The 259,474-nt window shown below is 41.6% G+C and overlaps 2 protein-coding genes and 1 non-coding gene across 15 annotated transcripts; 1 reads left to right on the top strand and 2 right to left on the bottom strand.

The window, feature by feature from the left end:
• Nucleotides 1-99,823: 99,823 nt before the first annotated feature.
• Nucleotides 99,824-230,994, top strand: NFAT5 (nuclear factor of activated T cells 5). Of its 10 annotated transcripts, none has more exons than XM_055297765.2 (15): nucleotides 99,842-100,264; nucleotides 102,308-102,361; nucleotides 156,672-156,797; nucleotides 177,609-178,167; nucleotides 183,866-184,058; nucleotides 186,249-186,439; nucleotides 190,363-190,535; nucleotides 196,108-196,242; nucleotides 196,368-196,420; nucleotides 203,598-203,730; nucleotides 211,294-211,374; nucleotides 217,086-217,234; nucleotides 218,226-220,713; nucleotides 221,647-221,890; nucleotides 222,708-230,994. In XM_055297765.2, the coding sequence occupies exons 1-14, from the start codon at nucleotides 100,192-100,194 to the stop codon at nucleotides 221,880-221,882; spliced, it is 4,644 nt and encodes a 1,547-aa protein (XP_055153740.1). In that variant the 5' UTR covers nucleotides 99,842-100,191; the 3' UTR covers nucleotides 221,883-221,890; nucleotides 222,708-230,994. The 10 variants fall into 10 exon arrangements, with proteins under 10 accessions (XP_055153741.1, XP_055153740.1, XP_055153739.1 ...); XM_055297764.2 differs by having other exon boundaries at nucleotides 211,291-211,374; XM_055297773.1 differs by lacking the exons at nucleotides 99,842-100,264; nucleotides 102,308-102,361 and adding exons at nucleotides 175,369-175,428; nucleotides 177,098-177,159 and having other exon boundaries at nucleotides 156,676-156,797; nucleotides 177,609-177,748; nucleotides 211,291-211,374.
• A 4,210-nt stretch (nucleotides 230,995-235,204) lies between these two features.
• Nucleotides 235,205-235,308, bottom strand: LOC129457933 (small nucleolar RNA U13). Its single transcript, XR_008649466.1, has one exon. It is a non-coding gene; the product is annotated as a small nucleolar RNA U13 (small nucleolar RNA).
• A 733-nt stretch (nucleotides 235,309-236,041) lies between these two features.
• On the bottom strand, nucleotides 236,042-253,301 carry NQO1 (NAD(P)H quinone dehydrogenase 1). Of its 4 annotated transcripts, XM_063611708.1 has the most exons (7): nucleotides 252,514-252,772; nucleotides 245,211-245,375; nucleotides 244,967-245,097; nucleotides 241,879-241,992; nucleotides 239,949-240,050; nucleotides 238,002-238,208; nucleotides 236,042-236,387 (listed from the first exon to the last, which is right to left on the bottom strand). In XM_063611708.1, exons 1-7 carry the CDS (start codon nucleotides 252,518-252,520, stop codon nucleotides 236,355-236,357), a joined length of 759 nt encoding a protein of 252 aa, XP_063467778.1. In that variant the 5' UTR covers nucleotides 252,521-252,772; the 3' UTR covers nucleotides 236,042-236,354. The 4 variants fall into 4 exon arrangements, with proteins under 4 accessions (XP_063467778.1, XP_055153769.1, XP_055153770.1 ...); XM_055297794.2 differs by having other exon boundaries at nucleotides 236,042-238,208; nucleotides 252,514-253,301; XM_055297795.2 differs by lacking the exon at nucleotides 239,949-240,050 and having other exon boundaries at nucleotides 236,042-238,208; nucleotides 252,514-252,774.
• Nucleotides 253,302-259,474: the final 6,173 nt, after the last annotated feature.

The raw sequence follows: 259,474 nt of genomic DNA, 5'->3' as shown, positions 1-259,474 counted from the left end.
CATATCCAGCAGGGAGCAGCTTGGTTCAAGAAGGACCATAGAGGCTGCTCAGCATCTCCTCCCTCCCTCCCAGCTTGCCAGGGATTTGATGAGACAGGAAACTGCCCAGCAAACCAGGGACTGCCCATGCAAACTATTTAAGAAAAAGTTCAACCCAGGTCTTGTATCCTGTGATTTAGCAGTTGAATGAATACAGAATTCATCAAAATAATATTAACCCTGTACTTGAACACTTGGATATATTTGGGAGTAATTTTAGGAGATTGCTGGCTGACTTTTATTATCAGGGATATGGGTTTAGTAAAACTTTTATCTTTAGAAAAATGTTCTTATGCATTATAAGATGCTACTTTTAAGACAATATTGAAAAAAACTTTGGTTATTATTTAACAAAAGTGATATGACTTGATGCTTCTCTATTTAAAGGCAAGGAAGGATTGGTATATGATTGCCTGTAATAAATAAATTGCGTGATTATTGGAGTACATTGGGGTAAAAGTAAAGAACAGAGGAGTATTGAGGAGCTTGAAAGGGAACATTCAAACTAAAGCCAAGCCTGAAGATAACTTGAATCAGTTGTAAAAGTGTGTTGGCAATGTCCAAAATTGAATGAAAAACATCTGGCTTATAAGAAATGTTAAAGAACTATCATCTTAAGTAAAATTGGTGTTTTTCTTATTTTTAAGGTAAATGCCAATGCAAAAGGTATGTTTTTCTACTTCACATTGGTTTTCTTTTCCTGTTTACATCTGGTCTTGTTTTTTTGCTGAGAGCCAGAGGAAAAGATAATTAGACTTTGTCTCTTCCACCCATGAAATCTCTCCAGTACCCAGGGCTTCTTCTGAACTACTGCTGATGTGATGTCACTTTGTATCTGGAAAACCACTTTGGGGTCCATTTACTATTATGCTGTTGCCTACAAAAACAGCCAGGTGAAAGGTAAGTCTTGTGTGAGAGTTTGCCGAGGTTTTTCTATACAATAAAGTAATATAGCACGCTAGCCAAATCCATCCAAAAGGACCTTTTTTTAGGAAGTAGACTTGAATTCACAAAACAGTCTTGGCATGGGTAGGTGGTGAAAAACCCTCTGGAGAGCAAGTGGAGCCAGTCCCCATTGGCTGACAGTGCCACCTGGAGCTGGTCTCTGGGGTGTTCGGTTGTTTATTCCTGAGGAAGACTAGCTGCTGCTGCTGCAGCAAAGTGTACTATACACATCATGGCTGCTGGACACGAAGGAGGAGGTGAGAGAAGTTTCGTGCTACCAAAATAGAGGGTGTTGGTACCACTGCCCCTGGCCTGAGAGCCAGGGTTTAAACCTGCCTCAGTAGAGACTAGTTTGAAATGACGCCAAAATTCCTCAGCCCTTACTCAGCAATTGGTTTTGGTTTCCAAATGACTTCTGCATTTGTAAAGATAACAGAGTGGTGGGGTCAAAGTTTATCTTGTGTTTAGATCTCCTCAAGACTGCTTAAGCAAAAACAAAAATCTCTTGGAACCTATCGTTGGAGCCTGTAAAGTTCTTTTAGCAGTTGTCATAAATGCATATGTTGTGAAATCAGAACACTGTCGAGTTTATACTCATTTAGCTGCAATGTGGGACAATGAAAAATGCATTACAGGCCTGGAGTATCATTACTTATCGTATCTCCTGCTTTAAAATCTCAAGCGATATCTATCTGGTTAAATTCCATTTTAGGAGATTGAGATGCAGAACGTTAATGTTCATTACCTCCTCCTACCCCAAGAGAAGTGGATTCAGACATGTCTTGTCTCAACAAGAAATTGATTATTTTTTTTTAACTATCTCATTCTGTTGCCAGATATCACAGAAGTAATGAGGAGTTTAGTTACATTTGGCTGTTGTGCTCTGAAAGCGCCAGGTTTGGAATTTGTGGGGGTGATCTAGGAAGAAGGTTCCAAAGAAGCAGAGGCATTTGTCAAGTTACCTACCCTATATCCAGCATCCTCCTCATGAGCTTCAGTAGCTGCTCTTTGCCCACGCTTGTATCCTACGTTTGCTATTTGGGCAAACCATTACTTCAGTTATTTAACTTCCCTTTTTTTTTGACTTCACCTTTGACTATGAACAAGTAACATTAACATTCCTTTTGTGTATTCAATAATGGAGTTAGTTTACCTATTTTATTTCAGAATATTTTGAACAAAGATCTTTGTCTCTTTCTGCTGGAATGCACACACAGTGAACGTTTGTTAGAACTACACACAATAAAGACACTGTTTTCCTTTTCTTGCCCCGACTACACTTATTATTTTTTTTAATTTGAAAAGATGTTTTTTAAGTAGAAGTGTTGGCTTTGTAATCCTCAGGTGTTCTGGAAGAAAAGGATGTCAGAAGCATGACACTCTCCCGTGTCTGTGCTAATGGTGTGTTTAGCATAATGTGGTGGGGAGTTCTGTGGTTCTCCAGGATTCTCCTCACTGTTCTTTTCGTGAAGTGAATCGTTCATTTGATAATCGTGAAATGCAAAAAGCAAGGCTGTGTTTTAATGGATGTGAAGTGGGAATGGGGTAGCCAGGTTTGAGGTTCTGTTTCTACTGAAACTACCTACTGACAGAGAAGCCAGTACCAGGTAATACTGTTTTGTTATCTGCAATGCCAGTCTTCAAATGATTATTTTTCTTGGAAGTAGCTAAACTGTTGGGGAAAATTAAACACTGAGAATGAAGTTTAGTGACTGTGTTAATAAAACAAGGGAAATAAACCATTTTTATAATTACCTTTAAAACATACTGATAGCCATCTAACATTACTAACAGATTTCTGTTGAGAGATCATTCATTAGGGCTTGGCTATTTCACTATCACAGGAACTGAGGATTACTAACAGGAAAGGATAACCCCATTCTTGTTACCAAAGTTTGAATTTAATGTTTAATCTTTGATACTAATAAGAATTTATTATCACAGCACTCTCCCTGATGCTGAATAGTTGGTAGGTGCTTGACAAATCCTGGTTGATTCATGAAAGCCTGAGGTAGAAGACTGTCCAATTATGTAAATTTAAGGGAAGAAATAGCCACACAATCTGTTAAACTGCTGGTAATTGATAGCATAAATCTAACGTTAATTAGTGAACTAGATTACTATGTATTTTCAAAGCCCAGTCAGCTTAATCACATATATGCCATCATTTTAAAAACAAAATTATTTGATGAAGCAGTGAGAGCCTAGAGTGGCTTTTCAGGTGACACATGAGAATGGACTTGCAATGCTGTCATTTCTCTGATGCCTACTGTGTGCCATGCAATGTGGTTTACAAACCTTGCTGATCCTTACTCCTACAGTGTCCTTACAAGGTAGTCCCTGTCTACCTTGTAAGGACATTTTTATGGCAACTCAGAAAGCCACCTGACTTGACCACAGAGGTAAGAGGAGAGTCAGGGTTTTTGTTTTGTTTTGTTTTGAGACAGAGTCTCACTCTGTCCCCCAGGCTGGAGCACAGTGGCATGATCTTGTTTCACTTCAACCGCCACCTCCTGGGCTCAAGCAGTTGTCTCACTCACCCTCCCAAGTAGCTGGGACTATAGGCATGCGCCACCTCAACCGGCTAATTTTTGTATTTTTTTGTAGAGATGAGGTTACGCCATGTTGGCCAGGCTGGTCTTGAACTCCTGGTCTCAAGTGATCCACCCACCTTGGCCTCCCAAAGTGCTGAGATTACAGGCATGAGCCACCGCCTGAGAGCCAGGGTTTAAACCTGCCTCAGTAGAGACTAGTTTGAAATGATCCTTGAATCCCATGCAAGTGTTTCTTGAAGCCAGTTAATGAGAATGTAGATCTGAACTATGTTGCTGGAAACAACTTTTCAGAAGAGGCAAAGGATTGAGAATTGAGGACGACTGATGAAATCCTTAAGCAGCACAGATGACAAGTCCTTGCATAATTCCATCAGTCTACGATCCTGGATTAAATTTAACCTGGAACTATGTATGTAAATATATAGTTTTTGGTTTTTGTAAAGAGGGTTTTGCTCTGTCGTCCAGGTTGGAGAGCAGTGGCATGGTCATAGGTCACTGTAGCCTCAAACTCCTCTGCTCAAGTCTCAGCCTCCCAAGTAACTGGGACTACAGTTGTGTGCCACCATGCCCAGCAACGTTAAATTTTTTTTTGTAGAGTCTATGTTGCCCAGTCTGGTCTCAAACTCCTGGCCTCAAGCCAATCCTCCTGCCTTAGCCCCCCAAAGTGTGGGATTACAGGCATGAGCCACTGTGGCTGGCCCCAATTTCCTTTTTTCTTTTTCCCCCTGTTTTTCAGAAATTGAGGTGGGATTGTCTTCCCAAACAATACAATGATGTTCATAATAAGAATCTTCTGACAGACCTACTCACTGATTTTAATAACCTAAGAAATCTAATCAGAGACAAATAGAGATAGAATCGGGAGAGGCTAAGTCATGAACAGCACAGGAAAATGAGCTTCCAAGACTCCCAGTCTGACCCCCTTTTTCTCTTTTGTAACTTTTTTTTCCTACCTCTCATCCTACCTCATCTTGCTCCCTTGCTTTGCCTTGTGTTTTATAAAGGACAACACCTCAGCTATGCTCCTCTTTTCTTTTTCTTTTGTTTTAGAGCTAGGGTCTTGTTATGTTGCCCAGGCTGGACTGGAACTCCTGGGCTCAAGCCATCCTCCCACCTCAGCCTCCCCAGTAGCTGGGACTACAGGCACGGACCACTGCACTGGCTACATCTTCATTTTTGTGTTGTGGTACAAAAATGTACTTGACACTGTCCTAAAAACATTGGGAAGAAATAATTTGTTTATAAACTGGACCATCCAGAAAGAATGCAGTTCTGTTTGAACATCTCTATTCACCTTCGTTTAAAGCTACATTCTAGCTCTGGGCCTTTCATGTGAGTCAAATTTGCCTTTTAAGTTCAAATTGGGCTTCTGAAACCCGTGTCTCTTGATAACTATGGTCTCTGCAACTTATCTGACCTTAAAACATGTGCCTGGGTAATGTCCTTGTAAGAGTTCTTCCTTTCTGGCTGGGTGCGGTGGCTCACGCCTGGAATCCCAGCACTTTGGGAGGCTGAGGCGGGTGGATCACTTGAGGTCAGGAGTTTGAGACCAGCCTGGCCAATGTGGTGAAACCCTGTCTCTACTAAAAATACAAAAATTAGCTGGACCTGGTAGTGCATGCCTGTAATCCCAGCTACTTGGGAGGCTGAGGCAGGAGAATCTCTTGAACTTGGGAGGCGGAGGTTGCAGTGAGCCGAGATCGCACCATTGCATTCCAGCCTGGGGGACAAGAGTGAAACTCCATCTCAAAAAAAAAAAAAAAAAGAGTTCTTCCTTTCCAAGTATACCTAAGTTTCCATAAGACAGAAAGTCATTTTGTTGTTGTTAATTTTTTGAGTAAGGGTCTCACAATGTTGCCCAGGCTGGAGTGCAGTGGTATGATCATGGGTCACTGCAGCCTCCACCTCCCAGGGTCAAGCAATCCTCTTACCTCAGTCTCCCAAGTTGCTGGGATTACAAGTGCATGCCACCGTGCCCAGCTAATTTAAATTTTTTTATTTTTATTTTTATTTTTATTTTAGAGACAAGGTCTTGCTATGTTGCCCAGGCTGGTCTTGAATTCCTAGGCTTAAGTGGTCCTCTGGCCTTGGCCTTGGCCTGCTGGGATAACAGGTGTGAGCTACTGTGCCCAGAAACTCATTTTTTTTTTTTTTGAGACGGAGTCTCACTCTCTCACCCAGGCTGGAGTGCAGTGGCGCGATCTCAGCTCACTGCAAGCTCCGCCTCCCGGGTTCACGCCATTCTCCTGCCTCAGCCTCTCCGAGGAGCTGGGACTACAGGTGCCCGCCACCATGCCCGGCTAATTTTTTTGTATTTTTATTGGAGACGGGGTTTCACCGTGGTCTTGATCTCCTGACCTCGTGATCCGCCCACCTCGGCCTCCCAAAGTGCTGGGATTACAAGCGTGAGCCACCGCGCCCGGCCCAGAAACTCATTTTTTATTCCATGCCAAGTCTCAGTATCTCTGGAAAGAAGAAACATTCTTCACTTTAAAACACCTACAGATTATTACTGTCATAGAGTAAGATACAGAAACCCGCTTAAGCTCACATAGGTAAAAGAGAAATGACTTGGTGTGAATCAGAAACGGGTTGAGTATCTGATGGAACACAAGGGTAGAAATCCCAGCTGGCCCTCTTGAGGAACTAGGAACAGGAACCAGAAACCCATAGGAACCAAAGTGGTTACTTTATTTTCCTGTCTAAACTTCTAAAGGAAATTAATAATTAGAAGTGAAAATGTGGTTGGCTGGGTAATATGAGTGTCTACTTCTGGTCCCATCAAGGGGATGGGGACCCATCCCCCAGCCTTGAATGGGAAGGGAATCATAGGGAAAGCAGTTTCCCCAGGGAGATGCTATAGTCGAATACTTCGTGTATATTTAAATGTCTTCATTAATGAACTAAAAGCCCTCGAAGGAAGGCACTTCTGCATTTCTCAGGGTGCCCTGCATTAGGCTGGGCCATAGGGAGGGCAAAGTGGACTCAGTATGGCTTATCATGCTGTGCCTGCATGCACAACTATAACTATGCTATAATGAAGATAGTATAGGCCAGGCGTGGTAGCCCATGCCTGTAATCCTAGCACTTTTGGGAGGCCAAGGCGGGCGGATCACCTGAGGTCAGGAGTTGCCTGGCCAACATGGGAAAACCCCGTCTCTACTAAAAGTACAAAAAAAAAAAAAATTAGCCGGGTGTTGTGGCACGCACCTGTAATCCCAGCTACTCGGGAGGCTGAGGAAAGAGAATTGCTTGAATCTGGGAGGTGGAGGTTTCAGTGAGCTGAGATTGTGCCACTGCACCCCAGCCTGGGCGACAGTGGGACTCCGTCTGAAAAAACAAAACAAAACAAAACAAAAAAAGGTAGAGTTCCCATAACCAGTTTCCCCTATTATTAACATCACATGTTTATATGCGACAGTTGTTACAATTAATGAACCAATATTGGTATGTTATTATTGAAGTTCTTATGCTAGTTTCTTAGTTTTTGCCTGATGTCTTTTTTCTTTTTTTTTTTTTGGAGACGGAGTCTCAGCTCAATCTCAGCACACTGCAACCTCCCCCTCCTGGGTTCACGCCATTCTCCTGTCTCAGCCTCCCGAGTAGCTAGGACTACAGGTGCCCGCCACCACGCCCGGCTAATTTTTTGTATTTTTAGTAGAGACGGGGTTTCACCATGCTGGCCAGGCTCGTCTTGAACTCCTGATCTCGTAATCCGACCGCCTCGGCCTCCCAAAGTGCTGGGATTACAGGCATGAGCCACCGCGCCCAGCTGACCTTGACAGTTTTAAGGAGTACTGGTCAGGTACGTTGCAGGATGCCTTCTGTTAAAATTTGTCAGATGTTTTTCTCATGATTAGACAGAGGTTATGAAATGGGGAGAGGAAGACCACAGGGATAAATTGCCATTTTCATTACTTCATCTCCAGAGCTGTCAACATGATCTGTGATGCTTGGTGTTGACCTTGATCACCTGGCTGAGGGACTGTTTATCATGTTCCTCCACTCTCTAGTCACTCTTCAGGAGGGACTTTCCATATTGTTCCACACTGTGGCAGGAAGTCGCTGCACAGCCCACACTTAAGGAGTGGGGAGTTATGCCCCATCTCCCTCAGAGCAGAGTGTCTACATAAATTATTTAGAATCTTTCTGGATAGGAGATTGGTTTCATAGATTTTTAAATTTCTTTTTATTTACATACTTATTTTTAGAGACAGGGTCTCACTAGGTTGCCCAGGCAAGAGTGCAGTGGCTCTTTACAAGTACAATCAATCACTGCACACTATAGTCTCAAATTTCTGGCCTTGAAGTGATCCTCCCTCCTCAGCCTCCTGAGTAGCTGGGACTATAGGCACATACCACCACACCACACCACGCTTAGGTTTCACAGAATTTTATAGTGGATTGATATTTAGATTTTTTTTTTTTTTTTTATTGAGACGGAGTCTCGCTCTGTCTCTCAGGCTGGAGTACAGTGGCGTGATCTTGGCTCACTGCAACCTCCACCTACCGGGTTCAAGTGATTATCCTGCCTCAGCCTTCCAAGTAGCTGAGATTACAGGCATGTGCCATCACACCTGGCTAGTTTTTGTATTTTTAGTAGAGACGGGGTTTCACCATGTTGACCAGGCTGGTCTCAATCTCCTGACCTCGTGATCCGCCTGCCTCAGTCTCCCAAAGTGCTGGGATTACAGGCATAAGCCACCATGCCCGGCCCCAAAAGGTGTTTAGTAACTTGCCTAAACATGGATAGCCAAAGGCCATCAACCATTTTTGGAAAGCCTTCTCATGAAACTTAGAGACCAAAACAAAATAAGAAAAAGAAAAAAACAATGCAGAATAAAACTGATGGGGAAAACAAAACAACAAGCTGATAACATCAAAGAGATGAGAGATGACATTATCTCCATGAATACAATAGGATGCTATTTTAGAAAAGGAACATTCAGCCGGCTCAGCCTGTAATCCCAGCACTTTGGGAGGCTGAGGCGGGCAAATCACCTGAGGTCAGGAGTTTGAGACCAGCCTGGCAAACATGGTGAAACCCCATCTCTACTGAAAATACAAAAATTAGCTGGGCATGGTGGCAGGTGCTTGTAATCCCAGCTACTCAGGAGGCTGAGGCAGGAGAACCACTTGAACCCGGGAGGCAGAGGTTGCAGTGAGCCGAGATCGTGCCATTGCACTCCGACAGAGTGTAGTGTGACAGAGCAAGACTCCATCTCAAAAAAAAAAATAATAAAATAAAAATAAAAAAGGAACATTCAGAGAATAAGACTTCTAGAAATTATAAGCAGCATTGTAAAGAAATCCTTGACTGAAAGCCTTTTCTTGGCTTTTTTTAGGATCAATTTCTTGCTCTGAAGTTATTCAGTCTAAAGATGTGTATATTGTTAAGTCTCTGTATCACTTTCTAACTACTTTCTAAGAGTGGCACAATTTACCGTCCCACCAGCAAGATCTGAGAATGCCCGTTTCACTGTGGAACTGGATATCTTGCATGTTAAATCCAATGCTGGTGCTGGTGTACCTTTTCTTAGCTACCTGGAAAGTAGAAATCATTTTGGTCACATAATTCTTTTAAAATGAATCCAATCTATTTACTTAAATCATTTGCTCATAAGAATTATGAATTATCACTCTTTTTTTTTTGAGACAGAGTCTTGAAGCTCTGTTGCCCAGGCTGGAGTGCAGTGGTACAATCTTGGCTCACCACAACCTCTGCCTCAGCCTCCCGAGTAGCTGGGACTACAGGCACGTGCCACCACACCTGGCTAATTTTTTGTATTTTTAGTAGAGATAGGGTTTCACCATGTTGGCCAGGCTGGTCTCGAACTCCTGACCTCAGGCGATCTGCCCACCTTGGCCTCCCAAAGTGCTGGGATTACAGGCATGAGCCAATGTGCCTGACCTCCAAGCTATTCTTTATTAAACATTCTTTGAGAACTGCCTGTTTTTCAGTATCTTCTATGAATTGACCCAATACTACCTATCAGATTTTATTATCTAGAGAACCTACTTTCAGCTGGCCGCATCCACTGTCTTCTGCTCCCACCTTGTTCTTTCCTACCCCTTGTACTTTTGAGAGTTGTTTTCCATGAGCCAATATCCAATATCCACTCCCACCCATTTCTGTTGGCAAATGAATTTTGTCATTAGTTCTGGCTCCAGTGGATGGGCTTGGGTTGCCTAGAGCACTGTGTTGGGTCTGAGCTCAGTAGGAAGTGGAACCACATTGGCATGAAGAGAGTGGCAGTAGACAGGCAGCATATTTGCCATGTCGGCCTAGCTAAGTCATATCCAGGCTTCAAAGACCAGCCTAAGTCTCACTTTCTCGATGAAACCTCAAATCACTCTCATCCACTCCAACTGAATTCTCCCTTCCCTGAGTCCCTGTCACACTTGTGCCATGTCATTTTTTGGCACTTGAATAGTTTTTGTTAGTCTTCCCAAGTAGACTGGAGTCTCTTTGAAGGCAGAGATTGGGCAGTATTCTTACTCTGTGTTCCTTCACTATACCAGTGATGTATTAGTCTGTTTTCACACTGCTGATGAAGACATACTGAGACTGGGCAATTTACAAAAGAAAGAGGTTTAATTGGACTTACAGTTCCATGTGGCTGGGGAAGCCTCACAATCATGGCAAAGGCAAGGAGGAGCAAGTCCCATCTTACATGGATGGCAGCAGGCAAAGAGAGAATGAGAAAGACACAAAAGCAAAAACCCCGATAAAACCATCAGATCTCATGAAACTTATTCAATACCACGAGAACAGTATGGAGGGAACCGCCCCCATGATTCAATCATACCCCACCGGGTCCCTCCCTCAACACATGGGAATTATGGGAGTACAATTCAAGATGGGATTTGGATGGGGACCCAGAGCCAAACCTTATCACAGTGCAACGCCCTACACATAGAAGATGCTCAGAATCCATTGGATTGCTTGGCTGGGGGTAGTTTTGGCAAAACAGAAGTGAAAAATGTGCACTCTGCTGGTATGGTAGAAAAGAGCATTCCTCTTAAAATCTCTACAACCTTCATCTGACCTTCACAGAACAAATTAACAGAGGCTTCTTTGTAACATGGAGGGTCCTCACTGGAGGATCCTTGGCTACATTGGGTCTTGACATCATGAAATATTCAACTTCTTTCAAGAAGGCCTAACCTATACTGAAAAGCAAAGTGAAGTAGTATTGAGTTACAAATAAAAGATATATTTCTGGTTGACCTAAGAATGAACAGCAAAATGTATATGACTCCTATGTTATTCTTGAAAAGGAACTGGAATTCTAACAAGAATGAAAATTTAAACATCCCGGGAATACTGAATGGCTGATGGATATCATAAAAACAACCAAAATATTTGATGATTGTGCAATATTATATTTTTACTTTGTAAAAAGGAATAAATTTTCTAAAACTTGGGTAGGGTTAGGCCCATCAAGATCAAGTACTATTGGTGTACCTTCTCATATTAGAACTGTGCCTATTAGCTATAATGTTTGTAATATTTGTGCTGACACAATGCCTTATAAATGTAGTACAATTAAAATCTTAGAAACATTAAAAAAAAAAACCTTCCTCAGGAATGTTAGTTTTGTGGTCAATCTTTTTCTGAAGGATGTGCTGGACTTTTCACTCTTCAGTTGGAATTGCCCTGGTATTCATCCTCTCTTGCTGGTATTAACAATAATATCACTTTGTGTATTCATCCTCTGCGAATGATTATTTAAAGACCTCTTGGCCAGGCATGGTGGCTCAGGCCTGTAATCCCAGCACTTTGGGAGTCGAGGAGGGCGGATCACCTGAGGTCAGAAGTTCAAGACCAACCTGGCCAACACTGTGAAACCCCGTCTCTACTAAAAATACAAAAATTAGCCAGGTGTGGTGGTGGGTGTCTGTAATCCCAGCTACTCAAGAGCAGGAGAATTGCTTGAACCTAGGAGACAGAGGTTGTAGTGAGCCAAGAATGCACTACTGCACTCCAGTCTGGGCGACAGAGTGAGACTCCGACTCAAAAAAAAAAAAAAAAAAAGAGATGGAAGTGTGTCACATTCTCAGCCACCTTGAGAATATAAATATTAATACATGTTTCCATATATATGATTCACATAATATTCTTTAGAAAAAAATGGGACTTTTACATTTTAATTTTAATTTATTAAGAGACAGGGTATCTCTCACCCAAGCTACAGTACAGTGGTGCATTCATAGCTCACTTCAGCTGCAAACTCCAGGGCTCAAGCATTCTTCCTGGCTCAGTCTCCTGAGTAGCTGGGACTAAGGATGTGCACCATCCCAGCCGCTAATTAAAAAAAATTTTTTTTTTTTGTACAGACAGTGTCTTGCTATGTTGCCCAGACTGGTCTCGAATTTCTGGTCTCAAGCAGTCCTGCCTTGGCCTCCAAAAAATGCTGAGATTATAAGCATAAGCCACCGTGACTTTTTTTTTTTTTTTTTTGAGATGGAGTCTTGCTCTGTCGCCCAGGCTGGAGTGCAGTGGCGTGATCTCCGCTCACTGCAAGCTCCGCCTCCCGGGTTTCCGCCATTCTCCTGCCTCAGCCACTCGAGTAGCTGGGAGTACAGGCGCCCGCCACGACGCCCGGCTATTTTTTTTTTGTATTTTTAGTAGAGACGGGGTTTCACCTTGTTAGCCAGGATGGTCTCGATCTCTTGACCTCGTGATCTGCCCGCCTTGGCCTCTCAAAGTGCTGGGACTACAGGCGTGAGCCACCACGCCCGGCCTTTTTTTCTTTTTTTGAGACGAAGTTTTCCTCTTGTTGCCCAGGCTGGAGTGCAATGGTGTGATCTCCGCTCACTGCAACCTCTGCCTCCCAGGTTCAAGCGATTCTCCCATCTCAACCTCCCTAGTAGCTGGGACTACAGGCACCCGCCACTACGCCCAGCTAATTTTTGTATTTTTAGTAGAGATGGGGTTTGGCCATGTTGGCCAGACTGGTCTCCAACTCTTGACCTCAGCCGATCCACCTGCCTCAGCCTCCCAAAGTGCTGGGATTACAGACGTGAGCCACCGTGCCTGGCCACCACCGTGCTTTTTAATTGTAAAAATTAGGCTTTTAATGTGAGAGGATATTCAAACATCTAGGGCAACTGAATGGCTATTGGATATTATTGAGGTAACTGAAGGAACCTGGAGTCTTTGGAAGAGCCGTGGCTTGCACACCTTGTGGCATTTAAATGACATGCCCCGTGTGCACTGCATGTCATCATGTGATTTGCAGAGGGGGGACTCGCCCTAAATTGGACTGAAACATGATGTCTCGTGCTTAACATAACTGGTAACAGACACTATCGCAATAATTAAAAAAAAATATGTTTATGACTCAGTACCCAAAGAGGCAATTCAGACAGGAAGGATCGTTGACGTTCAGAGGAGAAAGAGCAAGAGCTGCTGTGTTTATTTTGCCACAGTCAATTTATTCTTTCATCAAAGAGTTACTTTTTTCCCTCTAACCCTGAATCTCCAACAGTATGTTTAGCAACATAGCTCCCCTGTTTATAACTCTTGTTACCAATTAGTAATGTAAAGCGTGTTTATAAAGAAAAGCAGACACTTTCCATTTAATTACATGGCTTTCTCTGGGGAGCTTGGGAGCGGACCTCTCAATGTCCATCCCACCCCAGTGATAGTTCTAGGACATTGGGATAGTCCCAGCCCCTGGTCTGACTGGTTGTACATGTGACCCTGTTCTCACCAATGGACTGTGAGGGACTGTCTGCAGAGGGACCTCTGGAAGAAGTTTCCTCTCCAAAGAGAGAGTCACAAGAAAGAGCATCGGTGGCTGTTCTACACCAGCTGGAGCAGGAAGCAAACAGCAAGGATGGCCAAGGCGGGAGGCGGGAAGAACATGGGTCTCTGTTGACTCAAGCTGCTCACTCAATTAACCCTGCAGCAGGGCTTCCATTTATGTGGTGATCATAAATTTTCTTGTTGTTTAAGCCATTTGAGTTGAGGTTTCTATTACTTGCAGCTGGAAGCATCCTCACTGATAAACTATTCCTAAGAGGAATGACTCATGGGCAAGCAATCCTCCCAGCTTCTGATTAACTCTGGCCTCCAGAGATAATTATCTGGGCCATCAGATATATAAAAATATGGAGGTCAGAATATTAAAATTATAATGGTTGCCTTTAGGGAGAGGGTGGGGACAGTGACTGAGAGGGGCTTCTGGAATGCCAGTAAATTCTTGATCTGGGTGGTGGTTATAGGAGTTTAGGGTAAATTCACTGAGCTGTGTGCTTATGATTTGTGTGTTTTTTTGGTAAGTTCTACGTGAATTAAAAAAGTTTATTTTTTAAGTATTATATTGTAACCATACCTCCAAACAAACTATATATATCTTGCCTGGAAGGATATGGATGGCATATTGTGGTCATTTTACCAGGCAGCCGAATGAAGCCGTAGGTTCTGCTTTCTTTCACAATCTCCCAGAAGCTTATTGTAAAGCTTTCCTGTCACTAGTGTGTGGCCAACCCACGCTTATCTCAGCCGAAATGTTTTCCCTTTTGGTTTGGATGGAAGGGCCTCAAAGCCTTGCCAATGAACAGCTTCATCATTTTTAGAACCCAGTCATAATTAATATGAAAAACCAGAATAAAAACTAATGGACTGGCATTGGTCCTTGGAGAACTTTGTCTAGCAACATTTTGAGAGAAAGAGATTTAATTTATGGGAGGAAAACTCCAAAGAAATCACTGGACTTAGAAGAAAGCAACTGTAAACCTTATGCTGTCTAGGTTATTAAGAGCTTTAGTTTTTATGTATGTATATATTTATTTATAGAGACTGGGTCTCATTCTCGCCCAGACTGGAGTGCAGTGGCGTGATCATGGCTCCCTGTAGCCTCTGTCTTCTGTGATCCTCCTGCCTCAGGCTCCACTAATTTTCCTTAGTTGGATTTCCTCTAGTTGAGCCAGGTCTTTCTCCAGATACTTTGGTCCCCAAAGCCCATATATTCTTCTTCCATAAACAACAAAATGAACTGGAAGTCTTGCTGGGAGTGGTGGCTCATGTCTGTAAGCCCAGTACGTTGGGAGGCTGAGGTAAGGGGATCACTTGAGCCCAGGAGTTCGAGACCAGCCTGAGTAACATAGCCAGACCCCATCTCTACTATATATATATATATATATATATATATATATATTAGCTGGGCATGGTGGTGTGTGCCTGTAGTCCCAGCTATTCGGGAGGCTGAGGCAGGAGGATCACTTGATCCAGGAGTTCGAGACCAGCCTGGCTGAGGCAGGAGGATCACTTGAGCCGAGATCACGCCGTTGCACTCCAGCCTGGGTGACAGAGTGAGACTCTCTCTCAAAAAAACAAAAACAAAAAAAAACCCTTTCAGAATAGGGCATAAGTACGTAAGTACCTATATACAGTTATGAGTCATTCAGAATAAACCCCAATGTATCCATCACCCAGGACAAGAACTAGAACAGTGGCTACAGTCTGGAAGACTTTCTTGTGCCCCTCTCTGACATATCTCCTTTTCTTCCTGCCAGAGACAACCAATATCCTGGTTTTTTGGTTATAATTTTTTTTAATAGTTTTTGTACCTACACATGCAATCTTAAACCACATGATTTAGTTTTGCTTGTTCTGGAACTTTGTACAAATGAAATCATAATGTATGTATTCTCTTGTGATGTGTTTCTTTCCACAATATGTTTGTGAGATTCACCCATGCTGTTATGTGTAGCCGTCATTCATATTTTTTTTGGATGCATCATCCACAATATATTTATCTAATCTATTGTTTTTTTTGTTTTTTTTTTGATATGGAGTCTTACTCTGTTGGCCAGGCTAGAGTGCAGTGGTGCAATCTCGGCTCACTGCAACCTCCACACCCCGTGTTCAAGCGGTTCTCTTGCCTCAGCTTCCCGAGTAGCTGGGACTACAAGTGAGCGCCACCATGCCTGGCTAATTTTTTTTATTTTTATTATTTTTTAAAATTTTTAGTAGAGACAGGGTTTTGCCATGTTGGGCAAGCTGTTCTCAAACTCCTGACCTCAGGTGATCCGTCTGCCTTGGCCTCCCCAAGGGCTGGGATTACAGGTGTGAGCCACCATGCCCACCTCAATCTGCTGTTAGTGGACATTAGGTCATTGTCTTTTTTTTTTTTTTTTTGCCAACAATACTACTATGAGCATTACTGCGTTTATAGCCTGGTTTGTATATGCAAGAATGTCTCCTGGATGTATACCTTGGAGTGGACCTGCAGTGTTGAGCCTTCCTTTGATTCACATCCTTGTCTGTTTGGGTTCTTTTCCATGCAGACGCCAATAACTGGGACCACAGGATAGAGAAAGTACTGGGTAGCCCCATGGAAAACACAGTATCCTTCCTCAAAAAGTTAAACATAGAGTTACCATGTGACCCAGCAATTCCTCTCTTAAATATGTACCCAAGAGTATTGAAAATATGCTCACACAAAAACAAGTATGCTGATGTTCATAGCAGCTTACTCATAATAGCCCAAAGGGGCGGAAATGACCCAAACATCTATCACCTGATGAATGGGTAAACAAAATGTGTTGTCTCTATACACTGGAATGTCATTCAGCTAGAAAAAGGAATCAAGTATTGATACATGTGCCACCATGAGTGAACCTGAAGAATACTGTGCCTAAGTGAAAGAAGCCGGACACAAATGACCACATACTGTAACTTCCATTAGAATGAAAAGTCTAAAATAGGCAAGTTCGTAGAGACAGAAGGTAGATAAGTTGTTTCCGGGTGCAGGGGGAGGGGAGATGTGGGGAGTCACTGCCAAAGGGCACAGAGTTCCTTTTTGAGGGGATGAAATTAGACAGTGGTAATGGTCTCATCTCATATGTTTGTGAATACACTGAAAAACACTAAATTGTATACTTTAAAAGGGTGAATTTTGTGGTGCATAAATTCTTTTTTTTTTTTTTTTTTTTTGAGTTGGAGTCCTGCTCTGTCATCCAGACTGGAGTGCAGTGATGCGATCTCAGCTTACTGCAATCTCCGCCTCCTGGGCCGAAACCATCCTCCCACCTCAGCCCCCTGAGTGGCTGGGACTACAGGCGCACATCACCATGCCCAGACAATTTTTGTATTTTTAGTAGAGACGGGGTTTCCCCATGTTGGCCAGGCTGGTCTCAAACTCCTGACCTCAAGTGATCCACCTGCCTCGGCCTCCCAAAGTGCTGGGATTACAGGCGTGAGCCACCACCCCCGACCCATAAATTCTATCTTAATAAAAATGTAAATAAAAGCACAATATATCATTGATTTACGTATTCAAAACACATGCATTAAGTACCTAAGATACGCCAGACATTCCCCAGCACATTGCTGGGAAACACGGTATGAGTCAGACGTGGCCCCAGTATTGATCAGAACCATCCTCAGGCTCCTGGCAGGTAACAAATGGCACATTCAAAAGGGGTCATTGAGGAGAGTTTCATGAAGGGACGTTTGCAGCCATGTGTGCAGGGCAGAGAGAAACTGGTTGAAGGCATGGTGAAGCATTTCAGGGATGGTGACATATGGCAGCTGTTACTGCCCAGACAGGCAAGGGGAGAAAGTGGTTACCAGAGCCTGGTAAGGGCTGCAGCAGAGGGAGTGAGCAGGGGCCACAGCAGGGAGGGAGCCATCCTGGCCTCATTGTCCTCCACTCTCTCATCTCCTACTTGTGCCTCCCCTTAGGGGACACAAACCGGAAGGCTTTGGAGTTGGGAGCTTGGGGATCGTCCAGGATGGGAACTGCACGTGGGCGACCCAGAAGTCTGCAGAGACCCCTGAGGTACAGTCCCCATTGGTCAGCCTCCCGAGCTGTAGGCTGGAGGGGAGAGGGCTGGAGAGTGAATCGAAAGAAGCAAGCACAGTATGTCTAGCTGTTCCCATCCTCATAGACTCTATTTTTTATTATTTTTTTTTTATTTTTTGAGCAGGGTCTTCCTCTGTCGCCCAGGCTGGAGTGCAGTGGCGTGATCACAGCTCACTGCAACCTTGACCTGCTGGGCTCAAGCGATCCCCCGACCCTAGCCTCCCGAGTAGCTGGGACTACAGGCGCATGCCACCACTTCAGGCTAATTTTTTAATTTTCTGTTTTGTAGAGACAGGGTCTCACTATATTGCCCAGGCTGGTCCCAAATCCCTGGGCTCAAGCGATCTTCCCACCTACCTCGGCCTCCCAAAGTGCTGGGACTACATTCGTGAGCCCCTGTGCCCAGCCAACTCTACATTTTGAGTGAGGAGACAGACAGAAAAATGAAATAATTACAGAATGTGATCAATAAACAGGTTGGCATGAAGGAGGGTATCTTGGTGTGTGGGTGGGTGATGGGGTCGCTTCAGATCTGGTGCCCGGGAGGATCTTTCCAAGGAGGAGGTGCTGCTTCAGCTGGGACCTGAAAGATGAGCCCCTGGATGATGAAGGCACTGTTTATTGAGAGAAGAAAGCTTAGAGGAGAAACAGATTTGGGGAAGGAAACCAGGAATCCCCTGGTTTCCTGTAAAGATAGGACATATATGCAAGCACAGAAAAACAACAACTCCAGGCCGAGTGAGAACCCCTGGGCCTCCTGGAGAGGCTGAGCTGGAGCGGATGGCTGTGAGCTGACACCCAGGGCCTGCCTCTCAGAAGCCAGGACATGTGTGGACTGCGCCCTCCCTGGAGGTTACACGGAGTGCTGGCGCAGCACGCTGGCTCCGGGCCCTCCCGCTTGCTCTCAGGGCTCCTTCCAGCGTTTATTGGGACCTTTGCCATGTCCTAGGTCCTTCTCTTACAAAGGCAAGAAGGGCCAGGCGAAGGGAGTGTTTGCTGAAAACCAAATGTGACACAACCTTAAATATAGGCAGGTGCTCTGATCTGATAGCACGGGTGGCCCCAGGGAGAAACATGGACTTCCCAACCATGAAGGGTCCAAAAATCTACTTAGAAAAACACTGAGGCCCATAATTAATACTGAGGTGCCCGGAGCACCAAGAGAGGAAAGCAGGCCCAACATCCTGGCTGGAGCAAAGTCAAGAGAGCAGGAGAGAAGGCAGCAGCCAGCACAGGGCTCCTCCCGCAATGGGTCATCGCAGCATCTCTGTCCCGGCATTAGCCAGGGCCCACCTTCGGGTGCTTCCAGTCCACTCGACTCGGCACATCACTGTATTTTCTTCCATCGACATCTCTCCCCACTGGCTCTTTGCCCAGCCAGTTGCCCACAGACTGGAAAACAAAAGCTCACTGCCTTCCCTGGAGACCTGGGCTTAAGGGATGGGCCTTGGGCAGGCTGGGCGGATGCTCTGTTGATTTTTTTTCCAAGTGCAGAGAATGTGACAGCCAATTCCTGTTGGAAGTGGCTTTTGTTTTCTTTGGAGCATGAAGCACTTTTCCTTTCTCGTGATTGTTTCAGTTCAGGTCATGTTTAGGATGGAGATGATTTGCTAGCCTAATTGCATGCCTTCCAGAACTGTGGTTCTTAACCTTTTGGGACACAGATCCTATTGCAAACCTGATAACTACAGACCAGTTCTCTAAAACACACACACACACACATACACACACTCACACACACGCACACTCACACACACACACTCGCACACACACACATGTAAATGCCCCAAAGTAAATTTTTATTTGTTAAATTTTATTTAAACTTAAAAAAATTTTAAAAAATAGGCCGGGCGTGGTGGCTCACGCCTGTAATCCCAGCACTTTCGGAGGCCAACACGGGTGGATCACCTGAGGTCAGGAGTTCAAAACCAGCCTGGCCAACATGGCGAAACCCTGTCTCTACTAAAAAATTTAAAAATTGGCTGGGCACAGTGGCAGGTGCCTGTAATCCCAGCTACTCGGGAGGCTGAGGCAGGAGAATCATTTGAACCTAGGAGGTGGAGGTTGCAGTGAGCCAAGATTGTGCCATTGCACTCCTGGGCAACAGAGAAAGACTCCGTCTCAAAAAAAAATTATTATTTTTTTTTAAATAGAGATGGGTATCTCACTATGTTGACCAGGCTAGTCTCTAACTCGTGGCCTTAAGTGATCCTCATATCTCAGCCTCCCAAAGTTCTGGGATTATAGGCGAGAGCCACTGTGCCTGGCCCCAGATTAAACATTTAATATCAACCCTAGCAGATTAAGATCCCTTGGGTTAAGGCAGTAAGTCCTTCCCACCTCTTTTCATCACCCCTAATCCCCACCCTCACACCAGCTTCCTAGTCAGTCTGGTTCCTAAAATTCCTCTTCTTTAGCACTCTGCAGGGGCTGGCATTTCTTGCCTGGCTCTTGCCTGAATTAATCCCATGTGTTCAACCTGCTGAGGAGCACAAGCTCTTGCAAGCTCTGGCTGCCTCTGGTTGAAGGGTCCAATCCAGTGGCATGCCTATTTTTCAGTAGAATGTTCCAGTAAGATTTGTAAAATCTTTGTCTTATCCACGCCTCTCTGATGGAGGGGCCAGGCAGTGCGAGTCTTGGCAGATTGAAGAAGAGGTGGCACAGCTTTGGATGAGACTCTAGGGAGACAGGCGTTGTCTGGTTTTCCAGAAGCAACTCACTTTGCCAAAAATACCAAAAATAAAATGACTGTCTAGACACTTACATGTTAGACACTCTCGTACGAAGACAGACTTGATCCTGAAGGTCATTGACTTAGGCATCAATGACGAGTCAAAGGGGCTCGATTAAATAAACACATATTGTGTGCCTGCCATGTGCCAGACAGAATTCTAGGCACTGGGGGTACTTGGTGAATAATGCACACAAGGTATCAGATGATTTTAGGTAGCGACAAGTGCAAAAACGAACATAAAATAAGGTGACATGATCGATGTGATGGTGGCAGGAACATCATCAGAGATGTCCCTAAGAAAGCAGGATTGGAGCTGAAACCTTCGTTTGGAGAAGGAGAGCTCCAGGCAGAGGAAAAAGTTGCTGCAAAGGTTCTGAGGCTGGAACAAGTTGGTTTGCTTGAGGAACAGAAGAAACACGTGTGGCCAGCGCAGAGTGAGGCCGGGGAGATGAGAGATGAGATGGGAGAGGTAGGCAAAGCGAGGTCACAGTGGGGCTTTTCTTGCCACGGGAATGAGTTGGGATTTTATTGCAAGGGTGATGGGAAAACAATGGAGAATGTAGAGTGGAAACTATTTGCATTTTTGTTTATTTATTTATTTTTTTGAGATGGAGTCTTGCTCTGTTGCCCAGGCTGGAGTGCAGTGTTGTGGTCTCCGCTCACTGCAACCTCTGCCTCCCAGGTTCAAGTGATTCTCCTGCCTCAGCCTCCTGAGTAGTTGAGACTACAGGCATGTGCCACCATGCCCGGCTATTTTATTTTTAGTAGAGATGGGGTTTCGCCATGTTGGCCAGGCTGGTGTCGAACTCCTAATCTCAGGGGATCCGCCCACCTCGGCCTCCCAAAGTGTTGGGATTACAGGCATGAGCCACTGTGCTGGGCCCTATTTGCATTTTTAGAACTAATCTCTGTGGAAAGGAGCATAATTTTGAAAGCAAGAACGGAAGGGGAGGACCTGTGAGAAGCTGATTTGTGGTCCAGGTGAGTGAGGTCGTGGTGCCTCGGACCTCTTTTGTGGCACTACAGATAGAAAGAGAGTGGACCGTTTTCCAAGTGAACACACCTGGTGCAGACAATTTTCTTTGTAATATAATATGTTGCAAATGCACAGTGGTTAAGGCCCCATAGAAACTGTAGCTTAATGCTTTTTAGCAGCACCAAAGTTAGGGTCTCTTCTCAGGTCGAAGTCTCCTATTCCTGCCCTTCCAGAAAAACAAAAATGATTAAAATCCTCCTTCAGAGACAGTGGCTTGGCTGCTCTTGTCCCTGCAGAAAGTTAATCTTCTTGGCAGGCAGGAGGAGGAAAGAAGAGCTGATATGTATTAAGTGCCAACTGCATACCTCAATTTCATCTGATCTCACAGTAACCCTACAAAGTTCAAGTTATTAGCCTCATTTATTTATTTTTTCTTTCTTTTTTTGAGATGAGGAAACTGAAGTTCAGAGAGGTTAGGTAAATTGCCCAAGGTCACATAGCTAACAAGTGACAACTGGGATCCAAACCCACATCTGTCTGATTCTTTCCACATCATCCCTGGCTGGTGGGACAAGTTCAGCATATTGAGGAGACCTTAATAATCTCTAGGCTCTGGGAATTTTAGCTACTCCGTGGTTTGGGGTCCACTGACTTTTTCAGGCCATGCGGGTGAAAAAAAAGGCTGAAGGGGCACAGGGGAACTTTTTGGAATGACAGAGAAGTTTCATATTTTGATTGGGGTGGTGGTGGCATGCGTATATATTTTAAAAACCATTGAACTCTACATTTAAGTGGGTGCATTTTACTGCATATAAATTGATCTCAATACATGTACAGCCCTCTAAATTTTTTATTGAGATACAATTCACGTTCCATAAAATTCACCCTTTTAAAGTTTACAATTCAGTGGTTTTTAGTGTATTCACAGAGACACCATCTAATTCCACTGATTCCAGGATATTTTCATCACTTCAAAAAGAAACTCCGTACCGTACCCATTAACAGTCACTCCTCATTCCTCAATTTCCCGACCCTGGCCCCTGACAATCACTGATCTCTTTCTGTCTCTAACGATTTCTATATGCTGGTCCAGTGGGCCCAGGAGCACCAACGTTGAAGCTCAACCAGTTACTTGGCCTCCCAGTGAGGGGACAGGCCCACTACCTTCCTGAACAAAGTTCTGAACTGGAGGGTCTCCATTTGGTCCAGGTGCTGGGTGGTGAATTTCAAGAGCATCAGAGACATCTGAAGGTGACTCAGCCCCTGTGTCCCTGCCTCCCTCCACCCACCAACCCCAGGCCCATGCAGGCTCTGGAAGTGCACCTTGCTTACTCTGCTCCTCTGCCTGTGGAAGGCATGAGCAATGATGCACCCAGCAAAGGAGTGGGGAGTGGACCTCCAAGGTCAACGTGGCAAACCCATCACAGAAATGCAGGGGAGTTAAGGACGGTTTAGGAACGCATCCAGCAAGGTCGGGGCTGGAAGAGAGTTTGGAGGGCAAAGGAGAGGAGTAAGTAAAAGTGCTGTTATGCCAGGTGCTGTCGCTCGCGCCTGTAATCCCAGCACTTAAGGAGGCCAGGGAGGGAGGATTGCTTGAGCCCACGAGTGCGAAACTAGCTTGAACAACATAGCGAGACCCCATTCTCCACAAAAAAAGAGAAACAAAAACAATAATGTGTTATTACTGGCTGCCTGGAGAAGGAGAGAGGAACCTGTAGGTGACTCCTTCTGACACCCAGTACTCTGCCAGCGCTCCTTTCTCATGTCACCCCCACGCCTTGGAAAGGTGCAAGCAAGGAGATACCGGAGGCAGGAGGAGGTCCAGGAGGAACAGCCCCTGCCAGGTCAGTGAGGCAACCCCGCCCCTACACTTGGCTGGCAACATGGATGGATCGACTAGACCCACTGACGCCAGCTCTGCCGGCACCTGGAAACAGCCTGACACAGGGGTTTCAAACGAGACGTGGAGGTGGCGTCAAGGACCGCCTGCAGTGTGAGAGAAAAAGGCCCTCCTTGTCCAGCCTTCATCAACAGGAACGGAGGCAGGACTCTGGTGATGTCTAAAGAAAGAACAAATGCACACAGACATGGTCAAATGTCTAAGAGATGGTGCTACTGGCAAAAACCACAGGGCCCAGCACAGACATCTACGATCCTGCTTACATCATAAAGTTATTACGTGTGATTTTCCCTAACAGACCAAGTCTGGAAGGGTTCTCGAAAGCCTGTCAATAATAACCTTTAGGGAAAGGAATGTCACTGTCTACCTTTCATTTTTACTTTTTTATTAAGGAAAAAACCTGCTAAAAACAACTGTTAAAATTAAATTAACAACTGTATGCTATTTATGTAATTTAAGATATATGATATGGCCAGGCACGCCGGCTCACGCCTGTAATCCCAACACTTTGGGAAACTGAAGCGGGTGGATCACACGAGGCCAAGAGTTCAAGAGCAGCCTGGCCAACATGGTGAAATCCCGTCTGTACTAAAAATACAAAACTTAGCTGGGTGTGGTGGTGCGTGCCTGTAGTCCCAGCTGCTCGGGAGGCTGAGGCAAGAGAATCGCTTGAAATGGGGAGGCAGAGGTTGCAGCGAGCCGGGATCACGCCACTGCATTCCAGCCTGGATGACAGAGCGAGACTCTATCTCCAAAAAAAAAAAAAAAAAAAGGTATATTTCAAATTTTATTTTTAATCTCTTTTTAAATAGGCAATACATTCACATGCAACGTCTCCCTCCCATTCTTGTCTTCTCCTGCCTAGATACTCATTCCCCCTGCCGGAGGTAACTAATTTACTAATTACTGATGTATCCTTTTGGAATTTCTTTATGTAAGTGTAAGTAAATTTGTGTAGAGGTTCTTTTTTTTTTTTTTTTTTTAGAGATGGGGGTCTCTCTGTTACCCAGGCTAGCGTGCAGTGGTGTGATCATAGCTCGCTGCAGCCTCGACCTCGTGGGCTGAAGCAACCCTCCTGTCTCAGCCTCCTGAGTTGTTGGGACTACAGTCACAAGCCACCACACCCAGCTAATTTTACATTTTTTTTAGAAAGGGGGGTCTTGCTATGTTGCCCAGGTTGACCTCAAACTCCTGGCCTCAAGTGGACTTCCCACCTTGGCCTTCCAAAATGTTGAGATTACAGGTGTGAGCCACTGTACCTGGCAGAGAGTCTTAATACATCTCTATTGTGCTGTATCTCTAGGAAGAAAATTGGAATTCAAACCCAATGACCAGACATAAGGGTTCTGAAGAATTAAACATCTCTATAGGTGGCTAGTGGGTATAAAGTACAACCTTTGTGAGGAGGGCTTTTAAACATTTTATATATATATGTATATATATATATATAGATATACACATACACACATATATGTATATATTTATTGATAAATACTCATTATAAAGGAGTCAAGAAATGCAATATAAAGAAAATCACTCCAAATCTCTCCACCTCAAACTAATGATGATTAACATCAACTGAACATTATTCTGGACAAGTGCTGTCTGATAGAACTTTCTGTGGTGATGGAAATGTTTTCTGTGCTGTCAATTATAGTAACTACCAGCTACATATGTTTATTGAGCACTTGCAATGTGGCTAGTGAAACTGAAGAGCTGAATTTTTTATTTTTATTTTTAGTTTATGTATTTATTTTTATTTATTTATTTTTTTGAGACCGAGTTTCACTCTTGTTGCCCAGACTGGAGTGCAGTGGCGCAATCTTGGCTTTTTGCAACCTCCACCTCCTGGGTTCAAGAGATTCTCCTGTCTCAGCCTCTTGAGGAGCTGGGATTACAGGCGTCCACCACCACCCCTGGCTAATTTTTGTATTTTTAGCAGAGACGGGATTTCACCATGTTGGCCAGGCTGGTCTCGAACTCCTGACCTCAGGTGATCTCCCTGCCTCGGTATTTTTATTTTTATTTTTTATTTTTTTGAGATGAAGTCTCGCTCTTGTCCCCCAGGCTGGAGGGCAATGGCGTGACCTTGGCTCACTGCAACCTCCGCCTACCGGGTTCAAGCGATTCTCCTGCCTCAGCCTTCCGAGTAGCTGGGATTACAGGTGTCTGCCATCACACTCGGCTAATTTTTGTATTTTTAGTAGAGACGGGGTTTCACCATGTTAGCCAGGATGATCTCGATCTCCTGACCTCGTGATCCGCCTGCCTCGGCCTCCCAAAATGCTGGGATTACAGGCATGAGCCATGGCACTTGGCCCAGTTTAGGCCTTTTCTATGTGTATGTATGAGTGGAAGGATGTAAAGAAAGCTGGAGACAACCATTTTGGCGCTGCCTCCCAAAAGCTTCACAGGTGTGATTACTAATTAACCTAGGAGATTTAGGAATTATCCTAAAGAAATGCAGCCAGGCACGACGGCTCACGTCTTTAACTCCAGTGATCTGGGAGGCCAAGGCGGGAGGATAGCTTGAGGCCAAGAGTTTGAGACTAGCCTGGTCAACACAGACCCTGTCTCTACAAAAAATACAAAAATTAGCCAGGCGTGGTGGTGAGTGCCTGTAATCCCAGCTACTCAGGGGGCTGAGGTGAGAGGATTGCTTGAGCCCAGGAGTTTGAGGCTACAGTGAGCTATGACCACACCACTGCACTCCAGCCTGAGTGACAGAGCAAGACCCTGTCTCTAAAGGAAAAAAGAAACGGTTATGACTTTGCTCAAAATTGAGCTCTGAAAGTATTTATTAACACAAAAAACTGGAACTTTGTAGGAAAATATTTACCAATGTGGGAATGCGTTCATACTGTCTATTAAGTGAAAGGCAGGTTACAGCTCACGCCTGTAATCCCAACGCTTTGGGAGGCCTAGGTAGAAGGATCGCTTGAGCTCAGGAGTTCAAGATGAGCCTGGGCAATATGATGAGACCTTGTCTCTACAAAAATATAAAAAATTATCCAGGCATAGTGGCGAGCACCTGTGGTCCCAGCTACTCAGGAGGTTGAGGTGGGAGGATCGCTTGAGTCTGGGGAGGCAGAAATTGCATCATAGCATCCCAGCCTGGAGGACATAGCAAGGCCTTGTCTCAAAAATAAAAAATAAAAAAATAAGTGAAAGGAAGGTTACAAAGCAGGATGCTTTCACTAAAATATAAATAGCCTAGAAAGATCTATTTCAAACTGCTCAGTCCATGGTGAGCACTCAGTAAATATCAGTTAAATGATTGAGTGACTATTAATAGGAATTAGCACTGGGTGGCCGGACATGGTGGCTCATGCCTGTAATACCAGCACTTTGGGAGGCCGAAGCGGGCAGATCATAAGGTCAAGAGATCGAGACCATCCTGGCCAACATGGTGAAATCCCGTCTCTACTGAAAATACAAAAATTAGCTGGGCGTGGTGGCGCATGCCTGTAGTCCCAGCTACTTGGGAGGCTGAGGCAGGAGAATCGCTTGAACCTGGGAGGTGGAGATTGCAGTAAGCCGAGATCATGCCACTGCACTCCAGCCTGGCGACAGAGTGAGACTCCATTAAAAAAAAAAAAAAAAAAAGAATTAGCGTCGGGTGGTGAAATTACGAGTGATTTTATATTTTCTTCTGCAACCTTATTTATATTTTCTAACTTTCTATGGTGAACCCCTATATTTTTGTAATGAGAAAAAACATGTAGGAAGAAAGAAGTATAGTTGTTGTGTCTTAATATTTCAGAGCTGGAAGGAGCTTTAGAGACAAAGACATGCTTGGCTAGTGAGAGGCCAAAACCTAGTTTCCGACAACACACAAATATCTTCCAGAGCCAAGGAGAAAATACTGCGTGATTGTCTCCTGGCCAGGGCAAACTCTTTCAGTATGGCAATTCAGGAGTGGATTTCAAGAGGAAAAACAAAGGGTATTAATGCTCCTCAACAAGATTTAAAACATCAGGAAAAATCTTACTACAACCAACCCAGGGCATCATAATCTTTGCTCTAGTTGGGCCTCCCTGCCCACAGGGCCCTCAGCCGTGGCACCAGCAGGGACATCCTCCAGGACTCTCCCTGTCCAGCCAGCATGGGAGAGAAGTCTCTGTCTCTTTCTCTTTTTTTTTTTTTTTTTTTTTGAGACGGAGTGTCACTCTGTTACACAGGCTGGAGTGCAGTGGCACAATTTCAGCTCACTGCAATCTCCACCTCCCAGGTTCAAGCAGTTCTCATGTCTCAGCTTTCCAAGTAGCTGGGATTACAGGCACGCGCCACCACACCTGGCTATTTTTTTTGTATTTTTAGCAGAGACAGGGTTTCACCATATTGGTCAGGATGGTCTCAAACTCCTGACCTCAGGTGATCCAGCTCCCAAAGTGCTGGGATTACAGGTGTGAGCCACCGCGCCCGGCCAGAAGTCTTCGTCTCTTGCAGGAAGAAGCCTACTACTGGTTGTCCCCACGCATTGGCTCTTCTTCAAAGCCTGCCCTTTTTGCAAAATTCTTAATCACTGTCTACCTCAGATGTCCTTTCTGTTTTTTCAGCATTTACCACTGGCTTACATGCTCGTTTGTATTTTATTTTTATTTTTTGAGGCAGGGTCTTGCTTTGTTGCCCAGGCTGGAGTGCAGTGGTGCAATCAGGACTCACAGCAGCCTCCTGGGCTCAAGTGATCCTCCCGCCTCGGCCTCCCAAAGCACTGAGATTATAGGTGTGAGCCACAATCCCCGGCCCATGCTCAACTTTGGAAATTGTTGTACTCTAGTCTATGAAATGCTTATTGACCTAACAGCTCTTAGTTCTGTGACTCAGTTAGTTTCATCAAACATTTTGGTTTTTTATTATTTTATATTTTTTCCTGGGGGCATAGACTCAAGTGCCCTGAATATACACTCCCTCAAAAAAGTTTTGAGTGATGGCAAGGTGCTAAGCACCGGTATTTAGGCTGGGTATGAGGGCTCGTGCCTGTAATCCCCGTACTTTGGAAGGCCGAGGCAGGAGGATTGCTTGAGCCCAGGAGTTGGAGGCTGCAGTGAGCTATGATTGTGCCACTGTACTCCATCCAGCCTGGTGACAGAGAGAGAGCCTATGTCTAAAAAGAAATTTTTTTTAAAGATATTTATCCAAGAGAAAAGTATATGTCCACAAAAAGACTGTCATGAAATGTGTTATCTGTTTATATCGTAGCCAGGGTCCCAGCAGGTAATTGGAGAAGAGTTTAATAAAGGGACTGTGCATAAGGGTGTGTTTGGTCTAGAGAAACCACTAAGGCTGCAACTTCCTTCTAAAGAGAAACATAATATGGAAAAGGGTCAGGGGAGGGGCGGGTAGAAAGAGTACCTGTAAAGTGGGGAAACCTGACTCGACCTCAGCCAGGTGATCAAGGTCAACATTAAGGTCACAGATCATGTGGATCGTATGTACCCTTGATATGAAGGGATGAAATGGCAGTTGATCTCTGTGGTCTTCCTCCCCCAAACCCTACGCTCAGTCTAATAGTGAGAAAAATCAGACCAATTCAAATAGAGGGGCCCACGATGTACCTGAGCCGTACTCCTCAAACCTGTCAAGGTGGTTGTGCATCAGAGGACACAATTAATAACGTGAAAAGGCAACCTTTGGAATGTGAGAAAATATTTGCAAATCATACAGTCATGACAATACAAAAAAAGTTTCAGTTCATGACAGAAGAAACAACGGTGGTCCCGTGAGATTACAATGGAACACAAATCAAAACCATCTGATATATGGGCCACATGTGGTGGCTCATGCCTGTAATCCCAACACTTTAGGAGGTCGAGGCATGAGGATCATCTGAGGCCTGGAGTTCAAGACCAGCCTGGACAACATGGCGAAACCCCGTCTCTACTAAAAATACAAAAAAAATTAGGTGTGGTGGTGGGCACCTGTAATCCCAGATACTCAGGAGGCTGAGGCAGGAGAATCATTTGAACCCGGAGGTGGAGGTTGCAGTGAGCCGAGATTACACTACTGCACTCCAGCCTGGGTGACAAGAGCGGAACTCCATCGCAAAAAAAAAAAAAAGAAAAGAAACCTGATATATGGTACTTGATATTGGCATTGCAGGTCCAGTAAGGGAAAGGACTGATATTCAGTACTGGTGCTGGGACACCTGGTTTTGCATAATATATATGTAAATAAAAACATATATGCCATCTAAGTTTGTGTAAGTACACTCTGTGATGTTTGCACAATGACAAAATTGCATAAGGACTCATTTCTCAGAACATATCCCCATCATTAAGTGACATATGACTGTGTCTGATAAGGGGTGCATATCTAGAATATGTAAGGAACTCCTACAACTCAGTATCAAAAATTAAACAACCTGATTAAAAAACAGGCAAAAGACTTGAGTAGACATTCCCCCAATGAAGATAGAAAGATATGCAAACAGCCAATAAGCACATGTATGAAAAGATGCTCGTTGCCCCAGTCACTGGGAAAATGCAAATCAAAACCACAAGATGCCACGTTGTACCTATTAAGATGGCTGCCATCAAAAAACCTCAGAAAACTGCAAGTGTTGACGAGAGTGTGGAGAAATTGGAACCCTAGTGCACTGTTGGTGGGAATGTTAAATGGCGCAGCCACTATGGAAAACAGTATGATGATTCCTCAAAAAATTAAAAATAGAAATACAATATGATCCAGCAATCCCACTTCGAGTATACACCCCGAAGAAATGAAATCAGGGTCTCAAAGAGATGTTGGTACAACCATGTCCACAGCAGCACTATTCACAATGACCAAAAGGTAGACGTCACCCAGGTGTCCATCCACAAATGAACAGATAAAATGTGGTATATATCCATTCAGTGAAATGTTATTTAGCTTTAAAAAGGAAAGAAATTCCGATACATGCCATGACACGGATGAAACTTGAAGATGTTATGCAAGGTAAAAATAACCTGGTCACAAAAAGACAAATATTATGTAATTTCACTTATACGAGGTATCCAAAGTAGTCAAATGCATAGAAACATAAAGTAGAATGGTGGTGACCAGGAGCTTAGGGGAGGGGTAATGGGAAGTTGTTGTTTAGTGGATATAGAGTTTCTATTTTGCAAGATGCAAAAGTTCTGGAGATCTGACTCACAATGATGTAAACATAGTTAACACAACTGAACTGTGCACTTAAAAGTGGTTAAGATAATTTTTATGTTACATATATTTTACCACAATTTAAAACATTGTCAAGGTCATCGAAAACAAGGAAAGTGTGATAAATTGTCACAGCCAAGAGGAGCCTAAAGAGATGTGACAATGTGAGGCCGAGGTGGGCAGATCACTTGAGGCCAGGAGTTCGAGACCAGCCTGGCCAACATGGTGAAATCCCATCTCTACTAAAAATACAAAAATCAGCCAGGTGTGGTGGTGGGCGCGTGTAATCGCAGCTACTCAGGAGGCTGAGGTGGGAGAATCACTTGAATCTGGGAGGCAGAGACCTGGAACACAAACAGGGCATTAGGTAAACTAAGGCAATCTGAATAAAGTAGGGACTTAAGTTAATAATGATATATCAATATTGGTACCTTAATTATAACAAATGTATCCTATTAATAGATGATGTTAATAATAGTAGAAGCTGGAAATGGGTTATATGGAAACTCTGTATTACCTTCATAATTTTTCTGTAAATCTAAAAGGTCCTACAAAAAGAAGGTCTATTTAAAAAGAATAGCTTAGGTCTTCCCCTCAAGGAATGTAGTGGCTGGGGGCATGAACTGGGAGTCTCCTAAGTTCAAACCCTGCCTCCACCACCACCCAGTTGTGGGCCCTTCAGGGAGTGAAGTCACCTCCCGATGGGTCAGTTTCTTCCTCTGGAAACTGAGGAGAATCCTAGGATCTACCTCATGGGGGCGCTGTGAGGATTGACTGCAAAGTGCCCAGCACCACTTCTGGCTGGTAGTAGATGCTGCTATTCCTGCCAAGTTAGAAATAAAAGCAACAATAGAATAGTTGAGAGTGTGCATTTTGGAGTAAGGCAGTCTGGATTCAAACTGTGGTTCTTTCAGTGACTATAAAATCTTGGACAAGTTGCTGGGCCTGAACCTCAGTTTACTTAGCTATAAAATGGGATGCATGAGGCCTCCCCCAGAGGTGGTTGGAAGGATTGAATGAGCTCAAACTGCAAAGCCCCAGCACAATGTGTATGCATGGGAAGCCCTTGATCAGTGGGAAATGTGCAAGGAAAGGAGACATGCAGGAAGAGTTGGGGAACAGTAAGTAAAACTGCCTGGGCGACCAGGCATGGTGGCTCACGCCTATAATCCCAGCACTTTGGGAGGCTGAAGTGGGTGGATCACGAGGTCAGGAGATCGAGACCATCCTGGCCAACATGGTGAAACCCCGTCTCTACTAAAAATACAAAAATTAGTTGGGTGTGGTGGCACATGCCTGTAATCACAGCTACTCGGAAGGCTGAGGCAGGAGAATCGCTTGAACCAGGGAGTTGGAGGTTGCAGTGAGCCAAGATCGTGCCACTGCATTCCAGTCTGGCGACAGAGTGAAACTCCGTTGCAATCAACAACAAAAACCTGCCTGGGTGTCTGAGAAGGCTTCCCTGAGGGGGTCACAGAGAGGGGCTTGCCCTGGTTTTTGAACTGAGGGCGCTGATAGGCCAACTTCACAGTCCTCCAGGGACCTGTGTGTCCTCCTCCTGGGCCCCAGGTTCCGCCCAGGTCCCCAGTGTTGGAACATAGCCTCCGTCTGCTGCTCAGCCACTGTTCTGTCTGAACTGTGATTAGGCCCTTATCTCAGCCAGCTTTGCACTGCTTGGCTGCCTGTCACATTCAATTCCGTGCCAGGGCATTCATCCTGCCCTGGTCGTGTGTGTCCCCAAGTGCAAGGTTCTGGGACATGGGGCCTGGTCTTGATCGTCCTCGGTTCCCACAATCCTGAGCACGGTGTCTGGAACACAGCAGTGTCTCAATACATGGCGGCTGATGAGAATAAAATTAGTGAGAAACTCACTTCCAGCCCTTGCTGTAGTTGGATTCTGAGGCACTGAGAAACACCCACACACTTTCCCCTTTAAAAATACCTTCTCTTTCTGGACTCTCTTTAGCCCCAAATTCTATGATTAGAGCTTCATTTCTTTGGCTTGAGCCAAATCTGGACCCTGTACCTGATAAAAATGCAACATCCTATATCGGTCAGATTCCAGTGGGAAACAGAAGGCACACTCAAAAACTCAACCGGGTTTAAATGGGTAGGGGGAAGAAAAAATAATAAAAATTAGTAAAAGAGCTATTTACAGTGAGATGGATGGGACTAAAGGAATCTGCAGAGACAGTGAGGTGTTGCTGGCCTTGCAAGAGCAGGAAGCTGTTAGCACCCAGGGGCAGAAGAGTTCAAGGGCGCCCGGGAGACCCACACTATGGAGGAGCCGCCTTGAGGGGGATGGAGGCTGTGGAGATGTATCCACTGCCCCCTGATCCAGGCTGAAGCAGGTGGGAAATATCTCAATGGTGGTCTCCTCTTGACCTCAGATCTCCTGGCAGAGCTCCCTATTGGCAGAACCCAACAGGAAGCCAGAGGGTTAGGAGGTCCCCAAAGGTCAGCCTCCCAGGGTCAGAGAAGAGCAGAAAAATAGATCTGGGGTTGGGAGAGGGGAGCAAACCACGAATAACAAGCCTTCAGAGGTGACATAATTCTGTCTTATCAATCATTTACAATTCAGTGCAAATAAAGACATCAGATCTGATATGGTTTGGCTGTGTCCCCACCCGAATCTCATCCTGAATTGTAGCTCCCACAATTCCCACCCGTCATGGGGAGGAACCTGGTGGGAGGTAATTAAATCATGGGGGTGGGTCTTTCTTGTGCTGTTCGTTCCCGTGCAGTTCTGGTGAATAAGCCTCACAAGATCTAATGGTTATATAAAGGGTTTCCCCTTTCGCTTGGTTGTCATTCTCTCTTTTGCCTGCTGCCATGTAAGACACCCCTTTGCTCTTCCTTCATGTTCCGCCATGATTGTGAGGCCTCCCCAGCCATATGGAACTGTGAGTCAATTAAACTTATTTCCTTTATAATTATCCAGTCTTGGGTAAGGCTTTATCAGCAGCATGAGAACAGACTAATACAGATCCTGTAAGGAAGAGAGGCAAAGGAGATTGGAGACCAGGGTCCTGAAGAGTTACAATGAACAGAGCGTCACTGCCTGGGGAAAAGGTGCCTCCCTCCTCCACCTCCCCCAAAATAAAGACAAACCTTGCCTGTTTCCAGTGGTGGCTCTGGAATTTCCTTATGGGGAAGATCTGAGGGTGGCATCTGGATGACAGGGAAGCCACCATTGCATAGCAAACCTGGGGTGTCACATAGATTTGAGTAGCATGGGTGGAGGGTGTTGATGAGGATTAATAGGACCACTAAGTCTCTTCCCCACCTCAGCCATCTCTTCCCCTCCTCCTCCCACCAGCCCCAGCTCCTAAACAAAGCTTTCTCATTGCAAGACTTCTTGGAGCCAAAGTGAGCTGTGATTCTGAGTCCTGGGAGATGTCCCTGACCACAGGAGCCCCCTCACCAAACCTCCCTTAGGACCAGTGGAGACACTTTGTGGGAACAGCAGGGATGAAGCCAATTGTCTTCAAACCTGGTCCTGGGAAGGAGGAGGAAAAACAGGAGCAGTGGCTGGCTGAGGCTGCGTGAGTGGCTTCCGGAAGATGAGGCAGAGGGAGGCAGGGATTGCTAGTGTGGAATGAGCCTCTCTTGTGGGTGGAGATGGGTCGGGATCATCTAGGGTATCGCTACTCAAAGTGGGGTCCAGCGACCGGGAATATTGGCATCCTTAGCAAGCTCACTGGAAATGAAGACTGTCAGGCCGTCACCCCCGCATCGCCTGAATCAGGATTTGCAGTTCTTTGCAAGCTCCTCATGAGCTTCTTATGCATGTTCGAGTTTGAGACGCACCTGCTACAGTACGCCCTGCTCAGGTGAGCCTGTCTGCTCATTTCCGCTCTGCACACCTGTGCTTTTTCTTTTTTTTTTTTTTTTCCCTCGGAGGCTTTTTCATTCAGAAGGTCACTCAACAAACACTGAATCCATGCCTATCCCTGGAGATACAGATATTAATAACAGAGGAGTGAATAGGAAACTTCAACTCAGTGTGGGAAATGGTAACATAAGGATGGGGGTGTGGGTCCAATAAGCAGGACAAAGGAAGGGCCCCCAATCTGCAGTGGGAGTGGGGTGGCCAGGGAGCTTGGCCCTCTCCCTTCCTCCTGCCAGATCTTCCTTCCCGGACCCCACCGTGCTGCTCACGCCAGCACCACACACTGGACCTGCATTACCCTTCCCCGATTATTTCACTATGTGTGTGATCGGGTTTCATTTCACCAACTCAACTGTTCTCCGATGTCTCATTCTAACACCTAGTAGCCCCTGAATTCTACATAGGATGAATGAATGAGTGAATGAATGAGATTAAGTGCACCAGGTAACGGTGAGACCCACTCCTTTTTCTCGTGGTCTATCAATCTGCTGTGCAGACCCCCCCCTTATCCATCTCTTTCTGTCTATGTACGATTTTTAAAATATGAGTGTTTATTTCCTCATCGATAGGTTTTGAGAAGCAGCAGGTAGGGTGGTCTAGGAGACCTAGCATAAGGAAGTGGTTAGGAGCCTAGGCTCAAGCCAGATGCCTGGGTTCAAATCCTGGCTTCCTTCTTTACCAGGTGAGTGACTTTGGGTGTGCTACTTAACCTCTCCATGCCTCGATTTCCGTATCTGTCAAATGAGAATAATAACAATACCATGCTCATAGGAGATTATTGGGCAGATTCCATGAGTTGCTATCTGTAAAGCGCATGGGACAGTGTTTGGTAAGCACTAAAAAAATGTTGGCCAGGTGCGGTGGCTCACGCCTGTAATCCCAGCTCTTTGGGAAGCCAAGGCGGGCAGATCGCTTGAGCCCAAGAGTTTGAGACCAGCCTGGGCAACATAGCAACACCTAGTATCTACAAAAAAATGCAAAAATTAGCCAGGTGTGGTAGTGCATGTCTGTAGTTCCAGCTACTCAGGAGGCTGGGGTGGGAGGACGGCTTGAGTCTGGGAGGTCAAGGCTCAAGTAAGCTGTGATTGTGCCACTGCATTTCAGCCTGGGTGACACAGACCCTGTCTTAAAAAAAAAGAAAAAAAGTTTGCTATCAAGAATTTGCTATGGGGCTGGGTGCTCACGCCTGCAATCCCACGCCTTGGGGAGGCCAAGGCAGGTAGATCACCTGAGGTCAGGAGTTCAAGACCAGCCTGGCCAACATGGTGAAATCTTGTCTTTACTAAAAATATAAAAATTAGCTGGGTGTGGTGGCACGTGCCTGTAGTCTCAGCTACTTGGGAGGCTGAGCCAGGAGAATTGCTTGAACCCGGGAGACGGAGGTTGCAGTGAGCCAAGATTGCACCATTGCACTCCAGCCTGGGTGACAAGAGCGAAACTCTGTCTCAAAAAAAAAAAAGAAAGAATTTGCTATGGGCTAGGGCCTGAGATTCATTTGCCTGATTGCCGGCAATCAGGAGGGCGGAGAATATTATCTGGGAATAGTGTCCAGCTGATTTGACCCCTACACACCTGAGAGCCGGAAGAGAAAGGGCTTTGTCCCAGGAGGGGGCTGGGTGGGCTGTGGGCTTGCCTGGGGCCATTAGAGTCCAGTAACCACTTTCACGGGAACTAGAAAGGCCTTCTTCTTCCATTGTGCTCATCTCCTTGGGGGTTCTGTGATTGCTTCTCTTGTCAGGAATCTCCCTGACCTCCTCCTCTTTGAAGCCCCTGGGCCTGGCGCCCTTTCCATTTCCTCTCACTGCTAATTGGAAGGCAGTGGGTTGGCTCCCGCAGGCAATGGTGATACTCAGTCTTGGCTGGCATTGAAACTATTTCATTAGACTTCATATTTGGTGAGTTCTGAAGGCCAAAGGGCCTGTGTGTTGCACTTGGGTGTTCTCGGGGCCTTGACCGGAGGATCTGTTTCTTATGTTCATGGAGCTCTCGTCTGCCTCTTCCACATCCGCTGGACTAGGAATCAGGGTGGGTGCCTTAACCTCTGACGCTGTGGCATCGTGGGGAGGGGTTTACTAACTCACGCAAAGATATTTGGTTAATTCCGCAGCTCTGAGATGTTCTTGGAAACTTGGGGTTTTATACCATGGCGTTCTGGCCAAGCTGCTTCTGATCTGGAGGGAAAGGGAGAGGTTTCTGCCTTCTGGCCCAGGGCCCGACTCCACAGAAGGATGTACTCAATCTTAAAGAGCAAGAGGCGAATGGGGACACGGCCTAGCCTGAGATGTCACGGGGAGCCACTGAGATGTCCCCAGATCAGAGGTAGGAGTGAAACAAGTAGAGACTGACTGAGTGGCTGACCCTGGGGTCACAAGGACAGTGCAAAGTTTTGGTAGTGCTGGGCTTCCTAACAGCTGCCAGGAGATGCTGTCAACTCAGACAGTTGTCACCTCCAGCTCCCCAGACACAGCGGCAGCATGGCCATGCGGGTAGCCATCTGACCTCGGCCTCTACTTACCATTCCACATTCCACGAAGAGATGATGACACCACAGCCTCTCCTGTCCTGTCCTTGACAGAAGACCCTCAGCAGTTTCCTTTTATTTTTTAACATTTTTTATTTAATTAAATTAAATAGAGACAGAGTCTCGCTATATTGCCCAGGCTGGTCTCAAACTCCTGACCTCAAGCGATCCTTCTGCCTCTGCCTCCCAAAGTGCTGGGATTACAGGTGTGAGCCACTGTACCTGGCCTCCTTTCATTTTTTAAAAACTTTTTATTTTGAAAAATTTCAAATTTACACAAAAGGAGCAAACAGAATACTATAAGGAATTCCTGTATACCTTTCACTCAGATGCATTAATAACGTCCTGTTGCATTTGTTTTCTCTCTTCCTTTTTTTTTTTTTTTTGAGATGGAGTTTCACTGTGTCACCTAGGCTGGAGCGTATGGGTGCGATCTTGGCCCACCGCAACCTCTGCCTACTAGGTTCAAGTGATTCTCCTGCCTCAGCCTCCTGAGTAGCTGGGATTACAGGCATGCACCACCATGCCCAGCTAATTTTTGTATTTTTAGTAGAGACGGGGTTTCACTATGTTGGCCAGGCTGGACTCGAACTCCTGGCCTCAAGCGATGCACCCACCTTGGCCTCCCAAAATGCTGGGATTACCTCTTTCTCTTCCTTTCTCCATAAACATGTATGTGTGTGTGTGTGTGTGTGTGTGTGTGTGTGTGTATACTTTTTTCCTGAACAACTTGAAGGTTAAGTTGTGGACACATTTACCCACTAATCTTTTAGTGTGTATTTCCTAAGAACAAATCTGTTTTATTATATGACCAAAATATAATTAGAAAATATAGGAAAGTTAGGCTGGGTGCGGTGGCTCACACCTGTAATCTCAGCACTTTGGGAGGCTGAGGCAGGTGGATCACAAGGTCAGCAGTTTGAGAGCAGCCTGGCCAACATGGTGAAACCCTGTCTTGCCTAAAAATACAAAAATTAGCCAGGCATGGTGGCGGGCGCCTGTAATCCCAGCTACTCAGGAAGCTGAGGCAGGAGAATCACTTGAATCCAGGAGGCAGTGGTTGCAGTGAGCCGAGATTGTACCATTGCATTCCAGCCTCAGCGATAAGAGCAAGACTCCATCTCAAAAAAAAAAAAAAAAAAAGAAAAAGAAAATGTAGGAAAGTTAAACTTGATCCTGTTATCTAATACTGAATACTGTTATCTAATCTAAATTCATATGCCAAATTTCACCAATTTCCAAGCACGTATCTTACAGCTATTTTTTCTCAGTCCGGGCTCCAATCAGGATGCGTATTACATGTTGTTGTCAGGTGCTATTACTCTTCTTTCATCTAGAAGTGTTGCTCAATCTTTCTTTGTCTCTCATGTCCTTGGGAGTTTTCTAAATGAAAATAAATCTGAAAGCATTCTCGTGGCTGTGACTTCTCTAAATGCTAACTCAGGGGAAAAAAAAAGGAAAGAAAGATTTTTCAGTTCCTTGCCTTTGAAGCCTCTGGACAGGTGGGCTTGACAACATCTATTTTGGTCATGCCTGGGCAGCTCTGGCTTATCCATCTACACTAGTCTCAAATGATCCTGGGATTTGCTCTTGGGTACACAGTAGATGCTTAATAAGTAACTTGCTGATGTGCCAGGAGAGAAAGTGGATTGGACCACTGGATGGAATAACTCAAATGACATTCCAGGAAGGTTTTGCTGCTGTAGATAGAGAGACAAAGGGCTGGCTCTTTCAGGCTGTGTCAGCCCAAGGGCAACATGCAGTCTTGGACTTCATTATCTTATTTCTATTACGTAGCGCACTAAGGTTCTCTTTCTCCTCAAATTCCCCGGCAGGAGAGATAGGACTTTCCACTGCAGGCTGTTCAATTCACCAAGAAGAGGAAGCAAACCACAGATCCTGCTGTCAGGACTTGGCCAATTTTGAGACGTAATTTAAAAAAAAATTGTTTATTTTTATTTAAAAAAAATGGAGATGGAGTCTCTATGTTTCCCAGACCGTTCTTGAACTCCTGGGCTCAAGTGATCCACCTGCCTTGACCTCCCAAAAAGCTGGGATTACAGGTGCTCAGCAGACATATAATTTTTGATCTCCAACCTGGGGTGTATACATTTGGATTATCTCCTCAGGAATAAGAGAACAGAGCCTTGAAATCAACCTGTTGGAAATCAGCCAGCCTCCGGGATGATCCTGGTCTACGGCCATAGCACCTTGAATACATCTGATCTCATCTTTTTTTTTTTTTTTTTTTGAGACGGAGTCTCACTCTGTCACCCAGGAGTGCAGTGGCACAATCTCGACTTACTGCAACCTCCACCTCCCTGATTCGAGCGATTCTCCTGCCTTAGCCTCCCGAGTAGCTGGACTACAGGTGCCCGCCACCACACCCAGCTAATTTTTTGTACTTTTAGTAGAGATGGGGTTTCACCGTGTTAGCCAGGAGGTCTCGATCTCCTGACCTCATGATCTGCCTGCCTCGGCCTCCCAAAGTGCTGGGATTGCAGGCACTAGCCACCACGCCCGGCCTGATCTCATCTTTCCTTGGAAGCTAAGCAAGGATGGGCCTGGTTAGTACTTGGATGGGACACCAAGATGGTCCCTCCTGATTCTACCACCCCTGGTATCCACCTCTTCTTGTAGTCCCTTTCCTATGAATCAGGGCTGGCATACATGAACAATACAATAGGGTGACAGTGACTGGGTGTGACATCTGATGCTTAGTCATAAAAGATAATGCAGCTTCCACTCTCATCTCTTGTCTAGCTTGTTTTGGAGGAAGCCAAGTTCTTTGAGCATACTCAGGTGTCCATGTGGACAGGACCTGAGGCGCCCAGCCAATAGCTGGTACCAACTTGCCAACTTTGTGAGTGAACCACTTTCAGTGTGGATCCTGTAGCTCCAGGCCAAGCCTTCGGATCCTTGCCACCTTGACCAGCATCTGACTGCAGCCTCACGAGCAACCTGGAGGGCTCCAAACACCTGACCCTCAGAAACTGTGAGTGATAATAATTATTGTTATTTGCCAGGCACAGTGGCTCACACCTGTAATCCAGGCACTTTGGGAGGCCAAGGCAGGTGGATCACCTGAGGTCAGGAGTTTGAGACCAGCCTGATCAACATGGAGAAAACCTGTCTCTACTAAAAATGCAAAATTAGCTGGGCGTGGTGGCAGGCGCATGTAATCCCACCTACTTGGGAGGCTGAGGCAGGAGAATCCCTTGAACCTGGAACGCAGAGATTGCAGTGAGCCGAGATCGCACCACTGCACTCCAGCCTGGGCGACAAGAGTGAAACTCCACCTCAAAAAAAAATTATTATTATTATTATTATCATTATTATTGTTATTGTTATCTTAAGCCATAAAGTTTTGGGGCAATTTTCTACACGGCAGTAGGTAATTCATATGATTCTCTTGAAAAGTATAAAGAGAGGTTGGGCGCGGTGACTCATGCCAATAATCCCAGCACTTTGGGAGGCTGATGCAGACAGATTGCTTGAGGTCAGGAGTTTGAGGCCAGCCTGGCCAACATGGTGAAACCCCATCTCTACCAAAAATACAAAAATTAGCCAGGTGTGGTGGTCCATGCCTGTAATCTCAGTTACTCGGGAGGCTGAGACAGGAGAATCACTTGAACCCGGGAGGTGGAGGTTGCAGTGAGCCAAGATCACGCCACTGCACTCCAGCCTGGGCAACAAGATTCTCTCTCAAAAAGAAAAAGAAAAAAAAAGAAAAGTATAGAGCTGGGTGCAGTGGGTCACGCCTATAATCCCAGCACTCACAAAGTCAGGAGATCGAGGTCATCCTGGCTAACACAGTGAAACCCCGTCTCTACTAAAAATACAAAAAATTAGCTGGGCGTGGTGGCGGGTGCCTGTAGTCCCAGCTACTCGGGAGGCTGAGGCAGGAGAATGGCATGAACCTGGGAAGCGGAGCTTGCAGTGAGCCGAGATGGAGCCACTGCACTCCAGCCTGGGCGACAGAGCGAGACTCTGCCTCAAAAAAAAAAAAAAAAAAGAAAGAAAGAAAAGTATAAAGAGGCACATAACCCAGAAATTTAACTCCTAGGCATATGCCAAAGAGAAATGAAAACATGTCAGCCAGGTGCGACGGCTCACACCTGTAATCTCAGCACTTTGGGAGGCCGACGGCAGGCAGATCACTTGAGGTGAGGAGTTCCAGACCAGCCTGACCAACATGGTGAAACCCCATCTCTACTAAAATACGAAAATTAGCTGGGCATGGTGGTACGCACCTGTAATCCCAGCTACTCAGGAGGCTGAGGCAGTAGAATCGCTTGAACCCGGGAGGCAGAGGTTGCACTGAGCCAAGATCGCGCCATTGCCCTTCTGCCTGGGTGATAGAGCGAGACTCCATCTCCAAAAAAAAAAAAAGTCCACATCAAAACTTGTACCTGAATATTCACAGCCACATTATTCATAACAGCCAAAAAATGAAAACAACCCAAATGTCCATCAACTGATGAATGAATAAAGGAAATGTGGAGCCAGGCGCATTGACTCATGCCTGTAATCTCAGTACTTTGAGAGGCTGAGGCAGGTGGATTGCTTGAGTCCAGGAGACCAGTTTGAGCAGCACAGTGAGATCCCATCTCTACAAAAAATACAAAAATTAGCCAGATGTGGTGACTGGCATGTGCCTGTAGTCCCAGCTACTCAGGAGGCTGAGACAGAAGGATTGCTTGAGCCCAGGAGTTGAGGCTGCAGTGAGCTGTGATCACGCCACTGCACTCCAGCCTGGGTAACAGAGCAAGACTCCCAATTGGGGGTGGGCAAAAAAAAAAAGGCAGCCAGGCACAGTGGCTCATGCCTGTAATCTCAGCATTTTGGGAGGCGAGGAGGGTGGATTACAAGGTCAGGAGTTAGAGACCAGCCTAGCCAAGATGGTAAAACCCTTCTCTACTAAAAATACAAAAATTAGCCAGGTGTGGTGGTGGGCGCCTGTAATCCCAGCTACTTGGGAGGCTGAGGCAGAAGAATCACTTGAACCCAGGAGGCAGAGGTTGCATTGAGCTGAAATTGTGCCATTGCACTCTAGCCTGGGTGACAGAGCAAGACTCTGTCTCAAAAAAAAAAAAAAAAAAGACAAAGACAGTGAGGAGCAAAATAATGAAAGAATAATTCTAACCTACTAGACACTGTACAGTGAGAATCATGAATTGTAATCCCAAGATTTTCTTGCCTTTGGAGAACAAATTAATAGTATTAATAGAATCCAGATTCCTAATTAAGTCCTAGTGAGAGTATGATGCTTCTCTCGTTTGAGAATGACAGCCATTGTCAAGAGCATTCTTGACGCACTGAAGCTGTAGCCCAGGTGTTAAGCCCAGATTTTAAAAAATCAACTCAGATTGCTGATGTTTTAGCCCAGGGCATTTGTTCTGAACTCCCTGGAATTACAGATAAAAAATGGTCCCGTTTCATTTATACATACCAATATGTGGGGTTCCAAAAAGTTTTGTAATTATTACTTTCAAAATAAAATCTGATCCTACTTATTCCTGTCTTCTCATTCAAAATGTTCTCTAGAAATAATTCTTTAGCTGGGTGCAGTGGCTCACACCTGTAATCCCAGGACTCTGGGAGGATGAGACGGGCGGATCACTTGAGCTCAAGAGTTCAAGACCAGACTGGGCAACATGGTGAAACTCCGTCTCCACAAGAAATACAAAAATTGGCCAGATGTGGTGGCTCATGCCTGTAATCCCGGCACTTTGGGAGGCTGAGGCGGGTGGATGACCTGAGGTCAGGAGTTCAAAATCAGCCTGGCCAACACGGTGAAACCCCGTCTCTACTAAAAATACAAAAATTAGCCAGGTGTGGTGGCGTGTGCCTGTAGTCCCAGCTAGGTACTCAGGAGGCTGAGGCAGGAGAATCACTTGAACCTCAAGCAGAGGTTGCAGAGAGCTGAGATAGCGCCACTGTACTCCAGCCTGGGCAACAGAGCAAGACTCCATCTCAAAAAAAAAAAAAAAAGTACAAAAATTAGCCAGGTGTGGTGATGCGTGCCTGTGGTTCCAGCTACTCAAGAGGCTGAGGTGGGAGTATTGCTTGAGCCTGGGAGGTCAAGGCTGCAGTGAGCTGAGCTGTGATTGAGACACTGTACTCCAGCCTGAGAGAGAGAATGAGCTCATATGTCTAAAAAATAATAATAATAATTTTTTATTTTTCAGAATTAACTTTTATAATTTTAGAGACCAAGGATAATCGAGATAGCCTGTAATTATTTAGCATAAATAAAGGAGAGAGCCATGAAGACTTGTTTTTTGTTTTGTTTTTGTTTTAGACACAGGGTCTTGCTCTGTCACCCATGCTGGAGTGCAAAGGGATAATCAGCTCACTGCAGCCCCTAACTCCTGGGGTCAGGTGATCCTCCTGCCTCAGCCTCCCAAGTAGCTGGGACTACAAGTGTGTGTCATCATGCCCAGCTAGTTTTTGTATTTTTTGTAGAGACAAGGTTTCGCTATGTTGCCCAGGCTGTTATTGAGCTCCTGGCCTCAAGTAATCCTACTGCCTCAGGCTCCCAAAGTAATGAGATTCCAGGAGTGAACCATCATGCCTGGCCTGTAAAAATTTTGTTAACCTTTACTTACGGTAAATTGTAGTCCCATTTTGCAGATGAGGAAAGTGAGACCGATGGATAATTAGTAACTTGTTCAGGTTGATATGGGTAATACACATAACTGGGGTCCCCAGTACTGTTCCATGTTGCCTCTACAGACACACAATAGGATTGAAGAAAAGGTGTGAAATATCTTACGAATGGCACCATGCTGGCCATCTTCTGCCACAAAATATAAGATCTGAGATTTCATTATTCTATCCACTTGCAGCCCCAAATTCATAACAAATACATTAATGTGCATTATAACAAACATTAAAAATACTCAGATTTCTTGTATTTCTTAATCTTGTTCTTAGTGTCTTATGTCGAAATGAGGAAATTTAGGATCATTTTAATTGGTGAATTTTTTTACTCTGGGATCCAGAAGTCTGTTAGAACTCCTATTTATAAAACTGCTAAGTGAACTATGCCAAGAACTTACCCAAACCCCTCACTTGGCTGCCATTAGTGTCACCAGTCAATGTTTTATTTTTATGTATGAAAAAAATGCCTTGCTATCATCAAAGTAGGCTGGGGGGATTTCTTTTGGTGGGGATGGGGGTGTAGCAAGGAAGAGTATAAAGAGGTCCATAATGATCTTCCAGAATGGGACTAGGGTGAGGCAACTGCAAAATTAAGCGTGGCCCCAAACCCCACTATTAATCAAGATAAGTGCCATTTTTATGCAATATTTTTAAAAATCAAAATTAATGCAGAAAAATCCATGATGAGCAAAACATCAACATTTTCAGTAAAGGCAGGATCCAACAGGGCTGAGATTAGGGGGGTGGTAAGTGATGTGAGTCATGCGAATGCAAAGTCTGTCTTATTTAAAAGTTTGATATTTTGTTCATCATAGATTTTTTTGCATTAACTTTGTTTTTTGCACGATATTAAAATATTGTCTTGATTGTTGAGTTTTTGGGCACCCGCTTAAATTTTGCACTTGAGGCAAGTGCTTCACATGCCTTATCTAGTCCTGGGTCTACAGATCTGCATGAATCCTTCCTAGGGAAAGCTAGAAGCAGCTGCCATATCACCTGCCCCAGACATGCCCAGCTTTGGTGACCTGAGCAACATGGGTCTCAGAAAATGCTGTCTTTTCCTGGCATCACTGATGGTGAGAGGAAGCTTTTTCAACCTCTGTGTGTTTCGCCTTGTTTATCTCATCATGGGGCATGTGTGGCAGCATCTGGCTGGTAAGCAACTTTTCCAGGTGGTATCACAGATTAAGCAGACTCCATAGACCCAATGTTGGGGGAGTAGGTCTTCTTGCCAAATCTTCACGTTCCTTGGCTGAAAAGTAAGATGTCTGAAAGTCCTATGGAAACCCAAACAATTAAAAGTACACATTAAACACTTAATAATGCTTGTCAATTTTTAAAAAATCGAGACCGGGTATTGATTGGCCAGCCAGGCTGGAGGGTGTGATCATAGCTCACTGCAGCCTCAAACTCCTGGGTTCAAGGGATCCTCCTGCCTTAGCCTCCTGAGTAGCTGGGACTACAAGTGTACGCCACTATGCCTGTCTATTTAAAAACATTTTTTTTGGTTAAGATGAGGTCTTGCCATGTTGCTCTCGCTGGTCTCAAACTCCTGGGCTCAACCCTGCCTGCCTCAATCTCCAAAAGTGCTGGGATTACAAGTGTGAGCCACCACCTCATCTGGCCAAAATGATGTTTTTAGATAAACAAAAACTAAGATAATTCATTGCCAGCAGACCTGCATTATTAAAAATGCTAAAGGAAAACGTTTCAGGGTAAAAGGACATGATATGAGATATCTTCAGAATGAAGAACACCAGAAATAGTGAGTATAAGAGTAACATAAAAAGTAATTTTTCTGGCCAGGCACAATGGCTCACACCTGTAATCCTAGCACTTTGGGAGGCTGAGACCGGTGGATTGCCTAAGCTCAGGAGTTCAAGGCCAGCCTGGGCAAGATGGTGAAATCCCGTCTCTACTAAAATAGGAAAAATCAGCTGGGCGAGGTGGCAGGTGCCTGTAATCCCAGCTACTTAGGAGGCTGAGGCTTGAACCCAGGAGGCGGAGGTTGCAGTGAGCCAAGATCATGCCACTGCACCCCAGCCTGTGCCAGAGCAAAACTCTGTCTCAAAAAAAGCAATTTTTCCTCTTCACTTTTTTAAAAATCCTATGATTGTTTAAAGCAAAAATTGTAATCTCTTACTATGAGATTTATAATTTACATAGATGTAATATAAATACACTTTATTTATTTATTTATTTATTTATTTATTTATTTATTTATTTATTCTTTCTGAGACAGGGTCTCGCTCTGTCGCCCAAGGTGGAGTGCAGTGGTGCCATCTCAGCTCACTGCAACCTCTGCCTCCTGGGTTCAAGTGATTCTCCTGCCTCAGTCTCTTGAGTAGCTGGGATTACAGGCATGCGCCAGCACGCCCAGCTAGTTTTGTATTTTAATAGAGATGGGGTTTCACCATGTTGGCCAGGCTAGTCTCAAACTCCTGACCTCAAGTGATCCGCCTGCCTTCGCTTCCCAAACCACTGGGATTACAGGCATAAGCCACTGCTCCTGGCCCATAATACACATTTTAAAGTGGTACAATATTAATTCTAAGATTGTGAAGCATTAGGATATGTATTATAATTTCTATAGTGACTACTTAAAAATGCAAAGAGTGTGTTAATAAAAGCTAATACATAAATGCAAGTCGTTTTTTTTTTTTTTGAGACAGAGTTTTGCTCTTGTTGCCCATGCTGGAGTGCAGTGATGCAATCTTGGCTTACTGCAACCTCCGTCTCCCAGGCTCAATCGACTCTCCTGCCTCAGCCTTCTGAGTAGCTGGGATTACAGGCGTGCCGTACGCCACCACGCCCAGCTAATTTTTTGTATTTTTAGCAGAGACGGGGTTTCATCATGTTGGCCAGGCTGGTCTTGAACTCCTGATCTCAGGTGATCCACCCACCTCAGCCTCCCAAAGTGCTGTAGCTGGGACTACAGGTGTGCACCACCATGCCTGGCTAATTTTTTTTTTTTTTTTGTATTTTTAGTAGAGATGGGGTTTCACCATGCTGGCCAGGCTAGTCTTGAACTCCTGACCTCGTGATCTGCCTGCCTCAGCCTCCCAAAGTGCTGGGATTACAGGTGTGAGCTACCATGCCCAGCTGAAAGTAGATTTCTAAAAAATATTCAATTAACTCAGAAGAAGGCAAGAAAGGAGCAACAGAGGAACAAGAAAAGGGTGGGGGTAATGAACAGAGAAACAGTACAATGGTAGACCTACTTTCAACCATACCAATAATTACATTAAATGTTAATGGTCTAAAACACTTCAATTAAAAGGTAGAGATAGCCAAACAGATTTTAAAAAGCATGATCCAACTATACTCTGTCTACAAGAGACACACAAAAGAGGTTGATAGGAAATAGACGGGAAAAATGTATTATGCAAGCAATAAGCATAGGAAAGTTGAAGTGCCTACATTAAATCAAAGTAGTCTTCAGGATGAGATTATTATTAGAGATTAAAAGAGAAATTTTATAATAATAAATATCACCTGGAAGGCATAATAATCCTACATGTGTGTACACCTAATAACAGAGTTTCAAGATACATGAAGCAAAAACTGACAGAATGGCAGAATTAAAGGGAGAAATACAAAAATCCACTATCATATCATAGTTGGACATTTTACTTCTCAGTAACTAATAAAGAAACTAGACAGGCCAGGTGCGGTGGCACATGCCTGTAATCCCAACATTTTGGGAGGCCAAGGTGGGCAGATTGCCTGAGGTTGAGAATTCGAGACCAGCCTGACCAACATGGAGAAACCCCGTCTCTACTAAAAACACAAAAAATTAGCCGGGTGTGGTGGCAGGTGCCTGTAATCCCAGCTATTCGAGAGGCTGAGGCAGGAGAATCACTTGAACCTGGGAGGTGGAGGTTGTGGTGAGCCGAGATCACACCAATGCACTCCAGCCTGGGTGACAGAGTGGGACTGTGTCTCAAAACAAACAAACAAACAAACCAAGGAAGGTAAAACAATGGCTAACAAACACTTGAAAAGGTGCTCAACACCATTAGTTATCAGGGAAATACAAATTAAACCACAGTGAGGTATCACTCCACACTCAATAGCTTAAGTTAAAAAGCCTGACAACACCAAATGTTGGCATGGATATTGAACAATACTTTCCTATATTGTTGGTGGAAGTGCAAAATCATACAGCTCACTTTGAAATAAAGTTCTGGAAGTTTCGTGTAAAACTAAACATACACTTATGACCTAGTGATTTCAGTCCCAGATATTTACCCAAGAGTAATGAAAGCATATGTCCACAAAAAGACTAGATTGAAAATGTTCATAGCATTTTTCTTCATAAGGCCCAAAAACCGGAAACCTTCCAGATGTTGGTCAACAGGGGGATGGATAAAGAAATTGTGGTATATTCATACAAGAGAATATTACTCAGCAATAAAGAGGAACAAGTTGTTCATGCAACACCATAAATAAATTTCAAAACCGTGCTGAGTGAAAGAAGCTGTCGACAAACAAGTGCATATTGTACGATAGTATTTATATGAAGTTCTAAATCTGGCAAAGCTAATCTATGGTGAAAAAAATGAGAACACAATGGTGGTGAGGGATATTGGGTAGGTGCCTGAGGGAACTTTCTGGGTGATAATGTTTTATGTTTTGACGGGGGTATAGGTTACATAGGTGCATATATTTCTCAAACTCATTGAATGGCACAGTTCACGTACATGCATTTCACTTTGTAGAAATTTTCCCTCAAAGAAAAACTCGTAAATAAATATTAAACCTTTGTGAATGATATTGAAATGTTTGAGGGTAAAGTGGACTGCTGTGTAGAGTTTACTCTACACATGCATTTATTTTTTATTTTTATTTTTGAGACAGAGTCTTGCTCTGTCGCCCAGGCTGGAGTGCAATGGCACGATCTTGGCCCACTGCAACCTCCGCCTCCATGGTCCAAGTGATTCTCCTGCCTCAGCCTCTTGAGTAGCTGAGATTACACACACCTGCCACCACACTAGCTAATTTTTTGTATTTTTAGTAGAGTTGGGGTTTTAGCATGTTGGCCAGGCTGGTCTCAGACTCCTGACCTCAAGTGATCTGCCCGCCTTGGCCTCCCAAAGTGCTGGATTAAGGCATGAGCCACCGTGCTCTGCCAACACATGCATTTTAAAAATGCATTAAAGAAAAAAAGATGAATTGGCCAGGCATGGTGGCTCACACCTGTAATCCTAGCACTTTGGGAGACTGAGGTGGCTGGATTGCTTGAGCTCACAGGTTTGAGATCAGCGTGGGCAACATAGTGAGACCCCAACTCTAAAAAAAATACAAAAATTAGTCAAATGTGGTTGCATGCACCTGTAGTCCCAGCTATTTAGGAGGCTGAGGTGGGAGGCTGGCTTGAACCTGGGAGGCAGAGGTTGCAGTGAGCTGAGATGGAGACACTGTACTCCAGCTTGGGTGACAGGGCAAGGCTCTGTTTCAAAAAAAGAAAAAAAAAAAGATGAATTGATAAATGGATATAGGATAGATAAGTGATAAAGCAAATATAAAATTTTAATTTAGAATATGAGTGGTTGGTTCATAATAGTTATTGACTGTACAATTATTTCAACATTTCTATATGTTTGAAAAATTTCAAAGTAAACTCTTCGGGGGAAATTGAGTATTAGACATGTCCAAATATGTTTATAGCAGCACCATTTGTAATGGCCCCGAAGTGGAAACCACTTATATGTCCATCAACAATACATTGTGGTATAATCATGTAATGGAAGAGTATATAATAATCAGAATGAAAGATCTATGAGTATATGCAACAGCATGAATGAATCTCACAAATATAATGTTAAGTGAAAGAAGTCACTTAACATTAAATACAAGACTCATTCATATAAGGTGTAGAAACAGGCAAAACAAGTTCATGCCATTCAAAGTCTCAGGCTAGTGATTGCCCTTGGGCCAAATCATGGCTAGAAGAGGACATGGGGGGCTCTTGGGTGTCCTTGAGTAAGGTTCTGTTGCTTGACTTGGGTGCTGGTTATATGAGTCTGCACAGTTTGTGAAAATTCATTGAGTGGCACACACTTCTCCCTATTGTCTATTATATGCTCCAGTGAAAAGTTTTTCAAAAATTAATGTTAGCCCTCACTCCTCCTAAAACAGGTTCCTCAGCCCAGCCCCACCCCTGGGAATTCTTTGCCAGCCATCTTGCTCCCATCTCCCTTCTCCCAGTTCCCAGGCTCTGACACGCCTGTCTCCCTCACCTGCCAGGGAAAAACTCAGTGCAGAGGAATTTAGTTCTCAACCTCTACCGTCATCTAGGCTGCAGGATGAATCCAACTAGAAAAGACTTATTAATGACCTAAACCATGGAGCCATGCAGCCCAGGAGAAATTCCTTTGCTTCCTTACAACCACAAAAATTGCCACGGGCATTTTTATTTTAAAGCAAAATTTGTCTTCCCTTTACAGAGATGTCAACATATTCCCCTTCTACCACCCTGAGTTATCCCTTCCATCTTCTTTGCTTGAAAGTGGTGGTTGCAGCTCACTTCCTTTGCCAAATCTGGGAAGCAGTGACTTGCCTAAGAGACTGTTCTAGTGCTTCAGCTCAGGCTTGAGGGTCCCTTGGCTGGTAAGCCAATCCTCAGACCTCAGCAAAGCCTGGGTGGAGGTGTATGGGGGAATGGGGGTAAGAGGACAGGGGAGGAAGGAACAGAAATATGGTGGTGAGATGAGAGTAAGATACAGAACTCAAGGACAAAATCCCTGCCCTGCCTAGTCTTACCGAGAAGTCTAGAGGAATCCACATCTAAACTAAGCAAGAGCACTATTTAATTAAGCATTTCTTATTTTCATCTGACGGGTCAAGTTTCAGTCCTCTTGTTACTTGACCAGTGAAAAGCATCTGACACAGTCAACCTTTCCCTCTATCTTGAAACACTCTTCAAGTAAGTTTCTTCTTACCTCCTTATTTTATTTTATTTTTTTTGGTCTGCTCCTGCTGGTTCCTCCTCATCTAAATGTTGGAGTGCCCCAGGGCATGATCCTTAGACCTCTCTTCTTAAGCTACTTTCACTTCCTTGATGACTTCACCCACTTTTGTGACTTTAAAAAATACCATCTATACCCTCATAACTTCCGCATTGGCGTTTCCAGCCAGATCTCTCCCCTAAACTTCAGAACTGCTTATTGAACCACCTACTCATCTCCACCTAGGTCCCTAGTAGGCATCTCAAATGCATCATGTCCAACGCTGAGCTCCTGATCCCTCCTCCAAACCCATTCCTCCCACAGTTATCTCAGTAAATGGCAACTCCATTCTTCCTGACGCTCAGGCCAAAAACCTGGGTGTCATTCCTAACTCCTCCCTTTCTCTCACCTCCCACCTCCAAACTGTCAGGAAATTTTGTTGACTTAACTTCAAAACACAATCCGACTACTCTCGCCACCTTCACTCCCTCCATCCAAGCCACCATCAGCCTCCACCATTATTCACAGCATCCCTGCCTTGTGCTTCCTCAGCCGGCTCTCAACACAATGGCCATAGTCGTACTGTTTTTTTGTTTGTTTTGTTTTTTTTTTTTTTGAGTTGGAGACTTGCTCTGTCACCTGGGCTGGAGTGCAATGGCGCGATCTCAGCTCACTGCAACCTCTGCCTCCCGGGTTCAAGTGATTCTCCTGCCTCAGCCTCCCAAGTAGGTGGGATTATGCGCACCTGCCACCACACACGGCTAATTTTTGTATTTTTAATAGAGACAGTGTTTCCCGTGTTGGCCAGGCTGGTCTCAAAGTCCTGACCTCAGGTGATCCACCTGCCTCAGCCTCCCAAAGTGCTGGGTTTACAGGCGTGACGCACCACACCCGGCCCAGAGTTGTACTTTTATTTATTTATTTATTTATTTATTTATTTATTTATTTATTTATTTTTTGAGACGGAGTCTCGCTCTGTCACCCAGGCTGGAGTGCAGTGGCGCGATCTCGGCTCACTGCAAGCTCCGCCTCCCGGGTTCACGCCATTCTCCTGCCTCAGCCTCTCCGAGTAGCTGGGACTACAGGCGCCCGCCACCACGCCCGGCTAATTTTTTGTATTTTTAGTAGAGACGGGGTTTCACCGTGGTCTCGATCTCCTGACCTCGTGATCCGCCCGCCTCGGCCTCCCAAAGTGCTGGGATTACAAGCGTGAGCCACTGCGCCCGGCCGAGTTGTACTTTTAAAATGCAAATGTTAGGGCTCAGAAAATGATACCCCAAAATATGGTGCTTTGGCAGGCTTAGTACTTTGAACTAAAGGACATTAGAAGGCCTCAGTAGCAAAGTCTCCCTCTGACATTTTCTTGCCCTCCTATATCCTGCCCCTTTTTCTCAACTGAAGTGAGTCATAGGAACCAGAATTCCTCTTTCTCCAAGGCACATCATAAAAACTAGAAACCTGGGTGGGGTGCGGTGGTTCACGCCTATAATCCCAGCACTTTGGGAGGCCAAGGTGGGCGGATCACCTGAGGTCAGGAGTTTGAGACCAGCCTGACCAATATGGTGAAACCCTGTCGCTACACTAAAAATACAAAAATTAGCCAGGCGTGGTGGCACATGCCTGTAATCCCAGCTACTCGGGAGGCTGAGGCAGGAGAATGGCTTGAACCGGGAGGCAGAGGTTGCAGTGAGCCAAGATTGCGCCACTGCACTCCAGCCTGGGCGACAGAGTGAGACTCTATCTCAAAAAACAAAAACAAAACACCCAAAAATGTAGAACCCCTCTCCCCCAAAGCAAGCCATAAAACCTAGAAATATCATGCACTCTAACCTTCGCCCACCTTTCTGTGGAGGAGCTGGCCATTAAGAAATTCTCTGACCTCCCTCATCTGATAGTAAGTCATAAGGCCCTCTTTCCAGAAAGGTCCTACCCTATATCTGAGAGGAAGAAATGCTACACAGAAAGGCCAGGAAGAATTGGCACAGACAGGCCTTGCTAGGTTTCCCCCTCAGTCTGTTTCCATTAGATCATACTCCCCTTGACTAATCACATCTCTACACAGCTGCCCATTCTTCCTTGAATCTAAGCAGAAAAATGGACAGTTTTCCCTGGGTGTTTGGGTCTTCAATTCTGAGGTTCCCTGTGTCATGTAAGACTTTGATTAAATATCATGCTAAAAACTCTCAATAAACTAGGTATTGATGGGACATATCTCAAAATAATAAGAGCTATTTATGACAAACCCACAGCCAATATCATACTGAATGGGCAAAAACTGGAAGCATTCCCTTTGAAAACTGGCACAAGACAGGGATGCCCTCTCTCACCACTCCTATTCAACATAGTGTTGGAAGTTCTGGCCAGGGCAATCAGGCAAGAGAAATAAATAAAGGGTATTCAATTAGGAAAGGAGGAAGTCAAATTGTCCCTGTTTGCAGATGACATGATTGTATATTTAGAAAACTCCATTGTCTCAGCCCAAAATCTCCTTAAGCTGATAAGCAACTTCAGCAAAGTCTCAGGATACAAAATCAATGTGCAAAAATCACAAGCATTCTTATACACCAATAACAGACAAACAGCCAAATCATGAGTGAACTCCCATTCACAGTTGCTTCAAAGAGGGTAAAATACCTAGGAATCCAACTTACAAGGGATGTGAAGGACCTCTTCAATAACTATAAACCACTGCTCAACAAAATAAAAGAGGACACAAACAAATGGAAGAACATTCCATGCTCATGGATAGGAAGAATCAATATTGTGAAAATGGCCATACTGTCCAAAGTAATTTATAGATTCAATGCCATCCCCATCAAGCTACCAATGACTTTCTTCACGGAATTGGAAAAAACTACTTCAAAATTCATATGGAACCAAAAAAGAGCCTGCATTGCCAAGACAATCCTAAGCCAAAAGAACAAAGCTGGAGGCATCACGCTACCTGACTTCAAACTATACTACAAGGCTACAGTAACCAAAACAGCATGGTACTGGTACCAAAACAGAGATATAGTTCAATGGAACAGAACAGAGCCCTCGGAAATAATACCATCTGATCTTTGACAAACCTGACAAAAACAAGAAATGGGGAAAGGATTCCCTATTTAATAAATGGTGCTGGGAAAACTGGCTAGCCATATTTAGAAACCTGAAACTGGATCCCTTCCTTACACCTTATACAAAAATTAATTCAAGAGGGGTTAAAGACTTAAATTTAGACCTAAAACCATAAAAGCCCTAGAAGAAAACCTAGGCCATACCATTAAGGCCATAGGCACGGGCAAGGACTTCATGACTAAAACACCAAAAGCAATGGCAACAAAAGCCAAAATTGACAAATGGGATCTAATTAAACTAAAGAGCTTCTGCACAGCAAAAGAAACTACCATCAGAGTGAACAGGCAACCTACAGAATGGGAGAAAATTTTTACAATCTACCCATCTGACAAAGGGCTAATATCCAGAATCTACAAAGAACTTAAACAAATGTACAAGAAAAAAAAATCAAACAACCCCATCAAAAAGTGGGCAAAGGATATGAACAGACATTTCTAAAAAGAAGACATTTATGCAGCCAACAGACACATGAAAACATGGTCATCATCACTGGCCATCAGAGAAATGCAAATCAAAACCACAATGAGATACCATCTCACACTAGTTAGAATGGCTATCATTAAAAAGTCAGGAAACAACAGGTGCTGGAGAGGACGTGGAGAAATAGGAACACTTTTACACTGTTGGTGGGACTGTAAACTAGTTCAACCATTGTGGAAGACAGTGTGGCAATTCCTCAAGGATCTAGAACTAGAAATACGATTTGACCCAGCCATCCCATTACTGGGCATATACCCAGAAGATTATAAATCATGCTGCTATAAAGACACATGCACACATATGTTTATTGCAGCACTATTCACAACAGCAAAGACTTGGAACCAACCCAAATGTCCATCAATGATAGACTGGATTAAGAAAATGTGGCACATATACACCATGGAATACTATGCAGCCATAAAAAAGGATGAGTTCATGTCCTTTGTAGGGACATGGATGAAGCTGGAAACCATCATTCTGAGCAAAGTATCACAAGGACAGAAAACCAAACACCACATGTCCTCACTCATAGGTGGGAATTGAACAATGAGAACACTTGGACATAGGGTGGGGAACATCACACACCGGGGCCTGTCGTGGCGTGGGGGGAAGGGGGAGGGATAGCATTAGGAGATATACCTAATGTAAATGATGAGTTAATGGGTGCAGCACACCAACATGACACATGTATACATATGTAACAAACCTGCACGTTGTGCACATGTACCCTAGAACTTAAAGTATTAAAAAAAAAACAACTTTGATTAAATAAATGTGTAAGGGCCAGTTGTGGTGTCTCATGCCTGTAATCCCAGCACTTTAGGAGGCCAAGACAGGCGGATCACTTGAGGTCAGGAGTTCGAGACCAGCCTGGCCAACATGGTGAAACCCCGTGTCTACTAAAAATACAAAGATTAGCTAGGCATGGTGGTGCGCGCCTGTAATACCAGCTACTCAGGAGGCTGAGACAGGAGAATCGCTTGAACCCAGGAGGCAGAGGTTGCAGTGAGCCGAGATTGTGCCATTGCACTCCAGCCTGGGGGACAAGAACAAAACTCTGTCTCAAACAAACAAACAAACAAACAAACAAACGTGTTATGCTTTTCTCTTGTTAACCTATCTTTTGTTATAGGAGTGTTGGCAGTGACTTTTATGATGGGTGAGGAAAGGCATCACACTTTCCCACCCCACACAAGTCTACTCAGAATCCTCTACGAGCTCCCCATTCCACTCAGAATAAACACCAACACCCTCACCAGGCTCTGCAGGCCTCCACAGAGGCTGGTCTCCTCTTCTCACCTCTCTCACTGCATTCCTAACTATCCTTGCCTTCACTTGTACTACTCCCATCACACTGGTCCCCTCGTTCCTTGAGTGCAGCATACACACTTCGGCCTCCGTGCCCTTGCAGTTTCCCTTCCCACCATTTCAAATGCTGCCCTTCCCTTTCCATGCCTCAGTCTTCTCCTTAGCTCTGAAGTCTGGTATCACGTTCCCAGTAAGGCCTGCCCTGGCCACTCTGTGTGCAATTCTACCTTTTCTGACACATTCCCTATCTCCTTCCTCTGTCTTATTTCTTAATTTAGCACTTATTGCTAATACATTTTTTTTTTTTTTTTTTTTTGAGATGGAGTCTCGCTCTGTCGCCTAGGCTGGAGTTCATTGGCATGATCTTGGCTCACTACAACCTCCTCCTCCGAGGTTCAAGCGATTCTCCTGCCTCGGCCTCCCAAGTAGGTGGGACAACAGGTGTGTGCTGCCACACCCAGCTAATTTTTGTATTTTTAGTTGAGATAGGGTTTCACCATGGTGGCCAGGCTGGTCTCGAACTCCTGACCTCAGGTGATCCACTGCCTTGACCTCCCAAAGTGCTGGGATTACAAGCGTGAGCTACCACGCCTGGCCTTAATATAAATTTTTTATGTATTTATATATATATTTTTTGAGATGGGGTCTCATTCTGTTGTCCAGGCTGGAGTGCAGTGGCATCATCACAGCTCACTGCAGCCTCAAACTCCAGCTTCAGCCACCGGAGTAGCTGGGACTACAGGGACACAGCACCACTCCAGGCTAATTTTTATATTTTTTGTAGAGATGGGGTTTCACCCTGCTACCCAGGCTGGTCTCTAACTCCTGTGCTCAAGCGATCTACCCGTCTCAGCCTCCCAAAGTGTATTTGTATTTTTGCCTGTCGGTCTGCTTCCATAGAATGTAAAGTCCGTGAGGGCAAGGACTTTTGTCTGTTCTATTCACAGCTGGGTCTCCTAGAACAGCGTCTGGCATACATAGGTGCTCAATAATTATTGCACAAATGAATGATGATTTCAAAATGTCCTGTGTGGTGTTAACAGACTAGAGGAAGTCAGTCAGTTAAGGGAGAGCTCAGAGTGGGCTGCAGATATCTGGAAGGGGGTGGAATTTCCTTCAGTCTTTAGAGAACGGGGAGTCCTTGGAAAGGTGAGAAGCAAGGGAGACTCATTTGCACAGTGATTAAGGGTGTGGGCTTTTGGACTTGGTGGCTCACACTTGTAATCCCAGCACTTTGGGAGGCTGAGGCCGGCAGATCACCTGAGGTCAGGAATTTGAGATCAGCCTGATCAACATGGAGAAACCCCGTCTCTACTAAAAATACAAAATTAGCTGGGCGTGGTGGCACATGCCTGGAATCCCAGCTACTTGCTTGAACCCGAGAGGTGGAGATTGCGGTGAGCCAAGATTGTACCATTGCACTCCAGCCTGGGCACCAAGAGCAACACTCCGTCTCAAAAAAAAAGAAAAAAAAAAAAAAAGAGTGTGGGCTTTGTAGTCAGCAGCCTGGGTCCAAGTCCCGCCTCAACTATGCACAAGCCACCTAATTTCTCTGGGCCTCAGTTTTCATATCTATAAAATGGATCTAACCATAGCACCTACCTCATGGGGTGTTTGTTTTCTTAAAGGATCCAGTGAAATACTATATACATAATGTCTAAGCAAGGGCAGAGTACTTAGAAAGACTTTGCTCAAAAAGTTGTAGTTATCACTGCATGGAACTTAGGATACTTAAGAGCTAGGACTTCATGTCAAAGGTATCATGGAACCTCTCAAACAGGGAACAGAGAGATGGAGCTAGTTTAGACTTAAGAGGAACAGCCCCTAATGGGTATAACAGTTTCTGTCTCAGAACAATCAGTTTCTGGCCTCAGCCAACTGGGTTGAACCCAATTCCCATCTCACATTAGTTAAGACGGCTTCGCTTACAAGAAAATAAGGAATCAAAATTAGGCACAAACATGGCATGAGGTCTTTTCTGGGGACCAAGTAGCTGCCTGTCGCTGATGCAATCAGAGTAAAGAGAAACGATTCACTTCAATCCTGCCACCAACCTCAGGATTTTGGCCAAGTGCAGGTTTGGGGTTGGTTGGTGAATTATTTTTTCCCTTCCTGATTTGAAAGACTGACTTTGTGTTCCAAAAAGGCACTTTCTTTATGCAGAGAAACTCTGTGGTGAGGTTTTGCTGAGCTCGGTCTGGGATAGACTACCTTTGCTTATGTCTGGGGAGAGAATGAAATCTAGTGCCCCTATTTTTTCTTTCCCTTCCACCTAGTAAAGACAGAGCTGAAAGGTGTCTTTCAGAAGGGCTGGAGATGAGGGAGCTGACTCCCAGGTGAAAGGACACTGTACAGGAGACTGCCAGAGAAGTGGCTTCTTGTTTGTTAGCATGGGTTTGTGGTGAGGAGCTCTGTGAAGCCTTCCCCCAGAGTACCCGGGACTAAACAGAACAAATACAACCTCTATTTGTTCATCTCTACCCTGGCTTTAGATGGTGCTTTATGGCCAGGGTTACAGGGATCAGCTGAAATCCAGGCTGATGTTTATTCCTGGGATTGCAAAGACGGACAAATACCTCTCTGTCCTTTCATTTACCAGGCCAGGAGGGCAGGAGACATTTTTGATCAAGCAGGCAGGCAGTGAAGAGTTATTTTTTAGGTGCCTACTGTGTCCCTGTTGCTGAGCCACATAAGTATAAATAGAAAAAGTACAAGATTCAGGCTTCAGCCCTGAAGACACATAAAATCCAGTTAATAGGAGGAGGCTTGGTGGGCAAAACAAACTCAAGAGAAACTGTTAACAAACAGTGACGTGAGTTAGTAAGAATTAAATGAGGTAAGGGAGGAGGAAGATGAGCAGGAGATGGTGGGGGGTGGCGCAGCTCTTGGAGGAAGCTTCACAGAGAAGGTTTGTAAGACAATAAGCAACATAAACTCTGGTTTCTCTTCAAAACAAATACATCTTTCCCCTTTTACAATAAGCAACATGGCTACAGAAAGCACATCTGTTTTATTCCCCACTATAGCTCAGCACTTAGCATAATGTCTGACACATAGTGGGCATTCAGTAAATGTCTGAAGAAGGAGGGGGCTGATTTAAGAAGGATAAGTAGGTGAAGAAGAGGGAGGAGGGCATTCCAGCATGAGGAAAGGCCCAGAGAAATGAGCCGGATGCCTTGGTGAGACTGGTTTAACCACACTGGAGGGTGTGGAGTGAGGAGTAGGGGTAATGAGGTTAGATACAGGGCCAGATGGGGGAAGGCTGGAAAGCCAGGCAGAGAAATTTGGAGGAGATGAACATTCCTTCATTCTTTCATCAAGCTTTTATTGAGCACAGGCCACGCTCTAGGCACAGAGGCAAGGGAAAGTAGTGGAGACAGAAAGATGAACAAAAAGACATGACCATCTGTTGGGGATAGGCAGAACATCTATCTTTTATTGTAATAACTGTGATAATCATAGTATGGACAAAATATTTTGATATTCTAATCAATTAAGTTGCATGAAACTGAGGCCATACCAAACTTGCTCAAATAAATTGGGAGTTTATTGAAAGGTGCACCAGACATCCAAGGCTAAGACATGGATTCAAAAGACACCTGGTAAATTGGACACCGACCCTCCTCCCTCTCTCCTTTCCTCTCTTGCGATCATGCCTCATGGATGGTCTCTTACTTCTGCTCTTTTCTGTACATAGGCTTCATCCTCTGGTTTCTCTCTCTTATTAGGATTTTACCTGGTGCAAGCTTGACATCTTAATGCCACAATACTCTCCTGCTCCAGGGCCAACCTTCCTCATTCACTCTCTGAACTATTTAAGTCAGACTCTCAAGGACAAAGAGGCCGATTGGCTCAGTTCAGCCTATGGGCTGGGTCAGGTGATCACTCAGAATCAATCAGCTGTGGCCAAGAAGAAAATCATGTGATTAAAATATGGCTGCCTAAGCCTACCAAGAACTCTGGATGAAGGTCAATTACAAAGAAGGGGTGTGGACCAGGAGACAACAATAGACAAGCTTAATTCCCACAGGTTAACAATGCAGGGAGCAAATCAATTCACTTGGGTTGGGTTACCCCAAGGTAAGGGAGAAGGCCTGATTTAAAGGTCCGATTTAGTCCTAGGGTGGGAGGAAAGACGTTCCTGCTGTCGATGAAAGCAGCATTCTACAGCCACTAGACTGGCTGCAGCTCTTTGAAAGAATTGAAAACATCGAGAAACTGAAGGGACCCAGACCATCAAGAAAGCTTTTGCCTAATCCAGAACGGAGAGTTTAGAGATAAGTCCTTTTTAAAAAATGTAGCGTTTTCGTTGTTAAGGGCAGAATCTGCTTCTCATTTGTTGCTATAACCCCTGGCCACATAGTCAGGCTCAGAGTAGACACTCACTACACATTTGTTCAATTGAGCTTAAGTCCTCTAAAACCCAGACAATCAACAAACATGTTGCTATTTGTATTCTGTTAGAAACAGAGTCTAGACTAGGAACACAAAACAAAACAAAAGAAAAAATCAAAACATGATTTTTCTGATTACTGATGCAGGACTCGGGTCACTGGATGCAGATTTGATGAGAAGTAAAAATGCAGCAGCGGGAGAGTCTGAGGCAAGGTGCATGGCAGAGAGCTAGATAAACAGATAGTGCTGTGCCTGGTGGCTCCAGGGGCAGATCAAAGCCGGCTTTCCCAGCACAGGTAGCAAGCATGGCAGGAATCTGAGAGACCTCTCACCCAGCCCAACCCACGCTCACAGATGGAAAGCCACACCATTATTGGTCACACCTTTGCGCATTGCCAGCACGCAGGCGTTTGTGACAAATCTTTTATAGTCTAGTATATAGCTCTCTCAGATAGGCAGCTGTGATATGATTGGGCCCTATGATTTCTGGCTAGGCTGCCGGGGTTCAGTTCACAGCTGAAGTCGGGCCCACTTGGCAAGCGTCTCAACTACTTAACTGCTTTGTGTCTTAGTTTCCGAATTTGTAAAACCGGGAGAATAAACTCCCTTAGGGGGTTGTTGAGGGGATTAAATGAGATAATATGTATTTGTGCACATGCATTTAATATGCAAAGCAATTAAAATAGTGTCTGGCGCATTGTAAGCAATTATGGTTACTATCACTGCTACCAAAAAAACTAGACTACAGAGAAGAGCTTCCAACCTGGAGGACTCTAAAGATCATTAACACCCACAGAGTGACCTGTTGGTAGATATGATTTGGGCCTGCCTGAAACCCATCCCTCTTTTCTTCTGGGAACAGACCCTGGATAGGCCCAGGAACAGAAATTCTTGCCTAAGATTTTTCCAACTGGTAGAAAAAAGTGTACTCCCTCTCTCCACAACATTTCCACCTTGGGGGTTTCAAATAGTAAGGATGTCAGCTCAGAGCTGCCTTTGTTCATTTCCCCTTCCCTGTGGAGAAGCTGGCCCGAGAGAATGAAGCCGATTTGCAGAGAACCTGGAACAGAATTCTGGCTTGAGCAGAACCGGAGTTTCTGAATCCAGTTGACCGTGGATCCAGATACCCACTCCCACTGGTCTGTAATTTGATTACAGAAGTCATTAAATCAGTCTCTCTCCTGAAACTACTTTAGATTTGGTTTCTATTACTTGCAACTAGAATTTGTGCTTGAGGGTCAATTCAAGATGAAAACAGCGGAGTTTAATTTTTTTTTTAATATTGAACAACAACAACGCAAGTTTTATGGCAAACAGTGTAGAGTCTCACTGTTTACATTACTTTGATTTTTAAGTAAGAACACAAGTAAGAAAATTGATGGTATTTTGCCCAGGCGCAGTGGCTCACATCTGTAATCCCAGCACTTTGGGAGGCCGAGGCGGGTGGATCGCCTGAGGTCAGGAGTTCGAGACCAGCCTGGCCAACATGGCAAAACCCCGTCTCTACTAAAAATACAAAAATTAGCCAGGCATGGTGGTGTGCACCCGTAATCCCAGCTACTTGGGAGGCTGAGGCAGGAGAATTGCTTGAACCTGGGAGGTGGAGGTTGCAGTGAGCTGAGATTGCACCACTGCACTCCAGCCTGAGCAACAGAGCAAGATCCGTCTCAAAAAAAGAAAAAGAAAATTGATGGTGTTTTGTAGCCACTAAAATATTCCTATCTTGGAACATTTGGAAAGGAGTAACCCAGGGTCAGCTTTTAAAAGTTTCGTCTCTTAAGTTTTTGTTTGTTTGTTTTTAGAGACGGGGGTCTCCCGCTGTTGCCCAGGCTGGCCTCTGGAGTAGCTGGGCCTATAGGCACATGCCGCCAAACCTGGATAATTTTAAGAAAAAATTTTTTATAGAGACAGGAGTCTCCCAATGTTGCCCACGCTGGTCTCAAACTCCTGGCCTCAAGCAATCCTCCCACCTTGGCCTCCCAAGTAGCTGGGATTACAGGTGAGAGCCATTGTGCATGGCCATCTCTTAAATTTGTAAGCTCTTCAAAGGCTAGAGCACATTTACCTTAAGGGTTGCAAACTCTAATGCTACAGGAGCCAAGCAGGTAATACCTGGAGTGAAGTGGATGGGTGGTTGTAAGACAAGGAGTGATGGGGACTGTGGCAAAGCAGTGAGTGCTTGATCCATTTGGGAGAAGCTGCTACCACTCAACACCAGCCAATTGTTTCCATGTGCAAAATTTGGGTGCAGAGTTACCAAGTTGTCCAGCTTTTAAGAGATTCTGGACATTTGGAATATTTCATGAGAAATCCTCTCAGTTGTGAACGTTGGTTATGAATTTGGTTTTAAGAAATGATCATGTAAGAAGGATGACCAACCATCCCGGTTTGCCCAGGACTCAGTTGTTTCCTGGGATGTCCAGGATAAGGAGTTTCCTGGGATGTGGAACTTTCTTTCTTTTTCTTTTTTTTTTGAGTTGGAGTTTCACTCTTGTTGCCCAGGCTGGAGTGCAATGGCGCGATCTTGGCCCACCGCAACCTCTACCTCCCAGGCTCAAGCGATTCTCCTGCCTCAGCCTCCTGAGTAGCTGGAATTCCAGGCATGCGCCACCATGCCTGGCTAATTTTTTGTGTTTTTAGTAGAGACGGGGTTTCTCCATGTTGGTCAGGCTGGTCTCGAACTCCCGAGCTCAGGTGATGAGCCCACCTCGGCCTCCCAAAATGCTGGGATTACAGGCGTGAGCCATTGCGACCGGCTGAGATGTGGAACTTCCACTGCAAATAAGGATGAGTTGGTCACCCTATGTATGCGCCAAATAGAATTGACGTGAGACTGCTGGCTCATACACAATGGTCTCATTTCACCCCAGTGAAGTATCTATGCCCCTCTAGGTCACTATCCCCACAATCCACTTTATAGAGACTTCTACAATGAGTGTGACACAGAGAATCTATTTATTCTATGACCCAGTGAAACACTCTTTCATGTCCCCTTGTGGGCCTGGCTTTGTGTGATCAATAAGATTCAGGTCTCTTCCAGCTGCGTCTGATAGCTTCTCTATGGTTGTAAAATCTTTTCTCTGCTTGGGGTGGGCAAGGCCCTCTGGGTACCCAGGAGATTATAGAGTTTTTTTTCCTTAATCCCTCCTCTTTTAGCTGAAAGAAAGGCTACATATATAATTATATGCCTTTAATGAAGTTGGACCTGCTCCACGTTATGAATGTGGAAACTGCAAGCATTGGAGTAGGAGGTGACTTGCTTGTGGCACGCAGCACATTGGTTTAACCTCCAGTGTCTCGTTTGCTGGCATGGTACCTGACTCTTGTATTAAGCAAAGCGAAGGGGAAGAATATTTGCTGCCTGTCTCCTGGGTGCCAGGCCCCATTCTGGGTGCTCATACGGCCCTCCTAATTCCTTACAAACTCCCAAGAGAAGGACTGGCGTTCCAGGCCACCACCCTGCCAATCCAGGCGTGCCAGGAGGGCGTATGGAATTGCCAGGTTGTCATTGCACAAGGGGAGGTGTGTGCGGCTCAGAATTGAGGGAAATGCTAAGGGTCATTCATAGGCTTGTGCACGAAGCTTACCAGGTATCCGTGGCTCTGTGGGTGGGTTGCAGGGAGAGCCAGGTCCACCCCCCTGTGAAGTTGTTCTTTGATGAGATGATGCATATTAAGTGAACTATAAACTTTTAAGAGCACATTCCATACCCACTCAAAAACATTAGGAATCATTCCGTTTGGGAAAGTTGGTAGGCTCAAGGCGGTAGAGCGTGCTGCCAGCCTAGAGGGGCCCCTGTTAGTATTTCCTCTCACCACTAGTCTGAATTCTTGTAAGGGAGCCAAAATTAGAGAAGTTTGTGTTTTATTAATACCTTTAGCCCTTACAGCTTAGGTGTCTTTGGCTCCTTTGAACATAGTGGCAGGAAGACAGGATCACATCGCCGTTCCCAGCAGAAGGTTTTTTCCTGTCAAATCTGAATTCAGATCCCATCTCTGCCACTTACCCACTGAGTGATGTGGGAGGGCAGGCCACTGAACCTCTCCTGCCCTCAGATTTCCCCTCTAGGATGAGGCTAATGAGTCCAAGTCATGGGGCTATTATAAAGATTAAAAATGAGATGGCCAGGGGCAGTGATGTGTCTGTAATCCCAGCTATTAATACTTGAGAGGCTGAGGTGAGAGGATTGCTTGAGGCCAGAAGTTTCAGGCTACAATGAGCTATTATGGCACCACTGCACTCCAGTTTGGGCCACAGAGTGAGACCCTATCGCCAAAAAAAAAAAACAAAAAAAACAAAAAAAAAAACTAGAGAGATTGGCCAGGCAGGGTAGCTCAATGCCTGTAATCCAAGCACTTTGGGAGGCCGAGGCAGGTGAATCACCTGAGGTCAGGAGTTTGAGACCAGCCTGGACAACATGGTGAAACCCCGTCTCTACTAAAAATACAAAAAAAAAAAAAAAAAATCAGCTGGGCATGGTGGTGGGCGCCTGTTGTCCTAGATACTCAGGAGGTTGAGGCAGGAGAATCACTTGAACCCAGGAGGCAGAGGTTACAGTGAGCCGAGATCATGCCATTGCACTCCAGCCTGGGTGACAGAGTGAGACTCCGTCTCAAAAAAAAGAGAAGAGAAGTAATGGAAATGATATCCTCCACCTGCAAGCAACCCAAATGTCCAAATGTCCTTCAACTGATATACAGATAAACAAACTGTGGTACATCCAAATAATGGAATACAACTCGCCAATAACGAGAAACAGACTATTAACATGCACGACGTATGCAACAACAACAGAGATGAATCTCAAATGCACTCTGCCAAGTGAGAAAAGCAAGACACAAAAGAGTGCATATTTTTATGGAATGATGTATGATTCCATTTATGAGACATTCTAGAAAACATAAAGCTAGAAGCACAGAGAACATACCAATGGTTGCTAGGGGTTGGGGGTGGCAATAGAGGAGACCGCAAAGGGGCATCAAAGAATTTGGTGGTGGGGGTGGGAGAAGTCTTTTTTATGTTGTTTTTTTTTTTTTTTTTTTTTTTTTTTTTGAGATGGCGTCTCACTCTGTCGCCCAGGCTGGAGTGCAGTGGTGTGATCTTGGCTGACTGCAACCTCCACCTCCCGGGTTCAAGCAATTCTCCTGTCTCAGCCTCCCGAATAGCTGGGATTACAGGCATGTGCCACCACACCCGGCTAATTTTTGTATTTTTAGTAGAGACAGGGTTTCACCATGTTGGTCAGGCTGGTCTCAAATTCCTGGCATCAAGTGACCCACCCACCTCGGCCTCCCAAAGTGCTGGGATTACAGGCCTGAGCCACCGCGCCAGGCCCTTTTGCATCTTGATCATAGTAGTGGCTGTGAGGCTGTATACATTTGTGACAACTTGTAAAACTGCCCACTAAAAAGGATACATTTTACTGTATGTACATTATGCCTCATTAAACCTGACATTAAAAATGCAAAAGCTGAAAAAAACTGGGGCCTAGTTAGTGGCCCCAGAAAGAAAATACCTATAGATTCCTTTTCGTTTTCTTTTTTTTGAGACAGAGTTTCGCTCTTGTTGCCCATGCTGGAGTGCAGTGGTGCAATCTCGGCTCACAGCAACCTCTGCCTCCTGGGTTCGAGCAATTCTCCTGTGTCAGCCTCCCAAGTAGTTGGGATTACAGGCATGCGCCACCATGCGTGGCTAATTTTGTATTTTTAGTAGAGACAGGGTTTCTCCATGTTGGTCAGGCTGGTCTCCAACTCCCGACCTCAGGTGATCTGCCCGTCTCAGCCTCCCAAAGTGCTGGGATTACAGATGTGAGCCACTGTGCCTGGCTAGATTCCTTTTCATTCAAGTGTTTATAGCAATGTGTTCTTCCCTGTAGCATTTTTACTTTTGTAAAAAGAGCCTGAAACTTTTGTATAAAAAGAAGGGTGGCTGTGTGTGCATCTGTGCATTTATTGTATATGCATAAAGAAACTCTGGAAAGATACACAAGAAACTAATAACATCAGAGACAGTGGGAGTGGGATAAGAATTAGGGAGGAGGACCTGGTAAGAGAAAAAGAAAGAAAATTGTGTGTGTGTGTGTGTGTAATGTATATAATTTTTGAACCATGTGAACAGATTACCTTTAAAAACATTAAATTACCAAAAAATCAAAAGGTTGAAAAGAAAGAGAAATGCTTAATCCCTAGGCGTGACTCTCCATTGGAGGAATCTGTAGGGGGTGGGATTCTTGTGGTAGCTACATCACATGAGCATCTGCTTCCTGGGCCTTGGCCCCACCCACCTGGTTTAGTAAACTGGAAGCAAGACTGGGTTCCTGAGAAGATGGCCCAGGGTAGCTCGTGGTCCGGTTCAACAGAGAGTAGCACTAAGCACATGCCCTTTCTTCCCCAGACATCTCCCCAGTGTGTCTTCCAGTGGTAGACATTCCTTTTAGTCTTTCACCCCACAATTGGAATAAGACTTCACATTGCAGGTTTTCACCAAAGGAGTAATGATGGGCCTAAATTCATACTTTGTTGTAAATGTCTGATATCAGATTCTTAGACTCTTTCCCAGAGACCTGTTTTGTAAGAGAGAGATCAGACCTTATGAGGGTCTCAGGCACCTGAAATCTAGGGCAATGTAGGCTTGGAAGACACAAGTTAATTACTTCCCAGTCTTGGCCGGGCGCGATGGCTCATGCCTGTAATCCTAGCACTTTGGGAGGCCGAGGCGGGTGGATCACGAGGTCAGGAGATGGAGACCATCCTGGCTAACACGTGAAACCCCGTCTCTACTAAAAATACAAAAAAATTAGCCAGGCGTGGTGGCGGGCGCCTGTGGTCCCAGCTACTCGGGAGGCTGAGGCAGGAGAATGGCGTGAATCCAGGAGGCAGAGCTTGCAGTGAGCCAAGATCGCGCCACTGCAGTCCAGCCTGGGTGATAGAGCAAGACTCCGTCTCAAAAAAAAAAAAAAAAAAAAAAAAAAAATTCCCGGTCCTGTTTGTGGCAGACCTAGATGAAAGTTCTAGGAAACACATGCTTTGGAATCAGCCTGAACTTGAAACTCAGGACCCAGTCTGTTCCTAGCTGTGAGCCCTTGGCCAAGTATTTCACCTCTCTCTGTCTTGTTTTCTCACCTGTGAAATGGGAATGCTAATAACACCTTTGCCAGATGAGTAGGCATGAGAGTAAGAGGCGAGCTTGTGGGTGACCGCAGACAGTGCCATGAATGACCCACTTTAGGTGCTGAGCACCCAGGAGCCCTTCTTAGTGCGATCTGCCTGGGCTGCCTTGAGACCACACATGTGATGCGGGGGTGAGGGGGGAAAGGGTAACAGAGAGGAGCAGTGACATGGAACAATCCCAAGAATGAAAGCAGGGCGGCGGGGCTGACTCACCGGATGACTCATTTCCTTGCCCAGGGATGTTCTGAGCATCCACGGAGCTGCTTCTCATAGTTCTCATACCCTTGGTTCCTTCTCTGTGGGGAAGGCAGGATGAAGATGCCCCTCCCCGCCCAGAGCAGGGATCAGAATGTGGGACCTTCTCCGTCATACCCAGAACCATGGAGACTAGCTAGCACCCCATTTTTTAATTCACAAAATAACAGTACCTATAAGATGTAATCTTTTTAAGGAAGAATAGTTTTTGCCTCAAGAGTACAGGAGAGATTCTAGACTCCTTTTGCCCTTTTCCAGATTATCACAGGGAGATCTGGACCGCATGGAATATTTGAAAGTGCAGAAAAATGCAAAGAAGCAGAAAAAATCACCTATAATCCTATTGTTTAAACTTTATCACAGTGATGAGTTTGGTATTTTTCCATTCTATTTTTTTCTCTGTATTTTTTCATTATATAGTCAAATTTCTGTAGTCTATATCAGCACTATTCAAAGGAAATATGCAAACCACAGGTGTGAACCATATATGTAATTTAAAATGCTTCAGAAGCCTCATTAAAGAAAAATTAAAACAGGTGAAATTGTGTATATATATATATATTACACATATATATATTACACATATATTATATATAACACATATATATTACACATATATATATATTACACATATATATATATATTTTTTTTCGAGATGGAGTCTCACCCAGGCTGGAGTGTAGTGGCGTGATCTCGGCTCACTACAACCTCTGCCTCCTGGGTTCAAGCGATTCTCCTGCCTCAGCCTCCTGAGTAGCTGGGATGACAGGTGCCTGCCACCATGCCTGGATAAATTTTTGTATTTTTAGTAGAGATGGGGTTTCACCATGTTGGTCAGGCTGGTCTTAAACTCCTGACCTCAGGTGATCCGCCCGGCCTGGTCTCCCACAGTTCTGGGATTACAGGTGTGAGCCACTGCACAATATATTATATTTAACCAAATATTCCAAAAATATCATTTTATCATATAATCAATGTAAACATTTAGCAATTTTTATGATTATTAAATTAAAAATGAGATATTTTATACGCTTGCACATCTCAATTCAGAGCTAGCCACATTCAAGTGTTCAGTAGGCACATGTTGAACAGTGCAAGCCTGTGCAACCCTTTTTTTTTTTTTTTTTTTTTTTTGAGGCAAGGTCTTACTCTGTCACCCAGGCTGAAGTGCAGTGGTATGATTATGGCTCACTGCAGCCTTGACCTTCTGGGCTCAAGTGATCCTCCAGCTTCAGCCTCCCAAGTAGCTGGATTACAGATGTATGCTGCCATACTTGGCTAATTTCTTTTTCATTTTTGGTGGAGGTGGGGTCTCACTGTGTGGGGTCCAGGCTGGTCTCGAACTCTGGCCTCAAGCAATTCTCCTTCCCAAAGTTCTGGGATTACAGGCATGAGCTTTGCCTGGCAAGTTCATGCAATTTCTATCTTGCTTTTGTTTTTGCTTAAATTGCATCCTAAGTATTTCTCACATCATAAAATCTCTTTTGAAAAAGATAACTTTTATGAGTTTCAATAACGTGTATTTATTATCTAATACCAAAGGTAATATATTGGTTTGTGTTTTGGTTTGGTTTTTGTTTCTGGCCACTCAAGAACAATTTATGTTAGCTGTTTGATATAATTACTTCCCAACTATTTTCTCAGCAGATATTCACATTGAATAAAAATTGGATGCATACAATATGTACTGCTTTATAACCACCCTTTTCATTTAATGATACGTTGTAAACATACAATGTCAGAGTTACACATGAGCCTGTATCCAGAGCCAAGCAGTCCAAACACCTGTTCTCTTCTCAGCAGTGGGAGGGGTAGCATTTGCGTCCCTGCTTCTCAAAAGTGGGGACTGAGGCTTAGAAAAGTAAAATGATTTTCATGATTATGAAGTTGAGATTCAACCCAGGTCTTTTGATTTTATCTCCAGAGCCTTTCGTTTTTAACATATGGTCCCCTTCTGGAAGGAGGCAGGGAAGGGATCCAAGATATGCCAAAGAAGCAATTTACAAATTAACGTTTTGGAGTAGGATTCTCAGTAAATTGGGACTGTCTCCACCCATAGTTTTGCCTAACAAGCTTCATAATCACCCAGGTAAATCTTTTTCCCTCCTGCACTCAGGTCTCCGCAAGGCTGCCATCTCCTTGTGGGACACTCCCTCCCCATTCCCACCAAGAAAGGTAACTCTGTAACTTCCTGATAGTCTAAGTCAGAGTTTATCCATCTCAGCACTATTGATATTTGAGCCACATAATTCTTTGTTTTAAGAGGTGTTCTGTACTTTGTCGGATGTTTACTATCCTGACCTTTACCGCTAGGTGCCCGAAGCACTCCTCCCTCGCCCCCCAGATGTGACATTCAAAAATGTCTGCAGACATTGCCAAATGTCCCCTGCGGGGAACATCACCCCACTTGGAGAACCACCCCTCTAAGTATTATCAGATGGAGGAAATCTTTCCTAACTCAGTCATTTGATGCTACCCACAGACTAGATAGAACAATTACTTCTTTGTTTTTCTTTTTTTCTGAGACAGAGTCTCACTTTGTTGTCCAGGCTGGAGTGCAATGGTGTGACCTCAGCTCACTGCAACCTCCACCTCCCAGGCTCAAGCGATTCCCCTGCCTCAGCCCCCCGAGTAGCTGGGATTACAGGCGTGCACCACCACGCCCAGCTATTTTTTTGTATTTTTGGTAGAGATGGGGTTTCATCATGTTGTCCAGGATGGTCTTGAACTCCTGACCTCAAGTGATCGCCCACCTCTCCCTCCCAAAGTGCTGGGATTACAGGCGTGAGCCATCGTGCTGGCCAACAATGCCTTCTTATGCAGACTGCATTGCTCAAAAAGATAGGAACGTTTTCTCTCCATCACTGAGTCTCCAGTGTCTGCGTATAGTAAGCACTCAACAAATGTGTACACAATTAAGGACGCTGGTGATTTTTTTTTTAATCTTACATCAAGCTTTTCAAGACTGAGCTAATTGCACACAAGACATGTCCTATATCATGATGCCCTTTAAAGAGCATTTCTATCTTTTCCTGGACTCCTTTTCTGCTGGAGTCCTGTGCCTTTCAGATTCTGATACTCAATCTATTATTTTCTTATACCAAAGAGAATGATATGGCAATCTTAGCAATTACATCCTTGAATGTCATATTACATTTGTATTGTGCACATATGCCGTATGCTAGATTGATAAATATTTCTATAAGGCAAAAGAAAGATGATTTTTAACATTTGTATCATATGCCATCTTTTGAACATACCGTGATCAATCATTTTCTACTTATGGGCATTTAAATTGTTTCCAATTTTCCACTGTAAATAGTACTACAAGCTATGTGTGGTGGCTTGTGCCTGTAATCCCAGAACTTTGGGAGGCCAAGGCGGGCAGATCACTTGAGGTCAGGAGTTCGAGACCAGCCAAGGCCAACATGGTGAAACCCCATCTCTACTAAAAACACAAAAATTGGCCAGGCATGGTGGTGCACGCCTGTAGTCCCAGCCACTCCGGAAGCTGAGGCAGGAGAATCACTTAAACCTGGGAGGTAGAAGTTGCAATGAGTGAGATTGAGGCACTGCACTCTAGCCTTGGCAATAGAGGAAGACTCTGTCTCAAAAAAAAAAAAAAAAAAAAAAAGCAAAGGATTTGGTGTGAGCTGAATGTATTTTGTTTTCAATTTGATTTTTATTATTTTTCATTTTTTTTAGACAGAGTTTCGCTCTTGTTGCCCAGGCTGGAGTGCAGTGGCGTGATCTTGGCTCACTGCAACCTCTGCATCCCAGGTTCAAGCAATTCTCCTGCCTCAGCCTCCCGAGTACCTGGGATTACAGGCATGCACCACCACACCCAGCTAATTTTTTGTATTTAGTAGAGAGGGGGTTTCAGCATGTTGGTCAGGCTGGTTTTGAACTCCCAACCTCAGGTAATCTGCCCGCCTTGGTCTCCCAAAGTACTGGGATTACAGTCGTGCACCACCACACCCAGTGATGTGGAATTGTTTCTTAGCCGGTTGTGGAATATGAATGGGTAAGATACCTCTCCTCTTTGGGCTCAGTTTCCTCATCTGTGAAATGGGCGTGATAATTGTACTGAACATTCCTCACAAAGTGATGTGAGGAATAAGTGAGAGCGCAGAAAAGTGCTTAATACAGGGCTTGGCACAGAGTGAAGGACAGTAAGACAGACTGTAGTTTCCTCCTTTCTAAGGTGCAAAACTTAAGTTTGTTTTTCTAGGGAATTATTCCGAACACCACTCTGCTATTGTATCCAAAGGTGATTTTTCTGTTGGGAAGGTCACACGGCTCAATATCCTGAATTGCCCAGAAGCCAGTGGTGAAAAACTCAGCATATTGTTGTCCTGATTTCCTCCCATTCAGAGGCCCCTGCAAGTGGTGACTGGCCAGATGATTCACAGATCCCTCCCAGAAATTTCATTTTGACCTTAAATGTGTGAAAATTCCATTCCTAGCAAGTGGAGCACATTGCTTTGAGAAAGACAGCTGAATGTGTTTTGTTTGGAATCCTCTGCTATTGGTTCACACCAAAGGACCCAAACTGTGCACCCATCACCTGCAGAATATGGGTTTGCTAGAACATATTATGAGATCTCATACTCCTGTGTTTCCTGATATTTACAGAACATACCTCCCTTCGCATCCTTCACCGCTGACAACCTGAAACATCCTCAATCACACTCGTTATTTTCTACAACAATCATGGCCATGGCCAGCATCACCTTCCTCTTGGCGTAGGATAGAGGAAAAGAGGAGGGCTGGTGCTGTCTGTAGAGAGTGTTCATGCTAAGTAAAGGGTGGCAACTGTCCTTTAAGCACACACAGCCCCTGCTGGAGTGTGTGGCTTGGAGAGCACAAACGGGCTCCCACTCATCCACTCCACAGTTCTCGTGGACCCTGCAAACGGCATGGCCTTTGGAGTTAGGTAGAGTCAGAGTCTGCTTTGAATCTAGTCCCTGACACTTACTGTTTACTAGCTGTGGCTCTGGGCCAGCTACTTAACCTCTCTGAGCCTCAGTTTCCTCATTTGATTGTCATGCCCATTTCATATGATTGTATCATATGATTATAGCTCATTGTTTAAATGAGATAGAATATTTTAAAACTCTGTCTGTGAATTTGAATTAACATAAATACACCCAAAGACACACTCTGCTATTAAAAGTGGTTGGAACTTAGGGGCAGCATCGTAAGGCAGAAAGAAAGAATTTTAATTCTTTTTTTGGTGGTGGTTTCTTAAAACACTTCTGTTTTGTTTGAACTTGTTTTTATGCACATTTATTACTTCTTTTTTAAATGATATTTTTATTTTGAAATAATTTTAGATGTACAGAACAGATACAAAAATAGTACAGAGATTCTGTATATTCCTCACCCAGTTCCCACTAATGTGATCATCTTATATAACCATGGAACACTTGTCAAAACTAAGAAGCCCTTATTAGTTTATTACTGCTAATTAAACACCAGACTTTATTAGGATTTCACTGGTTTATCCACTAACATCCTTTTTTTGTTCAGGATCCCCACATTGCATATATATCAATATATATGTAAAATATAAATTAATGTGTATATTATATTTCATTGTTCTCAAATATAGGGGAAAGAGGAGATCAAGATGCTTGAGAATTACTCTGCCACAAATAACTGTGCAGTTTTGTTTTTGTTTATTTTTGTTTTGAGACAGGGTCTTGCTCTATCACCCAGGCTGGAGTGCAGTGGTGCGATCGCAGCTCACAGCAGCCTCAGCTTCCTGGGCTTAAGTGATCCTCCTGCCTCAGCCTCCCAAAGTGCTGGAATTACAAGCATGAGCCACTATGCCCAGGCAGCTGTACAATTTTGAGCCATATACTTCCTCTCTCTGGACCATAGTCTCCTTATCTATAAAAGAAGTGGGTATTGCCAGGCGTGGTGGCTCACGCCTGTAATCCCAGCACTTTGGGAAGTTGAGGCGGGCAGATCACGAGGTCAGGAGATCCAGATCATCCTGACTAACATGGTGAAACTCCGTCTTCACTAAAAATACAAAAAATTAGCCAGGCATGGTGGCACACGCCTGTAGTCCCAGCTACTCGGGAGGCTGAGGCAGGAGAATCACTTGAACCCGGGAGGCAGAGGTTCCAGTGAGCTGAGATCGCGCCACTGCACTCCAGCGTGGGCGACAGAGCGAGACTCTGTCAAAAAAAAAAAAAAAAAAAAAAAAAAATGGGTAGGGCAAGAGATCATTAAGCTCCCTCTCTCACAGTCCAGGCCCACTGATTTTCGGGGGAGACAAAATGAGGAAGTCACAGTAGGATGCAAAGTCATTTAAAACAGAATTCTCAAAACATTAAAATAGATGCCCTAGCTCCAAGGAGTCCCTTTTGGCCTCATTAGGGAACAGTTAAAGATCCGACCACATCTTCCAACTGGGGACTCCTGAATCCCGTGACCACTGAGGATGGAGACATTTGCTCATCTCACAGGTCTTTTCCATTTCTCTCTACTAGGATTTATTGTGTTGTAAAAGGCTTGGTGCGAGGCAGAGGGAGCGTTTATCCAAATCCTTTGAGAAATCAGAGAAGGTGGTAAATCCTGATTCTCATTTTGCTCTGTTGTTTATGACGTCCAGATCTCTGGTGAGGAAGACAGGATCTACAGCTGGTCTCCATTTCTTACTAGCTGGTTTAGTCTTAAGTTCATGGCCGCTTGCCCAAGCTGTGCCAGCTGAGTGAGCTTTAGATAGCAGCATCTGAAATGGATAATTATGCATCAAAGCCAGCCTACCTTACCTCTCCTAAAGGAATCTGATGTCTCACTTCCTTTCTCCCAGATCATGGCATAAACCTGTGTATGCAGAATTGTGTCCATGGCAGGCATGTTCTGTCCATGCTTGGCTAAAAGAGGAGGCAACATCGTCACATCCCCAGGGAAGCTTTTCTCATCTACCCCTTAAAGATTAGGTCAGGCCCCTTGTTAAAGCTTTCAAAGAATCCCACACATCCCTATCACAGCAGTCAGCACACTTGTCATCATTTAAATAATTTGTTATAATTTGATTAATGTCTGTCTTGTGGTTCTCAATAGGGACAATTTTGTCCCCAGGGAACATTTGCAATGTCTAAAGATATCTTTGGTTGTCACAACTGGAGGGAGGCAGGATGGAGGAATGTTTTTGGCATTTAGTGGATAGAGATCAGGGATTCTGCTAAACATTTTAAAACGTACAAGACTAGGCCAGGCACAGTGGCTCACGCCTGTAATCCCAGCACTTTGGGAGGCTGAGGTGGGTGGATCACCTGAGGCCAGGAGTTTGAGACCAGCCTGGCCAACATGGTAAAACCCTGCCTCTACTAAAAATACAGAAATCAGCCAGGCATGGTGGCATGAACCTGTAATCCCAGCTACTCAGGAGACTGAGGCAGAAGAACTGCTTAAACCTGGGAGACAGAGGTTGCTGTGAGCCGAGATGGCGCCATTGCACTCCAGCCTGGGCGACAAGAGGGAAACTCCGTCTCAAAAAAAAAAGAAAGAAAGAAAAGAAAAGAGAGGAAAAAATAGAATGTATAAGACAGCCCCCAGAAGAAAGAATGAGCCATCCAAAATGTCCACAGTGTTGAGAAACCCTACTGCAGATTGTGCATTCCACAAGAAGAGGGATTATGTCTTTTTGTTTGCCACTGAACCCAGTCCTCATACAGAGTCTGTGACAGAAAAGGTATTTGGTGCATAGATGATGACTGACACCTGCCTATTCTGTCCTCTGGGCCTGGGATGGCACCAGATTACATTTTGTTTACCAAGGGCTGAAACAAGTGTTTAACATATAGTAAGCAAATGATTCCAAATGAATGAAGACTTTGTAAATGAATGAATGAATGAGTCCATCCATCCATCCATTCATTCATCCATCCATTCATCCATGACCCAAATGGGCCCTCATGCCAAGAATACATCAATAGTAGTTTTCTGACACCAGCTCTGGTTTTACCACTATCCAGCTAAGTGATCTTATGAATTTGGCATGTATTTGTCTAGATCAGCATTGTCCAATAGAACATCCATGGAAATGTTATATATCTGTGTAGTCCAAAACAGAAGCCACTAGCCATAGTTACTAATGGACTCTCAAAATATGGCTAGTGTGCCTAATTCATTTAATTTAAATAGCCACATGTGGCTAGTAGCTACTGTGTTAGACAGCACAGGTCTAGACCTTTTAGAAGATTTTTACATTCAAGATCATATTACCTATATTATACCTATGTAAAATAGTTTTATTGCATGAGTTTTTATACAAATATATGTTTCACAGGTTCTGTAACTTGGCTGTTTCACTCATTCTGTTTTTGACATCTGTCCTTTTAGATCTAGCTCATTCCTTTTATCTACTGCATAGTGCTTCATGGTATGGCTATTTTATGTTTTGGTAGCCATTCTCCTGCTGGTGGACATTTTGGCTGTTTCAGGTTTTTTTTTTTTTTTCATTACAAATAATGCTGCAATGAACATCTTTGTATTGTCTCCTTAGAGGTCTGAGTCCATTTTCTGTTGCTATAACAGGATACCACAGTCTGGGTAATTTATAAAGAAAAAAACTATTTAGCTCACAGTTCTGGAGGCCGGGAAGTTCAAGAGCATGGCTCCAGCCTCTGGTGATGCCTTCTTGCTTCTTCATAACATGGTAGAGGGCATCATATGGCAAGAAGAGTATGTGTGTGTGTGTGTGTGTGTGTGTGTGTGTGTGTGTGTGTGCTCAGATCTTTCTTCCTCTTCTTATAAAACGACCAGTCCCACTCTGGGGACCCCACCCGGATAATCTTTTCTTATCCTAACTACCTCACTAAAGCCCCAATCAACATGCAAATTTGGATTAAATTTTGAACACTTGAAATTTGGGGGACACAGTCAAACCATAGCATTAGGCTCCTCCTGGTTAGCTCTTAAGAGGGAAATTACGTCATAGTATATGCATAAGTGTAATTTTATTAGTTCTGCCAGGAGGGTGCTGTAATTTGTAAAACAAGAAGGATTCAGTGATTTCTAAGGTTTCTTCCTCCAGCATAAAACCCAATTATTCTGCAACAATAGAGGTGAGAGACTGACTTTAAACTTTTGGCAGTGATCTAGTCTATGCTGTGCTCAGTCAGATGCAATGGAAACAGATAATATCCAGGGTCATATGTTCCCAGTTGTCCCCTCTCTGGGTCCCTGGGAAGAGAAAGCTCTATAAAACATCAGATCAAATTTTCTTTTAATCCTCTAAGTAATAAAGTGGATAAAAGTTTCTGGCAGTGGAAAACTCCAATTATTTAATTACATTGAAATAAATCTGTCACTAAACTTGGAAACCCAAGCTTTGCTTGCCCAGATAGCAAAAAAGTAAAAAGGTTTCCATGCTACACAGTTTTTCTAACTTCCCCCATGTGGTTGTGACTGAGAGTCATTTTACCCATTCACACCTGCTGTTACCCAATTGTTAATATCAATGCAATGAATAATAATTGTAAGAGAAACTTTATCTAATTCCAGTAAATACCTCATTTCTACTAGTTTGAATGTGTCAGTTTTCTTTATGCAGGAACCACAATTCAGTATCTTAGAATATACACACATGCAGGCAAATATATATTCTATTCCTTAGAAATTAAGTCTACAATAGACCTTGATGTTTTGTCCATTACTTATGTTCACATGATTTCAATCTTAGGAGAGGGCTTTAATCCACTTATCCGGGTGGGGAAATATTGTTAGAAAAATGTGGGCTTGGCCGGGCGTGGTGGCTCTTGCCTGTAATCCCAGCACTTTGGGAGGCTGAGGTGGGCCGATCACTTGAGGCCAGGAGTTCGAGACCAGCCTGCCCAACATGGCGAAACCCTGTCTCTACTAAAAATACAAAAATTAGCTGGGCATGGTGGCATGTGCCAGTAATCCTAGCTACTCGGGAGGCTGAGGTGAGATAATTGCTTAAACCTAGGATGCGGAGATTGCAGTGAGTCGAGATCATGCCACTGCGCTCCAGCCTGGGTGACAGAGTGAGACTCCATCTCAAAAAAAAAAGAAAAAGAAGGCCGGGCGCGGTGGCTCGCGCTTGTAATCCCAGCACTTTGGGAGGCCGAGGCGGGCGGATCACGAGGTCAGGAGATCGAGACCGTGGTGAAACTCCGTCTCTACTAAAAAAAATACAAAAAATTAGCCGAGTGTGGTGGCGGGCGCCTGTAGTCCCAGCTACTCGGAGAGGCTGAGGCAGGAGAATGGTGTGAACCCGGGAGGCGGAGCTTGCAGTGAGCCGAGATTGCTCCACTGCACTCCAGCCTGGGCGACAGAGCGAGATTCCGTCCCAAAAAAAAAAAAAAAAAAGAAAAAGAAAAATGTGGGCTTTTCCCTTACCTATTTACTGAGTGTTGATTCTATACTGACATTAACTAACCTCCAGGTATTAGGATTAAGTTTGCTAAAAACAAAACTTCCCAACAAAACAGAAAGATCTGGTGTTTTCCCTCCCATTACAGATTTGCTTATTATGAAAACTTTGGAAATTATAGAAAAGCAGAAGGAAGAATAAAAGGATGATCACTACTCTATTTTGGTGTAGTTCCTTCCCATTTTATTCTTTTTCTGCTTCTTTGTCTTCGTCTCCGTCTCTGTCTCCTCCTTCTTCTTCTCTTTTTTTTTTTTTTTTTGAGACGGTTTTGCTCTGTTGTTCAGGCTGGAGTAATCACTGCTCATTGCGGCCTCCACCTCCTGGGCTCAAGTGATCCTCCCGCCTCAGCTTCCTGAGTAGCTGGGACTACAGGAGTGTGCCACCATGCCTAGCATGAAAATAATTTTTTCTTATTTTTGAAGAGACAGGGTCTCCCTATGTTGTCCAGGCTGGTCTTGAACTCCTGGGCTTAAGCGATCCTCCCACTTCAGCCTCCCAAAATGCTGGGATTCCAGGTATGAGCCACCATACCCAGACCCATTTTTTCTTTAGAAAATCTTTTATATTTTGAGAATTTTTTTTTTTTTTGAGATGGAGTTTCGCTCGTCGCCCAGGCTGGAGTGCAATGACGCGATCTCAGCTCACTGCAACCTCTGTCTTCTGGGTTCAAGCGATTCTCCTGCCTCAGCCTCCGGAGTAGCTGGGATTCCAGGCATGCGCCACCACACCCAGCTAATTTTTGTATGTTTGGTAGAGATGGGGTTTCACCACATTGGCCAGGCTGGTCTCAAACTCCTGACCTCAGGTGATCCACCCACCTCGGCCTCCCAAACTGCTGGGATTACAGGCATGAGCCATTGTGCCCGGCCTCAAGAAATTTTTAAAATACAGAAAAGCACAAAGACTTTAAAAAAAAATCACACCCGTATTCTCACCATCTAGAAATAATCATTAACATTTTGTCATATTTGCTACCAGTGTTTTATTTGTTTCTACCTTTGTAAAACAAAAAACAAAACAAAAAAACCCCCAAAATACTGCAGATAAATCCAAAGACAGATTTAACCACCATCCCCTACAATGAGGTTGAAATTTTTACTTCCATTTCTAAAAAAAAAAAAGTATGTGTAGAGTGTATATATACATATGTACATAAATCATAAACATTCATATAAAGATATATATATATATATATATATATATATATATATTTTTTTTTTTTTTTGAGATGGAGTCTTGCTCTGTCACCCAGGCTGGTGTGCAGTAGCGCAATCTCGGGTCACTGCAACCTCCACCTCCTGGGTTCAAGCAATTCTCCTGCCTCAGCCTCCTGAGTAGCTGGGATTACAAGCGCCCGCCACTACACCCAGCTAATTTTTGTATTTTTAGTAGAGACAGGGTTTCACCACGTTGGCCAGGCTTGTCTCAAACTCCTGACTTCAGGTGATCCACCTGCCTCAGCCTCCCAAACTGCTGGGATTACAGGCATGAGCCACAAGATACATATATTTTATATAAAACAGTATGTAGTATTCTTTTGAGTGCTTTTTTTTAAATTGCCCATATTTATAGGTTTGTTTTTTGATATGGGGTCTCGCTATGCTGTCCAGGCTGTACATAAACTCCTGGGCTCAAGCAACTCTCCTGCCTCAACCTCCTGAGGACTGGGACTAAGGTTAGTACCACCATGCCCAGCTTATATAGCTGTTGTTTCAATGTATAGTGATCGTATAGAGTTGTTTAGATGTACAATATATTGATAGTATACCTGTTGTTTTGCATCTTAATGTCCCTCTTGAGGAATGGGAATCCTGAGCTGTATAGGAGAATAAAACCTCAGTCCTCTCATCTGTAAGATGATAATAATAGTACTGTGATATTGTGAAGTATGTGTTTGGTCTTCGTCCAATTTGCTAACATACAACTCCTAAAATCCTTCAAAGTGATGTGTGTTTTTGTGTGCTAGTAAGTTGACTGGTGGCTTGGCAGCCTCTAGGTAGCTTCAGGATGTGGGCTGGTCCCAGAAAGACCCAGGCATGATTGGAGGATTGGGACTTTCAGCCCCACCCTTCAACTTCTGGGGAAGCGTAAGGGGCTGAGGGTTAAATTGATCACCAATGTCCAATGGCTTAATCAATCATGCTTATGTAATGAAGCCTCCATAAAAACCCAAAAAGACAGGGTTCAGAGACCTTCTGATTAGCTGGACACATGGCGGTTCCTGGAGGGTGGCACCCCCGAGAGGACATGGAAACTCTGCCCTTTTCCCCATACCTCACCCAATGCATCTCTTCATCTGTATCCTTTGCAATACCCTTTACAATAAACCAGTAAATGTAAACATTTGTTTCTCTGAGTTCTGTGAGCTACTCTAGAAAATTAATCAAACCTGAGGAGGGGGTTGTGAGAACCCCTATTTATATCTGGTTGGTCAGAAGCACGAGAAAAACAACCTGGGACTTGCGTTTGGCATCAGAAAGTGGGAGGCAGACTTGTGGGACTGAGCCCTCAACCTGTGGGATCTGACACTATCTCTAGGTAGACAGTGTTAGAATTGAATTGAATTAGAAGACACCTGACTTGAGGTCAGGAGTTCAAGACCAGCCTGGACAACATGGCAAAACCCTGTCTCTACTAAAAATACAAAAATTAGCTAGGTGTGGTGGCGCACGTCTGTAATCCCAGCTACTCAGGAGGCTGAGGTGGAAGGACCACTTGACCCTGGGAGTTTGAGGCTGCAGTGAGCTATGACAGCACAATTGCACTCCAGTCTGGTTGAAAGGGTGAGAACTTATCCTTAAAAAGAAAAAAAAAATTAAATTAAAAAAAAGGAAAAGGCTCAAATCAATAAGAAAAAAAGATAAAAATATCCTAAATGAAAAAATAAGCAAAGGAAACAAAGGGAAGAGGAAACTTAATGGTCAATAAACGTCTGAAAAGATGTCCAGAGTAGTCATAGGAAAATGCAAATTTCAACAATGAGATATGTACATATGTAGTAAAAGTATGAAAACAACCAGATGACACATACCAACTTCAAAATAGTAGTTCCTTTTTTTTTTTTTTGAGATGGAGTCTTGCTCTATTGCCCAGGCTAGAGTGCAGTGGCACGATGCCAGCTCACTACAACCCCCACCTCCTGGATTCAAGCGATTCTCGTGCCTCAGCCTCCTGAGTAGCTGGGACTACAGATGCCTGCTAATTTTTGTATTTTTAATGGAGATGGGATTTCACCATGTTGGCCAGGCTGGTCTTGAACTCCTCACCTCAGGTGATCCACCTGCCTCAGCCTCCCAAAGTGCTGGGATTACAGGCGTGAGCCACGGTGCCTGACCTAGCATAGTAGTTTCTTAGGGGAAGGAGAAAGGAACAAAGAATAGGGAATGAGACTTAAGTGTTATGTATATATCTTTTTTCTTTCTAAAAAATGTGAAAACAATATGAAGAAATATACGGAACGTTGACATCTGTTAAATCTGGATTGGGGATATGTGGCATCTATTTTCTGTATATTTTAAATACTTACTATTTTATATATTATTATTATTATTATTGAGACAGGGTCTATCTCTTTCTTTCAGGCTGGAGAGCAGTGACCAGCATAGCTCACTGTAACCTTGAACTCCTAGGCTCAGGTGATCCTCCTGTCTCAGCCTCCTGAGTAGCTGGGACTACAGATGCACACCACCACACCCAGCTACTTTTTATTCTTATTTATTTATTTGAGATGGAGTTTCGCTCTGTAGCCCAGGCTGGAGTGCAGTGGCACGATCTCGGGCAACCTCTGCCTCCCGGGTTCAAGCAATTCTTCTGCTTTAGCTTCCAAAGTAACTGGGATTACAGGTGTGTGCCGCCACACCCGGCTACTTTTTAAATTTAATTTAATTTTTTTATTTTTAGCAGAGACGGGGTTTCACTCTGTGAGCCAGGATGGTCTTGATCTGACCTTCTGATCCGCCTGCCTTGGCCTCCCAAAGTGCTGGGATTGCAGGCGTGAGCCACCACAACCAGTCCTAATTTTTATTTTTTTATTTTTGGTAGGGACAGGGTCTTGCTGTTGCCTCAGCTGGTCTTGAACTCTGGCCTCAAGCTATCCTTCTGCCTCCCAAAGTGTGGAGATTACAGGTGTGAGCCACTGGGCCCAGCTGAGATATTTCCTATTTTAGAATAAAACAGAAGGCTGGGCACGGTGGCTCACGCCTGTAATCCCAGCACTTTGGGAGGCCGAGGCGGGTGGATCAAGGCCAAGGCGGGTGAATCACAAGGTCAGGAGTTCGAGACCAGCCTGGCAAAACCCTATCTCTACTAAAAATACAAAAAATTAGCTGGGCGTGGTGGCGCACACCTGTAGTCCCAGCTACTCAGGAGGATGAGGCACAAGAATGGTTTGAACCCGGGAGGCGGAGGTTGCAGTGAGCTGAGATTGTGCCACTGCAGCCCAGCCTGGGTGACAGAGTGAGATTCCGTCTAAAAAAAAAAAAAAAATTGAAATAAAACAAAAGGAAAAACTTCACCTTGAGCTGATTTATATGAATATAGAGTTTGTAAGACATTGCTTTATAAAATATCTTCTTCTATTTTAAGCATTGCATTTCTTTCACTTCTTTCATTTGTTGATTTTGTGCTTTGATCAACAGACTTACCTGGAATAGTTTGTTCATTGTAAACAGCAGAAATGTTGATTGTTGTGGTTTGATTGGCTTCTGGGGCCTTAAGTCTAGGCATTTTGGCTTTGCTTAATAGTTATGGCCTTTTTCCTTTTATAAAAAACTGAGTGTTGATTTAGATTAACTTGATGATAATTTCTAGATGGATCAGTCAGGACTCAGTGAGGTTACAAATGACAGAAAAGTCACCTATGCTGGAGTGCAGTGGCTCAATCTCAGCTCACTGCAACCTCCGCCTCCCGGGTTCAAGCGATTCTCCTGGCTCAGCCTCCTGAGTAGCTGGAATTACAGGCATGCGCCACCATGCCCGGCTAATTTTTGTATTTTTAGTAGTGACAGGCTTTCCTTGTATTGGTTATGCTGGTCTCCAACTCCTAACCTCAGGTGATCTGCCCACCTCAGCCTCCCAAAGTGCTGGGATTACAGGCATGAGCCACTGTGCCTGGCTGGCAACAAAGGATTTAGACTATTATGTAAACTTCAGTGATAAAGCAGCAGCAAAATTAGAGATTGACTCCAATTTTCAAAGAAGTTGCACTGTGGGTAAAATGCTATCAAACAGCATCACGAGCTGGGTACAGTGGTGTCCACCTATTGTCCCAGCTACTCAGGAGGCTGAGGAGAAAGAATTGCTTGGGCCCAGGAGTTCGAGGCCAGCCTGGGCAACATAGAGAGACCCCCACCCCATCTCTAAAACAAACAAACAAACTGTGCCACTATGCCCAGCCAGCAATAAAGTATTTTTAAATTAAAGTATGGGCCAGGCGCGGTGGCTCACGCCTGTAATCCCAGCACTTTGGGAGGCTAAGGCAGGCGGATCATCTGAGGTCAGGAATTTGAGACCAGCCTGGCCAACATGACGAAACCCTGTCTCTAAAAATACAAAATTAGCCAGGCACGGTGGTGTGCACATGTAATTCCAGCTACTCAGGAGGCTGAGGCAGCAGAATCACTTGAACCGAGGAGGTGGAGGTTGCAGTGAGCCGAGATCGTGCCATTGCACTCTAGCCTGGGCAAAAAGAGCAAAACTCTGTTTCAAAAAATAATAATAATAAATTAAATTAATTAAAGTATGTACATAAACTTTATTATGAGTCATAATGGAAATTCGAAAATAAAACAATTCATAAATCTTACAAATATGAAAATACTTTTGGCTGGGCACGGTGGCTTATGCCTGTAATCCCAGCACTTTGGGGGGCTGAGGCGGGAGGATCACCTGAGGTCAGAGCTTGAGACCAGCTTGGCCAACACGGTGAAACCCCATCTCTACTAAACATACAAAAATTAGCCGGGCATGGTGGTGGGTGCCTGTAATCCCAGCTACTTGGGAGGCTGAGGCAGGAGAATCACTTGAACCTGGGAGGCGGAGGTTGCAGTGAACCCAGTTCGCACCACTGCACTCCAGCCTGGGAGACAAGAGTGAAACTCTGTCTCAAATAAATAAATAAATAAATAAATATAAAACGACTTTTGGCCAGGCACCGTGGCTCACACCATGGTGTAATCCCAGCACTTTGGGAGGCTGAGGCGGTGTATCACCTGAGGTTAGGAGTTCAAGACCAGCCTGGCTAACATGGTGAAACCCTGTCTCTACTAAAAATACAAAAAAAAAATTAGCTGGGCATGGTGGTGCATGCCTGTAATCCCAGCTACTCGGGAGGCTGAGGCAGGAGAATCACTTGAACCCGAAGGTGGAGGTAGCAGTGAGCCGAGACCATGCCGTTGCACTCCAGCCTGGGTGACAGAGAGACTCTGTTTCAAAAAAACAAAACAAAACAAAAACAGCTTTGATTTTTGCCTGCTACCTTTTAGTCCCTGTTTATATAACCCTCCCCCAACCAGCTTTTTTTTTTTTTTTTTTGATGGAGCCTCTCTGTCGCCCAGGCTGGGGTGCAGTGGTGCTGTCTCGGCTCACTGAAACCTCCGCCTCCCAGGTTCGAGCAATTCTCCTGCCTCAGCCTCCCAAGTAGCTAGGATGCAGGTGCCCGCCAACATGCCCTGATAATTTTTGTATTTTTAGTAGAGACGGGGGTTTCACCATGTTGGCCAGGCTGGTCTTGAACTTCTGACCTCAAGTGACCTGCCGGCCTCAGCCTCCCAAAGTGCTGGGATTACACGTGTGAGCCATGGCGCCTGGCCAGATCATTACATTCTTATATTTAGGATTTTATTTATGCTGTCAGATCTTTGTTAGAAACTCAGTTCCACTAAAGCCTAAATTTTTCTTTCTTTCTTTCTTTTTGGAGACAGGGTATCACTCTGTCACCCAGGCTGGAGCACAGTCGCACAATCATGGCTTACCACAGCCTTGATCTCCTGGGCTCAGGTGATTCTCCCACCTCAGCCTCCTAAGTAGCTAGGAATATAGGTGCCTGCCACCACACCAGGCTAATTTTTGTATTTTTTCTAAAGATGGGGTTTTGCCATGTTGCCCAGGCTAGTCTTGAACTCCTAGGTGGGGTCAGCCTGCCTCATCCTCCCAAAGTGCTAAGATTACAGTCAATGAAACCTAAAGTTTTCAATACTTCATCAACTACAATAACAACTACCGTTAACATTTGTGTCACAGTGTTACGCTTTACAAAGCATTTTCTCACACTTCAGCTCATTTTTTCCACCTATGACGCAGATATTGTTATTAAATCCTTTTGCACAAGCGAAGACTGAGGTTTTGAAGTGATTAGGAAATTTATGTATTTAATAAGTGGCAGAGGCCGGGTGTGGTGGGTCACGCCTGTAATCCCAGCACTCTGGGAGGCCCAGTTGGGCGGATCACCTGAGGGTGGGAGTTCGAGACCAGACTGACCAACATGGAGAAGCCCTGTCTCTACTAAAAACACAAAATTAGCCGGGCATGGTGGCACACGCCTGTAATCCCAGCTACTTGGGAGGCTGAGGCAGAAGAATTGCTTGAACCCGGGAGGTGGAGGTTGCAGTGAGCCGAGATCGTGCCATTGCACTCCAGCCTGGGCAACAAGAGTGAAACTCCGTCTCTGTACCCTAAAACCTAAAGTATAATAATAAAAAAAAAAAAAAAGAATTTCAGAATAGGTTAAAATACTCCCTATGGATAATGTTGAGGTTATGTATTTTCTCATTAAGAAATGATAATTTTGAATACACGAAAAAATTCAGCAACTGTTATTGACTGAATTGTTCCCTGCCCACCTCGCCCCCACCCCCGCCCACCTCGCCCCCACCCCCACCCACCTCGTCCCCACCCCCGCCAAGTTCATATGCTGAAGCCCTAACCCCCAAGGTGAATACATTTGAAAACAGGACCTTTAGGAGGTAATTAAGACTAAATGAGGTCATAAAGATGGCACCCTAACCTAACAGATTCAGAGGAAATACCATGTGAGGACAAAGTGGCCCACTGTAAGCCAGGAAGAGAGCCCTCACCAGAAGCTGAACTTGATCTTGGACTGTGCAGCCTCCAGAGCTGTGAGAAAATAAATTTCTGTTGTTTAAAAAAAAAAAAAAAAAGTGTCAGAATAGAGACTAAAAATGAAATATTCTGCTTCTTACCACCTGGATTAGTGGTTTTTGAGCTCCACCATGTCAGATTGTACCAGCCGTTTTCTAGTTTAGAGTAGAAAAATAATTAATTAATGGGCCATACTTTCTATTTGTTTTCTTTTTTTTTTCTTTAGAGATGTGGTTTTGCTCTGTTGCCCAGGCTGGAGTGCAGTGGTGTGATCACAGCTTACTGTAGCCTTGAACTCCCAGGTTTAACTGATCCTCCCACCTCAACCTCCCGTGTAGCTGGGACTACAAGTGAACACTCCCACACCCAGCTAATTTTTTTATTATTTTTGTAGTGATGGGGGTCCCATGATGTTGCCCAGGCTGGTCTCAAACTCCTGGACACAAATAATCCTCCTACCTTGGCCTCTCAAAATGCTGGAATTATAGACCTGAGCCACCATGCCTGGCCATACTTTAGGCCCATTTATGCCTAGCGTTCCATTATTGGAACGCTAAGCATATGGGAGTTATTTATATCCTACTGCTCAAGATCATTGCCAAGGTCTGATTGCAAAAATTCAAAAAATAGAAACCTCAGGCATAAATGGGTTAATTGTTAATTTTTCTCTAACGTGTTTTTCTTAAATGGATACCTCATGCTTGTCTACACTAGATGCTGCAATAGGATGGTATCTGGTTTAGTATGATGTTATATGTTTTAAGATGTTTAAGTTTCCCTATGCAAATTTCTTCAGTGTTCTGCAGAAAGCTCAGATTTCCAGGTGTGGTGCCACAATAATAAATTTTAAAACCATTGCATTAGGTTATGCTGAGTAAGCCCTGGAGCCTGCAAGCCAAATACATTTTAGGCCCCAAAATAATGGTAAAGTACTACTGTGGGTTTGCTTCACTCTCTCCCATTTCATATGAAATGTGTATTGCTCCTCCTTATTGGTCATCAAAATAAATCTTATTGAGGAGCGTATCTAAAGGAAATAATTAAGAAAAGGCCACAAGCATAGGTTTAGCTACAAGGATGTTCATTTCAGTGGTATCTACAAAGCTTTCTTCTTTTTCTTCTTTTTTCCTTTTTTATGAGATGGAGTCTCACACTGTCGCCCAGGCTAGAGTGCAGTGGTGTGATCTCAGCTCACTGCAAACTCTGCCTCCCAGGTTCAAGTGATTCTCCTGCGTCAGCCTCCTGAGTAGCTGGGATTACAGGCGTGTGCCACCATGCCTGGGTGATTCTTGTATTTTTAGTAGAGATGGGGTTTCACCATGTTGGCCAGGCTGGTCTTAAACTCCTGACCTCAAGTGATCCACCCACCTTGGTCTCCCAAATTGCTGGGATTACAGGTGTGAACCACCACACCCAGCCTACAAAGGTTTCTGAAAAAGAAAGTAAACTAAATGCCAAAAGTAGGAGATTAGCTAAATAAGGTATTTCCTGTAATGGAATAGTCTTCTGCCATCACACATTATTAAGAATATTGACTGATGTGGACTGATGTTCACAGTTAAATCAGGAAAGCAGGATAATAGTATACATAGTATAGCCAATTTTTGTAACACGTAATGCAAAATATACATGAAAAATTCCTGAAAGATATATACTAAATAATCTTCTCTATGTGATAGTTTATGAGTTTTTGAATTACTTATTTATATTTTCAGTGATTATTTTTCGTTTTTACAATGAACACCTATTGTTTTTGAAGTATAACCCCCCACAGACCTTATTTTTTATTAGAAAAAACCACTCGGGCCTTTCTAAAGCATTGATAAACATATTACCTGCTGTGTTCTGTCAACTTAGAGAACAAAGGAAGAGGAAATAGCTGTGTACAGAATTTAATTTAAACATAAGGAGAATTTCCTGAAGGTAAGACCTTTAATCTGTTAAAATGGGAAGGGGCCTAGGTGAAACAATTAGGCAAAGGGAAGTGGTCAGGGCACACTTGTGGGGCCAGCTGAATGTATAATGGTGGAGAGGATTTGAGGGCAGAAAATAAAAGGCTTTCTGAAGCTGGCTGCCTAGGATACAAATTGCCTTGATAATGACTCTTAGAGGCGGTCAGTTCACAAGCATGCATGGAAGGCAGAGTTCTGGGGAGAGAAAAGACATAGAAGCTCAGATTTCAATTATTCATTCATTCATTCATTGCTGAAACATTATCGATTGCTCACTATGAATCCAGCATTGAGCTAAGTGTTGGGTCCTGCTCTAGACAAGTTTACAATCTAGTTGGAGAGATGAAACACAAGAGTATGAAATCATTTGAGAAGGACTGGAAAATTAGAAGGAAAACCCAGGTAACTGAGTTCACTTATTTTATTTATTTATTTATTTATTGAGACATAGTCTTGCTCTGTTCCCCAGGCTGGAGTGCAGCGGCGCAATCTTGGCTCACTGCAACGTCTGCCTCCCAGGCTCAAGCGATTCTCCTGCCTCAGCCTCCTGAGTAGCTGGGATTACAGGTGCGTGCCACCACACCCAACTAATTTTTGTATTTTTTTAGTAGAGGCGGGGTTTCACCATGTTAGCCAGCCTGGTCTCCAACTCCTGACCTCAAGTGATCCACCTGCCTTGGCGTCCCAAAGTGTTAGGACTACAGGCGTGAGCCACTGCACCTGGCCAGGACTGGAAAATTAGAAGGAAAATTCAGGTAACTTAGTTCAACAAAAGAAGATATCTGAATAGCTGGGATTAGTGAGAGTAAGTTTCCTGAAGTTTGGAATTTAAAAGTTTAAGAACGTTTCAGGAAAAATATAATAAACGTGAAGCAATTTTGAGAGTAATCTGATATCTCATACAAATGTACTGTCATTTAATATGTGAGACATATCTCTACTTCTCCAATACTTTGGATTTTAAAAATATGCTTTCCATAAAATACTTAGCTCTTTTCCATTAGGAAATGATTAAGTTAAATAAAATGGAAAGAAGACTAGAATTATAGAGTTTCTGAGAGAGAGATTACTTTTGGTATTATGTATTCTGTGGCAGATACTGTCATCGTCTACCCAACATCTATTCTCCCCCCACTTCCTTGCAAACTGACCCTCAATTTTGTTCAGAGTATCGATGTACCCATCTACACATTTACAACTTTTACAACACATTTACAGTGTACCCAACTTACACATTTCCCAGTCTCCCTTTCAGATAGTGACCATATGACACAGTCCTGGCCAATGAGATGCAAATCAAAGTCACTGTGTGGGTTAGCCCCTTTCTTCTTCCTTCCTCCTCCTGCCTAGCATGCAGACATGATGCCTAGAGGGGACAGCCATCTCCTGAGTATGAGAACAAATGCCACCTCTCAAGCTGGCTAACAGGGATGCCTATGTGCCTAATGGCATTGTGGGGCTGTGAGACTAGCCCTAGATTGCTGTATTAGTCCGTTTTCATGCTGCTGATAAAGACATACCTGAGACTGGGTAATTTATAAAGAAAAAGAGGTTTAATGGACTCATAGTTCTACATGGCTGGGGAGGAAGGTGAAAGGCACGTCTTACATGGTGGCAGACAAGTGAGAGTGACGACCAAGCAAAAGGGGTCTCCCTTTATAAAACCATCAGATCTCGTGAGACTTATTCACTTCTAGGAGAACAGAATGGGGGAAACCACCTCCATGATTCAATTATCTCCCACCAGGTCCCTCCCACAATACATGGGAATTATGGGAGCTACAATTCAAGATGAGATTTGGGTGGGGACACAGCCAAACCATATCAATTGCCTAGCTCCAGACATCTTGTATGAGAAAAATAAAACCTCTAAGCCACTGGTGTTTGTTACTAGCAGCCAAACACAATCCTTCCCTGATAAATAACCTAACCCGCTTATTTCACAGAGAGGGGACGGAGGCCCAAGGAAGTCCCATAAACCTGGGCAGGTAATGTTGTGCCTTCTGGGTTACTTTAAAGAGACAGAAGACCCAATACAAACAACCTCTTAAGCAAAAAAAAAAAAAAAAAAAAGAAAGAAAAGAAAAAGGGAATTTATCAATTCAGATAATTGAAGTCAGGCATGGCTTCATCCAGAGACTCCAGTGTTGTTTTCTATCAGGTTCTGGTTTTTCTCTCTCCCCATCTCTTGGCTCTTCTTCCTCATAATTAGTCTGCTTCTGGCTCTTTCCTCTTTGTGGCTAGGTGGTGCCAGCAGCTCCAGGCTTACCTCACCCAGCACGAAGTCCTGCAGAAAGCGAAAACTCCTCTCTGGAGGAAAGTCACACTGCTCAGGAGAAGCCTCACTTCCTGTGCTCAGTAGGGGCCAAAACAGAACTAGAATTTAGGACTCTGCACTCTAAGTCAGTTCACTTTCTTTTTAAATTTCATTTAATCAGTTATTTATTTAGAAACAGGGTCTCACTGTGTTGCCCAGGCTGGAGTGTGCAGTGGTGCAATCATAGCTCGCTGCAGCCTTGAACCCCTGGGCTCAAGGGGTCCTCCCACCTCAACTTCCTGAGTAGCTGGGACTATAGGTGTGTATCACTACACCTGGCTAACTTTTTGCTTTTTTTTTTTTTTTAAAGTGACAGGGTCTTGCTATGTTGCCCAGGCTGGTCTCAAACTCCTGGGCTCAAGAGATCCTCTTGCCTTGGCCTCCCAAAGCACTGGGATAATAGGTGTGAACCACTGTGCCTGGCCCCAAGTCAGTTCACCTTCTACTTTGTCAAATAGCCTCTGAAAAATGTATCCTAAATAGGTATGTGTAGCATCCATAAGAAATATCAGATATTTCCTTCGATCACATGGATGATCACATGTTCCTCTGGAAGCTTATCACCATTAAGGTATGTGAGTACCATGGAAAAAATACCAAGTCTATCTAGAATAAATTAGAAATCACTGGGTACCATACCTTAAGATGGCCTCCAACAGTGAAGACCAAGTCTGATCTGAGGTTTAGGGTGGACCTGCTCATGAGTAGTAACACAGATTACATCTTCTCCTTTGCTTCTGGAGGAAAGCCTGCTGGAGCAACTCTCTACAGGCTTTTTCTCTTATTGAACGTTTCTCTCTGAATTTCTCTTTATTTTCAAATTCTGTTTGCACTCAAAAAAAGTATTCATTTGATAGCTCAGAAGCACAGATGATCTACTGATTTCTCCTGATCAGGTCAGGCTGTCAGAGCTGAGTTCAGATTACCCTCGGCCTGTACTGTATCTAGTTTTTAAATGTTTTGGTGCCTAGTCCAGGCCTTACAGAATAACCTTTAAGTCCATTATTACCCAAGTCTTCCATGAATGGAAGGTTTGCAAATTGATCCTCTTTAAAGACATTAGCCATATGGCTGCTTTATTTTTTTTCTACAAGCTTGTTTTCCCTTTCCTTAGAATTGTTGGCCTGTAGGATTCTTGAACTTCTTCCACACTTAGTTATAAAAGTGAGCGTATAAAGGCTTAAATATTAGTGCTCAAGTAGGTTTGGAGCAAAAACTGGGAATGCATGGTCATGCAGATTTGTTTCTTTTTGTTTCTTACCAGTTTACTCTTTCTCTGACTTTCAGCAAGTTATGTTCACTTAAATTTCCTACTGGCAAAGCGTAAGTCTAGGATGATTTCTGAGTAGAGTCTTTGCTGTTCCCAGTAACAAAGTATAAAGTCTTGCTGGGCACTGTGGCTCATGCCTGTAATTCCCAGCACTTTGGGAGGCCAAGGTGGGTGCATAACCTGAGGTCAGAGTTTGAGACCAGCCTGACCAAAGTGGTGAAACCCTGTCTCTACTAAAAATACAAAAATTAGCTGGGCATGGTGGCAGGTGCCTGTAATCCAGCTACTCAAGAGGCTGAGGCAAGAGAATCGCTTGAACCCGGGAGACAGAGGTTGCAGTGAACCGAGATCGGGCCATTGCAGTCCAGCCTGGGTGACAGAGCAAGACTCCATCTCAAAAAAACAAAAAACAAACAAAAAAAACAAAGTATAAAGCCTCTCAAGTGATTTATATTTGGTGGTGTTTGCTTCTCTGTTAAATTTTCTTTTGGTAGATTAAGCTATTGGACTCTGCTAGTTTTGCATTGCTATAAAGAAGTATCTGAAACCCAGTGATTTATAAAGAAAAAGAGGTTTAATTGGCTCCAATTCTGCAGGATGTACAAGAAGCATGGTGCTAGCATCTGCTCGGCTTCTGGTGAGGCCTCAGGGAGCTTTTACTCATGGAGGAAAGTAAAGTGGGAGCAGGCATGTCACATGGCAAGAGGGAGCAAGAGAAAGAAGGAGGAGGTGCCAGGCTCTTTAAACAACCAGAGCTTGCATGAATTCAGAGCGAGGACTCACTCATTACCAGGAAGAAGGAGTCTAGCCATTCATGAGGGATCCACCCCCATGACCCAAACACCTCCCACCAGGCCTCACTTCCAACTTTGCAGATTCCATTTTTCTTACTTTTTTGAGACAAGAGTCTCACTCTGTTGCCCAGGCTGGAGTGTAGTGGTGGGATCATACCTCACCGCAGCCTCGAACTCCTGGGCTTAAGTGATCCTCCCGCCTCAGCCTCCCAAGAAGCTGAGACTACAGGCATGGGCCACCACACTTGGCTAATCTTTTAATTTTTTTTTTTATAGAGGTGGGTCTTGCTATGTTGCCGAGGCTGGTCTTGAACTCTTGGCTTCAAGCAATCCTCCTGCCTCGGTCTCCCAAAATGCTGGGATTACAGGTATGAGCCGCCTTGCCTGGTCTGAGGATTATATTTCAACCTAAGATTTGGAGGGAACAAACATTCAAACGATATCAGACTCCAACGATGAAGAACCTGTTGGTAGAAGTTTCAAACCTTTGACTCATCATCTCCTTTTTTAGACTTTTCTCTCTTCCTTATTCTCAACATTTGAGCAGTTCTGAGTTCTTCTGATTCTACTTGTATGTTTTACAAATACAATTCCTTCTTACATTTTGTTTCCTGCTCTACTCTTTCAGGCCTCATTGGCTCCTGGCTGGTTTCTCTTTCTAGGCTCTCAGCCGCCAGTTTATGCTAGCTCTGGTCAGGTCATTTCTTCTTAAAAAAATCTACAATGGTCCCCAGTGCCTTCAGGATAAAGAACAAAATCCTTGGCCTAATGTTTAAGATCTTTCACCTCTGCCCTTTTCTTACCTTTTGAGTTTCTTACTTCTTCTTCCATTCTCTTCATCTCTGTACCCAATGTCAAACTCATTAAAATGTCAACAGATGGCTATTGTAACATTTGTTTCATTCTGTCTGGGTGCTAAAGCTGTGTGCTGGCAATCAATTATAAGCTATTTAAGGCAAGAATTGTGTTTTATTTATTTTTACTTTCTCTGATACTATATGACCAAGTGTGTTCACAATATATCAGAGAGGGGACCAAGGAACTTTAATTCACTGTGATGATTGCTATGCCCGCAATTTGAACAAAATGCTATAGGAACACAGAAGAGAGAATGATTAATATTGCTTGGAAAGGTTTGGGATGAATTCACAGAGGAGGTAATATCTGAGCTGGACTTTGAAAATAAAGTAAGATTTTTGCAGGTGGAGAAACTATATTCTCTGTAAGTCCATATTTTATAATTAGATTCTAACACCTGCAGGCAGATCAATCCCTTGTATGTCTCTTCCCATGTTTGGGGCAGTCCACATTTCCTTATGCAGCTGAAACAAATGCTTCTCAGGTGAAATATGTTATTTCTAAAATCAGTCTAGTTTATCCAGTAACTTCAGCTCAGCCCTTTAATTCTGGTGCTTAGTTGTGGATGATCAATTCAATTATTTTATCATTGCATCCTTAACCTAAGTGTTGAACCATAATCCTCCACAAAGCTGAAAAAAAGACACTCAATGTTTCTTTGACCATCCACTGACAAAGTCCAGTGAAGCCCAGGTATTTCATGGAATCTTTGCATCAACAAGTAATATCTGTGATGCATCACACTGTAAACATTTGTATGTCAGGACTTTGCCCTGCAACTGTTTAGCCTTTTTTATTTTTTTTGAGATGGAGTCTTGCTCTGTTGCCCTGGCTATAATGCAGTGGTGCAATCTCGGCTACTGCGGCCTCTCTCTCTGCCTCTGGGGTTCAAGCGATTCTCCTGCGTCAGCCTCCCGAGTAGCTGGGATTACAGGTGCCCTCCACCACGACTGGCTAATTTTTGTATTTTTAGTAGAGACAGGGTTTTACCATGTTGGCCAGGCTGGTCTCAAACTCCTGACCTCGTGACCTGCCTGCCTCGGCCTTTCAAAGTGCTGGGATTACAGGCGTGAGCCACCGTGCCTGGGCTGTCTAGCCTCTTTTGACCCCTGTAAGAAACTGCGGTTGAAGTGAAGAGATACCAGCTGTAGTAGTGGGGGGAGAAAAGAGTGTGGTGTGTGAGATGACATTCCTTCTCCTTCCCCTCTCGCAGGTCACTAAGAAAGCAAACTGATCATTTATTTCTAGATATCTGTACAGATTTCTAGCATAGCACCTATCACAATGCTAAGTGTACTTCTTATATTCATCTTTTAAAAATCTTTATATCCTTTTTAAAATTTATTTCAGACAGAGTCTCCCTCTGTCGCCCAGGCTGGAGTGCAGTGGCTCCATCTCGGCTCACTGCAACCTCCACCTCCCCAGTTCAAGCGATTCTCATGCCTCAGCCTCGCAAGTAGCTGGGACAGGCGCGCACCATCACACCTGGCTGATTTTTTTTTTTTTTTGTATTTTTAGTAGAGACGGGGTTTTGCCATGTTAGCCAGGCTGGTCTCGAATTCCTGGCCTCCAGTGATCCACCCACCTTGGCCTCTCAAAGTGCTGGGATTACAGGCATGAGCCACAGCCCCTGGCCGTGTAAAATATTTGTATCTCTTATACCTAGCACAGCTCCCGGCACCCACTGTGGAACGAGAAAAGAATGATTCTGCTACATGTAGAGGAATAGTTTTTTCATCTTTTTTGGGTGATGAGTCTTTCTTTCAGAAAGCTTAAGAAGGCCAAAATTTTAACCTTTGTCCCAAGAAAAGAGATGTTTGTCAAAATTTGCATATAAGTTTAGGAAGATTACAGATGCCTTGAAGCAAACCCATGGACTTCAGAGTTAAAACTCCCTGAATTAAGAGAGAGGGTAATGAGAAATTGTACATTGTACAATCTTTACTAATTCATACTCTTGGTCAAACTAATATCACAGCTGAGGTGGGGTTACTATACATAATAGATACCATGATTACATGGAGGAAAGAGCATTGTAGCAAATGCAATGTGGTGGTCTCCACAATGGTGGTAGACCAGTGTGAATAAGGACTTGCTTGTAGTTTTCATGTGTAACCTGCCTAGTGATGATCTGGAGACATTATCTTCCTTCCTTTCTTGGGTTAAACGGGATCAACTATTTCTATTTTCCCATTAAAATTTCTCCTCCCTAATTATCCTTCATATTGCTCTGGCATTGGCTGGGTGCGGTGGTTCACACCTGTAATCCCAGCACTTTGGGAGGCTGAGGAGGGCGGATCACTTGATGTCAGGAGTTTGAGACCAGCCTGGCCACTAACATGGCCAAACTCTGTCTCTACTTAAAAAAAAAAAAAAAGCTCTGGTATTTACCTCCTTTCTCCCTGCTCACCGAGTCCTTCAGATTCAAAATGATTGCGCTGTTTCTCAGGACTTGCAATTACTCTTGATCTTGAGAGACTTAATTGGTCTTTATAAGACTTTAGATGCAAACTCTGACTGAGACCAACTCATAAACTAAAGAAGTATGCCATCAGAGTGAACAAAGTGAATTGGATGCCTGATGCTAAGATTTGGGCACTTTAGAAGATGCCAGGGGTGAGAATGTTTGAAACCTGATGCTAAGTAGTATATAAACTAATTTTGCCTTCACAAATATTTGCGAGGCTAGGCACTGTGGCTCACACTTGTAATTCCAACATTTTTGGGAGGCCGAGGAGGGAGGACTGCTTGAACCTAGGAGTTTGAGACCAGCCTGGGCAACATGGTGAGACCCTGTCTCTACAAAAAAAAAAAAAAAAAAAATTAGGCAGGCATGGCAGCACACACCTGTGGTCACAGCTACTCAGGAGGCTGAGGCAGGAGGATCACTTGAGCCTAGGAGGTTGAGGGTGTAGTGAGCTGTGTTCACACCACAGTACTGCAGCCTGGGCAACAGAGTGAGACCCTGTCTCAAAGAAAAAAAAAAGGAAATATTTGCTAGAACATGTTATATGGGTGGAAATTGACACTTAAACATATTCAAATAGGAATTTGATTACAATTCCAGCACAAATGCTGTCACTACTATTTCCCACCACTATCAATTCTCCATTATTATTAAGGAGTGCTCCCATGGTGGGGCAAAAGTAATTGTGGTCTAAACTTTTTTTTGGTTTTTGACTTGAATTACTCTGGAAATTTTCCTTCCAGATTTTGTGTTTGTTTAGTAGGTTCCTTACAATATATGTGTGACTAAAATTATTTTAACAGCCTTAATTGTATTACAATGACAAAGATTTGTAGATCTTGTGACAGCAAGATTAAATAAACACTGTTCTGTATGAGTTTATTTAATTCCTTTTCAGTGGCTGATATTTGAACCTCTTTCATTTAGAGTCAATCCAGCTACACAATTCACAAAGTGCCTAAACAAGTCCAGGAGGGATTAAAGTACACACCACTAATATAAAAATTGCCATTCTATTGCATAATCTACAGTCTTGTAGTTGAATCTGGGTTCTTGTGAAATTTTAATCAAGTGACTAGGGAAGGTAATATACGATCGGGAAGTAATATAAAGGAATTCTATAAACTACTAAATCTGCTGTATGTTTTGCTGCATGGTCCCATTATAATTTTCAGTAAGAGGAAATTTCCAAATTTTACATGCTTAAAGTTTTACTTTTTGTTGTGTACAGAGGAAGTTTTATTTTATTTATATATATTTTTTGAGACAGGGTCTCACTCTTGTTGCCCAGGCTGGAGCTAGGGGTGTGATCTTGGCTCATTCAACCTCTGCCTCCCGGGTTCCAGCAATTCTCCTGCCTCAGCCTCCCAAGTAGCTGAGACTACAGGCGCATGCCAACATGCCCAGCTAATTTTTTTTTTTTTTTTTTTGTATTTTTAGTAGAGACAGGGTTTCACCTTGTTGGCCAGGCTGGTCTCGAACTCCTGACCTCAAGTGATCTGCCTGCCTCAGCCTCCCAAAGTGCTGGGATTACAGGTGCGAGCCACTGCGGCCAGCCAGAGGAAGTTTTATAAAGGTATATAGTTGAAGGGGTAGTTTTAAAAATATATCATTAGACTATTTCAAATATCAAAGAAAAGGGGATGCAACTGAGATGTAAATGATCACAAAGGGAAATATCATTGGAACAAAGAATGGCGTATAATTTACTAATGACACAGTGATCAGGTAGTTATTTCTGATAACCTTGAATATCATGCAGGTCACATTTTATTTTGTGATGAGAGGAGAACAAACACTATTTACTAATGAATTTATTTGTGTTTTCAGTCGCTGAAATTTGAAAGACAAAATGAAAATCTAGGTCTCTATGCTGTTGCAAAGTATGGCCAAGAAAACTAGCCATCTAAGCAGTTTTTCAAAGAAGGTGTCTTGGGCTAGGCTCAATGGCTCATGCCTCTAATCTCTGCATTTTGGGAGGTTGAGGAAGGAGGATCGCTTGAAGCCAGGAGTCCAAGACCAGCCTAGGCAATATAGTAAAATCATGTCTCTGCAAAAAAGGAGTTCAAGACTAGCCTGGGTAATATAGTTAAGACCATGTCTCTACAAAAAAAAATAATAATAAAAATAAATAATAAAATGAATTAGCCAAGTGTGGTGGCATGTGCCTGTAGTCCCAGCTACTTGGGAGGCTGAGGTGGAAGGATCACTTTGAGCCCGGGAGGAGTTTCAGTCTGCAGCTGCACTGAGCTATGATGCTGCCACTATACTCCAGCCTGGGCAACAGAACAAGACCCTGTCTCAAAAAAACAAACAAAAAAGCCGAAAGAAAAGAAAGGAAAAAACAAAAGAAAAGAATATAGGCCGGGTGCAGTGGCTCATGCCTGTAATCCCACCACTTTGGGAGGCCAAGGCGGGTGGATCACCTGAGGTCAGGAGTTCAAGACCAGCCTGGCCAGTATGGTGAAACCCTATCTCTACTAAAAATACAAAAAATTAGCCGGACATGGTGGTGGGTGCCTGTAACCCCAGCTACTCAGGAGGCTGAAGCAGAAGAATCACTTGAACCGGGGAGGCAGAGATTGCACTGCTGCACTCCAGCCTGGACAACAAGAGTGAAATTCCGTCTTAAAAAAACAAACAAAAAAGACAATATATCTCTGTAAGAAGACAGGTGCAGGGGGTGGGAGTGGACACTGATTTTTCAAATACCGATTTAGATATAATCCATGCTTAATGCAAGACCTAATGAGGTGAGTGAGGCCTGAGCCCACAGAATCCCTCTCAGGGAACTCACAGTTTAGGTCAAGCCACACTTTGATGGGCCTCTCTTCACTTTGCTCTTACCTAATCAGGGGAAATCTGATTAACATATACAACAAAGCCTCAATGGGGGAAAAAAAGGTCACAAAAGGGCAGAGAAGGATTCAGAGAAAAAGGAAGAGGCCTTGCCAGTTCTTGACTAGTTAATTAGGGTCAGAACTGTACTGGGGATTTCCTATACCCTAAGTTTGTTAAGTGATTACATCAGTCTGGGGAAAAGGGATCTGCTCAGAGCGATTCAGTCAACTTTCTTAGTATCGGGTGGTGAATTGCATTTCCTCTCTGCTACCCTATATACTGACTAATGGATGGGGTATGGGGGGGTCTCCAAGAGATGTGTTTACTCCAATGCAAAAGCTATAGGATTTCAGTAGGCCTTGGCCTGTTGGGCAATGTGAGGTTTCAATCTTCCTCTCTCAGATGAGTGGGGCTCTTATCAGTTATGAAGGGACTTCCCTTGGGACTTGTCACGACACCATACAGCGGAGATGGAAATTTGAGGGCAGTTTCTTGTTCTGCTTTGCCATCTTGGAGTGGCTCTGAAAAGCTTTCTGAACCTCTGACAAAAGAAAAATGTTCACAGGATTGATTACTACACAGAATTCAGTGAAGACAACTGGGCAACCTGAATGAAATGTTGAGATGAAAGATAGGTGAGCTCTGATGACACACGTTTAAATTCTAGGTCTACAGGTAAAACTTTGTAAAGGGCCTTGCCTCAGTGACATCTGTACTGGGCCCTCCTTTGCTGAGAGCTTCTTACCCCAACCCTAGCACTCCAAGTCCCGAGAATTGCTCAATTTCATGGGGAAAAAGCCTCTATAATTATATATATATGTATATATGTGTGTATATATGCACACATATATATACATACACATATTACAACAGACTGATTTTCATGATTTGTAACTATCCTTGTAGATAAAAAACAAAAGAAACCAATTCGAATAGCTTAAAAACCTTGCACACGTGGCTACTGGCATCAATATTCCACACAAGATTAAAATTACTTCCCAAGATGCACACCCTGCACTCCAGGTGATATTTCAATAACTTGGTTAAAAATTTCTCAGAAGTCTATTAGAATCAGGAAACGCTCTGCAGTGTGGGTGAGGATTTTAAATTTTTGCAACGGAAACTTTTGGCTCCACGAACAGAAGAGCAAGAGCAAAAACTCAATTAAATGCGTTCTTCCTCCATCCTTGCCTAGTCCAAAAGTAAAAAAAAAAAAAAAGAAAAACTGTTTGGAAGAGTAGCGTTGAGGTTTGCTTCTTACTTTTTGTTTTTCCTCTAGAACAGCCAGGTGGATTTACATGATCCAATTTTTTAATTGTCTTCTATGTCCCACTCCGAATAACCCGGATGCCCCAGCACAATCAGAGAGATCGCTTCTTTAAAAAAATTTCAGCCTCCAAAGATAGGAGGGGAGTGTTAAGGGAGAAAGTACTTTAATTAAAAATCAATAACTCGAGGTTTTTGGGATACGGTTTGCCATTTCCTAATTAAGAAATGGGTTTGACAGTCCCTTTGTAGACACTGCTATGCAAACCCCAAAGGGTTGGTGGCTGTCCAGGCGATGACACTCCGGTCCCCTGCGAGACCCCGGGCCAGCCAGGCCCGTCCGCCGCCGGTCTCCGGGGTCCGTCCCCGGCTCGCGCAGACCCCTCTCTTCTCCCGGCTCTGTCTCCTGCGCTCAGCTCGGCTCAGGGGCCGGCCGCCTCAGGCTCGCCGCCACCAGGTCGTTGCAAATACCTTTTCCCTCCCCGGGGCCCCAGCGCGCGGCCACCTCCCAGCCTCCCTCCCTCCCACTCTGGCAGCGGGGCCCTTTCCCGGCTCAGGAACAGCAGCCCGGGCCGCGGCGGCAGGAAGCGAGGCCCTTGTTGCTGCTGTTCCCTGGCGCGCCTCCCCGCCCTCTGGGGGCCGCCGCGGCTCTTCCGCGCTCTCGGGCACCCCCCTCCGCGCCTGCGCTGTGCCCCACGAGGGGCGGGGCTCAGATTCCTGTCAGCGGCGGCGGCGGTGGCGGCGACCGTCAGTTTTCGCTGAGGAGAAACACGAAACGGACCCTTTGCCTCTCCCCCTTCCCCTTCCCCGTCCTGAACCCCTCTCCTGGCCACCGAGAATCAGTCCCCGTGGAGTTCCCCCTCCACCTCGCCATCGTTTCGTCGGTCCTCGGCCCGGTGGAAGTCACTACCCTCGAGGAGGAGGCAGCGGCAGCCGCCCTCGCGTCGCCGCCCCCGGTTCGGTGCCCGCGGTCCCGGAGAGGAGGTGCCGCCGCCACCGCCGCTCCCCCCCTCCCGCTGCCCACGGGCCGGGCTGGGTCGAGCTGCGATGCCCTCGGACTTCATCTCATTGCTCAGCGCGGACCTAGACCTGGAATCGCCCAAGTCCCTGTACTCGCGAGGTGAGTCAGGCTGGGGGGTGGGGCGTGGGGGCGGGGAGACAGGGCCAGGGGAGGCGAGGGGTCCCTGTCGGGGCCGGGGGCGGCTGAGCCGCGACCCCCATGGCTTATCTGGCCGGAGCGGGCAGAGGCCGAAAGGGTCAGGGTGACGGTGGAGGGGGCGGGCGGAGCAGTGGCGGCCCCTCCCCCGCGGAGCCGCCGGCCGCTCGGGGCCCAGATTCCGTCGGCCCCCGGGGCTCTGCGGCACCAGTCGCTCCTAGCCGCTCTCAGCCCGTCCGGCCCCGCCAGGCTCCGCGAGCCGCCGGCCCCGGCCTCCCGGGCTCGGGGATGGCCCCAGACTGGGCCCCGCGCTGGGGCCACCGCGATCGGGGCGCCGCGTCTTCTTTTACCGGGACCCTCCTCCCCAGCAAAGTTGCCCCCAAGCGGGCGGCGTGGCCTGGAGCCGGTTCTGGGTGCAGGGTCACCATTTTCCTCCCCTTCCAGCTTGTTTGTGCGCCGTCGTTCCACCCCCTCTCCCTCCGGCCTAGTCCACTCCCTCCCCATGTTGGGACAGCCCCCCTCGACCAGGCGTTCTTCCTTTCCTCGTCATCTTCTTGTTGGAAAGGGCCCGAATTTTCTTTCTTTCTTTTTTTTTTTTTTCTCTTCCCACCTCCGTGGCATTCTAATTACTTCTCCCTTCTCCTTTGCAAAGATGGGGGTGCCCTCTCTGGATTGGTTTTATTCCTCTCCTCTCCCAGGAGGACCAGCCCAGGCACAGACGCTGTCCTTTGAGAATTTTCTCTGCTTTTCCATTCAAGGGCTGGTTGCAGGGAGGGAGCTCAGGACAGAGACTTTTCATTTAAGAACTCTTTTGGCCAAGGCCTGCAGGGGATTCCCAGCATCTGAAATATTAGCACTGGAGCTGATCCCTACTCAGGTGAAATTCCTATACTGGACACCACAAGAATGTGTCAGAACAGGTTCCCTGTGCAAGGGGCATCAAAACCAAAATATTCCCACTGCGCTCTTTACCGCTTTTTAAACCACCGGGAGGGGGCAAAAGACATAACCGGGTTGTTAACTATTCATTTCACCGTATATAAAAAAAAATGTAGGTGTTTCTTCTGCTTTTGGTTTGATGTATCCATCTGTTTGCTAATTCCACCCCCTCCAAAAAAGGGACTTCACCTTCATACTAGTGTATCTAAATTGTTTAAGTGAATCAGAGTGAGATGGTTTACTCTGAAAGGTACTGGACTTTACAGACTGACCATTGATTTTGTACACAGAGTCCTACTTAGCAACTGTAGCCACTGTCTGTTGCTCCAATGACTTTACTTGGCAGCCACCATCCTGTAGGATGTTTTTCGGGCAACATTACCTGAAGTACTTTAGAAATATTGTAGTTTTGAATGTCAAAAAAAAAAAAAAGACATATCAAGAGATGATTCTTAGAGCAGGGCTAATGTGTTAGAATTGAGTGCTAAAAATAGCCAAGACATTAACACCATTTGGGGAGTAATCATCAGATAATTTTCCATGAAACATATACTTTATGAAAATCTAAGTTTAGCTTCGAGACAAACGTAGAGACAATTCAGCCTCTTTTGCCGGGAATATATTCACAATTATGGGCTTTAGCGCTTAAAAATACATTGCACTTGGCCGGGCTCGGTGGCTCATGCCTGTATTCCCAGTACTTTGGGAGGCCAAGGCGGTTGGATCACCTGAGGTCGGGAGTTCCAGACCAGCCTGACCAACTTGGAGAAACCCCATCACCCCGTCACTACTAAAAATACAAAATTAGCCGGGCGTGGTGGTGCATGCCTGTAATCCCAGCTACTCGGGAGGCTGAGGCAGGAGAACCGCTTGAATCCAGGAGGCGGAGGTTGCGGTGAGCCGAGATCGCACCATTGCACTCCAGCCTGGGCAACAAGAACGAAACTCCATCTCAAAATATATATATATATACACACACATTGCAGTTATATAAGAGATGTATGCTATCCTTGGCATTTTTTTCCTCATTCAGCATAAAAAGTACCTAATGCTTTTTGTGTTTTTCAGATTCTCTGAAGTTACACCCATCACAGAATTTTCATAGAGCTGGACTATTGGAAGGTCAGCAAAGTACCATTTTAAAGCAGATTGTGTTAGTATGCAAAGGCTTTCTCTGAAATGGAGTTTAAATGGGAAAGTATGAAACTTTGCAAACTCACACAATGTAGTTTTCTCCTAAAGAGTCTGATCCTTCTTTTAGAGCAGCTGAATGTTTCAATGGGTTTTGTTGCTGCGTTTGATGTGCTTGTTGGCTGTTCTATCTGCTTTGAGAAACATTGAAAAAAAAATCATTTTAAATTATGTGTTGAGTGTTCTACTTTAGAATTCCAGACCTTCATTTTAGCTTTTTATACACAAAATAGAATGTGAAAAGGCCCAAACATTAGCATGAATATAAAAGAGTGACACCAAACACATAATTAGTTTGAAAATTCAGAATTTGGAACATTTATATGCTGAGCATTTCAAAATGATAATGTTAATTATTTATTGCAAAAGCATTGATGCCATTATTATTGCATTATACTTAAGGGTAAGGAAAGCCAAGTAATAGCGATGATGATTGAGCTATGCTTAGAAGAAAGGGTTTTAGGAAGTTCTGGAAATGTTAATAGAGTCTGTAGATTAGTTTAAACAGCTTACACTTACTTTAGAAAACTTTTGGCTTTGTGTGTGCGTGTTTTAACATTTTAAGACATAAAATATTCTGTGTTTTTGTAGATTTTGAAGTGATTTCACATATATCATCTTTAAATCTTTATAATTCTGGAATTGGACAGCAAAGATACTAATTTCCCCATTGTAGAGAAGAGAAACTAAGGCTGAAATTAAGAAACCAAAAAATAAAAAAAAAAAAGAAAGAAAAAAAAGACCCACAGTAGAAGAAATAATACTTTCTGTGTTTCAGTTAGTGCTCTTTATCCAAAGCCAAGCGGCCACCGTGAAATACACATGTAACCAGTAACAAACATTTTAAAAAGGCCCTAAATATTTAAGTTTGACTTGAGAAGATTTTTGCCTCCCTTGGAGGTAGTCTGGGATAGTGGGGGGAGAGTGGGTTTTGTAGTTGAGCTTAAATTTGAATACCAACTTAGCTACTTATTAGTTCTGTGACTTTGGGCAAGTGATTTTACCTTTCTAAACTTTAATATTCTTCCTGTTAAAATGTAGCTGTCTCTTAAATTTAGTGAACCAATGTGTATTAAATTGCCTAGTATAGCGTCTAGCTTAATAAATGTTAGTTTTTTCCTTTAGTATCAGCTAAATTTTTTTAACAGTATAATTTAGAGCATATAAAATGTTCTCAAATAATTGGTTATATTTGTTTTGTACATATAAGAAGCCTATAGATATATATTAGTGTGAAAATCAAGTATTTTTAAAACTACAATTGAAATTTTTAGCAGTGTTTCTTAGTGAAGCAGATTTCTCGTTTTTATTCATATTCAATTTGTGACCATGTTGTAGAGACATATTTGTCTGTACAAACCCATCTCATTTCCTGGGCAACAAACCATAGAGTGTCATAATCACAGAGATGATCAGGGAGGAGAAAGACATGAAGAAAAAAATGAATGTTAATTATTTAAACAAATATTTTTAGTGAGCTGATGGAAATACGGACAACCATTTAGCATGTTTATTTACATGTTTATGCCTAAATACTTTCGTTAATTTTTCATTTTAGTTAACAGGATTCTCATTTAAAGTAAGCCTACCCTTTTAGAAATCATATATAAAATATAAAATGTATAAGTATCAATTATGTCATATCCTTTAAAATTTTTTGAGACAGGGTGTCTTAAAAAAGTTGTTTGCTTCTGTAATGAAGTGTCTAATCTGTGCCACCTTGTTGCTATTTCTTTTTTATTATTGGCATTTTAAAGAATATATAAAAGTAGAGAGAATAAAATAACCCCCATGTACCCATCACCACAGTTTAACCATTATCTAATCTTGCTTCTTTTATCCCTTCTTCTCTCTCAAGCTGGATTATTTTAAAACAAATATCAAACATCGTGTCACTTCATACATAAGTATTTCTGTATTATAGTGACTTATTATATTAATTATTAATTATTAATATAATATTAATATAATTATTATATTAATTTTAATTACTCTGTATAGTTTATGAACTATTTCTTGGAATATTCTAGTTTATTTCAGCAAAGTCTCTTGTGACTCTCCTGCCCTCTTTTCAAGATAGAGTGCTGCAGGAGGCTACTGCTTCTAGTATATAGTGTATCCTATAACCTGTGTTGAAATTGTAGGCCATGCTGCTAGATTGGAGTTCATACTGTTGCTCTGACATTTACTTGTATGGACTTAGCCTAATAATTTAATCTTTTTTGCTTCAATTTTCTCATCTTTAAATGGGAGCAATAATAGTGCCTCATCCTAGGTTTTTATGAAGATTATTTGAGGCAAATTCATATAAAGCATTTAATTTAGCACATACTAAGTGCTCAGTAAATGTTAGCTAAAGTTAAACAATTTTAAATAACTAAATGCTAGCTATAGAGTGCTTACTGTGTGCCAAGAACTTTACAAATAAGAACTCCTGAGGCGGGCAGATCACTTGAGGTCAGGAGTTTGAGACCAGCCTGGCTAACACAGTGAAACCCCATCTCTACTAAAAAAAAAAAAAAAAAAAAAAAAAAAAAATTAGCCAGGCATGATGGCACACACCTGTAATACCAACTACTCGGGATGCTGAGGCAGGAGAATCCCTTGAACCTGGGAGACGGAGGTTGTGGTGAGCCGAGATTACTCCGCTGAACTCCAGCCTGGGTGACAGTGAGACTCTGTCTCAAAAAAAAAAAAAAAAAACAAACAAAATAAGAACTCAGTGAATTCTCCTGACTACCCTTTGAGATGGTTATTATTATCCCACTTTAGAGATGAGCAATTGAAGGCATAGGGAGCTTCAATAACTCACCCAGAGTCACAAGCTAGTAAATTGTAGGTCCAGGATTCCAACCCAGGTGGTCTCACTTTAGCCTAGCCTAGCCTCTTGACTACTGTGCTGTACTAACTCCTAATGGTATATACTATCAAGTTCTGTCTAGTAATATTTATGTATGTATGTTTTACATCAGTAGTCTAGATTTTCATCTATTAATAGTATTTAAAAACTTGGCCCAGAGTGAGGGGAATTTAAGTAATTGATGTGATATAATTTGTTAATTTTTTTATAGAACGTACGTTTTCCAAATTTAAATTTTTTTTTTTTTTTTGGGAAACAAGGTTGGAAAACCTGCACTTGGGTATTATTATTATTATTATTTATTATTATTATTTTTTTTTGAGATGGAGTCTTCGTTCTGTCGCCCAGGTTGGAGTGCAGTGGCATGATCTCAACTCACTGAAAGCTCCACCTCCCAGGTTAACACCATTCTCCTGCCTCAGCCTCCTGAGTAGCTGGGACTACAGGCGACTGCCACCATGCCCGGCTAATTTTTTTTGTATTTTTTAGTAGAGACAGGGTTTCATCGTGTTAGCCAGAATGGTCTCGATCTCCTGACCTCGTGATCCGCCCGCCTCGGCCTCCCACAGTGCTGGGATTACAGGCGTGAGCCACTGTGCCCGGCCTGCACTTGGGTATTATTAAACTTTAGAAGTAGATTCAAAATGCCTACTATTCAACTGAGTTTGCATTTAACCTTCCTATCAAAACAGTGCTAGTCTTTCTTGCAACCACTTTTTAAATTTAATGCGATGATTGCCTGACAATGGGAACAGGGTCCTGGCTAATTAATTAATGTTATAATACATGGCCCTTAAATGATGTTTCTGGTAACCCCATAATTAACATGTGACACTCTTAATAAAATAAGTAAATAAAAATTATGCTGTTACAATTATATTCAAAGTAACTTGTATTACAAAAATCCTGAACAAAAGTATACATCACAGATTTTTTATTTTTCAATTCTATTTTTGTATTTTCCTTCTTTAAAGAACATGGTTTATATATATTTTTAAAATAAAATGGTTTGCCATTAATAAGTTCAAATTCGAAGGCTAGGGTTCCTTTTTGAAGTGCCTGGGAAAAAAATTCAGCTGCAGAGAAAAGGCACCATTTGTTATACATTCTATAATGAAAACTATTCATTTTGGCAAATGAAAAACTAAGAAATGAAACTGAATGAATCATTCTAGAAATAGAGAAATATAAGATTATAGAAAAATCATAGATAAAACAGGAAAATAAGAATATAAACAAATTGGAAAAATAGATAAATATAAACAATAGATTGAACAATTTTAATGATTTTAAAAGCATGGAGTTAAGAGATTATATGATATATCAAATGAAAGAACTGGTTAAATAAGAGCTAAATGCTGATCTGATACAATCTTTGTTATTTATTTATTTATTTATTTATTTTTGATACAGAGTCTCACTCTGTTGCCAGGCTGGAGTGCAGTGGCAGGATCTCGGCTCACTGCAACCTCCGCCTCCTGGGTTTAAGTGATTCTCCTGCCTCAGCCTCCTGAGTAGCTGGGACTACAGGCGCATGCCACCACACCCAGCTAATTTTCATATTTTTAGTAGAGACAGGGTTTCACCATATTGGCCAGGATGGTCTCGATCCCTTGACCTCATGATCCACCCTCCATGGCTTCCCAAAGTGCTAGGATTATGGGCATGCGCCACCGCATCCGGTCACAATCTTTGTTTAAATTAAACATATAAGACCGGAAGATTTTTAAAAGAAAATGTAAAATATGACAATGAGTTAAGAGAAAATAAACTATGATTTTTTTTAACTGCTGCTAATCTATTTGATATGGTACCATCCAGAATTATACCTTATAGTGCAAAAATGGAAAATCCTAAACATAATAGCAATGTTTTATTGACTTTATAGAATATTTCTCAATTGTATTTCTTCCTAGGGCCCTTGTTGTATCATAGTTAGATAATAAATGCCTATAATATTTTATGTACAAAGATACCTTTTTGGAAAGGATTTTTTGAAAACATTTAACATGAAAAATAATCTGTTGAATTCTTTTCTTGTTTAGTATCTCATAATCTTTGTGGATCCATGTCTAGTAAACTAAAAGTATTATGGAAATAATGAAGTTCAAACATGTCAAAAGTCATACCTAGTTCATCCCAGCTTCTTGTCTTTAGATCCATCTCTTTCTGAAACATCTGTTTTTGTGTCCCTTCCTAAACTCTGCTTTCGTTATTTTCACTCAATACTGGAATTCTATTGCTTATTTAACATAAAAGGATATAAATTCATATTCTAATCCAGTGGTTCTTGGCCTGATTTTAATTTGCTCTTGACTCTAATTATTCCAGGAGTCCCCTAAAATTTCAAAGTGGTAGTACAGAAAAGCATTTCCCAGTGTGATTAGTATTATATTTAAAAAACAGCCACTTTTTTTTTTTTTTTTGAGATAGAGTTTCACTCTTGTTGCCCAGGCCGGAGTGCAATGGTGCAATCTCAGCTCACCGCAACCTCCACCTCCAGGTTCAAGTGATTCCCCTGCCTCAGCCTCCCAAGTAGCTGGGATTACAAGTGCGCACCACCACACCTGGCTAATATTGTATTTTTGTTAGAGATAGGGTTTCTCCATGTTGGTCAGGCTGGTCTCAAACTCGCGACCTCAGGTGATCCACCTACCTCGGCCCCCCAAAGTGCTGGGATTACAGGTGTGAGCCACTGCGCCCGGCCAAAACAGCCACTTTTTATATGAAAAAGTTGACTCCTCAGATTATATTTTATATTAAGAGTAACAGGTAACTAGAAAAAAATAAAGATCAAATTAATCAGAGAGATCAGTTAGACCTGATTATTCAGTGGCATAGGATATAGACCTGTTAACTTTAGAGAGGTAAAAGACATTTTTCCATAGAAATGTTGCTTATTAATTTATATTATTGTCTTTTCTTGCTGTTGCTAAGATTTTATTTCAAGTTACGCAAAGAAGGTTCCTGTGTCTTCTGTTTGCTTTTGTGTTAATAAAAGTCAAGGTTAAATAAACTAACAGAGTATAAGACCAATGATAATTATGTACTTGAGTGAAAAGGTAGAGATTTCCTTTATGAGTTAACTACAGATAATGGATCTAGCTTTCAGAATAAATAAACTTGATGTTGTAATAAAGGATATATATATTTAATGATTTGAACTAAACATTTGTTACATGAGAGTTCAGTTACTTTTATTTGTTCTTAATAGCTTTTGAAAAATATATACTTTTCTCTTTTTTATTTTTTTGGTTTTTGAAATGGGGTCATGCTCTGTTGCCCAGGCTGGAGTGCAGTGGCACAATTTTGGCTTATTGCAACCTCTGCCACCCAGATTCAAGCAATTCTCCCACCAGAGCCTCCCAAGTAGCTGGGATTACAGGCATGCACCACCATGTCCAGCTAATTTTTTGTATTTTTTTTAGTAGAGATGGGGTTTCACCATGTTGTCCAGGATGGTCTCGAACTCCGGAGCTCGGGTGATCTACCTGCCTCAGCCTCCCAAAGTGCTGGGATTACAGGCATGAGCCACCGTGCCCGGCCCATTTTCTTTTATTTTTAATATTTATGTGGTACATAGGTGATGATCATTATTGCTTCCCACCCATGAATGTTTATCACTTCTTTTTCATTCCGGAAACACTGTGATTAGTCTTTTACTGAATTTGGTATTTAGTTTTGAAGATGAGAGAAGAACAGAAAAGTTTCTAATAGTGAGCTAAGTTGTTGATTATGCTTATTTATTTATTTATTTATTTAGAGACAGAGTCTCTCTGTCGCTTAGGCTAGAGTGCAGTGGTGCGATCTTGGCTCACTGCAACCTCTGTCTATTGGGTTCAAGCAATTCTCCTGCCTAAGCCTCCTGAGTAGCTGGGGCTACAGGTGCACACTACCATGTCCAGCTAATTTTTGTGTTTTTAGTAGAGACAGGGTTTCACCTTACTGGTCAGGCTGGTCTTGAACTCCTGACCTCAGGTGATCTGCCCGAGTCAGCCTCCCAAAGTCCTGGGATTATAGGTGTGAGCCACTGGGCCCGGCTGATTATGCTTATCTTTATAAAATTAGTTTTACAGGAGGCTGAGGTGGGAGGATCATCTGAGCCCAGGAAGTCAAGGCTGCAGTAAGCCTGCATGATCATGGGATCGTGCCACTGCATTCCAGCCTGGGCAAGAGAGCAAGACCCTGTCTTAAAAAATAATAATAATAAAATAAATAAATAAATAAAGCAAGAGAAGAAAAAAATTAGTTTTAATAAAAAAACTGTACCTGAAGCAATCTTTGTAGGACATGCTAGTCAAAAGAATAAATTTAGTGTTAGTAATAATTGAAAACCTTTTTTGAGCAATTTATATGTCAAGCAGTTTATGTTTAACAGCATTTTACATATATTTTTCACATTTAATTCTTAGAAAAATCCTGCGATGTAGTACCAGTATCCCTGTTTCATAAATGAGCAAACTGAGGTACAGAGGGATCCACTAATTTTCCCAAGGACACATATCTCATGGATGAGGCTGGAATTTGAACTTCACCAGTTTTACCCCAGAACTGTGAGATTATACTGACTGTCTTACAGTCAGTAAGAACATTTGAGGCTGGGCGCGGTGGCTCACGGCTGTAATCCCAGCACTTTGGGAGGCCAAGGCGGGCAGACCACGAGGTCAGGAGATCGAGATCATCCTGGCCAACACGGTGAAACCCTGTCTCTACTAAAAAAATACAAAAAAGTTAGCCGGGTGTGGTGGGCAGGCACCTGTAGTCCCCTGAGGCAGGAGAATGGCCTGAACCCAGGAGGCGGAGCTTGCAGGGAGCCGAGATGGCGCCTCTGCACTCCAGCCTGGGCGACAGAGTGAGACTCCATCTCAAAAAAAAAAAAAAAAAAAAAGAACGTTCGAAATTGGCATTTATACTTATACTTGGGCCCTAATAAGATTACACCGTTGTTCAGGGTATAAAAAGAATAGCTTGTGTAGGATTCTTTAGCTAAGCAGCTTCCATAAAGTAATGAGACAAATTTTATAAGCTACATACAAAAATTCATAAAAAATATGATTATGACCCTTTTGGGGAAGATTTTAATACTCAAAACTAGCAAATCATTGCCTGGCTTTGGTGAGTGTCTTTAACATTTAGATGAAGTGATGGCTGATCAGAACACCTATGTTGGCCTAGCTCAGTGGCTTACACCTGTAATCCCAGCACTTTGGGAGGCTGAGGTGGGTGGATCACTTGAACTCAGGAGTTCGAGATCAGCCTGGGCAACGTAGCGATTTTTTCTACAAAAATTAGCCAGGGATGGTGTTACGCACCTGTAGTCCCAGCTACTTGGGAGGCAGGCTGAGGTGAGAGGATCACATGAGCCCAGGAGGTCAAGAAACACCTCTGTCCTGGCTGGTGATGGGACTCAGAAGTGAAAAGTAGGAGAAGGCTAAGCAGAATCCACCACCTAAGGATAATTACTTTAGAAATGAAGGTGCCATGGGGCTCTTGGTTTCTTTGGCAGTAGTTTTAGGGAAGCTGGGTGCCATTGTTCCCTATTTCTGCTAGTATGTTTCAGAGACAAAGTAAATTCAAGAAGAGATGAGCAACGGAAGAAATAGTACTAATGTGAGCTATGTGAATAGTGGTATTTTGCATAGAGCCTTTATTAATTTACTTTGGTTCTTTCTGCTTTGTCTTTTTTAATCTGCCCCTTTCACCCCATGTATCCATTTTCTTACAATAGTCTATACATTTTGTTGTTCTGCTATGGCATCTTGTATCCTTTCTCTATTTCCCTTCTTCTGAAAAGCAAACATCTATAAAGGAGGTTTGCTATTGTAAATTGTAGTTTAGAAGTTAACCCTCACCCTGTAGTTTAGTCTCTTCTAATAAGCTATAAGCAACATGGGCCAGAACCTATGTGTAAATTCATCTTGAGTGAATGAATAAACAGCACTATTATGACTAAGTAATCTATACTTGCACATATACATGAAAAATATATGGTTGGCTATATTATGGAATAATATAGGAATCTATAAAAGAACAAAAAATTTAATACCTTTATACCCAGTTTTAAAAATACTGTGTTCCCTTTTAGAAGGTTGTGCTTGAACGACAACAAAAACGTAAAGAGTACGCACTGTATAGACCCATTTATGTGAAATTCTTTAAAAGACAAACCTATGGTAAGAAAAAGCAGATCAGTAGTTGCCTGGGGCTGGAGTGGGCAGGATTAACTACAAAGGACCAAAAGTAGCTTTACCGAATGATTGAAATGTTCTCTGTCTTGACCATGTGGTTATACAAACATACATACTTTTAAAAAAACTCATGGAACATTTAAAATGAGTGTATTTCTATACTTCTATAAAGGACATGGGCTATATATATTCTGCCAGTGCACTCCAGCCTGGGCAACAGAAGAAATAGTATTAATGTAAGCTATATGAATAGTGATATTTTGCTATTTTGGGAAGCTGAGGTTCACTTGAACCCAGGAGGTAGAGGATGCAGTGAGCAGAGATGGTGCCACTGCCCTCCAGCCTGGGTGACAGTGAAACCCTGTCTCAAAAAAAAATTTTTTTTTTTTACCTGTACTGAACATGTACAGACTTCTTTTTGTTATTCCCTAAATGATGCAGTGTAACAGCTATTTATGTAGCACTTACATTGTATTAGGTATAAGTAATCTAGAGATGATTTAAAGTATATAGGAGGATGTGCATAGGTTATATGCAAATACAAAACCATTTTATATTAGGGACTTGAGCATCCGGAAATTTTGCGGGAAGTCCTGCAACCCATCTCCAACAGATACCAAGGGACGACTGTACTCTGATATATAGTTTCTATAGTTAAGCATAAAGGTGAAAACAGAATATGAGTTTTTAGTCCCTTACAAGTGAGTACTATCTTGTGCTTAACTATGTATCATAAATACTAATTTTGAGTAAAATTCAGATGTGCCCATAATCATATATATACTGTATTCTGAAAGCTAGTTTGAGACATTAGGCATTAAAATGCTTTTATTAGCAATGCAATAGAACACTTAAAATTTGTTGGTAGAAGACTGATTATATAACTCAAATTATTTGTTTGCACTAAAGTTTTCATTATAGTCATCTAAGTCAATAAAACACGTGTTTAAGTGTGTCTTATGGCAGTGACCATAAGCCAAATGTAGACTTAAGCCAACGAATAGCTATCCTTTACAACGGAGTTGTGAATTTGTTAATGTTTTTCTTTTCTGCAGTTTATAAGTAGCAACTTGTTGGATTATCATTCTGAAACACTGAAACAAAGATTTTACTTGAAAAAAAAATACTGCGGTAAAATGGAATGAATAATTAATTTTCCCAAATGTCAGTATTCAACTTATAAACACCTTGATAATTGACATTTGTAAGAACTTTAGAAACACTATAAAAGTTTCATCTGAATAATTTTTTTTTTTTTTTTTTGAGACAGAGTCTGGCTCTGTCACCCAGGCTGGAGTGCAGTGGCGCAATCTCAGCTCACTGCAAGCTCCGCCTCCCAGGCTCAAGTGATTCTCCTGCTTCAGCCTCCCAAGTAGCTGGGACTACAGGCCTGCGCCACCACACCTGGCTAACTTTTTATATTTTTAGTAGAGATGGGGTTTCACCATATTGGCCGGGCTGGTCTGGAACTCCTGACCTTGTGATCTGCCTGTCTCAGCCTCCCAAAGTACTGGGATTGCAGGCACGAGCCACTGTGCCTGGCCATAAGTTTTAATAAAATTTTACTGTGAACTCCAAGACATTTTTCCTGTTCTTTTTTGTGTCTGTTATTAAATTATATTCTCTAGAATATTGGGCTAATGTAGGGTGAATGGATGAGAAAATAAACACAGATGTAATTTTATAATTATTTTTAAAGAACTTTTCATTTTCTTAGTTAATTTTTGCCTATAATATTGGGTACAGGATGAGAATTTATATGTAATATTTGAATTATAGATGCTTTGGATAAAATGACTACTTCATTCCTTAAAAAACTGATTATTGCTTTTTTTAAAAAAACTAGGTAATTAAGTAGTTGAAAGAATGTCATTAAATTAACTAAATTACCACTGTATTATAGTAAATACAAATAACATGCTTACAGTGTAAACTATGGTAAATAAAAACTAAAAAAACACTTCCTTGAAAGTATTTTTTAACCAAACTTCACAAGGATGGATAGAATTAACACTATAAATTCTGCACAGAAAAAAAATAGTGCATACTAAATTGAGAACAGATGCACAGAAGTGCTATTTTTAGAAATTAAAAATGGTAAAGATGATAATAGGCAGATCAAAAGTCCCACATATTTATCAGGGTTGTAAATAAAAACCCAGTTCAAAAACATGCATTACTAACTGGCTGTGTGATTTTTAGGCAAGTTACTTAACCTTTCTGTGACTGTTTGTTCTTGTAAAATAGGAATAATAGATTTATAGAACTGTAACAAGGATTAGATGAGTTAGTATTTCTAAACCATTTGGCATAGTGCTTGACACATAGTAAGTGCTATATGAGTGCTTCTTAAATAAGCAAAATAAAAGTATGTATCCAGAGGAAAATTACTTGGCAAACATACTTAGAATGTAGCAAGAAACCAGAATTTTATTAGCATAAGCTTCAGAACAACTCAAGTGTTGCTAAATTTACATTACATTACATATTAATGTAATAATAAGTATTTTAATGTAATATGTATTTTAATACGTAATTACATATTAAATATGTATGTATTACTTTTAATATGTAATGTAACTATATTACATATTAAAAGTTTAGGGCTGGGCATGGTGGCTCCAGCCTGTAATCCCAGGACTTTGGGAGGCCAAGGTGGGTGGATCACCTGAGGTCAGGAGTTCAAGACCAGCCTGGGCAATACAGTGAAACTGCGTCTCTACTAAAAAATACAAAAAAATTAACCGGGCTTGGTGGCGTGTGCCTGTAGTCCCAGCTACTCAGGAGGCTGAGACAGGAGAAATGCTTGAACCCAGGAGGTGGAGGTTGCGGTGAGCCAAGATCTTGCCAGTGCACTCTAGCCTGGGCGACAAGAGCGAAACTAAAAAAAAAAAAAAAAAGTTTAGGCATGTATAGCACTGTGTTGCACAGGGTTTATCTTCCTAAAATACAAATCCAAACTGATCACTTGCTTAAATAATCCTTTAGTAGTATCCACGGGCTTTAGGATGAAATCCAAATTCTTTTTTTAAATTCTTTTTTTTTTTTTTGAGACGGAGTCTCGCTCTGTCGCCCAGGGTGGAGCGCAGTAGCATGATCTCAGCTCACTGCAAGCTCTGCCTCCCGGGTTCATGCCATTCTCCTGCCTCAGCCTCCCGAGTAGCTGGGACTACGGGCGCCCACCACCACGCCTGGCTAATTTTCTGTGTTTTTAGTAGAGACAAGGTTTCACCGTGTTAGCCAGGATGGTCTGGATCTCCTGACCTCTTGATCCGCCCACCTTGGCCTCCCGAAGAGCTGGGATTACAGGCCTGAGCTGCCACGCCCGGCCGAAATCCAAATTCTTAAAAGCTGGGTCCTCATTATATTTCTTAAAAAAATTGAGAAAAAATTCAGTTAACAAAGTTCATTTTGTTTGTTTGTTTTGTTTTTGAGACAAGGTCTCACTCTGTCACTTAGGCTGAAATGCAGTGGTGCGATCCTGGCTCACTGCAACCTCCACCTCCCAGGTTCAAGTGATTCTCATGCCTCACCACCTGAGTAGCTGGGACTACAGGAGTGTGCCACCACGCCAGGCTAATTTTTTGTATTTTTAGTAGAGGTGGGGTTTCGTTATGTTGACCAGGGTGGTCTCAAACTCCCGATCTCAAGTGATCCGCCTGCCTTGGCCTCCCAAAGTGCTGGGATTACAGGCATGAGCTACCGCGCCCAGCTAAAGTTTCTCATTTAACCATTTTAAAGTGTGCAATTCAGTGGTTTTTAGTATATTCAAATGTAGTGCAACCATCATCATTATCACATTCTAGAACATTTTTATCATCCCCACCAAAGAAATCTCTTACCCAGTAAGTAGTCATTCTCCATTTGCCTCTTCCCTCAGGTCCTGGCAACCGTTTGTTAACTTTCTGCCTCTATGGATTTACCAGATTCTAGACATTTCATGTAAAAGGAATCCTACAATATGTGGTCTTTAGTGACTGGCTTGTTTGACTTAGCATAATATTTTCAAGTTCATCCATGTTGTAGTATGCATCAGTAATTCATTCCTTTTTTATTGCAGAATAGTATTCCATTTTATGGATATACCACATTTTGTTTATCTGTTCATTAGTTGATGGATATTTGTGTCATTTCCACATTTTGACTGTCATGAACAATGCTGCTGTGAACATTCATGTACAAGTTTTTGTATAGACAGAGGCTTTCATTTCTCTTGGGTCTGTCTATACATAGGAGTGGAATTATTGGGTCATTTGGTAACTCTATATTTAACTTTTTAAGAAACTGCCAAACTGCTTTCCATGATGGCTGTACCATTTTTTCATTTTTACCAGCAGTGTATGAGGGTTCTGATTTTTTCACTTTTTTTTGCCAGTACCTATCTGTCTTTTTAATAAAGCCATCCTAGTGGGTATGAATTGGTATTTCTTGTGATTTTGAGTAAATTTCTCTGATGACTAATGATATTGAGCATCCTTTCATGTGATTACTAGACAGTAGTATTAATATATCTTTGGAGAAATGCCTATTCAAGGCTTTTGTGAACTTTTTATGATGAAAAAAATCTTAAAAATTATATATTTATCATGTACAACATGTTTTGAAATATGTATACATTGGCTAATTTGAGCTTATTAATATATGCATTTACTTTTTTGGTGAGAACACTTAAAATCTATTTTCTTAGTGATTTTCAAGAATGTAATACATTGTTATTAATTTTTCTCGCTTTAAAATTGGGTTATTAGGCCGGGTGGGCGCAGTGGCTCATGCCTGTAATCCCAGCACTTTGCGAGGCTGAGGAGGGCAGATCATTTGAGGTCAGGAGTTCAAGACCAGGCTGGGCAACATGGTGAAACCCCGTCTCTACTAAAAATACAAAAATTAGCTGGGTGTGGTGGTGCATGCCTGTAATCCCAGCTGCTCAGGAGGCTGAGGCAGGAGAATTGTTTGAACCTAGGAGGGGGATGTTGCAGTGAGTTGAGATCGTGCACCTGTACTCCAGCCTGAGCAACAGAGTGAGACTCTGTCTCAAATAAATAAAATAAAATAAAATTGGGTTGTCGTCTTATTCTTGAATTGTAAGAGTTCTTTATATATCCTGGATATAAGTCTCTTATCAGATACTTGATTTGCAAAAACTTTCTCCCATTCTGTGGGTTGGCTTCACATTCTTGGTAGTGTCATTTGATGCACAAATATTTTAATTTTGATAAAAGCCAATTTATTTTTTCTTTGTTGCTCATGCTTTGGTGTCATATTTTAAAAACTATTGCCTAGCCCAGGGTCACAGAGGTATACTTATGTTTTTTTCTGAGAACTTTAGGATCTTAGTCTTACATTTAGGTATTTGATCCATTTTGAGCTAAATTTGTATATTGTGTGAGGTAAGAGCCTAACAGCTTCATTGTTTTGCATGTGCATATCTAGTTGCCTGAGCCCTATTTGTTGAAAAGACTTGTTTCCCCATTGAATGGTCTGGGCACTCTTGTCAAAAATTAATTGGGCATAGATGTATGGCTTGTTTTTGTTTTTTTCTTCTGGAGTCTCAGTTCTATTCCATTTATCTCTATGTCTATCCTGCATCAATACCATATTGTCTTAATTACTGTAGCTTTGTAGAAGTTTTGAAATTAGGAAGCGCGAGCCTTCCAACTTTTTTTCTTCTTTTATAGGATTGTTTTGGCTATTTAATGTCTCTTGAATTTTTATGTAAATTTTAGGAACAGCTTCTCAATTTCTGCAAATAAGTCAGCTGTGATTTTAATAAGAATTCTGTTGAATCTGTAGGCTAATCTGAGGAGTATTACCATCTTAATAATATTAAATATTTTTGTCCATGAACATGGGATGTCTTTTTATGTTTTTTTAGATCTTTATTTCAACGATTATTTAAAAAATTTATAAGTATTCCATTCTTTTTTAATCATTGTTTTTTAAGTGTTAATAAAATTATGGAAATAATTTGAAGAAAGGTTTGTCAAAATTTGGGAAAGCCCTTGTATTTATAATTTTCTGTTTTAAGGGATGGGGTCTCATTCTGTCATCCTGGCTGCTGGAGTGCAGTGGCATGAGCATGAATCACTATAGTCTTGAACTCCTGGGCTAAAGCAATCCTCCTGCCTCAGCCTCCTGAGTAGCTGGGACTACTCAGTGTTTACAGGTGCAAAACACCATGCCCAGCTAATTGAAAAAAAAAAAAAAAATTGTAGGGACGGGTTCTTGCTCTGTTGCCCAGGCTGATCTTGAATTCTTGGCCTCAAGTGATCCTCCCATCTCATTCTTCCATTATTCCATTATTATAATTATATAATAATTATATAATATATAATTGTAATATAATTAATATACATATTAATTTGGAGGAAGCTGTTTAGTACGGGGAAAAGTACAGAATTTCTAGTTAGGAAACATAATCAAATATCTGTTTTACACTTTGCTAGTTTTATTTCTTTTCCTCTTTTTATCCTCATTTCCTTTTTATCTAGCAAGGTTATCGTGAAGCTTCTATGAACAATTTTTTACATTATGCTAGTGCCTTTAAACATTGTTTGAATATGAATCTCTAACTTGCTCTGAATATTTTGAGAAAAAAGTTGAATCTTTGTTTGAAGAAAAAAGTTGATTTTTCAGGATAAGTAATTCTTTTTGGGTGTTCAAGATATTTTTAACAAAAAATTTTTCAAAAACTGAAAGTTGACTTGGCACAGTAGCTCACACCTGTAATTTCAGCACTTCATGGGGCCAAGGCAGTTGACTTAAGGCCAGGAGTTCAAGACCAGCGTGAGCAACATAGCAAGACCCCTTCCTACACAGCCCAGGAGTTTGAGGCTGCAGTGAGCTGTGATTGTGCCACTGCATTTCAGCCTGGGTGACAGAATGAGACCCTGTCTTGATTTTAAAAAAAATTACAAAAAGTCTTTCCAAAGCTATAAACACTTTAAGCTTTATTCTTTCTCTTTTTCCATGATACTTATTGGCTCTTTTAGGTTTAGTGGTAACTCCTACCAATAATCCTTAAAAGGAAAATGATAATTACTTTTTCTTTTTTTTTTTTTTTGAGAAGGAGGCTCACTCTGTCACCCAGGCTGGAGTGCAGTGGCATGATCTCGGCTTACCGCAACCTCTGCCTCCTGAGTTCAAGCGATTTTCCTGCCTCAGCCTCCCAAGTAGCTGGGATTACAGGCGCCCACCACCACGCCTGGATAATTTTTGTATTTTTGGTAGAGACGGGGTTTCACCATGTTGGCCAGGCTGGTCTCGAACTCATGACCTCAAGTGATCCACCTGCCTTGGTCTCCAGAGTGCTGGGATTATAGGCGTGAGCCACCATGCTCGGTGGTAATTACTTTTTAGGGATGATACATGGTACTTAGTTGTCATTAATTTTTTTGTTGTTATTGTTCAAAAATTATAGTATCTAAAGTCTTGTGAACATGGGAACAGATTGTGAGGAGAAAAGTAAATAAAAGCTTGTGATTATTTCAAATTCTTATGATCTCAAGTCTTGACTAAAACGTGTGCTTTACAGGAATTAAGATTAAAGTGAAGCTGTTTTTTTCCCTCATGTTTCTAACTTAAATCTTTAAGGGGCATTAATACTTATGAAATTGATAAGTTTTCTCATCTTTTGATTATGCCCCTCAAGTCATGCTTCTGAAAAATGCATTCTAGTTAAAAATATAAGAATACTTATTAATCATAAAATATATTGGTACTTGTTTAATGTAGAACTAAGGGATTTAGATACATCCTTTAAAGGCAAATAATACATTTGATCATTAAATGGAATAAGTTACTTTCAGAGTAGAGTAGGGTTTATTCTTGGGAGTTTGAAGTTGAGCACAGAGGCATGGATATAAGAGTGGATTCACATCTATTTCCTGTCTGGGTGCTTTAGGAATTTAATCCTTTTTAAAACTGGAACTATTGGGAATTTTTTTTTTTTCTTTGTGAGGAATCATGAAAATCCCAGGTTTAAGTACATATTGTTTCTAGTTAGATTAGTTGCATTAGTGTCAAAAATGAATAAACTAGTTTTAGGTTTCCTATGTGTTCTGAATATTATATATATATATATATAATATATATATATACATACTCTTACTAACTATGAATACATAAATTAGCCAACAGATATTAGTCAATTTTATTTTGATTGGTCAACTTTTAAAACTGTGACTTTTACTGAGTTTCTGTCTTTGTCTTTCTAGATGTTATAGTGAAATGTCTAAGGAGGGAAACTGAAATGAAGTGGTGTCTGCCAAATGAATAACTTTACTTATGGTATTGTAGCACAGTTACTTCTTCTTAAAAAAATTTTTTTTTTAATTTTAAGACAGGGTCTCACTCTGTCACCCAGGCTGCAGCCTCCACCTCCTAGGCTCAAGCAATGCTCCCACCTCAGCCTTCCAAGTTGCTGGGACCACAGGTGTGCACCACCAGGCCCAACTAATTTTTTTTTTTTTTTTTTTTTTTAACTGGAGGCAGTGTCTCCCTAGGTTGCCCAGGCTTGTCTCAAACTTCTGGGCTCAAGTGATCCTCCTGCCTCAGCCTCCCAAAATGCTGGGATTACAGACAGGAGCCACCATGCCTGGCCTAGTTACATTTCTAACAAACTAATTTTGAGAACACAGGTAAAAGGGATGTGATCCGAAAACTATTTGGTGTGTAGAATGGGGAGATAAAAAGGAAGCAAATTAAATTGAAGGAGGAAATACGGTAAATTTAATTTGAGTTTATTATTGGAAGAAAACATGCCATTTTGTGCAGTATAAGAATATAAGCTTATCAGAATTTTTAAATATTAAGGTTTGTATTTTAACCCATTTTCATATTAGAGCCATTTTTTTCCAGATCCTGTTTTCAGCTCTATCTATTAATGGGGTGATTTTACTCCAGGCTCCTATTCATTAACCTATTAGTGCTTGACTACTTTAATAGGTTCAGGAAAATCTGCTTGTTAGTTGAAACTGCTCATAGCTGGAATTGGAACTTTTCTACAGTCCTTCCTTATTGGTGGGGAATATGTCCTAAGACCCTCTAGTGTATGCCCGAAACTGAGCATAGTACCAAACACTATATATACAGTCGTGTGTAACTTAATGAGGGGGTATGTTCTGAGAAACGCGTCATTAGGTAGTTTGATAATGCATACCTCATAGGGTATACTTACACAAACTTACGTGGTATAGCCTGCTACATATCTAGGCTGTATGATTTAGCCTGTTGCTCCTAGGCTACAAATCTGTACGACATGTTACTGAACTAAATACTGTAGACAATTGTAACACAATAGTAAGCATTCGTGTATCTGAACAGACGAGGTAACACATGGCATGACATCACTAGGAGATAGGAATTTTTCGTCTGCATTATAATTTTATGGGACCAGTGTTGTATATTAATTATAATTTATAATTATAAGTCTTTATGTATCTTTTATATGGAAAACCAAATGTCCTAGCACCATTGCTGAATATCATCCATTTTCCCTACTTGATCTACAATGTCAGTATTAAGTGCCATATAGCAGGTTTCTGTATATTCTGTATTATGGTCTTATGAGACCACCGTCATATATGTGATCCATCCTTGACTGAAACATATGTGGCACGTGACTGTACTATGTTTTTTCCTATACATCCATACCTGTGATAAAGTTTATAAATAAGGCACAGTAGGAGATTAATAATAATAACTATTGTATTGTCAGGGTTCTCTAGAGGGACAGAACTAATAGGATAAATGTATATATCTATAGGGGAGTTTATTAAGGAGTATTGACTCACACAATCACAAGGTGAGGTCCCACAATACGTCATCTGCAAGCTGAGGAGCAAGGAAGCCAGTCCAAGTCCCAAAGCTAAAGAACTTGGAGTCCAACATTCGAGGGCAGGAAACATCGAGCATGGGAGATGTAGGCTGAGAGACTAAGCCAGTTTAGTCTTTTCACATTCTTCTGCCTGCTTTTTTTATGGCTGTGCTGGCAGCTGATTAGATTGTACCCACTCAGATTGAGGGTAGGTCTACCTTTCCCAGTCCACTGACTCAAATGTTAATCTCCTTTGGCAACACCCTCACAAATACACCCAGGAACAATACTTTGCATCCTTCAATCAAGTTGACACTCAATATTAACCATCACAACTATTAATAAATAGAACAATACAGCAACATACTATAATAAAAGTTATGTGAATGTGGTCTCTCAAAATAACTTACTGTTCTGTATTCACCCTTCTTATCATGATGTAAGATGATACAGTGCCAATGTGATGATATTAAGTGAGATGCATCACGTAGGCATTGTGACACAGCATTAGGCTACTGTTGACCTCCTGTATTCCCGAATCTCTGTCAGTCATTTCAGGAGATCCCTTGTTGAAATCTTCCTTTAGGCTCATGGGTTTCTGGTACAACATGTTGCTGTCAGTGGAGGGAAAGGGGGTAGCTATGAAAGATTTGGTAAACCATGTTTTTCATGTCTTTCACCTACAAATTTAATGCCTTTTAAATCTTAACTAAGTACTTATCTTTCTCTGGCTGTAACTTGCTGTTTGAGGTGTGGCAGCAAAACTAGCATGAATAATTTCTTTTTCATTCTTTCACAGTTTTACAGATAGAAGACTCATTCTTACCGTAGATCTTAGCAGCCTCAGCATACGATTTTTTCTTTCCTTATTAAGAATTTTCACTTTTTCACTTAAATGAAGCACATTAAAGCTTCACTTTGGCATATCCAAATTGCCAAATGTCACTACTCTTTGAGCACTTTGGGGCCACTGTTAAGTAAAATAAGGGTTACTTGAACACAAACACTGTGATACTTTGACAGTTAATCTGATAATCCATATTGTTACTAAGTGACTAAAGGGTAGATAGTGTGTATAGCATGGATACACTGGATAAAGGGATGATTCATGTCCTGGATGGGATGGAGCTAGACTCGCAGGTCAACAGAAAATTTCATCATGCTACTTAGAATGGTGTTGTATTTAAAATGTGTAAGTTATTTAAATTGGAATTTTTCATTTAATATTTTCTGACCTTGATTGACCACGGGTAACTGAAACCATGGAAAACAAAAGCTTGGATAAAGGAGGACTACTGTATTTACCAGATAAGTTGATTTCATTTTGAGAAAAGTTACTTGTAACTTTAGTAGGCTGACTTAACATGTTATGATAACAGGATTATTTAGATTATAAGAGACTGGGCAGGTAGATATTACAGTAGTCTTGTACTTTGCTCATAATTTTATAGAGCACTTTGATGTATATTTCATTTAATCTTTTTGACATCTGAGAGGTATATATTCTCATAGGTAATAAAACCCAAACATCCCAGATGATTAAGAGACTTCCTCAAGGCCGGGTGCGGTGGCTCACACTTGTAATCCCAGCACTTTGGGAGGCCAAGGCGGGCGGATCACGAGGTCAGGAGATCGAGACCACGGTGAGAAAAAAAAAAAAAAAAGAAAAGAAAAAGAAAAAGTATTCTGACTTCAGTCCATTTTTTTTTTCTCTAACTGCAGCCAAGATAATTTATTTACTGAGTATTTTCAGCTATAATGATAAAAGACATAAATGTGATTTCTTCCCTAATTGAGCTTACTTCATAGTCTGAGAGTCAGACTAGTAAATAATCAATTAAAAACACTATGTTAGGTACTTTGAAAGGGAAAGTATAGTTTGATGAGATGGGAAATAAAGAGGAGTCCCTGTGTGCCAGGGGATCAGGAAGGGCTTTTGATGGAAGGTGAACTTGCTATCAAAATCAGTCCTGAAGTCATAAAAATTAGTCATGTAAAGATTAAAGGGCTGTGTTGGAGGAAGAGTGTTCCAGGCAGAGGAGAGAATACCATGTTAGAAGTTTTGGAGGTAAATGAGAGCTTGGTGTATTGAAGAATTGAAAGAAATTCAGTATGGCTGGATTATAGAGCTAGAGAAAGAGGGAAGGGGAGGGAAAAGGAGGGAAAGGAGGTAGCTATGAAAGATTCGGTAAACCAAAAGCTGGATATGATAAGGTCCTAAATTAGTGACAACTGGGAAGAGAAAAAGAGTACTGCAGGTATCACAGGCTAAATAAATGTGTTAGAAATATTTTAGCCAACAAGTGATATTTTATACACATATATATATATACACACATATATATATACACACACATATATATACACACACACACACATATATATATATGCATATATATATATATATATGCATATATATATATATATATATATATATATCTTGTGATTTCCTTGCACAGTAAAGGGCACATTATCCTAAAAGTTGAAAATAGGTTCACAGTGCACTGTTCATCATGGTGAACTCTGGAGATCAGTTTTGGCTATCAGATTCTTTTGCTGTCATTCCTAGCGTGATTTCTTTACTCTGGCTTGTTGAGGTTAATTTTGCTCTAAAGAATTCTAGGGTGGGTCTTGGACCTAATGTTTTCTTTTCTTTTTTTTTTTTTTTTGAGACAGAGTCTCTCTCTGTCACCCAGGCTGGAGTGCAGTGGCGCGATCTCGGCTCACTGCAAGCTCCGCCTCCTGGGTTCACGCCATTCTCCTGCCTCAGCCTCCTGAGTAGCCAGGACTACAGGTGCTCACCACTAAGCCTGGCTAATTTTTTGTATTTTTTTTTTTTTAGTAGAGACGGGGTTTCACCATGTTAGCCAGGATGGTCTCAATCTCCTAACCTCGTGATCCACCTGCCTCGGCCTCCCAAAGTGCTGAGATTACAGACGTGAGCCTGTGAGGATTACCCTTGCTAGGCCTTAGTAACTCTGTTGTCTAGAGAAGAAGATGTTAGGGAAAAGCAAGGGATAAAGTGGATATGAAGGAGTGTAAATTATGACTTGTTGCTATGGTATTTAGTTATTGGTTTAATTTTTACATGTAAGCTTGTCATTGATACACTGAATATTAAGATATTTGGGCATGGTGGCTCACACCTGTAATTCCAGCACTTTGGAAGCCCAAGGTGGGAGGATAGCTTGAGCCCAGGAGATTGAGAACAGCCTTATGCAACATAACGAGACCCTGTCTATAAATAAAAAATTAGCCTGGCGTGGTGTGTGCCTGCAGTCACGGCTACTCAGGAGCCTGAAGTAGGTGGATCACTTGAGGCCAGGAGGTTGAGGCTGCAGTGAGCCATGATTGCACCACTGCACTCCAGCCTGGGTGACAGAGCGAGACACTGTCTCTTTAAAACAAAACAAAAAAAAGATATTTGGGAAAGTGGCCATTTATTCAATATATATTTTATGCCCAGTGCTTGAAGTATAAAGAAACTCACCACTGTTAATAGGGAAGACGGGCACACCATATCAACATAGTAAAATAATTGTTTCATGATAAAAATAAACAGTAGAAGATAATAAGTTCAGTTTGGGATATGTTGAAATTGAGATGCTTATGGGAATATTGAACACCTGCTATGCAACACTAAGCTATATGCTGGGGCTACAAAAAGTAAAGAAAATAAAGTCCTTTTCTTCACCAGTTCATATTCTGGTGGTTGGAAACAGACATTAAACAAATGATTATAAAAATGTCAGGGTAGGCCGGGCACGATGGCTCACGCCTGTAATCCCAGCACTTTGGGAGGCTGAGGTGGGTGGGTCACCTGAGGTCAGGATTTCGAGATCAGCCTGGCCAACATGATGAAACCCCGTCTCTACTAAAAATACAAAAATTAGCCAGGCGCGATGGTGTGTGCCTGTAATTCCAGCTACTCAGGAGGCTGAGGCAGGAGAATCACTTGAACCTGGGAGGTGGAGGTTGCAGTGAGCCGAAATGGCGCCACTGTACTCCAGTCTGGGCTCTGGGGGACAGAGTGAGACTCTGTCTCAAAAAAAAAAAAAAAAAAAAAAAAAAAAAAAAAAAAAAAAAAAAAAAAGTCAGGGTATTCAGGGTATGGGATTGGCAAGTCCATAGAAACAGAAAGTAAATTAGTGATTGCCAGGGATTCAAGGAATGGAATGGGGGTTGGAGAATGACTGCTAATGGGGATAGCTTTTCTTTTCTGAGGTGATGAAAGTGTTCTGGAATCAGGTAGTAGTAATGCCTACATAACTTTGGGCCTATACTAAAAACCACTGAATCATGCACTTTAAAAGAGTGGAACTTTATGTTATGTGAATTATATCTCAAAAAATGTTGGGAGTTGGCCAGGCGCAGTGGCTCACACCTGCAATCCCAGCACTTTGGGAAGCCGAGGAGGGAGGATCACCTGAGGTCAAGAGTTTGAGACCAGCCTGGGCAATATGGTGAAACCCTGTCTCTACTAAAAATACAATAATTAGCCGGGCATGGCGCATGCCTGTAATCCCAGCTGCTCGGGAGGCTGAGGCAGGAGAATTGCTTGAACCCAGGAGGCGAATGTTGCAGTGAGCCCAGATTGCGCCACCGCACTCCAGCCTGGGTGACAGAGCGAGAGTCAGTCTCAAAAAGAACAAAAAAAATGTTGGGAGTGAAAAAAATAAAGCAAAGTTAGGAGGGATAAGAAAATGGTGGGGGCACTATTTTGTAGAGCATGATCATAGTGATTTTTGAGCCTCATTTGAACAGACATCTAAAGGAATCGAAGGAGTAAGCAATGGAGATATATGTAGAAAGAGTTTTCCAGGTGCAGGAAAGGCGAGTACAAAGACATCGAGGCTGTGAAAGTGCTTGGCATGTTTAAGAAGTAGCAATAAAGGCGGTATACCTGGAGCAGAGTGGAAAAGCAGGAGAATTGTAGGAGAGAAAGGGAGAGAGATATTAAGGTGCTAGATCATGTAAGGACTTTGGGTTTTATGCTGAGATGGGTGCTGAGGAGTGATGTCATCTGAATTAGGTTTTTAATGAATTATTCTGGCTACAGTGTAGATAATAAAGTGTAAGAGTAAAAGAGAAAATCAGGAGGCAATTGAAGTAGTTCAGGTGAGATGATTAGATCAGGATTGTAGTAGTGGAGGTTGTTAAGTGGTGGAATTCTATATTAGAAAATTGAGAAAGAAAAAGACAGGATTCATTTCTCTTGGAAAAAAAAAACAAACCCAAGATATTTCAGGGACATGAAGAGAGGAGCAGACTAAAGAGAAGCCAACAAAGGAAGAAAATAAACAGGAATTCCTGAAAGCAGGAGTAGTCAATTGTGTCAGAAATTGGAAATAAATCAATTAGGAGTTTATTGATAACCAAGCAATTTGAATGGGGAGTGGTTGGAACGGAAGCCAAGTAGTAGTTGGTTGAGTAATAAATGTGAATAGAGGAAGTGGAGGCAGCTAAGAAGACAACTGTAGTACTAAGTAAGGATGGTTGTGAGGGGAAGGAGAGAGTGGAAACTAGAAAGGCATATATAAGAACAGGAATCTTGTGGAATGAGGGAGTTGAAAGGACAGGAATTATTAATAGAGGAAAGTTGGTTCCAAGTCTTTGCTATTGTGAATAGTGCTGCAACAACCCAAATGTCCAACAACGATAGACTGGATTAAGAAAATGTGGCACATATACACCATGGAATACTATGCAGCCATAAAAAATGATGAGTTCATGTCCTTTGTAGGGACATGGATGAAACTGGAAACCATTATTCTCAGTAAACTATTGCAAGGACAAAAAGCCAAACACTGCATGTTCTCACTCATAGGTGGGAATTGAACAATGAGAACACATGGACACAGGAAGGGGAACATCACACTCCGGGGACTGTTGTGGGATGGGGGGAGGTGGGAAGGATAGCATTAGGAGATATACCTAATGCTAAATGACGAGTTAATGGGTGCAGCACACCAACATGGCACATGGATACATATGTAACAAACCTGCACATTGTGCACATGTACCCTAAAACTTAAAGTATAATAATGACAAAAAAAAAAAAAAGAGGAAAGTTTTGGAGGAGCAATGAAGAAAAAGGGATCTAGTACATATGGTTGCTTCTTTTCTTGAGCCCAAAGAGGTAAGGATAATTTTTATCTGGGAAAGGAAGTATGGGAAATTTATGTCCTATACATTTGCTGTGGAGAAATAAACAGTCATTTGCCAAGAATGATAGATATAGGATAGTAGCCTTAAGAGAATCATCATGAGGAATTGGAGAATAAAGCTGATAAGGAATACTCTGAAAAAAAAAAAAAAAAGGGATCCTGAGCTACTTTGAGGAAGATCTTGAATTCATAGTGGTACTAGTCCACAATTTTGATTTTTCTCTATCAAAACTTAGAAGCTGTGGTTCAGGAATGTTGAAGATGAGTGCTTAGGATCATTCAGGATTGGGTATGATTAACAGGATGAATATGATCAAAAAATAATAGGGATGGGGTAAAGGAATTCTTCAAGACACAAGCTCAGGCTTCGTCTTTTCCTTGAAGTGGCCCCCATTGGTCTTTTCTCTTTTAATTTTGTACTTTTCTCTGCTATTGCTGCCTTATGTTTAGTCCATTAGAATTTACGCACACATACATACACACACACGCACACCCTTAAGCTCTTAAACTTTTTTTAAATATGGAAAACGACAAAACAAGAACAAATCACATGCAGTCCTGCCATATCTAGATATGACCACTGTTAATATGTTGGTGCTTATTCTTTCAGGCGTCTCTATATATGTATACATATCTACTTGTTTATACATTTCTGCATAAGTGGGATTATACATCTGTTTTATTTGCCTACTGATGTTATTAAATATAGATACAATTTGTGATAGCTGCAAAGTATTACATGGTAATTTATTTATTTATTTTTGAGAGAGTCTCTCTCTGTTGCCCAGGCTGGAGTGCAGTGGCACAGTAACGGCTCACTGTAGCCTCGACCTCCTGGGCTCAAGTGATTCTCCAGCCTAGGCCTTTCAAGTGGCTAGGACTATAGGTGTGCACCATATAGGTGTGCACCACCATGCTCGGCTAATATTTTTTAAAAATTTTTTTGTAGAGACAGGGTCTCGCTGTGTTGCCAAGGCCAGTCTCAAACTCCTGGGTTCAAGTGATCCTCCTGCCTCGGCCTCCCAAAGTTCTAGGATTACAGGTGTGAGCTCCCATGCCAACCAACGTGGTTTAAATAACAAAATTTAGTTAATTAGCCAATCCTTTAGTGATGGACTATTATTCATTTTATTTTTTAACTGTTATAAGTCATTGTAATGAACATAGTACAAACAATTTCCCCCTGTACTGGTATGAGTACTGTTCTAAGTACTTAAATTTGTCTTTCATTTCTAAATTTCTTCTGCTGTCATGTTTCGAGGTGAATCCTTCAGACTTGCATTCTTTTAGCTTTCTCTTGAGAATGGATCCAAATGAATAAGACTACCTGAATATTATTAGATAAGACCACCCCCAAACCATCTTGTAATCTATAGTGTTGAGGTTAAGTGAATAGGCTTTGGAGTCAGAACAGATTTGAATTCAAATCTTTGCTCTGCTACTTCATTTAGTTGTGTAGCTTTAAACTTCAATTTTTCAGTCTATTAAATAAAGAACATTGAAAGCATAAGGCTTTTTTTTCATTGGGAGAATTCTATAACTGAGACGAAATAATCATTATTTAAAAATTTTCTAGCTAATTAAAATCCTTCGTGTTACAGTTTAATGTTATTTTCCTTTTCTAGATTAAGGGAAAGTAGGTAAATCTTGGTTATTATCTTTTTTTTTTTTTTTTGAAATGGAGTTTCACTCTTGTTGCTCAGGCTGGCGTGCAAGGGTGCGATCTCGGCTCACTGCAACCGCCTCCTGGGTTCAAATGATGCTCCTGCCTCAGCCTCCCGAGTAGCTGCGATTACAGGCATGTGCCACCACGCCTGGCTAATTTTTTGTATTTTTAATAGAGATGAGGGTTCTCCATGTTGGTCAGGCTGGTCTTGAACTCCTGACCTCAGGTGATCCGCCACCTCGGCCTCCCAAAGTGCTGGGATTACAGGTGTGAGCCACCGTGCCCAGACTTTTTCTTTCTTTTTTTTTTGAGACAGACTCCAGACTCTCACTCTCAAAATCTATGAGAAAAGATTTTCCAGCCTAGGCTGGAGTGCAGTGGCACGATCTTGGCTCACTGCAGCCTCAACCTACTGGGCTCAAGCAATCCTCCTACCTCAGCCTCCCAAGTGGTTGGGACTACAGGCGTGCAACACCATGCTCAGCTAATTTTTTTGTTTTTGTTTTTGGTAGAGATGACGTTTTGCCACATTGCCCAGGTTAGTCTCGAACTCCTGAGCTCAAGCAATCCACCCACCTCAGCCTCACAAAGTGCTGGGATTACAGGCATGCACCACTGCGCCTGGCCTTGATTATCTTTTTTTTTAACAAGCCTTCATAAATGAAATCCTGTGTTCCTATTATAAGTCATGTTTACGTATTAAATAAATATGTATTATTATAAATCATTTTACATGTATTCAAAGACTAATGATAGAAGAAAACATTCATGATTGTTACATTTTTTAAAGAAACATACCAAATTATGATCCTAGTTTTATTTTTTAAAAAAACAGGCCTATAGAAAATAGACTAAAATGTTAGAATGGTGATCTGTGGGACTTGGGATTTTAAGTGACTTTTTATTTTCTATCTTAAACTTTTAAAAAATTTCTGAATTTTTATGATATATCACCTTTATATCTCCCTTAAATCCTTTATACATCCTTTTTGTCTATCGCTTTTATAACCTAAAGTGTACAAATATTAAAATAGGAGTCTTCATATAGTAGAACATTATAACTGAAACTTTTATGATTATCTTAATTTTTTCTCATAGATTTTAATTTGCAGTGTTTATATTTATGGCAGTCCTGTAAATCTTCTTCAAGTTTTTCATTTATATCACACATTGTTGGAGTTAAAATAGAACATATCAGCCAGGCACAGTGGCTCATGCCTGTAATCCCAGCACTTTGGGAGGTGGGCAGATCACTTAAACTCAAGAGTTCGAGACCAGCCTGGGCAATAAAGTAAGACCTCATCTCTAAAAAAAAATACAAAAATTAGCCGGGTATGGTGGTGCATACCTATGATCCTAGCTACTCAGGAGGCTGAGGTGGGAGGATGGCTTGAGCCTGGGAGGCGGAGGTTGCAGTGAGCTGAGATTACATCGCTTCACTCTAGCCTGGACGACAGAGTCAGACCCTATCCCAAAACAAACAAAAAACACTACAGAACGTATTTCTGTATTGAGGTCTGATTTTGTGATATGTGTATAATTCTAGGATTATCATTTCCTTTGTATATATACTAAATAGAAAAACTTGAAATTTGAACAATTTCCTTGCCAGTATTATCACATGCAGCAGCTTTTGATGGTGGAGAGACTTAACAGTTAAAAATTTCCAACAACATTAATTTTTAGCTATATTATACTTAATTATATAATTAATTTTAGTAGCTAATATTTGTTTTAATTCTTTATAATAGTCTAGGTCAGTGGATTCTTGGATTATTGCATTTAATCCTCAGAACAACCATATAAAGTCTAGATAGCATCATTACTCCTATTTTACAGAGAGGAAAACAGACTAAAAGTAACTTGTCCAGGGGCACATAGAAACAAGCAGCAGAGCTGGGATTTAAATGGAGGCAATTTGGTACCAGGACAACATGCACACACAGACTCCGTGCTTCCTGCTATGATAAATTTCTCCCTTGGTTGGGTGAGATTTGCTGAAATAATGTATATTTAAAGGATCTAGCACTGCACCTGGTACCTTGTAGGTGCTCAATTGAATTTTCTTTTGTAATGGGAAGAGTGATCTCATTGAATTAGGTGGCATATTCCACCTGGTAGTCAAATAGGGAATTCTTATATAGGTAAACTCGGGTTTGGGGTTTGTTGTAAAGATAGAGTATTTCATCACCAAGGTACCAGGCCTAGTATTCAATAGTTATTTTTTCCTGACCCTCTCCCTCCTACCCTCCACCCCCAAGCAGGCCCCAGTGTCTGTTCCCCTCTTTGTGTCCATGAGTAGGAGTTCTTTTTTAAAAAATGTTTTTTGCAGTGAACTGCACAATAAATCAATCATTTTAAAGAAAACCCTGTTGTGCAACCACTACCTCTATCTATCTGTCTGGTTCAAAGCCATTTTTATCATTCTCAGAAGGAAAATCCTGTGTCCGTCTTCAATCTCCGCTGCCCTCCATGAGCCCAATTTATGGCATCCACCAATCTGTGTTCTATTGCTGTGGATTTGCCTATTCTGGATTTATATGTGACCTCTTACGTTTGGCTTCTTTCCCTTAGTATAATATTTTTGAGGTTTATCCACCTTGTAGCATGTACTTCATTTATTCTTGTGGGGGAATACTGTTCCATTCTATGGATACCACAATTTGTGTTACCTATTCATCCACTGATGGACATTCGGGTTATTTCTACCTTCTGGCCATTGTGAATAGTGTTGCTGTTCACATGCTATAGCATGTGTATACATGTATTTGTTTGACTACCAGCTTTTAATTCTTTTAAGTATAAGAAGTTTTCTTTTTTAAAGGAAAATGTCCTTTATTGGATGTTTAAAAATTCTATAAAAATATTAAAAAAGAAAATGGAGGCCAGGTGCGGTGGCTCACGCCTGTAATCCCAGCACTTTGGGAGGCCAGGGCAGGTGTATCACTTGAGTTCAGGAGTTCGAGATCTGCCTGGCCAACATGGTGAAACCCCATCTCTACTAAAAATACAAAAATTAGCCAGGGGTGGTGGTGGGCGCCTGTAATTCTAGCTACTTGGGAGGCTGAGGTAGGAGAATCGCTTGAACCCAGGAAGTGGAGGTTGCAGTGAGCCAAGATTGCACCACTGCACCCTAGCCAGGGCAACAGAGCGAGACTGTCTCAAAAAGAAAATAGAAAAGTAGTATACAGTAAAGAGTACTACTGTATATATTTGTATCATAGCATCTTGCAGGGAGCATGGCTTGGCGCTGGGTAAATGTTTGTTAAATTGAACTTTTGGTTTTTGAGAAACTTCTTTCTAATTCTGATTTTGCTATCAACTATCTGATTTTGGGGAAATCCTCAGTTTCTGTGCCCTAGTTTTTATTTCTATAAAGAAATAGACTAAACTCTTTAAGAGTCTTTTAAGTTCTGTGAAAGTCTATTCTCTTTTTTCTTTTAATAGGAATGTTTTGGTACTGTATCCTTTTACCCTCTGGAAGATAGGTACTTACCAGCTGTTGGCTATTGTAGGCAGTTCCTTCTCATTAAATTTGCCTCTGGAAAGGGCTATATGATCAAGAAAGTTGGGACCACTCACTGTTCTCGTCTTTAATCTCTTGCAAGGTTTCTTCAGGAAAGACTCATTTTTCGTCTTCCCATCTTCCCCTTCCATATCTTGCAAACCCTAGTGTAGAGATTGAAAAACCAAAGTGCCTATAGGGCACAGACAGCATAGTATCAATTAGAGAAATTGGCTGAACGGTACTTTAGATAACTTGAGAGTACACTAAAGGAGGCAGCTCCAGTTTTCCTTGTGGATTTAGTATTGCCGGATCCTGTGATTCAAGAGAAGCCAAAGGTCTGAGATTTTTATATAAAATCTGATTTTTAAATGTTGGCAATTAATTTTAAATGTTTTTTTAAACTGTGCAGGCAAAACAGAACACTTCTGCAGTCCAGGTACATACTATAGGAAGTACAAGACCTGTAGAAAGGAAAACTGTGGCTGGGTATAGTGGCTTACGGGTGTAATCCCAGCACTTTGGGAGGCCGAGGCGGGTGGGTTGCTTGATGCTAGGAGTTCAAAACCAGCCTGGCCAACATAACGAAATGTCACCCCCACTAAAAATACAAAAAATTAGCTGGGCGTGGTAGTACGCCTGTAATTCCAGTTGCTCAGGAGGCTGAGGCATGAGAATTGCTTGAACTGGGGAGGCAGAGGTTGCAGTGAGCTGAGATGGCGCCATTGCACTCCAGCTTGGGTGATAGAGGGAGACTGTCTCAGACTAACAACAACAACAAAAGGAAAGCTGTGTATTGTGAAGTGAAATCAGAGTCATCTTGAAATGGGCATGAGGTATTCATCAGATTGCCTTTGGGATAAAAGAAATAATGCCCGTGGAATATCTCAGTAACACCTCCTCGTTGCTAACCCTTTTGAGGGCAGAAATTATAGTTTTTATTTATGTTAGTAGCTCCAATTAATATATTAATAATAGTTCTAGGTGTGTTCTACATATTATTGCTAGTGCTTACAACTCTACAAGGTAGATAGGTATTACCACTGTATTATAAATGAGACAGCCAAGGCTTGCCGTGATAAGTAACTTGTCCAGGGTCACACAAAAAATAAGTGATATATTTATGATGAAACCTCAGTTCTGACTACCTTTGTTCTTTCATTATGACATGCTACCTACCTCTTATTTGTTATAAACAATATTGATATACTGACACAAGGATCAGATGCTTTGTATAATGGTTGTAGACTTTTCCAAGGAAACTTGTGACTTTCTTCTTTTTACTTTATCCCCCTTAATGCAAAAAAAGAGAGATTACAATAAATACTTGAAATGCCTCCTAATTATCTGTTATGTATAGTCATGATTGTGACTTTCTGATCAAGCCAAATGAAAATTTGTGTGCTTTTAACAATGATATCGACAACCTCTAATACTAGAATCTTTATCCCCTGAGTCTTAACCCCTTAATTCTTCCATATTTTGTAATTGGCGCTTTAAAGATAAATAGGTGTAGAAGGATTTCTTACATACCTCTTAAGCATCTGCTTCTAGAGCGTAGCCACTGGCAAACGGAAACAACTGAATTCTCTTCTAGAGCACATTTGAATCCATCTCACTAAAGCTTCTCAACTTGTGACTTCTTCTGAAAAATTTATTTTGGTCTTCTCATTTTCTATTTTCTTTTTCTCTCATGTCAGTGGAAGAGATTCTCAATCTCTTTTCTAAGGTACTTTCAATTTCCTGACTTGATTCTGTGACATACTTTTTCTATTTTCCACTCTCTCTTTTCATTACTCCCTTTCATGTGTTTGTTTTCCTCATACCAGTAGTAGTCAAACTGCTTTTAACTATGATTTCTGAAAAGGTACTTCTGCATCTGATATAATTTCAAAAGGGCCGTGGTGCTTAAAAAGAAATTAGAAAACTAAATGCTTATGGTAGTATAATCCTGTAACAGTGTACTAGAAAAACTAGTTTATTGGCTGGTCATGGTGGCTCACGCCTGTAATCCCAGCACTTTGGGAGGCCAAAGTGGGCAGATTACTTCAGGTCAGGAATTCGAGACCAGGCTGGCCAAGATGGCAAAACCCCGTCTCTACCAAAAATATAAAAAATTAGCCGGGTGTTGTGGCGCGCGCCTGTAATCTCAGCTCCTCGAGAGAGGCTGAGGCAAGAGAATCGCTTGAACCCGGGAGTTGGAGGTTGCAGTGAGCCAAGATCGAGCCACTGCACTCCAGCCTGGGAGACAGAGCCAGACTCCGTCTCAAAAAAGAAAAGAAAAGAAAAGAAAAACTACTTTATTATACCAGTTGATAAGCTTGTGCTAGTACATTACTAGATCTGATCCAAACGGCACTTTTTAACTACTCAGGACCGTGGTTTCCTGTGTCTTGTCTTTGATTATCACCATTGTCGATATCGTACAGCTTATTTTTATTCTCTAAGAGTGTGTGTGTGTGTGTGTGTGTGTGTGTGTGTGTAACCTTATCCCAGCTAGATTTTCAGTTATTTGAGGGCAGGAATTACTGTGTCTTTAATTTCTTTTAAATCCCTTTGCACCTAAAGGATACACTTGTGTGTGTACAGAGTATTTTGTGCTTTTACAAAATTAAGACTAATTTTTTAAGCCTCAAAGGGCTTAACCCAGCATGTTACATAAGGCACATACAATATTTATTGAATATTAAATTAAGTAACCTGAAAATTCTTCAAATCTGTTAAAGGTTGTCAAGTAGAAATGGTAATGTTAATTCTTAATCCTCCCTGAGCAAAGAACATGTTGATATGGGTTAAAATTACAATAGAATAACTTCTGCTTCCAGCCAAGATAAATTAATGAAAAGACTAGGTTTACCTCTTGCCCAGAACAACTAAAAAGCCAGATAAAATATATAACACAATGATTTTCTTTATATGTAACATCAGGCAATGAAGAAGAATGGTCCCTAAGAGAGAAAACAAATGAGATGAGGCCTACAGTTGCCCTGGCTTACTGCCAGGAGAAAGTTCCTGGGCTGTAGTACAGTGCAGTGGCACAATCTCTGCTCACTGCAAGCTCTGCCTCCCGGCTTCACGCCATTCTCCTGCCTCAGCCTCCCAAGTAGCTGGGACTACAGGCGCCTGCCAGCACGCCCAGCTAATTTTTTGTATTTTTAGTAGAGATGTGGTTTCACTGTGTTAGCCAGGAATGGTCTTGATCTCCTGACCTTGTGATCCGCCCGCCTCGGCCTCCCAAAGTGCTGGGATTACAGGTGTGAGCCACCGCGCCCGGCCACCCAGCAGTCTTCTTAAGCTTCTTAAATTGAAGTGGTAGAGCTAGGAGTCTGGGGAAGCCTAGATGGCCGGGGTTCTCAATGCAGAGTACTGGAAAGGAGAGACACGCTCAGAGAGAACTCTGGAGATCTACAGAGGATCTCCTTAGAGTATCTAGTTGAGTAGAGTATCAGTGAGTAGTGATCATTATATGCATATGGGGAACTACTCGAGGATGGGGAGTGGGCTGGGGAGATGGGGGGAACTGCCTGAGAGGATTAGAGGGAACAGTTTCCAGAGCTCACAAAGGACTGGATATGATGTCTTTTTGCAACAGCCAAAGTAGAAAATCTCTTTATTTTCAGGGGCATTGGGTAGTGTTGAAGGGTCTTGCCTCATTAGTGGGGAAAAATTAGCCCTGGACTAAACACACTTTAGTTCTTGCCAATGAAAGCTTAAAAGCAAAAACCAAGGCCGGGCGTGGTGGCTCATGCCTATAATCCAGCCCTTTGGGAGGCTGAGGCGGGTGGATCACCAGACTAGCCTGGCCAACTGGTGAAACCCCGTCTCTATTAAAAATACAAAAAAATTAGCTGGGCGTGGTGGTGGGCACCTGTAATCCCAGCTATTCGGGAGGCTGAGGGAGGAGACTCACTTAATCCCGGGAAGCGGAGGTTGCAGTGAGCCGGGATTGTACTATTGCACTCCAGCCTGGGTGACAGTAAGACTCTGTCTCAAAAAAAAAAAAACCAAAAACCAAAAGGATCAAGCTGTTTCCAAGTAACTTAACCATATCCTGAAACAAAGCTCAAGAATATTTATAGGAGTACTAAAATATTCAGCACACAACAAGGTAAAATTCTCAATATCTGGTATCCAATAAAAAAATCACCAGTCATGGAAACACTTAATGAGGAGAAAATTCAATAAATCAAAACTGATCCAAAAATGACTTGTGGCTTTTTTTTTGGTCTACACCCATATCCTGATTTCTTTTATATAAAATTCAAAAACAGGCAGACTATAATCTGTGATAAAAGCCAGAAGATCTGTCACTTCTGGAAGGGGTGAAGCATGTGGAGGGTTGCTTAATCAGCTGGGTGGTGGTTATGGGTATGTTCACTTTATAAAATTTTGCAAGCTCAAGACTTAAGATTTGTACACTTTACGTATATGTCATGCTTTAATAAAAAGTTAAAACTGGCTGGGTGCAGTGGCTCACGGCTGTAATCTCAGCTCTTTGGGAGACTGAAGCAGGGAGATCACTTGAGCCCAGGAGTCTGAGGTTGCAGTAAGCCATGATCATACTACTGTACTTCAGCTTGGACAACAGAGCCAAGACTTAGTCATTTTAAAAAAAGAAAAAAAAAAAACCACTAATAAAAAAGAGTCAATTCTGAAATTATGACCTATAAGATTAGTAATAATTATCCATTTTTGTTTATGTATACTTTATGTCAAAGCACTTTTCACAAATATCAATATTATGATTGTGCATATAAAATAGTTTGTAAACTTTAAGTCATGATACTTCAGTTATTTATTTTTAGAACAATTTTCAACTTTCTAGAGCGGTTTCTCTGTTTCTATTTATGGACCACATTGTGGCACAAAGGATTGCACAAGCTACCTTTTCATTTGCTATTGTAAAATGACAACTGAAAATCATCACAATTCATTTTTTAAAAAATTGCCTTGTGGCTAGGCACAGTGGCTCACACCTGTAATCCCATCACTTTGGGACCTTGAGGCAGTGGATCGCTTGAGCCCTGGCCTTCTAGAACAGGCTGGGCAACATGGTGAAACCCAGTCTCTACAAAATAATACAAAAATTAGCTAGTCGTGGTGGCTTGTGCCTGTAGTCCCAGTGACTTGGGAGGCTGAGTTAGGAGGATTGCTTGAGCCCAGGAGGTTGAGGCTGCAGTGAACCGTGATTATGCTACTGGGCAACAGAGTGAGACCCTGTCTCTAAAAAAAAAAAAAAAATTAATGGCCTTTTCCATCAGTAAACTGACCTCTGGTTAATATAGCACAATCAAGATATTCTTTTTTGGTAAGAAACATGTATTAAACTTTTATAGAACAAATATTATTTGTACTAGAGAATAGCCAGGTGGATGATCTGGAGGGTTACCATACACTATCAGTGAGTCAGTTTTACTCATTTAGAATCTAGTCTTTGCCTATAAGGGGTAATTCTAGATAATTTCTCTCAGGCTCAAATAACAGGAGCTCTAATTTATTTCACTATTTTAGGTATATTCAAGTTTACATTTATCAAATCTAAGTATATTGAAAATTATCTACCACCATGTGAAATAGTGGTTGTCATTTTAGTCAGGAAAAAGATACAACAATTATTACCCCTTTTTGTTACGTAAATATAATTGTTTTTTCCTCTAGGTTTAAGAATTTAGGTAATCTGGCCAGGCGCGGTGGCTCACACCTGTAATCCCAGCGCTTTGGGAGGCTGAGGTGGGCGGATCACGAGGTCAGGAGATCGAGACCATCCTGGCTAACACGGTGAAACCCTGTCTCTACTAACAATACAAAAAATTAGCCGGGCGTGATGGCAGGTGCCTGTAGTCCCAGCTACTCGGGAGGCTGAGACAGGAGAATGGCGTGAACCCGGGAGGCAGAGCTTGCAGTGAGCCAAGATCGTGCTGCTGCACTCCAGCCTGGGCAAGAGAGCGAGACTCTGCCTCAAAAAAAAAAGTATTTAGGTAATCTGCAAAAGAAGGTGGTTCAGGTCTTTCGTTGCTGTTTGTTCCTAGACTCTTCAGAAAAGAAATAACTAGCAATGCTTAAAGAGGTAGTAAATACAAGCCAATCCATTTTCATTCCAGCTGAATTTCATGCTTCAGAGTAATGGCTGTTAGCCAGAATCACTTGTGAAGCTTTATACACATATACATTTTGTGATCTTATTCCCTGTAAACCCTTATTCAGTAGTCGGTCTGTGATGAAATCCCAGGCATCTTCATTCAGGTTAAAAAAAATATACATATGTCTACATGAAATTCTGGTATTCCCTGTTGAAAACCAGTCTTAAGTTAGAGGCATTCTGCAGTTGTACGAGGAGTAAGGGAAACAAAGTTAAAATGGAAAAAATTAAATTAAGAGGCAGAAGTAATGAATTTGGTCATTTGTTCATTGTCACTCATCGTAAACACTTATTTTTGATCTCTGTAAACATCAGCTTATATCTCAAAGTATGAAGTCTGAATACTTGCTTGTGGGTGATAATCTTTGTGTAGAATAGAAAAGACAAAGTAGGACCAGGTGCAGTAGCTCACACCGTAATACCAGCACTTGGAGAGGCCAAGGTAGTAGGATTGCTTGAGCCCAGGAATTCAAGACCAGCCTGGACAACATGGTGAGACCCTGTCTCCACTAAAAAAGAAAAAAGAAAATATTAGCTGGGCATGGTGGCATGAGCCTGTAGGCCCAGCATATTTGGGACATTGAAGTGTGAGGATCACTTGAGCCTGGGAGGTCGAGGCTGCAATGAGCCATGATTGTGCCACTGCACTCCAATCTGGACAGCATAGTGAGACGAGGAGAGAGAGAGAGAGACAGACAGAGCGAGTGTCTTGTTGATTTCTTCGGTGTTGGCTCAAAGAAGGGAAAAAAATTGTGTGTATAAATAGAAAAAAGAAAACTAACTTTTTAAGGCTTTAAAAATAACTGAAAGTGAAGACGCTGAGATATGAAAAGTGATTTTTGTTAATCAGAAAATTGGTGATTTAGTTGATAATGGGGTAGAAGTTGGAAGATGGGATGTGAGGGGACAGGGTATTTGGATTAAATATAACATAGAAAGATAACATTTTTAGTTCAGGTAGTAGGATATTCTGGTAATGACAGAAAGGAAAACAAGATGGGTGTTTTTGGTTTTTGTTTGTGTAATATTTTTGTTTTTCCTTTCTAAGATTATGGTATAAAAACAGGAATTTATGTTTTAGAATTGTTTGGGTAGAATCACTTAAGGTAGATGATTTGCTTATTCATTCATTTGCTTATTTATTAAGCACATTATTGAAATGCCTGTTATGTGCCAGGCACAATAATATAGTAAGTAAAATAGATGGCATTCCTAACCTCAGTGTTAACTCGAATTGCATAGACAGGAATGTTGGGGAAAGAATTTATCTTTCAGCCAGCTATTCTCCTGCCTGGGACCCAGCTTTAACTAGTCTTGGCTCCGCAAAGCAAGTCGTAACCTAATTGGAACATAATTTCTTCTCTGTAAAAACTGAGGGTTACACCAAATACTTTCACCACTTCTACCTCTGAAATTCTGTGCTTTGAATGTGAATTTTAGATTAATTTAGATTAGATTAATCCCTTAAAACTACATTCGTTACATTCACACCATTCTTGCATGGCCCTCTATATATTTCTCCTCTCCTACTACCTTTTTTCCCTCATAGCTCCTGTGTCTTGATACAGTTTTGACTGGCTGTTTATGTGCTTTCAGTCAACCTCACTGGACTGAAAGCTTTTTGGGAACAGACTTGGGTTTCTGTGTACATGTGATTTACTGCGTCTGTATCTATGCACATGAAATGAACAAATGGTGACAAAATTAGTTTTTTCTTATTTTTGAAAATACTGTTGATCTTGTGAATTTAATATTAGACTGTCTTTCAAGATCAAAAACAAAATAATACATGTAAAATAATATAAATTGTAATTCTGCTTGTTTCTTTTCATTGATAGATTATTATGTATGTTTACAAGGACATGATTAGTTTAGAAAGGAATGATTATTAAATATATGGTTATGTAATATGGTTAGCTGTTAATAGCCATGGAACAGATCTCTATTCAGTATTGGTTTTATAAGCACTCAGCAAAATTCTGTTTTAAGTATGTGTTCTAAATTTTAAAATGAATGTATGTTGACATTTTTTATTGCTTACATTCCAGAAATGAGCTTATTTTACTGGTAACAATTAAATGTGAGTTTAGTAAGGGTAGAAAATTGGAGGAAACTGGAGTCTCCTTTTCTCTTTAGCAGATGTCTTAGTCTGTTTGTCAGCTATAACAAAATGCCTTAGGCAAGGTAATTTATAAGCAATAGAAATGTATTGCTGATAGTCCGCAGTCTGGAGTCTGGGGAGTCCAAGATAAAGGCACCAACAGATTCTATGTCTCCTGAGGGTTTGCTCTCTGCTTTGAAGATGATACTTTCTTATTGTGTACCCATGTGGTGAAAGGGCCAAAGCAACGTCCTTCAATCTCTTTTATAAGGGCACTCATTCCATTTTGGGAGGGCAGAGCCCTCATGACTTACTTCCTAAAAGGCCCCACCTCTTAACACTATGACATTGGATGTTAGGTTCCAACATGAATTTTGGCAGGACACTAACACTCAGACTATAGCACCAGACAAGCAAGCAGTCACTGTAATTTAAGCCCATTAGAATGGAAGGTCCATGAAGACAGATTTTTGTCTGTTTTGTTGTTGATGTATCCCCAGCCTGGTGTACATCAGACAGTCCATAAATATTTACTGAGTGAATGAGTACATGAATAAATGAATGAGAATATTTACTGAGCTGTGCTTCATTTTATAGCAGGTACAATGTTTCTTCACCACTGATATATTCATTTATTATCTCTTTTATTTATTAGCAGTGTTTCTGAAATAATATTAAAATTAGAAGTTTTCTTGAAGCTTGTTTTACAACTTAGGATTATTACCCAGTAGCTTTCCTTAATATTTTGATAACCTCATCAACAAACATTGAGTGTCTCTTGTAAGTAGAGTACTACCGAACCTTAGTCAGAGAAGACATGACATAGTTTTGGTCCATGAAGGGTTTTCAACCCATTTGGAGAAGTAGGAAATAGATATAAAGATGATTTGTAACAACCTGAGGGGTGTCAAAGAAATGGTACATGTAGGAAATTAATGTTATATTCAAGTGAAAATTTGATATTGTTTATGTATATTATTCAACTTTTTAAAAATTTGCATTAAAATATGGAAAGGAAGCATAAGTGTACCATTGTTTTAATGGTTATCTTTGATGAGATTATGGGCAAGTTGAATTTTTATTTCTTACATGTATTTTTAAAAGCAAGCAATAACTCTAAATAAATTAATCTAGGCCACATGCAGTGGTTCATGCCTATAATCCCAGCACTTTGGGAGACTGAGGCAGGAGGACCACTTGAGTCCAAGAATTCGAGACCAGACTAGACAACAGAAGGAGACCCTGTCTCTACAAAGCACAAACACACACACACACACATAGACACACAGACACACACACACACAACAAAAACCTAGCTAGGCCTAGTGGCACACACCTGTGGTCCCAGCTACTCGGGAGGCTGAGGTAGGAGGATCAGTTTAGGTCCGGGAGCTTGAGGCTGCAGTGAGCTGTGATCGTGTCACTATACTCCAGTCTGGGTGACAGGGCGAAATCCTGTCTCAAAAAAAAAAAAAAAAGCAAAACTCTAGTTCTAGGACAGATTTGATATAAAAAACAAAAGTAAAGCAGGCTATTTGTTTAGTAACATCAATTGCTAGACCTCTCTCCTGTTTATGTATTCACTTGGATGTCCCATAGGCATCCAAATTCGTCATTTAAAACTGAATTCTCTTTCCAGGTTTATTCTTAACTCCTATATTCTCTATCACAGGAAATGGCACCACCTTTTATCAATTTTCCCAAGCCAGAGTTCCTATGTGCTACTTGGAACTCTCCTTTTTTTCGCTCTCCCTTCCCCACCGTAGCCAGTCATCCAATTTAGTTCATCCATTGAAACAGCTTTAAATTCGTAGCCTATTGACTATTTCACTGCCACTTCCTTGGTTCAGGATTTCATTATTTCTTGCTTAGGCTATTATTGTAAAAACCTTCTTAGTCATCGCCATCTCTAGGACCTAATCTAGTCTCTGTATTCCTGGTAGGATGATCTTCCTCAAATATATGTTTGAGTTTATCATTTCTTTGCTTAAAACCCTCAAAGGCTCCCTGTGTGCTGAGGGATAAAACCCTCACTGCTTAGCATGATACACAAGCCCTGTAATAATCTGGTCTCACCCTGCCTTTAGTAGTTTCATCTCATGTTACTGCTTGTAACTTCCATGTTTTGAGTAACTGAGTTACCTAAAAAACTGAGATGAAAATACTCTTTTTGTTCAGGTTTGCTTTTATAGTTTCTCCTTCCTTTTCCCCAGTCTGTCTGCTAAATAGCCATTTCAATATTCAAGGTTGACTTCTGGTGTTACATCCTCTGTGCTGCCTTCTCAGATCCTCTACAGATAACATTAAAGGTTCCCTCTTCTCCAGTTGTGTAACACTTCATACTTTATTAAAGCACATACTGCATTATTTTAAGCTTGACTCATTATCTCTAGATTGTGAACTGCTTAATAAGGGTGACTTTTTTTTGTATTGTGTCCCTAGATCAGTGCAGGTGCTAAATAAATGTTGAATGAATGTTTAATTACTGCTCTGTCAGGTTGAAGGTGATAGTGAAGAGGAGCTGGCATAGACAAAAATACTTAGCCCCTGTGACTGTGGCAAATAAGGTGTCAAACAAGTAATTATATGACCAAGAGAAGACTCATGGTATGTGTTGTAACCAAGATTCTGTTGCCTTTTTCAACTAAAATATTTGGTTTTGTTTGATTTTAAACAGAAAGTGTAGCAAAAGTGAGAGAGAGAACAAGGTAGATTGGTCTTTTCTTTTGTCTCTTTTCTTTCTTCTCTTTTTCTTTTTCTTTTTTTTTTTTTTGAGACGGAGTCTCGCTCTTTCACCCAGGCTGGAGTGCAGTGGCGCGATCTCGGCTCACTGCAGGCTCCGCCCCCCAGGGTTCACACCATTCTCCTGCCTCAGCCTCCCGAGTAACTGGGACTACAGGCGCCCACCACCTCGCCCGGCTAATTTTTTGTATTTTTAGTAGAGACGGGGTTTCACTGTGTTAGCCAGGATGGTCTCGATCTCCTGACCTCGTGATCCGCCCGCCTCGGCCTCCCAAAGTGCTGGGATTACAGGCGTGAGCCACCGCACCCGGCCTTTTTTTTTTTTCTTTTGAGACAAGGTCTTGCTCTGTCACCTAGCCTAGAATGTAGTGACACAATCACAGCTCACTACAGCCTTGACATCCTGGGCTCAAGCAGTCCTTCAGCTCGGCCTCCCAAAATGCTGCGATTACAGGCATGAGCCACCACTCTCGGCCCTAGATTGGTTTTTGATTGCCAGATACCTAAAAATGAAGACATAAAATAAGTTTGTTTACTCTGATAGATTCATTTCTTTGCAAATTGAGATCTTATAATGTGAAACTACAGTTACATAGCTGAATTTTCGAATCCTTAGTAATTAATAAATTCCTAATGAAACGTATGCCTGTATGCACTGTTTGGAATAATCTTGAACTTACTAAAGAGTTGTGAATATAGTGCAAATAATTTATTGCTTTTTTTCTGAATCATTTGAGAATAAGTTGCTGACATGGTTCCTCATTGCCTCCCAATACTTTGGTATTTCCAACAAATAAGAATATGCCCTTATGTAGCCACAATATAGCTACCAAAATGAAAATTAACATCAATACATTTTTTTTCACCTAGTCCTTAGATGCTTTTTGGGTTTTGCAAATTGTCCCAATAATTTCCTGTATAGCAAAAGGATCCAGTTTAGAATTATATGTCCATTTAGTTGTCATATCTCTTTAGTTTCTTTCAATCTGAAATCGTTCCTTGGTGTTTCCTGGACTTTTATGGTTTTCTTTTTCTTTTTATTTTCTTTTTTTCTTTTTTTTTTGAGACAGAATCTTGCTCTGTTACCCAGGCTGGAGTACACCGGTACGATCTTGGCTCACTGCAGCCTCCTCCTCCCGGGTTCAAGCAGTTCTTGTGCCTCAGCCTCCTGAGCAGCTGGGACTGTAGGCACCCGCCACCACTCCCAGCTAATTTTTTTTTTTTTTTTTTTTGAGATGGAGTCTCACTGTCGCTCAGGCTGGAGTGCAGTGGTGTGACCTCGGCTCACTGCAACCTCCTCCTCCTGGGTTCAAGAGATTCTTCTGCCTCAGCCTCCCAAGTAGCTGGGATTACAGGTGCATGCCACCATGCCTGGCTAATTTTTGTATTTTAGTAGAGACGAGGTTTTGCCATGTTGGCCAGGCTGCTCTCGAACTTGTGACCTCAGGTGATCCACCCACCTTGGCCTCCCAAAGTGCTGGAATTACAGGCATGAGCCACTGCACCCAACCCATGCTGTCTTTTGTGTCCTTTTGATATGCCCCTGTAATTCTTTGAGTACTTTCTTACCTTTAGCAAAACAAGACATTCCAGGTTCATCTTGTATTTTGCCTGTCCCAGCCCTGATACTACCTATTTCTCTGAAAAGCCCTGGTTACTTTTGGGGTGCTGCTTCTCCTAGGACCTTTCAGAGGACAGAAGCTAGGGAATATATGTATATTTATATGTCTGTACACACACACACACACACACACACACACATTTATGCCTATATTTTTCAATCCGTACATATTGACTGATGAGTTCACATCAGTACCTCCTGTTGCAGTGCAATACCGTAGGGTTCCTTCTTCTTTTCTCCCTATGTTTGTAACTCACTGTTTGACAAACTTGATTTTCTTTCATCTTATTGAGAAACTTGATTTCCTTTCATCTTACTATGTTTACTTTTTTGATCAATCTCCTGTTGTAACCAATCTCCCATTGCTACTGCCTCCTGCATTCTGACACATTAATACCGTAATTACCCAACTTGGCCTCTCGTAGCTTGCCTCCTACATGGATGCTCTTGACACCCGGGGCTGTCCTCCTGCTCACCTGTGAATACTCTCCAGTCTACTTGGTTTCTTACTCCCGACTTTGGGCAGCCTACTAGGTAGATAGCCTCCTATCTTGCTTATCCTGCTAGGATTTTGAATCCTACCTAAAACTGCTCTTTGCTTCTGCTCCCTCAACCCCTATAGATGTCTTCGCTACCCCATTTGAACTCCAACACCCCATGCCAGGCTACCCATCTACAGAAATGCCCTCTTTAGTCAGTCTTCTACTTTCCCACCTTAGGCAACCCCTCTACACAGATGCCCTCCTTATATTCAGCTCAGGCTCCAAGGCCTCACATGCCCTCCTCACCCTGCTTGGATTGTAACTCCCCATGCTAGGCTCCCCCTCTCTTGCCCGGTGAGCACACTATTTATACCTGCCGGGTAACCTCTGATAACCAACCTCAGGCAATCCTTCTATGTGGATATCCTTATTACTACTTAGGTTATGATACCCCCTGTTGGTTGCCCCTTGCATGGATACCCTCCTCACCCTTCTCTGGCTCTGGCATTTTATCCTGGGCTCTCCCTACTCACTCCACAGAGACCCTTCTCATTCTACTCATGCTTTTACTCCTTGTGCTAGGCTGTCCATCCATATGGAGATTTGCATTCTGTTTGGGTTCCAACCTCCCACCCTAGACAGACCCCCTGTACATCAGCCTTCTTTCTTGTGTGGATGCTGTCCTCATCCCACTTCCTTGGGCACTAACATCCCAACCTGAGCCATCCTCCCCTGCACAGATATTAATATATTCTTCACCCTGCTTAGGTTCTGACACCACACACTAGGCTGTCCTGTATAGATATTTTCTTCATGTTGCTCAGACTCTGCATCTGGAATATCTCTTGCCCCTCTCATCCACTCATTTATGTCCTCCTCACCCTGCTTAAGCTCTGAAATCCCTTCCCAGGCCTCCCCCTATTCTCTGTAGGTATCCTTCCCCCTCCCCTCTAGGCTTCTGATACCCTCCTCTGAGCCCTCTTATTCCTCTTGGACTCCATCTGAGTCCAAAGTTCTTTTTTTTTTTTTTTCTTTCTTTGAGACGGAGTCTGGCTCTGTCGCCCAGGATGGAGTGCAGTGGCGTGATCTCGGCTCACTGCAAGCTCCGCCTCCTGGGTTCACGCCATTCTCCTGCCTCAGCCTCCCGAGTAGCTGGGACAACAGGTGCCCACCACCACGCCTGGCTAATTTTTCTATTTTTAGTAGAGACGGAGTTTCACCGTGTTAGCCAGGATAGTCTCGATCTCCTGACCTTGTGATCTGCCCGCCTCGGCCTCCCAAAGTGCTGGGATTACAGGCGTGAGCCACCGCGCCTGGCCTCAAAGTTCTTTTTTTTTTTTTTTGAGACGGAGTCTGGCTCTGTCACCCAGGCTGGAGTGCAGTGGCGCAATCTCGGCTCACTGCAAGCTCCGCCTCCCGGGTTCACGCCATTCTCCTGCCTCAGCCTCTCTGAGTAGCTGGGACTACAGGCGCCCGCCACCACGCCCGGCTAATTTTTTTTGTATTTTTAGTAGAGACGGGGTTTCACCGTGGTCTCGATCTCCTGACCTCATGATCCGCCCGCCTCGGCCTCCCAAAGTGCTGGGATTACAAGCGTGAGCCACCGCGCCCGGCCGCCGCAAAGTTCTTAAAGCTCTATTGAAAAGGTACTCTTGTAAGATATCTAAAAATTATAAATAAACCATAAATGTTTTACTCAGTGGTGTATGGATTCTTGATAACTTGAGAGTTTTGTTCCTTCTAGGATAGACTCAAGTAATTTCTTCAGAAAATAACAAATAAATTTAAAATATAGATAATCAGAATAGTTAGGTGACTGGTATATTCCATTCTGTCTTTCATGCTAAGAGGTTATTTAGAGAACAATTTTCTTTCTTTCTTTTTTTTTTTTTTTTTTTTTTTGAGACAGGGCCTTGCTCTGTCACCCTGGCTGGAATGCAGTGGCACAATCATGGCTCACTGCAGCCTTGACCTCCTGGGCTCAAGCAGTCCTCCTACCTCAGCCTCCCGAGTGGCTGGAACTACAGGCTTGCACCACCTCACCTGGCTAATTTTTGTATTTTTTGTAAAGACAGGATCTTGCTGTGTTGCTTAGGCTGGTCTCAAAACTCCTGGGCTCAAGTGACCCTCCCACCTTGGCCTCCCAAATGCCTGGATTACAGGCATGAGCCACTTTGCCTGGCTGAACATAATTTTAAAGTTTTTAAGTGAAAAATAATACCTAGTAGAAAAAAATATATGGTATACTATATTAAATTGTCTGTGGAAGGCCAGGCACAGTGGCTCATGCCTATAATCCCAGCACTTTGGGAGGCCAAGGTGGGCGGATCACCTGAGGTCGGGAGTTCGAGAACACTCTGACCAACATGGAGAAACCCTGTCTCTACTAAAAATGCAAAATTAGCCGGGCATGGTGGCAAATGCCTGTAATTCCAGCTATCTGGGAGGCTGAGGCAGGAGAATCGCTTGAACCAGGGAGGCGGAGGTTGCGGTGAGCTGAGATTGTGCCATTGCACTCCAGCCTGGGCAACAAGAGCGAAACTCCATCTCAAAAAAAAAAAAAAAAAAAAAAAAGTCTGTAGAACTCAAGTTAGTTTTCCTATTCCCCAAATTGATATAATTTATACTGTTGTATATTATTTAAAATTACTTTAAAACACTAGATTGTTTTAGGAAAACAGTAATGAAATACAATCTGGAGGAAGTGATACGAATAAGTAAATATGTGGCAGCAGACTAGTAAATTGGCTTAAACTTAGAAATTGAGAAAAATTTGTTAAAACAGAGCGTTACCTACCAGTTATTCTTGGACTGCATACTCTTTTAGAAACTGAATATCCAGTGGACCTGCAGCCAGTACATTTTTTCCGGTAGAGATGCCAAGTATGATGACTGTCAAGCTTGAAGTGTTTTTAACAAAATGAATGCTGTCTCTCTTCAATGCAGAACTATGTTGGCACATGGGAGATGCCAGGCATTTTGTTTTAGAATATTTAATATGAAATTATAACCTTGGGATTTACCAGCTGATTGAGATAGTTAATGGAGAGGTGGAAGAGTAAGGCATTTCATTCCCAAACCATTTTCTGAAGGTTTTTTCTAACTCTTTCAGATTCCTAGAGTAGCTTCACATTTAGAGTTTTTTTTTTTTTAAGTAAAATCTAATATTTAAAACAAGATTAAAATGTTTAGAAATGGATTTTTCAGGATTATAATGTTTGCATTTCATATCAGAGAGCATTCATTGTTTGAGTAACTAATATCTGTTCTGAGCATCAGTTTACTTCTTGTTAGATTTTTAAAGCATTCCCAACACAAAGGAACATTCTTTTTTACCACAGATATTTCTCTTTAGCTGCTTACTTGACAACTAAACAGAAACATCTTATTTACAGAGCTTTTTCCCCCTTTTTTATTATGCATCTCTGTATAGATGCAAGTCTATAGTATTAGTTGTACAACTTTATTTTACTACTTGAAAGTAAATAAGACAGTCTTGAGAAAAGTCATAAAGTAGATGGGCTTTCTGACTATTTTGATTTTTACTCTCTGACCCGAAAGCAGTTGAACACCAAATGCCAGCTCTTAGGTCAACAAGGGTGAGGTAGGGATGAAAATTCTAAGAAAGAATAAGAACTTAGACTCCTTTTCAAGAGATCGACTTATTTAAGCCTAGTAGCATCTCTGTGAGGCTGTGCTCTATCCGTGTATAGCCCTAATTTTGTTGTATCTATTTTATTTGATTATATACTTTAGTAAAAAGAACACCTGTGAACCCATAGTGCAGCTCAGCTTATTTCTACTCCTCCTTGTCTCCCATCAAAGGAAGCCACTGTCCTAAACTTTATCATCTTTCTTTTATCACATGTGTTTTCTTTTTTTACTGTAATACAGATATCACATTCTTTATTGATAAAACCTACCTCATAGGATTGTTTTGAGGTTAAATGAGAAAAATACTTATACTGAGCCTGGCCCTGCAAAGTGCCCAAAAAATAGTAGCTGTAATTATGTCATTAATGTTGTTATTTTGCTGAGTGAGTACAGCATGAAAAGCATGTCTTTTCCCAGCTGTTTCCTGTGGCTTATCTCCTTGCACTCTTGAAGTCTTTTCATCTCTTCCTGGAATGATCAGTAACAGTAAAGCAGTAGAGAAGGGGATTTGGGTGATCATCCGTTTGGACATAGAATGCCCAACTGAGAAGAAACAAACAACAAAAGAATTAAGTTGCCCTATTAAATTACCAATTTTTTTCTTCCCTCTCACTGTCCTGTGCCTCAGAATAGGATTTCTGCCTACTTTAAATTTGACCCACTGTAGTGAAATTCTTCCACCCTCTTGTAGACAGTGTTGAATAATAAAGGATTGAATTAACCCAGAAATAATCAGTGACATAAATGGATCTATTAGAGTTTACAGAATGACTAAACAAGCCAACCAGTCAGTGCATTTTTACATTGTTTTCCTTTCCACCCAACATTGGGAAACATTAATTTATTTTCAATATCTGAAAATGTTGATTTCATTCCTCTATTTCCTTTTTCCAGTTGCCCTGGGCTCTATGAGAATGCACCAGCATGAGACAGATTCTTGATCTTCTGAACTTGCTTCCCTTTCTGCCTATCTACTTTTCTTATACACATATTAATAATTTATGTTAATGGAGTTATTATATCACATTTGCCCTAATTCTACTACATGGATACTTAAGCAGTGCACTTACCTTGGCATTTTGGTCAACTAAAATTTTTAATGAAATTTAGGTGAGTTGATTACACATTATCGCACAAGTTATTAGCAGCATTAATAGAAAAAATATATAAGAAAATAATCAGGTCAGGCATGGTGGCTCACGCCTGTAATTCTAGCACTTCGGAAGGCCAAGGCAGGAGGCTTGCTTGAGCCCAGGAGTTCAGGACCAGCCTGGCCAACATAGCAAGACCCCGTCTCTACAAAAAAATTGAAAAGGTAACTGGGCATACTGGTATGCACCTGTAGTCCCAGCTACTCGGGAGACAGAGGTGGGAGAATCGCTTGAGCAAGAAGGTCAAGGCTGCAGTGAGCCATGATCACACCACTGCATTCCAGCTTGGGTGACAGAGCACGACCCTGTCTGAGAAAAAATAAATAAATAAAAAGAAAATAATCACCGTAGTCTTGGCCGACTGAAGAAACAGTTCATTAGAACACGAAAGTAAAATCACTTCTAGATTAAAAAAGAGAGAGAGAGAAATAGAGTGAGTACACGTAAGTTTATTGCACAAGAGCAGATTTTACCAGCTGTTACATTAATCCTTGTTAAGTTTCATCTCATTCCTTTGGGCAGATATTCCAGTCTTTCATGATCTGTGATGAATTATGACATAAGATTTAATTCCTTTTAAGCCTATGTCAGTTGAAAATTCGTATCTTTGTTCAAGTTGTTATATAATAACCACCTTCTTCCAGATTGAACCTATACATTTTTTGGGTACTGTTGTTTAGAAGTCATCTATTTTATTAAGTCTATATTTCTTCATCTTGTTTACAATAACTTATAAAGATTTTTATCGCATATTTTACTGAATTTAGGATAACTATGCCTGCAGCATTTTCCTGATCCTGTAGTAGAAGAGCCTTAAAAGACAAATTAGTTTGCAGCTTGGCCTTCTTCATATATAGAAGCTATGTGAAGAGAGATGGTTTTGTCCATGAAGTTTATCAGAGCACTATTAGATACCCTGCTTGCTCTTGTCTAATTCTTACTTGTGCTTCTTCTATTACTCTCTTCCTTTTTTAAAAAAAAAAAAAAAGCTTTATTGATATATAATTTACATACTATAAAGGTTAGCCATTTAGAGGGTACAATTCAGTGGTTATTAATATAAATACAGAATTGTGTAACCATTGCCATTTTTATCACTCCAAAAAGAAACCTTATCTAATACCCATATCCCCTCTCTTTCACTTTCTCTCGCTCTCTTTTCTCTCTCATCTAAAAGTGATTTTGCTTTTGTTTCCTAAGCAAGTCTTTGCTCAGAAGCTGCCTTTCCATTAGGGATTTCCCATTCTGTTTCTTTATATCTTGTGTTTATAAACCTAGAATTTCATTATTCTCTTATATATCTGAACTGATTTAAAAGATAACATAAGAAAAATAGATGCTGTGGCATAACATGAAGTAGCTGGCACTTATTTAGGACTGTCATTTTCATAGATTTAAAGTACATATGGGCCAGGTGCAGTAGCTCACGTCTGTAATCCAGGCACTTTGGGAGGCTGAGACAGGAGGATCACTTGAGTCCAAGAGTCTGAGACCAGCCTGGGCAACAGAGGGAGACTCTGTCTCTACAAAAAGCTTAAAAAAAAAAAAATTAGCCAGGTGTGGTGGTGTACATTTGTGGTCCCAGCCACTCGGGAGGCTGCAGCAGGAGGATCTCTTAAGCTCAGGAGTTGGAGGCTGCAGTGAACTTTGATTGTGTCTGTATACTCCAACCTGCATGACAGAGTGAGACCCTGATTCAAATAAAATAAAATAAAATAAAATAAAATAAAATAAAATAGAATAAAATAAAGTACATGTGCTCTTATTCAGGATTTCTTTCATTGGCTAGTGGAGACTGTAAAAGCATTTATTTTAGGTTGAATTTAGAGTTGAATAGCAGTATTAACAGCATAATTTATATTCCTTTAATCTTTAGGTATCCCATGGGAAGCAGATTTAGGAGAAAGGCCAGTGGCTGTGTTCAGATTGTATGGTTATAGTTTAGAGGGAATATCTTTGGGGTACTGGGGTAAAAGAAGAGTTTAAATGATGATTTAAGTCTTAGAGAAGTTATTTAAAGTAGCAGAACCACCCCAGTTATGTCTGAAATAAAATCCTGTGCTGGTAATGACTATATGAACTGTAGCTTCCCTTGGACAGACATGATAAGCTTCTGGCAGGCCGACTTCTTTTATTTCCAAACACTTGAGTCAGTTAATCAGAAAACATCTTTGGTGAAGGAATCCATGCTTCCTATACCTTCCACTTGACCTTGCATTTTACTTGTTTGTTTTGAGGGGCAGACATTGGAGAGGGGTGGAATATAACAAGTTCTGTATTTAATTTCTTTCCATGTACTTTTTAGTAACATTACTATTATACCTCCAGCGGAGACTCAACTTTATACCCTTCTTTGGGAAAGTTAGAGTGTTTTAATCCACAAAGTTTTGCTTTGATTTGATTAGTTTATTTTAATAATTGGAGAAATAGAGATAAAATCCTGATTAGTAACGTGCTGTTAGTGATTGGGCTATTACTAGGATAAATTTTTTTCCATCACATAAATCATAAATGCATTTGGGTAGATCTTTTTCTCTTTTCATCGAATCTGTTTCTTTCAAATTTCCTTTTTGTTTGGGCAAAAAAAAAAAAAGAAAAAAATAGACTCAAGGCCGGGTGTGGTGGCTCACGCCTATAATCCCAGCATTTTGGGAGGCCGAGGTGGGCGGGGATCACCTGAGGTTGGGAGTTCAAGACCAGCCTGACCAACATGGAGAAACCCCATCTCTATTAAAAATACAAAATTAGCCAGGCATAGTGGTGCATGCCTGTAATCCCAGCAACTTGGGAGGCTGAGGCAGGAGAATTGCTTGAACCCGGGAGGCGGAGGTTGTGGTGAGCCAAGATTGCACCATTGCACTCCAGCCTGGGCAACAAGAGCAAAACTACATCTAAAAAAAAAAAAAGAAAAAAAAATGGACTTGAGTGTGTTTCTCTCTTATGTCTAAGGAACTCTTATTTTCAACCTGGAATGAGAAAGATAATTGTATTACACTGAATATTTGGTGATAATGGCATTTCTGTTTTAATTAGGTTCTCCCTATCTCTACTCCCCCCATATTGTTTGAAAGATGGAAGTAATTTGCTAAAGGCCTTTTTTTTTTTTTTAACAGTCTTGCTTTGTCGGCCAGGCTGAAGTGCAGTGGCACGATCTCGGCTCACTGCAACCTCCGTCTCCCAGGTTCAAGCAGTTTTCTTGCCTCAGCTTTCCAAGTAGCTGGGATTACAGGTGTGTGTCACCACACCCAGCTAATTATTATTATTATTGTTTGTTTTTTGAGACGGAGTTTCGCTCTTGTTGCCCAGGCTGGAGTGCAATGGTGTGATCTTGGCTCACTGCAACCTCTGCCTCCCAGGTCTAAGCGGTTCTCCTGCCTCAGCCTCCCAAGTAGCTGTGGGTTACAGGCGTGCACCACCACGTCTGGCTAATTTTGTGTTTTTAGTAGAGACAGGGTTTCTCCATGTTGGTCAGGCTGGTCTCGAGCTCCCAACCTCAATCTGCCTGCCTTGGCCTCCCAAGGTGCTGGGATTACAGGCATGAGCCACCACACCTGGCCTCAAGTCTTTTTTTTCTTTTTTTTGCCCAAACAAAAAGGAAATTTGAAAAAAAAGAAACAGATTCAATAAAAAAGAGAAAAAGATATACCCAAATGCATTTATGATTTATGTGATGGAAAAAAACAGGGTTTCACCATGTTGGCCAGGCTAGTCTCGAACTCTTGACCTCAGGTGATCCACGCGCCTCAGCCTCCCAAAGTGCTGGGATTATAGGCATGAACCACCGTGACCAACCATCTACTTAAGGCTTTTAACAACATTTTAACAAACTGAAAATTTTTAGTCAGGGCATATTATATTCCGACAGATGCTGAATTTGCCACATGCTTTGAAGATTAACATTTCAAGCATTAGGTAACAACATCTTTCCTTCTTTCTTTTATTTCTTTCATTCTTTTTTTGTTTTTGAGATGGAGTTTTACTATTATTGCCCAGGCTGGAGCGCAATGGCGTGATCTCGGCTCACTGCAACCTCTGCCTCCTAGGTTGAAGTGATTCTCTTGCCTCGGCCTCCCAAGTAGCTGGGATTACAGGTGCCCACCACCACGCCTGGCTAACTTTTTGTATTTTTAGTAGAGACAGAGTTTCACCATTTTGGCCAGGCTGGTCTCGATCTCCTGACCTCAAGTGATCCCCCCGCCTCGGCCTCCCAAAGTGTTGGGATTACAGGTGTGAGCCACCGTGCCTGGCCCAGGTAACAGCATTTTTCAAAAGAAACTTTTAAGTTTATTCTTTACTGTGAATGAAGATCATTTAAGAGTACAACTTCTAATTTTAGCTTTCTTTCATGACCTTCCTCCTCATCCCTATCCACCTCAAAGTTAGGATATATACTTTAGTGATTAACTAGGAAGCTCAAAGTATTTATGAATCCAGTAAGCAGTTAACTAGAAATATTGTCTCTTACCATGGATAAAATGTCTTATGGTGCTACCTTTGTATTTTAAAGTACTCATGCAGATAATTAATAATCTTCTTCAATTTTTGGAATGTTGGGTTTCTTGGCATACTAGGCAAGTCCCTTAAACTTGATGCCTCAGTTATTTTGAAAATAAGTATATGTGATATGCTTCTAACTGTTATTTATTTATTTATTTTTTTTTTAAAGAAGGAGTTTCGCTCTTGTTGCCCAGGCTGGAGTGCAATGGCGCAATCTTGGCTCACCGCAGCCTCCATCTCCTGGATTCAAGCGATTCTCCTGCTTCAGCCTCCCGAGTAGCTGGGATTACAGGCGCCCGTCACCACGCCCAGCTAATTTTTTGTATTTTTTAGTGAGATGGGGTTTCACTATGTTGGCCAGGCTGGTCTCGAACTCCTGACTTCAGGTGATCCACCCCCCTCAGCCTCCCAAAGTGCTGGGATTTACAGGCGTGACCATCGTGCCCGGCTCTAATTGGTCTTTTGAAGTTCCTTCTAATATTGATTCTACTACCTTTAGAGGATATTTTGGGAATTATTTCTGTTAAAAACCTATACAATAAGGGATTTTTTAAAAAGTTAAAATATATTTTAATATAATTTTATGGGCAATTATAGTATTACAGAATATTTTTAAAAGATACAGGATTCTTTAATCTGGAATACAAAAGTAATCGTAACCTAATATAGGTATTTATGCATTATGCAGTCTGGTTTAAGAGTTTCCTTTACCTTTGCCTTTCCAGGGTTGGAGATGCCTCAGAGAGTAAGAAGTATTTGCTTGAGCCATAACATTCTTTTTTTTTTTTTTAAGCTTCAATCCACAAAGTTTTTCTTTGATTAGATTGATTTATTTTAATAATTGGGAAAAATGAATTATGATAGTGTTGAATTAAAATATTTTCTCAAGGGTGTTGGGTAAAAGAGCAGGATTATACTAATTGACTGGAGAAGCCAATTTAAAGCTGATCCACAGTATATGCCATCTCATGTGTAAAGGGTAAGTTTTACTTGTACTATTACAAAGGAAGATACTGGACCATCTTGGGTTATTTAGCATTTCTTCCATTCTGTCTAGTTTTATCCAATTTTCAATGTTAATAACTTTTTCTAGAGACTGTCTTGAACATAAGGAATAAAGCCAAGAAGAAAACAGGGACAGAACTAATGGGAAATTCATTTTTCAGTTCAATAAGATTATATAATAAAAGAAAAAATAAAAAAAAAATTTTTTTTTTTTTTGAGACAGGGTCTCACCCAGGCTGGAGTGCAGTGGCATGATCATGGCTCACTGTAGCCTTGACCTCAAGCAGTTTACCCACCTGAGCCTCCCAAATAGTTGGGACTGTAGGTGTGCACCACCACGCCTGGCTGATTTAAAAAAAAAAAAAAAAAAACTTTTGTAGAGATGGGGGTCACTGTGTTGCTCAGACTGGTCTTGAATTCCTGGCCTCAAGCAATCCTCTCACCTTGGCTTCGCAAAGTCATGGATTACAGGTGTGAGCCACTGTGCTCGGCTGCTAATAGCTCTTTTCATTAATTTTGTGGGATTGTTTGTGAATAATACAGTTCTCCTCATGAGAGAAAAGACATACTCATTTTGTGCATATAATATTAGATTGTTGACTGTATCTCTTTTAAAAATTGTTTTCTCCTCTCTTTCCCCTCCCCACAGAATCTGTCTATGATCTTCTCCCAAAGGAGTTACAGTTACCTCCATCTAGAGAAACATCTGTAGCATCAATGAGTCAGACAAGCGGTGGTGAGGCAGGCTCGCCTCCTCCAGCTGTTGTTGCTGCTGGTATGCATTTCATTTTACTTTATTAAAGAAAACTAGTGCCAACATGAAATCTGGCCAACATGAACAGTGCTGGCAAAATTCATACTAAAAAGAGTGTGATTTGAGGGTTTTAAAAAGAGGCATTAAAATATTTACTTTTAACCTTAAACTTTTTCAATATTATTTTCTTGCTGTAATTCTTATTTCTTAAAATTTTACATTGTCTCATCTATAAATGCCATTTCCTAAAATGGACCTTGTCTTCAAATATGGGAACCAGCTTAAAGTTGTTTGGTTGACTGCGCTTAAAAAGGTTAAATACCAAGCTGTGAATAGAAAATTATATTTGAGTTTCTATTTAATAATTAATTTTAAAGACTTGCACCAAGGGAAAATATTTTATATGATCTGAAAAATGACTGAAGCACTCAAGTGTCTTTTATATTCATAGCATGTTACTGAAACCTTTTTATTATATTTAAAAATATATGTGACTTCGTAGTTGTTTTCAATTTATTGAAAGTAATGGAGGACGTCAATATAATATTTACATAAAGACATTTTCTTATATTGATGAAAAAGTATAGAAAGTAATGTTTGAAATTTATTAGACTTATTTTTACTCAGCTCTCAAATCATACACTTAATGATATACAATTGGCTCAAATTTTTATTTTACATAAAAATAAAAGACAAGCTAATAGAAAAAAGTCTCATCAGTGACAAATTAGTATCAGTCCTTCCTGTAATATTAGTTTACCCACCTAATATTGGGTTTATAAACGGCTGTGTGTTTGTTTTAAAAAAAGGAAACATATATATGTATATACATAGAAGTTTTATCTGTCCCAATTAGAGGTTTCTGCCTAATATGACACCTCTTGTCTTTAAAAATGATATTTAAAGTTTATCAGAGCATTGTTTTCGGTAAATTATTTTAGTTTCAAAATGAGAACAGTAAAGTGTAAGGTTGTGGTTTAAATGAGGATATTGGTACTATAATATAACTTCGGATATATTTCTCATATGCATTAACCTATGTACCGTTAACCTTATGTACCAATCTTTCTCAGGCTGCATAGTGCATTATTGAAGCCTTTCTGGTTGAAGGCAGGAAAACTTTAAATATGGCAAAGAAACTGATCAGCCCTGCTCACTGTTCATGTGTTGCCAGACACTTTCTAGCAGTTTCTGTGGATTTAATTGTGAATTAGTGAACTTTTTAGTAATCAAATTGATAAGATGACCTGGTTTGCTTTATATCCAGTGGGTTCTAAAATGGCTTTGATGATTTTTTTCTGGAATTTTAAGTTTTAAATCTGGTTTTAAAATTGCATCCGATAATAAAATATGACAAAGATAAAATATTTTTTATGAGATACTTCACTTTAAATCCACAAGTAGAAATTGACTAACTGATTTCTTTTGTATCTTTTGAGATTGTTTTTAAAGATATGTTGAATCTATATAGAACTAAAAGTCTGTTTCTTCTGTGCTTTTAACATCTGTTGACGGTAGATCCAGTTCCTTTTAAAAGCTGAAAAAAATGTTAGGTTTAGAAAAAGAAAAATTCTTCCTTTTAAATAATACCAAATTGAATTTTAGAAATTCTTCTATATATAAAAAAATTAAAAGTTGTTGAATTTGGGTCACTAATGAAATATTAACCTTCTCCCCACCCCAGTATATTTAAGAAAAATCTCTCAAGATAAATTACATTGAAAGCTGTGAGTTGAAAAATCATGAAAATAAGAAATTTAATCAAAAGAAGTATTTTGAAGTAATGCATTCTTATTATCTTGAAATTATTGACATTGTAAAGATGGCAAAGAGAGTAAGAAGGTAAACTTTCTAGTTTTGTTATGGTCACACACGGAAAGTTTATATGATCATTAACAAGTCATTTAAAATCTTTTTCAAAATATAAATTTAGCAACCAATGTAGATTATTCTAGGATTCTAATAGCTTAGAAAGAATACTTTATACCTTACCATTATAAACAAGAGAGTTTAAATCACAGAATAATTATTGTAAGGAAATCAGTATATATCATTAGAATTATATTTTTATTTGATGTACTAATATTCTTGGTGATATAACTGTCAGAGATACTTGGAGTATATTACCAAGTTAAAAACATTCAGTACCAAGTTACTGAATGTTTTTCTAGCCAAAAGGCTAGATAGATGTCTAGGGAAAGGCATATTAATTTAGACTTGTATGGGTTTTTAAAAAATCTTTAGCATTTTTGAAAAAATATGGGCCAGGCGTGGTGGCTCACACCTGTATTCCCAGCACTTTGAGAGGCCCAGGCGGGCAGATCACCTGAGGTCAGGAGTTCGAGACCAGCCTGGCCAACATGGTGAAACTGCGTCTCTACTAAAAATATAAAAAATTAGCCGGGCGTGGTGGCGGGCGCCTGTAATCCCAGCTACTCTGGAGGCTGAGGTAGGAGAATTGCTTGAACCTGAGAGGCGGAGGCTGTAGTGAACCAAGATCGTGCCATTGCACCCCAGCCTGGTCAACAAGAGTGAAACTCCGTCTCAAAAAGAAAAAAGAAAAAATGTGAAATGCATAAAAATATTGACTCTTGATATAGTTAATTCTTCAGAGTTTTGAAGGAGCTGGATTGGCTGCTCTCAGGTATGAGGGCCTGGTGGGAACAGACTTCTAGTTCTGCCATAAAGGTTTGTGTTTGACAAGTTTTAAATTAATTAAATTTTAAAATTTAAAGACTGGGCGTATGAGTGTTCATGGACATTTTTTGTTGTTTAATTTTTTAAAATGTGTTACTCAGATTCACCAATCTGGATTTTTTTCCTCTTCATGTTACTAAGGGAATAAGTAAATATGATGCTGCTAATCCACAATCCAGAATATTGGGTAAAAGTGTCTTTCAAGCCTTTATCTGCTTCTACACAATTCATACTTTTATGCACTCCAGTCAATAATGTATTTTAATCCTCTAATCCCAGGGTCAAGATGTGGGGGAAAGGGGCTTATTTAGACACAATTTCTCCCCTCTTCATGGGGCCAGGTGTCAGAATCTGGGAGGTGAAGTTCAGAGTCACCAATTTTGTTGTCCTCCCCATTTTTTTTTTAAGAGACATGTTCTAGCTCTGTCACCCAGGCTGGAGTGCAAGGTGCGATCATAGCTCACTGCAACCTTCAACTACTGGGCTCAAGTGATCCTCCCACCTCAGCTGGGAAATAAGTGCACACTACCACACTGGGCTAATTTTTTTTTTTTTTTTTTTTTTTAAGAGACAGGGTCTGTCACCGAGGCTGAATGCACTGGTGTGACCTTGACACACTGCAGCCTAAACCCCCCTGGGCTCAAGTGATCCTCCCATTTCAGTCTCCTGAGTAGCTGGGAACCACAGGCATATGCCACCACATGGACCTGGCTAATTTTTTTTTTTTTTTTTTTTTTAAACAGAGTCTCACTCTGTCGCCCAGGCTAGAGTGCAGCAGCATGATCTCAGCTCACTGCAACCTCCACCTCTCAGGTTCAAGCAATTCTCCTGCCTCAGCCTCCCAAGTAGCTGGGGTTACAGGTGCACGCCACCATGCCCAGCAAGTTTTTGTATTTTTAGTAGAGACGGGGTTTCACTGTGTTAGCCAGGCTGATCTCAAACTCCTGACTTCAGGTGATAGACCTGGCTAATTTTTATGTTTTTTGTAGAGACAGGGTCTCACTATGCTGCTTCTCTAGGGATGGTCTCGAACGAACTCCTGGGCTCAGGTCATCCTCCATGTTTGGCCTCCTAAAGTGCTGGGATTACAGGTGTGAACCACTATGCTCAGCCCTGGATTGTTTTTTTATTTTTTGTAGAGATGTCTTGCTTGTTGCCCAGGCTGGCCTCAAACCCCTGGCCTCAAGCAGTTCTCCTACCTTGGCCTCCCAAAGCACTGGAATTCCAGGTGTGAGCCACCACACTGGGCCCTCCGCCTCATTTTTAAGAATTCTGTTTTTGTCCCATTGGAAAGGTAGTTAAGCCTTAGATGTTCAATATATCAATGAATAAAAGCTTTAAAAATATAAACTTTCTGAACCATTTTGTAAGTTCTCAGTAGTTAAAAGAGAGGCCATGTTCCTAAAACATAAAAGTTATCCAAATGAATTGATGACACTTTTTGGCAAAATAAGGAGTTTATTAAGAAGAAGTACAAATCATGAAAATATTCTTTTGTTTATTTTTTGGATAATCATATAGTATAGTTTATACAGAATTAAAACATAGATATTATTTAGGAGAACTGAATGAGTTATATCAGAATTTGGGGCTTTTGAAAAGATATATGGCAGGTTTGGGGTTTTTTTAAATAACAGCTTTATTGAGACATAATTCACATGCTGTATATTCAAATATTATTCTTAATCTATGTGGTTACAGTTTTAATCATTAAATTTACTTTATTTAAAATAGAAAGTCTTTCATGGAAGTAAACAAACTTTAGTCTTCATTTTAAGAAATCAAGTTATTTTCTTGTTCTATTCTAGACTCGATTTGTTTGGCTTCATTTGGGAATATAGCATTGTGTTTATTAGTTTATTTCAAAATATATTTTTCTAAGTGGACTGTTTCAAGTTTCTTTAAAATTTTTAATTCAGATTCTTGAGCTAAACAATGAATTAAACTAGGCCGGGCGCGCTGGCTCATGCCTGTAATCCCAGCACTTTGGGAGGCCGAGGTGGGTGGATCATGAGGTCAGGAGTTCAAGACCAGCCTGGCCAAGATGGTGAAACTGTCTCTACTAAAAATACAAAAATTAGCTGAGCGTGGTGGCAGGCGCCTGTAATCCCAGCTACTTGGGAGGCTGAAGCAGGAGAATTGCTTGAACTCGGGTGGCAGAGGTTGCAGTGAGCCAAGATCACGCCACTGCACTCTAGCCTGGGCGATAGAGTGAGACTCATCTCAAAGAAACAAAACAAAACAAAAAAAAATGAATTAAATTATAGGTTTTATAATTCAGCCAGAGAATCTTAATAACACATTAATAATTCTTTTTTGTATAGTTTCATAATATTGATATTTTGGTTTCAGTAATTATATATTAGTACTTTTTAGAAGTAACAGTGCACTAATACTTCATAGCAGTTGTGTTTTTGTTTTTGTTTTTTATATGGAGTCTTGCTCTTTTGCCAGGCTGGAGTGCAGTGGCGTGATCTTGGCTCACTGCAACCTCCGCCTCCTGGGTTCCAGCGATTCTCCTGCCTCAGCCTCCCGAGTAGCTGGGACTACAAGGCATGCGCCACCACACCCGGCTAACTTCATAGCAGTTTTTGACATATATAGATAATACACAGTCATAAAGTGTGTACAGTGGAAATCTTGGTTGAATATCTCCATTTGTTGGACCACTGTCAGTTTTTAAGTTCATAACTTGATGTGAAGTGATCCATATAATAAATTTTTCTTTTGGAAGAGCTTCGATATATAGTGCTTTGAGTTCTATGCCATGTCACTTAATAAATCTCAAGTATGTAACAAGTATTTTCTACAAAATTTCATTGAGTGCCGTTTATACTATAAGAGAGGGCACTAGAGATGCAAATTAATGTCCTGTGATCAAATAAGAGCTATATTTTAATTCATTTCATATCTCCTAATCACCTGAATTAAAATCATAGAAATTTCTAAACCACCTATAACAATACACTGTATAAAAACTGAGGTGAAGAAAATATGTTACTCCTTCCTGTAGGAGACAGCTTTTAAAAAATGAAAATATGTTATCACTTTTAAGTTCCTACTATGTGACAAGAATTGTGTTAGATAATTTGCATGTCATCATATCACAATCCTTCTAGCCATAAAGTATCTCTCTTCTTTCCTTTACTTAGTTCTTACTCCTTGCCATTGTGCTTGAGGGAATTTGGCACTGTGTGCTATCACTTCGGTTAGGGAAACACAAGATCCTTAACTAGGCAGTGTATAGACTATTGAGTTGAAAAGCCATACCTCTCCTCTACAAGTGTCAGGATCTTCAAATGGGAATTTGATTTCTAGAACAATAAAAATTTAATAAAAGTGATTTATAGCAACAAAATTTTTTATCCTATTGAATTTATTATAACTTAATTTACTTATGTTAGAAAGTATTTACAGTTATATAATGAGGATTTTCTTGAGTTGACTAAATTTGAGGAAGAAATTTGCCTTTGATTGCTTTCCTGGGTTAACGTATTTCAGAATTTTTGCCACCTAATGTAGTATACTATTCATGAAATTAAACCAGAAACCCACTAACAAGAAAGGTAATTCACCTATAGATGTTGTGAGCTAAAATGTTGTGAGTTGATCTTGGTTATTCTTTATGGCCATTTCCTTTTTTCCAAGAAAACTGGACCATTTCTAGAAGGAAGTCAGATCCTAGTTACAAACATGTTACAAGCAGATTTAAAAATCTCTACTCCACCTTCTATCTTATTATACTGAAATTACATAGTAAATCTAAATACATACACTTATACATATGGATGGTATGTATGTATGGTTTTATGCTGAAGTCTGCATTATTAGAGAGCAAACTTGGGCCTATAAGCCATTAATTCAGAAACAACTGCTAATTGTTTGACAGTTACAAATTGACATTGCCAAAAAGCAAACTTGGCCTATTATTGCTTTGTTCCTTTAATATTTCTCTTTTTATTGTCCTTTTAATAACACTTTTATAAATATTGTGATTTATTCAGTTTCTAATAAGCATATTTTTATATTACTTGAGTCGACAGAACAGCATTTTGAAACTGTTCACAGATTCTGAAACATTCATAAGCTAAATACTTATAGAAAATAGATACGGTTACTGTTTCTATGCATTCTGTACAATTTTGCCTAAGAAATTAATGCACAGAAGTGGACTTTTTTATATCACCAACAAGATTGAAAATATAAGCAAAAAAGTGTTTATAACTAATTGTTTTATAAGAAAGGAACTTCACCTGTTTCTGTGATATTTTTTCCTCTGGAATTCAGCCATAAAAAAGAATGTAATCTTGTCATTTATGGCAATGTGGATGGAACTGGAGGACATTAAGTGAAATAAGCCAGGAACAGAAAGTTAAACACTGCATGTTCTCACTCATATGTGAAAGCTAAAAAATGTTGATCTCATAGAAGTAAAAAGTAAGACAGTGGATAGATAATAGAGGCTGGGAATGGTAGGGGGAAGGAAGGGATAGGGAGAAATTTGTTGAAGGATACAAAATTTCAGCTAGATAGAAGAAATAAGTTCTAGTGTTCTATACCACTATAGGATGACTGTAGTTAACAATACTATATAGTTTCAAATAGCTGGAAGGAAGATATTGAACATTCCTAACACAAAGAAATGATAAGTATTGAGATAATGGACATGTTAATTACCTTGATTTGATTACTGTACATTATATGTATCAGAACATTACCCCATGAATATGTATGATTATTATTTGTTAATTAAAAAAATAAAATTTAAAAAATCATACATGGGCCAGGCATGGTGGCTCATGTCTGTAATCCCAGCACTTTGGGAGGCCAAGGCGGGCAGATCACTTGAGGTCAGGAGTTTGAGAGCAGCCTAGCCAACATGGTGAAACCCCATCTCTACTAAAAATACAAAAATTAGCTGGGTGTGGTGGCAGGTGCCTGTAATCCCCAGCTCCTCAGGAGGCTGAGGCAGGAGAATCGCTTGAACCTGGGAGGCAGAGGTTATGGTGAGCCAAGATCATGCCACTGCACTCCAGCCTGGGCGACAGTGAGATTCCGACTCACCAAAAAAAAAAAAAAAAAAAAAAAAAATGCATAGTAAAATGGTATCATTTTTTGAATATGAGTGGAAGCTACATGAGTGTTTTAAATATTTCATAATTTTAAAGTCACTGGGTGCAAATGACTAATGAATAAAAGTGTCCAATAAACTGTACTCTGAAAAACTAACAAAGATATGGGATATATTAGATACTTGATGGATTTATATTTGGCATAATAAGGTTATATTCACTTTTCATCCATCATTGTGTATATGTATCAAGTATATGTGTACTGGCAGTATTTATTTAGCCCACTCAGGTAGAATTTATTCTTCCCATGTAATTACAGGGTATTATCATCAACTAAATTAAATCAGAAAATCAATGAGAAGCACCTCAAAGTACCAGGTCTATACAGCCATTCTCTAGATCAGACTTACTTAGAAACACACACACAACATGTGCATAGTTTTATTTATTTGTTTATTTTTCTCACAGATGAGATTAACATGGGCTTTGGAGTCATAAAGACTGAATTTAAATCTGATTGCTATCATATCATATCTCCTATATAGATGGACTCTTGGGAAAGTTAAATAAATTTCTAATAATATTACCCTTGTAATTAGACAATAATATGAACTTCTTCTTAAGGTTCTTATGAAGATAAATATGTAAAATAACCGAACATTTTCTGACAAGTAGTAATTATTGAGTAAACATTGACCTCCTTCCCCATGTGTTTCTAACTTCCTTTGTTAGTAAAGTTTTTTTTTTTTTTTTTTTTTTTTTTTTTTTTTTTTTTTTTTGAGATAGAGTCTCACTTTTGTCATCCAGGCTGGTGTGCAGTGGCGCAATCTCGGCTCACTGAAACCTCCACTTCCCGGGTTCAAGCGATTCTGCTGCCTCAGCCTCCCAAGTAGCTGGGATTACAGGCACCTGCCACCATGCCTGGCTAATTTTTGTATTTTTAGTAGAGACGGGGTTTCACCACGTTGGCCAGGCTGATCTTGAACTCCAGACCTGAGGTGATCCGCCCACCTCAGCCTCCCAAAGTGCTGGTATTACAGGCGTGAGCCACCATGCCCGGCCATTAGTAAGGTTTTTAAAAATAGGTTCGCTTTATAAAAATTAGTTTTGAACTTTATTTTGACTTTTTTTCTTTCCATTCTCACCTGGTCTATTTTTGGTCTTATTTTGAAGTTTAACACACCAGTCAAGATGTATATATATGTGGGCCATGGGATATACTTTCTGACTTTGTTATTCTGTCATGTTGACACTCTCTCAGTGGGAACCTGCATTAGTCTGTTTTCACACTGCTGGTAAAGACATACCCGAGACTAGAAAGAAAAAAAGGCTTAATTGGACTTACAGTTCCACATGGCTAGGGAGGCCTCAGAATCATGGCAGGAGGTGAAAGGCACTTCTTACATGGCGGCAGCAAGAGAAAATGAGGAAGAAGCAAAAGCAGAAACCCCTGATAAACCCATCAGATCTCATGAGACATATTAACTATCACAAGAATAGCACAGGAAAGACCAGCCCCCATGATTCACAACACATGGGAATTCTGGGAGATAAAATTCAAGTTGAGATTTGGGTGGGGACACAGCCAAACCACATAATTCTGCCCTGGCCCCTCCAAATCTCATGTCCTCACATTTCAAACCCAATCATGCCTTCCCAACAGTCCCCCAAAGTCTTAACTCGCTTCAGCATTAACCCAAAAGTCTACAGTCCAAAGTCTCATCTGAGACAAGGCAAGCTCCTTTTGCCTATGAGCCTGTAAAATAAAAAGGAAGCTGATTACTTCCTAGATACAATGTGAGTACAGGTATTGGGTAAATACAGCTGTTCCAAATGGGAGAAATTGGCCAAAACAAAGGGATTACAGGGCCCATGCAAGTCCGAAATCCAGTGGGACAGTCAAATTTTAAAGCTCCAAAATGATCTCCTTTGACTCCAGGTCTCACATCCAGGTCACACTGATGCAAGAGGTGGGTTCCCATGGTCTTGGGCAGCTCTGTACCTGTGGCTTTGCAGAGTACAGCCTCCCTTCTGGCTGCTTTCATGGGCTGGTGTTGAGTGGCTGCAGCTTTTCTAGGTGCATGGTGCAGGCTGTCAGTGGATCTACCATTCTGGGGTCTGGAAGACAGTGGCCCTCTCCTCACAGCTCTATTAGGTAGTACCCCAGTAGGGACTCTGCATGGGGTCTCCAACCCCACATTTTCCTTCTGCACTGCCCTAGCAGAGGTTCTCCATGAGGGCCCCACCCCTGCAGGAAACTTTTGCCAGGGCATCCAGGGGTTTCCATACACCCTCTGAAATCTAGGCGGAGGTTCCCAAATCTCCATTCTTGACTTCTGTGCACCCAGAGGCTCAACACCACATGGAAGCTGCCAAGGTTTGGGGCTTCCACCCTCTGATGCCACAGCTCGAGCTATGTACATTGGCCCCTTTCAGCCATTGCTGGAGCATCTGGGACACGGGGCACCAAGTCCCTAGGCCACACATAGCATGGGGACCCTGGGCCTAGCCCACAAAACCACTTTTTCCTCCTGGGCCTCTGGGCCTATGATGGGAGGGGCTGCCACAAAGGTCTCTGACGTGGCCTGGAGACATTTTCCTCATGGTCTTGGGGATTATTAACATTAGGCTTCTTGCTACTTATGCAGATTTCTGCAGCCAGCATGAATTTCTCCCCAGAAAATGGGTTTTTCTTTTCTATCCCATAGTTAGGCTGCAAAATTTTCCAAACTTGTATGCTCTGCTTCCCTTATAAAACTGAATGCCTTTAACAGAACCCAAGTCACCTAATGAATACTTTGCTGCTTAGAAATATCTTCCACTAGATACCCTAAATCATCTCTCTCAAGTTCAAAGTTCCACAGATCTCTAGGGCAGGGGCAAAATGCCACCAGTCTCTTTGCCAAAACCTAACAAGAGTCACCTTTCCTCAAGTTTCCAGCAAGTTCTTTATCTCCATCAGAGACCACCTTGGCCTGGACCTTATTGTCCATATCGCTACCAGCATTTTTGGCAAAGCCACTCAACAAGTCTCTAGGAAGTTCCACACTTTCCCACATTTTCCTGCCTTCTTCTGAGCCCTCCAAACTGTTCCAAACTCTGCCTGTTACCCAGTTCCAAAGTCACTTCTACATTTTCAGATATCTTTTCAGCAACACCCCACTCCTAGTACCAATTTACCGTGTTAGTCCATTTTCATACTGCTGATAAAGACATACCCCAGACTGGGAAGGAAAAATGTTCATTTGGACTTACAGTTCCACATGGTTGGGGAGGCCTCAGAATCAATGGTAGGAGGCAAAAGGCACTTCTTACGTAGTGGCAGCAGGAGAAAATGAGGAAGAAGCAAAAGTGGAAACCCCTGATAAACTCATCAGATGTCGTGAGACTTATTATCTGTCAGAAGAATAGCATGGGAAAGACCAGCCGCCGTGACTCAAATACCACCTCCTGGGTCCCTCCTGCGACACATGGGAATTCTGGGAGATAAAATTCAAGTTGAGATTTGGGTGGGGACATAGCTAAACCATATCAGAACCTTTGTATATAAAAGGAACATTGATAGAGGATGATGAAATCATAGGAAAGACCAACAGTTCCTGAAGGACTAATTCTAGAAAGTCTGCTGTTTAAGAGTTCTTAATAGTATTTTTTAAATGAAGTGATGTAAGTTGCATGGTTAATGATCAAAACTTCTGGTAGAGGCTGGGCACGGTGGCTCACGCCTGTAATCCCAGCACTTTGGGAGGCTGAGGCCAGCGGATCACAAGGTCAAAAGTTTGAGACCAGTCTGGCCAACATGGTGAAACCCTGGCTCTACTACAAATACAAAATTTAGCTGGGCAAGGTGGCGGGCACCTATAATCCCAGCTACTCGGGAGGCTGAGGCAGGAGAACCGTTTGAACCCAGGAGGCGGAGGTTGCAGCGAGCCAAGATCACGCCATTGCACTCCAGCCTGGGCGACAGAGTGAGACTGTCTCAAAAACAAACAAACAAGCAACAACAAAAACAAAAAACAAAAAAACTTCTGGTAGAGCAATTTATGACTTCTGGTTTTTTGTCTAGGCAATTTATTTTGTCTACAATTGGATCTAATGTACACTTTACTCCAGACCTAGGTCTGAAACCTGATTGATTAAATCAGAAGTTTTTAATGATGCTGTAAACTATTTTTTATTATTGTTTTAGTCATATCTTAAAAAAAACAAACGTAGGGTTGGGCGCAGTGGCTCACGCCTGTAATCCCAGCACTTCGGAAGGTCGTGGCGCGTGGATCACCTGAGGTCAGGAGTTCAATACCAGCCTGGCCAACATGGTGAAACCCCATCTCTACTAAAAAATACAAAAAATTAGCCAGAGGTGGTGGTGGGTGCCTGTAATCCCAGCGACTCAGGAGGCTGAGGCAGGAGAATCACTTGAACCCGGGAGGCAGAGATTGCAGTGAGCCGAGATCGCACCACTGCATTCCAGTTTGGGCAACAGAGAGAGACTCGTTCTCAAAAAAAAAAAAAAAAGTAAAAACATTGGACTAGAATTGGCAGGAATGCCTTTATTTTTTAATCTAAACTATTTAAAATGTATTGTACTGAAGTGTCCTTCAGATAATATCCCTTGGAACTGTTTGTTTCTCTAATTTTGAAGTTTAGTGATACTCTGTTTTTAACTTAAAGTGACATTATCTTTCAGTAGTACAGTATTTGTCTCTGTCTCGCTCTCTTTTTAGCCTGTACTTTCTGGTATATTTGGCAGTGTAATAAATGTAGCTGTCAGCTAGTATAATTATTCCCTTTTGTGTTTAAATTATTGGAAATAGAAGATTACGTCTGAGTATTAGTCTCTTCATTCATTATTGACAAGTGATGCTATCCAGTAGTACTTAAATCATTGGATGATGGAAAACATCTTTTTCTTCCATTAGGAAAGAATTTTACATGGACTTAAAAATCAAATTATTTAATGTGTATATCTAGTACACATTTTATACACTGTGCTTAGATCCTTTGTGTTGAATTTTTGTTTGAATAGAAAAAAATTTTGTTTGGATAGAAAAAAATACATTTAAAACATTGCTCTAAGTTTCAGGATAAGCATTTTATTTTTCAGGGAGCACTATGTAGTAAATATTATATGAGTATATTAATGGTACTCTGATAAGGTAGAAATAATTATGTAAGGAGAATTCAGATTAAAAACTGGAGAGTAATTGTTTTATAATATTAGAACCCTGAATAGCAATTTGATGGACTGGGGAAGAAAAAGATGTCTGCAATAAATCAGTAACAAACCCTTCAGCTTCAGCAGTAGTGCTCATTATTTTTTAAAAAAATAGAGCCTCTAGGATCAAACATATTATACAAAGTAGCATATATCATTAAAAGTATAAATTGGTATCTTTTTTTTTTTTTTTGAGACGGAGTCTCGCTCTTTCACCCAGGCTGGAGTACAGTGGTGCGATCTCCGCTCACTGCAAGCTCCGCCTCCCGGGTTCACGCCATTCTCCTGCCTCAGCCTCTCCGAGTAGCTGGGACTACAGGCGTCTGCCACCACGCCCGGCTAATTTTTTGTATTTTTAGTAGAGACGGGGTTTCACCTTGGTCTCGATCTCCTGACCTCGTGATCCACCCGCCTCGGCCTCCCAAAGTGCTGGGATTACAAGCGTGAGCCACCGCGCCCGGCAAATTGGTATCTTTTTTAAGGGGAGCATAAAGAAGTATGTAGGAGCCAATGTGGTCTGAAAAATGAAAAGGTTATTTTGCTTCTAAAATATAGGTATTTTTTACAGTATAAGTGCATTGCTTAGAACATATCTTCTTCCACGCTTCAAAAGAGTTTGGGTAAGGGAACATCCTGAAAAACACCTGAAAGAGAGAATTCTGGCTTATGGATTAGAGAGCATCTATAAACAGAACAAATTGGTGAATAAGAGTTCACAAAAATTTTGTCTAAGAAATTTCCCCACATGCATTCAGAGGTTAATAATTAAATTTTTTGAAGTTTATTTTAAAACATTGCTTATTTTAACATGTAAACATATGTTGGGTGGGAAAAATACAAATGGGAGATTGAAACTGTTTTAATCATGTAAATTAAATGATCAGCACTACAATTTTTGTTTTTTTTAATAATCTGGAATGCTTATTTTATATGCTGGGATGCTAGTTGTTTTTTCTATTAATATACTTAACTTGCATTCTAGCTTCGCCATTCAGAGACAGGCATCGTGTGGTGGGTTGTGTGACAGTGTCTGTCAATAGTGAAGACAAATAGTGCCAGAGACACTTAACCCATCCAATCTCACCCAGGGTATAGGTCGGTCTCGTTTTCAGACTTCTTCATAAGTCTTTCCTTCTTTCTCTCTTCCTTTCTTTCTTCCTTTCTTACTTTTTGTTTGTTTCTAAATAGTGGATTGGTACTGATTGAAACTAAAACTTTTTGTAAAGTTTTAAACTTTACATTAATATTATAAGAAGAAGAAGAAAAGTAGAAAATGAAGGTTGGCATGTAAGGTGTTGACAAAGCAGGTTTGCAGCCACTTTGTATGTTCTAGATATTTCAGTCTCTTGGCAACATGAGTGTTGGCCTTACAGTTTTTTCTCTGAATATCTTTCTTCTTTAATCTGAAAATATGTCCTTGTATCTGGTGACTTTTATCAGATGAGAACTTCAGAGTTGGTCATTGTTACCAGTAAGAAAAATATAATGCTTAAGAAGAAATAACTAAGGTTGAACATTATGTGTTTTAGATCAGAAATAGTTTCTGGCCAGGCACAGTGGTTCACGCCTGTGATGCCAGCACTATGGCAGGCTGAGGCGGGCAGATCAGCTGAGGTCAGGAGTTCGAGACTAGCCTGACCAACATGGTGAAACCCTGTCTCTACTAAAAATACAGAATTAGCCGGCCGTGGTGGTATATGCCTGTAATCCCAGCTACTTGGGTGGCTGAAGCAGGAGAATTGCTTGACTCCGGGAGGTAGAGGTTGCAGTGAGCCAAAATTGTGCCATTGCACTCCAGCAGGGGCAACAAGAGCGAAACTCCGTCTCAAAAGAAAAAAAAAAAAGGCCGGGCACGGTGGCTCACGCCTGTAATCCCAGCACTTTGAGAGGCCAAGGTGGGCAGAACACAAGGTCAGGAGTTTGAGACCAGCCTGGCCAATATGGTGAAACCCTGTCTCTACTAAAAATACAAAAATTAGCCAGGCGTAGTGTCGGGTGCCTGTAGTCCCAGCTACTCAGGAGGCTGAGGCAAGAGAATTGCTTTTACCTGGGAGGCAGAGGTTGCAGTGAGCGGAGATTGCGCCACTGCATTCCAGCCTGGGCAACAGAGCGAGACTCCGTCTCAAAAAAAAAAAAAAAAAAGGAAATTGTTTCCAAATATCTTGGGTTTTTTTAATGATTATTTTCTGAGTGGCCAATAATTTATTCCTTCTTTGTTCCACTATTTGTTCACTTAGCATACTTACAAAATTTTATGGCTTTTTTTAAACTGGCTTTTTTAGAAAACTCAATTTTGCACAGATGTTGAAAAATTATAAAATATGTACATATTCAAATGTTAGGGATCAAATTTTAATCTTGGAAGCTTAGAAGTTAAATATCATTTCTGTCATATATTTTAAAGCAGTGAAAGGTATTTCTTTCTTTTGAGACTTCAGCAAATATTTCGAATTTCAAAGTTTTCTATTAAAAGTTTTTAGTTCCATATAAAGTATATCTTTTTAATGATATTTTAAGCACTAATATATTATGGTAGTTAAAATAATTTCTAGTTGACAAATCTAGAGGTGATAGTTCTTAAGTTTAAAATGCAGTTTAAGCAAGGAGTATATAAAATCTACATGGGTTTCTATAAATGGTATCGTTTAAAATCTTTTTTCAGTCTGGACACGGTGCCTCATGCCTGTAATCCTAGCACTTTGGGAGGCTGAGGTGGGAGGATCCCTTGAGCCTAGGAGTTCAAAACCAGCCTGGGCAACATGGTGAAACCCTATCTCTACAAAAAATACAAAAATTAGCCAGGTACGGTGGCGCACACCTGTAGTCCTAGCTATTCAGGAGGCTGAGGTGGGATGATCGTTTGAGCCCAGGAGGTCGAGGCTGCAGTGGGTTGTGATCGTGCCCCTACACTCCAGCCTGGGTAACAGAGCAAGACTGTCTCAACAAAGAAAAAAAAAAAGTAAAGAAAATAAATAAAATCCTGTTTCATCTTTTATTACAGATTCTGGGATATTCATATTCCATGTAGATATTATTTAATATCTGCCAGTCTTTGAATCTCAACTATTTTTGAGTATTTATAGTTTCCATCAATTCTTAAAAGAAGCCATATGTACAATTCAAGTTCACCATCATTACTGGCATTTGGTCTGATAATTGGCTACTGCTAATAGTGGCATATAGACTTAAATACAGGATACTTTACATATGACACTTACCTGCCTCTTTTAAATTTTAAAATTATTCTATTTAAAATAATCTGACATTATAAATTACTATGAGTAAATTATAGAATGGTCTATTAATTTTTCCTTTAGTTTGTTGTGCTTCCTGTGGTCACAGAAAATGCTTTAGAAAAAATAAAATTATTCTAGCCCAGGCACAGTGGCTCACACCTGTAATCCCAGCACTTTGGGAGGCTGAGGCGGGCAGAACACAAGGTCAGGAGTTCAAGACCAGCCTGGCCAATATGGTGAAACTCCGTCTCTACTAAAAATACAAAAGTTAGCCGGCCGTGGTGGTGGGCACCTGTAGTCCCAGCTACTCGGGAGGCTGAGGCAGGAGAATTGTTTGAACCCGGGAGGTGGAGGTTGCAGTGAGCCAAGATTGTGCCACTGCACTCCAGCCTCGGCAACAGAGCAAGACTGTGTCTCAGAAAAAAAAAAAAAAAAGGAAAAAATATTCTATATAAGTTAGACTATAGGTTCAAAGATAATTCCTTCATAAAAGAAAAAAAATCAATAAAATTTATTCACATGGCCATGCACCGTGGCTCACGCCTGTAATCTCAGCACTTCAGAAGGCCGAGGTAGGCGGATCACTTGAGGTCAGGAGTTCGAGACCACCCTGGCCAACATGATGAAATCCCATCTCTACTAAAATACAAAAATTAGCTGGGCGTGGTGGTGGGCACCTGTAATCCCAGCTACTCAGGAGGCTAAGGCAGGAGAATCACTTGAAACCTGGGAGGCAGAGGTTCCAGTGAGCCGAGATTGTGCCACTGCACTCCAGCCTGGGCAACAGAGTGAGAGTCCCTCTCAAAAAAAAAAAAAAAAAAAAAAGAAATATAGACGGGTCAGAATTGCATTCACACTTTAGTTCTATAGAATATCAAGCTGTTTTTTGATATTTTATTTAGTGATACAGTGATATGCCCCGGAGGATTTGTTAGCACTTCTCTGGGAATGCTTGGAAATGACTAGCATTAGAAATTTAAAATGTTCTGATGTCATTATTTTATGTATTTATATTTTAATAGGATACTAAGGATTTTTTTCATGGTAAATTTATGGATATATAAGTAGGTAATTTGGCTTATTTATAATTTAAGGAAATAAAATTACTAGAGTACTCTTGGTAGTGATACTAAATAGTTACCTCTAGACTCTTAGTATTTTCCCTGTATCAAATAATGCTATCATAGTAATATGTATTCTAAGTACTTTGAATTATATTTGAATATAAAAGAATAAAAATTCTTTTATTCTTCAACCTACATTTATTTGCCAGCTTAACTTTAATGTAACTCCAAATACATATCAAATTTTTGGCTTCCCATAAATCAATTTAATAATTTGAATTTTATTACAGTGTGGGCACTGTGATAGGTGTTGGGAGGATCTAAGATGAGAAAGATATTGTCAGTGCTTTCGAGGTGCTCACAGTTCTTACCCTCCACTTTGCTACCTCACATGGCATTATTAATTAATGCACTCAGATCTCTTGCTAACCAAAATGTAATGTTTTGATATGAAAGATTTTATACACCATATCATCATCAGAGTATCAGTAGTACCATGGTAAAGAATTTTAGGCTGGGTGTGGTGGCTCACGCTTATAATCCCAGTACTTTGGGAGGCCAAAGCTGGAGGATTGCTTGAGCCCAAGAATTTGAGACCAGCCTGGGCAGCATGACAAAACTTTGCCTCTACAAATAATTTAAAAAGTAGCCAGGCATGGTGTTGTGTGCCTGTAGTGTCAGTTACTCGGGAAGCTGAGGCAGGAGGACTGCTTGAGCCCAAGAGATCAAGGCTTCAGTGAGCCATGATCGTGCCACTGCACTGTAGCCTAGGCAACAGAGCGAGACCCTGCCTCAAAAAAAAAAAAGAGAATTTTACAGTTTAAAAAAAAATTATTTCATTTGTCTTAAAATGAGTAGAATCTTTGCAATTGAGGTACACTTTACAAAGTAATATTTTTCAATTAAAAGATGCTTACTGTTCTCTTCTGACAGAGTTAATATTTTCAGCGTCACAGTTTTGTGCTAACTTTTTCTTTAATAAGTATGCCCAGGATCAATTCTGCAGTTGTGCACACACAATCGTGTGTTAGCTGTCCATGGAAAATGTATAGATATTTAAATTTATGTAGGATATGATATCACAGTTTGGCATACTTATCCTAGAACACACACTTATGTATGACTGTTAAATCAGTTGGGTTTTATAATCATTACGGTTTTGATATTTGATAAGATTTGCAAGATTAAATTTTTTATCTCAGAGAACAAGACAAGGTTATATCGTGCATATTAAATTCATAATACCATATAACTTGCTTTTGGGTTCATGATTGCTTTTCACCTGTACTTTCCATCTGTCATGAACAGGGATCCCTGAGATGTTCATACTCTGCATTCTCATGTGCATGATCCTTAGATTTAAAAAGGGTGAGTGGGAGAAAGCTGCTTTATAGAAATATAAGTTCACAGCATTCATGTTTTGTGTGTTCCACTGCAAATATTGCATGCTGCATACTTGTATGCTGCATACTTGTATTTCTCTGAAAATGAAGAACATAGGCTCATAAGTACACAAAAATTTAGTTTCGTTTTTGCCAATAGTTGGAACAGATGGAAGAATGTTAGATGTAATACCTTTTCTATTTTTTCTAAAATGAATTCTGTAGTATTTTTCAAAAGACAAGGAAAAAATTATATTTAAACTCAAAGTGGCTACAAATCAGCTCCTAAACTGTCACTGACATTAGCATATAGATTTTGTAGTTTTTACAAACTTTTAAAAATATTTATTTACTAAGAAAACATTGCATTAATGCATGATACAAAATTGATAAGTTTTCCTTTAAATTGGAATGCAGTTTAAAGTGACTGAATTTTCCAATTTCAGCTACTGCATTTGAGAAGGATACATACTGGAAAATGGAACTGGTATCATCTAATTTCTTTAGGCTCCTTCACTTAACGGTAGTTGGGAAAAATCTTTCCATGTGGCATTATGTAGATCATATTCTTGATGACTAATATTAATTACTGTGCTTTTTAGCCTTGACAGTGATGAAGAATTCTGGGTGAATATAGTTCATTCAGATAATTTAGGTGTATTTTAAATACATGTTTTCAATTGAAAAAACAGCTCTTTGGCACTTGGCTTTTAATTATGTAAACATTGACATTCTTACATTTTGTTCTTTATTTACAATTGATGTGTATGTTGCATTTCCAATAACTGCACATACAGTTTTATCATACACTTTAAAACAGTGGCATACTTGGTCATAAATACAAATTAATTTTAGATTGGAACATATCTTTGTCTGTCATGTTACCTATTTTTATTTTTGTGTGTGTATATGATGACAAACCTTTCCATATTGTGAACAAGATAAAATGATATCTAAAATGTTAGTCATGACAACTTCCAACCTTAGCAATCAATGCGCCTCTGAGGTTATGCTGTTAAGGGCTAAAGTAATAGTATTTTCAGTGCGCTATTCTGCCAGTTGCCACATATGCTGAAAAGATCTACTTAAATCTTTCTTGCTAGGCATAATAGATAATAGTTTTACAAAAAATATTAATTCTGCTGCTCTCCAGAGATTTTTATGCTTAACTATTTTCTGTTAGATTTCAGCCAGTAAAATTTACCATTGTTCTTATATTGGAAAATTCCCTTACTAGTCACAATCAACCAGGCCCTTTAAAAAGAGAGAAAATGGACAGCTCTAACCAATTGTCAAACATGTAATCAAGTACTTTATTAAGAGAAATCCATCCATTAATCAGTTCTTCCTTTGCATTTCATTATGTCATAAAGGATGGATTTATTTTAGAGCTTATGGTTTTGAACTACCACTTCCAGCTTCTGGAGACCCAATGATTAACTTGCTTATCTTCTACAACCCAGAATGTTCCAAATCAAACCTTTTTCATCTTGATTCTCCTAGATTTTACAACAAATCATAGTGACAATACCAGTTCCATTTTGCCTCCAATTCAGTTGATTATATATTTTTTCTATTTATTTCTCATTTTATAATTGATATCTGGAATAATCAGCAGCTCTTTTCTCATTTATTTTCTCATATTTTTATTCCAGGATTTGCCTCTGAAGCAGGGAGTGTCTGCATTAAAAATGACCTGTAGTTCTCTGCTTCATAGGTTAGAAACTTATTTTAATATTTTGTGGCTAAGCACAGTCCCACTTTTCAAATTCTATAATGAATTATTTAATTGGCCTTGAATGTGGACCACAAGCATATATTTCATATTGGGGTTTTCTTTATTACTTTAAATGATTAAAATTCAATAGAATGTCCAGCTGAGGCAATAAAAGCTTTATTTTTGCTTTACAGCTTAAAACATTAAATGAGATTTTAAAAATCTATTGATTGTAACACAAGTAAAATAATGCTATTTGGGCATTTTTAAAAATTGCATTTCTTAGGCCTTATATTGCTTGAAGCATTTATATTCTAAAACATAACCAAATTCTGACTATTCATTTTGGGGAAAAACAATCAGTTCACAAATCACATTTTCAATGGGACTGCTAGCCAGCATAGGTGAAAACATGTATAGTGTATTTACTCTTGAATTGTACACTGCAGATGCTTCTTCAGCTCCCTCCTCTTCCTCCATGGGCGGTGCTTGCAGCTCCTTTACCACCTCTTCCAGCCCTACCATTTATTCTACCTCAGTCACCGACAGCAAGGCTATGCAAGTGGAGAGCTGCTCCTCAGCCGTGGGGGTAAGTAACAGAGGGGTAAGTGAAAAGCAGTTAACCAGTAACACAGTTCAGCAGCATCCATCAACACCGAAGAGGCACACAGTCTTGTACATCTCACCACCACCTGAGGACTTGCTGGATAACAGTCGGATGTCCTGCCAGGATGAGGGGTGTGGATTGGAATCTGAGCAGAGCTGCAGTATGTGGATGGAGGATTCCCCCTCCAACTTCAGTAACATGAGCACCAGTTCCTACAATGATAACACTGAGGTACCTCGTAAATCACGAAAACGAAATCCAAAGCAGAGGCCGGGGGTCAAACGACGAGATTGTGAAGAATCTAATATGGATATATTTGATGCCGACAGTGCCAAAGCACCTCACTATGTGCTTTCTCAGCTTACCACGGACAACAAAGGCAACTCAAAAGCGGGAAATGGGTTGGTATTCACATTTTTTAAAATTCTATCATCATTATGCAAAACAAACAAACAAAAAACATTCCCAATTTTTCCTAATTGCTCAGCTCAAGTTTGCATATAAAGCAACAGTGCTAATTTTATCATTGAAATACATGAAAATTTTAACTTAAAATTACCAACTTTTACTAGATAGAAAATAAAATAATCATAGATTCTCGCAATAGATATCTTATTATCAGTATAGTTAGGTAGCAGAAAATGAAAATAATCTGTTTTGAAATAACTTAAATTTCAAATGAATTTATATTTTAAAAGGACTTAAAAATATTTTTACTCAGCCAGGTGCGGTGGCTCACGCCTGTAATCCCAGCACTTTGGGAGGCCGAGGCGGGCGGATCACCTGAGGTCAGGAGTTCGAGACCAGCCTGACCAACATGGTGAAACCCCATCTCTACTAAAAATACAAAAAAAATTAGCCGGGCATTGTGGCGCATGCCTGTAATCCCAGCTACTCGGGAGAACTGAGGCAGGAGAATCGCTTGAACTCAGGAGTCAGAGGTTGCAGTGAGCTGAGATCACTCCACTGTACTCCAGCCTGGGCGACAAGAGCAAAACTCCATCTCAAAAAAAAAAAAAAAAAAAAAGTAACAATGTAATGACTCCATCCAAAACAACTCAAACAGTCACTAAGAGCTGTGTTCTCTTTCACATTGTGTCCTCATACGGTTTACATTTTTTAGAGGATTTTAGACTTAATTTTTTTCTCTTTAGTTGATGAAAACAAGAAAAAACTAAATTGAGAGTTTGATTCTCATCATTTAGATTCATATATCATAAGCTTTTTTCCTTTGATACTAATACATTGATTGTACAGAGTCAATATTTTTTTAAATCACTCATTTTTTTTCTGTGATTCTGGGTTACTTATTTAGAGGGTGATGAAACAGGATCATGGTACATGTTTGAGTTTTCTTTCATCTCTGCCAGTCACACTACTCACTAATATAGTTCAATAGCTATGTTACAGAATATTCACTGCTATAATGCAGACTAGTATGACTTTTAATTCCTTTAGTAATTTTATTGTAATATTTAATTGCTAGACTTTTAAATTAGATTTTTATATAGTACATTCAAAATAATTTGTTAAAATTTAACTCTCTAGGACCCAGGATCTCCTACAATTTCAGTTTTACACAAAAAGTGGTCAAGAAGCTTTAGATTGGTTTACTACTTGATGACATCACTGATCTTTTTTTCGTTAAAAATTCAGTTGAATATTATAGAGAATATTCTTAATATATATTAAACTTGCCCTTAAGCACTCCCTCAGTACATTTTAAAAAGTAATATTTACCCTTTAAGCAATAATTACTCTACACTGCTTCTTTACCTCCTTTGGGGTAATGTAGTTAAATGAAAATGAATATTTAAATGCTTTTCAGTTTTAGAAAGTCCAGATTAGTAAATTACCTAAAAGAAAATAAGATATACTCTTTCCTAAAATGTTGCCATTTAATAAAGTCAAGAATTTCAGAACATAATATTTGTAGAACTATTACTTATAAAATAAGGCTCTGAAATGTAATGAATGCAGCAGGTAAATACTTAAGTAACTGTGATAGTAACACAGATCTAAAAGTCTCATGAATATCATTTAATTACATATGTGTGTTTATTTGCACTTTAGTGGAGAAGGTCTTTAATATAAAGTTCCAGAAGACAAATTTTCATTTTTATATCAAAATGAATATTGAAGGTTCAAATTTAGGGCAAATAGAATTTTTACTTATGGCTAGTAAACACAGTGATTTGCAGTTGCTAATTAAATATCTTGACCTTTATCTTTTCTGCTTCTACTGTTGTATGATAGCTATATCTTAGAAATGATTTGAGGTTACCCAGGGAAAGTATAATGACATTGGTCAAGACAGACTCTTTCATGAAATAATTCATGGAGCAGAAATTCCATCAAGCAGAAGAAATGTCCAGCTTCTTAGGTAATGAAAAAAATATTTGAAACTAGTATATGGAAATGATGGAAGAAGTTTAAAATTGGAATTTATAACAACTATATTGAGGAAAGGATGAAACCATACCTAAATGTATAGAAAAATAGGCCTTAAAAATAATTTTTCAGAGCATGTCAAGCTAAAAGCCTGTATTCTTCAACAGTGAAAAAAATCTTAAAATGTTTTGAGAGATAAGGATATAGCCTTAGATCTAATGTGCCATAAAATTACAATTTATATATCATACTAAGTATTTAGAAAATGTACTTTAAAATGTATACGGCAGTTTATTGATTTTCAAGATACCACATAGAAATCTGATAGCTTGTAAATGAAAATGGCACTTTTATATGACTAAAATGTCAGAGTCTAATAAGAGAATAAAACCATTAAAAAAAAAAGCTTAGTATTTGAATATTCCCAGCCATATTATTCTTAAATTTCTCAGCTAAATGTCCTGAGAATCAGTTGCCCCATGTCTCTTCTAGATATTTCTGTAAGTTAAGATAAGATGTCATCTGGATGTGAAACCTACTTTAGGCTTTTTGTAGTGAAAATTATTTTTTTGACATAGGCCACCAGAAGGATTATGCGGCACAAATAAATTAGAATGTCATTTTAAGACTTCTGAATAGAATATGCCATGATGGTGGATTTTCCTTTTTGGTTGTCATTTAGAAGTAAAATCCCATGTAACTTGACTGCTACTTTATTTTTTCTTAAGCCATCATGCCTTAAAAATTAGTAACTTGACTACGTTTCTAAGCATTAGTGGATGTTTTCATGGTTTTACATGTCTATACATCTCAATATGTATGTATTCCATTTTTACATTTTAGAAAATAAAGATAGTTTTAAGGACTTCTAAAGTACCATTTTAGAAATTGCTTAATTACATATGATATTCTTCTTTAAGCCATAGTGTGTATACTCACTTAATAGTCTTCATCCCAAGTGAGATCATTTGTTTTGCTAGACTAGTAAAACTCATTTTCATTTATTTGCCCTTATAAATATTAGCTTGACTAGCATAAGTGAGTATAAAAACATGTCTTGCCAAGTTAATCGATATGCTCTACGAATTTTTCTTGTATTTCAAACTAAAATTTTCCCTTTTCTATTATCAAATTGATACTATCTGAGTTACAAATATTTGAAAAATACAAGAAAACCTCATAATCTAGTCACTCAGTAAATCTGCTATTATCATTTTGCAGTATTTTCTTTCATCTCTTTGTATGTATATTTGGGGGATATTTCTACATAGTTTCAATAAATGAATATTTTTACTCTAAGATTAGTATAAAACAGAGTATCATAGACTTTCATGTGTGAGGAACTGCACACTAGTTAGACCAAATGTTTGAATCTGTACCCAGAATGATGAAAAGAAAAACAGGGTTTACTGCCCATTGTTCCAGCTTCAACTTGATACTTATGTTCATAGAATTTATTCTTCCAGGGCCTTTTAAATGACTTGCACAAGTAATCTTTGATTTACTTATGTCAAATTTACACGAATGGCATTCCTTGTCCAGTTACGACCTTTCTCATCTTAGGTCTTTCTCATCTTAATATTACAGAAGCTCCTTTATCCCTCTGCTTTCCTTTCTTTGTCCCTTTCTTCTTCTTCTTTGCCTTCATCAATAAACATTTCTTCAGCACCTGTTATGTTTCAGGAACTGTGCAAGGTTCAGGGAATATAAAGATGATTAAGCACAGTATTGCGCCTTGAGAACTTTTCCTCTTATCTGTCAGTCTTACTGAATTCCTTTGCTGGTTTCATTCCTTCTTTGCTCCATTCTTTTGCCTCTTTCCCAGCCAAGGATTCAACCTACTCCCCATTTCCATTGAAGATAGTGCCTTTCCTCACTTTGTTCTTGATGATTGAGGCAACAACTTGGTTACAGCTGGAGGGGTAAACATTAGAGCCAGGTTTAAGCCTGCTTAGCTCCTCTGTGTTTGAAGTCATAATATTCCTACTGGGATCTGGTTGCTTTTAGAGGAGATTTTTCTTCACAGTCATCTGGCTCCTGGATCTTCGATGTGAGTCAAAACTTAGGACTAGGAGGGTCACAGAGAAAGCTATGACCCTGACTTTATTTAAAACATACGTGAATTTTTTTTTTTTTTTTTTTGAGACAGAGTTTTGCTCTTGTTGACCAGGCTGGAGTGCAATGGCACGATCTGGGCTCACTGCAACCTGCACCTCCTGGGTTCAAGTGATTCTCCTGCCTCAGCCTCCCAAGTAGATGGGATTACAGGTGCCTGCCACCACTCCCGGCTAATTTTTTGTAGTTTTAGTAGAGACAGGGTTTCACCATGTTGGCCAGAGTGGTCTCGAACTCCTGACCTCAGGTGATCCACCCCCCCCGGCTCTTCGCCTCCCAAAGTGCTGGAATTACAGGCGTGAGCCACCACACCATTGCTCAGAAGGAAAGATAACTAACAATATTGTTTTTACTTATTTTTATTATGTATTTGCAGTGCTTCAACTATTTTACAGATGAATGTGTTTGCCTGAAGTCATAACCACCATTTGGGATACTGTTTTTCTTTGAACATACATTCCACATAGCAAATGCATTATAAATAAATGTTAAAAAGCATAACTAAAAAAAATAAGGGCCAGGTGCAGTGGCTCACGCTTGTAATCCCAGCACTTTGGGAGACCGAGGCGGGGGGGATCACCTGAGGTCAGGAGTTCGAGACCAGCCTGGACAACATGGTGAAACCCCATCTCTAACAAAAATATAAAAATTAGCTGGGCATGGTAGCACATGCCTGTAATCCCAGCTACTTGGGAGGCTGGGGCAGGAGAATCACTTGAACCCAAGAGACAGAGGTTACAGTGAGCTGAGACTGTGCCACTGCACTCCAGCCTGGATGACAGAGTAAAACTCCATCTCAAAAAAAAAAAAAAAAGAAAAAAAGGTAGAATGCTGGTGCTGTAAAGCCCAGATTGTAAAAATTTTTATTGAGGGCTTTAATTACTTAACTAATCACAAATAAAAATAATCTGAAAAACCATACTCCTAGAAAAGATTGTTTAGAGTAAAGCTAATTTCCCAATAAAAATTGAATCACTAATTTTTTATATAATTTCTTCAGTTAGGTTTACTGAGAAGGATACTCGAAAGAATAAGCTACATATACCTTCATTTGGTTTGTAGGCCATTTTGTATGGGGGTATGTAGGGTTTTTGGGGGTTTGTTTTTTGTTTTCGCTACCCTCACTTTTTTTCTTTTACTTTGCAGTTAAAAAATAACAGTAGTTAATCTTGTAGCTTTATATAAATTTTGGAATTTATATATGGAATGCATACATGGAATTTTTAAATCTTGTTTTGACTGAAGTACAATGTTAAAGGTTCTAGTGACATTAACTATTCTTTCCTGCTAGTCTCAGTTTATTGCGCTCAATCTTCCTCCCTTCCTCCTACCACTCATATACGTTCATTTTCTTTTCTGTCAAACGTACTTTCTTTTATTTTTGCATCATATGGTAAACTTTTTTATAAAACCTTTTTAAAGATACTTTGCTCATGTATCTTCCTTTAGGCAATATTTTATTTTGCCAGCAAGCTAAATAGTTGTTTTTACTATTATTGCCAGTTCTGTTTCTTCCTTTGTCTTAATGGCTTTTATTTTTTTATCAAAAAACTCTCTTTGATACTTTCTCCATTTTGTGCTTTGATTTCTCAGAACATTGGAAAACCAAAAAGGCACTGGAGTAAAGAAGAGCCCTATGTTGTGTGGACAATATCCTGTTAAAAGTGAGGGAAAGGAGCTGAAGATAGTTGTACAACCTGAGACACAGCACCGAGCTCGGTACCTGACTGAGGGCAGCCGCGGCTCAGTAAAAGATAGAACACAGCAAGGCTTTCCTACAGTAAAGGTATTTACTTTATTTATCATTTGAATTTTAGTTAAAATGTAAAGGGGAATGAGAATATGTCCTGAAAAGTAAAATATTTTCAAATCATGAATTTTCTTCCCTCATGTTTGTTATTTGAATTAGATTCATCCCAAACTTTATATTTAGAAAGAATTTTTTTTTTTTTTTTTTTTTTTTTGAGACAGAGTCTCACTCTGTCACCCAGGCTGGAGTGCGTGGTGTGATCTCAGCTCACTGCAGCCTCTGCCTCTGGGGTGCAAGTAATCATGCCTCAGCCACCTGAGTAACTGGGACTACAGGTGTGTGCCACCAGGCCCAGCTAATTTTTGTATTTTAGTAGAGTCGCGGTTTCACCATGTTGGCGAGACTGGTCTCGAACTCCTGATCTCAAGTGATCCTCCTGCCTTGGAGGAAGAAATATTAAAGTGAATTCAAAGAAATATAGTAGAAATTATTAAGAACTTTGAAAATAAGGTTTTTGAGATGGTTATAGTAATCAAGACTATTGGACTGAGAAAAGACTTGATTAATACTTAAGGCTTCAGTTTAAGAAATGGGATATCATTTGCATCCACTCAAGTACAGGGGGAAAGAAGGAAATGAGGAAAAAAAAAGAAATGAGATATCAATTGAGTCTTAATTTTTTTTAAAGTTGAGACTAAAAGTTAAAAGGGACTTAAATTTTAGCACCTAGGATATCTTGGTATAAAGAATATTTGTCTTTGAAGACAAGCCTCAAAAAAATGGGGCAATGGGGAGAGGACTTAACAAGTGTCCCTACCCCTTGCAAAATACTAAACAGGGAGGAATTTTGTCTAGTCACATTAGATTCTTATTAAATACAGTTTGTATAAATATGTTAGTTGAACAGTATTTTAAGTTAGGAGTAGAGGTGGACCGCCTTTCATTTCATACTTGAATGAAATTATGATTGAAACTCTGGATCAATCAGGAAACGTGTCTGCCACCATTTATAAGGTTGGTTAATAGTCATGTGTACAATATCAAGTCTACCCTTCTTCACTACCTACTACCTTAACCCACACCCAATCCTTCAATCCCAGGACCGGTAACAGGCAAGTGAGAAATTTATGTTATGCTTTGTGTAAATATTTGTCTAGCCAGATATTTTGGTAGTTTGGTCATTACGTTTAACCTAATTGCCTTTACTTTAAGTTATGTTTTGTCTAGTTGGAAGTATTGTTAGATTAATTGCTTAGCTATGATAGGGAATGAATTGACCTTAAAAGTTTGTTTAGTCATTCATTCAACAAATGCTGCACTCTTCCATGTGCCAGGCACTGTTCTAGATTCTGCTGACAAGCAATTTGACTAGTTTGCTTATTTTCCTCATTATGATACCATTTTATAGAGATATAGCTGTACTGGAATAGAAAAGATGTGTGAATTTTTTAAGCACTTTGTTTGGCATGCATTGTACAATTTACTTTGTGATTTTCTGCATTCTATATTAGGAGCTTCAATGTTTAACAATAAGCCTTATCAAGAATCAGGATTGGAAACATTTGTTCCCAAATGCTGTTTTAAATATTTATTTATTTTTCAGCATACAAATTATAATTTAATTTATGAAGGCTTGCTAGAGACCTGTAATGATCCATAGATCCCCGTTTGAACTAGCAGTCTCTCAGACCATAATGTTTTGTCCCAGGATTTAATGATGTTATATGTATATATCTAGTCCGTGAAAATGAGCTTCATTTCCTTGTTATTCATATAGCTGCACTCATACTTTTCTACTCAAGTAGCTTTAGTAGAATAAAAATTTGGTATATGTACTCTCATTTGATGATGATGATGATGCCACTGATAGTTTTGTGAGTTTTTCCATTAGTTATGGTGGTAGGTCCTGAGCAACCCAAATGCTGCCTGAAGTACTGTGTATTCATTCTCATCTGCTTGTACAAATAAATTATAAACGATAATTTATCATCTAACATCTAAATTTATAATTTAAATATAGTTATTACAGAATTAAAACTATGACTTACTTCAGGAATTTAGCCAACTCTTTTATGAAAATGTTTTATCTCTATTTTTCTTGAAGATTTAAATATTTTTAAATGTAATTCAGTTACAAGTATAGGATTTGGTCTTAAATATTTGATTTTATAATTAGATTATTTGAAATGCTAATTAGTGTTTCTGTTGCATGTTTTCTGGTTTCAGCTGGAAGGCCATAATGAACCTGTAGTGTTGCAAGTGTTTGTGGGTAACGACTCTGGACGAGTGAAACCACATGGATTTTATCAGGCCTGCAGGGTAACTGGACGAAATACAACTCCTTGCAAAGAAGTGGACATTGAAGGCACTACTGTTATAGAAGTCGGCCTTGATCCTAGCAACAACATGACACTGGCGTAAGTACTTTGTAAGAATTTTTCATTATATATTACACTCTTGTGTTAGGCAGGAGAATTGTTCGGTTTCTAATGTATAGAAGATTTTTTTAGTATTGTATTAAAATGTTTTAAATATTATGAATAAAAAAAGACATTACTTCAGAATGGTAATGGGTTAAAATTAACTCTTTTACCATTTGCTAAAGAATTCCCATGGTTGGGCCAGGTGCAGTGGCTCATGCCTATAATCCCAGCGCTTTTGGAGTCTGAGGCTGGTGGATCACCTGAGGTCAGGAGTTAGAGACCAGCCTGGCCAACATGCAAAACCCTGTCTCTACTGAAAGTACAAAAATTAGCTGGGCGTGGTGGCACATGCCTGTAATCCCAGCTACTTGGGAGGCTGAGGGAGGAGAATCACTTGAACCCAGGAGGCAGAGTTTGCAGTGAGCCGAGATTGTGCCACTGCCCTCCAAGCTGGGCAACAAAGGGAGACTCCGTCTCAAAAAAAAAAAAAAAAAATTCCCGTGGTAAAGGCAGGGAACTCAAAGCCAAGTGGAAAGCTGGCCAAGACTTACTTTTTTGGGTTTATAATAGTAACATTGAAAATAAAAACTGCAATTTGATTTGCTTTCCTGAATTCCACTTTCTTAATGTTTGCTTTAAAAACTTTTTTTTTGAGACCGAGTCTCCATCTGTCACCTAGGCTGGAGCGCAGTGGTGCTATCTCTGCTTACTGCAACCTCTGCCTCCCGGGTTCGAGTGATTCTCCCTGCCTCAGCCTCCCAAGTAGCTGGGATTACAGGCATCCGCCACCACACCCGGCTAATTTTGTATTTTTAGTAGAGTCAGGGTTTCACCATCTCGGCCAGGCTACTCTCCAACTCCTGACCTCAGGTAATCTACCCACCTTGGCCTCCCAAAGTGCCGGGATTACAGGTGTGAGCCACTGCACCCAGCCAAAAAACTGTTCAGCAGAAACTGTGAAGTGCCTTATTCCATCTTGATGTGAAACACATATTGCTGGTTTGAATTCACCGTCTGTTGTTATTTTCCTCTGTTTAAAAAATGTATATCTTTAGATTTAGATTATGTGTTTTTCATCTTGTACATTTAAATCTTAAAAATTATTTTTCCTTAAGCCTTTTGTAAAGGACCTTTAATCCTAAAATTGAACCGTAACAGCAGGAAATATATTGGTATGGGGTAGACCTACGTTGTAATTATTTGTATATTGGATAGTTGCTAAAGACTTTACTTGGTTTTTGGTTTCCTTTTGAAAGCCATTTTAAATAGATTGGTAAAAGGTTAGTTGGAAAAGACATTTTGAGAAATATTTTGTAAATTTTTTTTTTTGGAGTGGGAGTCTTGCTTTGTTGTCCAAGCTGCAGTGTAGTGGCGCAATCTTGGCTCACTGCAAGTTCAAGTGATTCCATCTCCTGAGTTCAAGTGATTCTCCTCCCTCAGCCTCCTGTGTAGCTTGGATTACAGGCGCCCATCACCGTACCTGGCTAATTTTTGTATTTTAGTAGAGATGGGGTTTCACTATGTAGGTCAAGCTGGTCTCGAACTCCTGACCTCAAATGATCCGCCCACCTCAGGCTCCCAAAGTGCTGGGATTACAGGCGTGAGCCACCGCGCCTGGCCTCATAAATATTTTTTAACTTGTAACTTTTGAAAATTACAAAAAAAGGGGGCTGGGCGCGCGGTGGATCACGCCTGTAATCTCAGCACTTTGGGAGGCCGAGGCAGGTGGATCACTGAGTCAGGAGTTCAAGACCAGGCTGGCCAAGATGGTGAAACCCTGTCTCTACTAAAAATACACAAAATTAGCTGGGCGTGGTGGCGGGCACCTGTAATCCAAGCTACTTGGAAGGCCGAAGCAGAGAATTGCTTGAAGCTGGGAGGTGGACATTGCAGTGAGCTGAGATCACACCACTGCACTCCAGCCTGGGCGACAGAGCAAGACTCTGTCTCAAAAAAAAAAGACAATTATAAAAATAAATACATATAGGCTGGGCACAGTGGCTCACGCCTGTAATCCCAGCACTTTGGGAGGCCGAGGCAGGCGGATCACGAGGTCAGGAGATCGAGACCATCCTGGCTAACATGGTGAAACCCTGTCTCTACTAAAAATACAAAAAATTAGCCGGGCGTGGTGGCGAGCGCCTGTAGTCCCAGCTACTCAGGAGGCTGAGGCAGGAGAATGGCGTGAACCCGGGAGGCAGAGCTTGCAGTGAGCCAAGATCACGCCACTGCACTCCAGCCTGGGCGACAGGGCGAGACTTGTCTCAAAATAAATAAATAAAGTAAAATAAATAAATAAATACATATAGTAGAGGAGGAAAGGAAAGAATTTACTGATTATAAAAATAGTACTTATTCAATATAAGAAAGTTGAAAACAGGCCAGGCGTGGTGGCTCACGCCTGTAATCCCAGTGCTTTGGAAAGCTGAGGCATGCAGATCATCTGAGGCCAGGACTTTGAGACCAGCCTGGCCAGTATGGCAAAACCCCATCTCTACTAAAAATATAGAAATTAGCCAGGAGTGGTGGTGCATGCCTGTAGTCCCAGCTACTTGAGAGGCTGAGGCAGGAAAATCGCTGGAACCCTGGAGGCAGAGGCTGCAGAGCTGAGATTGCAACACTGCACTCCAGCCTGGGCAACAAGAGCAAAACTCTGTCTCAAAAAAAAAAAAAAAAAAAAAAAAAAAAAAGTTGAAAATACAGGGTAAAAAAAGCTACAAACATGCACTTTAAAAACCAACTTCTGGCCTGGCACAGTGGCTCATGCTTGTAATCCCAACACTTTGGGAGGCTGAGGTGGGCGGATCTCTTGAGCCAGGAGTTCAAAACCAACCTAGGCAACATAGTAAGACTCCAACTGTACTAAAAATACAAAAGTGAGCTGGGGTGATGGTGTGCGCCTGTAATCCCAGCTACTCAGGAGGCTGAGACATGAGAATTACCTGAACCCAGGAGGCAGAGGTTGTAGTGAGCTGAGGTAGCACTATTGCACTCAGGCCTGGGTGGCAGAGCGAGACTCTGTCTCAAAAAAAATAAAATAAAATATAAATAAATAAAAACCAACTTCCTGGAAATAACCACTATTTTAATGTGTATCTTCCCGTCTTTTTTGGACAAAATTGAGAAAATACTGTACCCATTGTTTTGTAATCTGCTTTTTACTTAACATATCATGAGCATTTTTCACATATCATTCAATGTGGTAACGTACTTGTTAGTGGCTAATATTCCATCCTTCTGGAGGCAGCTACTAATTTTTAAAAAGTAAAATCCATTTTATCTGTTTTCTGAATTAGCTCTGTAAAGAAAGAGACTAAATGTATTTCTTAATTTTTTTATTTTTAAAAAAGGTCTCTGGCCAGGTACGGTGGCTCATACCTGTAATCCCAGCACTTTGGGAGGCCAAGGTGGGTGGATCACTTGAGGACAGGAGTTCAAGACCAGCCTGGCCAACATGGTGTAACCCCGTCTTTACTAAAAATACAAAAAATAGCTGGGCATAGTGGCGGCCACCTATAATCCCAGCTACTCAAGAGGCTGAGGCAGGAGAATCCCTTGAACCCCAGGAGACAGAGGTTACAGTGAGCCAAGATCACGCCACTGCACTCCAGCCTGGGTGACAGACTCCATCTCAAAAAAAAAAAAAAAGGTCTCTTATAAGCCATTATGTTCAGATTTTAAAATAGTGATTTTATTTTTTTTACTTTTTATTATTATAAACAAAAGATTGACAGGATTAGGAACAGTGAATGTTTAGAATTTACCCTTTTGTACTTTTTGAACTTGGAACTTTGTAACTTTATTACATATTCACAGAATTAATAAATAAGCAAAATTTTAAAAACAAACTTGTTGATTAAGAACATTATACTATTTATACAACAAAATGTCCCTTTATGTATTTTTTTCTGTATTAGGGTGGACTGCGTAGGGATATTGAAATTGAGGAATGCTGATGTTGAAGCCAGAATAGGAATTGCTGGTTCCAAGAAAAAAAGCACTCGTGCCAGATTGGTTTTTCGAGTTAATATCACAAGGAAAGATGGCTCCACTTTGACACTGCAAACACCCTCTTCTCCAATTTTGTGTAGTAAGTAAGAAGATATGGAGATACTAAACATATGGAGTTTCTTTCATTTTCTGTTAATCTTTTAGACATGTCTAAATTTTAGATATTTCACATACTCTGGCTTGTGATCATGCAAAATTTGAAATATGTTAAAAGCAGTAGTCAGATTTTCTAGACCAAACTAGAGGTGAATAATTGGGATACAATTCAAAAGATGTGGAACATTTTGTAGTTTCCTATTATCATAATATGCTGATTTAAAAAGTAATTTGGGCCAGGCATGGTGGCTCACACCTGTAATCTCAGCACTTTGGGAGGTCAAGGTGGGAGGATCGCTTCAGCCCAGGAGTTTAAGACCAGCCTGGGCAATGTAGTGAAAATCCTGTCTCTACAAAATAAAAAAAATATATAATAAGTTGGATGTGATGGCTTGTGCCTGTAGTTTCAGCTACTCGGGAAGATGAGGCAAGAGGATCACTTGAGCGCTAGGAGGTCAAGGCTGCAGTGAGCCTTGAGCGTGCCACTGCACTCCAGCCTGGGCGGCAGACTGTGACTGTCTCAAAAGAAAAAAAAAAAAAAAAAGTAATTTGAGCTGGTTATCAGAAGTAAATTACAAAGCGAAAGCATTTTCTAAGCATCTTCACTGTGTGGTAAATTGCTGTGGTTCTGTTTTGTGTTAGAACATGAGTAAGGTAAGCAGAACTTTGCAAATAACAACATGTCAGAAGTTTCGATTACTAATTATAATATTATAGTGTTGGGAGTGGGAAATTCAATTCTTATCACTAACCTTGGCATGGATAGAAAATGATGTGTGCGTATTTGTGTGTGTAAATTCAATTATGTTGTTATATATGTCTCACCATAATTGTAGTTTCTCTCTAATGATTATTGTTGTAGGTAATAAATAGGAAAAATTTTCCTTTTCACATCTCTCTCTTTTTTTTTTTTTCTTTTTTGAGACGGAGTTTCGCTTGTTGCCCAGGCTGGAGTGCAATGATGTGATCTCCGCTCACTGCAACCTCCACCTCCCAGGCTCAAGCTATTCTGCCTCAGCCTTCCAAGTAGCTGGGATTACAAGTGTGTGCCACTACCACCTGGCTAATTTTTGTATTTTTGGTAGAGGTGGGGTTTTACCATGTTGGCCAGGCTGGTCTTGAACTCCTGACCTCAAATGATCCACCTCAGCCTCCCAAAGTGCTGAGGTTACAGGCGTGAGCCACCGCACTTGGCCTATTTGACCTATTTTTAAACACAACATATGATGTATTACTAAAAATGTTTATATTAATAAGATCAGTCAGCAAATTTGGCAGGCAGTGAAGTTGTTCAAGGCCAGGCACAGTGGCTCACGCCTGTAATCCCCGCACTTTGGGAAGCCAAGGTAGAAGGATTGCTGGCGGCCAGGAGTTTGAAACCAGCCTGGGCAACATAGTGAGACCTAGTCTCTACAAAAATGAGTGAATGAATAGAATTTTTTTTTTTTTTTTTTTTTTGAGATGGAATCTTGCTCTGTCACCCACGCTGTCACAGTCTTGGCTTATTGCAACCTCCGCATCCCAGGTTCAAGCAGTCCTCTCACCCAGCCTCCTGAGTAGCTGGGATTACAGGTGTGTGCCACCTGGCCCAGCTAATTTTTTTGTATTTTTAGTAGAGATGGGTTTTCACCCTGTTGGCCAGGCTGGTCTTGAACTCCTGACCTCAAATGATCTGCCCACCGCTCCCAGCACCCCCCACCACCCTTTTTTTTTTTTTTTTAGAAGAGGGCTGGATACGGTGGCTCATGCCTGTAATACCAGCACTTTGAGAGGCCAAGGCAGGAGGATCGCTTGAGGTCAGGAGTTTGAGACCAGCTGAGGCTGGTCTCTCTTCCTGTTTCCTTCTGTCTCCCGTTCCAATCCCAGCTCTTCTTACTAACCAACTTTGTTTTCATCTCTCATTTTACTCCAGCTGTTTAAATCTGCCAAAAAGTTTATATTCATGGAAACTAACACAAGCCAGAAACTTATAATGGAAGTGTATTGAACAACATAATGAGAGACCCTGTCTCTACAAAAATTTAAAAAAAAAAAAAAAAAAAAAAAAAAAAAAAAAGCCAGGCATGGTGGCATGTGCCTGTAGTCCCAGCTACTCAGGAGGCTGAGGCAGAAGATCACTTGAGCCCAGGAGTTTTGAGAGAGCAGTGAGCTGTGATCACACCACTGCACTCCAGCCTATAAAAGAGACCCAGTCTCTAAAAAAAAGAAAAAAAAAAAAAAAGGAAATTGTTCAAATGAGTGCTTTTTTTAAAAAATTTTTTATTGTGTTCTGATAACAAAATATGCCTCATTGCTCATTCAGTCACTCATTTAGTCAACATAAATTAAATGTGGTGGTTCTCAATCCTGGGTGTAGGTTCGAGTCACCTGTAGTGCTTTAAAACAAACAAAAAGACATGCCAATTGATGGTTTGTTTTTGGAAAGCTTCATAGTTAATTCAATGGATAGTTACAGTGTGCCTAACTCTGAAATTAAAGATTATAGTTTAAGGAGCTTACAGTTTAGCAGGCTAGGGGAAAAAACAGGCAAGTAAATGTCTAATTTTACTATAAAATTATATTAACTTCCATATATGTGTATATAAAATTTAACTTAAATTAAATTAAATAACTTAAAAATAAAACAGTTAATGCTTAAATAATCTTGACTTTAGTTCTGTTTAGTATGGCGTCTGTCGGGGACCCATCTCGTAAACTTTAAAGAAAGGACCTTTTAAAAGGCCAAAAGTTAAATTATCTTGAAAGTAACAGACTAGTTCTTTCTATAATGTAAATACAAATATGTAGAAGATAAATATATTCTAAACCTTGGGGCCTCATTTGGCCATCTTATGCCTTTAACACATAAATCTAAAAAATGAGATATGGGAAAAAGTTTTACCAGTAATCAGTGAAGTGGAATTTCCACACAGTATTTGAAAATGGTGGGAAAGGTTATATGCTTTACATTTCATTTTGGTAATACAATATATTAATATAATTTTGTACCTTTTCTTTTCTTTTTCTTTTTTTTTTTTTTGAGACGGAGTCTCGCTCTGTCGCCCAGGCTGGAGTGCAGTGGCGCAATCTCGGCTCACTGCAAGCTCCGCCTCCTGGGTTCACGCCATTCTCCTGCCTCAGCCTCTCCGAGTAGCCGGGACTACAGGTGCCCGCCACCACGCCCGGCTAATTTTTTGTATTTTTAGTAGAGACGGGGTTTCACCGTGGTCTCGATCTCCTGACCTCGTGATCCGCCCGCCTCGGCCTCCCAAAGTGCTGGGATTACAAGCGTGAGCCACCGCGCCCGGCCGTACCTTTTATTTTCTTATCAGAACAAGATATACCATATGTTTCTGGAATGTTTTTAAAAAACAAGTATCTATTTCCTGTTACTCCAAAAAGTTACCTTTAAATAAACTGATTTAGTTAATTCTTCACTTAAAAGGGTATATAATTGTCAGTGTATGACCAATAACCCTTTCCATTCTGTTCACACATTTACCCTATAGGTTCTAGACAATACTTGTTTTTTGTTTTTTGTTTGTTTCTTTTTTTAGGCAGGGTTTCACTTTTGTTGCCCAGGCTGGGGTGCAGTGGTGTGATCTTGGGTCACTGCAACCTCTGCCTCCTGGGTTCAACCGATTCTCCTGCCTCAGCCTCCCGAGTAGCTGGGATTGCAAGCATGTGCCAGCATACCCAGCTAATTTTTTGTATTTTTAGTAAAGATGGGGTTTCACCATGTTGGCCAGGCTGGTCTTGAACTCCTGACCTCAGGTGATCTGCCCCCCACTCGGTCTCCCAAAGTATTGGGATTACAGGCACGAGCCACCTCACCCGGCCAGTGTATTTGTTTATACATTCACAATTTAAATTCCCCAGCATTGTTGAAAATGTCACTTATCATATACAAACAGGTTAAATATCTCTCATCTTAAATGTTTAGGACCCGAAGTGTTTCAGGTTTTGAATTTCTTTGGACTTTGAATTTCTTTGCATATACATAATGAGGTTTCATGGGAATGGTACCCAAGTGTAAACACAGAATTCATTTATGTTTCATATACAGCTATACACATAGCTTGAAGGTAATTTTACATAATATTTTAAATAATTTTGTGCATCAAAGTTTCAAAAAGCAAAGGTGTCACTGTTTCAGCCACCTTTGTAAACAATCTCTGTAAATAACCTGTTTGGCATCACCATCATTCCTGACTCTGAATTTATTTTTATTTTTATTTGTTTTATTTATTTATTTATTTATTTATTTATTTATTTATTTATTTGAGATGAAGTCTTGCTCTGTCACCCAGGCTGGAGTGCAGTGGCATGATCTTGGCTCACAGCAACCTCCACCTCCCGGGCTCAAGAGATTCTCCTGCCTCAGCCTCCCAAGTAGCTGGGATTACAAGCGCCCACCACCATGCCCAGCTAATTTTTTGTATTTTTAGTAGAAACAGGGTTTCACCTGACTCTGAATTTATATGCTACCAATAAACAATCCTTTTCTTATATTTCTTCACATATAAGTACTTAACAGTGGTGCAATCATGACTCACTGCAGCCTCGACCTCCAGGGTTTAAGTGATTGTCCCACCCCAGCCTCCTAAGTAGCTGGGAATTGCATGTGCACACTACCATGCCCAGCTAATTTTTTTGATTTTTTTGTAGAGACAAGGTCTCACTATTGCCCAGGCTGGTCTCGAACTCCTGGGCTCAAGTGATCCTTCAACCTTAGCCTCCCAAAGTGCTAGGATTACAGGTGTGAACCACTGCACTTGACCCAGGTGTGTAAATTTTTGAGCATTGTATTGGCACTCAAAAAGTTTTGGATTTTGGAGCATTTAAGATTTTAGATTTTTGGCTGGGCATGGTGGCTGATGCCTGAATCCCAGCATTTGGGAGGCCGAGGTGGGTGGATCACAAGGTTAGGAGTTCGAGACCAGCCTGACCAACATGTTGAAACCCCATCTCTACTAAAAATACAAAAATTAGCTGGACGTGGTGGTGTCCACCTGTAATCTCAGCTACTGAGGAGGCTGAGGTAGGAGAACCGCTTGAGCCCAGGAGGCGGAGGTTGCGGTGAGCTGAGATCACACCTCTGCACTCTAGCCTGGGTGACAGAGTGAGACTCAGTCTCAAAAAAAAAAAAAAGATTTTAGATTTTTGGATTAGGGATGCTCAACCTGTATTTAACAAAGACAGGATACTTGTTTGTATCAATAGCTGAAGGCTAAAGGATACTGCAATAACACACAATTTAAAAGTAGACAATAAAACAAAACTCAGTGGCTTGCAACAACCGAGTTGGTAAAACCATGTGATGACTCTCAAAGTTTTCACTTGGACTTGGCACATTACTTAAGTTCATATTTGATTATCCAAACCAGTCACATGGCCAAGCCTGATGTCAGTAGAGCAAGAATTATAGCCTTTCCAGATAATTGTGTTACTATAAAAATATTTATTACCCCTCCTTCAATAAAGACAACTCATAGAACCCGATGATTGCAAGTTGATTTTAGGTAAGAAATAAGTTTTGGTGGTTCTTGTTATAGAATGCTTATGTATCTCCACAGCTCAGCCAGCAGGAGTGCCAGAAATCTTAAAGAAAAGCTTGCATAGCTGTTCAGTGAAAGGAGAAGAAGAAGTATTTTTAATCGGCAAGAACTTTCTGAAAGGAACTAAAGTTATTTTCCAAGAAAATGTTTCTGGTAAGTACATATATTTGTGGTACAGATATTTGCACGTTTTCACTTTGTTATATGGACATAGTCATAGCTACAGAGTAAAAAAAAAGTTCAAAAATTTAATAAATCACTGTTTTTATTTCAATCAGATGAAAACTCTTGGAAGTCAGAAGCTGAAATTGATATGGAATTATTTCATCAGGTACAATTTAAGCTTTTTTATAATTTGGTTGTTTACTCTCTGAGCAATTCAGTTTTGTTCTGAAATTTTCCTGAATCAATAGATTAAATTTCTTCTTCCTATGGGATTGATACGAATCATTTAAAGTTTCTTTCTTGAGTTTCTTTAACTGAAATAGAATTATTTTCCTAATGGTAAACATGACCGCCTCTATTTTAAAAAGTTAGGATCATTAACAAATGTTTCCATTGTTAATAAACAAAATCTTTCTTTCCTGATATTTATTTTCTCTGAGGTCTTAATCCACTATATAGTTCAATAAAAGGGAAACCAATATTTATTGAGAATCTGTTATGTTTCAGGTGCTTTATATTTGTTAAGCCTTCTTATGTTTAGAAGCACTCATCACACTGATATTAAAGAGTCTGTATTTGTAGGACCTCACCATGTATTGTTTTCCAAATAACAATGAAAACTTGAAAACAAGGATCAAGACCTGACTTAGGAATTAGTATTTAGAGCAGACAGGACCAAACCCCTAGAAATTGAGACTAACAGAAGGCCAAATTTATAAGCAAGTTGGAAGGCACATGGAGAAGAGGTAGTATTTTTTTTTTTTTTTTTTTTTTTTTGAGACGGAGTCTTTCTCTGTCCCCCTGGCTGGAGTGCAGTGGCGCAATCTCGGCTCACTGCAAGCTCCACCTCCCGGGTTCACGCCATTCTCCTGCCTCAGCCTCCCAAGTAGCTGGGACTACAGGCGCCTGCCAACATGCCCGGCTAATTTTTTTTTGTATTTTTAGTAGAGATGGGGTTTCACCGTGTTAGCCAGGATGGTCTCGATCTCCTGACCTTGTGATCCGCCCACCTCGGCCTCCCAAAGTGCTGGGATTACAGGCTTGAGCCACCGCACCCGGCCTGAGAAGAGGTAGTATTTACAGGTGTAGACTGGAGACAGAGAAAGAAGAGAGAAACAGGAAGAAGCTAATGTGTAAATTACCCAAAGCCTAAAATTTAGTGTAAGAAGCTGATGGGGAAAGAAAAGAGCACGTGACAGAAGGTAGAGAAATAGAAGAGGCAAAAATTAGACAATCTATAGCCACTTTATCCAAAAAGTTTATAATTTCCTTGTCGTTTTAAAATTTGTTTTTTATTCCTTTGTGTATGTTTAAAAACCTAATAAAATTTAAAACATATATCCAATATATTGCCAGACTTAAGGCTCAGGGCACAGCCAAGACTGCTCCCACTTCATGCACCAGACGCAAGTTCAAAGGTCCCCAGGCCACCCTCTTTTTTTGAATGAGTGGCTCAAACAGTGGTTTTCCTACTGTCCCCTTGGATTTGATAACTTCCTAGAACAATTCACAGAACTCTGGGAAGTGCTGTACTTAGTGCCTGTAGTTTTGTTGTTGTTGTTGTTGTTTTGAGACAGTCTTGCTCTGTCGCCAGGCTGGTGTACAGTGGCGCGATTTCAGCTCACTGCAACCTCTGACTCCCTGGTTCAAGCAATTCTCCTGTCTCAGCATCCTGAGTAACTGGGACTACAGGCACGTGCCACCATGTCCAGCTAATTTTTGTATTTTTAGAAGAGACAGGGTTTCACCACGTTGGCCAGGATGGTCTCCATCTCCTGACCTCATGATCCGCCTGCCTTGGCCTCCCAAAGTGCTGGGATTACAGGTGTGAACCACTGTGCCTGGCCTAGTACCTATAGTTCTACAACAAAAGGATAGAAATCAGAATCAGCTAAAGGGAGAGATGCATAACACAAGGTCTCGGAGTGTCCCAGGCACCAACCTTCTGTCATCCTCAGGAAGACATTACCATCTTGGCATAGCAATGTGTGATAACAATATGCAGAGAATTACCAACCAGGGAAGCTCACCCAAGCCTTTGGTGTCCAGAGTTATTATTTCAGAGCTGATTATATACCGCCCATGCAGCTACCTTTGGTCTTCACTTCCACAAAATTAGAATTGATATGGTTTGTTCCAAAGCCTCTGTTATAAATCACATTGTTAGACTATCCAGTGACCAAAGCTCTCAAGTAAATATCACTGTCACACAAGACATTGTAGGAACCTAGAGATTACCTCCTCGCAGCCAGAGGTAAAGACCAGAACTCTCTCTGGGTAAAGTTAATTATTTCCTAGACAATATCGTATAGTGTGGAGATTCCTATATATCTAGATAAATGCTATGTGGCAAGTTTTCCTCTGGCCTTATGCTACTACATGTTGTGGAAAAGAGATAGTGGGACTTAACAGACATTCCTTTGTCACACAGACCATTGGGCAATATCTCCTAGGGTTTATAGTCAGACTAGTCTTAATTGAAGTTCTAATACCTGCTTTGTCATTAGCAGTCTGTGTTAACTAAGTAAGACAAATCACTTTTGTGCCCCAGTTTTCTGATCTGTAAGATAAGCACTTTCATTAGATTATTTGAGACTACTCTGACTCTAGCATTTTATTATTTCTCATATTATTTGATCAGACCATCTCCACTCCCTTGAACCAACAATAGCTTCCTCTGGAGTACTCTTGGAGGTTAGAGGCAATGTATTACAATTCTTCTGTGTTCCTTGTAATACCAAACACTTAATAGATACACAAGAAAAACTTATTAGTTCATTTTATTCACCTTGAAGAAAAAAATGGGTGACTGTGTGGTCTAAGTAAGGTTCAATTGTTCTTTCTGAGGATACTTCAAACCCTAATTTCAGCCAGGTCTTTAAATACATAGAGTTGTAATCTTAACTGAAACTTAATTTATTCATGCAGTACTTTTGTATGCTATGAACATGTTTTGTTTCTTGACAAATTGGTTAGATTAATGTAGACTCCCTTCCTCGTAATGCTCTATTATGATTGTTATTCTTATGATAAAGATTTATAGATAAGGAGACTATTTCTGAAGATAAAGAGACTTGCCTTATAAATTATACAAAATATCAATGACATAGCCCCAACAAATTATAGTATTAACTTGCTATTTTGTATAGAACTTTATATTCATAAGTTATCCTCCCTCCCTACCTCCATTTTTCTTTCTCTCTCTCTCTTTCCTTTTGAGGCATGGGGTAGTTATATTTTTAAAACACTTTTTTTCAGGGCAGTTATGCCAGCTACAGTAGATTAAAGAAGAATAATCATAAAAATAAGACATGTGGTGGAATGGAAAGGAATTATATCCTTATTTGGTGACTATATCTAGAGGTCCTGGGGTTTTTGCAAGCAAGTATGTAAACAAACTAAATCATAATATAATCTGTCATTAATTCTGTGGTTTTGTTCATTTTTATCTTTTTCAGAGAGAGGTTTTATGTTTTTTTTTTAAAGGGGTTTTCTTGGAAGCCCTTGAGTGGAATCAGAGCTGAGATCCTAGAGAATTGATTCTAGAGATTATATTAAAGGAAGAAAACCCACAAAGTAAACATTTAGGGGGAAGAAAATGTGTTGAGGCTGGGCATGGTGACTCATACCTATAATCCCAGCACTTTGGGAGGTAGAGGCAGGAGGATTGCTTGAAGCTGGGAGTTTAAGACCAGCCTGGGCAACATAGTGAGATCCCATCTCTACAAAAAATTTAAAACATAGCCGGGTATGGTGGCACACGCATATAGTTCCAGCTACTTGGGAGGCTGAGGTCAGAGAATCACCTGAGCCCAGGAAGTTGAGTCTGCAGTGAGCCCTGATTCCGCCACTGCACTTCCACATGGGTGACAGTGAGACCCTGTCTCAAACAAAAAAAAGAGAAAAGACACTTTGGATGTGAGCAGTAAAGAAATATTAGGCCTACACAAAAAAAGTTGAAAGGGAATCTCTACAATATTTAAAAATACCCAGCAGATGGTATAGTAGAAAACACCGTTTAAAGATAATTTCACAAATTGCAATTGTGAAAGATTATAATAGCCATTCAGTTGCAAACCCAAAATCAATTCGTCAGGTATTACGCTTTTTCTGTTATATTATAAATATTGCAAGGCGTGTGGCTCATGCCTATAATCCCAGAAGTTTGGGAGGCCGAGGTGGGTGGATCACCTGAGGTCAGGAGTTTGCGACCAGCCTAGACAGTATGGTGAAACCCCATTTCTACTAAAAATACAAAAATTTGCTGGGTGTGGTGGCGTATGCCTGTAATCCCAGCTACTTAGGAGGCTGAGGCAAGAGAATCACTTGAACCCAGGAGGTGGAGGTTGCAGTGAGCTGAGATCACGCCATTGCACTCCAGCCTGGGCAGCAAGAGTGAAACTCCGTCTCAAAAAAAAAAAAAAAATATATATATATATATATATATATAGTATTATAAATATTAACACTAATGAAGTCTAGAAAAACAATACTTTGTTCAATATTTGGCTCTTCTGGTCCATAGTATACCTCATGCTCATGTGTACCAAATATGATGGGTACATGGTCGTTCATTATATCTATTTCCTTTTAGCAACTGTAGATGAGTTATATATAACATTAATTACCTATTAAAATATATATAAAGGGATATTCAATCTCTATATACAAATATACATAAAAGGATAGCTCAGGGGAAGATGGCATAAATGTGGAAAGAAAATTCTTGAAAGAAGTACAAAAAAAAGATCCTCAGAAGAATTTGTGGGAAGAACTAGACTAAACAAAGACTTGAAAGCTTAGAGGTTATGTTTTTCAAATCGGTTCTAAGAGTAATTTTGTAATGGGTCTTTGGTCAAGTCTAATTATATATATTCCCAACTGTAAAATTAATGTGACAAAATAAAAAGTATCTCATGGAAGAGCGAAAGATACCTAGCACCATTGCTGGTACACTCTGAAAAAGATTATCTGCTAGGGAAAAAGTTATTTGAATCTAAGCAGATTTTTCTAAGAAATTAAAATTCAATTGTTTTCCTCTTTTTATCCCAAAGAGCATTATACCTGCTCCCAAAGCCTCCCAACCCTTTGCATGTTTTGTATGTACTGTATCCCTAGCTCAGTGATAGTTAATTGATTCTAATTTATGAGAGTATTAAAAATAGCTTTTGATCACTAGTCACAGTTTACCTAATTTTTAATTCAGATCAGTTGTAGAATTTCTAGATTCAGATTGAGGAAGTTTGAAGAATTAGTAGCAAAATAGGTTCATTTGTTTTTTAAAAGGTTCCAAAATTAGTTTTACTTAAATATACTCTCCAAAGCAAGTGGAGTAAAAGTATTTTGATAAAATATGCATCTGATTTGTAGACACCAATCCTGTTACTAATCACCAAGAAACAAGTTTTTATTCAAAAGAATAGTTTGAATTATGGAGTTTGCCAAATAATTTTAAGAGTGGAAGCTCTCACAAGCTGTTCATTCACCCATCTCCTTAACTCTAGGTAGACTGTTTCTGTGACATAGTTGTAGTGTTTAAACAACAGAGTAAAAATGAGGGTAGACAAGATTCAGTAACTCTGTTTCTTAGAAGTTAGATCAATACCAGTGCATTTTTTATGACCTTGTATGTGTTCAGATTTAGCTCCTGCCTCATAACTGTGGATGTGTATGCATATTTGTACATGTTTTTCCACCTAGTTGAAAAGAATGGTTTTTTTGAGATGGCTAAGTGAGGGGGCATTCTGTTAATGCCGTAAATTAGAAGCTAGTTTTTTTTTTTTTTTTTTTGAGACAGAGTTGTGCTCTTGTTGCCCAGGCTGGAGTGCAATGACAGCACTCTTGGCTCACCTCAACCTTCACCCCCCGGGTTCAAGTGATTCTTCTGCCTTAGCCTCCTGAGTAGCTGGGATTACAGGCATGTGCCACCAGGGCCTGCTAATTTTTTGTATTTTTAGTAGAAACAGGGTTTCACCATGTTAACCAGGCTGTTCTCAAACTCCTGACCTCAGGTGATCTGCCCACCTCGGCCTCCCAAAATGTTGGGATTACAGACGTGAGCCACCACACCCGGCCTAGTTCTTTATTTATAATGTGACTGTATTTCAAAGAGTGTTTTAAGATGGCTGAGAAACAAATTAAATTCTCAGAAATGGTGAAACCTTGACCTTGATCTCATTTGTCCCATTTTTTCTATTCAACTGAGTCAACGAACTATATAGTCTAACTAAATTTTAAATGTCATCAAACTCAGATCACTCTCAGCTGTCAGCTTCGGCCTCCTGCAAATCAGATCATTAGTAAAAAAGCATAATCACTACCCTATGATATCCCTTACCATTATAATAATCTACTAGGGAAGAAGAAAAAAAGTTGAATATGGCTCATATTACCCTCTAAGAAGATATAGTCCCCTTGAGTAAGTACTGGTGAAACATTTATGAACTCTGCCTTTCTCTTATAAGGATGCTTCTGCCACTATTCCAACTAAAAACATCTTTGGTTTACTGAGATGTGGATAAACTGAACCCAGTTTGACTTAAAATGAGAATTATGTTGTTAGGAGTAGTGAACTGCATTGTGAAATACATCTCACATTGAGGTTGTACAGAACGTATGGTAACTGACTTTGCCCTTGGTGGGCATATTTTTTTTCTAATAATTTATTCATTCTTTTATTCAATATGTACCTTATGTAAGGTACTATTCTTTACAAGTGAGACAGAGTGAAGAACAAAACAGCCTAGATCCTCATGGAGCTTACATACATTCTTGTGTTTGGAGAGAGACCAAAAAACAAGCAAATAGGGTAATTTCAGGGGTGATGATAAGTGCTGTTATGGAAATAAACAAGATTATGTTATAAGGTTGGGGAAGGGTTTTGCTTTAAATAGGATGATCAGGGAAGGCTTCTCTGAGGTGACATATGTATCTGACCTGATAATGGGTTAGGAACTCACCATTTGAGGAGGTGAAGGAAGAATATTGCAATTGAAGAGAATAACAAGTACAGAGAATCTGAGGTAAAACCGAGTTTAGTATGTTAAAAGAAGGGACCGAGGTCAGTGTGGCTGCAGTATAGTGAGCTAGAAGAGCAGGAATAAGATGAAGTTGACAGGGCAGGGATCTTGACCTTGTAAGCCATTGTAAAACACTTGGATTTTACCTTAAAAGCAGTGTTAAGATTAATATCCTGATGTCTGTGAACCTGAGCTTTAAAATGCATTCTTTTTTTTTTTTAAATCACTTTTTAAACTTTACAGCTAACAGGAAATATACTTAATTTAAAATTTTAAATATAAGTATTGCTTCTTTTCCAACTCTTGTGCTTTTCTTTACATCAGAATCATCTTATTGTGAAGGTTCCCCCCTATCATGACCAACATATAACTTTGCCTGTGTCAGTGGGAATATATGTAGTGACAAATGCTGGAAGATCTCATGATGTTCAACCATTCACTTACACTCCAGACCCAGGTATGTCAAAATGAAAAATTCAGAACTAAAACAAATAATTAATTTCCAGTTTTTTGAAAGAATATGAAGATGACTAGCCAACCAAAAAGAAAGTTGCTCACTAAGATGAATTGATGTTAGTTTCTTTTGGAAATGACATTATTTTCTAAGAAGACAGCCACCAAATACTGCTTTTACTCTTATGTTAAGGAATCATTTCTACCTTATACTATAATAATAAAAGCCAGCAATGCTCTGAAGTCAGATTCTCTGAAGCTATCTTACAGGTTACTCTTCCATAAGAATTTCCATGCATTGACTACCGCTTATGTGCAGAAACGTGAAAGTGACAACTTTGGGAAATTGCTAACAGTTTAGCTTGGCTGGTTTATAGGGTACATTTTGAGAGAGAGAAGAGATAAACTAGAGTGACAAGTGATAAAATAAAAAATCCCAAAGACTGATGGTGAAATTTTTTTTTTCTTTCTATATTGCCCCATAATACCTGATAAATATTTTAAATATAACTTTAAGTGGTTGGGTTAAAACGATATTTTAGGCTGAGTGTGGTGACGCACACCTGTAATCTCAGCACTTTGGGAGGTCAAGGCGGGTGGATCAGCTGAGGTCAGGGGTTTGAGATGAGGCTGGCCAACGTGGTGAAACCCTGTCTCTACTAAAAATACAAAAAAAAAAATTAGCTAGGTGTGGTGATGGGCGCTTGTAATCCCAGCTGCTGGGGAGGCTGAGGAAGGAGAATTGCTTGAACCTGGGAGGTAAAGGTTTCCGTGAGCTGAGATTGTGCCATTGCACTCCAGCCTGGGCGATAGAGTGAGACTGTCTCAAAAACAGAAAACAAAACAAAACGAAAACCTGATATTTTAGAAATGAGAGGAACTAATTTTTTTTTTTTTTTTTGCATGTGGGTGGGAGACGGAGTCTCGCTGTGTCACCCAGGCTAGAGTGCAATGGCGCAATCTTGGCTCACTGCAACCTCCGCCTCCTGGGTTCAAGCTATTCTCCTGCCTCAGCCTCCCGAGTAGCTGGTACTACAGGCGTGCACCACCACGCCCAGCTAATTTTTGTTTTTTTAGTAGAAACGAGGTTTCACCATGTTAGCCAGGCTGGTCTCAAATTCCTGACCTTGTGATCCACCTGCCTCGGCCTCCCAAAGTGCTGGGATTACAGGCATGAGCCACCACGTCCAACCCTAAAATGTTAAAAGTTTAGAAGACACCTGTTTATGAAGTGTCTCACAAGTATTTGCCTGCATTCATTTAGATGCCTGAGAAAAGAAAAAAGCCTCCTTTTGGCAGAAATGGGAGAACATTTTGGAAATGGAAACTCTTTGCATGCTCCATTGACCTAGGCTTGGCTTCTGCCATGTTTACCATTGGTTCAGTTCAGTCCAGTCTCAAGCATACTTCAGAATTAGCAGTTCTTCTCTATCTGTAGTTTATTAGTATGTTATTTCCATATAGTTCAAGATCCAGTGAGGTAGAAGGTAAAGAAAGGGGCAGAGAAAGAAAGCCCTGGCATCAAAAAGTGAAGAAAACAGTAGCTAGGACAGAATTACAACTAGTTTAAGTTAATTGCTTTCTATCACTTAATTTTTCTATTCCCTATTCTCTTTTCTTTTCTTTTTGAGATGGAGTCTTGTGTTGCCCAGGCTGGGGTGCGGTAGCGTGATCCTGGGTCATTGCAACCTCTGCCTCCCAGGTTCAAGCGATTCTCCTACCTCAGCCTCTCATGAGTAGCTGGCACTACAGGCATGCACCACCACGCATGGCTAATTTTTGTTAGTAGAGACAGGGTTTTGCCATGTTGGCCAGGCTGGTCTCAAACTCCTGACCTCAGGTGATCTGCCCGCCTCGGCCTCCCAAAGTGCTGGGATTACAGGCGTGAGCCACCACTCCCAGCCTCCTATTTTATTTTTAATCGTATCTGAATTTTGCAACATTATTTTCTACTAATTTGTTACAAAAGGTATGCCACAGTACAGCACTGTTAAAATACCCCCTTGAAGGCCTGGCGTGGTGGCTCACGCCTGTAATCCTAGCACTTTGGGAGGCTGAGGTGGGCGAATCACTTAAGGCCAGGAATTCAAAACCAGCCTGGTCAACATGGTGAAACCCCCTCTCTACTAAAAATACAAAAATTAGCCAGGCGTGGTGGTGGCACCTGTTTACCCAGCTATGTGGGAGGCTGAGACAGGAGAATCTCTTGTACTTGGGAGGTGGAGTTTGCAGTGAGCCAAGATCACACCACTGTACTCTAGCCTGGGCAACAGAGTGAGACTTTGTCAAAAAATAAATAAATAAATAACCTTGATATTTGTCTCCGAATTAAAGATCATGTTTGAAAACTTTGGACCAAAAAGGCAAAGTTTAGAAATAACATCCTGGCTTCAACAAAAATAGGAGAAAGAAGATTGGCTTATTCTCAAAGACCAAATATTTTATTGTTTCCTTTCTAGGAAGGCCTCAAACATCTAAGGACATTTGATATAAAATTAATAATAGTTGTCTGGGCATGGTGGCTCATGCCTGTAATCCCAGCCAGCACTTTGGGAGGCCAAGGCAGGTGGATCACGAGGTCAGGAGATCGAGACCATCCTGGCTAACACAGTGAAACCCTGTCTCTACTAAAAATACAAAAAAATTAGCCAGGCATGGTGGTGGGTACCTGTAGTCCCAGCTACTCGGGAGGCTAAGGCAGGAGAATGGCGTGAACCTGGGGGGCAGAGCTTGCAGTGAGCTGAGATTGCGCCAGTGTACTCCAGCCTGGGTGACAGAGCGAGACTCCGTCTCAAAAAAAAAAAAAAAGGAAAGAAAATTAATGATAGTTAAAGCATTTTAGTAACTGTTAGTTACTAAATATTGACATTTAATGTTTTGCAGGAGCTTGCACAAACGTGAGAAGAAAGATGGTATAATTAATACATAGGATTTGTTTCCTGATGAGCTTCTGCATCAGTTGTGTTGGAAGGGAAAGGAGTTTATGTCAGGGAATAGCCTTAAAGGTTTTGCTATCCTGAAAACACTGAGATTTTCTTGTCTTCACTTGTTTCTTTGTTTTTACTGATATGAGACTTCAGGACTTTGAAGTACTTAGCATCAACACTAAGAATCCTCATTTCTTAGTGATAAATGCTAATTATTAGAAATTGCCCTTTGATAAATTGCTGAATATACAACTTTTAAATATTCTACTTCAAAGGCTATACTAATTGCTTAATTTTGGCCATTCTTAGGCAATTGCCTAAGAATGTATGTTTGCTCTTTCAAGTTTTCCCCCAGCATATTTTGTATGTTACAGATAGCAATCACTCTTAGAAAACCTTGTTTGAGTAAATATAAGGTATGTAAACTTTGTAATACAATCTAATGCCTTAGCTTCTGCCTCTATGATACAGCTAATTAGTCTTCCTGCAATTTTCGTTTTTTTGTTCTTGTTTTTGTTTTTGTTTGAGATGAAATCTTACTCTGTCGCCCAGGCTGGAGTGCAATGGCGTGATCTTGGCTCACTGCAACCTCCACCTCCCAGGTTCAGGCAATTCTCCTGCTACAGCCTCTGAAGTAGCTGGGACTACAGGTGCCCACCACCACACCTGGCTAATTTTTGTATTTTTAGTAGAGACAGGGTTTCACCATGTTGGCCAGGCTGGTCTCTAACTCCTGACCTCAAGTGATCCGCTTGCCTCAGCCTCCCAAAGTATTGGGATTACAGGCATGAGCCACAATTTTACTTTTTTGTATTTTATGAAATGTGATAATCTTTTCAAGTGCCCATGAGAAGTGTCTTGGAAGCCATGAGAGAGAATATGATTTCAGGAAAACTTGGGCACAGAGAATTTGGCCTATCTCAGTAGGACAAACTAATAGCTGTTGTGATTCATTTAGGGACTATTGTTAAATATTTGATTACTCGATAGTGTATTATTATAGCAGCCAAAACAAGGTCCATCCTAATATTTACGAGTTGGAGTAGAAGTGGTAACTGTTAATACTATTCGTTGAAATACTTAAAAGTTATAAATGAAACTAACAAATCATTAAGTGAAATACCTCCTATCTTATTTTGACCAAAATACCCTCATAACAACCTGAAAGGCTAAATTTAAATTTAGAATTTTCAAATTGCTTTGTGTTCTAAGCTGGGCTATGGTAGCATGAGGAGAGAGCATCCCTGCCTGCTACCCTTCTTTTGCCACTTTTTGGCTCCATCTTATACTTGGAAGCCTTTGATACCTTAACCAGTGCTTCCACCTAATATGCCTGAGTGCTCACAAAATCTAGGATAGTTGTACAGAAAATCTAGGGATTGGCCGGGCGCGGTGGCTCACGCCTGTAATCCCAGCACTTTGGGAGGCCAAGGCGGGCAGATCACGAGGTCAGGAGATCGAGACCATCCTGGCTAACACAGTGAAACCCCGTCTCTACTAAAAAAATACAAAAAATTAGCCAGGTGTGGTAGCAAGCGCCTGTAGTCCCAGCTACTCGGAAGGCTGAGGCAGGAGAATGGCATGAACCCAGGAGGCAGAGCTTGCAGTAAGCCGAGATCGCGCCACTGTACTCCAGTCTGGGCAACAGAGCAAGACTCTGTCTCAAAAAAAGAAAAAGAAAGAAAAGAAAATCTAGGTGCCTGTTACATGGTCTAAAGGGATCCTGGGTGCCTGTTACATGGTCTAAAGGTAGGGTCAAGGCAAAGGCTCAAGTGAACATATTCTAGTTCCACACATTCTTCCAGGTACAGAACTTCTAACACCCAGTGGGGCCATACTGCCCCAAATCAAAATGTGTATTCTCTCAGGCACTTAGATACTTTTCAGAGTCATAAAACCTTTGTATTATTGATAGTCTCTGAAGCTTTGCTTAGCCATTAAAACATCTTAATTTTTTTTTTCCTTCAGCCTATTCAGACACAGAAATCACACTAGATATTATTTGCTGTAACTCCACAGTGGTGATTTCTATAAGAAATGGGATGTAATATTTAACATATATTTTTTTTTTTTCTAAAAAGAAATTACTGGCTGGGTGAGGTGGCTCAAATTTGTGGTCCTGACTCTTCAGGAGGCCGAGGCAAGAGGATCAGTTGAGCCCAAGAGTTTGAGACCAGCCTGGACGATATAGTGAGACCCCCCGCCCCATCCCTACAAAGAAAAAATAATACTAAGCTAGGTGTGGTGGCATGTGCCTGTAGTCCGAGCTACTCGGGAGGCTGAGGTGAGAGATCGCTTGAGCCTGAGAGATTGAGGCTGCAGTAAGCCGTGATCATGCCAGTGTACTCCAGGCTGGACAACAGAGCAAGACCTTGTCTCAAAAAAAGAATAATAAGAATTTAAAAATAACTAATAACATGATTTAAAAGTAGAAATTTAAATTTTTTTCAAGGATTAGTTTATATTTTTAAATCTATTGTTATTAGAATTAATGTCATGCATAAATATTTTATGTGTATTTTTTTTCCATTCAGTTGCCTATAAATCATTTGTTGGACCTACTGTGAAGCATACTAAGATAAATTATTTAACTTCATTTTCAGGAGATGTGTACAGATTTCTCTATTTATTTTCGTTATAACTATCATTTGACATGTTAGAAAATATAAAATAAATATATTGAAAAATAGAAATTGCCCGGGCGTGGTGGCTCACGCATGGAATCCCAGCACTTTGGGAGACCGAGGTGGGCAGATCACCTGAGGTCAAAAGTTAGAGACCAGCCTGACCAACATGGAGAAACCCCATCTCTACTAAAAATGCAAAATTAGCAGGGTGCGGTGGGGCATGCCTGTAATTCCAGCTACTCGGGAGGCTAAGGCAGGAGAATCGCTTGAACCCTGGAGGCGGAGGTTGCAGTGAGCTGAGATCGTGCCACTGCACTCCAGCCTGGGCAACAAGAGCAAAACTCCGTCTCAAAAGAAAAAAGAAAAGTAGAAATTAAGGCCAAGCACGGTGGTTCACGCTTGTAATCCCAGCAGTTTGGGCATTTTAGGTGGGCAGATTGCTTGAGCTCAGCAGTTTGAGACCAACCTGGGCAACATTGCGGAACACCATTTCTACCAAAAATATAAAAATTAGCCTGGTGTGGTGGCATGTGCCTGTAGTTCCAGCTACTCAGGAGGCTGAGATGGGTGATGGCTTGAGCCTGGGAGGTGGAAGTGCAGTGAGCCATTACCATGCCACTGCACTCCAGCCTGGGTGACAGAGCCCCAGACCCTGTCTCAAAGGAAAAAATAAAATATATTCAAATAAAATATATAATCATTTGAAGCAAGAACCAATTTATTTGTAATTTATTAAACTTTATTTTTTAAAACTGATTTATATTCTTAGGCACATTAAATTTATAGTTTAAATTTGTTACAGTAGGCTGGGCACTCAAGCCTGTAATCCCAGCACTTTGGGAGGCCAAGGCGGGGAGATCACTTAAAGTCAGAAGTTTGAGACCAGCTTGGCCAACACGGTGAAACCCCATCTCTACTAAAAACACAAAAATTAGCCTGGCAGCCAGTGCGGTGGCTCACGCCTGTAATCCCAGCACTTTGGGAAGCCAAGGTGGGCAGATTGCCTTAGGTCAGGAGTTTGAGACCCGCCTGGCCAACATGGTGAAACCCCATCTGTACTGTAAATACAAAAATTACCCAGGTATGATGGTGTGCGCCTGTAGTCCCAGCTACTCGGGAGGCTGAGGCATGAGAATCCCTTAAACCCGGGAGGTGGAGGTTGCAGTGAGCTGAGACTGCACCATTGCACTCCAGCCTGGGTAACAAGAGTGAAGCTCCATCTCAAATAAATAAATAAATAAATAGCCTGGCATGGTGGCGTGCACCTGAAATCCCAGCTACTCAAGAGGCTGAGGCAGGAGAATCGCTTGAACCCAGGAGGTGGAGGTTGCAGTGAGCCAAGATCATACCACCGCACTCCTGGGTGACCTAGCGAGACTCTGACTCAAAAAAAAAAAAAAAATTGGCTGGGCATGGTGGCTCACACCTGTAATCCCAGCACTTTGGGAGGCCAAGGCAGGTGGATCACGAGGTCAGGAGTTCAAGACCAGCCTGGTCAAGATGGTGAAACCCTGTCTCTACTAAAAATACAAAAAAATTAGCTGGGAGTGGTGGCGGGCACCTGTAATCCCAGCTACTCAGGAGGCTGAGGCAGAGAATCGCTGGAACCCAGGAGGCAGAGGTTGCAGTGAGCCAAGATCGCGCCACTGCACTCCAGCCTGGGCAACAGAGCGAGACTCTGTCGCAAAAAAAAGGTAGGGTTTCACCATGTTGGTCAGGCTGGTCTTGAACTCCTGACCTCAAGTGATCACCCACCTTGGCTTCCCAAAGTGCTGGGATTACAGACGTGAGCCACTACACCCGGCCTGGTTTTGTTTTGCTAAGTGATCGCATGCTCTGCCCACTTGGAGATTGGAGAATTTAGAGGATAGAAATTTACCTCAACTAGAATTTCTGCTTAACAAATAATTAAATGATACTTTGTGACAAGATATTCTAGTTAAAAAATTTAAGATATAAGGTTTTTAGGATGAGTAAATGTAGATAAATACATTAATCTTTTTTTAATAGCAGCAGCTGGTGCTTTGAATGTAAATGTGAAGAAGGAAATCTCTAGTCCAGCAAGACCTTGCTCTTTTGAAGAGGCCATGAAAGGTAACAAGTAAATTCTTCTAAAAATCGTAATTGGGTGCTGTGTATGTTTTCTCTAGCACATCCTACTATTTTGTTTTCTCTTAGGTACTTAACAATACTTTGCAGGGTATCTTCCATATTGTAAAATAAATATGTGTTTAACTTTACTAAATGTAGAGACTTCCCATTCGATATTTTTCTTGCTGAATATGTTTATATATATATATATATTTTTTTTTTTTTAAGTATATTGGAGTGGAGGAGTTTTGTTTTTTTTTTTAATTCCCCAATATTAAAAGTATATGAGGCTGGGCACAGTGGTTCATGCCTATAATCCCAGCACTTTGGGAGGCTGAGGCAGGTGGATCATTTGAGGTCAGGACTTCAAGACATGCCTGGCCAACATGGTGAAACCCTGTCTCTACTAAAAATACAAAAATTAGCCCGGGGTGGTGGCAGGTGCCCATAGTCCCAGCTGCTCGGGAGGCTGAGTCAGGAGAATCTCTTTAATCTGGGAGGCAGAGGTTGCAGTGAGCCAAGGTCATGCCACTGTACTCCAGCCTGGGCGACAGAGCTAGACCCTGTCTTAAAAAAAAAAAAAGTGAAATAAGGCCAGGCACAGTGGGTCACACCTATAGTCCCAGCACTTTCGGAGGCCAAGGTAGGAAGATAACATGAGTCCAGAAATTTGAGATGATAAATATCCATTGGCTAATAATTAAATGCATCATCTGTAGTTATTGCTGAACAGATATGGGCAGCACAGTGAGAAGATTTCTTGTCTCTCCAAAAAATTAAAACAGGCCAGGCACAGTGACTCACGCCTGTAATCCCAGCAATTTGGGAGGCCGAGGTGGGCGGATCACCTGAGGTCAGGCATTCAAGACCAGCCTGACCAACATGGAGAAGCCCATTCTCTACTAAAAATACAAAATTAGCCAGGCATGGTGGTGTATGCCTGTAATCCCAGCTACTTGGGAAGCTGAGGCAGGAGAATCGCTTGAACTCAGGAAGCGGAGGTTGCCGTGAGCCGAGATCGTGCCACCACACTCCAGTCTGGGCAACAAGAGCGAAACTCCTATCTCAAAAAAAAAAAAAAAAATTGGCCAGACGCGGTGGCTCATGCCTTTAATCTCAACACTTTGGGAGGCTGAGCTTGGCAGATCATCTGAGGTCAGGAGTTGGAGACCAGCCTGGTCAACATAGCGAAACCCCATCTCCACCAAAAATACAAAAAAAATTAGCCTGGTATGGTGATGTGTGCCTGTAATCCCAGCTACTCTGGAGTCTGAGGCAAGAGAATCACTTGAACCTGGGAGGTGGAGGTTGCAGTGAGCCGAGATTGTGCCACTACTCTCCAGCCTGGGCAACAGAGTGGGACTCGGTCTCAAAAAAAAAAAAAAAAAAAAATTAAAAACATTAACCAGGCATGGTGGCATGCACTTATCATCCTAGCTATTCATGAGACTGAGGTAGGAGGATTACTTGATCTGAAGAGGTCGAAGCTGCATTGAGCTGTGATCGTACCACTGCACTCCAGCATGGGCAAAGGAACAAGACTCTCAAAAACAAAGCAGAAATTTGGTTTGTTTATATACCTTTTTGATAAAAAATTTAAATCAGGCTGGGCACAGTGGCTCACACCTATAATTCCAGCACTTTGTGGGGCTGAGGTGGGTGGATCACCTGAGGTCAGGAGTTTGAGACCAGCCTGGCCAACATGGTGAAACCTCATCTCTACTAAAAATACAAAATTTAGCTGGGCATGGTGGTGCGTGCCTGTAATCCCAGCTGCTTGGGAGATTGGGCAGAAGAATTGCTCGAAGCTGGGAGGCGGGGATTGCAGTGAGCCGAGATCATGCCACTGCACTTCAGCCTGGGCGACATAGTAAAACTCCACCTCAAAAAAATATATATAAATCACATTTGAGAAATTGTTCGGTAAATAGAGATCACTTGAGAAAAAATGAAAGTGTTAGATTGTAATGCATTGACACCAGCTTGATGTTCTTAGAGCAAATTAATTCTTAGGAGGAGAAAAAAAGTAATCTGATATTTTCATTTATAATGTACTAATAAATTGAAGTTGACTAGATTATTATTAAATTAACAAGATGGAACATATCTGACAAACTTAATGTCTGGCCTGGAGACATTTTGGACTGTTTTTGGTGGGACTAGACTTAAATAAAATTGGAACAAGGCCAGATGCAGTGACTCACACCTGTAATCCCAGCACTTTGGGAGGCCAAGACAGTGGATCACCTGAGGTCAGGAGTTTGAGACCTACCTGGCCAACATGGCAAAACCCTGTCTGTACTAAAAATAAAAAAATTAGCCGGGCGTGGTGGTGTGTGCCTGTAATACTAGCTAGTTGGGAGGCTGAGACAGGAGAATCGCTTGAATCCAGGAGGCGAAGGTTGTAGTGAGCCCAGATTGAGCCACTGCACTCTAGCTTGGGCAATAGAGCAAGACTCTGAAAAAAAAAAAAAAAAAAAAAAGGATTGGAACATAAATAAAATTAACCTTTGTGACCTTTGTGCATATGGCCGTAGAAAGACTTATGTCTTTGCATGAGCATTAGACTAAATGTCCTTTTACTGTTTGTCTTTACCAGTAGACATACTTGTCAGTGGTCAACTGAGGATATAGGTAAAAGACTCTTGCTCAACTTTCTCTACCTAGTCTCACTTTCCAGAAAGGCGGAGAAGATAATAAGCATTACTATGTAAATACATTTTAAGAAAAATTGTAGATCTGTTAAGCAGTAACTGTATAGGTGATATATTTATTTATATGTAATTTCTAATTGAATTATAATATAATCTTGTCTGTAAACATGGAAATTTTTAGATCAAAACTACTATTAATAAAAATATAAGCCAGGTACAGTGGCTAGTGCCTATAATCCCAACTACTCAGGAGACTGAGGTGGGAGGATCACTTGAACCCAGGAGTTTGAGGCTGCCGGTACTCACTCCAGCCTGGGTAACAGAGTGAGACCCTGTCTCTAATTGAATGAATGAGTGAGTAAATAAATGAATGAATGAATGAATGAATATTTTTCAAAAGAAAAATACAGACTGTATATTTTTATTTTTATTTATTATTATTATTATTATTTGAGGTGGAGTCTTGCTTTGTTGCCCAGGCTGGAGTGCAGTGGCATGGTCTCGGCTTACTGCAACCTCTGACCTCCGCCTCCTGGATTCCAGAGGCTGAGGTTACAGGTGCCCTCTACCACGCCAGGCTTTTTTTTATTTTTACTTTTTTTGTTTTTTTAGTAGAGACGGGGTTTCACCATGTTGGTCAGGCTGGCGAACTCCTGACCTCGTGGTCCACCTGCCTCTGCCTCCCAAATTGCTGGGATTACAGGCATGAGCCAATGCACCTGGCCCATATTTGTATTTTTATAGGATTAACCAAACAATCTACACAAACTAAATTGACAGTGATAAAGCTAAAGTAAGATTAATTATTTTCTTCATTCAGTAAACATTTGTTGATTACCTACTGTGCAACAGGTGATAACAACATCTGCCTTCACAGAGCTTATGATCTAATGGAATTCAAAAGCAAGAATAGTCGTTGACTATTACAGGATCAACTTAAGATAACACTAATGGTTTTTCAAAATGTTCTATGGGATATTCTTAGATTACTTTTAAATGCCTGCCCTGTGCATGATCTGAAGTTTTTGTCTCAGTCAAAATTAGGTTGTAGGCCGAGTGCGGTGGCTCACGCCTATAATCTCAGCACTTTGGGAGGCCTAGCGAGGAGGATCACTTGAGCTCAGGAGTTCGAGACCAGCCTAGGCAACGTAATGAGACTCTTGTTTCTACAAAAAAATTTTAAAAATTAGTCAGGCATGGTGGTGTGTGCCTGTAGTCCCAGCTACTTGTGAGACTGAGGTGGGAGGATTGCCTGAGCCCAGGAGGTGTAGGTTGCAGTGAGGCCTGATTGTACCACTGCACTCCCACCAACAGAGAGAGACCCTGTCTCAAATAAATAAAATAAAATAAAATAAAATAAAATAAAATAAAAATAAAATAATAAAAATCTGGTTGTTAGGGGAATTGTATTGGTATTAGAATTTAGGTGAAAATAGGTCCAAAGAACTCATGAATAAATGATTCATTTCTCAAACTACTTAGGTAGAATAATAAAACATGGAATGTCAAAAGTTAAATGAGCACTTTCCCCTCTGTCAAAATAATCAGTTTTCATAGGAATTAGGTTTTTAGCCAAATGGCTGTGAGGCAAGTTGAAGTAAGACAGGAAAATTGAAAATATTTTTAGATGAAAATATTTACTTTCAGCAGTTTTTTTTTTTTTTTTTTTTTTTGAGACAATCTTGCTCTGTTGCCCAGCCTGCAGTACAGTAGAGCAATCTCGGCTCACTGCAACCTCCTCCTCCTGGATTCAAGCAATTCTTGTGCCTCAGCCTCCCAAGTAGCTGGGATTTACAGGCATGTGCCACCATGCCCTGCTAATTTTTGTATTTTTAGTAGAGACAGAGTTTCACCATGTTGGCCAGGCTGGTCTCGAACTCCTGGCCTCAAGTGATCCGCCTGCCTTGGCCTCCCAAAGTGCTGGGATTACAGGCATGAGCCACCACACTTGGCCTTTCAGCAGCATATTGACTAACAACAACAACAAAAATTTATGAAGGGAGCTATCCAACTTATATACCATGTGCCACTTTAAAAGCTGCTTTATAGCCAGGATTTCTTCTCGATATCAAATTAAGAAATTTAACAGCTATGCTTTCTGAAGACTCTTTCCATAGAACCTCCAAGTGGTAGTAAACTTTTAAATCAGTATTTGGCTATGTGCTCAACTCAGAAGACTGTCATTAGCAATAGCAGTAGGTACCACTGAGTGCCACTGCGGACTCAAGTAGACAAAAAAGAAGAAAGAAAAGCAATCAAGGGGAAAAGGTAGATATAGTGAAGTGGTAGAATCTTGCTATATGTTGCCTCTAGGTATAAATCTAGAACTAACTACTCCTGAAAATGGAGGTAGTAGGAGGTGGGAAATAATTTTTCATTTTGCTTGGGAAATTTGGTTTGTAAACCTAAAATAGCCCTTAGTTCTGGAAGAAAAAAAAAAAAAAAAGATGTTTAAAGTCCAGTCTAAAAGAGAATTGTGTCCGTGTGTCAACTTGTCATATTCAAGTTTTCTAATTAATTTAGTTTTCTTTTAATTTAGAAAAGCAAAATTTATTAATCACTGGGTGGTATTTTCTAATGAGAAGCTTGAACTTAGTTTAAGAAAGAAGTACTCTGACAATCTCATCGTCCTTAAGAAGTTCTGAGACTTTATATTGTCAGATAGCTAAATGCTAAGAGGAGAGTGTAGTGGTTGTAATTGAGTAGCTTTATCCTCCTGGAGATTTTTAAGCTGTATCCTATAATATACTCTGGTCAGGTTGGGTAGTATGATTCAAGGCACTTGGAACGGTCTTGGGGAATATAGCTTGGTAATTGAGCTGCCTAAGCTTATTATTAATATTTAAGCTATAGTTCCAGGCTCATTCCAGAATTCCTCCAGCCAATGCACTTCATAAAAGGGAAGATACATCTTAATATACCAGTTTTGTATCTCATGCTACCATTGTAGCATCAAAAAAATAGACATTTAAATCATGGCTAATAATCAACAAATTTTAGAATGAAATAGTTGGTAAATTTTGTGATTTTAAACTTTTCTTTTTGTGTGTGTGTATGCAGCAATGAAAACTACTGGATGCAATTTAGATAAGGTAAATATTATCTCTAATGCCCTGATGACTCCACTCATACCAAGCAGTATGATTAAGAGTGAAGATGTTACTCCAATGGAAGTAACAGCAGAAAAAAGATCTTCCACTATTTTTAAGGTAAGCTGTATTGACTAGTGTTACAACTTCTAACCCCCTATATAAAAATTGCTGTCTTTTACTTTTCCTATTTTTTTCACACTGTTTTTACTTTGGATGCACTTAATGAATTTTGCTGTAAAGAGGGAATGCTTTATACTTCAGCAAAATTGCCCACAAAGGCCGGGCGCGGTGGCTCACGCCTGTAATCCCAGCACTTTGGGAGGCCGAGGCGGGCGAATCACGAGGTCAGGAGATCGAGACCATCCTGGCTAACACGGTGAAACCCCGTCTCTACTAAAAATACAAAAAATTAGCCGGGTGAGGTAGCGGGCGCCTGTAGTCCCAGCTACGCGGGAGGCTGAGGCAGGAGAATGGCGTGAACCCCGGGGGGCGGAGCCTGCAGTGAGCCGAGATCGCGCCACTGCACTCCAGCCTGGGCGAAAGAGCGAGACTCCATCTCAAAAAAAAAAAAAAAAAAAAAAAAAAAAAAATTGCCCACAAAGTGACTTCCAATATACATTTTGACAAGGGAGGAATTAATATGTTATATGAGATATTAATGAAAGTACTAATTTTAACATTTTCAGAATTAGAGATGTTTTTATTTTTTTCCCAGTCTTTTCCCATAACTTTCTTTTTTTTACTTGTCTTCTCCCTTGTATTATTACTGAGGAGCCACAAAATTGAGATAGGGATACCTGCTCTTCATCAACCATAAAATTAGTGTGTTCTGATTACCCTTAATTCACCTAAGCATATCAATAGCCAATTATTCTACTCCCTTGTTTGACTATCTTTGCTTGTCACACTTTTAAAAAATATATCCCAAGGAAAATGAGACATCATGTTATGGAGAATTGTAGTCCTGTACCTGTTTTCTAAATGATAATAATATAGAGTAGAAAACTGGTCCTGCATATATTTTTAGAACAATGGAGATTTTTGATGTATGTTACAAACTTGTTTAATGTTTATATATTCATAATATTTGGGGATTTTTATTTTTTAGGCTACAAAGTCAGTTGGATCAACTCAGCAAACATTAGAAAACATCTCAAACATAGCAGGAAATGGCTCTTTTTCATCACCATCATCTTCCCACCTACCTTCTGAAAATGAAAAACAGCAGCAGATTCAGCCCAAGGCATACAATCCAGAGACCCTGACAACTATTCAAACCCAGGACATCTCACAGCCTGGTACTTTTCCAGCAGTTTCTGCTTCTAGTCAGCTGCCCAACAGCGATGCACTATTGCAGCAGGCTACACAGTTTCAGACAAGAGAAACTCAGTCTAGAGAGGTATTACAGTCAGATGGCACAGTGGTTAATTTGTCACAACTGACTGAGGCGTCACAACAACAGCAGCAGTCACCACTACAAGAACAAGCACAGACTTTACAGCAGCAGATTTCATCAAATATTTTTCCGTCACCAAATAGTGTGAGTCAGCTTCAGAATACTATTCAGCAGCTGCAAGCAGGGAGTTTTACAGGCAGTACTGCTGGTGGCAGCAGTGGAAGTGTTGACTTGGTCCAACAAGTTTTAGAGGCACAGCAACAGTTATCTTCAGTTTTATTTTCTGCTCCAGATGGTAATGAGAATGTTCAAGAGCAGCTTAGTGCAGATATTTTTCAACAAGTCAGTCAAATTCAGAGTGGTGTAAGCCCTGGAATGTTTTCCTCAACAGAGCCAACAGTCCATACCAGACCAGATAATTTATTACCTGGAAGAGCTGAAAGTGTTCACCCACAGTCTGAAAACACGTTATCTAATCAACAGCAGCAGCAGCAGCAACAGCAAGTGATGGAATCTTCAGCCGCAATGGTGATGGAGATGCAACAGAGTATCTGCCAGGCAGCTGCTCAGATTCAGTCAGAGTTATTCCCTTCAACTGCTTCAGCAAATGGAAACCTTCAGCAATCGCCAGTTTACCAGCAGACTTCTCACATGATGAGTGCATTGTCTACCAATGAGGATATGCAAATGCAGTGTGAATTGTTTTCTTCTCCTCCTGCAGTTTCTGGAAATGAAACTTCTACAACTACCACACAGCAGGTTGCAACCCCTGGCACTACCATGTTTCAGACATCAAGTTCAGGAGATGGAGAAGAAACTGGAACACAAGCAAAACAGATTCAGAACAGTGTCTTTCAGACCATGGTCCAAATGCAACATAGTGGGGACAATCAACCTCAAGTTAACCTTTTTTCATCCACAAAAAGTATGATGAGTGTTCAGAATAGTGGTACCCAACAACAAGGTAATGGTTTATTCCAGCAAGGGAATGAGATGATGTCACTTCAATCTGGAAATTTTTTGCAGCAGTCTTCTCATTCACAGGCCCAACTTTTTCATCCTCAAAATCCTATTGCCGATGCTCAGAACATTTCCCAGGAAACTCAAGGTTCTCTCTTTCATAGTCCAAATCCTATTGTCCACAGTCAGACTTCTACAACCTCCTCTGAACAAATGCAGCCTCCGATGTTTCACTCTCAAAGTACCATTGCTGTGTTACAGGGCTCTTCAGTTCCTCAAGACCAGCAGTCAACCAACATATTTCTTTCCCAGAGTCCCATGAATAATCTTCAGACTAACACAGTAGCCCAGGAAGCATTTTTTGCAGCACCGAACTCAATTTCTCCACTTCAGTCAACATCAAACACTGAACAACAAGCTGCTTTCCAACAGCAAGCTCCAATATCACACATCCAGACGCCTATGCTTTCCCAAGAACAGGCACAACCCCCCCAGCAGGGTTTATTTCAGCCTCAGGTGTCCCTGGGCTCCCTTCCACCTAATCCAATGCCTCAAAGCCAACAAGGAACCATGTTCCAGTCACAGCACTCAATAGTTGCCATGCAGAGTAACTCTCCATCCCAGGAGCAGCAGCAGCAGCAGCAACAGCAGCAGCAGCAGCAGCAACAACAACAACAGAGCATTTTATTCAGTAATCAGAATACCATGGCTACAATGGCGTCTCCAAAGCAACCACCACCAAACATGATATTCAACCCAAATCAAAATCCAATGGCTAATCAGGAGCAACAGAACCAGTCAATTTTTCACCAACAAAGTAACATGGCCCCAATGAATCAAGAGCAACAGCCCATGCAATTTCAGAGTCAGTCCACAGTTTCCTCACTTCAGAACCCAGGTCCTACCCAGTCGGAATCATCACAGACCCCCTTGTTCCATAGCTCTCCTCAGATTCAGTTGGTACAAGGGTCACCTAGTTCTCAAGAGCAGCAAGTAACACTCTTCTTATCTCCAGCATCCATGTCTGCCTTGCAGACCAGTATAAATCAACAAGATATGCAACAGTCTCCTCTTTATTCGCCTCAGAACAACATGCCTGGAATTCAAGGGGCCACATCTTCGCCTCAATCACAGGCTACTTTATTTCACAACACAGCAGGAGGCACAATGAACCAACTACAGAATTCTCCTGGCTCATCTCAGCAGACATCAGGAATGTTCTTATTTGGCATTCAAAATAGTAAGAAACTCTAATTTTTCATTACTTAATTGGTCATTATTATTACTAGAAGGAAGCAGAGTGCAGTGGTACGATCTCAGCTCATTGCACCCTCTGCCTCCCAGGTTCAGGTGATTCTCCTGCCTCAGCCTCCCAAGCAGCTGGGATTACACGTGTGCACAACCACTCCTGGCTAATTTTTGTATTTTTGTTAGAGGCGGGGTTTCACCGTGTTGGCCAGGCTGGTGTTGAATTTTTGACCTCAAGTGATTCGCTGGCCTCGGCCTCCCAAAGTGCTGGGATTACAGGCGTGAGCCGCTGCACCTGTCCCGTACAGTTGTTTTAAGAGTACAGATTGTAGTTAGAACTCTATCACCTATACACTATGAGATCTTGTACAAGTTATTTGGCTTTTATGGGTCTCAATTCTCTCATTTAAAATGGTGATAATATTACATACTTTACATGGATTTGGGGAGGATTAAATATGGCAATGTATAAAAGTGTGTGTTTGCCATTTTAAGCTATAAACTTAAAAGGAAAACGAAGTAAGAATGACAGATAATACCTTAGCCAATTGAAGTAAGTAGTTTCTAAGGAGGTAGAAACTCATCTTTAATGTTTATATACCAAGGAATTTATATAGGACTTTTGATATTTAAGCAAAGTTGTATTTTTAGACAGCTTAAAGGAAACCTAAGATGAATTCCAGTGCCAATCTGTAAAAACCTTTTTCTTGGACTATCAGGTGCCTAACTTTTAGTAATATACAAGGAGAATGCAGTAATGAATTTTCCCCAACAACTAATAAATATCTTTTCATGAATCTTTACTAATCAGATAGCTTCTATTTTTAATGTTTCTGCAGACTGTAGTCAGCTTTTAAGCTTCTGTTTTCAATGTCTCTGCAGACTGTAGTCAGCTTTTAAGCTTCTGTTTTCAATGTCTCTACAGACTGTAGTCAGCTTTTAACCTCTGGACCAGCTACATTGCCTGATCAGTTGATGGCCATAAGTCAGCCAGGCCAACCACAAAACGAGGGCCAGCCACCTGTGACAACACTTCTTTCTCAGCAAATGCCAGAGAATTCTCCACTGGCATCCTCTATAAACACCAACCAGAACATCGAAAAGATTGATTTGCTTGTTTCATTGCAAAACCAAGGGAACAACTTGACTGGCTCCTTTTAACTGGATATGTAAGTATTGCATTTTGGCTTCTTATTGAAAAGCATCAAATTTTATTCTTCTTAACAGATTTAGGTTAAGTAATAGTAGTTCTAATCTTTTAAAATGTGGCTTTCTCACAAGATGATACTTCTTTACTTTGAATAAAATTATTCTGAATGATAGCTTATGGTCATATAGTTAATACAGACCAAACATCCCTAGTCCAAAAATCCAAAATGCTCTGAAATCCGAATCTTTTTGAGCGCTGACATGACATCTCAAGTGGAAAATTCCACACTGGACCTCATATGACAGGGTCATAGTCAAAATGCAGGCTCACAACATGCAGTTTATTCGGTGTCCCCAAGGGTAAAAAAGATCCTCCCAGCTCCCTTCAGCTATGATAGATCTTTTTAGGTGTATATGAAACAGAAGTGAATTTCATGTTTGGACTTGTGTCTTATCCCCAAGATATCTCATTGTGTATATGTCCAAAAAATCCAAAAAAGAAATCGGAAACACTTCTGATCCCAAACATTTTAGATAAGGGATATTCAACCTATATTGGACATTCCTTCTGCCTCTGAGCTTCTTTGCCTTGGAATAACAAAACATCTGATGAGTATGCAAAATGTGTTTCCTTTGTACTATATATTGGATATCATCATGCCTCATTTATCCCTTCCTCCAGAAATAAATATTGAGTCAGAGAAGTCTGTGGAAGATCAAATATGATAAAGTTTTACTTACAGTACCATAATATACTTTAGGATCATTCAGGGTGTCAGAAACTTTATAAATGCTTCCCTCCCTAGTAAGTTACATTAAACTTTTTCTCTTTTTTAGAAATTCCACGAAGAAAATCCTGATTCCAAGATGTCCTGAGATCTTGTGGTTCCATGAGAATTATTACTTTAAAAACAAAATATGAAAAACTGTATTTGAGTAAATTGATAGATTTTACTCTGACTGCAAAAGAGCACACCTATGCTGCTTGTTGCGGTGACTAACCACCAATGTTAACATCTTCATATTTTGTATTCCTAATAACAGTGATGACTGAGAATCTATTTGAGTTTCCAGCTGGCAGAATTAATTGTTATTATTTTCCTAGGCGCAATTTCCTTAAACGTACAGTTTAAATTTGAGGCTGGACCACTCAGTTATTATTGCTATTAGAAAATAATATATAATGTTTACTTTCGTTCTTCATTATTTTCTTTCCTGCATTGTTTTAGTCAAGTAATGGCTTTTGAAAAAGTAAAGTTCAATAATAACTAAGGCTGTGATTTGTTTCAATATAAAAGGCACAGCTGTTGGCCAAAGTGAAGGAATCTTTTTTCAGTTTTATTGGAGAAACTGAAGGGGTAACATTCTAACAAGTAAACTGTATATGCAGATAAAAGTACTCTTCATTTAACACAAAGGCAGATGATACACTTATAAAACTGGGAACAGCTGGAATGCTATTGATTTTATTTTTTCAGAGAGCTGTTAGTTCTCTGGGTTTCTACTAAGGGGTTTAGCCATAACTGTGCATAGAAAAATAATTATCTTTATCTGTAAAAAATGAAGGGGATAATATATGATAAATTATGTTCTGATATCCTCCTACAGTAGTTTAAATTGACAGAAAAATTTGAGTGTTTTCTTCTAAATCCAGTCTTAGGCTGGTATTCCCTTTTTATATATATCTATATTACTTTTCACCTCTTTTTCACTTTAGAGAACTATTAATATACTACTGGCTTCATGACCCTGTAGCATCTTTGGCCACTTTAATCTAGGGTGACCTAGCAATCCTGCAGCACAGGGCAGAGAGTACTCTCTTAGGAATTATTGGGAGTTGATTCCTGAGAAATAACACATTTTTCCCCATGAACGGTGCTGTTCTGAAGTCTTCAAATTTTTCCCGCTAATAGGAAACAGTATAAATTTTAATTAAAAACAAAAAAGGCAAACTAAAATTTCTTGAAACATCACTTCTCCCTGATCTGCAGTGAGTATAAATTCACTTGTCACCTCAGTGCTTTACAGTTTGAAGTGGTCATTTACCTGATGGTTCCCACAAGCCTTAGGCTTTACAGGGTTGTATCATTGACTTAAAATGAAGAATTAACTTGTGTTACATCTATAAAGAGCAAAATAACACACTCCAGAACTTGGCAGTTGTAGCATTAGTTATACAGTTTTGGGTGTTCTTGCCACCCGTGGGATGCCTGCTTCTCACTACCACCTGTGTCTGGACACATGTTTATGTCTCATTTTCCTTTTGGCATGTGGAAAGCTGTCAATGCAGTGTAAGGCCAACATGTGTGTGGCTTCTATGTGTTGAGATAATGTTTTGGTATCCTTGTCCGTTTCATTTATTTTTTAAGTGTACAAAAAATAACCTGTTAATTGTTGAAGGCTACTTTTCTGTTCTTTTTTTGTTGTTGTTCTATCCTGTACATTTAGTTGAACTGTGTGGAATTGTGGTGTTGGTTTTGTTTATACAGCCAGATTTTTCCTTCTTTTTTTTTGTGATGATCTTCCTTTGTTCTTCGAATGTGCTCTTTTGTCTTTTTCTCTTTTTTCTCATGTTTTCTTCCTTCCACTTCCACCCCTTTCTTTCTTTCTCTCTCTGATTGAGAGGCATTGAATTATGTTTTCAGTAGTACAGGCTTCTTGCCGATATGAAGGGAACTTTTCAGAAAGAGACCTACTCTGGGTCATTTAATTTTGAATACAGTTTTCAATCGTTCAAGTTTTGGATGGTTTATATCTAATGTGTGTTTCATTTTTTTGGAAAGCTATATTTTGTATTTAGGAAATGGTATACTATTTTGCTATTTGTACTGAGTGAGTACATTGGCATAAATATAGAAATTTATATATATACATATATATAAACTATTCTTTTTTGCCACACATTTTTGTGGTAAATTTGTGAGTTTGTCTGATGTTCTACCACAACGTGGCGTCTGATAACAGTGAGGGGGGGTGGGGTTTGTTATGTCTTTATTGAGTATTTAAGTATCTTTTGAAACAAATGACATGTTCATCTGTGGCCATTCCATCAGGCAGTTCCTTGATGTCAGTAGTGGGCTAAAGGCAGCTTACTGTGTGTTTGCTGGAGCTTTCACTCAGCCAAGTGTTAGAGTCAGGAAACCCATTGAGGCAATGGCATCAAATGGTGTTTCACAAGAATGAGCCATTCAGTCTTTGCTCACTATATATTTAATATTTTATTATTGTTGTTATTGTTATTATTAATTGGCTTTCTGTATTCTATGCCTTTTATTTATAAAGACACTAAGAAAACCCATGTTTGTAATTTTAATAACATTTTTCCCATCTTGTAATATCCAGAGCTACTTTATAAATTCTCTGAACCAAAAGTATTTTCCTCAGTGTATCTCTTCTCCCCCAGCCGCTATTGGGAAAAATTACCCAGTATAGTTCAGGTTATGAGGAGGATCAGCCACACAATCCAGTGCTTCAGTTTGAAAATGTAAAACTCTAACCCTAAAGTAGGGTTGGTTGAAATTTCAGACAAAGCAAACCCAGCAGGTATAAAAAGTAGTAGAAATAAAAATCTGTAAGTTATTTTTGAATTTTCTGAACTTTTTTCTAAGAGATTACATAGGAGACTAAAGAAATCTATCTGTTCACCAAGTTCTAATTAGGATGATTGTTAATACTGCACTGTGGATGAAGTGGCGACTGGCTTGTGTGCTGACTTCTGTGGTTTCGCAAGAGGTTTGTTGTTATCAAATGCTGATTGGCAATGCCAAGTCACTGGGACCAATTTTCTGTTTTATAATATCTAAGTTTAGAACAGAATATATACCTGAACTGTAGTGGTTTGATTGGATGGAGGCAGAAAAGCCGATTTTTATTCTCATAAATTTTGTGGTTATTTATACAAGGGCTGTGCTATGCTACCATATTCTTGTTCAATAATAATAGGTTTGTTGTTTTTTTTACATTGTTAAATGTTCCTTACCCCTAAAGGTCAATGTTAAGTACAACATTCTGAAAATACAATTTGGCTACAAAGAGTATTCATCTTCTTTGAAGCTCAGTGGTTGATATTTGTGCTAATAATGCAATTTCCTGATTACTGTTACAAGTTATAGCTACATATGGGAGAGACTCAGTGAGCCAGCCAAGGCCATAGAAACAACAATTTATTAAATGTATTTATGGCAGAAGGACCTAAATAAACTGTGAGCCACCTTTTCTTCTTTATATTGTTACATTTAATTGTTCTTGCTTTCAGCAACTCACATTAATGCTTGGAGCTTATCTCTCTCTCTCTCTCTCTCTCTCTCTCTCTCTCTCTCTCTGTGTGTGTGTCTGTGTGTGTGTGTGTGTGTGTATGTGTGTGTGTGATTCCTTATTATCATTCCATTATATATCCACACCAACATGGGTGAAGATAATTCAAAGTCATATTTTGCCTCTAAGCTTGATCATGTTACCTTTATGATTAAAGTATCATGTTATTTAGCCAATGCAAATCTGTTTTAAAACAGTTTTAAAAAAAGAACAAGTTTTTAAGGGCTTTATTATAGAAGAAGTATTAATGAAGGACTTTCCTTCCTCCCTCCCTTTCCTCCCCTCCCTGCCTCCCTTCCCTTCCTTCTCACCCTCCTCCCTGCCTTCTTCGTTTCTCCTTCCCTTATTCCTCCCTCCCTCCTTCCTCCCTTCCTTCCTTCCATCCATCCTTCCTTGTCTTTTATTTTATTTTTATTTTTTGTAATATCACATGTGCTGTAGTTAGGAATTTTATTCTAGTGCATTTCTTACCCATCAGAACCTCAGCTCATCTACCTAGGAAATAACAGTATCAAAGGAAATGAGAAAGTTGTATCTGAGTCCTTCCAGAACTAAGATAATTCTTTTTGACCATTTAAGCCTTTATAAATGCTTTTTGACCATTTAAGCCTTTATAAATGCTTGTTTTAGGAAAGTGAATCTGTTAGATGCATCAACAAATAATGAACAGGATAAAATGATTTAATAATTAAAGTCTCAAATTCACCATGGTTATACATTTTCACCAGAAATAATAATCTTACAATTTTTCATTTTTCTGATGAAGATTTCTGTTCCAGTATCTGTTTCCTGATTGATTTTTTAAATTAATTAGCTTTCCTCTGCTTTATGACCATAGGTTTTATCCCTAACCAAGACAGCTGTCTTATATCTGCATGCCTTAGACTGTGTGGAGGGACTCCATGAAGAAAGACCATAGGTTAGAAAAATAACTCAGAGTATATACCCTAGTAAGTGGGTTAGTAGAATCTCATAACATGTATTAAAAAGAGGTTTTCTTCTCTGCTTGTTTGTGTTACTAGAGCAAAATTGTAGAGATAATGCGCATAATGTAGTAAATATCAGAATAATATCTACAATATCATTTGTGGATGGTCCCAGTGCTCTAGTTACTTTACTTCTTTTTTGAGACGGAGTCTTGCTCTGTCTCTCAGGCTAGAGCAGTGTGCAATCTGGGCTTACTGCAACCTCTGCCTCCCAGATTCAAGCGATTCTCCTGCCTCAGCCTCCCGAGTAGCCAGGATTACAGGCACCCTCCACTAGGCCCAGCTAATTTTTTTTTATTTTTTTTAGTAGAGACGGGGTTTTGCCATGTTGGCCAGGCTGGTTTCGAACTCCTAACCTCCAGTGATCCACCTGCCTTAGCCTCCCAAAGTGCTAGGATTACAGGCATGAGCCACCACATCTGGCCTAATTACTTCTTTAATCCCCATTTATTTTTATGCCATTCTAGCCTCATTTATTAATAAAATTGTGTTTTTACTTTCTCTTTCAGGAAATTTTTTAAATTAACATTTTATATCTAGATCAAATGCTATGGAAAAGTGCCTTTTTATCATTTATAATTTCATTTTTCACTATTTCCAAAAACACATAAATAGTTTCAATAGGTCCCAGCTTTCACTTTTTCCATTTAAACCTTCTTTTCTCAATTTCTTCCCTTTGGCTTAAGAATAAAAGAAAAGGTACATTGCTAGAATTATTTCTTTGGGAGAGAGTAAAAGATTACAGAATTAGACTGTTCAGGCTTTATATAAATTAAATTTGTCTTCATCTCAACCAGCTAATGGTAGGTCTTATCTGAATACTGATGAGAATTTTAGCATCTGTGAAACTCCATGCACACAGATGTGTGTAAATTTCCAGAAGAAATTGTTGAAAGCATTTTCTCTGGTGTTAATTAGATGGAAATAAATCACTAAAACATAGTTTAGGTAAAGCCTGATTATGTCACTTTTTTTTAACTAGACAGGGCAAAGTTGTTTATGTTAGTGTACTTCTTGTCTATCCTCAGTTAATTTACCTAAAAAAAAGTGTCAAAGGAAATGAGAAAAAAATTATATCTGAGTCCTTCCAGACCTAAGATAATTCCTTTTATCGGATACAGTCGGATGGAGTGCCTCGGTTTTTGTTAATTTTGCCTCTGTTCCAGCTCCCTACCACAGTGGTGGTGCTTGAAGAAAGGGCCATCAGCAACAGATCAGGATAGTTTTACCTTTGGGATATGGCTGCATGCTAGTATTTCTGTGACTGTTAGTGGCACTGAGGACTGCAAACTTTTATGCAATATTCTTAATACCCTATTGATATTATGCACTTTAATCATTCCAAAGAAGCCCAGAATGCTGTATAGTGATGATTCCTTCCTAATGAATTCATCTTAACTATTTAGAATGTTATGTCCCTTTTCTTTTGGATAGCCAACTTGGTATAAATGTTATATGGATTTTTCTAAAATGACTGTATAGGACTTACGACTTTGAAATGTAATTTACTACAAGGGGAAATAATTACGCTTTAGCACATCATTTTAGAAACATCACATTTTAGAAACATTCAGCTTGCTAACCTACATGTTTGGGAATTCATTAAAACCAGTTGTCTTTCTATATATTTTGTGCCATGTATATAAGAACATTACAATATATCTTTTTCTACATATGTAGTATGTGCAAACCAGTGGTTCTCAGAGTATGGTTCTCAGCCCCACCAGCTAGTATCAGTATCGCCTGGGAACTAGTTAGAAATGTAAATTCTTGGGCCCCATCCCAGACATACTGAGTCAGAAACTGGAATAGGGTCCCGCAGTCTGTTTTCACAAGCCCTCCAGGTGATTCTGATGCACACTTTAAAGTTTAGGAACCACTGGTCTAAGACTCTGTTGAGATATAGAGTTTTTCTTGCCCTCAGACTGATACAGTTATACATTGTTCTTTATGTAAATTCAGCTTAACCTGGTTATCTATAATCTTTTATTGGCAAAAGTTTATTCTCAGTACTGCCTATAGAGATACAGTGTATTTTATGTATATACACAATTAGTCTAATTCTTAATAATTCAGTTAATTTAGTTTGGCATTTTCCTACCACTTACTAAAAAGTTTACATTAAATGACTGATTTAAATATATAGGTGCAATGTTCTATGTTTATTTTAATCGTTATGACATTTAAGTAGCTAATATAATTGACCGGTGCTAAAGTCTCCTGTTTATCCACAAAATGGGTATATTATGGGCAGTGTAATACAAGCTTTCTTTTCATTGCCTAGTACTTTACCAGCAGACCACAGTTTTGCTCTGGCTAGACCAAGCCTCAGAACAAAATCATCATTCCTTGTATTTATATTTGTATCTGAGATAGTAAACAAGATGGCTGGCCAGGTCAACATGGCACCTTAACTTATTTTTTTAATAGGTAAAACTTCTTCAAAAGTAGCTTGCTTTGTATAAGAACTAAGCTATCAGTAGAGATACAGCTATCCTTGGAGCTTATGTTTCAGACAAGAATTATTTACTAAAATAAATAATAAACAAGATAATGCATTATACAATTTGGACATTTCTCCTTTCTCAAGTGTATGCATCATGGTAAATATAAACTAACCACAAGATAGGTAGATTGATTCATTTCATTTTAATCTCCTTGTGTAATTCAGTACCTCCATAATTGTTTTAATCTTCTTCCCACTGTTTACAAATTACCAGTTAATTAACTTGTGAAAGAAAAATTCACATATCAGAATAAAAATAAATGTATATTCACTTTATAAAAATCACCACTGCTGTCTTTCCTTAATACTAGCGGTGGAAATGTAAGTGGCTTACTCTACAAATTTTGGTGCTGGCAAATACATAGGCAAACTGTTGGGAGCTGCTCTAGCTACATTCCTCCCTTATTCCCTTTTTCTCTTCCTCACTTTATTGCATAATATATTCCTGTACCCAAAGCATTCTACCACAGTTCTATTTGACTCCCGCTTGTAATACCTCCTTTAAAAAATTCCGTGTTTAACCATATGACCCTGCTTGCTTACTCATATTCTCCCTTCCTCTCCCCTTCCTTTCTCTCTCTTCCAGAAGTCATTTGCCTGGTTTGAAATATTTTGTAGGGATTGCTTATTATTATTATTTTAGCTGATGAACCTCAGGACAACATATACACACACTTACACACATACATATACGCACACAAAATCTCAGCTGTTGAAGAGTGGGCTTGGAATCAGACTTCTGTGTCCAGTAAAAAACTGTCCTGCACTGAAGTCATTGTGACTTGAGTAGTTACAGACTGATTCCAGTGAACTTGATCTAATTTCTTTTGATCTAATGAATGTATCTGCTGACCTTGTTTCCTTTTAATTGATAAGCTCCAAGTAGTTGCTAATTTTTTGACAACTTTAACTGAGTTTCATTCACTTCTTTTACTTAGTGTTTTAAGTATACTACCAATAATTTCATTAACCTGTTCTCAAGTGGTTTAGCTACTATTCTGCCATTTTTAATTTTTATTTAATTTTATTTGCTTGAGCACACTGATCAACCACTGAACTGCCTTCTTCCGTTGTCCTGCAATGATATAAGGGTTACATTTTTGTGTATATGGCTTTCATAGTTGGGATTTCAGAGGACTGATACCAGATATTTTCAGTTTGTTCTCTGGGGGAATTTCATTTGCATCTATGTTTTTAGCTATCTGTGATAACTTGTTAAATATTAAAAAGATATTTTGCTTCTATTGGAACATTTGTATACTCGCAACTATATTTCTGTAAACAGCTGCAGTCAAAAATAAAACACTGAAAGTTTTCATTTTGCAGTGGATAGCTGTCTTTTTTTCCCTCAAACTTTGTGAATGGAATTGTGTACATGAATGACAGTTTTGAGCAGCAGGAGTATATGGCTGAAATTATAAAATCATTAGGGAGGAGGTGTGAAATATAGACATATTTCTGAGTAGTTATTTTGTGCCTACCATTTTGCCAGGCAGAGTATAAGTGACTCAGTGTGAGAGAATTTTTGTTTTACATATAATTTAAATGTTTCATGTTTAGTAAAGCAATACGTATACATGGAGGTGTTTTGATGAAAACCAAGTCTCCCCATCCCTCAGTCCCATGCCCAGAGACAATCTCTGTTTATTCTTTTGGTGGTATTTCTACATCTCTAAATTAGTGCATATCAGAGTGTGGTACACAACTACCCGTGGTACGTGGATAAACACTATTTTTAAACTTACATGTATAAGTGTTTCAATGTGTAATAGAAAAAAATATAGGCTGGACTCAGTGGCTCACGCCTGTAATCCCAGCACCTTGGGAGGCTGAGGCAGGCAGATCACCTGAGGTCAGGAGTTCGAGACCAGCCTAGCCAACATGGTGAAACCCCATCTCTACTAAAAATACAAAAAATAGCTGGGCATAGTGGTGGGCACCTGTAATCCCAGCTACTTGGGAGACAGAGGCAGGAGAATCGTTTGAACCCGGGAGACGGAGGTTGCAGTGAGCAGAGATCGCACCATTGCACCCCAGCCTGGGCAACAGGGTGAGACTCTGTCTAAAAAATAAATAAATAAATAATGTGTCTACCTACCAGAGGGAAGGAAAAAGTGAGTCAAATTGAAGAAAAATATTAAATCACTGGGCTCAATGGCTCATGCCTCTGTAATCCCAGCTACTCAGGAGGCTAAGACAGGAGGATCACTTGAGGTCAGGAGTTGGAGACCAGCCTGAGCAACATAGCAAGACCCTGTCTGTATTTTTTTTTAATGTTTAAATGAAAGGAAAAAGGAAGAAAAATATTAAAAAAGAAAAATAATAAATGCTAATACAGATACATGGGTATCATGAATATGGTGTCTAACTGAATTGTAAAAGACATTGCTTTAGACAGTATACTTATACCTTCTTATCAAATATAGACAGTATCTGTTGATTCTATGGAGTGACAATTCTTAATACATCTAAATCTATATATATATATATCTAAATGAGTTGTTACTTTTTTTTTTTTTTTTTTTTTAACAATGCTGCTGTTCTAAATACAGTATGCCTTGCCAAGCATGGTGGCTCATGCCTGTAATCCCAACACTTTGGGAGGTCGAGGCAGGAGGACCACTTGAGCCAGCCCGGGAGTTCAAGACCAGCCTGGGCAACAAACTGAGACTTCGTATCTACAAAACATAAAGTAATTAGCCAGGCATGTTGGCATGCGCCCATAGTCCCAGCTATTCAGGCGGCTAAAGTGAGAGGATCACTTAAGTCCAGGAGTTTGAGGCTGCCGTGAGCGATCATCATGCCACTGCACTCCAGCCTGGATAACAGAGACTGACACTGTCTTAAAAAAAAAGAAAAGGAAAAAAAGAATAAAAGTTGTCTTTTGGTGTTTATTGACTTCAATGGCACTGAAAATGAGCAATAACCAAATGAAATGTAATAAGTATAAATATCAAATTACATATTTTGGTTCAAAAAAAAGCTTATGTGGGCAAAATACTGATCTGAAGATGGGACTACAATAGGATAGGGCTGCCAGAAAATCTGATGCAATCTCAGTTACATAATTTAAGTACAGTGTCCAGAATAAGGGAGGTAATTGTCCTGCTCTACTCTAAGCTGGTAAGAGCCTTACTCTATTAACTTACAAGAAACAAATTCTCTGCAGCCATCTAAACCTAGAAGAGAACCAAAATATCATTTATCCCTGCTGAGAACACAGTAGGGACTCTAGAAATCAAAAAATAGCTATACCTTCTCAACAGCAACACTAATGGTCTTATTCTCAGAAAAAGAGGTATTGGTTGCTACTCTCATGCTCTATTTCATGGTGCCATCTCTGCTTCTACTGAGGCAATATAACATAGTGTTTAAAAGCATAGGCTCTTGAGTTTGCCTATAATATAACCTCCATTCCTCAATTTCCTTTGCTATAAAGTGAAAACAATAACAGAACCTTCCTTGCAGAGTTGTTGGAATGAGTTAAGCAAGTTAGTCTATGTAAAATTACCTAGTTCCTGGCACACTAAGTGCCTCCTAAGTGTTACCTTGTATTAGTATTACTAGTCCTGATACTATTCTGCTCTTCTAGCTCTTGTGTACTACTTCTCACACCCTTCTGTATTTGTCTGTTTTCTGTTGCTTTTAACAGAATACCTGAAGCTGGGCAATGTATAAAGAAAAAGAATTTCTTACAGCTATGGAGGCTGAGAAGTCCAGGTGGAGGGGCTGCGTTTGGTGAGAGCCTTCTTGCTGGTGAAGACTCCCAAGAATCCCAAGGTGTTGCAAGCTATCACGGCAAGGGAGCTGAGCATGCCCTCCAACCTGGGTGACGGAGTGAAACCATCTCAAAAAAAAAAAAAAAAAAAAATCATGAGGGAGGGCTCTGTCCTCATGAATAGATTAACCCACTACTCATGGATTAACGAGTTATCATAATTGGGCAACTGGCTGAGCATGCAAAGAACTCAGGTCTCTCTTCCTATTTTAAAGCCACCAGTTGCCCGCTTATGATAACTCATTAATCCATGAGTAGTGGGTTAATCTGTTCATGAGGACAGAGCCCTCCTTCATGATTTTTTTTTTGAGACGGTTTCACTCCGTCACCCAGGTTGGAGTGCAGTGGCACAATCATGGCTCACTGCAGCCTCTTCCAGGCTCAAGCAATCCTCCCACCTCAGTCCCTACCCCAAGTAGCTGGGACTACAAGTACGCCCCCGCTACACCTGGCTAAGTTTTGCATTTTTTTTTTTTTTTTTTTTTTTGAGAAGGAGTCTCGCTCTGTCACCCAGGCTGGAGTGCAGTGGTGCAATCTCGGCTCACTGCAGGCTCCGCCCCCCGGGGTTCACGCCATTCTCCTGCCTCAGCCTCCCATGTAGCTGGGACTACAGGCGCCCGCCACCTCGCCCGGCTAATTTTTTTTTTTTTTTTTGTATTTTTAATAGAGACGGGGTTTCACCGTGTTACCCAGGATGGTCTCGATCTCCTGACCTCGTGATCTGCCCGCCTCGGCCTCCGAAAGTGCTGGGATTACAGGCGTGAGCCACTGCGCCCGGCCAGTTTTGCATTTTTTGTAGAGATGGAGTTTCACCGTGTTGCCAGGCTGGTCTTGAAGTCCAGGGCGCCAGTGATCTGTCTGCCTTACCTCCCAAAGTGCTAGGTAGGGTTACAGGTGTGAGCCACCATGCTGGCCCTCAGTCACCTCTTAAAAGGCCCCACCTCTCAATTCTGCCACACTGGGGATTAAATTTCAACTTGAGTTTTGGAGGGGATAAATATACAAACATAGCATTTTGGCTTTTTCAAAGATATCCCTTTGTCATCAGCATCAAAACTTTTCCTTTTTATGAGTCATTTCCACTGACATATAAATTTGTTGTAATGTCTCTGATCTCTTAAAAAAAATTGTTCTTTGATCACACAGCCTCCTCTACACTATTTCTGTTCCTCTCCTTCCATTCTCTCTTAAACCCATTCAAATCAGGCTTTCATCACGCCACTCTACTGAAATGGTGCTTGTCACCAACAAATGGGTTCCACATGGCCAAGTCCAGTGGTCACTTCCCAGGCCTCCTCTTGCTTGGCTTGTCAGCAGTATTTGATACACCTGATCATTCCCTCCTTCAAACACTTTCTGTTTTTTTGTTTTTCTTCGAGACGGAGTTTCACTCTTCTTGCCCAAGCTGGAGTGCAATGGCATGATCTCAGCTCACTGCAACCTCCACCTCCCGGGTTCAAGCGATTCTCCTGCTTCAACCTCCCTAGTAGCTGGGATCACAGGTACGCCCCACCATGCCCGGCTAATTTTTTGTATTTTTAGTAGCAACAGGGTTTCACCATGTTAGCCAGGCTGGTCTCGAACTCCTGACCTCAGGTGATCTACTCTCTTCAGCCTCCCAAAATGCTGGGATTACAGGTGTGAGCCACCGCGCCCAGCCATCTTCAAACACTTTCTTTGCTTGGCTTTCAGGACACCAGACTCAGCTCTCCTGCATCCCTGAACACTGGTTTTCTTTTTTTTTTTTTCATGTCAGACGGGAAATGTACTGACATCATAACAAGATTCAAGGGTGGCACATCTCACACATGCATGTGAACACCCAATCAACACACTTAGGAACTACAAAAGGATCTGACCACTGCTTTTCACTCCCATCTTCACCTCCTAACATTGTCGAGCCCCAGAGGTAAATCATCAAATCTCTTCTCTCAAAACTCAAAGAGATTGATCCCAGCCAATCTCATTGCTTTAAACACCACCTATATGTTGAAGATTCCCAAATGTGCATCTCCAGCCATAACTTCTGCCTTAACTCCAGGTTCCTCCTATCCAACTGCCTACTTGTCAGCCTCACCTGCCTGTCTTAATAGACGTCTCTTATTTTTTTGGAGACAGAGTCTCGCTCTTATCACCCAGGCTGGAGTGCAGTGGGACGATCTCGGCTCACTGAAACCTCCGCCTCCTGGGTTCCAGCAATTCTCCTGCCTCAGCCTCCTGAGTAGCTGGGATTACAGGCCCGCACCACCACGCCCAGCTAATTTTTTAAATTTTTAGTAGAGACGGGGTTTCCTGACCTCAGGTGATCCACCCGCCTCAGCCTTCCAAAGTGCTAGGATTACAGGCGTGAGCCATTGCACCTGGCCTGTTTTTCTTGGTTTCTATACCACTCTCTTTCCTTTAAATTGCCTGAGAGGACTGAATAGGTCATTCCATTACCATTTAGTAGGAAGCACCCCTGCTGGGTGAGTTGTCAAGCCACGTCACCAAGGGGCTTCCAGCTGCAGTCTATGATTGAATCCTCTGATCTGTCTCCCACTAGATTCCACTATCATTAGCTTCACTGATACCAATGAGTGTGGGTCTGTTTTGTAGAAATGAATTTTATTTATTTAATTCAGATCTTTGAGAAATTTACACAAAATTGCAGTGAAGATGAAGGCAACAGAAAATATTTTCAAACTGAAACACCAAGCCGTCAGCTATTGTAGATACTGTCGAGAGCAAAAACCACCAGTGCCAGTCAGCATCTGGTAAAGGAGGTTCTCCAGCTCGGTCCAATCCCTTCATTTTCTTGGCAAGTAAGAGGCTGTCTCCCATTTTTCAGGCAACCTTTTCATTTCTCATCTCTTCTTTCAATGCACCACAAGAGGGCAGTGTTTTATCATATGCTCCTTGAATTATATCATACTAACAGTGGGATGAGATGACTTCTAGAAGTAGAAATTGACTGTTATGCCAAAACTGTTCACCAAAGTTGATAAAACTCTAGGTTTACAATTGTACCCCAAAGTCATGGGACTGGACCCCATCCCATGGTAAGTCATCAGTTTAGCAATGATAAAGAAAATAACCTTCTGAAAGTTTGTATAGATCAGGAATAAAGTATTTTTGTGGAAGGCTGTTTTTAAGTATTGAAGGTACTATTTCCTTTCTTGAATTCATATTGCAGATGTACAGTGTGGATTTATTGGTTTACCTCTGCAAACCTTAAAGTAGAAGATTGCAAAGGCCAGGTGCAGTGGCTCACACCTGTAATCCCAGCACTTTGGGAGGCTGAGGCAGGCGGATCACCTGAGGTCACGAGTTCGAGACCAGCCTGGCCAACATAGTGAAACCCCGTCTCTACTAAAAATTTAAAAATTAGCCAGGCATGATGGCAGGCGCCTGTCATCCCAGCTACTAGGGAGGCTGAGGCAGGAGAATCGCTGGAACTTGGAAGGCAGAGGTTGCAGTGAGCCGAGATCACGCCGCTGCACTCCAGCCTGGGTGACAGCGCAAGACTGCTTCAAAAAAAATTATTTTTAATTAAAAAAAAAAAGTAGGCCGGGCGCGGTGGCTCACGCTTGTAATCCCAGCACTTTGGGAGGCCGAGGCGGGCGGATCACGAGGTCAGAAGATCGAGACCACGGTGAAACCCCGTCTCTACTAAAAATACAAAAAAAAAAAATTAGCCGGGCGTGGTGGTGGGCGCCTGTAGTCCCAGCTACTCGGAGAGGCTGAGGCAGGAGAATGGCGTGAACCCGGGAGGCAGAGCTTGCAGTGAGCCAAGATTGCGCCACTGCACTCCAGCCTGGGCGACAGAGCGAGACTCCGTCTCAAAAAAAAAAAAAAAAAAAAGTAGATGACTGCAGTAAAGAGATTTATTAGCTCTTCCTTTCAAGGTATCTGTGTACTGTATACAAACAACAAAAGTTGACGAAGAGTGATACTTGTGCTAGGCATATTAGTCACTGCATTGTAATTGAAAGCAAGAAATATCATAAACAAGCATTAGATTACTAACTACCAAACAAGTCCCTTAGGGCAGGTAGATTCAGTCTTTTCCTTCTCTGAGCAATTCCCTTCTGCCATAAACTACAGAGAGGTGATTAATAGAACATTGGAGAGTTGAATGATACCCAGCCAAACTTTACCCTAAAACTTTAGCCCTAAAAATAGGAATTAAATTGTGTAGATGCCTTTAAAGAACATTTTCTAGCATCTTTCTACATCTTTCCCTAAGTGGCCTCTTAAGCCCAGTCGGATTTTGGTTATATGCCATGATAGTAATCATAAGAGTCAGTCAAAAATGATCCAAAAATGCACGAATACAGTCGATTCCCTCTCCTATTAATTCCTTGTGGAAAAAGAAAAACCCAAATCTTAAAAACTAAAGCAAGCCAGGGAAGCCTGGAAAGACACCCAGATTTGATAACATGTTAGAAGAAAATCCAGTCTTAGGAATCTCATTTTCTAGCTTTGATCTGGTTGTCAGTTGGGATGGACTTGCCCAAGTGATGGCCCACAGAAAGGCCAAATTTCTTGTTTTTCTCCTCATCCTGTACCTCTTTTTTCATTAAGAATCCTGCCTGGAAGTTTAGGTCAAAGAGGCTGCTTGGAGCAAAATACAGTGGTGTCTCATCCCAAATATTCTCCAGGCGTTTCTTCCATCCTTCCAGGATCTGAATTCGGGCATCTGCTGGAGTGTGCCCAATGCTATATGTCAGCTGAGGTTCTAAGACTTGGAAGCCACAGAAATGCAGAATGCCACTCTGAGGATACAGAAAGCACAGAGAGGTAAGTCAACCAATTCCATGCAGTTGTACTATAAACAACAGAAGTTGGTCTGGGCTTCCCACTAAGACACTGATAAGGAGGCCTCAGGCACCTTAGAGAATCAGTTCGGAGCTAGCATCTCTCTCTTACCCTCTACCTAGCCGTTACCAATTTTAGCCTTCTCAGGTGTGTTCTTCTTTAAATGCATAAACCCTTGAAACTGTGCCAACCTGGATCCTTTGCCAAGAAGGCTGGAAGTTCTATTACTTTAGGGAGTCTCAGTTTCTTGGCAGGTGACTCACCAAGACCTGCGTGGGTGCATTTCTCTGCCTCTCCATACAACCAGATGAGTCTTTTTTTTTTTTTTTTTTTTGAGGCAGAGTCTCGCTCGGTCGCCCAGGCTGGAGTGCCGTGGCACAATCTCGGCTCATTGCAGCTTCCACTTCCTGGGTTCAAGTGGTTCTCCTGCCTCAGCCTCCCAAGGCTGGGACTACAGGCATGCGCCACCATGCCCAGCTGATTTTTGTATCTTTAGTAGAGACAGGGTTTCACCATGTTGACCAGGCTGGTCTCGAACTCCTGACCTCAAGTGATCTGCCTGCCTTGGTCTCCCAAAGTGCTGGGATTACAGGCCCAGACGAGTCTTGATAAATGATTTTCATAAGTGGCCACTCATTGGCTCTTCTCTCCAACCTCCCTCTTTATAGAAATTATCTTGAGGGTTTGATAACACCAATAAGCCCACCCCAGGCTTCAGTTTTATCCATGTATAAACTGGCTGAACTAAATTATTTCTTTTTTCTTTGAAACAGGGTCTCGCCCTGTATCCCAGGCTAGCATGCAGTGGTGTGATCATAGCTCATTGCAGCCTCGAACTCCTGGGTCTCTCACCTTAGACTCCCAAGTAGCTGGGACCACAGGTGTATGCCACTACACGTGGCTAATTTTTTTTTTTTTTTTTTTTTTGTAGAGATGAGGTCTCACTATGTTGCCCAGGCTGGTCTCAAAGTCCTGGGCTCAAGCGATTCTTCTGCCTCAGCCTCCCGGTAAATCATTTCTTAAATTGTCTTGGGCTCTAATAGTCTGTGGGACTGTATCAGCAACCTGGAGAAGGACGGGAAGGCTGGAGAGAGATGTCAGTCATCTGGCGAGACCAGGGCCCACGGCTATACAAATCAAGGGTAGTGATTCACACTAGTCCTTGGCTGGGAGAGAATGCTGTTTGAACACATCCACACACAGGTGTGTTCACACACAGGCACCCGGGAAGGTAGGCAAGTTCTTAAAGGAGGCTCCCATCATTCTGAATCATGACCATGCTTTCACCTTCACAACTCAAGATCTATTTTCAGATGCTATCTTGAGGTTTTGAACCCCACAGAAGGCTCAATTAATGAATTCCCCTGAAGGTTCCTTGAAAATGAGGTACATGGCCGGGTGCAGTGGCTCACGCCTGTAATCCCAGCACTTTGGGAGGCTGAGGCAGAAGGATCATTTGAAGTCAGGAGTTTGAAACCAGCCTGGCTAACATGGCAAGACCCTGTCTCTACTAAAAAATACAAAAATTAGCGGAGCGTGGTGGTGGGCGCCTGTCAGTAGGCTGAGGCAGGAGAATCACTTGAACCCGGTGGGCAGAGCTTGCAGTGAGCTGAGATGGTGTCACTGCACTCCAGCCTAGACGACAGAGCCAGACTCCGTCTCAAAGAAAAAAAAGAAAAGAAAAGAAAATGAGGTACCTGAATTGGCCAGAGAATGACATTCATGTCCCCGTGAATCCCTTGCAGAGAGTACATGGAGCCGCTGCCACCAGTGGTGATGGAAAGCACGGCCTTCTTACTCTGCAAAAGAAAAAGCAATAACAAACTTCACTCCCCTCCACACCCCCTCGGTGACAAGAAGTTAATGCTCCAGGGAAAAGAACGCACAAGTCTGTCCTATTTGCTGTTTATATTACTTCATACTTTGGCTCCCCTGAGCTACATAATATGACTCTACAGGAGTGCCAGCCTAGATGGTCTACAGACCGGCGGCCTGGGGCGAACGAAGGATTCCAAACCCCCACATGTGGCTTAGGACGAGGCTGTCACCATATCCAAAATCAGTGCTGGCTGCTGGCTGCCTAGGTGGAGTTATTGGTTGTTCTTATCCATCCTCCCATGGGCTAGGCATGGCGTAGGACAAGCTCTTTCATCTGGAAGGTCTCAAAGGGTTCCCTGTGCAGGATTTGGGCCTCCAAAAAATGAAGACAGGCCTTCTTTTGTTTTTATTACAGAAATTTTTAACACATGTAAATGAGAAAATAGTGCTGCGTCTATCACTCACCTTCACCTCTCAGTATTTTGCTATTCTAGTTTTAGCTTGACCCATGACCCCCTTTTTCTCTGGAGCATTTTATTTTATTATTTCATTTTTTTTTTCTTCTGAGATGGAGTCTGGCTCTGTTGCCCAGGCTGGGGTGCAGTAGCACCATCTCAACTAACTGCAAACTGTCTCCCGGGTTCAAGTGATTCTCCTGCCTCAGCCTCCCAAATAGTTGGGATTACAGGCACCCACCACCACATCTGGCTAATTTTTGTTTTTGTTTTTGTTTTTGATACGGAGTCTCGCTCTGTCACCCAGGCTGGAGTGCAGTGGCGCCATCTCGGCTCACTGCAACCTCTGCCTCCCGGGTTCAAGCAATTATCTTGCCTCAGCCTCCCGAGTAGCTGGGACTACAGGCACGTGCCACCACACCTGGCTAATTTTTTTTGTATTTTTAGTAGAGACGGGATTTTGCCGTGTTAGCCAGGATAGTGTTGATCTCCTGACCTTGTGATCCGCCCGCCTCGGCCTCCCAAAGTGCTGGGATTACAGGTGTGAGCCACCGCCCTTGGCCTTTTATTTTTTAAGACAGAGTCTTGCTTTGTTGACCAGGCTGGAGTGCAGTGGCGAGGTCTTGGCTCACCGTAACCTCCACCTCCTGGGTTTCAAGCAATTCTCCTGGCTCAGCCTCCCGAGTAGCTGGGATTGTAGGTGCCCGCCACCACACTGAGCTAATTTTTGTATTTTTAGTAGAGACGGAGTTTCGTCATATTCGCCAGACTGGTCGCAAACCCCTGACCTCAGGTGATCTGCCTGCCTCGGCCTCCCAAAGTGCTGAAATTACAAGTGTGAGCCACTGCGCCCAGCCTCTGGAGTGTTTTAAAACAAATCCCAAACATCATGTCATTCCATCTGTAAAAACTTGATCATGCGTCTCTCACAAAGGACCCGGAGCCTAGGCTTAGGATCTAATTGTGCTCAAAACTCTGCATCAGAGCCGGGCACAGTGGCTCACGCCTGTAATCCCAGCACTTTGGGTGGCTGAGGCGGGTAGATCACCTGAGGTCAGGAGTTCAAGACCAGCCTGACCAACATGGAGAAACCCTGTCTTTACTAAAAATACAAAATTAGCCAGGCATGGTGGCGCATGCCTGTAATCCCAGCTACTCGGGAGGCTGAGGCAGGAGAATTGCTTGAACCCAGGAGGTGGAGGTTGTGGTGAGCTGAGATCACGCCATTGCACTCCAGCCTGGGCAACAAGAGGGAAACTCCATCACAAACAAACAAACAAACAAACAAACACCCCTGCATCAGGACAGACCACCCAGAAGCCGGCTGTCAGAGCATTCAGAACCGTCCACCTACCTGGAAGGGTCCTTTGTCATACATGGCAGTGTACGTGTAAGCAAACTCTCCTACGAACACTCGCTCAAACCAGCCTTTCAGAATGGCAGGGACTCCAAACCACTGCAGGGGGAACTGTGGGACAGAAGACATCATTGAGGTCAGACCAGGGGCTCCGCAAGCCCAGAAGGTGGCTCGGGGTGCTGAGCCACTCCCCGTGATGGCACTGTATGGGAAGCCCCTCTTCACACCTTTCCCATTCCTCCTGGGGAGTTAGCACTTTAAGGAAAGAGATCATTATTGTCCTTGGTCAGCCAACTTGACAGTCTTCTTTTTCCCTGAAAATGCAAATATTGAGTGGGTCCGAGTAAAGCTAGATACACAGAAGACTTGTTGATATGAAACTTGTTTGTATGAAATCACATTTGGCAGCAAAGTCTAAATAGCAAGGATTGCAAACAAGGTTTGCTTCATGGTGTTGCTTCAATCAGTATTTTCCCAAGAGTTTGCTTTAGTAGGTGTGGTATCAACAGTATAACTTTGGCCAGGTGCAGTGGCTCATGCCTATAATCCCAGCCCTTTGGGAGGCCCAGGTGGGTGGATCACTTGAGGGCATGAGTTTGAGACCAGCCTGGCCAACATGGTGAAACCTCATCTCTACCAAAAATAACAAAATCAACCGGGCGTGGTGGAGCATGCCTGTAGTCCTAGCTACTCGGGCTGTTGAGGCAGGAGAATCACTGGAACCTGGGAGGTGGAGGTTACAGTGAGCCGAGATCGTGCCACTGCACTCCAGCCTGGGTGACAGAGTGAGACCCCATCGTGGAAAAAAATGAAGATAGGCCTTCTTCATTTTATGACTGTCCCTTGTTATCGTGGATGAAAAATCATATCACTTAGAATAAACAAAATCACTCAAAAATGCAAACTAATAATCAGTGTGATGGCCGAGTGCAGTTGCTCATACCTGTAATCCCAGTATTTTTGGGAGGCCAAGGTGGGAGGACCACTTGAGCCCAGGAGTTTGAGACCAGCCTGGGCAATAAAGTGAGACTTTGTCTCTACAAAAAAATTTAAAAATTAGCCTGGTGTGATGGTGCACATCTCTAGCTGTGTGAGATATCACAGGGAGCTGTGATCACCACTGCATTCCAGCCTGGGTGACAGAGCAAGACTCCATCTCTAAATAATAATAATAATAATAATCAATGTGGCTAGGTGTGGTTGCTCATGCCTTTAATTCCAGCACTTTTGGAGGCCGAGGTGGGTGGATCACCTGAGGTCAGGAATTTGAGACCAGCCTGGGCAACATGGTGAAACCCTGTTTCTACTAAAAATACAAAAATTAGTCGAGCGTGGTGGCATATGCCTGTAGTCCCAGCTACTTGGGAGGCTGAGGCAGGAGAATGGCTTGAACCCGGGAGGCGGAGGTTGCAGTGAGCCGAGATTGCACCATTGCACTCCAGCCTGGGCAACAGAGCAAGACTCCATCTCAAAAACAAACAAATAAATAAAATGTTAAAAAAATAAAAACAATAATAAATAATAGTTAGTGTGACTAAGGTTCATCAGGGACTTCCCATGAGAAAGTCTTGTCTGACCTCTTATCCTAATAAAAGCAGAGTAAGGACTACACCAGGAGGTTTTCTTATCCTTGATTCATGATTTAAAGATATGAAAGGAACATGCCTATAATCCCAGCCCTTTGGGAGGCCGAGGCAGGCGGATCACTTGAGCCCAAGAGTTTGAGACCAGCCTGGGCAACATGGTGAGACTCTATCTGTACAAAAAAATTAAAAAATTAGCAGGGCATGGTGGCGTGCACTGATAGTCCCAGCTATTCAGGAGACTGAGGTGGGAGGATCATTTGAGTCCAGGAGGTTAAGGCAGCAGTGAGCAGAGATCATGCCACTGCACTCCATCCTGGGCGACCATGAGACCTTGTCTCCAATTTAAATTTTTTTTTTAAAGCCATCCTTTGGGGTACTGGCTAGTGGCATGTGGCTTTGATTCTTAGCAACAGGCCTGTGGGTAAAATAAAAGACTTCAAGGATTGGATGTTTTGTAGCTGACTGAATAACTAAAAAAAAAAAAAAGAGAGAGAAAAAAAAAAACAAACACAGCCTGTAACACCCTCCTTGTGGTTTCCAGGATCATATACATTCTATGTTCAATATCAAAAGACTGGCTGGAATTGTAAAGGCAAAGTCATTGAGTACAGTCACATTTATGGGAAAGATCACTGACGAGATGCACGCACAATCCCAGCATTGTCTGCTAAACGGTAAGGCAGCTTCCCGAAGAAGAAAGGCCGTGGTTTGCTGCAGGAACACATTCAGCAGGGTTTCAAAGCCCCCTTCAGCTGGCAGGCTACAATGGCAGAGAAGTCAATGTCTCATGGATTATTCTACAAAGTATTTGGGATTCTTACGGAGAAAGGAGGAGAACTGCAAATTTTGAGAGAGTCCAACAGGAATTGCTAACTGCAGGAATCAGTAACTGAAGGAATCGCTAACTGAAGGGGAGACTAAGTACATGGAAGAAAGCAAGCTCAAGGGTTGTACATCATCTCTGCAGCTGCATTTCTTTCTTTCTTTTTTTTTTTTTTTGAGATGGAGTCTCGCTCTGTCGCCATGTCACCACGATGGGGTGCAGTGGCGCAATCTTGGTTCACTTCAACCTCCACCTCCTGGGTTCAAGCAATTCTCCTGCCTCAGCCTCCAGAGTAGCTGGGACTACAGGCGCATGCCACCACGCCCAGCTAATTTTTGTGGTTTTAGTAAAGACGGGGTTTCACCATGTTGGTCAGGATGGTCTTGGTCTCTTGACCTTGTGATTCACCCCCCTTGGCCTCCCAAAGTGCTGGGATTACAGGCGTGAGCCACCACACCTGGCCTTGCAGTTGTATTTACATATGCAATAGTAATACAGCCAGATTCCCAATATCTGTGAAATCCATGTAATACTGCACCTTTAAAAGTCATCACCCTTATTTGCAGAGAATGCAGTAAAGTGGGTGACTGTTTAAGATCCCATAGCTAATTAGGTACATGTCTAGGACAATAAGCACGCAAATGTGCCTGACACCCCTTCCGATGTCCCGCCATACCTGGAATATCACAAGGTCTGCGGCTTCCAGCTTCTTTTGTTCAGCCACAATATCTGGGCTCAGACGGCCTTCTTTATAAGCCAGAACAGACTCGGCAGGATACTGAAAGTTCGCAGGGTCCTTCAGTTTACCTGCAGAGAAGAAAAAGAGAGGCTGGGGCCAGAGGGGCCAAAGCTGGGCCAGAGGACCCACAGGCAAGGAGATCCGCAAAGAACTAATTAAAGAGGGGAGGAGGAACTCCTACCTGTGATGTCCTTTCTGGAAATGATGGGATTGAAGTTCATGGCATAGAGGTCTGACTCCACCACCTCCCATCCTTTCTTCTGCAAAGCTGCTACAGCAGCCTCCTTCATGGCATAGTTGAAGGATGTCCTCTCTGAGTGAGCCAGTACGATCAGTGCTCTTCTGCCTACAGAGACACACACAAAGCACACAGGGAAAACCCATTACCAACCAGCAAACCTTCAGCTACAGGGGAGTTGCAGTCTGTAAAGGAGGGGGCAGCTTTGTTCGACATTAGGTTGTTGCATTCCATCTCCTGTAGCCAGAAATGTATTTTCCCCTTAAAAGTACTGAAGATTAAAGGAAGCATTTAAATCAGTGGCTGATTTAATAAATAATGTTGACAACCGGGCTCCGTGGCTCATAATTGTAATCCCAGCACTTTGGGAGGCCAAGGCGGGCAGATCACCTGAGGTCAGGAGTTTGAGACCAGCCTGGCCAACATGGTGAAACCCTGTCTCTACTAAAAATACAAAAATTAGCTGGGTGTGGTGGCAGGCACCTGTAATCCCAGCTACTCGGGAGGCTGAGGCAGGAGAATCACTTGAACTCGGGAGGCAGAGGTTGCAGTGAGACAAGATTGCACCATTGCACTCCAGCCTGGGCGACAAAGCGAGACTCCGTCTCAAAAAAAAAAAGATGCTCTGCGTGACCTGTCAGGAAAAGCAAAATTCAAATGAGACATTTACCCATGAGTTTACATGGGTACTGTGTTTACATTTACCATGAGTTTACATTTACCCACAAAATGTAAAACAAATAACACCCAGGGTTATTAAGATTGTACCAACAGAAAAATTGGCGCCTTACTGGTGGGAATATGAATTGCCTCAACCTTTAGGGAAAGTAATCAGGCAGGATCTCTTAAAACTTTAAAGACACATAAATCTTTTATCTCGCTCTCCAATTTGGGGGAATCTGTTCTACAGACTAAAAGCATCAGGCTATAAGAGCAAGGATGGGCCGGGCCCGGTGGCTGACGTCTGTAATCCCAGCACTTGGGGAGGCCGAGGCGGGCAGATCACGAGGTCAGGAGTTCGAGACCAGCCTGACTAACGTGGTGAAACCCCATCTCTACTAAAAACACAAAAAAATTAGCTGGGCGTGGTGGCACGCGCCTGTAATCCCGGCTACTCAGGGGGCTGAGGCAGGAGAATAGCTTGAACCTGGCAGGCGGAGGTTGCAGTGAGCCGAGACTGCGCCACTGCACTCCAGCCTGGGCGACAGAGCGAGACTCCGTCTCAAAAAAAAAAAAAAGAGCATGCTTTTCATTGGCAAAAATTAGATATAAACTGATTGTCTATGGGGAACATTTTAATAAATTATGGGTACATCCACACTACAGTATATTTTGCTGTTAACAAGAATGAGTTGGCCGAGCATGGTGGCTCAAGCCTGTAATCCCAGCACTTTGGGAGGCTGAGGCGGGCAGGTCACGAGGTCAAGAGATCGAGACCATCCTGGCCAACATGGTGAAACCTTGTCTCTACAAAAACACAAAAATTAGCCGGGTGTGGTAGCGGGCACCTGTAATCCCAGCTATTCGGGAGGCTGAGGCAGGAGAATCGCTTGAACCCGGGAAGCAGAGGTTGCAGTGAGCCGAGATCGTGCCACTGCACTCCAGCCTGGGCGACACAGTAAGACCCTGTCTCAGAAAAATAAATAAATAAAAATAAAAGTAAAAAAATATAAAAAAGAATGAGTTAAACTGGCTGGGGACAGTGGCTGGAGCCTATAATCCAGCTACTTGGAAGGCTGAGGCGGCAAGATCCCTTGAGGCCAGGAGATGGAGACCAGCGTGGGCAGCATAGTGACACCTTGTCACTAAAAAAAAAATTTTTAGAGACTGTTCACCAGGTACAGTTGCTCACGCTTCTAATTCCAGCACTTTGGGAGGCCAAGGCGGGAACAATTTCTTGAGCCCAGGAGTTCGAGACCAGCCTGGGCAACATGACAAAAGCGAAACCCCGTCTCTACAAAAAGTACAAAAATTAGCTGGGCATGGTGGTGCATGCCTGTAGTCCCAACTACTCAGGAGGCTGAGAGATGGAAGGATCACTTGAACCCAGGAGGTTGAGGCTGCAGTGATCCGTGATCGCCACACTGCACTCCAGCCTGGGCGACAGAGGGAGACCCTGTCTCAAATAAACAAATTTTAAAAATCAAAAAAATTAAAATGAATTAACTATATGTAGTGACTCAAAAAGATATCCATGATCTATTATTAACTGATAAAAAAGGAAGTGAATATGAATTCATTTTTATTTAAAATGAAAGAAGTGAGAGGAAGGGAGAGAGAGAGGGAAGGGAAGGAAGAAAAAGAAAATACAAAAAGAGAGAAAAAAAAAGAAATGACATATATTTGTATGTAGACTTGCAGCACGCTAGTATGAGGGGGAAAAATGTAGACTGATCACATTAAACTTTTTTTTTTTTTTTGAGACATAGTCTCACTCTGTTGCCCAGGATGGAGTGCAGTGACGTGATCTCAGCTCACTGCAACCTCCGCCTCTCAGGTTCAAGTGATTCTCCTGCCTCAGCATCCCCAGTAGCTAGGGTTACAGGTGTGAGCCACTGTACCAGGCCAATCACACTAAATTATTAACAGCTCAGCTTCCTTTATAAGTAAGAAATGGCAAAGGGGTACAGGTGGAAGGGAAATGGGCCTCTTTTATATTAACAAGGTTGTCAGAGGCAGCATGCTTCAATTTCCAAGAACAGTATTTAGTGGATCCTTAAACTGTGCTAGGCACTGCCCTAAGTGCTTTGCATTCCTTTTTTTTCTTTGTCTTTTTCTGAGACAGGGTCTCAATCTGTTGCCCAGGCTGGAATGCAGTGGCATGATCTCAGATCACTGCAGCCTTGACCTCTCAGGCTCAAGCTATCCTCCCACCTCAGCCTCCTGAGTAGCTGGTACTACAGGTGTGCACCACCACACCTAATTTTTTTTTTTTTTTGTAGAGACAGAGATTTGCCACGTTGCCCAGGCTGGTCAAATTTGGAGCCATGTTGCCCAGGCTGGAGCAATTTTGCCTGCCTCAGCCTCCTACAGTGTTGGGATTATAGGTGTGAGCAACCACTCCCGGCCTGCACTTTCTTCCTTTGTCAGGACAACCTGCTATGTTTTAAACGTGTCCCCCTCCAAAATTCAGGTGCTGCCAATGTGAGAGTATTAACAGATGAGGCCTGTGAGAGGTGATTAGGCGAGGGGGGTCTTCTTCCTCATGAGCAGGATTAAGGCCCTCATAAAAGAGGCTTCACCCAGGACAGGGCTCACCTGCCCTTCCACCTTCTACCCCCCGCCATCCGTGTAAGGACACAGCATTCCTCCAAATGCAGCTCTCGCCAGACAGCCGAACCTGCCAGCACCTTGATCTTGGACTTCCCAGCTTCCAGAACTGTGAGAAATCAATTTCTCTTTTTTATTAACTACCTAGTCCCAAGTATTATGTATGGCAGCACAAAATAGACTGAGACACACCCTATGAGGTCAATACCATGAGTAGCCCCATGTTATAGATGAGAAAACTGAGGCACAGGAGAGAAGCAAGTTACCAAAGTGTGTAGTCATTAAGTGGTGAAGCTGGAATAATTTAAAAATATAGAGAGTGGCTGGGCATGGTGGCTCACACCTGTAATCCCAGCGCTTTGGGAGGCCGAGGCAGGCAGCTTGCTTGAGCCCAGGAGTTTGAGACCAACCTGGCTAACATGGAGAAACACCGTTTCCACCAAAAAAAAAAAAAAATTAGCGGGGCGTAGTGGTGTGTGCCTGTAGTCCCAGCTACTCAGTAAGCTGAGGTGGGAAAATCATTTGAGCCAGGGAGGTGGAGGTTGCAGTGAGCCGTGATCACACCACTGTACTCCAGCCTGGGCGACAGTGAGACTTACAAACAGTGAGAAACACAAACAACAGCGTGCAAGGGCATAGAGCGAAATGCCAGAGAAAGGACGCTTATCCCCACAGTTGCTCCTGATAATGTGCGCTGCTACTTCATACCCTACCATGAACAGTGAGTGGAGCTGGGAGGGAAGGCATCTGCAACTTTTTTTGGGGGGTAGGGTGGGGGCGGGGGAGATGGAGTCTTGCTCTGTCACCCAGGCTGGAGTGCAGTGGCGCAATCTCGGCTCACAGCAACTTCCGCCTCCTGGGTTCAAGCGATTCTCCTTCCTCAGCCTCCCAAGTAGCTGGGATTACAGGCACGTGCCACCATGCCCGGCTAATTTTTTGTATTTTTTGTTTTAGTAGAAACGAGGTTTCACCATGTTAGCCAGGATGGTCTTGATGTCCTAACCTCATGATCCACTCGCCTCGACCTCCCAAAGTGCTGGGATTACAGGCATGAGCTACCGCACCCGGCCAGCATCTGCAACTTTTTTGCACCATCTGAATAACTAGAAATAACTAAAATAACTAGAAAGGCACATTTAAGCCTTAAGCTCTCTTCCTGCTTTTATTATTGACCACATCTAGCAAGGGAAGTGCCTCTTGGGCTAAATTCAGCCAAGTGTAACTTTCAGGGCCCAGTATGCCAAACCAGGGGATTTCCAAACTTGGTCCTAGGGTTTTGGACTCTTGAAACTAAGATTCAGTGGAATAGGTGTTTGATGATGATTTCAATGCACTGGAAGTGATTGACTTGCTTCGGATAGCTTGGAAAAAGGAAAAGGAAGCTCTGAGGCTGCCTCAACAAATTCCTACCTCTTTAACCCATGGATTTAACATGATTGGGAGGCAAGTGAGCATATTCAGCTCTAACAGCCATTTTCTTTGTAACTTACCTTGCCATTAATCTTATCAATGTTTACTGACCGCCGCTCTGACAGTTTTTGCTTGTTTTTTTTTGAGACAGAGTCTCGCTCTGCCACCCAGGCTGGAGTGCAGTGGCACGATCTAGGCTCACTGCAAGCTCCGCCTCCCGGGTTCACGCCATTCTCCTGCCTCAGCCTCCGGAGTAGCTGGGACTACAGGCGCCCACCACCACGCCCGGTTAATTGTTTGTATTTTTAGTAGAGACAGGGTTTCACCGTGTTAGCCAGGATGGTCTCCATTTCCTGACCTCGTGATCCGCCTGTCTCGGCCTCCCAAAGTGCTGGGATTACAGGCGTGAGCCACTGCTCCTGGCCAACAGTTTTTATTTTATTGACTTCTCATCAATGTTAACAAGCATTTTCTAAGTAGTAAGACAGTCAAGGCACTTCTCAGAAAATGAGCAAATCAGGATATCCATCTGTTGCTCTTTCAAGGAGCTCAGTATCTAATAGCTACAAGCATGCCTGTGACTTTACAATTTTTCACGTAAGGCAACACACAAATAGGAATAATATATTTGCAACAAATATAACCACCAAAGTGCAGTACCTGGAATATGTAGATCCCCAAAACAACTCAAAAATGATCAAAAGAAGATTGTGGGTGGGGCGCGGTGGCTCACACCTGTAATCTCAGCACTTTGGGAGGCTGAGGCGGGCAGATCACCTCATGTCAGGAGTTCGAGACCATCCTGGTCAACATGGTGAAACCCTGTCTCTACTAAAAATACAAAAAAAAAAAAAAAAAAAAAATAGCCAGGCATAGTGGCAGGTGCCTGTAATCCCAGCTACTCTGGAGGCTGAGGCAGGAGAATCGCTTGAACCCAGGAGACGGAGGTTGCAATGAGCCGAGATCCCACCATTGCACTCCAGCCTGGGCAACAGAGCAAGCCTCTGTCTCAAACAAACAAACAAACAAACAAAAAGATGGTCATGAATAGGCAATTAAAAAGTTTTCTGGGCCTAGAGGGTTCATTTTCCCTTCCTGCCACTTAACTAGCTGAGCAACACGATCTGGAGGAGTTAGACTATTACAGTTTACCCTGAGAGAGGCCACAAGATGCACACACGGATAACCTCTTCAGGGTACAATGGCATTAGTGTGTTAGGAGAGGTAAGGGACAAAGTTCAACAGAAGGCTGGGCGCCGTGGCTCATGCCTGTAATCGTAGCACTTTGGGAGGCCGAATCCCCAGCTTAGTCCCTTTCTCAGAGATCCTGATAATTTCAGTTTGTCAACTGCAAGGGCGATCTCTTCCTCCACTCACTTTGACCAAGATGGGCTTCTCTGTGTGTAGGTGCATTTTTAGAGGCAGGACCGGGTCCACAGGGAAGGAAATTACAAAACGCAGGATTCTGCCCCAGATGAGGCAACAGCTTTCTACATCTTAGTGCTGTCCAATCTCAGAGTGAGATTATTTGGGAAACAGCTCTCAGTCCCTGCAGTTGTCTCAGCTGGTTATTTATGCCTTGGGTGGAGCTGGGGTGACCTCTGAGTTCCCCTAGGGTTGATGGCCGAGTGGGAAGGCTCTATCACTGAAATGGACCCAATACTAGAAACTGATCAGTACGACCCGATCAGGTTTGCCTAATCCAAGGGCCTCAATGGAAAATACCTCCCAAGGCGAGGCACGGTGGCTCACGTCAGTAATCCCAGCACTTGGGGAGGCTGAGGTGGGTGGATCACCTGAGGTCGGGAGTTCGAGACCACGCTTGGCGAAACCCAGCTCTACTAAAAATATAAAAATTAGCCGCGCATGATGGCACCCTCCTGTAATCCCAGCTACTCGGGAGGCTGAGATGGGAGAATCGCTTGAACCCGGGAGGCAGAAGTTGCGGTGAGCTAAGATAGGGCCATTGCACTACAGCCTGGGCGACAAGAGCAAAACTCCGTCTCAAACAAAACAAAACAAAACAAAACAAAACCTGTGCCTGGCAGCCTGGAGCCTGGAGCTGGTTCTGGTCTCTGTCAAACTAAAGGCATCAGTTTCCTCCACTCCTGTCCACCAATCGCCAGATACTCTCATTTTCTTCAGAGGCTCAGAATCCACATTTTTAAGTGAAATCACCCATTTTAATGTTAGCAACTTATTTCAAAGTGTTTTAAATACTATAGATCAAAAGAGGTATGGGCTGTGACCGTAAGCCTGATTTGGCCTCTGACTGCCAGTTTCTGACCACAGTTTTGGAGGGAATTTCTGCTTCCAAGGTCAAGTTTCCCCTTAATGCCCACTAGAGTTCGTGGGGTGGAGTGGGGAAGGATCCGCGACTCCCAATACAAACAGAAGCTCCCCCTCTCCGGGAGTCCGATCAAGGCTCATCCCAGGTCCCTAATCTCTTCCCTTTGTGGGTTTTGAGTCAAGGAACAAAATTCAGGGCCAAGACCCTACAACCTCCTCCACAGGCACCAGGGCTCCGGAGACGACCGCCAAGCACCTCGCCCTTTGCAGCACTCACCGGCCATGGCTCTGGTGCAGTTCAGGGCGCTGATTGGCTGGCCTCGTGGTTGCCGGGGCGACCCTGGCCGGAACTAGCCTCTCGGTGGGCTGGGCGGCTCCGGCTGCAACAGCGCAGGAGTTGCGTGTGTGGTGCGCGGTGCATTCTCTCTTATATATCCTGCCCGGCCCGTTTGAGGTGGACAGCCTACAAGGGCGGGACCCACCGCCTGAATCCTGGGGTGCTGGGCGGAGGATGCCGAGGCTGCAGCTCCAGGAAGGAAGGGAGCCTGGGGGATGAAGGAGGGGCTTCTCCACTCTCACCTAGCAACTGGTGGAAGTCAAGAAAAGTCTCTGAGGGCTGGGGGAGGGGCTTGTGGGGGTGTGTGACAGAGGCCTCAAAAATCTGGCTGGGGGCCGGGCGCGGTGGCTCAAGCCTGTAATCCCAGCACTTTGGGAGGCCGAGGCGGGCGGATCACGAGGTCAGGAGATCGAGACCATCCTGGCTAACACTGTGAAACCCCGTCTCTACTAAAAATACAAAAAATTAGCCGGGCGTGGTGGCGGGCGCCTGTAGTCCCAGCTACTCAGAGAGGCTGAGGCAGGAGAATGGCGTGAACCCGGGAGCCGGAGCTTGCAGTGAGCCGAGATCGCGCCACTGCACTCCAGCCTGGGCAACAGAGCGAGACTCTGTCTCAAAAAAAAAAAAAAAAATCTGGCTGGAGGGGCTAAGGCAAGCCCACTTGCGCACTGTGCCCCGAGGTGCAAGAGGATGCAGGGTGGAAGTTGTCCCAAGAGAGTCCAGGGATCAAGTGGGCATGCCCTTTTAGCCTTGGCACGAAATAGAGCAGAAAAAGAGCCGGATGTGGATTACTGTGGTGCCCTAGTCTCAGATTCTGCTGAGTCACTGTGACTGTGGATTTGAAAGGCTGAGATTCCTGGGGAGACATGCTCTATGGAGACGAATTTCTTTCTTCGTTTGCAAGATTCAGATTCTGTACTTGGGGGCCCATACAACACACTTCCCTGGGTGCATGCCACTGCACCACCCCTGCTCCTCAAGGCAGGTAATGGGGGAACTAATTGGTTTTGTTTCCCATGAGCTAAGGCAAGGCTGGTGTGGAGATAGCAGTTATAGGGAAGCACATTAAAGAATAGCCAAAACGGGGCCAGGCGCGGTGGCTCACGCCTGTAATCCCAGCAATTTGGGAGGCCAAGGTGGGCGGATCACCTGAGGTCAGGAGTTTGAGACCAGCCTGGCCAACCTGGTGAAGCCCTGTCTGTACTGAAAATACAAAAATTAGCCGGGCGTGATGGCGGGCGCCTGTAGTCCCAGCTACTCGGGAGGCTGAGGCAGGAGAATCGCTTGAACCCGGAAAGCGGAGGTTGCAGTGGGTCGAGATCGTGCCATTGCACTCCCGCCTGGGTGACGAAGTGAGACTCCGTCTCAAAAAAAAAATCTCTGTAAAGTAAAAGTTACGGTAAAGAAGGAGATATACTGTCAGTAGGTGAAGGAAGGAAAAAGAACTAGAGCTTTAAAGTGGTAATTAACCATCAGAAGAATTACAGATGGGGGAGGTGAGGATGACACAGGGTCCTTCCATTGTCCCTCCAGTGCAAAAGTTAAGGAGCCACCAGAAAACTGGTCTCCAGCTCCTGACCTCAGGTAATCCTACCGCCTCAGCCTCTCAAAGTGCTGGGATGACAGGCATGAGCCACCGCGCCCGACCCCATCGTGACATTTTTGCTTTCATTTTGATGCAACAAGAGAGGACTATATTATTTACACGTATTTACGAATTACTTTGGGAGGCTGAGGCAGGAGGATCACTTGAGCCCAAGAGTTTGAGAAAAGCCTGAGCAACAAAGTGAGACCCCATCTGACAAAACAGTATAAAAGGACCTTTTAAAAAAGGGCTAGGTAGGCAGCCCTGTCCAATAGAACTTTCCCTATCTATGCTGCCCAAGTAAGGTAGCCACAAGCTTCAAGTAGCTATTGAGCACTGACAATGTGGCCAGCAGCCAGGCGTGGTGGCAGGCGCCTGTGTCCCAGCTACTCAGGATCTGAGGCGAAAGATTGCTTGAGCCCAGGAATTCAAGGCCACAGTGGTGGACTCAATAAAAGAAAAAAAATGGAAAAAAAAAAAAAGTGGCCAGTGGACTGAGGAAGTGAAGTTTTAATTGTAATTAAATTAATTTTTTAAAAATTTATTTTTTGAGGCAGGGTTTCACTGTGTCACCCAGGCTGGACTGCAGTGGCAGGATCTTGGCTCACTGCAATCTCCATCTCCTGGGTTTAAGCAATTCTTGTGCCTCAGCTTCCTGAGTAGCTAGGACTACGGGCATGCGCCACCACACTCAGACACTTTTTGTATTATTCGTAGAGATGGGTTTCACCATGTTAGCCAGGCTGGACTCAAACTCCTGACCTCAGGTGATCCGCCCACCTCGGCCTCCCAAAGTGCTAGGATTACAGGCATGTGCCACTGCGCCTGGCCTTAATTAATTTAAATTAAATAGCCACATGTCACTAGTGTCTGGAAAGACCTGAGATGGTTCAGATCGAGGCCGCAGTGTGCTGGCTATTCTATCTCTCACTCTTCTAGTGAGATTGTTTTCTCAATCTCCAGTCTCCCTGACCCATCCAGAGGTGGGTCTCAAAGCCCCAAAGCTCGAGTGTCGTGTTCGGTGGTTGGTTTCCAGCATGGCCAGCTCCCATCCTCAGTCATCTTGTTAACATGAACTATATACTGGCCCACCCCAAGTCATCTCATTAGCATAAACCATCAGGAGTGGTCTGAGGGGCCCACAGTGAATAAGATGGACACTCCTATCATTTGAGATTCAGAGGCTCAGGGGCGTGATGGTAGTTCACTGCAGCCTCAACCTTCTGGAGTCAAGCAATCCTCCTGCCCCAGCCTTCTGAGTAGCTGAGATGACAGGTGCATGCCACCATACCTGGCTAATTTTTATTTTTTTTTTGGTAGAGACAGGGTCTCACTATGTTGCCCAAGCTGGTCTCAAACTCCTGGGCTCATGTGATCCTCCTGCTTTGATCTCCCAAAGTGTTGGAGTTAAAGGTATGTGCCACCACTCCTGGCCAAATTTGTTACTACACAGTGGTAAAGACAGACATTTGAGGTCGCAGTGAGCCAAGATCATGCCACTGCACTCCAGTCTGGGCAACAGAGGGAGATCCTGTCTCAAAAGAAAGAAAGAAACTTACTGGCTGGGCACAGTGGCTCAGGTCTGTAATCCCAGCACTTTGGGAGACTGAAGCGGGTGGATCACTTGAGCTCAGGAATTGGAGACCAGCCTGGCCAACATGGTGAAACCCCGTCTCTACTAAAAATACAAAAACCTTAGCTGGGTGTGGTGGTGGGCGCCTGTAGTCCCAGCTACTTGGGAGGCTGAGGCATGAGAATCGCTTGAATTCAGGAGGCAGAGGTTGCAGTGAGCTGAGATTTTGCCACTGCACTCCAGCCTGGGCAACAAGAGTGAGACTCCATCTCAAGAAAAAAAGAAAAAGAAAAAGCTGCCGTGGAGCATGGGCGAGCTCTGCTGCCTGGACAAAGACTGAGGGTCCTCGGGAGGGCAGTACTGACGTACAGGTTTCCAGCAGGTCGGCATATGTGTTCTCTCCTGCAGGTCTGCAGCCAGGCGTGCCAGGAGACGGGGAGTCTGAGGGATTGATGTAGGCTGGGAAAGCATGATGAGAGGAGACAGAGTGGGGGCTGTGAAGAAGAGAGTGACTTGATGGTGGCGGTAGTTACACAGGTGTATGTATTTATTAAAATCCGCTGAAAAGTGCGTTTTAAATACAAGCATTTTATTGTATGCATGTTATTCCTCAACAAAGTCCATTTTTCAAAAGGAGAGTGATTGGAGTGATGATGAACATTATGAAAGGGCTTATTGGCGGAGAAAAAGTAGAGGGGTCCAGAGACTCGAGTTCCTAATGAGGCTGAAGTAAGAGAGGGGGATTAAATAAGGGCAAGAACTGAGAGAATAAAAAAAAAAGTGGGTTGTTTGGGGCTGGGTTCGGTGGCTCATACCTGTAATCCCAGCACTTTTGGGAGGCCAAGGCAGGGGGATCCCTTGAGCCCATGAGTTCAAGACCAGCCTGGGCAACATAGTGAGACCCCCCCACCCCCACCCTCTGCCATCTCTAAAAAGATTAAAAATTAGCCAGGTGTGGTGGTGTGCACCTGTGGTTCCAGCTACCCAGGAGGCTGAGATGGGTGGATCATCTGAGCCCGGGAAGTCGACGCTATAGTGAGCTGTGATTGTACCCCTGCACTCCAACCTGGGCAGCAGAGTGACACCCTATCTAAAAGCAAAAACAAAAAACGAAAACCCAAGTGAGTTGATTGGGAAACACAGGAGATAGAAGTTAAAATCATGGGGAACCATCAGTCAAATCACAGTGTGGGACATTCTATAGGACAACCAACCTGGTTTATCCCATAATTCAGTGCCATAAGAAAAATGAAGGAGTGTATATTGATCAAGATTTTCCAGAGAAACAGAACCAATTGAATTTCTATAAATATATAAAAAGCAATATATTGCTGGGTGCAGGGCTCACACCTGGTGATGGTTAATACTGACGTCAACTTGATTGGATTGAAGGATGCAAAGTATTGATCCTGGGTGTGTCTGTGAGGGCGTTACCAAAGGAGGTTAACATTTGAGTCAGTGGGACTGGGAAGGGCAGACCCATCCTCAATCTGGGTGGGCACCATCTAATCAGCTGCCAGTGCGGCCAGAATATAAAGCAGGCAGAAAAATGTGAAAAGACTAGACTAGGCCTGGCGCCGTGGCTCACGCCTGTAATCCCAGCACTTTGGGAGGCCGAGATGGGTGGATCACTTGAAGTCAGGAGTTCAAGACCAGCCTGGCCAATATGGCAAAACCCATCTCTGCTAAAAGTACAAAAAAATTTAGCTGGGTGTTGTGGTGCATGCCTATAATGCCAGCTACTCAGGAGGCTGAGGCAGGAGAATAGCTTGAACCCAGGAAGCAGAGGTTGCAGTGAGCCGAGATCACACCACTGTACTCCAACCTGGGTGACAGAGACTCACCTCACCAAAAAAAAAAAAGGTGGGGGCTAGACTGGCCTAGCCTCCCAGTCTACATCTTTCTCCTGTGCTGGATGCTTCCTGCTTCCTGCTTCCTGCCCTCCAACATCAGACTCCAAGTTCTTCAGTTCTGGGACTCGGACTGGCTTCCTTGCTCCTCAGCTTGCAGATGGCCAATTGTGGGACCTTGTGATTCTGTGAGTTAATACTACATATGTCTATCTTATTAGTTCTGTCCCTCTACAGAAACCTGACTAATACACACCTGTAATCCCAGCAGTTTGGGAGGGCAAGGCAGGCAGATCCCTTGAGGCCAGAAATTAGAGAACAGCCTGGGCAACATAGCAAGACCCCATCTCTACAAAACATAATTTTAAATAAAATTAGGCAGGTGTGTGTCTGTAGTCCCCCTCACTTGGGAGGCTGAGGTGGGAGGATTGCTTGAGCCCAGACAGTGAAGTCTGCAGTGAGCCAAAGATCTCACCATTGCACCCCAGTTTGGGTGGCAGAGTGAGAGCCTGCCTCAAAAAAAAAAAACAAAAAAAACAAAAAAAGCAGGTGTGGTGGCTCACACCTGTAATCCCAACAATTTGGGAGGCCGGGGCGGGCAGATCACTTGAGGTCAGGAGTTTGAGACCAGCCTGGCCAACATGGCGAAAACCCATCTCTACTAAAAATACGAAAATTAGCTGGGCGTGATGGCATGTGCCTATAATCTCAGCACTTTGGGAGGCCAAGGCAGGCAGATCATGAGGTCAGGAGTTCGAGACCAGCCTGGCCAACAGGGTGAAACCCCGTCTCTATTAAAAATACAAAAATTAGCCAGGCGTGATGGTATATGCCTATAGGCCCAGCTACTCGGGAGGCTGAGGCAGGAGGAGAATTGCTTGAACCCTGGAGACAGAGGTTGCAGCAAGCCGAGATCATACCACTGCACTCCAGCCTGGGCAACAGAGGGAGACTCCATCTCAACAACAACAACAACAAAAAGCTATATTTTATGAGGGATTGGCTCATTTGATTCTGGAGGCTGGGAAGTCACACAATCTGCTGTCTGTAAGCAGGAGGCCACGGAAAAGCTGGTGGTGTGGTTTCGGTCCAAACTCAAGAGTGAGAACCGGGGGAGCCAGCGTTGCAAGTGCCACTCCCAGTCCAAAGGCCCAAGAACCAGGAACAGCAATGCCCAAGAGCAAGAGAAGATGATGTCCCACCTCAAGAAGAGAGCGAGCAAATTTACCTGGCCTCCTCCTCTCTATTGTACTCGGGCCCTCGGTGGCGTGGAGGATGCCTGCCCACCTTGGTGAGGGCGATCTTCCTTATGCAGCCTGCCGATCCAAATGCTCATCTCTCCCAGAAACGCCCTCCCAGACACACCTAGACACAGTGTTCCACCAGCTATCTGAGCATTCCTTGCCCAGTCAAGCTGACATGTAAAGTTAATCATCAGTTAATTGTGTTCAAGAATATAAGAGATTTAACAAGATAAAACAAGCAAATGTCATATGCAGACATTGTTTGGATCTTGATGCAAACAACTATAAAAAGACATCTTTGGACGGTTGCAGTGGCTCACACCTGTCATCCTAGCACTTTGTGAGGCAGAGATAGGCAGATCACCTGAGGTCAGGAGTTCAACACCAGCCTAGACAACATGGTAAAACCCCGTCTCTACTAAAAGTACAAAAATTAGCCAGGCGTGGTGGTGCACACCTGTAATCCCAGCTACTCAGGCTGAGACAGGAGAATCCCTTGAACCTGGGAGGTGGAGGTTGTAGTGAGCCGAGATTGTGCCGCTGTGCTCCAGCCTGGGCGACAGAACAAGATTCTGTCTCAAAAAAAAAAAAAAAAAAAAAAAAAACACCAAAAACTTTGAGAAAATTAGAGAATAGATATTAGATGATA

The sequence above is a fragment of the Symphalangus syndactylus genome, chromosome 11 (assembly GCF_028878055.3).
Source record: "Symphalangus syndactylus isolate Jambi chromosome 11, NHGRI_mSymSyn1-v2.1_pri, whole genome shotgun sequence".
Classification (NCBI taxonomy): domain Eukaryota; kingdom Metazoa; phylum Chordata; class Mammalia; order Primates; family Hylobatidae; genus Symphalangus; species Symphalangus syndactylus.
This window is presented reverse-complemented; position numbering and strand designations above follow the sequence as displayed.

Excerpts from the sequence above, each read along its gene's own strand:
- NFAT5 (XM_055297764.2), top strand. The coding sequence starts at position 100,192 with ATGCCCTCGGACTTCATCTCATTGCTCAGCGCGGACCTAGACCTGGAA. Across the intron at positions 196,243-196,367 it reads TTTCCAAGAAAATGTTTCTG|ATGAAAACTCTTGGAAGTCA; the intron begins GTAAGTACATAT and ends TATTTCAATCAG. Across the intron at positions 196,421-203,597 it reads ATATGGAATTATTTCATCAG|AATCATCTTATTGTGAAGGT; the intron begins GTACAATTTAAG and ends TCTTTACATCAG.
- NQO1 (XM_055297794.2), bottom strand. Across the intron at positions 245,098-245,210 it reads TTCCAGAAAGGACATCACAG|GTAAACTGAAGGACCCTGCG; the intron begins GTAGGAGTTCCT and ends TCTTCTCTGCAG. Across the intron at positions 240,051-241,878 it reads ATGACAAAGGACCCTTCCAG|AGTAAGAAGGCCGTGCTTTC; the intron begins GTAGGTGGACGG and ends TTTCTTTTGCAG.